General features: G+C 54.3%; 4 protein-coding genes across 12 annotated transcripts; 1 reads left to right on the top strand and 3 right to left on the bottom strand.

Moving 5' to 3' along the window:
- Window positions 1-8,260: 8,260 nt before the first annotated feature.
- On the bottom strand, window positions 8,261-41,067 carry CEP72 (centrosomal protein 72). Of its 2 annotated transcripts, none has more exons than XM_036847749.1 (10): window positions 40,936-41,067; window positions 36,286-36,413; window positions 35,186-35,378; window positions 32,418-32,526; window positions 25,019-25,197; window positions 23,444-23,614; window positions 21,477-21,745; window positions 10,974-11,100; window positions 9,669-9,780; window positions 8,261-8,529 (listed from the first exon to the last, which is right to left on the bottom strand). In XM_036847749.1, exons 1-10 carry the CDS (start codon window positions 41,012-41,014, stop codon window positions 8,382-8,384), a joined length of 1,515 nt encoding a protein of 504 aa, XP_036703644.1. In that variant the 5' UTR covers window positions 41,015-41,067; the 3' UTR covers window positions 8,261-8,381. The 2 variants fall into 2 exon arrangements, with proteins under 2 accessions (XP_036703644.1, XP_036703645.1); XM_036847750.1 differs by lacking the exon at window positions 40,936-41,067 and adding an exon at window positions 37,120-37,193.
- A 73,864-nt stretch (window positions 41,068-114,931) lies between these two features.
- SLC9A3 (solute carrier family 9 member A3) lies at window positions 114,932-157,910 on the top strand. Of its 2 annotated transcripts, XM_036845660.1 has the most exons (17): window positions 114,932-115,346; window positions 140,454-140,756; window positions 142,860-143,020; window positions 144,429-144,507; window positions 145,145-145,322; window positions 145,957-146,177; window positions 147,707-147,909; window positions 148,361-148,450; window positions 148,550-148,620; window positions 149,599-149,728; window positions 150,911-151,026; window positions 151,526-151,655; window positions 151,857-152,033; window positions 152,166-152,238; window positions 152,748-152,861; window positions 153,161-153,401; window positions 153,935-157,910. In XM_036845660.1, exons 1-17 carry the CDS (start codon window positions 115,133-115,135, stop codon window positions 153,936-153,938), a joined length of 2,505 nt encoding a protein of 834 aa, XP_036701555.1. In that variant the 5' UTR covers window positions 114,932-115,132; the 3' UTR covers window positions 153,939-157,910. The 2 variants fall into 2 exon arrangements, with proteins under 2 accessions (XP_036701555.1, XP_036701556.1); XM_036845661.1 differs by lacking the exon at window positions 153,935-157,910 and having other exon boundaries at window positions 153,161-153,405.
- A 125-nt stretch (window positions 157,911-158,035) lies between these two features.
- EXOC3 (exocyst complex component 3) lies at window positions 158,036-181,194 on the bottom strand. 6 transcript variants are annotated; one of them, XM_036845664.1, is made up of 13 exons: window positions 181,152-181,194; window positions 179,770-179,960; window positions 177,341-177,560; window positions 169,214-169,895; window positions 167,286-167,403; window positions 166,564-166,689; window positions 165,498-165,598; window positions 163,524-163,634; window positions 163,283-163,433; window positions 162,041-162,163; window positions 159,895-160,056; window positions 159,477-159,604; window positions 158,036-159,003 (listed from the first exon to the last, which is right to left on the bottom strand). In XM_036845664.1, the coding sequence occupies exons 2-13, from the start codon at window positions 179,911-179,913 to the stop codon at window positions 158,832-158,834; spliced, it is 2,238 nt and encodes a 745-aa protein (XP_036701559.1). In that variant the 5' UTR covers window positions 179,914-179,960; window positions 181,152-181,194; the 3' UTR covers window positions 158,036-158,831. The 6 variants fall into 6 exon arrangements, with proteins under 6 accessions (XP_036701559.1, XP_036701558.1, XP_036701560.1 ...); XM_036845663.1 differs by having other exon boundaries at window positions 181,123-181,164; XM_036845665.1 differs by lacking the exon at window positions 181,152-181,194 and adding an exon at window positions 180,952-181,073.
- Window positions 181,195-184,992: 3,798 nt separating this feature from the next.
- AHRR (aryl-hydrocarbon receptor repressor) lies at window positions 184,993-259,032 on the bottom strand. 2 transcript variants are annotated; one of them, XM_036848967.1, is made up of 11 exons: window positions 258,909-259,032; window positions 249,820-249,892; window positions 241,453-241,634; window positions 225,226-225,317; window positions 201,541-201,630; window positions 195,200-195,329; window positions 194,145-194,281; window positions 192,401-192,588; window positions 189,626-189,687; window positions 189,264-189,405; window positions 184,993-188,817 (listed from the first exon to the last, which is right to left on the bottom strand). In XM_036848967.1, the coding sequence occupies exons 2-11, from the start codon at window positions 249,879-249,881 to the stop codon at window positions 187,824-187,826; spliced, it is 2,079 nt and encodes a 692-aa protein (XP_036704862.1). In that variant the 5' UTR covers window positions 249,882-249,892; window positions 258,909-259,032; the 3' UTR covers window positions 184,993-187,823. The 2 variants fall into 2 exon arrangements, with proteins under 2 accessions (XP_036704862.1, XP_036704863.1); XM_036848968.1 differs by lacking the exon at window positions 258,909-259,032 and adding an exon at window positions 257,692-257,973.
- Between the last annotated feature and the right edge of the window lie 9,887 nt (window positions 259,033-268,919).

The raw sequence follows: 268,919 nt of genomic DNA, 5'->3' as shown, positions 1-268,919 counted from the left end.
TGGGCCCTTGGCAGTGTGTCCCTTTGCATGGGCATGGCCACAGCCTGGCGTGTAACCCTCTGGACCCTGTGGTCCTGGTTCCGGTCCCGGGGAAAGCCCATGGCAGCCCCCGGGGAATGCTTCCCGGGAACCCAACCGCCCTGCCGCTATCTGTCCTGTGTCCAGGGCAGCAGGCCGGTTAGGGGCACCGCTCCACGGACACACGGCCTGGCCCGCGGCACAGGTGGCCGTGAGAAAGGCCAGCACTGCCACGGCAGGCACGTTGGACCCTGCCCACCCACACAGAGGGGCTCAGGCCAGCGCTCCCAGCCAACACAGCCCCTCGCACGGGGGGCTCCCCCTGGGATGGCGGTGGCCTCTGCGGGCAGCTTCGTCTTGAGGCCTGGCACCTCACCGCACGATCACCCAGGAGGTGATGGAGCACAGGCGTCCGGGCTCACTGCGAAGATGTGAATCACTGCCGTCTAGAAAGCTTCTAAACCTTGGGGCTCCGAAGCTGCCCGGCCAGGCCTCCAATCCGCCACCAGGAAACCGGCCCGAGGCTGGGGGAAGGCAGGCAGGAGGCTGACCCTGGCCCTGGGCTCCTCTCCTCCCTCCAGAGGCAAGAGTCAGCTGGGGAATCGCGTCTGCAGACAACTCTGAATGTGCAGAGTGTTTCTGGGCACGAGGCGGATCACAGATGGCAAAGCCCGTGCTCCAGGGCCGGCCGGTTCCTCTCCGCGGACTCGGGACAGGACTCCTCCCCAGACCCATCCTCTGCCCAGACGCTGTGGGTCTCCGCCTGCCCGACAGCCCGGCGCCCCGCACGGCCGTCCCGCAGCAGGACGCGGGAGTCCAGCCCTCCCGGCTGGCCAGGGGCTGGCCTGCCCGGGAGCGCACGGGAGGCGGTCTGAGCAGAAGAAACCATGCCAGTGGCGTCCTGGGACACTTCCTCACGCTGCCCCCCGCCCCGGGGCTGGCCTGCGGGGCCAACACCACCCGCCGCAGGAAACCCATCTTCCCGATGGTTACAGCAGCACCCCCTCCTGGGGTTGAGGGAAGTCTGGCGCACACAGCTGCCCCCCCGTGGCCATCCCTGCCCCGGCCCTGCACTCACGGGCTCCCGAGCTGCCGAGGCCAAGGCGTCTGGGTGGGTCTCAGGTGTCTCCAGCCCGCCTGAGGCTTCCTTCCCAAAGGGTAGCTCTGGAAACACATCTCCCCGCTCAGGGCAGGAGGAAGCGGTGGCCCCCTCCCCGTCGGCTCCGTCATGGCATCTGTGTGTAGCCCAAACACAGCACGTGGCTCGGGCTCCAAGCTCTGCACAGACACACATGCCTCCCTCAGGCTCTGGATGCCGTGGACACACAGGCAGGTGTGCGTCTTCGCTGCATGTTCTATGCAACACCCATTCGCTTCTACTAACTGTGGTTAACTAGAAACTACATGTCTCTCTGTGAATGAAGGAAACTGCACAGCAAGCCCGCCAGGAAGCAGGGACCCGTGGTCAGGGTGCACCATGTTGACGGCACCGAGCGCCAGGACAGCAGAGCGAGCGTTTGAGAACACTGATGGCGCCACAGTACTTATTTATTTCTATTTAATGCTCTAGGATAAGCAACTAGGCGGTGGTCAGTTCACCAAAATTGAAGTTCAAATTACGTTAAGTTTAAAATTATAGGAAGAGATCTATATTTATACTGGAGTATTTTTACACCTCGAATATCCTCAGTCTTAAGGTTCGAGGCCGATGAAAATTACTGTCAGGAAGAGGCACGTGGAGCTCCAGAGGCATCGCCTCCTGTCTACGCTGCGCTACGTCCACGCCCCAGTGGCCGAGAGCTCGGGGCAGGCCGCGGCGTCCCTCTGAAGCACCGAGCGGAAGAGGCTCACACACCCGAAGCCTGGGCCTGCTCACCACCGGCTGTCACGAATCAAGTTTTACCGGCACACAGCCCTGCGGCGCACCGCGCAACGCCCGTGGCTGCTTCTGTGGCCACGCCAGCGGCAGGGAGAAGACAAGTCACAGACGCCGTGGCCCACGGACCCTGCACCAGCCACCGCCTGGGCCTTGAGGGGAGGCTGCTGGTGCTGCCCCCACCCCGAGGACCCAGCAGGCTCCCTCCTCTGGGAGTGTTCCCGCACGAGCTGGCACACCCCGTCCCACAGTGCACGCAGGTGGGGACACCACTGTCACCTGTTGCGTCCACTCAGGTCGACAGTACGGCTGTACTGTGAAGTCACCACGAGGCTAGAATGTCCTTAGAACTCTGACCCTGAGTAGCTTCCCTCCGCTGACTGACTACTGAGCGCTCCGTGAAATCCCGTGGCTCGGGTGTGGCTTTCGTCCGTGGGAGTGGAGAGTGTGGCCAGTGGTGGCCCCGGGCACTCCCGGGAGGTGGTCGCCCTGCACTTTGAGATGCTTTAGTTAACTTTCTGTCTTCCCCAAACCAAGCCAAACAACAAAGGAAATGCACATAACTCAAACTTGAAAGGGATCATATGCTACTAGTTTGTACTAAGTTTTTTTCAGGAAAGGGAAATAAATGTATATATAGATGCGATCTATTTTTGCACTGTTTTCTTACTGTTAGGGAGTGATGAGGGCATCACTTTGCAGTGTGATGGGACAAGCAGTGTGGACGTCACGGGTGCTCTGACTCAGAACCACACTCACCAGGAACTCTGGGGGCGTCTGTAGGGCCGAGGCGTGGTGTCACCTGCCAGTCGCGGCCCAAGGCCTGGCTTGCAAACCTGTGGTGAGACAGCCCCTGTCTGTCTGCATACCTCCTCGTGTGTTCCGTTGTTAACACTGTGTCAGATTGGGAAAGTGACAAATAAAGGTGTTGAATCGTGGGTCTGTGGTCCTCAAAAGTGCGCTGTGTGCAAGGGCAGTCACGTGGGCACTACGGTAACACGGACGCGCCCGGGGGGGCCGCAGCTTACGGGAGCGCCAGCCGCCCACCAGGTGCGAGGCCTGGAGTGGGATCTGGACACAAACCCCATCACGAACGCCCACAGCAGCCCTGAAAACGGGGATGATGCCATCAAAACTGACATAAAATAAGGACGTTTTTAGACCGTGATGGGGAGACTCGTGCCAGTAGGTGAGAAAGGAAATTGTAAACGCAGAGAGTGATTAGAGATGGAGAGTCTGAGATGTGACAGAGAAGTGGGCAAACAATAAATAACTACAGGTAAATAGTGACTGTATTTCATTTAAACAAAATATTTCATTAAGGCACCTGAAAACCATGACATGTAAGCCAGAAGGGGTGCACAGGGAGTCACGTGCTCATGGCTCGTGTACGATGTCAGGAGTGCTGATCAAATAAACACAACCTGTGCTGTGATACCACACCAGGAACAGGGCACATAGCCTCCAAACTTGTAGAGGTGAAAATGTGAATGATAGAAAATTATCTAAAAACGGCAACACTAGACAGGAAAAAAAATCATACAAGTAGAACAAATAGCACAAAATGAGATGGCAGATTTAAACTAAAATGTATCAATTACATTAGCTGATAAAGCAAGAGAAACACAGAAGAATTGCTAACAGCTCCACCGCCAGGATGAGGAATGACCAAGGAGAGCGAGTGGGGCCGGGCAGGAGCGTGGAGGCGGTCAGCCGTCCATGGTGGGTACCACCCCGAGGCACCCAGGAGGAGGCAGGAGTGGAGGCCTCGGGGCCACCGCCAAGCTGGCCCAGGATCTCGGTCAGCGGCCTGTTGGGGGCACCCCCGGGCCCTGCTGGGGTCACCTGGTCACTGACTGGGGCTGCCTGGACGAGGGTCCTGAGCTCAGGAGCTGCATCCCGTCCCCTGAACAGCAAGGTCTTGCGTGAAGGGACACACCTGCCCCTACATCTCTGCCACAGGGACACAACTTCAAATGCTGAAACTATTAAAATGTCATTAAAAGATCGCGTGTCATGCCAAAAACCCTGAAAATTAGGCCATAAGAACAAATTCCTAGAGATAACATAACTTATGAAAACTAACTCAAGAAGAACGGGGAAGCCCGCACAGTCCTGGCCAGGTGAGTACCAACGGCGGTGGAGAAGCCCAAAGTCCAGGGGCTGGGCAACGAGGCGTGCATCTCACTCACACGGAGCCCAGCTGGGGCCCGGGGGGAGGGGTGCCACTCGGGCGGCCACCAGCTCTTCTCTGCTGGGCCCTGAAGACACGCCTCCTTCACTTGCAGAGTTGGTCACATGGCCCCAAACCAGCTATAGGGGAGGCACATGGACGGCCCCTGAGAACCCGTTCTGTGGCATTGCCGAACCATAATTCAACTGAATCAAGTCAAAAGTCTCCCCACAAGATGTGAACTGGTACAGCCGCTATGGAGAACAGTAGGGAGGTTCCTTAAAAAACTAAAAATAGAACTACCTACCATATGACCCAGCAATCCCACTACTGGGCATATACCCTAAGAAAACCATAATTCAAAAAGAGTCATGTACCACAATGTTCACTGCAGCTCTATTTACAATAGCCAGGACATGGAAGCAAACTAAATGTCCATCGACAGAGAAATAGATAAAGAAGATGTGGCACATATACACAATGGAATATTCAGCCATGAAAAGAGATTGAAATAATGCCATTTGCAGCAACATGGATGGACCTAGAGATTGTCATCATGAAGTTAAGTCAGACAAATATGATATCACTTATATGTGGAATTTTAAAAAATGATACAAATGCACTTTTTTGCAAAACAGAAACAGACTCACAGACACCAAAAACAAACTTGTGGTTACCAAAGGGGAATGGTAGAGGGGAGGGATAAATTTGGAGTTTGGGATTAACAGATAAACATTACCTATATATAAAATAAACAACAAGGTCCTATTGTGTAGCACAGGGAACTCTACTCAATATCCTGTGATAAACCATAATGGAAAAGAATATGAAAAAGTATATATATATATATATATATATATATATATATATATATATATATCTGAACCACTTTGCTGTACAGCAAAAACTAACATAACATTGTAAATCAACTAAATAAAAAATAAATAAAACTTTTAAAAAATCTCCCCACAAAGAACACTGCAGGCACAAATGACTCCATGGGCAAGTCCCGCCAAACATTCAGGGAAGAAACAATCTTATACAAATTCTCCTGGGAATAGAGGACAGGTAGACGCAAATCCCAACAAGGACAGCATCACAAAGGCAAATGTCACCCTGGAGACGGACGTACCACATCTTCTCAGAGCCACACTCACGCTGTGCTGGCCGCGTGGGGGGCCTGTCTGGGACCGCGCTCACAGGTCACTCGACCCTCACGGTGGCCTGCGAGGCAGGCCCTGCAAACCAGGACACGGAGGCCCAGAGAATCTCACTGCCCAGGGGGACATGAAGTGGCACACCTGGAACACAAAATCCTACACAAAACATCCACAAACCACGTACAACAACATGTCTGTAAGGAAAGCCCATCATCACTAAGTTGTGCTTATTCCAGAAATTTACTGTAGTTAACCATATTAATAGAACAAGGGAGAAAAATCATATGGTCATCTCAATAGCGGCAGAAAAGTGTCTTATTCATCCATTCATGATGACAAATTCTTAGCAAATTAACAACAGAAGGAGCAAGGCCACCTACCAAAAAACCGATTGCAAATTTAGTGGTGAAGTGGTAAAAGCTCCCCTTTGAATTAATACCCAGAACAAGACAGATGCCCGCTCTACTACCACGTATAATCCACAATTATATTAGACGTGCCAGCCAGCACAGAAGAGCAAAACTCAAAACAAAACCGAAAAGAAAACATAAAGTAAAAACCCAGAGTAAAGGAATGGAACGGAGAAAAGAAAAGCCATTACTCACAGAAGGCGTGACTGTACTAGAAAGTCTAGCACAGCTACAGGCAAATTATTGTGAGTTTAACAAGATCTCTGGATGTAAAATTAATGTACAAAAAATCAATTCTATTTCCATAAAATACAAACAAACACATTTCAAAAATACATCTTTTAGATATGGCATCACAAAATAAGGAAAACCTAGGAATAAACATAAAAGATGCATAAGACCTCCATGGAGAAAATTATAGAACTATAATTAACGTACATTAAAGGAGATCTAATAAGTGGACACAGATACTACAGTCACAGCTTGTAAGACCCAATATTTACCTATGTCAACTCTTCCCAAACCGACCGACGCAATCCCAAACAAAATCCCAACTTAACCAGCTAATTCTAAAGCTCATGCAATTCAAAGGGTCAAAAGTAGCCCAAACATCCCGACATGCGGTGGGAGGTCTTGACCTACGAAGTGTGGTGCTGCACAGGGACGGACCGGACACCAGTGGGGGGAACAGACGCACGAATCACTTATGACCAACGAGTCTTGTGAATGGATGACGCTGGGCAACTGGACATACACGTGAAAACCCCGGAACTGGGTCCTTAACCCTCACAACGTGCACAGAAGTCAATTCCAGGTAGAATATGTATCTAATACTCAAAACAGACAAAACTATACGCTCTTTTAGAAGATACATGGAATATTTTATGACCACAAACAGAAAAATCATCATGAAAAAGACTGATAAATTGCATCCTATTAAAGTTTAAATTGGGACTTCCCTGGCAGTCCAGCGGTTAAGACTTTGACTTCCAATGCAGGGGGTGCGGGTTCGATCCCTGGTCGGGGAGCTAAGATCCCACATGCCTCGCGGCCAAAAAACCAGAAGCAATACTGTAACAAATTCAATAAAGACGTTAAAAATGGTCCACGTCAAAAAAAAAAAAAAACACTTTAAAAAAAAGTTTAAAATTTCTCATCAAAACACACCATTAAAATGTGGAAAGACAAGAAAAAGCTATTTTCAAACAGAATCCACAAAGTACTAGCATCCAGAACTATAAATAACTTCTACAAGTTAAGAGACAGGCTATCCGGTAGGAGAACAGGGAAAAGCCTTGACCCGCACCTTGGCAAGCCAGGTGCTCACCCTGGCCGACAGGGCAGCAGGTGCAGGACTCGCTAGGAGGCAGACTTCTAGAAGCCTGACTGAAAGTGTGGGGCACTAGGGCCAGCAGGTGTCCCCACACACCAGCCAGCGGCAGTGTTAGCTGGTGTCACCACTTTGCAAACAGTTCCAGATGATCTGTAGTAAAGCTACCCAGAATATGGTTAAGCAGTTAAATGAAACATGAACATAATGGGAAATAAAACCTTTATAAAAAAGGTTTTCTTTCCTTTTTGTAAAAAAGGACCAAATGGAATTTTAGAACGAAGAAATATACAATTTCTAAAATTAAAAATTCAGTCTACAAGCCCAACAGCAGATCAGGCGCATGGAGGAGAGAGCAGTAAACTCTGTGATGGGACAACAGAGACCACCCAACCGAAGCTCCTAGAGAACTAAGGAGGAAAAGACCCAAGATTAGGGAAAGGGGGGGCCAGACCCAGGGGCTGACGTGGCGTCACTGGAGTGCCAGGGGGAGAGGATGGGAGAGGCGGGTCGGGTCAAGGGAGAAATAACAGGAAATTGTGGCCCAAACTTTCCACATTTGACGAAAAATACAAACTCGGGTCCAACAAGCTCAACGTAACCCAAACGACAAACATAAAGTAACAGCATGGCGACAATCTTCTACAAGCTGAAAACGGATTCATGAGAAAATCTTTAAATAAAAAAAAAAAATCTGATGATGAAACACCCACCCCCCATACCGACTTCCCTGTGAAGTTACAAAAACACAACGCGACCTGAAGGCAAGCCTCCTCCTGAGCCCCAGGACCCACGCCAGCCCCTGCTCTCCACCTGCAGCTCTGCTCCCTAAGTCCACCGCATGGCACTCTCAACGGTCACTTCGCTTCACCAAAGAAAGCACGTATTACCTAAGATATAACGTTTCCAATCTAAAAATCTAATCTTATGCCCTGTTAGGACATAATTTTCAGAAATGAACTGCAAACCAAGGAGAGCGGGGCTTGGGCGGGTATTTCTCCTGTGGGTGTTAATGCCGCAAACATTATTCTTCACAGCTCTAAGTGCTACTTGTATTTAGTCTCAGATCTTGCAGTTCCTGCTCATCAACCATGCTGCACAGCTTATTTCATAAAAGAACTCAACGCGAAGCTCAGTTATAATTAACGAGCCACTTTTTAGAACAATGTATTAGTTTATTAAATAAGGGTTGCTTGTTACACAATAAATTATTTTCTTTAACCATCCTACAGAGCTGCTTTCTTGCAGGTTAGGCAGAAAAATACAGCATCTTCTTTGTCTCAAGATACCTGATGAAAAAGTAATTACCTGTTTGTCTCGAGACACGTACAGGGCTTGGATGAGCTTCCCTCCTCAGGACACTTCGGAGCGCGCAGCGCAGGCCCTGAAGACAGGCGCCCGCAGAGAGGCGCGCTCAGGGCGCGGGCGGGCGGCTGGGCACCGGGGCCGTGGTCTTCTTGAGCTGCCTGTAGCTCCAGCGCAGCTGCTCCGCCTCGGCCTGGTGCTGCGCCCGCGCCCGGCCCAGCTCCCGAAGCAGGTGCTCGTTGGTGCTGACCAGGGACCTGGAGACGAGGCGGGGGACGGTGCTCAGCCCCGGGCCCCGGCCCCGCCCCGGGGGCCCTCCCGCTTGCCCTGCTGCCGCCCCTCGCCTGGCGGGGCTGCGTCTCCCCGGCCCCCACCCGGCAGGCGCCCCGCTGGCGTGGGAGCTGAAGGGGCGGGGAGGCCCCTCGACGCTCTGACAAGAACACTCCATCTTCACGGCGAGAAAACAGTGTTCCAGTTCTAGAAAAGGTCCAAGGATGGAAACAGTTCTAACTCGCAGTCAAATGCACTTCTGACACGGACACAGCACAATGGGAAAGTCCTGGGTTTTTTACTGCTGTGACCGTTTTTAACCTTGGAGGAATCTCAGCAGGAAAGGGGGGCTGCACGTTGCCGACCCCGTCTCCAAGCTGCCAGCTCACCAAGCTGGCACTGACTGAGGGGCTTCCATGGCACCGCGAGCCACAGATAGCGCGGGGCCCCGTTCTCCACAACGCTGGCCACCCCAGCGACAAGCCCCGTGTGCCGGGACACCGGGAGAGCCACGGGCCAGGCGGAGGCTCGGCACCGACCCGCCTGCTGCTCCGAGAGGCGCCGCGGCCCTGCCGTGCCCACACCGAGCCCACGGAGCCCACCGCCCGCGGCCTGCCTGCCCTCCCCACGGGGCTTGTGCTGGGACGGGCCCAGGGGCCTGTGGCCTCCAATCGCCACCAGGTCACAGCCGGCTCCGGCTGTGGCAGGGCAGGTGTGGTGACCTCGCCCGACAGTGAGAAGGGGGCGGGGGGAGAACAGAGGAAAAGGGAGGGTGGGGCGGGAGTGCTGCCCTCAGGCCTGCCCCCCACTGCCGCCGGCTTCCCCTCCGCAGCCCCACCTGCTTGCCAGCACACAGGTCTCTTCACAAAATCTGAGCCAGGGGCAAAGGTGGAATCCTCACGTTTCTACGAGAACAGCCGAGAACCACACCGAGGGGGCACGCGCAGGCCTCCAGGACACTGCACCACCTCTCCCTCGCCCCTCGTCCCCCCCTTAACACCGCCCAGGAAGCTGCAGCAGGAAGGACCTCGCTGCTCAGTAAGACGGGGACGCTCACACAAGCTCCAAGTCAACCCAGCGACACGCGCAGGCTCAGGACCACCGGCCCGCTGCCCCGGGCAGGCACCTGTGGCTCTCCTGCAGCATCTGGGTGAGCTCGTGGATCTGGTCGTAGTGCTCCAGATGCTGCTTCAGTTCCACAATCTCACCGGAGAGCCGCTCCACACTTGTCTGAAGTCCTGATGGGAAAGAAGTAGCGATAGTCAGTGAAATGCGCTCCCACATTTTTTTAAAGTTTTATTTATTTATTTATTTATTTAGTTTTGGCTGCGTTGGGTCTTTGTTGCTGTGTGCGGGCTTTTCTCTAGTTGCGGCGAGCAGGGGCGTCTCTTCGTTGCGATGCGCAGGCTTCTCACTGCGGTGGCTTCTCTTGTTGCGGAGCACCGGCTCTAGGCGTGCGGGCTTCAGTAGTTGTGGCTCGCGGGTTCTAGAGCTCAGGCTCAGTAGTTGTGGCGCATGGGCTTAGCTGCTCCGCAGCATGCGGGATCTTCCCAGACCAGGGATTGAACCCGTGTCCCCTGCATTGGCAGGCAGGTTAAGTGGATTCTTAACCACTGCGCCACCAGGGAAGTCCCAACACTCCCACATTCTGGATACTAAAATGATTCTAGAGTTTAAAGCGCACCTGGGAAACACGGGAAAAGGTCATCAGGGTGAGCAAAGCAGCCCCCTCTCCACCTGCAATCGTCCCACCCAGGGCCCAGCGCCGGCCCCTGCTGTTGGGGATGAAGCCCCGGGACTCTGCCCTCCGGGCACCCCTGAGGGGCGCGTGCGGCGTGGAGCAGAGACAGGTGGAGGTGGGCCTGGCGCCAGCCGGAGGTCCGAGGCTGGATCTGCTGCTGGACAGCTGGGCCTTCAGGAAGAAGACCCTGGCAGCCGACATGACTGGGGTGAAAGGCTGCGGGGACGGCTACCGAGCGGCGGGCCCCGGAGGGTCTCGGCTGTGACTGTGCTCACGCCCTGAGATGCTTACCACCCTGTCCTTTAGGAAGAAGTTTCAGGCCCCTAAGAGGTCAGACTGGAGCAGACACTCAGGCTGAAGCCCCTGTGGGACCCCACGTCACCTCACATTACCCCAGAGCAGGCTGCACCCCACCTTGAAATCCCAAGGGCACTTTTGCAAAACTGGCAAAATAGAATCCAAGACAGTGAAGAGGGAAACAAAAATGACCTGGGTCTGGAAGGAGCCGTAACCAAGGAGAAGGACGCCCCGGGGAGGGCCCCGTGGCCTTTCAGCAGCTCAGAGAGACGGTCCCGGCACGCATGCCTGCCCTGGCAGGGCTGGGGGCTCTGACCCCGCTTCACTGCACTTGCTGAGTCTGAATCCTGTGAAATCCTGACTCTTACACATACAAGTAAACCATGAACTCACCAGTGATTTGCAAGTTCAGTGTGGATGGAGTGTCGGTGTTTCTCACTTCTTTTTTCACGCTGAACAGAAGAGACTTCAAGCTACTGCTTTCCTCCAGAGTTCTGTCCAGATGCTGCCTCAGGTGATCCTGCAGACACAGAGCAACGCACGCCAAACAGACGAGTCAAACTCTGTGCAGACTGCATCGCTGCAAAGATGGCATCTGGGGCCCGTCTGTCTGGATCCAAATGGTCCCAAACTGCACACTGTAAGGGGAAGGGGTGCCACTACTCATCTGCCCAAACCCCCGAATCCACGGTCCTCTGTTTCCGGGCTGACAGGCCTGCTATGCCCATGGGGACGACGCACTGCCCAGTGAGCAGGCAGGCTGGGGCTGCAGCCCTTCCTGGATGCGAGAGCCATTTGTGTGCAGACGCCCAGAGGATGCCAGTACCACTTCACTATTTTTCATTTATGCCTCTAAAAATGAAGCTTTGTGTAGGATCTCTGTCTTGATAAGACGATAAGCACCAGACACTTCAGACACTTGTCTCCCAGCAACCCCGTGGCTACTTTCACTCCCATTTTACAAACGGGGGGACTGAGCACAGAGGGTGCTCACGCCCGGGGAGAAGACCCGTCCCCGCCACACACAACACACAGAAGCCACCACGTGGCACCCTGCTCACCAGCTGCCGCATCGCGAGGACTTGCGGGGCTGCCTGGAATGGCCGTGGAGGGCCTGCACCCTGCTAAGCCTTCAGAGGAGACCACAGCCCCGAGTGACAGCCTGACAGCAACTTCAGGAGGCCCCAGGACACACGGCTCAGCTGCCCTGGGCTCTGACTACAGAGACTGCACAGGGTAAGCGTGTGCTGTTTGAGGTGTGACTGGGGGTAACTTGTTATGCAGCAACAGACAACCTAACACAGGGGGTTCAGTACCTGCTGCCATCCCTACAGCCCACCCTCTTAACCACGGGACAGAAGCCAGAAAGCTTCTACACAGCAAAGGAAACCATCAACAAAATGAAAAGGCAGCCTACGGATTGGGAGAAAATATTTGCAAACCATTTGTCTGATAAGGGGTTAATATCCAAAATACATAAAGAACTCACACAACAGTGAAAAAAACAATCTGATTTAAAAATGGGCAGAGGACCTGAACAGACATTTTTTCAAAGAAGACATACAGATGGCCAACAGGCGCATAAAAAGGTGCTCAACCTCACTAGTCATCAGGGAAATGCAGTTCAAAAGCACAGTGAGGTGTCACCACACCTGTCAGAATGGCTTCATCAAAAAGACAAGCGATAACAAGTGCTGCCACGGGTGTGGAGAAAAGGGAACCCTCGTGCGCTGTTGGTAGGAATGTAAATTGGTGCAGCCACTACGGAGAACAGTATGGAGGTTCCTCAGACAATTAAAAACAGCGCTACCAGATCCAGCAATTCCACTTCTGGGTACTTATCTGAAGAAAACAAAAACACTAATTTGAAAAGATATGTGCACCCCCCATGTTCATAGCAGCATTACTTACAATAGCCAAGATACGGAACAACCTAAGTGCCCACCAATAGATGAATGGATAAAGAAGATGTGCTATATGTATACGATGAGAAAGACAAGTACCATATGATCTCAGTCATATGTGGAATCTAAAACAAACAAACAAAGTGAAGCTCACATACAGAGAACTTGGTGCCTGCCAGAAGCAGAGGTTAGGGGTGGGAGAAGTGGGTGAACCGTTCCTGCTTTTTAGTTTAAATCAATTGAATTTTTAAAAAAAGTCTACTGCAAATAAAAGGGAGAGGTTGTTAATTAGATAAAAAACATAAGACCCAAGTGTATGCTGCCTACAAGGAGCCCACTTTAAATACAAGCACACCAGTAAATTAAAAGGACAGAAAAAGATACACTATAGCAACACTAATGGAAGAAAGCTGCGGTGGCTACGCTCACATCAGACAAAGCAGAATAAGAGAGAGAAAGAGCAGGTACAAAGGGGAAAAGCACGAGAGGAAGCATCACACATTCATGGGACTGACAGGGGTTAATGGCAGGCAGGGTGTCAGGTGACGGCAGTGCGTGGAGGGAAAGGCAGAGAACAGGCCAGGAGGTGCACCAACACGGGACGGCAACACCGGGAGGACCACTCCCTGGAAACGCCGACACCACTGAGCACACAGGTGTCACCTGAGCGGCCCCCGAGAGATCAGGGCACAGGCGTGGGCCTGTCACATGGCACAGGAGTGACCAGATTCACACCGGGCAGCCTAACTCCACGGCCCACACACTCAACCCTGACGACATACGAGCTTGACCAAAAAGAACAATTATACTATATGAATCAAATTCACTTATTTTGGCTATTAAATAAATAAATAAATAAATAAATAAACAAATAAATAAATAAAAATAAAATGAAAGGACACTCTAAATAGTTTCCATACAATTAAACTGAACCATAATGATCAGTGAGGTAAAAACCTCAACATGCTGAATGCACGATGGTCTTTAAGTAAAAATTACACATGTTTAAGGTGCCCCTTCGATGGTCTGATGTGCATGTACATAGTGATGACCACAGTCAAGGTAATACACACATCTTCTCTTCACAGAGTAACCATTTCTTTGGTGATGAGAACACGGGAAATCTGTTCTCTCAGCAGATTTCCAGATTCAGTGCAGTCTTATTAGCTGTGATCATCAGGCACGCTTTAGAGCCCTAGACTTAGTCACCTGCAGAACTGCCACTCTGTGCCCTGGACCGCCATCTCCCCACCCCCCCCCACCCCCCACCTCCCCACCGCTGGTGACCACCCTTCTACTCCCTGCTTCTATGAACTCAACTCTTAGATTCCATATATGAGATCATGGAGTTTGTTTTCTTTCCACGTCTGACTTATTTCACTTAGCATAACGCCCTCGAGGTCTATGGGCGAGCAACGTTTGCCACATTGTTGCAAATGGCAGGATTTCCTTCTTTTGAAAGCTGTGTAATGTCCCACTGTACACATACACCGCGTCTTCTTTACCCACTCATCCGCTGAAGGACACTTAGGTTGCTTCCACGTCTTGGTTCCTGTGAATAACACTGCAGTGAACATGGCAGTACATGTATCTCTTCCAGATCCTGATTTCACTTCCTTTGGATAAATAGGCAGAAGTGGGATTGCTGGATCATATGCTAGTTCTACTGTAGATTTTTTGAGGACCCTCCATACTGTTCTCCAGAGCGGCTGCACCAACTTACATTCCCGCCAACAGTGCACGAGGGTTCCCTTCTCTCCACATCCTCCACTTGTTATCTCTTGTCTTTTTGATGACAGCCATTCTGCAGGTGTGAAGTGATAGCTCACTCTGGTTTTGATTTGCATTTCCCTGATGATTAGTAATACTGAGGATCCTTTTCACATGTCTGTTGACCATCTGTATGTCATCTTTTTAGGTCCTCTGCCCATTTTTTAATTGGGTTTCTTTTTTTTTTTTCTATTGAGTTGTATGAATTCTTTATATATTCTGGATATTAACCCCTCATCGGATAAATGGTTTGCAAATATTTTCTCCCAATCCATAGGCTACCTTTTCATTTTGGTGATGGTTTCCTTTGCTCTGCAGAAACTTTTAGTTTGAGGTAGTCCCACTAGTTTATTTTTGCTTTTGTTGCCTTTGCTTTTGGTGTTACATCCAAAAAATCACTGCCAAGGCCACGTCAAGGAGCTTTTTTCCCGTTTTCTTCTAGGAGGTTTTTTTTTGGCCGCACCACGCAGCATGCGGGATCTTAGTTCCCCGACCAGGGATCAAACCCACGCCCCCTGCAGTGGAAGCACAGAGTCCTAACCACTGGACCACCAGGGAAGCCCCTTCTAGGAGTTTTAGTTTCAAGTCTTATATTTAAATTTTTTATCCACTCTGAGTTGAATTTTGTGTGTGCTGTAAGATAAGGGTCCAAGTTCATTCTTTTGCCTGTGAACATCCAGTTTTCCCAACACCATTTACTGAAGAGATTATCCTTTCACCATGGTGTATTCTTGGTGCCCTTGTCAAAAATTAGTTGACCGGGCTTCCCTGGTGGCGCAGTGGTTGAGAGTCTGCCTGCCGATGCAGGGGACGCGGGTTCGAGCCCTGGTCTGGGAAGATCCCACAGGCGGCGGAGCAATTGGGCCCGTGAGCCACAACTACTGAGCCTGCGTGTCTGGAGCTTGTGCTCCGCAACAAGAGAGGCCACAACAGTGAGCGGCCCGCGCACAGCGATGAAGAGTGGCCCCCGCTCGCCGCAACTGGAGAAAGCCCTTGCACAGAAACGAAGACCCAACACAGCCAAAAATAAATAAATAAATAAATTTTTAAAAAAAATTAGTTGACCATATATGCATGGGTTTATTTTTGGGTTCTCTATTCTGTTCCACTAATCTATGTCTGTTTTTATGCCAGCACCATACTGTTATGATTACTATAGCTTTGTAATATAATTTTAAATCAGAAAGTGATGCCTGAAACTCTGTTCTTTCTCAAGATCACTTTGGTGATTTGGGGTCTTTTGTGGAACTACAAAAAGAAGAATACAAATTAAAAGAAAAATAATTATACAAATTTTAGAATTGTTTTTTCTATTTCTGTGAAAAATGCCATTGGAATTTTTATAGGGCTTACACTGCGACTGTAGATGTCTTTGGGCAGTATGGACGTTTTAACACTAACAACCTTCCACCCATGAACATGGGATATCCTTCCGCTCATTTGTCTTCTTCAACTTCTTTTATCAATGTTTTATAGCTTTCAGTGTTAAGATCTTTAACCTTCTTGGTTAAATTTATTCCTAAGTATTTTATTCTTTTTGATGCTATAAATGGAATTGTTTTGGAACAATCATTGGTGTAAAGAAATAAGGATGATTTTTGTTATGCTGACTTTGTATCCTGCAACTTCACTGAATTTATTTGTTCTAATTTTCTTTTGTAAAGTCTTTAATGTTTTCTACATGAATGATCACATCATCTACAAATAGAGGTAACTTTACTCCTTCCTTTCCAATCTGGAGGCCTTTTGTTTCTTTTTCTCACCTGCTTGCTCTTGCTAGTACAGTTGATCCCTGAACAACGGCGGGTCGGGGGGCTGGGGTGCCGACTCTCCTTGCAGCTGAAAATCTGCATATAATTTATAGTCAGCCCTCCAAATCTGTAGTTCCGTGTCCGTGGATTCAACCAACTTCCAATTGTGTAGTACCATAGTATTTACTATTAAAAAAATCCACATATAAATGAACCCATGTAGTTCAAACCCACGTGTTCAAGGGTCAGCTGTACTTCCAGTGGAAGAGAAGCTGCAGAGTGGACACCCTGGTCTCATACTGGGTCTTAGAGGAAAAGCATTCAGTCTCCCCCACTGATCGTGAGGCGAGCCAAGGGCTTCTCATAAATGGCCTTTACTGTGTTGAGGAAATTTTCTTTTATGAATGGATGTTGAACTTTTTCAGATGCTCTATCTCCATCACTTGGGATGACTGTGTGGTCTTTATCTTTCCATGAGTTAATGTATCATATTAATTTGTGTAGGTTAAACCAACCTTGCATTCCAGGGGACAATCCCTCTTGGTGATGATGTGTTGCTGAATTTGGTATACCAGTCTTCTGTTGAGGATTTTTACATCTATGTGCATCAGATAGTAGCCTGTAGTTTTCTCTTCTGTGGTGTCTTTGGCTTTGGTATCTGGGCAATGCTGGCTTTATGAAATTAGTTTTAAAGTATTCCCTCTACTTCTATTTTTTTGTAAAAGTTTAAGAAGGATAAGTATTAATTCTTATTTGAATGTCTGATAGAATTCAGCCATGAAGCCATCTGGTTCTGGACTTTCCTTTATTAAGAGGTTGATTACTGTTCCATCTCATTTGTTATTGGTCTCTTAGGTTTTATTTCTTCTTGATACAGTCTTGGTAGGTTGTATGTTTCTAGGAATTTATCCATTTCTCCTAGGTTCTCCAATATGCTTGTATATAACCATTCCTTGACTCTTTTTATTTCTGAGGCATCTGTTGTAATGCCTCCTCTTTCATTTTTGATTTTGAATCTCCTCTCTTTCTTAGTCTAGCTAAGAGTTTATTGGTTTTGTATATTTTCAAAACCCAACTCAGTTTTGTTAATTTTTTTCCTGTTGTTTTTCTACTCTCTTATTTTTGCTATGATCTTTATTATTTCCTTCCTTCTGCTTACTTTGGATTCAGTTTGTTCTTTTCTCTAGTTCCTCTAGCTGTAAAGTTAGGTTGTTTGAGATTTTGAGATCTTTCTTCCTTTTTAGTGTAGGCATTTGTGAGTGATGGTCTCATGGTGAGGTTACAAAGGACGAGGGCAGCCTCAGCCAGGAAGTGGGCTCCACTGCCAGGTCCACACTGTACTGGCTCTGGCTGCCCTTCAGTGCCACCTGGTGGCGGAATTCCCACAGGTCCAACAGGACACCTTGGTCTCATAGCTGGCTGGTGCAGACAGGACAGCAGCAGGGACCCCAGGTCACCCAGGTAACTGGAACCTCTCTCACCAGTGTTCTGGGGAGCCTGGGCCAGGGAACACTGGGGCCACAGAAACTCCACCTCCAGCCCAGCCTCACTCTCTCTTTTTCTCTCCCACTCGGCCTCTCTCAGAACAGAATGCAGCCGCCCAGGAGAGGCAGAGCTGGGACAAGGGGCAATGCTGCCATCTGCAATCACTGTCATGAGGGGTCCTGGAGTGACAGAGTCATGCTGCATCCCTGAAGGGCAGCTGGAGTCCCTGGGGGTGAGGAGAGCCTGGTGGGGGAGGGGGTTTGTATCCTGCAAGGGCAGGAAGGGGCCCCAGTGTTGTGCCCAACAGCTGTAAGGGGAAGCAGTGTTGAGAAGCTACCCTCATTCTGTGACATCAAAACTACATTTTGCTCCATCTGTGAACAAACGGAACTAACTCACCATCTCCCTCCGAGTGTCGCTGAGTTCCGACACCACCTCACTCATCTTCACACTATACTGCTGCTCTAGCTCACCAAGGCGACTCTGCAAAGACTTATTTTCCATAGTCAGGGAGCTAATTTCTTCATTCACACGTTGTTGAACTGTCCTGAGTGGCTGTGAACTCTCGGACAGATGACAAAATGTGTCTTGCCTGAGCTAGAAGTAAGAATCAAACATTATTACAACATTTATGTTGAAAGGATGAGTGTAAACAAAACATGTTCAATGCATCTTGAATAACACGGGCTACATGGCTCAGAAACACTGACTGGCATGGAGACTGGAAAAGGGACACGTACACCATTGAAATGACCTCATCAGGCCTCTTTATCCCCAGCTGTGGATGAGGACCAACAGGCAAAGAGCAACAGTTTTAGAGACCTAGAGAAAAGGGCCCTCAGGGAAAGGCCACCGTTAGGAAGGTCTGCTTGAACGCTCTCTTACCCAGCACCGAGCTCCTGCTCCAGGCCTGGCCCTGCAGTGCGAACAGTCTGGCAGCTCCACGCCTGGGAAAGCACACAGTCCTGCTGCTGGCCCTGAGAGGGTGTAGGCTTATGGGGTCAGAATCCAGGGGTGCCAGCTTCTCAGGGCATCCTGATTCCAGATGGAGAAGCTGAGGGGCCAAGACACTGAGTGGAAGGCCTCTGGCGCAGCTAAGCTGGGAGATCCAGGCAGAGCTCAGGGTCTGCTGGAAGGAGAGAGCTGGCAGGTCCCTGCTGCCCCTGGGACACGTGAGGCTGCAATCAGGCTGAGGGGAAAGAGAAGGTGGCCCTGGGGACACAGCATGTCCCCATCTCACACCCCGACTCTGGATGTGGGGTCCCCTGTGTGCCCCTGTACCCAGGCACCAGGCAGAAGAAAACCCAAGTCCTCTCTGGGGAGGGGCCATCTTCCTGGGCCTCAAGTCATTTCCACCAAAAGGTCAGCAAATCCAGGGCCCTGCATTCAGTCAAATGGTCAGAGGGTTCGGAGAAGACAGCAGCAGCATTTTAGTCTCTCCAAATCCCCACATAAAAACAGAGCAAGGAGAAGCAAACACCCAGGAAGAGCAATGCCAACACCACTGGCTGATGACACACCTCCAGGAAGCCCGGAGCGCCAGCAGGTGGGAAATGACAGCCACAGGCCGCGCGGAGTCCTCCGTGTCTGCCACCTCCCGAGAACCCAGACGCTGTGGACAGGACCATCAGGACAGTCCCCGCAGCGCAGCGAGGCAGTGAGGCCAGTGAGGCGGTCCAGCGAGACGCGGGGACCAGCGCCCAGCAGTGGGGCGCAAGCACCGGCCCGCAGAGCCCTGGGCTGGCTCACGAGGAACGCTTCACTGCTGCGCCAGGGCCTGCAGCCACCCCAGTGCCTGTCCTCCACCAGGCTGTGGAGCGCCACCTCCAGGGCGGCCTTCTTCCCGGGCGGCACGGCCAAGTGCAATTTGGGACACACCTGCGCGGAAACAAACCACGACCTTGGCTTTTTCCGCGCCTGAAACCAGTGGGCGTGATGCAGCAGTAGGCGTGCGCGTCACACTGACGCCTCATCCCGCCACCTGCGAACACGATGAACGCTTCACACACCGCAAACCCACAGGGGCGGCGCATGGGACTCACCTCCCCGCCCCCCGCACGTGTGTCCACATCCGTGGGGCGGGGACAACATCTCACACCGGGAGGAGCGGCGAAACTGTCACCCGAGTGTAACAGTCAGGAGACCAGTCGGTTCCCAGGGGCAGCTGTCCTGGGCCCTCCTGAACCAGGCCCAGCGACTCTGGGAGGGAGGAGACTAGTCTCGGCCTGAACGGTCACTGGAGCCCAGCGAGCCCCCAGTGCAGCGCAGCGACACAGGACTAGCGGGAGGGCTGGCCGGGACGGTGCAGGCACAAGCTGCTGAGCAGAGCCACCCCGGCTCCACCCCGGCCCGACCACGCCAGCACCACAGAGTCCCCGGCACTCACGGCGACGCTCTCGTTTCTTCCGTTCAGAAATTATTTCACCAATTTTAAGGGATTAGTGCAGAAAGGGGGACGGCTCCTGCCCACTTTCTGAGTGTCTAGGGAACAACTCCTGGGTCCGGGATTTAGGGAGTAAATGCCAGCAGTGCCAGAGCTGGGGACGAGGCCCCGCCGCCCTTCGCAGCCCGGGGCTCCCCACCGTTACACAGATAAAGGGCTTTTCTCCTAAAGACCGCCTGGGACAGCCAGCAAGACCCTGCAGGGGGTGTGGGAGCAACCGGGGCGCTTGAGCCGGGACAGACCCTCACTCCTGGCATCACTGCCCACCCACGGGAGCCCCCGGAGCACCGGGAAACACATGCCCGCAGAGGGGACACTGCTCCGCCCGAGGTCACACCAAGGGCGGGGCAGCCGTCTCCTGGGAGCGGTCAGCGTGGGAACCCTGAGGCCGGCCGCTGGCCCCCAAGAGCCGAGGCTGAGAGCCGCCATCAGCACAAACACCTCCGTCAGAAGCTGCACCTGCACCAGGCGCGGGGGACAGAGCCGAGGTCCCCAGGGTGGTCAGGCTGTCTTCCACCCGGCAGAAGGGTCGTGCCCTCTCCAAGAGGACGACCACCACAGGGTCACAGTACTCAGAGGAGGGGGCACCGCAGGCAGCGCCCTTCCTGCAAAGCCACAGCAAGGGCCAGTCCCTCAGGCGAGGCGCTGCCCGGGGTGACATCCGTCTGGGGACAGGGAAGGCCCAGGCACATTCCCAACTCAAGCAAATCCTCATTTTCCATCCTTCACTCAATCCAGTGAGAGACTAAAGAGGCAAACAGACAGCGGCCAGACCAGCCGTGAAAGCAGAGCTCGGCCCCGCGGCCTGCGGCGGCCGCCCTGGAAGCCACCCACCACCTACGACGAGCCCAGCGTCCCTGATTCTACCGTCTCCAGCTCAGGACCAGCCCCAGGGGGCCAGGCGCTCCCCTCACCAACCTCGTGGGACGCCCCCTTCCAGCCCCACCCCCCGGCCTCCCCGGGCCGCAGCCCCCGTCAGGGCACCTGCGCCCCTCTCTGCTGGGACGCTCTCCCCCACCGCCCGCCTGGGAGTGACGTGGCAGGGCCAACCCCCTGCCCCGCGAGCTCGGAGGGCAAGCCACCCACTGTCTGCTGGGTGGTCTGCACTGGTGTCTCAAACTTTGAGAATGTCTCAGTCTCCAACTGGGCCAGTGACAAGGGCGACGAAGCACCGTCCACAACCGCTCTGGGTGACTCTGGGGGAGAACTTCCACTCCCGAATGAGGACGTGTCCTTCAAGAACCAAAGGACGCACGCCCAGGACTCCCGCTCCCGAGAGCGCCGTGGATGGCTCCAGCCGGCGGGGCCAGGAGGCTGCGTAGGCCGGCAGCCCCCCTGGGGTGACACTTCCACCTCGAGGCCCTTCGCACCGCGGGAGAGGCGCGGAGCCCAGAAGCGCGCTTCTAACAAAACGGAGCGGTGACAGCGCTGCGGAGCAGTTCACCTAAGAGCTACGTTCACCGCGGGGTCGTGGTTAGCGCCGAGGATGGAAGGCGCGGCCTGACAGAGGACGGCGGCCCCTCGGCCTCCACACCTGGCTCACCTCACTCACGCTGCGCGGCCTCCGCTGCTCGGGCCCCAAGGCCGCCGCGTGGGAACAGGGCCCCGCGCTCCAGCCCTCCGGACCGCTCTGCCTGCTCAGACTCTCCTCCAGGCAGCGCAGACGCTCCTGGTCCGCAGGTGCCTGGAACCTCCCGCCAGGCACCCTTCGCTTCCTGTACTTTTCCGGAGCAGGCAAGGGATTTGACCCCTTTTGCGTCAATAAACTTGACTTCTGAGAAGAGGGGGCTGAGTCCTCAGTGTCCGTGGAGTCTGCAACAGAGAAGGGGCAGAGCCCTCACCACCAGGCACCCTGGGCTCAGGGACCGGCACTGCAATTTAAGCAGCTGTGTGCACATGCATGCGTGTGTGTGCACGTGAGCATATGTGCAGGCATGCGTGTGCCTGTGTACGGATGCACGTGCACACACAAATATGCAAAATCCACCGAAGAGTGACAAAACCGAGGCGGTAACTTTAACCAATGAATCGACTACTTATTGTATGTCCTCTCACCAAAACTATGTATAACAAAGATGAGTCAAGTGGGTAACAAGATCTGGAAGTTACAGTGGAATTAATAACTTGTTCCTACCGGAGACGCTGTCGACGTGTCGGATCTAAGACCCTCCCTGCCCAGCCGCTGAGCCACTTCCCGGGCACCGCGGGGCCCGGCACCCCACAGCCCAGGGCCCTCCTCCCAGGGCAGGCTCTCCTCTTGAGGCCCCTCAGCCCGAGCCCTGGACCCTCCTGCACGTGGACTCTGCAGGCACGCGGGCTCAAATCTGCCCCAAAAGGCTGCCCTCTGGCCAGGCCTCCCCTCAGGGCTCCGTGAACAGAGCCACACCCAGGGCGTCCCCAGCAAACTCGGGCCGCGGGTGCTCGTGACCTGAGCGGACGGACACCACTGTCATGTGGCTGCCCAAGTCAGAGACCACCCGGACAGCCCTCCCCCGCTCCCTGTCCATCACCACACGTCACCAAGTCCACCCAGCCGGCGCCAGCAGGCCACCTCTGCCCCTTGCCGGGACGGGTCTGCCGCACCCACTCAGGCGGACCCACCGCCCGCCCTCCACAACTCAAATGCCCGCTGGCCACTCCGTGCCGTCCCCTGCCCCCAGCCCGGGGACCTGGCCCCCACCCACGCGGCACCGCGCTCCCTCACCTTGACCTGCGACCTGTGCCCTTCCTGCCCCCACCTCCAGCCCAGGGCCTCCACACGAGCCCACCCCCCAGACGACACACAGCTGAGCCTGGCCACCAGGACCCAGCAGAGCAAGCCACACTGGGACTGGGGGCCGGCCCACAGCAGCACAGTCTGAATGCTTCAAAACCCTCCAGGACGCAGACGACGGGAGGACCCAGAAACAGTTCCAGCTCACAGGCGCCTGAGACACGACGCTAAGATACGCCACGTGCACCGGACAGGATCCGGGACCCGAACACGCATCCACGCATCCCCATGCACACATACATGTGTAGATCCGTGTGTAGGGACACACGCGTGCGGTCTCAGGCCACGGAGCAAATGTGGCTGGTGCCTCGATGCCACGGCCTGCTCTGCAGTGGCCACGGGGCACTGGGCAGCCACCACCACGCCCCACCAAAGTCCCCACGGGCTCACCTGCACGAGCCTCAGGCAGGGGCTAGGTTCGCTCACGCTGGGAGGCTTCTGACGCCTTTTCCATGTTCGTGCAAACAACACTCTCATTTAACTTATTTAATTTCCCTTGTCTTTCATTTTTTAAACTGTAACAGTAGCCACTGTCATAACCTGGGCCCATGTATGTATCCAGAAGAAACTGTGTGTGAGCGAGAGTGTATACTCACAGACCAGGAACCTAAACCACAGATGTTCTACAAATGTCAACTTCCATTTATAGGGAAGATTCTTTCCTAAGACATCTTGGAGAGCTAGGCACACACACACAATGAAGAAAAGAGGAGAGAAGACGGCGAGGCTGGGCTCACCTGGACACGGGGCCAAGTGCCGCAGGGGGAGCTCGCCACAGCGCTGGTCCTGAACCCTCGGCCCCGCACGGTCCCCGCTGGAGCCGCTCCTCCGTGTCTCGGGGCCCTTCCTCAGGGCGTCCCCGCACTGGTGCCGTGCTGACTCAGGACTCGACAGGGGCCGCGACTCTGCTGCATTAAAAAACATTTTAAAAGCTTTGTTTCAGGCTTCCAACAGTGTACCGTACCTGTCAAGTATACTCCTTCCGTGGGGTAAACGGGAAAAGAAGGCTGAGCGGGTAACACAGCACCAGCCCACCCTGGTGGGAACCAGCAGTGGTCACCGCCCGCAGTGCCCCAGGGGAGGGTGACCCGGCCCCACTCCGGAGAAACTGTTCGGCCGAGGAATCAAGGCAGACACGACGGTCAACAGAACCCAGAGACTCCAGCCCACTGAATTAACAAGGGCGCCAAGGTTATTAAATGAAGAAAAAGACAGTCTTTTCAACAAATGGCACTGGCACAACTGGACATACGTGGGGGGACAGGCGGGCAACTTGACCATCTCACACCACACCCAGAAGTTCACTCAAAAGAGCGGCTCTCAGACCTAAGCACTGACCCCCAGCACGTGGACCGGTCCGTGGGAGAAACCCTCCACCAGCAGGGGCAGCACACCGAAAAGCACCACCACGAAGGAAAACATGATGAACTGGATTTCACTGAAACAACACTGCTCTTGGACGCGCTGTTTAGAAAACAAAAGGCAAGCCACAGCAGGGGCAGAAACTTGCAGTACGTATATCTGAGAAAGGGCTTGTGTTCAAACACCATGAAGAAGTCTTATGCCTCAACACCAAGGAAAGAAAAGGGGAGGGGAACAGACAGGAACAGAAATGCCACAGAAGAAGATGTGAGCGCGTGAAGAGGCTGTCGTGACTTGTTTCCAGGAAACACTAATTAAAACCATCAAGAGATACCACCACACACCCAGGACGGGAGCCAGCGTTAGAGAGACTGACAGTCCCAGGAGCTGGCGGGGATGCCAAGGCAGAGGTGGTCCTGCAGCAGGGAAGCCCCAGCCCGCTGCATCTTCATGGAAAGCCCTCAGGAACCCACAACTCAGAAGCAGCAGCAATGGAGCTGAAGCTCACACACAAGTCCTGGCGGAAGAGCCCCAGCAAAGGGCGTGAAGTTCACATGCACGTCCTCATCAAGGCTCACGTCCTGACCAACGTGCAGCTGGAGCCGGGAGTCCCCTCGTGGCCGGCAGGGACTCACTCCCTCCAGCACAGGACGTTTCCTCCTTGTCTGCTTAGACATCTCACTTCTTCTCTATCCCTGTAACTGATCTGAGGAGGGACCTGATATAAACAGCCCTGCAACATGACTACATCCACCTCAAATACACTGACTTCTCCTTTTGTAATTCCATGATCCAAATTACTGACATTTACAAGTGCATAAGACTCCATGAAGATTCTACATTTAAAGGTAAGCTCTCTAAAAAAGGCCGCCGTGGACTCTGAAGCCAGCAGGCATCAACCTCCCAGAAAGGCTGCAGGCGCTGGCCCTCTCCGTGTAGCAGCAGCCTACCTTGGGAGCTCTGGAAGCTGGCCTCTTGCTCCTGCTGGCTGGAACTCATGCTCCCAGGAGGGTTGCTCAAGTCCCACTCACACTCGGCAATGAGGTTCAGGACCGCCTCATCATCCGCGTCCATGACCAAGCCCTTCTTGGCCGAGGGGTCAGTGCACTTGGCTCTGGAGTGATGCGGTCTGCAAAGAAAAGCAAACCCAGTGCTGGCACTGCAGCCTACAGAGCACTCCAGCCCGTACAGACCCAGGGAGGGAGGCGCCTACACCGCGAGCACGGCCACAAGGTCTCCGAGGAGGAGGAGCTGGTGTCTCTACCACAGTGAAGTTGGAGCGGACTCGGCCAGGACAACTGGTCACCACGCCAGGATTCATTCAAGGACAGAAGTCCCAAGAAGCTCCCCTGTGCTAGGATCTCCTAGCACATCCACAGTGCCATACGTGTGATCAAGAAAGCTCGAGGAGGACTTCCCTGGGGATCAGTGGCGAAGACGCCATGCTCCCAATGCAGGGGGTGAGGGTTCGATCCCTGGTCAGGGAACTAGATTCCCCCATGCCACATAGCGTGGCCAAAAAACAGAAAACAAACAAACAAAAAAGTAAGTTCAAGGATGTGGTGTTCCGAATTTCTATTTTCACATTAAGTGAAAATATTTCCCTACCAACTGAAATGTGAGGTTTTAGAATAGGACGTCCCTCCATACAGAGGTAAACACTCACAGGGAACCTCATTTCCAACAAAGGCAGCTTAAGAAATCACTCTTCAAGATAGAACTCAATCACATACTATGAATATTGATTTTATGACACCTTATCGTACTTTGAGAGATCAATGAATGATATTCCTTATTTTCTCATACTGAAAGTGTTCCAGATCCCTGTAGAAAGAAGGGGACTTGGTTCTCCTTCGGGGTCTGACCACAGAAACCTGACAGTGGACACATGCAGCCTCTCTGGGTATCCACTGTCACCTCTGGATAATAGGACACTGCACCAGATCACCTAAACTCTGTGGTAACTTAGTCTTCAGATAATCAAGCACAGGTAAACTGCAAAACACTGCTGAAAGAAATTAAAGATGATATAAATAAATGGAAACACACCCCACGTTCACTGATTGGAAGACTTAACACTGTTAAAATGTCAATACTACCCAAAGCAATCTATGGAATCAGTGCAATCCTATCAAAATCCCAAAGACGTTTTTTGCAGAAACAGAAAAACTCATCCTAAAATGCGTCTGGAATCTCAAGGGACTCCAAATAGCCAAAACAACATTGAAAAAGAGCAAGCATTACAACTAGACTCAGATACGGCAAACATGCTGGATGAAATCAGACTCCGATTTAAAACAACTATGAGTAATAATGCTAAAAGATCTAATGGAAAAAAGAGACAACATGAAAGAACGGATGGGAATGTAAACAGAGAGATGGAAATTCTAAGAAAGAAGCAAACAGACGCGTTAGAGTCAAAAACACTGTAACAGAAAAGAACACCTCTGATGAGCTCTAGACTGGGCATGGCTGAGGAAGGGATCTCGGAACTCGAGAATATATCAACAGAAACCTCCAGAACTGAAAAGCGAAGATTAAAGAAGACTGAAAAAAACCAGAATAGAATACCCAAGAATCGTGGGACAACTACAAAAGGTGTAACATACACATTTGAGAATACCAGAAGGAGAAGAGAGAGGGGAACCAAAAAAATATTTGAAGATGACTTAAAATTTCCTTAAATTAATGTCAGACACCAAATCACAGAACCAGGAAGCTCAGAGAACAGTGGCAGAGTAAATGCCCAAAAAATTACAGCAAGGAATATATTCTACTGGAGAAAACCTAAGACAAAGAAAAACATCTTGAAATAGGCCAGAGGGGAAAACCATGCAAGCAAAAATAAGAGTAGAGTGAAATACTCAGTATGGAGACAAAAAAACTACCAACCTAGAATTCTGTACCCTGCAAAATTATCCTTCAAAAGTGAAGGAGAAATAAAGACTTTCTCAGATAAACAAAAACTGAGGGAATTTGTTGCCAGTAGACCTGCCTGGTAAGAAACATTAAAAGAAGTTCTTTAGAGAGAAAGAGAATGACACAGGTCAGAAACTCAAATCAGAGATGGAATAAGTGAAGGCAGAATAAAAACTTCTATTTTTCTTACAATCTAACAGGCAACAGTTTGTTTGAAATAATAGCAACAATGTACTCAATACATTATGTTCATGTATTACATGCAGGGCTATAGTTTGGGTATAAATGAAATGAATGACAGCAATGATACAAGGGACAGGAGGGAGGAATTAGGAATATTTTGTTATTATAAGGTACTTGCACGATCTGTGAAGTGGTATAGTGTCTGAAAGTGGTCTTGGATTACTTGTAAATGTATAGGCAGACCTTGAAGATACTGAGGGTTCAGCTCTAGACCACCACAATAAAGCAAATATTGCAATACAGCAAGTCACACCATTTTCTTGGTTTCCCAGTGTATCTGAAAGTTATGTTTACACTGTACTGTAGTCTATTAAGTGAGCAATAGCATTATGTTAAAAACAATGTACTTACCTCAATTTAAAAATGCTTTATTGCTAAAAAATGCTAACCATCATCTGAGCCTTCAGCAAGTCATACGAGCAACATCAGAGATCACTGATCACAGATCACCACAATGTAAAAAGATAAAAAAGCGCGAAATAGTGCAAGAATTACCATGTGACACAGAGACATGAAGTGAGCAAATACCATTGGAAGAACAGCACCAACAGATTTGCTTGACGTAGGGTTGCCACAAACCTGCAACCTGTAAAAACACAATATCCGCAAATCACAATAAAGCAAAGCACAAAAAACGAGGTCTGCCTGTCCTGTGTACTCCAGAGCAACCACTAAAAGTGAAAATATAAGTATAACTGATATGCTAAGGAAAGAAAATGGAATCATAAAATGATCATTTAAAATCACAAAAGGAAGGAAAAGATCAGAAGACAAAAACAGGAACAAAGAACAAGGGCAACAAGTAGAAACAGCGAACATGGCAGCTATTAATCCAACTGTATCAATAACCACTTTAAACATCAATGGTCTAAATGTACCAAGTGAAAGGCAGAGATTGTCAGCGTGGATCAAAATAAAAGGCCCAACTACATGTTACCTAAAGAAACCCACTTTAAATATAAAGACACATAGATTAAAAGTAAATGGATAGAGAAAAACAGACCATGCTGACACCAATCAAAAGAAAGCAGAAGTAGCTACATTACTTTCAGACAGAGCTGACTTCAGAGCAGGGAGAGTGATCTGGGATAAAGAGGGGCATGACGTGAGGACAAGTGGCCAGTTCTCCAAGAAGACATAACAGCCCCTGACGTGTCTGCGTCTAATAAGACAGCATCAGACTACATGGTGCAAAAACTGATAGAACTCAAGGAGAAATGGATGGATCCACTTCAACACCTCTCCTTCAGAAAGGGGTAGATCCAGCAGTCAGAAAGTCACTAAGGACATAGCTGAACTCAGCACCACCCATCATCTGGATGTAGTGACATCTACCTCATCCAAACAACAGGATACACATTCCTCCCAAGCTCACATGGAACATTCACCAAGATAGAGTCATTCTGGGCCATAAAACACACTTTTACACATTTAAAAGAAAACAAATCATGTGATATTTGTTCTCAGGACACAGTGGAATTAAACTAGTAATAAAATAAATAACAGAAAGATAACTGGGAAATCTCAAAAAACTTGGCGATTAAACAACGTATTTCCAAATAACACGAGTCAAAGAAATCTCAGAAGAAGTGTTTTGAACTAAAATATTTCAAAATAAAAATATTTTGAACTAAATTAAAAAGAAAATACATCTTATCAAAATTTGTGGGATGCAGTGAAAGCAATGCGTAGAAGGAAATTTGTAACACTGAATGTATATATTAGAACGCAGTAAGCTCCGAAATCAATAATCTAAGCTTCTAGCTTAGGAAACTAAGAAAATAACAAATTAAATCCAAAGCAGGAGGAAGAAAAGAAATAATAAAAATTAGAGCAAAAATCAATGAAACTGAAAACGGGGAAAAAAAAAAAAAAAACAACAAATCCAAAAGCTAGTTCTTTAAAAAGATCAACAAAATGGAAAAACCTCTATGCCACCAGGTTACCTAAGAAAAAAAAAGCCACAAATTACTAATATCAGAATTAAAAGAAGGAACACAGCAGGAACTGTTCCGTGGACATCAAGAAGATAACAGAGGAACACTATGACACTCTATGCCCACAAATGTGATAACCTAGATGAAATGGAATGGTTCCTGGAAAGACACAATCTACCAAAACCAACACCAGGAAAAATGGATAATCTGAACAGACGGGTATTTATTACAGACCTTGAATCAATAATTGATAGCCTCCTAAAACACCAGGTCCAGATGGATTCATTGGTGAACTCTACTGAACATTTAAGGAAGAAATTATACCAATTCTCTACAATCTTTTCCATAAGACAGAAGCAGAAACAGAGGGAATACACCCTAACTCATTCTATGAGGGCAGCATTGTCTTAATACCAGAACCAGCAAAGACAATACAAGGAAACTATAGACCAGTTATCTCCCATGAACACGGATGCAAAAATCCCCAACAAAGTATCAGCAAATTGAGTCCAACAATGTATAAAAAGAAGTCTACACCACAGCCAAGTGGGATTTATTCCAGGTTTGCATAGCTGGCTCAATATTTGAAAAAAATCCATGTAATCCATCACATCAACAGGCTCAAGAAGAAAAGTCATATGACCATATCAATAGACGCAGAAAAAGCGTTTGACAAAATCCAATACCCATTCATGATAAAAGTGGTCAGTAAACTAGGAATCAAAGGGAACCTCCTCGACTTGATAAAGAACACCTATGAAAGCCCACAGCTAACATCACGCCTGGTGGTGAGAAACCAGCTGCTATCCTGCTGAGATCAGGAGCAAGGCAAGGATGTCCCTTCTACCCACTGCTTTTTAACACTGTACCGGAAGTCCAAGCTTACACAATAAGACAAGAAAAGGAAATAAAAGGTATACGGATTGGGAAGGAAGATATAAAACTATCTTTGTTCACAGATGACATACCAACCATCCATGTAGAAAATCTCAAAGAATCGACCAAAAAACAAACAAAAACTCCAGGAACTAATAAGTGACTATAGCAAGATTGTAAAATTCAAGATGTATGGGTCACATTGTGTCCCCTAAAAAAGAGATGCCAAAGTCCCAACACCCCATACTTAAGAACAAGACCTTATTTGGAAATAGGGTCTTCACAGAGGTAATCGAGTTAAAAGGAGGAAATTATGGGGAGCCCTAACCAATACGACTGGTGTCCTTATAAAAAGGGGAAATGTGGACACCGGACAGGCATGCACAATGCGGAGTTCTGTGAAAAGACACAGAGAGAAGACAGCCATATGAAGAAAAGCATTGGAGGGAGGCATCTACAAGCCAAGGAACACCGAAGATTGCCAGCAAAGTACCAGGAGCTGGAGTCATAGAATGGATTCTCTCCCAGAGCCTCCAGAAGGAAGCAACCCTGCCAACACCTTGATTTCAGACTTGTAGCCTAAGAACTGTAAGACAGTAAGTTTCTGTTATTTTAAGCCACCCTGTTTGTGGTACTTTGTCACCATCAGCTGTACACAAGTCAAATACCAGCAATGAACAACTGGAATTTGAAATTAAAAAACCTAAATTAGCCTCAAAAGAACATACTAAGGTATAAATCTAACAAAATATGTACAACATCTATATCAGGAAAATCACCAACCTCTGATAAGTGAAATCAAAGAAGAACTGAATAAATGGAGAGATAGTCCATGTTCGTGGATATGAAGACTCAATAGTGTCAAGATGTCAGTTTCTTCCCAACTCAATCTGTAATTCAATGCAATCCCAATCAAAATCCCAGCAAGGTAGTTTGTGGATATTGACAAACTAATTCTAAAATTTATACGGAAAGGAAAAAGACCCAGAATTGGCAACTCAGTATTAAAGGAGGACAAAGTCAGAAGACTGACACCACGTGACTCACAAAACTCACGCAAATGTGGAAGGGGCTAGAAAGCTCTGTGGGGTCTCTTTCATAAGAGAACACCAATTCCATTCATGAGAACTCCACCTTCAGGACCTAATCACCTCTCATGGGCCCTATCTCCTAAACCCATCATGCCGGGGGTTAGGATTTCAGCATATGAATCTGGGGTACACAATACACAGACCATTCCGCAGGGTACCACGTGCAGCTGTCTACCCAGAAATTAGCCTGGTTTGAAATAGGGAAGTGAGGGGAGGGGAGCTCCAAGGGAGGCATCTGAGGGAAGAGGAGATTCTAGAGATTTGAAACTGATCTTAGAACAGAAGTTGGCAAAGTATGGCCCACAGGTCAAATCTGAGCCACTGCCTGTGTTTGTAAGTAAAGTTTTATTGGAACACAATCATTAGTTTATGTATCGCCTATAGCTGCTTTCATACTACAAAGGCAGGGTTTAGAAATTGAAGCACAGATCATATGGTCCACAGAGCTGAAAATATGCTCTCCAGCCCTTTACAAAAAAAAGTCGGTCGACGTCTACATTAGAGAAATTTACAGATGAGCTAAGGCATAAGAGAAAGAAAACTATTAAAAGCCTCAAACAAATCAAAATGGTGTACAAGAAGGAGTATATACTCCTCGTACATCACAAGCAAGGTAAACATCATTGACTGACTCCTACCGTTTAGAATCAACCACACACATGAAGACTATATGCTTTCAGAACACACTTAAACACTACCCACCCCGACAATCTAAAGTTAGACATAAAGATGCAGACGGCAGGAGCTGGGAGGTGGTGAGAAGCCGGGCACAGGCTCCCACAGCCCAGCCAAAGCAGAGCGGGAGCCCTGGTCACAGAGCACTGAAAGAGAACACGGGAAGGAGCAGAGCCCAAGCGCTAACACCGCCAGGGTGGGGAAGAGGCGGCTCCGGCAGCTGTCAGATCTGCTCAAAGTGCTCACATCCAGAAACAGCAAAGGGTCTGCACTGTTCAGAGATCAGAAAGTAACTGAACAGAACCTGGAAGCAGAAACAATTACAGAAGGGAAAGAGGCTGCCTCTGGGAGTGGACCAGGAGTAGAGAGAAAGGACTGTTGCTTCTCACCACAGGCCTTTTGTGCCACATATTTTACATCCATTACTTTAATAAACATTTTAAATATTTTTAAAAATACCATATAGAAAATGTGGACGACAGGAAGAGAGGCTGTCCCACAGTCTCCTTGATCGCCAGCTGGTATCCAGCGCTTCTCCCCACGCTCCCCTGGATGTCTGTCCTCTAAGTGGCAATCAGCACTTTAGTTAATACCACTCCTGTTCATACCTTTCGACTCTGAAAACAGCTGCGAAGCTCTGCGTTGAGTCCAGCGATTCCTCCGAAGCAAAATGCAGCCGGGATGCTTTCCGCTCACGCTCCCTCACAGGGCGGTCATCTAGGGAGAAGATGCCGCAGCGTATCTAGCAGAGCACGAGGCAGGTGGCAGGGCCCCAAACCAAACCCCGCGGTGTGCCCGCCGGCCTCCCCTCAGGACTAAAGGTGCCCCCTCGCCCAGCCAGCCACACATGGCGTGTGACCAGGACTGCCACCGCTTGCTCGGGGACCTTCCCTCCCCTCAGGGCCGACCCCGCCACGGCAGCCCCAGGCCACTGGGCAGACCCCGTAGAGCACGGCTGGGCTCCGGGGGCTGCAACTGGCTTCCCAGAGATGCCGAGCGCTGACTCCCAGAGGGCCGGCGGCTCGCACCAGGCTTGCACCTCAGGTGCCCCGGAGGCAGGAAAGGAAACACACACGCAAGTTCTCACGCAGGCACGTCCTCTCATCTCCTCTTAACGCACATCCTGGGTGCTGGGCGAGGTTCCCAAACCACACTGAGCACCCCTAGCAAGTGTCTGTGGGTGAGGAGCCTGAACACACTGGAGAGAAGACACCCCGGCCGTGTGTTGGCGCCCAGGGTTTACATCCTCAGATCCTCAGGACCAGAACAGGAGACAGAGCCAAGTTTAAACTGTCCCCATGTGTGCCCTGGGCCCAAGAAGACCCCACTCGTCCACAACTGCACCTCCTCAGAAGCACCTGAGGGGGGCTCCCCTCCCAAACGCCGGAGCTCGGCCCTCGGGAACTTGCCATGGCTGCCACAGAGCTCCTAGGAAGCACTTAGCCCACGGCACCCCGGGAGATGCACCAGCTCAGTGAGAAACAAGGGAACGAGGAGGTGCCCAGTACCCACTTCCACAGGTGTGGCCAGCGCACAGCAGCCCCGCCCCGCACGTGGGACGCCCCCAGCAGCCCCTCTGTCCTCTCAGGGACGCCATCCACCACACACCAGCCTGGGGCCTCCCGTCTCATGGCCTGGACGCTGCCTTCGTGCCGACAACACGTGACTCTACTTGCCCAGCCTGAACTTTGCTTCTGCAGTTCCACGTCCCTTACTCTGAGCATCCTTCTCTGGACGGTTCCACTCTATAAATTCAAACTCAATATGACTAAAATCAGATGCAAGCCCACCTTCTCCGCCAGACCACATGCTCTCCTTGCTGCGGCACTCTCCCAGACCCCGGCCCAGGGCGCACCCAGATCACTCTCGCGGCACCCTGCTGGGAGGGAGGGCCTTCCGAGAGCTCCGCACTCCCGCACTGACTGACTCCAATTCTGCTCCTTCCTCACGTCTGAAAGCACCTTTCACGTGTGGGAAGGCTGTCACAACCCCTTCTCTACATGAGCAGTCTAAGGATGAACTGAAAACTTTCATCACAAACGGAAACAAATGATTTAGGGCTGAAGACTGCAAAACTTTCCATAAGGACTGTCATGCTTCTGAAAAAGAGTCAAATTCAATTGTTTATAGGCTACTTAACAGTCAAATAAAAGTTAGAACACAAGCACTTAATCCTTCCAAATATCTAAAAATCAACATTAAATGTTGAAATTCTAAGTAGGTTTGAAACTAAACAGCGTGCCCCTGGGGGTCGGTGCCCCTAGGCCCAGGCAGGCACAGCCGAACGGTGCGGCCAGGCTCCCCAGAGCTCACGGCCCGCCAGGACCGGGGTCCAGGAGGTAAGCCAACGCACACGCGCAGCTGGGGTGTTCATGAGAGAAGCTGTGTGCGGCTGAGAGGTGCCGCCAGTGGGGTGTCTACAGGCCCTGGTAGACCCTGAAAGGACAAGAGCCATGGTCTGCCCACCACGGAGCCCAGCATTTACCTGACAGGTGCTGCCATGATGTGGGTCTCATTTTGGTTTGGTAGCTCAGTGCCTGAGAGGTGGAGACGCCCCGAAAGCCCCCCAGCCTCCCCAGGCAGTCAAGGGCCCTCAGGATGGAGAACGCGCCATGATCACTGGGGGCACAGAAGGACCACCCTCCTCCAATCAGACACCGCTGCACCACTAATCAGCACTTCACACTCCGAGACTCTGAGCCCCTCCTTCCCCAGGGTTTCCAAGGCCAGCATGCCCTCGGGCTCACGCTCCAGCTCTCTCCCCGGGAAGTGCGACATGGGGGCGGGGCGGGGGGGGCATTAGCAGTGCCCTGGCCACACTGCTCACAGCAAAGTGGCTCCTGAGAGCCGGGACAGTGGGTGGGAAGACGCTGTGGTTTCCCCAGCACAACCCTCCTGACTGGGCACGGCTGGTGGGCACCCTGGCCGCTCGGCCTGCGAGCCTGAGCGATCCGCTTCTTTTACGGCTACGGGCCACTGAGCCAAGGTGGTGGCTGCGCCTGCCGACAGGACCTCGTACCCTCGTGCCTGTCACCTGGGGAGGGCGTGGCACAGCGAACTTCTCGCCCGTGTCCTCCCAGGTGGACGTAAGACCAGGTTGAACCCAGCTGTCCAGCTGAGCCTGAGACGACGCCCAGCAGCCCATGCCAGGAAACAGGGCACCAGCTGGAAAGCAGAGCCGGCCCATGCCTGCGCCCCTGGCCCAGCAGCCATCTGTGGCCGCAAGGAAGGGGCTCCCTGCCACCTTCCAGGCAGCTCTCCTGTGAGAGGAGGCAATGAGCCTCCCTTTCCAGAAGGGTCAACAGCGCCATCACCCCAAGAACACGAGACACCCATCGGGCAGCACCAAGCGAGGCCAGGGGTGCGGCTGGCCTACCCAGCTGCCGGAGGCGCGGGAGCGTGTGCACCACGGAGAGGCGGTAGTCGGGCTTGCTCTCCACCACAGGGTTCAGCCGGAAGTCCACCTCCGCGAGCTCCCTTAAGGAGCGGAGCCGGAAGACTTCCGCCAGCGAGGAGATGCGGTTGCGGTAGACGTTGAGGCGCTCCAGCGCCGCCAGGTACTCGATGCCCTGCCGGGACAAACGCGCCAAGACAGCCATTAACAGGAACCAGCCCCCAACCTAACAAGCGCGCACACGCGCCGTCCCCAGGAGAGCGAGGGGGAAAGGTCCGCTCAGCCACGGGGCGACGGCCGCGCGCCCACCGCGGGGAGAGGACGGCCGAGGCCGGCAAGGCCGCAGCCCGCGCCGAGCTGAGCGACCCGCACTAACCTCACCCCCTCCGCACGCAGCCCTGGCAGCGCAAGTGCCGCTGCGCCCGCCCCACAGATGAGAGGACGGGGCCGAGCCACGAGCCAGCACCCGGGCAGCCTGGACCGGCCGGAACGCGCACGGGCTCTGAGCGGGCCCCCAAGCCCCGGGTCGGGGCACTGAGAGGTCCTGCTCCAGGGCAGTGACGGCCCGCCTTCCTTCTCCCCACCCGAAGCCCCGGCAGTGTCGCAGGGCGGTCCCACTCGCCATCGCCTGGGTGACTTCCTACTCCCTCACGGGGACCAGCGCCTGCCGCGTCAGGCACGCAAGCCATTCGAGGGCCCGAGGCCGCCAAGAGTCAGATGTAAACAGATGTGAAGCTCAGTGTGGATGAAGAAAACGACAGCCGATACAGGATGAAGGGTGACTGGCACGCACACATTCGTCTTTCGGGCCTTATCTTATTTCCTTTACAGATACAACCATCTTCATCAGAGAGCTGTGACTTCTTGTTAAAGTAGTTCGAAGACATAACGTGATGCGTAAGAAATCCAGCTCACAGCAAACACAAGAAAATCAGCACAAAACTTACAATCACTGTTAAGCGTATGGCTTACAAGTATTATAAGCATAGTCATAAAACAGACTGCCTTTTTTACCATAAATGTACTACCCACTGCTATTGAAAGCAATAAATTTTCTTTCAAGAAACAAACCTAAAACTTACCTCTAGACTAACCAAGGAGTTTCGTGAGAGATCTAGAGATTTTAGACCTGTTAAATTCATCAAAGAATTTCCTAGGTGAGTAATCTTTTCTTGGTAAGTTCCAGGAATAGATAATGACCGAAGTTCAGCTAAGAATAGAAAATTAAGAGATTTTAACTTTATTATTTTTTTGAAAATAAATTATTGCAATAATTTATTCTCCCTCCAAAACCCTCTCACCAGGAAACCCTCCTAAGGGGGTTCCCACTTCCACACCTGACTGCTCAGCCCCATTACCTGTGGGCCTCTGTGCAGGGGTCGCAATCTGAAACCCATTCGGTAGCTGACCTGACCACCCGTGCTGTTACAGCTGAGGGCCAGCTGCACACGAGGTGCACTGAACACCTCTACGTGGCACACCCAGTAAGCAGCCGTTAGACAAACATCACTACAAAAGTAAGCTTCTGTAATGAAAAAGACACTGTGTCTGGATACACCAGTATCTTCCCAGGAACTTTTGTTTTAAGACACATCTTGATTACATATGAAACTGGTTTTTGGGCTTCCAGTTCCAGACAAGACAGAGGAGACACATTTCACCCTATTCCTCCCCATTTATTAGACCTAAAAACCCTGGACAAGAACACGGGAAGCAGCTCTGAAGCGTGGCGACTCTGAAGCGTGGGGACTCTGAAGCGTGGGGACTCTGAAGCGTGGCGACTCTGAAGCGTGGGGACTGTCTAGGGACCTGAAGAAAATGGTCAAGCACTGAGGGTTGGTTTTGTTCTGTCTCCTATACATCCCAATTTGAGTGCAAGAGAAGCTGGCCACCCAGAAACACCCATGGACACCTACCAAAAGATACGGGTAAGCCTGCTGTCCGTGGTCAAAGTACCAGGAGGGGTGGCCTTGCAGGACAGACTCCTGACAACCTCAGCCCCACTCCAGCCCAACGCCAAGAAAAAAAAAAAAAAAATGTACCTCGTACACCTGGCCTCGCACAGTGGCCAGCACCAGGACAGTGTGAGCGGACATGACTACTGCCCTGGACTGGCTGTAACGAAGCATCTGCAGATGCTATGTGTGTGACAGAGGCCTGGCCACTACCTCAGCAACAAGGCAGCACCCAGGCAGTGCCAGTACTGAGTAACGAGATTTAAATAGGAAGCAGAGTCCCAATCAAAATGACCAATCAAAAATGATCAAGAACTAGGAAAATCTCAATCTGAATGAGAGAAAACAATCAACAGATACCAATAATGAGATGACAGAAATTAGAATTATCTAACAAGGATTTTAAAGCAACTGATATACAAATACTTCAATGAGCAATTATGAACATGATTGAAACAAATAGGAAAATAGGGATTCTTGACAAAGAAACAGAAGATGTAAAGAAGAAACAAATAGAAATTTCAGAAATGAAAAATACAATAACTGAAAGAAACAAACAAAAAACTATGGGAGCAGCTCAATAACAGAATGGAGATGACAGAGGAAAAAATTCAAAGAGAGAAAATGCAAAGGTAAACTGAACAAAATTGTCCTATCTGACCACCAGAGAGAAAACAGATTTTAAAAACATGAACAGAGCCTCAGGGGCCTGTGGAAGAAGAAAAAGCAATCTAACATTCATGTCATTGGGGTCCCAGTGGAGATCCAATCAGAGTTTCAAGAAGAAGAGAAAAACAGTATGGCTAAAAATAAAAAATTTTAAGTTAAAGAAATAATGGCTGAAAACTTCCCAAATTTGGCAAAACACATAAACCTGCACGTTCAGGAAGTTGAGAAAACCCCAAACAGAATAAAGGCAAAAACTGACACATCAGAATCAAACTTCTGAACACTAAAGACAATGAAAGAATCTTGAGAGCAACCAGAGAGAGAGGCATTACCCAGAAGGAGAAACAACTCCCGTGGCAGGGAGTTACTCCTCAGAAACCATGGTGCTGAAACAAAAGAAGTGCTCTCACATTTTTCCATTGCTGAAAGAAAAGAACTTTAAACTCAGAAATCTATATCCACCAAAAACAGCCTTCAGGACTAAAGGTGAAATATAGATATTCTCAAATGAAGAAACACTAAGAGAATCTGTCACCTGCACACCTCCCTAAGATAAATGCTAAAGAAAGATCTTCAAACATTAAGGAAAGATAAAAGAAGGAAACCTGGGACATCAGGAATGAAGAAAGAATAATGAAACAGGTAAACATGTGGGTCAATGTTTCCTCCTAAGCTATTTAAACTGTTGGATGACTATAAAAAGAAAAAGTCATATCATTACTGTGGCTCTCAGGTATGCAGGGGAAATGTCTAGACAACTAAATTATAAAGTGGGAAGATAATGAAACCTAAATGGTGGTAAAATTTCTATATTCACCTGACGTGGTAAACCGTTCACACAAGTAGACTGTGTTAAATCACATACTATATACTGTAATTTGTAGAGCAACCACTAAAAAAGCTATACAAAGAGATATGTTCAGAAATATAATAGATAAATCAAAATTGAATACAAAAAAAATACTCAAGTAAACCACAGGAAGGCAGGAAATCGGAAACAAAAGAAGAAAAAACAAAGGGAACAAACAGAAAAAAAAATAAATGGCTCACTTAAGCTCTGCTGTATTAACACATTAAATGTAAATTGTCTAAATACACTATAAAAGATAAAGATTGGCACTGTAGATTTAAAATGATATACAGTATACACTGTCTACAAGAAACTCATTTCAAATATTATGATATAGGTAGGTTTCAAGGTGAAATAGCACATATATGGGTAAAGACATACCCTGCAAACACCAAACCAAAGAAAGCTGGAGTGGCTACACTAATATCAGATAAAGTGGATATCTCACTGTAGAAAATTATCAGGGATAAGGAGGAATAATACTACATATGTTACAAGGGTCACCCCCAACAAGAAGACATAAAAATTCTAAATATGTATGCACCAAATAGCACAGTCAGGGGTCTCAATACCCCTCTTCTGATAATTAAGAGAATCACTAGACAGAAAATCAGCAAGGATACAAAAGAATTGAACAACGTCACAAGTCAACAAGATCAAACTGACATTTGAATAACACTCCAGTCAATAACAGAGTACACATTCTTTCCAAGTGCACTTGCAACATTATAGACCAGATCTTGGGCCATAAAACAAACTTCAAATTTAAAACAATTAAGATCATACAGAGTATGTTTTCTGACCATAATGGAATCACACCAGAATCAATAACAAAAAGAAAAAAAATACCAAACAAACTAGGAAAACCTCCAATCACACAGAAATGAAAAGAACACACTTCTGAACAATACATAGGTCAAACAGGAAGTCAAGGGAAATAAACAAACACAGTGAACTAAATGAAAATGAAAATACAACATAACAAAACTTGTGGATTCAGCTAAAGTTGTGCTTAGAGGGAAACTTACAGCACTAAAATGTTTATATTATATTAAAAAAGGTCTCAAATCAGAAATCTAAACTTGCATCTCAAGAATCAAGAAAAAGAAGAGCAAAATAAATGCAAAGCAGCAGAAAGAAGAAAATTATACAGAATACAGAATCAATGAAATTTGAAACCAGAAAACCAATGGAGAAAAAACAAAAGTTGGCTCATTGAAAAGATTAATGAAATTCATAAGCCTCCAGAAAGACCAAGAAAGAGAAGACAGAGATGACCAATAACATGGACCGGAAGAAGGGTATCACTACAGACCCCAGAGACAATAGGCTAATAAGGAAATACCACAAACTCTACACACATAAATCTAACAACTTAGATGAAATGAACCAGTTTCGCAAAACCCCAGACAACTATAACTCACCTAAGATGAAGGTGATGATACAAACAGTTCTATAACGACTAGAGAAACTGAATTTGTAATTTAAAAGCTTCAAATACAGAAATTTCCAGGCCCATAAGGTTTCACTGGAAAACTCCATCAAACAAAGAAGAACCGGCACCAGTTTCATACAATCTCTTCTGGAAAACAGAAGGGGCAATTTACCAACTATTTCATGAGCTGGGCATTACGTGGATGACAAAACTAGACAAAAACAGGAAAACGGAAAACTAGCGACCCGTATCGCTCAGGACATGGGCCCACAGCTGCTCAGCACAGGAGGAGCAGGGCCCGGGACACCCTGGAGTCCTACAAAAGGAGGGCGCGCTCCTGCTCCAGACACGAAGGCGCTCCAAGCTCTTTCAGGAAATCAGCCTAACGCACCTTTTTATCGGGGAAAGAAAGCCCAAGTGACCTTATCAGTCAAGGCGGAAAGCACTGCCGCAAGGGCTCAGCAAACCCGGCCCGGAAGAGCTCCCCGCGGGCAGTCTGCGAGCGCGAGCTTGGCCCCCACCTCGCCGGGGACTCAGCTCGGAACCCCAGCCCTTCCCCCAGCCTCCCCCACTTCGGGCCCCCCCAGGCCTGCCCCCTCACACCCCACCGCTGCTCCGGGCTCCCCACCCGCTCCCGGTCTGCCCCGCAGCCCACCCCTCACCCTCGGCCCCCCAGACCTGCGACCGTTCGGGAACCGCGGTCGCGTTTCGGCACCTCTGGCCCGACCGGTCCGCCGACACCTCGGCGTGAAGCTCGCGCCCCCGGCCAGCGCCGCCCGCCCGTCCGCCGCCCGCCGCCCGCCGCCCACCGCCCGCCGCGCACCCAGGCCGCGGTGAGGCGCCAGCCCGGTCTTCCCCCTGATCTTCTCTTCACACAGAACCAGCCGCCCCGCCGGCGCCATTCTTTCAAACGGCGCACACCTGTCCGCGCCTGCGCGCTGTGGCTGCCGACGGCCGAGGCGCGGGGCCGGGGTCGAGGGTGGGACGGGGGGGCGGGGTCAGGGGGGCGGGACGAGACCGAGGGGGCGGGACGAGGCCGAGGGGGCGGGGCGGGGCGGGGCGGGGCGGGGCGGGGCCAGGGACCTCTGCGGGGTGTGGGGTGTGGGGTGTGAGGACGTGGACGAAGCTGCCGGGAGGAAGCGTTAGGGGAAGTCGGTGCCCGCCCCAGGGCTTACCTGGGGACTCGCCCCACTTGGAGACCTCGCCTCACCTGGGCACCTGCCCCACCTGGGGACGCTCCCCACCCCCAGATTCGCCTGCGTCCTGGGCTGCGGGCGCCCCAGGTTCTGCGCGAGGGCTCTTCACGTGGGGTCGCAATGCTGTCCCGCCACGGTCAGGTGACTCAGCGGCAGCGGGTCCTGCTCTGCCCCCATCCTCAGTTTCTAGGTGATGGAGTCTGGGGTCTGGCCTTGAGACTCATCAGCTGACCGAGGGGTTCACGGCGTGTCCGGCTCACTGGGCCCTTTGTGGAGCACCTTTAGGGAAGACTTCCCTTACGGTCTGGATCTGCCCCAGCCAGCTCGAGCCCTGGGGGTGCCCCCTCCCTCCCGGGTCACCCCAGAGGGTGCCCCTACTGCCTCTCACCCCAGATTTGACTGGCCTGTTGGCAACATCCCCTGGCATGTCACAGCCTGGGTGGTGGCATAGGGGGGTGTAGGTGGGCTTGTAGGGCCAGGGGTGAAGGACAGGTATAGACACTCAGGGATGAGGGGCAGTGGTGTAGACAAGGGAAGTATGGCAGAGGGTGTAGGGCAGCGGCGAAGACGGGGGTGTAGGGGAGAGGTACGGGATGTGCTCAGGGGCTGGGGTAGGGGGGCATCAGGGTGCCCAAGTCTCTCCTGAGCGGGGCGGGGCTTCAAGCCTGCTGCACCAGGCCTGTGGGGCTGTGCCATTTACTGAGGCCGGCAAACACTCGGCGATATTTTGAGTCCGGATTGCCAAGTGATTGCCCACAGTTCCAGGCCGCATATTGCCATCATCTCACTTCCTACAAGACCGCGGAGGGACTCGGGCACCCAAGGCCCGGCATGTGGTCACCAACCAGGGGCCCCCTGAGTGGAGCTGGTGCAGCCAGGAGGCTAGAAACTGAGCAAATATCCCGGCTCTCAGAAGCGAACGGAAGCAAACAAAAGGCTTCTGTCGCTGTCCCCCGCACCCCTGCCCCCCGAGAAAATCGGCTTGTCAGCCGGGGCACAGCCCACACACCAAACACCACTGCTTCCTCCTGCCGCCGGTCACTGCAGGCCAGGCAGCCCAGGCTCAAGTCCTCTACAGCTTTCTAGAACATTCCAGGGAGGCTTCCAGGCCCCTCAGCCTTGAGCCAGAGTCGGTCAGTCTATCCCAGGGAGAAGGCTGGCGACAGAGATGGAGACCCAAGGACAGGCCCACGTCGGTCCTGCGGACTGGGCAGCCAGAGGGGTCCTCCAGGGGCTGGCGGCCTGGAGCACCTTGGACTTTCCCTACTCTTTGACTGGCCTCGGCTGGGAGGGGGCGGGGGCGGGAGGAGGAGGGGCAATCTCCCACCTTCCCCCTGAGAACGAGCTGTCCAGGCCCCAGAAGCAGAGAGGCTGTGGCGCTGGCCACGCGCTCTGGGAACTGTGTGAGCTCTCGTGTCACCACCTCTGCACCCTGGGCTGAACGCCAGCACGGTCACTTCACCCACGAGGCAACATCAGCCAGCTGGGTGCGACCGGACTGAGGATCAGTGTCAGACCCGAGCACAGCCCTGGGTTGCTTCTGCACCAGGCCCTCCAAACAGGAGGCAGGGAGCCTCTGTGAGCCCAAAGACAGACCCACACAGCCACGGCTCCAGACACCACTGAACTCACACGCGTCCCTGTTCACAATCTCACACACCCTCACACTCACACACCCTCGCAAACCTCCGACAGTCGAGCTCCAGCTCGGGCGGCCACTCCCTGGCCAGATGGCAGGAACCCACCCTGGTCACACGCGAGGCGCTGCCCAGAAGCCGGTGCTCTGTGGCCTCACCCTCCGCCCTGGACCAAGTGAGAAGCCTCTGATCAAGGGCAGCTGCTCGCTGGTTCTGATGCTTATTCGTTCATAAATGTTGAACGAAAGAGCCTTTTCCCAGCTTTTTTCTGCACAAGGTCAGTACCGACATGTGTGACTTGTCAATGCCTCATTTTGCCGACTAACCTCTATCCAAAGTGTGACATGAGACGGAGCGTGAGGACCTTCCTGCGGCTGTTGGAAGGTAAACAGGAGCAAGAGTGGGTGCGGGCTCATGTAAACGTCTTACCGTCATGACTCACTCATCTGAACACAGAGGACGGGGTTTGTGTTCACCTGCGAGTGTAAACACTTGGATCTAGCTGAGCTGTCAGCTAAGATGCAAGTAAAACCCAGCTGGGGTGGACCTGACGTAAGGACACCCGGCTAGAGTCCCCAAGGTGGGCTGGGCTCAGCTTGGCTGGCTGGCAGCCAAACCTCTGTCCTGGACACTCGGCCACGCAGCTCACTTCCCAAGAGGCAGGATCCTTCCCGGCTGCGTCCAGCGAAGACTCCTGTTTCCACGCCCTGCCTGCAGAGCCCGTAGCCCCAAGGGTCCCCCGTCCTGCTGGCCTGGGCCATCCCCAGAGCTCGTGAGCCGCCTCCGTGCCCAGCGGGGCTTCAGCCGGGAGGAGGAAGCAGGGGCCAGCCCTCCCTACAACTGCTGACCCTGAAAACCTGAGACTTCTCAGGAAAATGGAAACTTCCCGCTCGTTCTGAGAGTAGGGAGACAGGACCACCGGGCCTGACTTTCTGCACTGCAGCGGCGTGGGGCGAGCGACAGCCACTCACAGGCAGGCCCCGGCTCCATCTGGACAGCCCCTCAGGCACCTCACCCCGGAGAAGCAGCACAGGTGGTGCTGGGTGCACCTAGCATCTTCCAGGTGGGAGCTGCCCCTGTGCACACACCCTGCCCCCGCCCCTCGCACAACTGCTCACTGACAGGGGGAGATACAGGGATGAGGGGCACACCTCAGCCATGATCCCAGGGTCCCCAGCCCTCCTGAGGACGAGGCCACCTCCGTCAGGTCTGGGGACCTGCGGCCTTCTCCCCACCTCTGAGGCTCTCGTGAGTGCAGGGCTCAGGGGCCCTTTGGACCAGGCAGATTATGGCCAGGGTAACCAGGCCTTAGAGGCCTGCTCCCCACCCTGGTCCTTCGCCCTCCAGCCTAGGTCAGCTGCCCTAACTGCTTCCCGAGAGCTCGCCTGCACTGACCCTGTAGATCCCAGCATCGCCCGGCCTGTGGCCAGGACACCGGTTCCTGTTGGACTCGGAACCCTCACCTGGGAGAGGTTGGCAAGCACACGGCAAGAGGCCAGGCACTGCCATGCTTTTGTGGGTCATTGGTTACATCTGCTTTATGGTGGGCAGCGTGGAGGGCAGCAAGTGGGGCTGAGACCCAGACGCTCAGGTTGAACAGTGCAGCTGGAGGCGGGGCCTGTCTTGAGGGGGGCCAGCCCACCCGTGATCACTCTGAGGGGCCGTGGGCAGGCTCCCTGGCTCTTGTGTCCGGGGCAAGCTGCTCTCTGAACCGAGTCTTCTCAGCTCTAGAAAAAAATTAACAGGGCTCTCAAGGGGATGGGTGGTTCCCAGCCCTCTTCAACCTTGTCTAGTTCCAATGTAGAGGGTGGAGAACCTCTTACATCTCTTACAGCTACGGTTGGCCACTTCTGGCTGATAAGAAGTAAGCATGAGGCTACAGTGGCATTTTGGGGTAAAGTTCTGATATTCTGGGAAAAGAGATAAGTGTAGGTGACACATGCCAGGCCCCCCTTCTTCTTGCCTTGACAAAGTTGTGATGGCTGGAGCTGCAGCAGCCATCCTGGGACAATGAGGGGGTAAGAAATTGGCATCGCAGAGGTGCCCAACCTGGGCTCCAAACCAGTGCCAATCCCTGAACCTCCAGCCTCCTGGCTCAGTGAGAAGAGACTAGTGAGAGTGACCATTGCTGCAGCTGAATGCATTCCCACCTGATCCTGGGGTCTGCTGAGGTAGCAGATGACAAGTGTGTGGCATAGACTGAACCAGTCAAGAATATTTGTAGGACATGGGCTGTAAGGCAGAAGTGTAGAGGCGACTGTGCCAAAGGAGGACTCCCTTTCCACTTGGGGGAGACAAGACATGGTCCCAGAGGAAGAAGGGGAGGGGGTGTGGAGGTGTGTGTTTCTAGCAGAGGAGTGGGGAGTGAGAGGCCCCCACGTGGCCCCAGGCTCAGTCAGAGAGGAGGGCGGGGTGGACCTGTCACTCCCTCTACCCAGGGGTCCAAGTGTGGCTCCGAGTGGGGGTCCAGCCTGGCTGAGTCCAGGTGTTTCGTGTAAATGATGGAGCAGATCAGGGTGAAGTACAAACAGAACTTGAAACCTAACTAACTGGTTTCCCAACTACAAAGTGAGTGAGAAATCTGAAGCTACTCTCCTGCCCTTTGTCATTTGTAATGATCAACAGTTGAAATAAATAGTCAGGGATGCGACCCCCAGAGCGCAGACTGAACCCAGGTAGTATCAGAAAAACAAAAGTGGAAGGAAATCTTTGCCTTCAGGAAGCTTACAGTTTACTGGATAGTGTGTACTTGAAAAGGCTATTTTTGGAAAATTTTTGTGAAACTGAAAAATGCCCCCTTCCCCCCAAAGAATCCATGCAAAACCCTTGGGACCTCTGAATGTTACCTTATATGGCAAGAGATGAGATTAATTTAAGGATCTTGGGAGGATTTTATCCTGGATTATCTGGATGGGCCCTAATGCAATCACAAGAGATGGAAAAGAAGACACAGATGTTACACACACTCCGGACCCCACGAGGCAGAGGTTGGCAGGATGAGGCCACGAGCCCAGGGACGCCTGGAGCCCCCAGCACCTGGAAGAGGCAGGAAGGACCCTCCCCAAGACCCTGCGGAGGGAGCGTGGCCCTGTGACACAGGTGCCCGTCTGCGTGGTCATGGCGAGCCTGCACGTGAGCCGCTGAGAAGAGGCTCCACAGGGTCCTGAGTCCTCTCACATCTCAGGGGCTCCTGGAGGGACCGGGAGGCCCCAGGCAGGCCCTGGCCCGCTCTGCCTGCCGGCGGGAGGGGCTTTCTCAGCCACGGAGTCTTGGGGGGGCGTTTTCTGCCTGCCGGCGGGAGGGGCTTTGTCAGCCACGGAGTCTTGGGGGGCGTTTTCTGGGCCAGCGGCCACGGGGCTCCACGGGGTGAGGGGGCATCGCTCCTCACTCGCCTGGTTCCCGACCTCAGCTCCTCACACTGAGGGAGACCAGCTCCCAGGAGGCCCTGGACCCTGGAACACCGGAATGGAGGGGAGGGTCACTTTGTCACTGGCCTGCTGCAGAGGGGCCCAGGAGCACGCTTCCGGGGGCTGGGTCCCCTGCTAGAATCGTATCACCTGAAGTGTGCACCTTCCTCGGGACCCCAAGGAAAAGGCTGAGTTGTCTCCTGTGGATTATGCACTGTTGTCTGTACTTATTTAACCTCAAATAACCATTTTCAGAACTCAGTCTCTGCTCCCGATTTCGTTCAAAGGCCTCTTTTCAGTCTCAAGAAGCAGGAAGCAATATCCTTTCAGAAACCAATTCGCCACATATTTTGGCTCATTAAATAAATAGTTTTACTCTGGACCCACTTGATGTTTGAGGGAGTAAACAAGGGGTTGACTGCCCTGTTTGCAGCCCCTGTCCTCCCGGACCTCTGAAGTCCCTGGGAGGCACCTCCGCCTGGCACGCGAGTGGGGTCCGGCCGCCCCCCGCAGATACACACCTGAATCCTCACCGATTTCGCAGAGGGTTAGAAATGGGCTTTTAATTTGCTGACATACCCTCTGCTCGGAGCCCCAAGTGGGGTGCACGGCATGACACGCTCAGCAGAGAAACTGCCAGAAGGATGAAAAGTGCCACGGAAACCCCTGAGGGGGCAGGACAGGACGCGGCGCTGGGCAGCTCCCGACTTCCACTGTGGATGTTTGAGCAAAGCGCTGACGAGCTGAGGTTCGCTGTCCACACCGTGGGCCCGCGGGAAGGTGTGGGGCAGAGAAGAGCCGGGCGAGGTCACTGTGGCCGGCACAGGCGGGGGATCTCTTCCGGGCGAGGTCACGGTGGCCGGCACAGGCGGGGGATCTCGTCCGGGGATGTCACTGTGGCCGGCACAGGCGGGGGATCTCGTCCGGGCGAGGTCACGGTGGCCGACACAGGCGGGGGATCTCTTCTGGGCGAGGTCACTGTGGCCGGCACAGGCGGGGGGGGATCTCGTCCGGGCGAGGTCACTGTGGCCGGCGCAGGCGGGGGATCTCGTCCGCCCCAGGGCTGTACTGCACTGCCGGCGCCAGCCCCTCTCGAAGCCAGAAAGCCAAATCAGTACTTGTCTCCCCTTCTACCATTTGCTTCTCCTCGCCCGAGTGACTTTTCTGCTGACCCTCATTGACCCTCCACTGCCCCACTTAACCTTCTGGTGCCTTTGGTCTTTCTGCATGTTTGGACAGACCCACAGGGTACGAAGCCAAATGGCAGGTGTTATACAGAAACGTAATTCATTTAGTTTTTTAAAATAAACGTTAGATCAGTTATTTAAGTAGTCAAATGGTTGGTTTCATACCCTTGAGTAGAATTAGCTGTAGGTATTGGAAGAATAAATAATTAAATTGGAAGTAGGAATCCAAAGAAGCAGAATAGATAAATAGTTGAAACATGTAAACAGATATCTCTCAATTTTTAGTAGTTTTTGATTTTGTTGTTTACACATTGATAAGTTGATTTATTATTTTTGGTGAATATTAACGGGATTCTTTAAGTGGTTCATTTTCTAATTCTTGAAGTGAACATGGAACTGGTTTATGGGATAATTTCTAACCCACACAAAAAGTTGTGTGTCATTAAATTCAGCTAACACACCAGAAGGACATAGTAGAAAGCAGATGAAGACCATAACCTAACATTCAAAAGGAGCTAAAAAGAAACAAAATGATAGGGCTTCCCTGGTGGCACAGTGGTTAAAAATCTGCCTGCCAATGCAGGGGACACAGCTTCGAGCCCTGGTCCGGGAAGATCCCACAGGCCTTGGAGCAACTAAGCCCGTGCGCCACAACTACTGAGCCTGCACTCTAGAGCCCGCGAGCCACAACTACTGAAGCCTACGTGTCACAACTACTGAAGCCTGCACGCCTAAAGCCTGTGCTCCACAACAAGAGAAGCCACTGCAGTGAGAAGCCCGCACACCACAACAAAGAGTAGCCCCCGCTCGCCGCAACTAGAGAAAGCCCGCATGCAGCAACAAAGACGCAACGCAGCCAAAAATAAATAAATTTATTAAAAAAAAAAAAGAAAGAAAGTGATAGAAACCATGAAAGAACAACATAATTTAGAATTCGGACAACCTAGAAGTAAAGTGATTGGAGAAAGTGAATATTTGAAAACAGATGACCAAACTCAGGAAAGAATTTAAAATATTTTTAAAATTTAAAGAAGACTAAACCAGAAGCAACACAACTGTGAAAAATCACAACGGATATTGCCTTAAGAGAGATAAAAGAAACGAAGAATGTTTTTTAAACTAAAAAGTGCAGGAAGAGGAGGAAAGGATTGAAGAGGAAGGAATTGCAGAGAAAATGAGCAGAGACCCAGGGACACAAGCCCCTGAGGAAGAAATTGAGGCCACACACGAGAACCAATAGCACAAAGAAAACTTCCAGGAAGAAGAAAAGTCACTTGAAAACATGTATTGAAAGAGTTCATCGAGCCCTGGAAAAACAGCCCAGAGTGACCAGCCCTGAGGCACCCATCAACGGAATTAGTGAACTTTGCCGAAGAAGGGAAATTACTTGGCCATCAAGACAAAAGGACCAAGTCACTGGTAAAGGAAAGAAAATCAGTGTCATCTTTCTGCCAGATAATCAAGGAAAGAGAATAGAGGCCGGGACTTAAATCCAGCCAGACTGACCTCAAGTGTTAACGGAAGGGCCGAAGACTAGCAGTGTGACCCCCAGCCCTCAGGGGATGATTTTTGTGTCAGGAGCCCGTCCTGAGGAATCCGCTGCAGCCGTGGTCAGCAACCATTCTCCTACAGGCATAGATGGTAAATGTTTTGGGCTCTGTGGACCAAGAGGCAAATTGAGCCTATTGTGTGCGTTCTTATGTGACCACTTAAAATATAAAAACCATTCTTACTGGGGGTCTCATAAAAATAGGCACTGGGCTGGATGCCGCCCGTGAGTGGGTTCGCTGGTCTCTGTACTGGAGAGCTGGCCTCAGACAACCAGAAAGACCGGGGGGGGGGGCACCCATATCAGGCTGGTGATCCAAATCAGAATTAAGATTTAGAATTTGGAATCTGGTTTTGGACTCAAGATTCTAGGCACAGAACTTGGAATCCAGAATCTGAACGCAGAACTTAAACCAATGAATTAAAAGCAGGATCCAGAATAAGGATTTGGAAATGTAGGCTGAACAGTTAGTGCCAATATTGACAGTATTTCTTTTCTTTAAATAAATTTATTTATTTTAATTATTTATCTTTGGCTGCGTTGGGTCTTTGTTGCGGTGCGTGGGCTTCTCATTGCGGTGGCTTCTCTTGTTGCAGAGCACAAGCTCTAGGCGCCCGGGATTCAGTAGTTGTGGCACACGGGCTTCAGTAGTTGTGGCTTGTGGGCTCTAGAGCGCAGGCTCAGTAGTTGTGGTGCACGGGCTTAGTTGCTCCGCGGCATGTGGGATCTTCCCGGACCAGGGCTCGAACCCGTGTCCCCTGCACTGGCAGGTGGATTCTTAACCACTGCGCCACCAGGGAAGTCCTGACAGTATTTCTTAAACTTGTGAAACTTAATACTCTTTCCTTTTCATTTTAATATGGTTAATGAATTAACTTACTTGCACACCATAAAGTCTACTTTTTTCTTATAATGGCACCTTGATGAGGACACAAGACAGCTCCATCACCCCAAAAGCTTCCTTTGGGCTTCCCTTTTGTAGTCAAACCCCTCCTCCACCCCAAACTCCTTTCTGTTTCCCCATCTCTAAAGTTTTGTCTTTTGCAGAAGGTCATATAAATTTACCTTTTGAGACTGGTGTCTTCACCCAGCGGGATGTCTTTGGAGTCACCCAAGTTGTCATGTGTATCAGTAGTTTTTTCCTTTTAATTGCTGAGTGGTATTCCATCCATGGACGTCCATTCGCCTGCTGAGAGATACGAAGTTGTTTCCAGTTTTTGGTGATTATGGATAAAAAGCTACTATAAAGAGTCAGGTATAGATTCTTCTATGAAATAGGTTTTCATTTCTCCAGGGTAAATGTCTAGGGATAGATAGCTGAATCATATGGTAAAAGAATGTTGAACTTTAAAAGAAACTATTTTAAAATGCCGTTTTCTGGAGCGGCTACACCACGTACTCTCCCGCCAGCAACGGAGGGCGTTCCAGTTGCTCTGAATCCTCACCAGCACTTGATCCTGTCACGTGTTCTGTTCTTCTTCCTTTCTTCTCTTTTTCCTTTTGTGCTGTACTAATACATGCAGAGTAGAATCACACTGTGGCTTGAATTTGCACTTCCCTCGTGACTAACAATGTTGAACATCTTTCTATGTTCTTCATTGCCATCTACAATTCATTGGTGAAATGTCTGTTCAAATCTTTTGCCTTTATTAACTGGTTTGTCTGAGAGTTCTTTATACGGTCTAGATACAAGTGCTTTGTCAGATAAGTGCCTCACAAACATTTTCTTTCAGTCTGTAGCTTGTCTTTTCATTCTCTTAACAGTGCATTTTGCAAAACAAAGGTTTTGGTTTTCATGAAGTCTAATTTATCCTTTTTTCTCTTTTATAATTTGTGCTTTTGGTGTTAGATCTATGAATTCAGATTCTAACCCAAAGTCAAAAACATTTTCTCCTATGTTTCCTTCTAAAAGTTTTATAGCTTTACATTTTGCATTTAGATGTATGATCCATTTGAGTTCATTTTTATAGATCAACACAGATGTGTGTATAAACGTTCACTTTTTTGCATATGGATGCCCAATTGTTTCAACATCATTTGTTGAAAAGACAACCCTTTCTCTGTTGAGTTACCTTTGCATCCATTATAAAAATCAATTGACCATATTTGTGTGGGTCTATTTCTGGACCCTCTGTTTTTTCCCATTGATTCGTGCCTATCTTTTTGCCAGTACCACACTGTCTTTGTCACAGCACCTTTACGGTGAGTCTTAAATCACGTAACATAAATCCTCCAACCTTGCTCTTCTTTTTCAAGACTGATTTGGCTAATCTAGTCCTTTGCCTTTCCATATAAACTTTAGAACATGCTTCTCTTTATCTAGAAAGATCTTGCTGATGTTTCTATTGGAATTGCATTAAACACATAGATCGACTGGGGGAGAGCTGAACTTTTTACTATGTTGAGTCTTCCAGGCCATGAACACATTATGTCTTCTTTGATTTCTTTCATCAGCATATTGTAATTTTCATCATATGGACCCTGTCCATATGCTTTATTAAGTGTATGCGTATTTTATTTTCTTTGGAACAATTATGAATGGCACTGAGGTGTAAATTTTGGTCTCCATGTGTCTGTTGTTAGGGTATAAAAATGTGATTGATTTTTGTGTGTTGAGTTTGTATCCTGTGACATTGCCGAATTTGTTAGCCCTAGGTGTTTTGTTTTGTAAATTCATTGATTTTTTTATATAAACAATTATAACACCTACAAATAGATATGGTTTATTCCTTCCTTTCCAATCTGTAAGTCTTTATGCCTTTATCTTCTTTTGCACTAGGACGTCTAGTATGATGTTGAAAGGAGTGGTGAGAGAAGCCATCCTTTCCTTAATCCAGATTTTGGGGAGAAAGTATTCAGTTTTCTTGCCATCAAGTGTGATGTTAGGTGTACATTAAGGAAGCTCCCTTCTAGTCCCAGTTTGCTGAGAGTTTTTGTCATGGATGGATCTTAAATTTTGTCTTTTTTTCTGCATCATTTGAAATGATCATGTAGTTTTTCTTCTTCGTCTGTTAATATGGTAGATTGTACTGGTTGAATTTCAAGTGTTCATCCAGCCTTGCATCCCACTTGGTCACAATGCATTATCATTTTTACATGGTGTTTAGTTCGATTTGCTAATATATTGTTGAGTATTTTTGCATCTTGGTTTATGAGGTATATTTCCATGCAGTTTTATTTTTCTACTGTCATTTACTTGATTTTGCTATCAGGATGATGCTGGCCTCAGAACATCAGATGGGAAGTGGTTTTTTTCCTTCTGTCTTCTGGAGGAGATTGTATAGAGTTAGTTGTATTTCTTCTTTAAATATTCATAAAATTCACTAATGGAACTGTCTGTATCTGGAATTTTCATTTTTGGTTTTTTCACTATGAATTCAATTACTTTAATACAAAAAGGATTATTCGGGCTATTTAGTTCTTCTTGGATGAGTTTTGGTAGTTTGTGTTTCAAATAATTAGTCCACTGCATCTAAGTTGTTGAGTGTATGTGCTGGAGCAGTTCATGATGGTCCCTACAATCCTTTAATGTCTGTGGAGTCAACAGGGCACCTCCTCTTTCACTTAATTTATGTCTCCTCTCTCCCTCTCTCATCGGTCTGGTTAAAGGTTTGTCAGTTTTATTGATCTTTTCAAAGAACCAGCTTTTAGTTTCATTGATTTTTTTTTCTTTATTGTCTTTGTGTTTTTAATTTCATTGATTCCTCTTATCTTTATTATTTCTTTCCTTCTGCTTGCTTTCAGTTTAACTTGGTCTTCATTTTCTAATTTCTTAAGGTGGAAGCTTACATTGTTCATTTCTAATTTTTTTCTGTTTTAAATATTTCTTTATTCTTTCTAGTTAAATGCTTCTAATATAAGCAGTTAATTCTATAAATTTCCCTCTAAACACTCTTCAATTTTGGTATGTTACATCTTTATTTTCACTCAGTTCAAATAATTTCCAATTTTGCTGAGATATCCTCCTTGACACATGGATTTTCCAGAAGTGTGTTGTTTACTTTCCACATATTTGGGGAATTTTCCAGAAGTTTTTCTGTTATTGATTTCTAGTTTAACTCTATTGTGGATTTTTTCTTCATTTTAAGTTTATTAAGGTGTGTTTTATGACCCAAGATATGTCTATCTTGGTGAATGTTCCATTGGTGCTTAAAAAGAATGTGTATTTTGATGTTGTTTGATGTAGTAGTCTATAAATGTCAATTAGATCCAGTTGGTTCATGGTCTTGGTCAGTTCTTCTATATCCTTGCTAATTTTCTGCCAACTTTTTTGTCAATTACTGAGAGGGGAGTTGTTACAGACTGAACTGTGTTTTCCCAGAATTTGTATTTTGAAGCCCTAACCTCCAACATGACTGTATTTGGAGAGAGGATCTCTAAGAAGTAATTAAGGTTAAACGAGGTCATAAAGATGGGGCCCTAAGCCCACAGGACAGAAGAGAAAGACAGCAGATATCTCTGTCTCTGTCTCTCTGTGTCTGTCTCTCTGTCTCTCTCTCCACACAAGCACAGAGGAAGGTCATGTGGGGACACAGCAAGAAGGTGACTGTCTATAAGCCAAGGAGAGAACTCTCTCTGTAACCAGCCCTTCCAGCACCTTCATCCTGGACCCCCGGCCTCCAGGCTGTGGGAAGGTAAATGTAGTTCAAGCCGCCCAGGCCGTGGTGCTGTGACAGCGGCAGGCTGGCTGAGACGGGAGGGTGGGGTCTCCAGCTACAGTGATGGGGTCGTCTATTCCCTTTCAAGTCTATAAGGTCTAGCTCGTATATTTTGAAGCTCTGCTGTCAGATGCACATGCATTTAGGATTATTATGTCTTGGTGACTTGACTGTTCTGTCATTACATAATATTCCTCTTTATTTCCAGTAATTTCTTTATTCTAAGGCATACTTTGTAACTTCATGTTTTAAAATTCGTGTTTGCTTGGTGTCTTTTTCTATCATTTTACTTTCAGAGTCTCTGTATCTTTATATCTGCAGCGGGTTTCTGTAGACGGCGTGTAGAGAGCTCTTGTTGCTTTTATCCAGGCTGACCATTTCTGTCTTCATTGGATTCTTAGAACATTTGCCTTTATTTTCATCGTTGACACGTTTGAATTTAGAGCCACCATTCTATTACGTGATCCCTATTTGTCTCCTCCTCTTCTCCTCCATTTCCTGTCTTCTTTTGGATTATTGGAATAATTTTTAGTATTTCATTTTAATTTACCTGCTTGTTTAACTAAATCTGTTTGTATAGTTTCTTCAGGGGTAACTCTAGGGGTTACTGTATCCACATTAACTTCTCACTCTACTTATCAATCTAGTAGAATTAACATTTTACCATTTAAAGTGGGATGTGAAAAGCTTATTGCCTCTCTACCTTTTTTTTTTTTTTTTTTTTTTATAAATTTATTTATTTATTTATTTATTTATTTCTGTGTTGGGTCTTCGTTTCTGTGCGAGGGCTTTCTCTAGTTGCGGCAAGCAGGGCCTACTCTTCATCGCGGTGCGCGGGCCTCTCACTATCGCGGCCTCTCTTGCTGCGGAGCACAAGCTCCTAGACGCGCAGGCTCAGTAGTTGTGGCTCACAGGCCTAGTTGCTCCACGGCATGTGGGATCTTCCCAGACCAGGGCTCGAACCCGTGTCCCCCGCATTGGCAGGCAGATTCTCAACCACTGCGCCACCAGGGAAGCCCGCCTCTCTACCTTTTATGTTGTGGTTGTCACATGTATTACACCCATATCCACTTAACCCCTAACCCTAACCCTAACCCTAACCCTAACCCCTAACCCTAACCCTAACCACTAACCCTAACCCCAACCCCTAACCCTAACCCCTAACCCTAACCCTAACCCCAACCCCTAACCCTAACCCTAACCCTAACCCCTAACCCTAACCCTAACCCTAACTGAAATTCTACCACTTCATGTTATAATTGCTGCTTTCAACTGTCATACATATTTTAAAGACACATCTACAAGCTGTCTACAATTTAAAATATAATGATGTAGGTAGGTTATAAATGTAGGAATGGAAGAAGGTATATCAGACAAACATCGATTAAATAAAAATCCTCCAATGGCCCTATCAATGTTAGACAAATTGACTTCAGGGCCAGGAACACCCATAGGAGTGATGAGGAGAAACCAACCGCTGAGCTTGCCCAGGATCTGCCCCTTCGCCTGCCCGCCCTCCCTCCCTTCCTCCCTCTCTCCCTCCCTTCCATCTTTCCTTCCTTTAGCTCGAGTTCCCTCTGGGGACATGCCCTCTGCCTGAAGGATTCCTTGGTATACCTGTCAAAGCAGGTGTGCTGGCCACAGGCTGTCTTGGTGCTCCTCCAGAGAATGTTTCATTTCCCTCATTTTTTTTTTTTAAAGGCTTTTTTTTTTTTTAAATTAATTTATTTATTTTTGGCTGTGTTGGGTCTTCGTTTCTGTGCGAGGGCTTTCTCTAGTTGTGACAAGTGGGGACCACTCTTCATCACGGTGCGCAGGCCTCTCACTATCGCAGCCTCTCTTGCTGCGGAGCACAGGCTCCAGACGCGCAGGCTCACTAGTTGCGGCTCACGGGCCTAGTTGCTCCGCGGCATGTGGGATCTTCCCAGACCAGGGCTCGAACCCGTGTCCCCTGCATTGGCAGGCGGATTCTGAACCACTACACCACCAGGGAAGCCCCATTTCCCTCATTTTGATGTTGCTTTTGTGGGACACACAACTCTGACTTGATGGCCTTTCAGGTTTGGCTTTTTTTTTGTAAATAAAGTTTTTTTTTTTTGAAGTATAGCTGATTTACAATGTTGTGTTAGTTTCAGGTGTACAGCAAAGTGATTCAGTTACACACACACACACACACATATTCTTTTTCAGATTATTTTCCCTTATAGATTATTACAAAATATTGAGTATAGTTCCCTGTGCTATACAGTAGGTCCTTGTTGTTTATCTATTCGATATATAGTAGTGTGTATATGTTAATCCCAAAGTCCTAATTTATCCCTCCCCTGCTTCCCCTTTGGTAACCATAAGTTTGTTTTCTGTGTCTAGGGTTTGGCACTTTAAACATGTTCTTCAACATCTTCTGGTCTCCATGATGTCTGATGAGAAACCCCAACCATTTGAATTAATGTTCCCCTATGGGGAGTGGGTCATTTCTCTCCGAGTGCTTCCCAGCACTAACTTAATTAATTTAAATAAACACTATTTTCCCAGCAAACACTTCATGGAACTCCTGTCACCTGTCACGGGGCAGGGGGGGAGACAGAGCTCCCGGGCTAGGGGTACAGCAAATGTGTAACAGATGATTGAAAATCAATTGCCCGCTCTGATCAATACGAGCCATCAATTCATCCTGCGGAAATTTGGGGAAAGCACCGCGTCAGGTCCAAGGACACCAGGTCCAGGTAGGAGAACCATCCCAGGTTTAAGCAGAAGAGGAAGCGCACTATTGTGGGTTGACACGTCCCACAAAGACGTGTTCAGATCCTGAGCCCCGGCTCCGTGAAGGTGACCTCATTTGGAAGTGGGGTCTTTGCAGGTGCAACTTAGTCAAGATGAGGTCCTACTGCATTAGGGTGGCCTGACAAGAAGGGGGAAACTTGGACCAGACACGCACAGAAGGAGGACAACCAGGTGAAGGCAGAGGCGGTGAGCAGAGTGGTGCTGCCACGAGCCCAGGAGCACCACGGGCGCCGGCACCACTGGGACTGGAGGAGGCAGGACGGCTCCTCCCCCGGAGCCTTGCGGGTAGCCTCTGGCCTCCAGCCTGCGAGAGAACAGACTTCTGTTGTTCAAGCCACCGGGTTTGTGGTAATAAGTTACGGCAGCCGTGGGAAACTCACACACATCTTTCCTTTGTGTGTGTAGCCTCTCCTCCCTCAAGTCCCACGGGTCTGCTCCGGCCAAAGATGCAGGGTCCTGCTGCTTGGTAATGAAGAGAAAGTTTCCTGTATGGGCCGTGTTGCTGTTTGGCAGGGCCTCATTGCTGCCTTGGGGAGGGTGGCTCTCCTGTCAGCAGGCACTCACCTCCAAGGAGCCAGAGAGTTTCTTGAGCACTGGACCGAATTGGGTGGATAAGTGATCTGCCCGTGATGTCTGCTGCCTGTGATGAGGGGCCGCAGGAATGCAGCCAGACCCTGTGACATAGACGGTACATTAATGAGGACGGTGTTCTCTGTCACGGGAACCCGGGAAAGCCATGTTCCTACGGCCACAAGGAACAGGTCTGGGACACCTCACAAGGAAGAACATACAATGGCAACAGGCCAGCTGCACCTTTGACCACATACCCAGTGCAGGCAGAAGAGTTGGGATATGCACAACGTCCTTTAAAAATTGCCCTGGAAAAAATCAACCAAGGGAATTCAACTTCCAGGAATGGAAGACAAGTTAACTTAAACCAACCCTGCTGCTAATGACAACTGGAGAAGATAGACAAAATACAACCTATTTGCCTGAAGGCACTGGAGGCTAATACGACAGTGCAAAGATGACGAGCTGATAGCTGAGAGGAAATAAATCTGGGTAGGTGATCCTGCAATTTGAAGGCATGACTTCTGGGGCCATGCCAAGTCCAGGAAGAGTGGCTAATAGTCACAGCCATCCTTTTGAAAGCCCTCTGGGACCAGGGAGCAAATGTTGGCATCAGGACCCAGGGAATGAAGGCTCTGGTGTACAAGCTGTGCTTGGATTAAGAACCTGCATGGCAGCTCTTGAGGAGGAAGGTGGTCTGAGGAAAACAGCCCAGCTCTGAGTCATCTGTGTGGCCTAGAAAATCTCTCCTTGATACTGAATCAAAGTGATCCCACATTGTTGGTGGCTCCAGCCTCTGTGAAGGAGCAAACAAAACTCTTCACTAGAGCAAGAAAACTTCTGCAAATTTCAGACAAGGTGCCTGCACACAATGAACATTAAGCAAGTACATGAAGAGATCATCTGCAATGAGCACAAACAAGCAGAAACAACTCACAGTAAGAAATCAACTCCCCACAGAGGTCCCAGGTATTGGAATGGTCGTGCAAAGCCTTTAGATAGTGGTGCTTACTATATTCAAGGAGACAGATATAAGATTGAAAATTTCAACAGAGAACTGGAAACTATCAAAAAATGACATAGCAGATTTGAATAAGAACCAAATAGAAATTCTAGAACTTTACTACAATAACTAAAAATTAAGAGCACACAAAAAATAAGTTTAACAGAAGATTAACAACAATGAAAGAGAGATTCAGTAACTTGGAAGATAGTTCAGAAGAAATAATTCAGAGTGAAGTCAGGTGAGACCAAGAGGGGGAATACGAAGAAGAGAGGGTAAGTCACAGTGAGATGGTCTAAGATATGTATAATTAGACCTGTACAAGAAAAGAGGGAAGGAACAGATCAGAATCAACATGGAAAGAGATAACAGCTGAGATATTTCCAAAAGTAGGTGAAGACACCAATCTACAAATTCAGGAATTCCAAAGAACTCCAAACAAAATGAATTAAAAACAAATCCAGGAATTCCCTGGTGGTCCAGTATTTAGGACTCCGCATTTCCACTGCAGGTGGCCCAGGTTCGATCCCTGGTCAGGGAACTAAGATCCCACAAGCCATGTGACACGGCCAAAAAGAAATTTAAAAATAAATTAATGAATAAAAATTTTTTTAAATCCACAGCTTAGGCACATTATAGGAAAGCTGCAGAAAATAAAGAGGAAAATCATAAAAGCAGCTGGAGGACAGAGTAAGCTTACTTTAAAAGGAGCGGCACTTTGATAGACATCTAACTTCTCGACAAAAAGAATGAAAGCCAAGGGCAATGAAATAATGTCTTTAATGCTGTAAGAAAGAAAAAATAACTCCCAACCTAGAATACTGTATTCGGTAAAAAAGTTATTCAAGAATGAAGTTAAATAAAAATATTTTTATACTAAAGATAAAAGAAAACAAAACTCCTGGGAGAACAACAAAGGTTCTGCAAAGCAGTCAGGAAAACATGATCTTTTCAATAAATAGTGCTGGATCAATCTCATGTCTACATGGAAAACACTAAAACCCACCTGACACAGGGCCTCTCTTCTGAGCCCCAAGATGCCAGCCCTGGCAGCAGGTGCCCCTCCTCAAAAGTCTGAGCTTTAAAATTTTAACAATTCCAATCTTTTCCCTTTGTTCCCTCACCCACAGACATAGTAGCTGCTTCTGGCAGCTTCTTTCTACAAGATAGCTTTCAGTTACCTGGTAAACTTCATACCCAGTTAACAGTGCTTTATATTCAATTGTCTGTGTTCAAATATTGTGTGGTCGCTGTTTCCTGACTGTGTCCTCACTCACTGACACACAAGGTTTATGACTAGTTATCATTGACTAAAAAGGTAACGTATATTTTCAAATATAAAGTGAAATTTCATTATAACCCATCATTAAAAGTGAATATTCTTAATAAGAAAATTATTCTTTTAGGATGTGAAGGGAACACATCTAATTATACCTAATACTTTCCTTCTGGGGACAAGAGACTCTGACGTGAGGTGGTCCTTTCTCCAATCCTCGGGCTGCTTTTTTTCCTTTATTCATCTCTCATACCCTGACTCGGCTTCCTTCTTGATTGTTCCAAATTTTGCCCTCACAGGCTAAGATCCCCACTGCTTTCCTCTTACTTTCACTGTGGAACGATAAATTCATCTATAGTTTTTGGAAAATACTAGGTCTATGATTCTTCATTCACTCACTAAAAAACTTTTATCTTCCCAAGAAATTTTTCTAGATTCTTCTTAAAAGCAAAGTTTGTGCTTTTTTCTTAGAAATTGTGTGGCGTGAAACAGAAACGGGAGTTACTTCTATCACCAGATAATTATGTCTTTGTATCTGGGCAAGTTTCTGCCTCTCTCTGCAAGGTGGGTTCCTTCTGCAGAAAAAGACAAAAATTAAACAGTGTAACTGTTAAGATCTTGCCAGATGTATGATCTTTTTCTCTAAAACTTAGCACAACATTAGAGACACATCAGGCAGCCAATAAATGTTAATTTGAAATAAAGGAAATGCACTTGAATGTGCTCGCTGTGCTGTGGCAGCCCCCTCGGCGGCCCGCGATCCCCCCGCCCAAGCTTCACACCTTGCGCAGTCACCTCCCTCACACACCGGGTGGGCCGTGTGGCCCAGGACACAGCAGGTGTGAAGGGGCGTCACTCTGAGCTGGGCTGCGGAAGCCCGTGTTCCTACCTGAGCGCCCCCCCTGGGGTCTCGGCTCTGGGTGGTGCCCCACAGCCTCCGGGGCAGAGCTGGTGCCTCCTGCCAACCTGTGTGCGGGAGCTGGGGGGCGGATCCACCAGCCCCCCAGTGAGCCTCCAGGTGAGGCCGAAGCCCCCGCCGGGAGCCCCCGAGGCAGAGCAGCCCGCCAACCCCCAAGTCCTCGCCCAGGAGCCGGGGGATCACAGTGTCTGTTGTTTCCAGCTGCTAAAGTTTGGGGGCAATTAGTTATGGGACAGGTAACTGACACTCTTCTCCGCAGGCGGTTTGGGTGGAGCCGCGGAGCTCAGGGGTTTGAACTCTGGACAGTGCTCCCCCTCGAGTATGAGTGGTGACTTGGGAGTCGTCTTTCTTCAGAGAAAAAACAACGTGTTCCCAATCGCATTATTTATGACTTAGCAAAGCAGTGGCATGACTGCAAAACAAGGATATAGATCACAGTGTCCTAAGGAGTAGCTGTCAAAGTGCCTGGATCAGGGCTCAGCCCCGGTTCTGGAGACGCTTCCTGAAGGCCCAGGACCAGGTGGCACAGAATGACACCTCTCCGAAGGTGAGAACCTTCTGAGCCATGAACAGCAAGGTGGCCTCCACACCCCTGGCGTGTTGACTTGTGCACCCAGAACAATGCAGGCCTCCGCCTTCCGACCTGGAAGGGCTCTTGGTCTGCAGCCGCTCCCGTGGGTGTTGCCGAGAGATGAGCCCCGGCACCTCCCCGCGAAGAGGATGGGCACGGCGTGGTGTCTCACGCATTTTTATTCCAGGGATATAGACCGAAAACCTCTCCACTATTTAAGAACCTAATAGCCACAAACGTTTCATAGCATTTCTAAAGTTAATAGGTCACAGAGCAGTGGTAATGTTTCCCACTCTTTGTCCACAGAAATGACGGGGGTGACAATGGGGACCCTTCAAGACACCGAGACAGGCGGGGAGGGGTCTGAGGCTGCGCACGGGGTCCCTCCTGGGGCGATGCAAGTTGCACGTCCGAGAAGCCCTGCGGCGGAGAAGCTTGCTAACTTCGCTCAGTGCCACCTCGCTGGTCGGGGTTCTCACCCCATGGCTGAGACCACACATTCCAGGGGAAACAGAATAACCACCGCACGGAACGGTTGCCATAGAAACGATTCTGTGCCCATCTTTTCCTGACACCTAGTTAACCATGTTAGAGAAAGAAACTTGAAGTGTTTCCCTGGGTGGAAAAACATAAAGACAGAGGAGGATGGAAAGGCCCTAATGGGACGAAGAGAGTCTGCTCTGCAACATCTAACTCTGTCCTTTTCTTTCAGCCTTTACTCCAGGGGGTCACAGGACATCAAGGCCGTTGGAACCTCAGGTTATCCCGAGAACCTTCCAACCCCCCGTTGCCGTCCAGGGCGAGTTGCAGGGTTCAAGGCTTTGGGGCTGGGAGGTCAGGCTGGTCAGATCAGGCAGCACCAGCCGGGAGGACAGCATCTGGTCATGGCACAGCGTGGCCCCGGCTGCCCCGTGTCGCACGCAGTGGCCTGTCCCCCGTGGCCTGTCTCTACTGGTAGAGCTTTGCAGGGAGCAGCTGAGTCAGGGCAGGCACAGCACTGGAGACAGCCCGGCACGGAGCAAGTGTGTGTGAGCTGTCCCGTGTGTTTCTCGTTCTGCTTCAATTTGCACCTTCTTTCCAAAAGCGACACTGAAGCACACATACTAAAATCGGGGTACCACGAAGGTTAGCGAGCCCCACGCAAGGTGGCGGGCACACCTCCTCTCAGCCACCTCCAGCTCATGCCTGTGGGATGGCACCCGCTCCAAGGGGGTGGCTGAGGCCGGGCACCCCGGTTTCCCTTGGAAGTCACCCCCTTCTCACCTGTTCCCTGTGCACTCGCCAAAGCAGCTCCGGGAAACCGAGGTCACCTCCAGAAAGCAAGCTGAGGGATCAAAACAAAGGTGTCAGAGCAGGTCTGTCCCAGGTGGGAACAGACTCACAAGCAGGACAAGAGTGTTCATACACACAGATGTGTGCTTGCACTCACGTGTGTGTGTGTGTGTGTGTGTGCAAGTGAGCTTTGAAAATAGAAGGCAGCCAGGTGGGGTCAAGGTGGTGGGGCAGGAAGACCCTGTGTTTGCCTCCGGCTAGCACGCCAAGACTCCCGCCATTTACAGAGCAACTGTTGTTAAGAAAGGCAAGAGTCCAGCAGAAAAGATCTTCTACAGCTACAGGTATAAAGGAGGAGCCACGCGGGACGGGTAGGAAGGGTGTGGATGTGGTACAGGCACGCCGCCCTCCCCAGGTGGGCGACCCACAAACAGGAGAATAATTACATTGCAGAGGTTCTCCCAAAGGAGCGAGGGGTCTGAGCCCCACCTCGGGCTCCCCAGCCGGGGTGTTCTGCACTGGGAAGATGAGCCCCAGAACTTTCTGGAGACCCAGCGGGCTGGGGAGTATAGGGACTTCACTCTTAAAACACACAAAATCTCACAGGGCCCAGGGCAGAAGCTGGAATTTGAAAGGAGCCTGGGTCAGACCCACCTGCTGAACTTGGAGAGCCTCCCGGATAGGCAGGAGGCCACTGGCACTTGCCCTGGGGACACAGACACTGGGGGCAGCCATCTGGGGAGCTCCTTCTACCACATGGACTCTGCTGCCGGCAAACTCCATTGTGGAATCCTCTAGCTCATTAGCCTCAGGACCCAGCCCGCCCCGCCCACCAGCCTGTAGGCACCAGTACTGGGATCCCTCAGGCCAAGCAACTAACTGGGTGTGGACAGAGCCCCACCCACCAGCAGACAGGCTGCCTTGAGACCCCCTGAGCCTACAGCCGCCCCTGGACACAGCCCTGCCCACCAGAGGGCCCAGGACCTGCCCACACACCAGCGCACAGACACTAGAGCAGGAACCCCAGGCCCTGCAGCCAGAGGCCCCAGGACACAGCTCCACCCACCAGTGGGCAGGCCCCAGCCCCAGGACAACTGCAGCCCTGCAGCCTGCTATGGCAGGACACAGCCCACCCACTAGCAGGCCAGCACCAGCCCTGGGACCAACTGGGCCCCAGCCCCGCCACCAGCAGGCTAACACAAGCTTCAGGACACCCTGGACCCTGCAGCCAGCCACGTCAGGAACGTACCCACTGGCAGGCTGACACTAGATCTGGAAACCCCGGGCCTGCAACCACCCCTCCCAGAATCCAGCTCCCCCCACCAGTGGGCAGCACTCGTCCTGCACCCTGGGACCTGGCCTGGCAATCAGTGGTCAGCAGCCTCTGCACAAGGCAGAGCCTGGCAACCAACCAGCCCGGGGGCCAGCCAAGCCCACAGACCACCCACATAGTCAGCCTGCCGCTACAGGACCCATGCAGCCACATAGGAGGCGTCCCTAGAGGGTGCAGCTCTGGTGACCAGAGGGGAGTGGGCTGCTGGGACACTTAGGACATCTCCTACAGAAGGCCACTTCTCCAAGGTCAGGAAGCATAAGCAACCTACCAGATACGTAGAAACAAAAACAGCAAATCAGTCAAAATGAGGTGACAGAGGAACATGTTCCAAAGGAAGGAACAAGCTAAAACCCCAGAAGAAGAACTAGGTGAAGGGGAGATAAGCAATCTATCCAAGAAATAGATCAAGGTAATGATCATAAAGATGATCAAATAACTTGGGAGAAGAATGGATGCACAGAGTGAGAAGTTAAAAGGTTTTAACAAAAAGTTAGAAAATATAAAGAACAACCAAACAGAGATGTAGAATACAATAACTGAAATGAAAAATACACTAGAAGGAATCAAGAGTAGACTAAATGATACAGAGGAACAGATCAGTGAGCTGGAAGACAGAGTAGTGGAAATCACTGAAGCTGAACAGAAAGAAGAATGAAAAGAAATGAGGACAGTTTAAGAGACCCCTGGGACACCATCATGCACACTAATATTCTCATTATAGAGGTCCTGGAAGGAGAAGAAAGAGAGAAAGGGCCAGAGAACATATCTGAAGACATAATCACTGAAAAGTTCCCCAATCTGGGAACGGAAACAGATATCCTAGTCCATTCCTGTGCAGAGAGTCCCATACAGGATTAATCCAAAGAGGAACATGCCAAGACACATAGTAATAAAAATGGCAAAAGTTAAAGGTAAAGAGAGACTATTAAAAGCAGCAAGGGAAAATCAACAAACTATATACAAGGGAATAAATTATATGCAGAAACTCTGCAGGCCAGAAAGGAGTGACGTGACATATTTAAACTGATGAAAGGGAAAAACCTACAACTAAGAATACTCTACCTGGCAAGTCTTTCATTCAGATTTGATGGAGAGATCAAAAGTTTTACAGACAAGCAAAAGCTAAAAGAATTCAGCATCATCAAACCAGCTTTACAAGGAATGTTAAAGAAACATCTCTAAGTGAAAAAGAAAAGGCCACAACTAGAAACATGAAAATTATGAAAGGAAAAATCTCATTGATAAAGGCAAATATACAGTAAAGGTAGTAAATCAACCACATATACAGCTAGTAGGAAGGTTAAAAGACAAAAGTAGTAAAATCATCTATATCCACAATAAGTAGTTAAGGGATACCACAAAACAAAAAGATTCAAAATATAATGTCAAAACAGTAATCATGAAGGGGGCAGAAAATTGTAGGGTTGTTAAAATGCATTTGAACTTAAGAGATCATCAACTTAAAATAATCACGTATATATACAGATTGCTATATAAAAACCTAAGGATAACCACAAACCAAAAATCTATAATATATATACAAAAAAGAGAAAGGAATCCAAACATAACACTAAAGCTAGTCATCAATCACAAGGGAAGAGAAAAAAAGAAAATGAAAGGAACAAAAAAGACCTACAAAAACAGCCCCCAAAACAATTAACAAAATGGCAATAAGTACATACCTATCAATAATTATTTTAAATGTAAATAGACTAAATGCTCCAATCAAAAGACACAGAGTAGCTGAATGGATATAAAAACAAGGCCCATATATATGCTGTCTACAAGAGACTCACTTCAGAGCTAAAGACACACACAGACTGAAAGTGAAGGGATAGAAAAAGATATTCCATGCAAATGGAAATCAAAAGAAAGCTGGAGTAGCAATACTCATATCAGACAAAATAGACTTTAAAACAAAGACTGTTACCAGAGACAAAGAAGGACACTACATAATGATCAAGGGATCAATCCAAGAAGAAGATGTAACAATTGTTATTGTATATGCACCCAATGTAGGACCACCTAAATACATAAAGCAAACATTAGCAGACATAAAGGGAGAAATTGACAGTAGCATAATAATAGTAGGGAACTTTAGCACCCCACTTACGTCAATGGACATATCACTCAGACAGAAAATCAATAAGGAAACATTGACCTTAAATGACACATTAGATCAGATAGACCTAACTGATTTTTACAGAACATTCCATCCAAAAGCAGCAGAATACACATTCTTTTCAACTGAACATGGAGCATTCTCCAGTGTAGATCACATGCTAGGCCAGAAAACAAGTTTCAGTGAATTTAAGAAAATAGAAAATATCCAAAAATAAAATATAAAATGCCATGTTTTTTCATCCAGTGCCACCCGCTGCACTAAAAACCTGTCCTGAAGCACATTGCTATCTCCACAGCTCAGTTATTTCTTGGATCCAACTCACATCCCCTGTGCCACATGCAGTGATCCTGCTTTTTTTCAAGCACTTGAATCTGTAACCAGGAGCCCTCAACTGATGCAGAATGTCCTGCATCTGGACATGCAGGTGGGGTTTAAACACGTTCACCACCTCAGTGATTAAGCATGTGCAGGAAAATCTGTCTTTGTTATCTCTTTATCTTCACATCCTAGGAAACACAGTGTGGTATCTGTGACAGATTTTCTGTTTGATGGTATGTCTGAAGAATGTTTGAGTTATTACTTCTATAAGAAAGATATAATTTTTAAAAGTTGACAAAAACAATGATTACCATTAGGAGGCATTGGAAGGTAGTGGGAAACACCTAACACCAAGCTTTGAACTTAATGCACCCCCAACCTGATCTTGGGCGAATTACCTGAACATATAATGTTCATGTAACATTTAACCTCGCTCTCCACAGTCCTGGGGTTAAGTGAGATCAGAACCAGTCTGACAGCAGTAAGATAACGCTTCCACTTCCTTCATAACACAGGCAACCTCGGAGGTACTGTGGGTTTGGTTCCAGACCACCGCAATAAAGCAAGCTTCACAATAAAGAGAGTCACACACACTTTTTGGTTTCTCATATGAAAGTGCATGTGAAAGTTATGTTTACATCGTCCTGTAGTCTGCTAAGTGTGCAATAGCTTTATGTCTAAAATAAGAATGCATACACCTTAAGTAAAAGTAGTTTATTGCTAAGACATACTAACCATCTTCTGAGCCTTCAGTGACTCAATCTTTTTGCTGGTGAAGGATTTAAAATATTTTGAGAATTACCAAAAAGTAACAGAGACAGTAAGTGAGCAAATGCTATTGGAAAAATGATGCTGAAAGGCTTGTTCAATAGAGGGTTGTCACAAGCCTTCAATCTGTAAAAACCGCAGTGTCTGTGAAGTGCAATGAAATGGATTGCAATAAAGCGAGGTCCACCTGTATGAGCCATGAGCTGCCCGTCGTGTGAAGCTGGCGGGGCTCTCCACCTGGCGAGAGGACGGGCTGAGGCAGGGGTGGGGGGACTGGAAGGGCCCTGGGCCCCCTGAGAGCCGCTGAGGGGGAGCAGGCGCCAGCCGGGCCCCCAGGGCAGAAAAGGCGCCGAGGGAGGACATTTGGAGGCACACGTGAAACGGAGCGTCTCGGGCTGGGGACCCCGGAGAGAAGCAGCCCCGCTAGTGTTCCGGGGCCCCTCTCGGGGCCTGGCTCCCCGCCTACACTGCTGCCCCGCTTTGCAGCCATCCTGCCCCCGGGAGGCCGAGGCGCCGGGCCTGGGCTCTCACCCAGAAGGCTCAGCAGGTGTTCAGCAAGCAGTCTGCCTGTCACTTTCCGGTGTGTCCTTCCAAAGTTTGCTTATGCAAATGTAAGCAAATGTATGAGCGCGTCATTCATCACCCTCCCCCACTTTACGCAAAAGGCCGCATGGTACACAGACCGCTATTCCCCACCTGCTCTTTTCCTGACGAGAGCGCGCGGAGCTCTGCAGGACGGATTTGAACTGGGGGTTGGTCGACGCCGTTCCAGGGCGTCCGAGCGAGCCAGCCCCAGCGGGTCCCGCTCAGTCACGGAACCACGGTGCGCCCGCCCTCGCCCCCCGCGTGGGGACCCCGTGTGGCCCGACTATCCCCATCTTACAGATGAGGGAGCTGAGACAGCGTTCGGGCCTGCCGAGGGGCAGAGTCAGGCTTCAAGCCCAAAGCTGTTTGTCCCCAAAGCCCACACCCTCCCCCTGAGCCTCTGGACTTCTCTCGTCCACCCCCTCGTCTGTCCACCCGCCCCCAGCCTTCTGTCTAACCATCCAGCCATCAAGGGCTCATGGGTGCCACTCCCTGGACCAGCCCTGACGGAACCAACCCCGCAGCCAGAGCGACCTCCCTGACACGTAGAGTGGCCACGCCCTGTGTGAAACCCGCAAGGGTTCCCATCGCCTGCCTGCAGCGGAGGCCCCGGGCCCTCCCGGCCAGGCGCCCTCCTCTCCCCCTTCGTACTCCGGGCCCGCCCCAGCCCCTCCTGCCTCGGAAGGCGCTGCCCGGTCCCTGTCCCACACTGGCGCACACCTCTCCTCAGCCCAGCCTCACCCATCGCCGGACCCATGCACCCGCCGCCGCTGCGGCATCGGCTTCCCTTCTCCGATTCCCAAACCTTGATTTTCCTCTGGAGCTGCCTCTGCCCCTGTCTGTCCACATGCTTCCGAGGGCACCAGGGTGGGCGCCCACCTCAAGCTGGTTGAGTGAGAGTCTGAAGCAAGACCTGCTGACTCTTAGGAAAGAGGCAGTGTTTGTACCAGATTTTGGAGCTGGGATCGATTTGCCACTACTTGGGAGAGCCCACCTCTCCGTGAGAACACCGCATCGTGAGAACACGACACAGAGAGGAAAATGGCTAAGAGATGGGCTGGGGCAGATTTGTGAACTTATCACTTAAGCACCTGGATCCAGCCACGTCTGAATGAAGTGAGGCTGCCCCAGAGTTGGAGCAGGAGGTCATCACAGCTTCTCTAGAGCATCTGCCAGAGATGTGCTGACTGGTGGCGCAGCTTGCTTTCTGTACAAGTTGAAAACAGCAGAGTTCTGTCCTACGATTCCATCTGTGGCTTCAACAACAAAATGTCAAAATGAGTTCTGTCCACAACTTGAAAAACCACCTTAAAAGCAGGCATGCCATTCCAAGAGGAAACACACGTCACTAATTCACACAGTGACTATAGGTTGTAAATCTGCTTTAAAAGTACAGTTATAAATGGTGCATATTTGGTTTTCCTCGGACCCCACCCATCTACCCTCCGCCCAGCTCCTTCAGTGTGGTTTCAAAAGACCTGCAGGTGTGACACCTTCCACACCTGCCCAGGTGGCCGGGGCACAGGGCAGCTACCCCATCAGGAACGCTGAGGTTGAGGGCCACTGGAGCTTGCCATGCAATGACATTGCTTTGTTTATTCTCTTCCTGCCTTTTAATTCTGTAGCCAACAGGGGCATAATACCCGTGTGAAGGCTCAGGAATTGGAAATATTAAGTATCAGCAGAAATGGAGGGATTAGGAGCAGGGAAGGGAACACCTTATGCTTGGTGTCACGTGAATGCCTTAGTAGGGCAGAGCAGACGTAAAGAAATCTTTAAAACACACATATACAGAGACTGGGTGAAATTCAAAGCAAGGCAGAGCTTATCAGAGGAGGAATCTGCCCACAGATTTAAGGATTAGGACAGAAGGACGCGGTGTCTGCCCACGTACTCCACTACCTCTGTGTTGCTCTCCCGCCCGGCGGAGAAACCCCCGCTGGCTGGCCCTCTCAGCGGTCCTGGGCCTTCCTCCAAGGGCCTCATCCCGCGAAAGGAAGCGAGCGCTCCCGCTGGGCCGCGCACACACCGCAGCCATCCAGTGAGGAGTCTGAGGGCAGGACAGCGTCAGAGGCCGCGGGTCACACGTCCCCATCACAGCCAGCACCGTGACGTCCCCAAACCCACGTCCTCAGAGAGAGGCGACGAGTGCCCCAGGCCACGGCCCTCAGGGAGCCCACCTCTCAGACGCCCCCTCCAACTCCCCCGACCCCAGAGCTTTAGGGCGAGGGCACAGACCAGGGTCAGCCCATCTTTCTCGACCCTGAGAATTCAGACAGATATCCCAAATAGTTGTCTACAAATACTGATAATATTTTAGGCCTCCTCAATTCCATTGAGGAATGAGATGGCGATAAGGAAATAAAAGTGTGACGGTGGACGACGGTCAAGCACGAGGGATAAGAGCTTGAGTCCCAGCGCAGCCTCTGTGCAGCTGTGTGACTCTGGCCGGATCTAGCAGCCTCTCTCTGCCTCAGTTTCCTTACCTAAGCGTGAGGATGCAGCTGCTCCCTGCGTCCCAGGCTGAGCCACCAGGGGCACCGGCGCCATTGCTATTGAAAGGGCTGCTTTTTGAATCAGGGTTCCCTCCCGCCTAGCCCGTCTCTGCCCTTCCTCCACCCCAGATTCGTCTGACCCTCTGGGCTTACAGCTGGGATCGCCTGGAGCCTAGAGTCAACTAGGGTAGAACTGACATCTCATCAATAATGAATGTTCCAATCTGTGAAGGCGATTTCCCATGCCTCTGATCGAGACGCCCTGCATACCTTTTGTTAAATTTAGTCCTAAGTATTTTAGAATTTTGATGCTATTAAAAACTGAATAAGTCAATATTTTTGTTTTCAAGTTATTTGCTACTACATAGATACATAACTGATCTTGAATTCTGAGACACAGCTAAGCTCTTATTAATTCTAGTAATTGTTGTGAAGATTCCTTAATATTCTCCATGTTAATAGTTGCATCATCAGTGAATAGTTAGAGGTAGTTTTACTTTTTCCTGACCAATCTTTATTCCTTCTATTTCTTTCTTGCTTTACTGCTCTAAGACCTGCAGTAAAGTGTGAAATAGACATGGTTAGAGCAGGCTTCCTTTCCTTGTCCCTGGTCTCAGAGAAGCATTCATTATTTTGCCACTAAGTACGGTGTTAGTTGTAGGTTTTACGCTGATGCCTTTGCTTGCTGAGAGCTTTTATCTTGTATGGTTTTTGAATTTTGGTAAATGCCCTTTCTGCTCCTATTATGATGTTTATATGGGTTTCTCCTTTATTTTTTCAATATGGAGAATTCCATTGATTTGATTTTCAAATGCTAACCTAGTCTCACATTCATTCCTGGAAAAACCCTACTTTGTCATGATGTATAACCTTTTTCATATATTGCTGGATTCATTGGCCAGTATTTTGTTTACATTTTTTGCATCTCTTTTCATGAAGCTGTTCATCTGTAACTGTCATAGCTTATACTGTCTTTGCCTGGTCTGGACATCACAGTTTAGCTAGTCTCACGAGTCAGGTCGGGAAGCGTCCTCTTCTTCCTGGTTTGGGAATAGTTTATGGAATACTGCCGTTATGCCTTTATTAGCTATTTCATAGAATTCATTTGAAGCCATCCGGCCCAGGTGTTTTCATTGTGAAAAGGTTTTTGATAACAAATTCCGTTTCTTGAATAAATAAGGTGTTGTTTGTAATAGTATTCAGTTCATTAAAGTTCTTGCCCAGGAAATAGGGCCGTTCTGATTGTCTGTCTCACTTGCTGTCAATCTTGGTAAGTTGTGCTTTTAACAGAATTTGTGTATTATATAAATTGTCAAATGTATCAGTATAAGATTGTTCATAATGTTCCGATATTGTCCTATTAAAATCCATAGAATTTGTAGTGATATTCTCTCTTATATTCCTGATCTTGGTAATTCATGACCATTTTTTCCTTTGACCATCATTTTCTTCCTTCTACTTATTTTGGATTTAATTTACTCATCTTTTTTGAACTTCCTAAGGTGAATTCTTAGATCTTTCTTTGAAAAAAAATTTTTTTCTAATGTGAGCATTTAAGGTTATAATTTTCTCTTTAAGCTCACCTTTTGCTCATTTTACAGATTTGATATGTTATATACTCATTATCACTGTCTCAAATATTTTCTAATTTCTCTGGTGATTTTTTTGACCCATGAATGATTTTAAAGTGTGTTCTTTAATTTACAAATATTTGTGTACAATCATTATTCATTTCTAATTTAACTCCATTGTGATCAGAGAATATACTCTCTAAGATTTCACATATTGGAAATAATTGAGACTTATCTTATGACCCGGCATATGATCTATAGTACTTTTAAGTTCCAGAATTTCCATTTGGTTCTTTTAAAAAATCACTTCCATTTCTCTGCTAAGACTCCCTGTTTATTCATTATGATTATATTTTCCTTGAATCCCCTGAACTTATTAAAGTTCTTGTCTTCTAATTTCACCGTTTGTCACTACCTGCCTACCAGGTAGGTTTCTATTGACTGCTTCTTCTTGTAGTGACCGTTCACGTTTCCCGTTTCTTTGCGTGTCTAGTAACTTTATTGTAAACTGCTGTACACCTGTCATTGTGCCAGTGTGTTGTAACAGCTCTGAATTTTGTGATCTTCATCCGATGAGTGTTCACTGTTGCCCTAGCGGGTCGCTAGCCTGACTGAACTCAAACAGCAGCTCTGTCCCCCTTCCGTGAGTGGCAGCATCCCTGCTCAGTTCTTCCAGCTGTTGTCTTTCTTCATGGGACCCTTGGCATCTTCCCCGCAAAAGCAGTCAGGGGCCAGCTGAGGATTTGGATGGAATTTGCACACAGATCTGAGCTCCCTCCTTTTTGTGATTTTAGCCTTCATTTCCCGGCATCTGGCTCTTCCATCCAGCAAGGCTGCAGCTTTCTCTTGGGTTACAGCAGCCCCACACCACATAGCCAAGTGTGTCCTTAGCTGAAAGCTGTACACGTGTGACTCTCACCTGCTGCAGTGCCTTCTTCCAAGGATTGTCTGTGTCTAAGTCGCCCTCCAGTGTCTTCGACTAGTGTTTCATATTTTTTCCAGAGTGCATAATTATCATCTGTGGGAGAGTTACTCTGATCAAGCTACCCTGCCATTTACGAAGCTTAGCTCCCCACATTGTTTTTATTCACTGCAAAGTTTTCTTTCTAAAATAATTGATACTGTTTACATTTACTAATAGGATTTACCAATTTCTTTCCGTTCTCTTTTTTCATCCCACTCCCTCCTGAGGAAGTGTATACTTGGTGCTTATTTCTGGGAAACTCTAAGACTTATACACAGATTGCACATTTTAGGACATGACAATTTCGGATGACATTCCAACCTACATTAGATCTATTTTTGAGTCCTTTAAGTAAGACGAGACACCGAGAGAGACAACAAAGGTCTCACGGTCCCTTCCTTTCTTCCAAGACAATGTCGAGTCCATCCTCCTGCCACTGCCAAAGGCGAGATGTTCAAGGTCCTGAGCGAGGTGGTGCTGGGGTGACGGATCGGCACAGAGGAGAGTCCCACAGTCTGGAGCCAAGCTTGGTAGGAACACCTGGGCGTCTGTCCCAGAAGGAGGAGGTGCTCTGGCCACTCTCGGCATCCTCCTTAGGAATCTTGCGACAGAGCTCTCTTTCTTCATTTGGGACACTCAAGCATGGGTCTCTTCTTGTTTCCCTTTGAGGTATATGTGGTAAGGGTGCTATTGGAGGAGCCTCACAGCCAAGGAGAGAAGTGCCTCCCTGGACCCACGAGGCCACGTCGTGGAGGTCTCCCAGCTCCCAGCCCTGCAAGCCCACAGACCCCAGGCTTTGGTGTCCCTTGTCCAATGCTGCGTGCAAAGGGATCCATTTGTTAGGGGCACGCCTACCTGTTCATAAGACCCCAAACCCAGATCTAACGTACAGCCAACCTAATATTTCTGGTCACCATGTCCCAATCAAACTGGGGCAACTGCTCACCTGGGAATGGTTACTACCACAAGCCTCCAGGATGAAGGAAATGATACGGCAGGAGGAAATGTTTCTTTTAATGGTTGAGAGAGGATTCCCAGAGACGGTGGAGGAGGAAACCCCAGGACTCTGTCCCCCACCTGGACGACATCTCACTGGCCCATCCCCCAGCCTTCTGAAGAAGCCACACATTGCATGCAGAGCATGTGGGAGAAGGACCCTGAGCCCAGACATCAGGGACCTGTGCTCATCGCCACCTCCTGCTCCTGATCACAGGGGTGCAGACAGAGGGGGTGCCAGTGTGGCAGCCCCCCTCTCTCTGACTGGAGGGACTTCCAGGGGATTTAAAGGGCCAGTGCTTTCCCTCCTTCATAGCTATAGAATATACATACAAGGAAATGAGAAAGAAATGTAAAAGTTACACTACAAAAAATCAACTAAACACGAAAGAAGACAGGAAATGATGGACTAAAGTCTATAAGGCATATAGAAAACAAATAGCATAATGACAGAGTAAGTCCCTCCTTATCAGTAATTACTTTAAATGTAAATGGATTAAACTCTCCAATCAAAAAGCAGAGATGAGCAGAATGGATAAAAACTCATGATTCAATGATATGCTGCCTACAAAAGAATCACTTTGGATCCAAAGACACAAATAGATTGAAAGTGAAAGGATGGGAAAAGTTATTCCATGTAAACTGTAACCAAAAGAGAGCAGGGGTGGCTGTACTAACAACAGACAAAACAGACTTGAAATCAAAAAGGTTATAAGCAACAGAGAAGGAATTTTATATTAATAAGAGGTTCAACCCAGTAAGAAGATACAAATACAAACTTTTACACACCTAATGACAGACCATCAAAATATATGAAGCAAAAATTGACAGAATTGGAAAAACAGACGGTTCTACAATGATGGCTGGAGACTTCAATATGCCGCTCACAATAATGAACACAACAACCAGACAGAAGATCAGTAGGGAAATGGGACTTGAACCTCACGACAAACTAACTAGATCTAACAGACGTATACAGAACACTTCACCCAACACAACAGCACACACAGTCCTCTTAAGTGCACATGGGACATTTTCCAGGACAGACTATAGGTTAGGCCATGAATTAAGTCTCAATAGATCATAAAAAGTATCTTCTCTGACTACAGTGGATAAAGTTAGAAATCTGTAACTGATGAAAAAATCACTAATTTGTGGAAATTAAGCAGCACACTCTTAATCAAAGGGTTAAAGAAGAAATTTCAAGAGCAATTAGAAAATACTTAGAGACGAGTGAAAATGAAAACACAACATACCAGAACTTACAGGATGCAAAGTGGTTGAAAAATGGAATATTTCCTGCCATGTCAGTAAACAAAGGATATCACAGTCATCAGTGACTGCAGCCATGCAACGTGAGCGGGTGAGCCCTGAAGGAACTCAGGAAGGAAACAAAGAATGCCTGCCATCTAGCAGCCATCAGACTGCAGCCACTCCCAAGGGTAAGCCCTGTGGAAACTCAGGATGTGAAAACACAGGATACTGGCCCCAGATAGCTGAGGTGTATATCAAAGGGATGATCTCAGTGAGCCCAGGCTCTTGCATCTTCCCATACACAGAAAAGTGCTAAATTCCTTAACTCAAGATATTGCACGGCATGCGGGATCTTAGTTCCCCACCAGGGATCAAACCTGCATCCCCTGCAGAGGAAGTGAGGAGCCTTAACCACTGGACCGCCAGGGAAGTCCCTAGTCTTCTTTTTTTAACAGTAATCTTTTGTTCCTACTATCTGTCCAATTTTGTCCTTGCAAAATTCTTATATATCCTGGCTCCCCTCTTTTCCTCCTTGGAGCAGTTTTCTTAGGGTTACTTGAGATTCTGCATCCTGGGCTTCAGTATGTCCACTCAGTAAAACATAACTCTCACCTTTTAAGTTATGAATATTTTTTTTTAGTTGACACGGTGCTAAGGGGGAAGTACAGCTATAAACACTTATGTTAAAAAAGAAGAAAGAGGGACTTCCCTGGTGGTCCAATGGTTAGGACTCTGCACTTCCACTGCAGGGGGCATGGGTTCGATCCATGGTTGGGAAACTGAGATCCTCCAAGCTGTGCCTCACAGCCAGAAAAAAAAAAAAAAGAAGAAGAAGAAGAAAGATTTCAAATCAACAACTTAACTTTACAATTTAAGGGACTAGGAAAAAACAAGCTAAACCCAAAGCTACCAGAGGAAGGAAATAATAAAGATTAGAACAGAGATAAACAGATTATCGAATAGAAAAACAAAACAGGAAATCAACAAAATCAAAGATAATTGACAAATATTAGCTAGATGAACTAAGAAAAAAAAAAGACTCAAATACTAAAATCAGAAATTAAAGTGGGGACATTACTACCAATTCTACAGAAATAAAAAGGATTATAAGAGTACTATGAACAATTGTACACCAACAAACTGGATAACACAGATGAAGTGCAGATTCCTAGAAACACAAAACCTAAACCACAAAGAAACAGAAAATCTGAATAGAACTAATACTAAGAAGGAGATTGAATCAGTAAATCAAAAATCTCTTGACAAAGAAAAGCCCTGGACCCAATGGCTGACCCCAGTGAATTCTACCAAACATTTAAAGTACTAAGGCCAATCCTTCTCACACTTTTCCAAAAAACTGAAGAGGAGGAGACATGTCCTTACTATTCTATAAGACCAGCATTGCCTGATAACAAAGCCAGCCAAAGACCCTAGACAATAAGAAAACCACAGACCAATGTCCCTTATGAACACTGATACAAAATCCTCCACAAAACACTAGTAGACTGAATTCAGGAGCATATTAAGTGTTCCACACTCTCTCCCCGTAACCTGTGACCTCGCTGCACCCAGGGCGCGCCGTGTACCTTCCAGGACCTGTGAGTAATGACCTGTCTTTTCAACGTTCCCTGATGGTTGTCACCGAGGGCGTACTGCAGTCACACTGAGAACCACAGGGGCTGGTCCAGGCACAACACCATCTCCGGGAAATGTCTGTGGGGCTCCAGGCAGGTAGTATGGCCCAGGTGAGCTCCCCAGGCATTCCCAGAGGTGGCGTCACTATCAGCAGGCTGAGACCAGAACAACACACAACGGAACCTTATTCAGCCTTAAAAAGGAAGGGCATTCTGACACCTGCTACAACACAACGGAACCTTGAGGACACTGTGCTCTGTGAAGTAAGCCAGTCACAGGAGGACAAATGCTGTTTGATTTCATGGTATCAGATACTGAGAGAGGTCAAAATCATAGAGACAGAAAGTAGGGTGGTGGGGTGAGGGGCTGGGGGAGGGGGAGGTGAGTGTTGTTTATGGGGACAGAGTTTCAGTTTTACAGGATGAAGAGTTACAGAGATGGATGGTGCTGATGGCGGCACAACACAGAGTGTACTTCATACCAGTGAACTGTACACTTAAAACTGGCTATAATGGTAATTTTTATGTTATATGCATTTTACCACAATAAAAAATTTGAAAGAAAAAGTGGTTGAGGAGAATAAGTCTAGTTTGGAGGAATAGAGGTAACCAATAGATAGTGTAATACCCTCTCCTAAGTATATACCTGCGAAAAATGAAATCATCTATTCACATAAAAACTTGTACATGGATATTCAGGCCAATATTTCTTACAATAGCTAAAGCATAGAAACAACCCAAATGACCATAGACTGGTAAATGGATACATAACATGTGTCCATCCACACAATGGAATGTTATTTGGCAATAAAAATAAATGAGGCACTGACACCCACTACAGCTTGGGTTAACTCCGGAAACATTGTGCTAGGTGAGAGAACCAGGCACAAGGCCACGTAGCTATGATTTCTTTTCATGAAATGCCCCAAATGGGCAAAAACATAGAGACAGGAAGTAGATTGGTGGTTCCAGGGGCTGGGGGGAGGGGGGCTGCATGGTGATGACTAGGGGAGCAGGGTTTCTTTGGAGGATTAAGAAGGTTCTAAAATTGATTGTGGTGATGGATGCACAACCGGGAATACACTACAAGCCATTGAAACACACACTCTAAACAGATTAATTACATGGTATGTGAATTATACCCCAGAAAGCTGTTTTTCAAAAAACAAAAAGCAAACAGAAAAGAAATTTTGTCACAAAATAATTGGGACCTCCTGGCAGTCCAGTCGTTATGACTCCACGCTTCCACTGTAGTCCAGTGGTTAGGACTCCACACTTCCACTGCAGGGCGCTGGTTCGATCCCTGGTCAGGGAGCTAAGATCCCACATGCCGCGTGGTGAGGCCAAAAAAAAGAAAAAGAAAAAAAAAAGAGAAAGAAGTTATGTAACAAAATAATGACTCACGTTTGTTAGGGCAACCTGCTCAGTTCAGAGGAAAGTGCAGTGTGATGAATGTGGAGTCCTGATTTGTGGAGGATCGCACTGAAGGGCCGGCCGGACGCACCTACTGTGCCCCGTGAACCGTCTCCTCAACACATGTGACTGGGGCGGTCGTGGAATCGGGTGAGGGACGGGGAGCCCCTGGCCAGCTCTGCTGGTCAGCAGCACCCCAGAGAGCTGGCCCTGCTCCCTCTCCGTGCCTCTCAGGCCAGCTCACATGCAGGGAGAGGGGCAATTGGCACTTACATTAATTTTTGAAATCGTGTTTTATTTATTTATTTAAACAGAAAACACATGTATACGGTAGGAAATTCAAAGGGGACAAAAGGGGTTTACGTGAAGAGCGGGTCCCCTAGACACCTAGTTTTCACCCCAGAAGCAATCGGTCACTGGCTTGGCCCCTGTGCTTCCAGAGCCGTCCATGCTGCAACATTCTTTTTCTCCACGTTTGGGCATCTTCTGCCAGATTTTCACTCCTCCACAGATTGATCTATTCATGCCTTAGAACTTGTCTTGATTATCCAAGATTTTTGATACGTCATAATATGATAGAGCTAGCTCCACCTTATGGCTATTCCCTTCCCAGAATTTTCCTGGCTATTATCTATTTAGCCAGAAAATCCTTTATTCACACTACCCAATCAATCTACAGATTTAATGCGATCCTTATCAAATCACACATGACATTTTTCACAGAACTAGAACAAATAATCCTAAAATTTATAAGGAACCATAAAATACTCAGAATTGCCAAAGCAATCTTGAGGAAAAAGAACAAAGCAGGAGGCATAACCCTCCCAGACTTCAGACAATACTACAAAGCTACAGTAATCAAAACAGTGTGGTATTGGCTCAAAAACAGATATATGGATCAATGGAACAAAATAGAGAGCCCAGAAATAAATTCACACACCTATGGTCAATTATTCTTTGACAACAGAGGCAAGAATATACAATGAAGAAAAGACAGTCTCTTCAGCAAGTGGTGTTGGGAAAGTTGGACAGCTGCATATAAATCAATGAAATTAGAACACATCCTCACACCACACACAAAAGTAAACTTAAAATGGCTTAGAGACTTAAACATAAGACATGACACCATAAAACTCCTAGAAGAGAACATAGGCAAAGCATTCTCTGACATAAATCACACCAGTGCTTTCTTAGGTCAGTCTCCCAAGGCAAAAGAAGTAAAAGCAAAAATAAACAAATGGGACCTAATCAAACTTATAAGCTTTTGCACAGCAAAGGAAACCATAAACAAAACATAAAAACAAACTACAGAATGGGAGAAAATATTTGCAAACAATGTGACCGGCAAGGGCTTAATTTCCAAATATACAAACAGTTCATACAATTCGACAACAAAAAAACAAACAGCCCAATCGAACAATGGGCAGAAGACCTAAATAGACATTTCTCCAAAGAAGATATACAGATGGCCAACAGGCACACGAAAAGATGCTCAACATCACTAATTATTAGAGAAATACAAATCAAAACTACAGTGAGGTATCACCTCACACTGGTCAGAATGGCCATCATCAAAAAGTCTACAAATAGAACAAACATATGGACACCAAGGGGGGAAAGTGGCTGGTGGTGGTGGGATGAATTGGGAGACTGGGATTGACATATACACACTAATATGTATAAAATAGATAACTAATAAGAACCTGCTGTATTAAAAAGCAAATAAAATAAAATTTAAAAATTAAAAAATGAAGCATTAAAAAAAAGTCTACAAGCAATAAATGCTGGAGAGGGTGTGGAGAAAAGGGAACCTTCCTACACTGTTGGCAGGAATGGAGGTGGGTGCAGCCACTGTGGAGAACAACATGGAGGTTCCTTTAAAAAGTAAAAACAGGCTCTCCGCCCAACAGCCGCTGTGCCGCCATCACGGGCACGAGCCGTGTGCAGCCCATCAAGCTTGCCAGGGTCACCAAGGTGCTGGGCGGGACCGGTTCATGGGGACAGTGCACACAGGTGCACATAGAATTCATGGGCTACACGAGCCCTCCATCATCCGAGATGTGAAAGGCCCCGTGCGCAAGGGCGACGTGCTCAGCCCCACTGGAGTCACAGCAAGAGGCTCGGAGGCTGTGCTGAACTTGGGACTGGGTCCTGGACGTCTCGTGACCACTTGGCCCACGAGGGTGACCCGCTGTTGATAAAGTGTTTAGATTGTAAAAAAAAAAGTGAAAACAGAGCTACCATATGACCTTGCAATCCCATTCCTGGGCATATATCCGGAGAAAACCATAATTCAAAAAGATACATACACCCCAGTGTTGATAGCAGCATTATTTACAACAGTCAGGACATGGAATCAACCTAAATTTCCATCCACAGAGGAATGGATAAAGAAGATGTGGCACATATACACAATGGAATATTACTCAGCCATAAAAAGAATGAAACGATGTCATTTGCAGCAACATGGATGGACTTAGAGATTGTCATACTGAGTGAAGTAAGTCAGAGAAAGAGAAATACGGTATGATATCACTTATACATGGAACCTAAAAAAATGATACAAATGAACTTACTTACAAAACATAAGCAGACTCACATAGAAAACAAATTTACGGTTACCAAAGGGTAAGCAGGGGGAGGGATAAAAAAAAAAGAAAATCCTTTACTTTGTTTATCTACACTTTAAAAAGAATATAGTTAAAAGTATTCTTTCAATATTTTTATTGGGATCACATTAAGTCTATGGATTTACTTACCTACAATCTTTCTCTTCATGGTATCAGATCTTTCAGTCCAAGAATCCTATGCCTTTTCATTTGTTCACATATTCCTCTGTAGCTCTGGCTCCTTAAGGCTCCTCCTGGCGACTGTACCCTTTGTGTTACTGCTACTGGTGGTGACTGAACAAGTCAAGAGCATCAGATGTTCCTGCCCACCTGGCCTCCTCACCATTTGTCTTGGTGTCACACAGATGTTGCATGAGGGCATCGCACCTGTATTTACCTGCATGATTACCTTTCTCATACAGCTATTCCTCCACGCTCTTCTCTGTTTCCAATCTGGGGCCTTTTTCTCCCAGCCTGAAAAACTTCATTATTTCATCACATGAGTTTTGTTAACAACAAATTCATTCCAAGCTCTGACATTTTTATTTACCTTCCATGTTTGAAGGATATTTTTGCTTTGCATGACATTCCAGGCATGCAGGGATTATTCCTTTGCTTATGGTTGTTTGTTTTGGTTTTTTTGGTCAGCTCAGGGGTGATGTGTTTCACCGTCTTCTGACTGCGTTGTTTCTGCTGCTATGAGAGCTAACATGCTAACTGCTGACCCCTAAGGGTGATGTCTTTTTCCTTTGGTTGCTTTTAGATGTTCTCTTGACGTTGGTTTGCAGGAGCTGGCTGTGACGTACCGAGCTGTGTGGGTCTTTACGAATGTGTTCTGCTTGGGTTTCACTGAGATTCGTGAATGTGTGCTTGACGTTGCTGATCAATTTGGGGAAATTCTTGGCACCTAACTTTTCAAGTATTGCTTCTGTCCCATTGCCTCTCCTCTCCTGGGCTGGGGTTCCATTTACAAGGGTTTTAGATTTTTGACTATTTTTCTGTCATTCCCACCGGCATATGGGTCCTGTAAGTCCACTGTCCCTGACTAAAGTGGAAGCCTCCTCCACCCCCTGCATTCCCACGAGGGGCTCCCCACTTCCTGGGGCTTAATTCTTTTAGGTTTCCTTGTATCCTCAGCCTTTTAATGGGTTTTTAATACTATAAATTTATAGCTTAACCAGCTTGTATGATTGCTGGGTGAATCTAGACAGTCTCTTGTGACTTTCTACACTGTAACTGAAGCAGAAGTTATCAATAAATGTGTATTTTTTATATAAACTTTATTTGTAGAAATGTTTCCTGACCATTTGAGAGTAAATTGCAAACGAGATGTCTCTTCATCCCCCTATACCTCCGCGTCAGGACGCTAACTCGAATTGCGACCACCCTCTAGCCCTCAGATTCCATGAAGTTTCTCCAACTGTCCCCCAGCATCCTTTAGCAGAGACTCCAACCCAAAATCGACCATTGTTTTAGCTGTCACCCTTGACGGTTACGGTTCATTCATTTTGCAGAAAGCCCCTCAGTGTGGGCCTGTCAGATTTTCCTTGTGACCAGAGGCAGGTTACAGGGCTGCGGCAGGAATGTCCCAGACGTGGGGCGATGCCGTCCCCACGGCGCTCTGCCACCTGGCAGGACTCCCACCTGCCCCTCAGCTGAGAGGCTCCCCTGTTCACTTTGACCTTTACCTAAGGCAGCGTTTTCAGGCATCTTCACTATAAAGTTGCTTTTCCCCCCAGTGTAGTTAGGAAGCATTTTATGGAGAGGTTTTCTGAGGCGGGAAATATCCCATATTCCTCCCCAAATTTACTGTGTCTTTATTTATGTAAGTCTGGACCCGTGTATTCCAGTCGCATTCAGTGGGTTATAGTTCATTACTGTCATTCTTTAGTTTCGTGACCAAATCGTCCCAGATTCAGCCAGCGGCGGCCTGTTCATGGTGCTCCAGTGTCCCTGCCCCGCCTTTCTGTACACAACAACTCACTTTCCGACACAAGATTTCTGGCTCACCTGTACTCCCCTTGCCCCAGCCCTGGAACTGTTCATCCGCCGAGGTGGACCGCGGGTCCCTTTTGGTAGAGGGTGGTGTTTAGAAGCCCCGGTCTGGGCGCTGGGTGTGCCTGCTGCTCCCCAGACGTCCCTGGTCCAAAGTGGGGGACACACGGTTTCTCATATCTACGATTATGTCCATAGCCACCTGTATATTTTGAAAATGATAAGTTCACACAGATGTCATCAATTACAATCCAAGTCAGAGTTTACAGTCATTTTCTCTCTTGAAATTTGTAACTCCCTCTGCTGACAGTAAGAAACCCAGGTCCCATTGTTCTCAATGTGCTTACGTGTTTGATCCACCCCTTTAGGAAACCCATCTCCATCTCATCCCCCAGGACAGCCTCTTCCTCTCACGCGTGTGGGTCCCCTCACCTGCTTGGGTTCCAACACAACATGCCAGGCCAGACCTGTGTCCCCACCCCCATCTGCCTGGTGTGCTTGGGCCTGCCCATGCAGGATACCCCGCCCCACCTCCCCGGCCTCTGGTCGGGGTCCTCACCTGCCATGGGCAAGGTTACCTGGGCACAGGTAAGTGGCCGGAGGAGCAGCCGGGAAGCCAGCTGAGATGGGGCCCCAGGAGCCTGAGCCTGACTTGGAGGAAGGGGGCTTGGCAGGAGCAAAGGCCCTGGGGCTGCCCTGATGCCCGAGGAGCCCCAAGGAGGTGAGAGGGGGCTTTGTGAAGCGCATGCTAGCTGCAGACCCCACGGTGGGAACCACACTGCCCAGCGCTGGACCTGGGGAAGTGTTACTGGGTGTGATCCCTTTCTGTGGTTCCCCCATCCCGGGCAGTATTCCAAGCAAAGACTGGAACACCTGATAAAGCACCAATTAAACCCCGTTTCTTCATCTGCTTCTCTTCTACGTGACAGGCAGACTAATCCCATGAGGGGTTGGGCCGGCCCCTTATCTCCCAGCACAGGGAAGTGGGCAACGCTCCCTGCAAAGGCTTTGAACTCCTGCGGGGAGACAGCCAGCCCTAGGACAGCCCACTGGCCAGAACTCAGGACAGGGAAGGAGATGGAATCACGGTGGACACCCCGAGCCTGGCGAGGCGTGTGCGGGGGCCCCATGTCCAGCATGCGGGCACAGGGCTCTGGCATGTGTGCCCTGGCGCTGCTGGCCTGGCTGTTGGACACCGTGCACCCGCAGCCACTCACCGCCCCCCGGAACAGCAGTGGCGGGGTCCCGGTGGCCAGCCTGCGGTGGCTCTCCGTGCGGGCCCCCTTCCTGCTCAGCCTGTGGACCCTCGTGGCCCTGTCGTCCATCCTGGGTAAGCACGTACGTCAGGTCGGGTCGGGTCCACTCCTGTCTGCGGGGCAAGCCTCTCGAGTGTGTGTGTGGGTTCTGGCTCTGGTTCAGGACTCCTCGTGCCTTGTGACGATCTCGGGTCAGTACTCCCTTCCGGAACAGCAGGTGGACCCCCAAGGCCCCTCGGCCACGCTGCCTGGGGTCTTAGTCCCGCACCTGCCCAGAGTCGCAGGGGGCGGAGGGCTGAGCCGGGGAGGCTGATGGGCCTTTGGGGGCCCCTTTGAGGGGAAATGACTTATCCAAGCGCACGGGCACCGTCCTGGCTGATGCAACAGCCGCAGAGCCCCAGGAGGTGGTGAGGCCAGGGGCCAGCCTCCTGTCTGTGCTCAGCACACAGAGGGTCCTGCTCCCTCGTGGGCCAGGGTCTCCTCCTAGCACGTTCACTTAGCTGCTCTTATACTGAGTATGGAAGGATGAATGCCAACTACCCCATATTTTCACAAACTTAAACTGGCGGAGTCGGGGTCTGTGAGTGTTTACTCCTCATAAGCACTTGGCAGCTCGGTAAGAGCGTGCAGCATCATTCAGCTCTGAGGATAAGCCAAACTTTGGGGCTATGATATCAAATTAAATTAAAAACTGACCTCCAGCGTGTGATCAATCAAGACAAGACAGTGTATTCTATTATGTCTGAGTCCAACGACCTCTTTGCAAGGAGGGTTGACTTGGCCAGAATACTCCCCTCGGTGCCGTTGTCTGGGTGGGGTGGTCACCCACGGGCGTGAGCGGCGTGTCTGTGGGCGGCTGAGGGTCCCTTCCAGCCTGGCAGCCGCCGATGACCACATGTCCTTCCTGCTGGTAGAAGTGCTGACCCTCAGGTAGCCATGTCCCACGGGCGCACAGACCAGTGAGGAAAGGAAGGTAAGACTTTGCTGATTGAAGAGACACCTGCAAAATGCAGGGCTCTCTCGGGACAGCCAGTTTCCTGGCCCTAGAAATTTCCCCGGGCAAGAACACATGTGCACCTACATCCCTCTGCTGCTGTGGCAGAAGGGACCCGCCCCCTGGGATCCCAGAGAGAGCCTGGAAGGGCCTGGCGAGGGGCCCACGTCTACCTGCAGAATGACCCGAGGCCGGGAAGGGACTAAACAACCAAGGTCTTGCCCCCAGCTGCAGGGGGCTGGGGCCGCGTCCCTCCAAGGTAGGAAATGGGGGGGGACAGCATGGCCAGAGCCCAGGCGGGTCCACAGGGTGCTGCCTGAGTCTGCGCCGGGTGGCAGGTGTCCAGGCGTGGCTGCAGTTGCCTACCCCAGAGCAGGAGGGGACCAGACCGAGATGGCGCTGGCCACCGGCCTGTAGTTCAGGAGGGAGGTGATAGCCAGGGTGACAGCACTCGGGCAACCGTGAGCGTGGACGAGGCCATGCTGGGTGGGCAGAGCCGGCCACCCAGGGCTCTGACAGCCCTCTCCTCCGTGTGCTGGAGGAGGAGAGGCTTGGGGGCAGCGGGCATGTCTTGGAGGGGCGGTGAGGAGAGCGCCGAGGGGATTCTGGTGGAAGGCTTGTCTTCCAAGGTAGGAGGACACACAGCTTGTCTAGGTGCTGATAGGGACCCTCCTATCAGCGGGAGGAAGCAGGCGGCAGGAGGACCTAGGATCCTTTTAAACATGGAGCCGTTGCCAGGGGGGCCCCGGGGTGACGATGCAGAGAAATGGGAGGAAGTGGAGGGAAATTCGAGGGCTGACTGAACCTGTGGGCCGGGTGCATGAGGTAGGGGCAGCGCAGGCCCGGGTCGCTGGCCTGGAGCCCCTGCTGGTGGGTGTCAGGAGCAGGAGGTGTGCAGTCGGGGTTGGGGTTGGGAGGACAAGCTTGGGGTGAGGCCGTGGCAGTGAGGGGCCAGGGGGGCGGAGGCCAGGACTCCTGAAGGGCCGGTCCGGGAAGGAGCTGAGTGTGCATTTCCACAGTGACAGATTCAGGCAGGAGTGAATGGCGAGGGTGGCATTGATCCAGGAGCTAACGAAATGAGCTGGGGAAATGAGGGGACATGGCCTGGCCGCGGATGGTCATCGGTGATGACCTGGGTTTTTAGGGAGGGGTCCAGAATCAGTGGAAGAATTCTAGGGGCAGGCAGAGCCTCGTGGGCACACAGTGGTGAAACGAGGGGTGGTCCGGGAGGCGGGGCTTCTCGCGAGGGGCACCGATGGAGAGAAGGGACAGAGTGGGCTTGGTCCCGAGGACTCAGGGCAGGGAGGAGGTGAGGCTCTGTGGTGGGGAAGGGACGTGGTGGCCTCTTCAGCCCCGGGAGACGGAGGTGGGTGCAGGCTCAGCCCAGGCCCGCCCTCCTCTTGACCTTGGTGATGGGGTTGCGTGGGGGGACAGTCCAGGAATCCCCGAGCTTGTGGGCGCGCCGGCAAGAGTGGCGGACTTTGCAGGACTGAAGCCTCCGTGTGTCCGCGCAGAAGCGTGGCTATTCGGGCAACGTGGACTCGGGAGGGCTCACGCGAACGCCCTTCCGCCCGCGCGCTGCTTCTCGCCAGGTGCGTCCTCAGCGGTGAACTGTGCACGGGCCCCGTGGTGATGGCCAGAAAGCTGCAGGGCGTCACCACCCAGGCTTCCCTGGGGAGCCCCTCCGTCAGCCACAGGTGGCCCCTGCAGCTGCAGGGGTGGATCTGAGGGGCACAGCCACACCTGCCCCAGTGGGCGGCCTTGTCTGGGCGGGCCTGTCCCTGTTGTACAGGGACATGAGCTCTGCCGGGGAAACGCACGTGCGCGCTGGACTCAGGTAGCGAGTGCCCGACGGAGCTGCTCCACTGGCCCCGCCAGGGCTTCAGCAAGTTCCACGCCCCACAACCCTCGCAGCTCAGGGCTGATCAGCTCTTTGCGTTCCAGGCTTTCTGTGGTATCTCGTTTTGGTTTTGTTTGCATTTGCTTGATTGCTGCTGAGGCTCTTTATATATTTACTTATTGGCTACTTGGATTTCCACGACGGTGACGGTGACGTACTGTTTGAGCCTTTGGTCCACCTTCCTTGTTCTCGTTTGTAGGACTCTGTGTGACCCGACACTGCTGCTTTGTCACCCATGTATCGTCACAGATCCTCCCCAGCTCCAGCTTACCTTTCCTCCCTTAAAACCATGTCTTCTGAGTGCATAAGAGTTTTCTTTTAATGTAGTCAGATTTATCTGTGTTTTATGGTTAGTGTATTTTTGTCCTGTGTAAGCCGTCTTTCCAAAAGGACACCTAGGTTTTTTTCCATATAGACACTTACTCATCCCAGTGCCCTTGACTCACAAAGACCATCCTTTACCCATGAGCCTGCGAAGCTCCTTTTTCACAAGTCAAGCGACCATTGTACTCTGTCTGGGTTCCCTATTCCCTGCCACCCTCTGTGCAGACCCGGCCTCTCCTAACCACTGTGGTCTGTTAGTCGGGACGCCCAGGAGAGCCTGTTCCGCTACGCACAGTCTGCTCAGGCTGGGCCGCTTAAACACAAACACATTGTCTCTCAGTTCCGGAAGCTGGATGTCCAAGATCCAGGTGTCGCAGGGTGGGTTCCTCCTGAGGCCTCTCTCCTGGGCGTGTAGACAGCTGTCTCCTCCCCCTGTCCTCACATGGTCGTCCCTCTGTGTACATCTGTGTCCTGATGTCCTCTTCTTATAAGGACCACAGTCACTTTGGATTAGAGGCAACTCTTATGACCTCATTTAACCTTAATTACTTCCTTAAAGACCCCATCTCCAAATACAGCCTCATTGAGGGTTAGGGCTTCAACATAGATATCGGTGGGGGCACAGTTCTGTCCATAACACCTGCCTCATTCATCTTTAAGAGTGTTCTGGGCTATTCAGAGCTTCATGCATGTCCGTGTAACGTTTAGAATGAGTTTGTCAAGTACAGCAAAATCCTCATTGGGATTTTTATTGGGAATATATTGAATCCACAGATAAACGTATTTTGCAAATTGAGTCTTCTGATACAAGAACATGCCCTGTTTCCTAATTTGGAAGACAAAGTGCAGCCCCTCCATAAAGGGAGGGTTCTCAGTTAATCACCTTACTTCCAGGTAGCATTCTGTTCTTCCCCAGGCAACGGTACCACACTGGAGGTGAGTTTTTGGCCTCTGCTGTTGGCAGACTGGATGCTCAGCCTTGGTGTGGGGATGTGGGCGTTGCTAAGCCCCTGCAGAGCCTCTGTCTCTGCTGCCTTGGCCACTTTGCCCTTGGGCTCACTGAGCCACAGTCTTCTGTCCACTTGCTCATGGAGGGACCCTCTGCTGTCGGTATCCCCTGGTGGGCATTCAGGAGGGACCCCAACATCTTAATGCTCTGTGCTTGTCCCAGGAGGTCCATCCACAGCTCCAACTCCATCCCAAAGACCACCTTGTCACCAGTTGTCCAACCAGGGATGAGATTTGCTGCCCAGGGAGACATTTGCTTTGTCTGGAGATATTTTTGGTTGTCCTACCGGGGAATAGAGCCCCCTGCATCTATCAGGGAGAAGTCAGGGATATTGCTAAAACATCCTACAATGCACAGGTTGTTCCCATCAACAAAGAATTACCTGGTCCCAAATGTCAACAATTGAAGTTGGACCCTTACCTCACACCTTATAAAACAAATTAACCAAAATGGATACATGACCTAAATGGAAGACCTAAAACTATGACCCTTAGAAAAAAACATAGGGCAAAATTTTCACAACATTGGATTTGGCAGTGATTTCTTTGATATGACACTAAAGGCACAGACAACAAAAGAAAAAATAGACAAATCGGACTTCATGAAAATTTTAAATCCTTGTACATCAAAAGAAACTATCAATAGAATAAAAAGACAAACCATAGAATGGGAGAAAATATTTGCAAGTTATATATCTGATAAGGATTTAATATTCAGAATACATAGAGAACTCCTGAAACTCAACAACAGCAAAACAACAATTCAAAAATGGGTAAAGGACTTGAATAGACATTTCTTCAAGGAAAATATACAAATGGCCAATAAGCACATGAAAAGATACTAATCATTAGGGAAATGCAAATCAAAACTACAATGACATATCACTCCACTCTCCTTAGGATGGTTTCTATCAAAAAAACAAACAGAAAATAGTATTGGCAAGGATGTGAAGAAATTGAAACCCTTGTGCACAGTTGGTGGGAAGGTAAACTGGGGCAGCCTCTATGGAAAACAGTAGGGAGCTTACTCAAAAAATTAAAAATAAAATCACCATATGATCCAGCAATTTCACTTCTGGGTATATACTCAGAAGAATCGAAAGCAGGCTCTGGAAGAGATATCTGTACACCCACGTTCACAGCAGTATTAGTCACAGTAGCTAAAGTGTGGAAGCAACCCAAGTGTCCACTGGTGGATGAAAGGATAGCAAAATGTGATATGTCCACACAATGGAATATTATTCAGCCTTAAAAAGGAAGGAACTCCCGACACCTGCTAAAATATGGATAAAATCTGGAGGACTTTATGTTAAGTAAAATAAGCCAGTCACAAAAAAACAAATACCCTGTGATCCCACTTACAGGACGTCCCTAGAGCAGTCAACTTCACAGAAACAGAAAGTTGGACGGTGGTTCCCAGGGGCTGGGGGAGGGGGAGTTAGTGTTTAATGGGGACAGAGTTTCAGTTTGGGAAGATGAGAAAGTTCTGGAGTCGGATGGTGGGGATGGTTGCACAGCAACATGAAAGCACTTGATGCCGCTGAGCTGTGCGCTTAGACACGGTGAAGACAGTAAGCTTCGCGTTATGTGTGGTTTACCACAATGAAAGACCTGCGCGTAAAATGCCAACGATGCTAAGGTTGGGGACCCTGGATGAACCCTCCCAGCAACCTGCCAACATCCCTCCAAGTCCCGCACATGCCCGTGAGTGTCCCCCCCCACCCCCCGCCCGCCACCAGCGCTGAGGCTACTTCCACACCCGCAAGTTGCTGCGGTTGCTTCCTCACGGCGCCCCGCCCCCGGGTCTCCCCATCTGCTTTTCCTCATTTTCTCCTGCAGTCTGTGCTGCCGCGTGGACCGTCCCCCTTCAGCTGAAGACTTCTCCTTGCTACGTCGTTTGTGTTTGTAGCACAGATCTGCTTTTGCTTATCCGAAAACATCTTTATTTTGCCTTCATTTTGGAGGATACTTTCAGTGAGTATAAGTTTATAGGTTGGCACGATTTCTTTTCTTCCGCCACCTTTCAGACATCATTCAATTTTCTTTTGGCTTCCATTTTCAAGGTCGGGAAGACTTGCCCTACCACATAGCAAGATTTATTATAAAATCATTTATTAAGAGCACGTTACATTGGCTCAGGAATATGCAATAAGAAAATTAGATTCTTACTTCAAACAAAAAATTTGGATTACTTGTCTTTTTCATACTGATCCCCAGAAATTCTAGTTTTCTGGATACTAACATCTGTTCTATGAGTTGCAAATATCTTCTCACAGTCAATACCTTTTTCTTTCTTCCTTTCTTTCTTTTTTTTCATTTCTAAGGTGTACTTTCTTGAAGAGGAGTTTTAAAATTTGAAACTAACTTAACGATAAATTTATCTTTTGAGACATTTTATTTCACTTATGGTATTTTCCCTCCACCTGGAAGACAACATGGTTCTTATTTAGCATTTGTCTAGCAAACTTGTATGTACTTAGTCAGTTAGCTATAAGCTAATAAGTAATCTCAAAAGTGTGGAAAATAACCTTCTCGTCTTGAGACAGGTCATCTTATTGCCTGAGAAGTATCTGGCCCAGCTCTGCCCCAGAGGAGGGGGCGTCCGTACGGCAAGAGAGTGGTGCCTTGTCTCTCCTTAATCGTAGCCGGAACGTGAAAGGCCATCCCCGCATCACAGCACGTCTATCCCTTTGGGAAGGGCTGCTCGGTCAGGGAGTGGCACACGGTGCTTCTTGCCTGTGAGACAACACGGTCGTAGCCCCCACCTCACTGGCGGTGAGAAAGATGAGCTGATATAACTGCTTACACTGTGCGCCCCACTGCGTCAGCTTCTTTGTTTGTTTCCTAAGGGGCAGATACACTGGGACCCTGAACAGTGTGGGTGGTCCAGGCAGTGTGGGTGGTCCAGACAATGTGGGTGGTCCATGCAGGGTGGGTCATCTGTGCAGGGTGGGTGATCCGGGCAGGGTGGGTGATCCTTGCAGAGTGGGTAATCTGTGCAGAGTGGGTGGTCCGGGCAGGGTGTGTGGTCCGGGCAGGGTGGGTGATCTGTGCAGAGTGGGTGGTCCAGGCAGGGTGTGTGGTCCAGGCAGGGTGGGTCATCTGGGCAGGGTGGGTGGTCCGGGCAGGGTGGGTGGTCCAGGCAGGGTGGGGTCCAGGCAGAGGAGAGACAACCATGGAAACATCAGGCTCTACCTCTTTCCCCAGTGGGCTTTCCTCGAGTGTGGCTTGAGTGCTGGTCTGGGCGCCGTTCCGGCATCACAGCCAGGCCGTAACCCTGGGCGTCGTCTGGAAACCTGCTGCTGCCCCGGCGGCCTTGCCCTCAGCCTCTGCGCCGGGAAGCAGCAGCTGTCCAGCAGGTGGCAGGCCCGTCACCTCCTCGCTGGGGCCGCCAGCCCTGAGGTCCCCTCCCGCTGCTCACTCCTTCTCTCTCTTTTCAACCCACCGCACAGGAGGAACGTTGCTGCGCTGACATTTCCTGTATCTTGGGAATGTACGTGCTCCTTTTGTTTATTCTCACAAGCTTTTTATACTTAATCAGAATTAAGGGTAGGAGGTCAGAATCCAGAGAGCACAGCTGAGAACCCTCCCAGAAGCTCCAGGAGCCCTCGCGGTCCCTGAAAGGTGACATGGGGGCCGCTGTTCCATCCCCGTGTTGGGGAGAAGGGGCAAACTCAGGAGGAGGGGGCCTGGGTACTCTCTGCCCCCTCCTGCTGGCTCCGCCATGGGGACAATCCCAGGAACGCAGAAGGCGGCTCCCGGGGCAGCGCTGGTCTCCAGAACCCCGAATCCTCACCTGGCTTCTCCAGTCAGTCACGGAGAGAAGAGATCCTCCCAAACTCCACATGAAGACAGATAAGTAACTGTACCTTCTTTTTCAGTATCAAAGCCCCCCACATGCCACTTCTCAATGTTTCAGCGTCCTCAGCTTGGGGGAGATTAACAAGTGTGTCTCCGTAAGAAACGGTAGAGAGGCCGGAGGGTCTTTACCTGTTGCCTCTCCCGCCAGCTCAGTGGGGCCGTGGCGCACTGCCATCGTGGCACTGCCGGGAAGTGGGCCCGCGAGATCTGGAAACAAAACCTGTGCTGGCCCCCCGCCTGCTTCCACCGGTCAGACCCCTGAGCGTCCGTGCTTCCCTCGGCCCGACCCCATGTCTTGGCCGCAGCCCCTGGTGGCCCAGGCACCTTGGGGAAGAAAGGTGCATCCCAGGGACACCTGGAGACCCCAGCATCACTGACCTCCTGGCAGGCAGTGAGCTCCCTGCCGTTCATTTCCATTTCTGGCTAACTTTCCCTACAAATACTGGGACTGTGGTCTTATCTTTACATCAGATGTTTTGAATAGTAAATATCCAATGAACACGAAACAGCTGTGTCGCCCTTGCTTTGGTCCAGAATGGAGGCACGTCTGGGTTTTGTTTGTGCTCGAGAGAAGCTCTGGGGCCCAGCACTTAGCCCTGTGGTGGTCGGACTGGTTTCTTCTCTGAAGGGAGCTGGGTGTGGGCACCCGGGGAGGGCTGGACACGGCTTACTGTGTGTGGCAGGGTCCCTGGTGGGGCCCCGGGGCAGAGGTGTATGGGGAGAGCTCTCGGACCCGCAGCTGTGGGCCCCTGGCACGTCCCTGCAGCCTGACCCAGCGGCCGTGGTCGGGTGCAGCTTGCTGCCCTGCTTGAGGTGGGCCGCCAGCCTTCCCAGCGGGGGTGGGAGCCGTGGCCCCTCGGGGGCACCTGGGCAGCTGCCCTGCCTGCTGGGGCTTGGTGCTCACGCAGGTTACTCACAGGACCGCGATGCGAGGGAGGCCGTGCATGAGGTTCATAAGAGTTCAGCAACCCTCGCAAGGTCCCTGAGAGGGAGGACCGCCAGCCTCGCCAAGGGACCATCCCAGGTGCCACCACCTCTGGGGTTCCTGTTTATAGGAGCCTTGTGCCGTGCTGAGCATAGTTATATAAGTGGCCCAAAATTCCTTTGAGAAGGAGACAGGGGGTGGGGGGAACACCCTAAATAAACAACCGGAGTGATTTGTTGAAAGGTAAAGACTCGTTTATTTCCCTCGTCGTAAACCTGCCGTGGTAACCGAGCGGAGACCTGACGGGCAGCGAATTCAGCGGCCGGGGCGCCTGCTGAGGCCCTCGCTGCCTTTGGGACCTTCTTGTAGACACGTGCTGGGTGGCTGGTACGAGACTCCAAACTGGGGAGGAAACACCGGAAACAACAGAACCAGGGGCTGCCCCTCCTCGTGTGGCTTATTCCTGGCTCTCTTCGAGCGGGCCTGGCCGGTACCCGCAGTTCAGTCTGTAGAGCAGATGCTGGGCAGACACTGTCCAAATAACTCTTCTATTTGCTTGTAGCCATGCGTGTTCACTGTAAAAACTCTGGGAGCTGTAGAGAAGTATAAGTTGATGAAACAAAACCGCTCCCAAGCCGTGTGGTCTGGAGCCTGTCAGGACCTCGACGCTTGTCCGTGCAGTCAGCACCCAAGTGTGACCTTCTCTCCTCTGCTGTCACCATCACGTTGCACATATGAGGGTCCTGATTTTTTTTTTCTCCTAACATCACATAGTGAACATTTTGCCATGTCATTAAAATTGTTTGAAATTTTAAAGGAAGCATAACATCATCAGATGAATACACTATAATTTATTTAAACAGTCCCTTGTTTAGGCTGCTTACTGAAATGCATTTTATGGACCCAAGTGTGTGTCCGTGTGCGAACACTGACCCTTCAACGCCCCCATACCCAGCCCCAAGTGCAGATCCCGCCTGTTTCCTCACCTTTCTGCTAACAAAGGGACTCTATAAACTGTGCCCAATCCAAAGACAAGACTACCCTAGGGCAGTACTCAAGCTGGCACGAAATGGATATTTATTCACCGTGCGCTTGCTGCTAGAGGACCCTGCGAAGGTGGCGCCTGCAGAAACGGGCAAGGCCACCAGGTCAGGAGGCCGGCGGGCCCCACAGGGCACAGCCCCAAAGGTACGGGTCATTTGTCCTTCGCAGCTGCCCAGCGTGATATTTGGGGCGGGGGGGTCCCTGTGGCTCTGGTCTCCTGGGGGGCAGGACACCAGCCCCAGCACAACGGCTGAGGGACCACAGCCTTGGCTCCCAGTGCAGGTGTGGGCAGGGCCGGGGGCTCTCACCACCTGGTGCCTGGGCCTCAGGTGAGCAAAGCAAAGAGCCCCTTGGGTTCACCTGAGCCAGCAGCACCGCCCACGGTGGCTGTCCCAAGGGCAGGCCCCTGGCAGGAGCCCACGCTGACCGGACTGCCCCGTGGGCCTGGCTGCCCAGGGCTGAGCGGCAGGGACGCCAGGAAGGCCCGCACAGCACCGGGCAGCACCGCCCAGACCAGCCGCACCCCGTCGGGTCCCGGGGGCCAGCCTGCCCCTGTGCCTGGGAACACAGCCCCCCTGGGGCAGGCACGGCCCCCCACCTGCCTCGCCAGCCCCTCCCCGGCTGCCTGCCTAGCAGCCCATGTCTCTCACCCCCTCTGCTGGTGCCGGGCTTGAACAGCCTTGACCCTGAGCCCCTGACCACACCCCTGGGCTGTGCAAGCTGCTGGACAGCGCCCGTGGCACTGACGTGAGCCTGGGAAGGCCGAGCCCCGGGGTGCTGATAACGACACTTGAAGGTAGAGCTTCCCCTCCCCGGTCCAGCGGGCCCTGGGGGTGGGGGGGCAGCCAGGGCCTGACCCCACTCCCTCCCGAGGGTGTTCGCTCTGCCGGGGTCAGGGTGGCAGGAGGGAGACCCCGGTCTGGCGAGGCACTCCTGGCCCCTCAGAGCCCCCGGAGCACATCCTCTGCCTGCTGGGCCCCAGGCTGTGCCTCCCTTCTGCCGTGGGTCCCCAGCCCAGAGCAAGGCTACACTGAGGTGAAGGGCAGAGGACAGTCCAAGGCCCCCCCCGAGACCTGCAGGCCGGCTCCAGGGGAGGGCGCTGGCAGGGTCTCGGCCTGGGCGGGCTGGCCTGCCTGCTGCCATGAGGTCCGGCAGCCACACGCTGTGGAAAAGCCCCGCGTGGGTTCCCCGGGGTCAGGGTCACGGTCATGCCATGGCGGGCAGGACCGCAGGGCCGCCTTTCCCGATAAGCCCCTGGCAGCCACTCCAGACTTGGAGGGACAAAGTCACTTTCTTGCATGGCCTTCCCGGCACCTGCCCAGCACCTGCCCAGTACCTTCCCGGCACCTGCCCAGTACCTGCCCGGTACCTGCCCAGTACCTGCCCGGTACCTGCCCGGCCCCTGCCCGAAGCTGCCAGAGGCTGCAGAGGCTGAGCCTGCCGGGAGCCCAGGAATCCACCGTGGGGTGGCGGGCACGTCCCCACCCTGAGTCCCTTGGGGTCCAGGGCCGGTTCTTTGGGCTCCATGGTGGGGGGTCCTCACGGCCTTGAGGGGGTGGGGAGGTGGCAGCCCGAGGCTCCCCCATCCCCGGGCCTTCAACCGGGTGGGTGGCCGCATGGGCCCAGGGGGCAGGAAGGAGGCCCCCTCGGGTGTCCGGGGCTGCCACACCTTCCTGAGGAAGGGCCGGCCCTGCTCTGCATCAGCTAAGTGGCGTACCCTTGGGGAGCGGCCGGTGCGCGTCTGTGCCAGCCTCTGCCTTCTGGAAGCCCCGTATCTGATGGCTGAGCTGCAGGCGCCACCACCCTCCCCCCGCTCGCACAATTATAAAGCGTCAAAGCCCCACGGGGTGAAGACGCCCCGGGCGCCGGCCCCTCCCGCGCAGCCTGCGCGCGGCCAGAGGCGTGTTCGCTCCCGGCGCTGGCCCTCTGCCCTCTGAGGAGCGAGCTTGGCTAGAGGTGACTTGACCATAAAACGATTTTCAGATCCTCAGCCTGGGCGTCCAGGCAGGAGCCCCGCCCGCCGTCAGGAGCCCTCGGGCTGGGACAGGCCTCCGCTCCAAGCTCCCGCCCCAGCTGCCCGTGCTCTCTGTTCCAGTGACGCGACGTCCAGCTCCAATAATTGCTCCTGGCAGCGCATCATTTCTCCTAGGCTGATGAGGGCGTCTAAACCGCGAGACACTAACAGCTGGGCGTGGGCAGGGCGGACATTCCGGGGCCCCTGAGAGCGGGCGCGCGCCCGGGCCCCGGTCCTGCGGGGCCCCTGAGAGCGGGCGCGCGCCCGGGCCCCAGTCCTCGGGAGCACGAGTCCTCCACCCCACGAGTGCGGCCCTGACCACGCTCGCTCCCGTGTCCGGTGGTGACGAGGTCCCGGGGAGCGTCCCCAGAGGAGGCCTTGAGGCCTGCGGAGCAAAGCCCCCTGGGACCCAGAGCCGGTGGGCGTCCAGCTGAGGCTCCCTGAGGCCCTTGCCACCCCACTGCCGTCCAGTGCCCCATCCAGGGTGCGTGTGCAGAAACCCCAGAGGCATTACCGCCTGGGCTGGCTGAGCTTGTGCACCGGTGTCTTCCGAATAAACAACACGTGAAACTTCCCTAGATGATCTCTCTTCACAACTTTAAGGCAGAAGACAACTGCGTCTGACAGAAGCAGCTCTGCTGGTTCTGCTTCAGAACCTGCTGCTGACACGCGCCGTTTGCACGGCTTGCACAGACTGGGGCCGCCGGCGGGGCTGGAGCTGCAGGCTGGGGCTGCGTCTTCCCCGCGTGGCCATTCCCGACCATCCCCGCCTTCGTCCCTCATTCGCGGGTTCATCCTACGCACGCGGGCACCAGGGGACCAGCACTGACTCAGGCAGAGAAACCCTGGCGCCCAGCTCCGCGTCAGGGGAGACAGACGCTACAGAAACAGAAGGGGTGCGCTGGGGGTCGCTGTCTTCAAGGCTGGAGGTCGGAGGGGGGTGCCACTCAGCACGGTGTGAGGACGGGCCTGCAGGGGGCCGGGCAGCACAGGCTTTGGGGGGAGGGCAGCTCTCACAGAGGCCGGAGGCGGGGGAGAGGTCAAGAAGAGGTGTGGGCGCAGGGGCCAGGTCTCAGGTGGGCTTTGATTTCTCCAGGGGGCATCATCAGGAGGCTGACGGCCCACCCACCTTTTAAAAGAATGGCCTCACCTCCTACAGGTCAAGGGCCTGGACCAGACCAGGGAGCTGTCACCAGCCAGGTGTCACGACCCCGCACGGCCTGTGACCATCGCCCCATCCTGCTTATCCTTGGGAATTGACTCAACACACTGTCCTGTCCAGACACACTTTCTCTTATCTTTTCCTATTTTTTAAGACTTTATTTTTCTAGAGCAGTTTTAGGTTCAGAGCAAAACGGAATGGAAGGTACAGAGAGGTCCCACATACCCCCTCCCTGCCCCCCACACAGCCTCCCCCATATCGACGTCCCCACCAGAAGGTACATTCGTTACAACTGATGAACCTATATTGCCTCATCTTCATCACCCAGAGTCCAGTTTACACTGGGGTCCACTCTTGGTGCTGTACATGCTATGGGTTTGGACAAATGTACAATAACGTGTGTCCACCATTCTGGTGTCACACAGAGTATTTTCACTGCCTAAAAACTCCCTGCGCTCCTCCTGTTCGTCCCTCCCACCAAACCCTTGGCAACCACTGATCCTTTTAACGTCTCCACAGTCTTGCCTTTTCCAGAATGTCCTAGAGTTGGAATCCTACAGGATACAGCATTTTCAGATCAGCTTCTCTCACTCAGTCATATGCATCTAAGGTTCCTCCACGGTTTTTCATGACTTGATAACTCGTTTATTTTAAGAGCTGGAAAATATTCCAGGGTCTGGATGAACCACAGTTTATCCATTCACCTGCTGAAGGACACCTTGGTTGCTTCCGAGTTTTGGCAATGATGAATACAGCTGCTGTAAACATCTGTGTGCAGGGTTTTGTGTGGACATAAGTTTTCTACTCCTTTGGATAAATACCGAGTAGTGGCGTGATTATGGATCAGATGCTGAGAGAATGTTTAGTTTTGTAAGAAACCACCAAACTGTTTTCCAAAGTGGCTACACCAGTTTGCATTCCCACCAGCAACGAGTGGGAATTCCTGTTGCTCATTGCCTGTGTCCCAGATTGTGGCTATTCTGATTGGTGTGTAGTGGTCTCTCGTTGTTCTAATTTACATTTCCCTGATGACATATAAGTGGGAGCATCTTTACATATGCTTATGTGCAGTGTGTTTATCTTCTTTAGTGAGAGGTCTATGAAGGTCTTTGGTCCATTTTCTAATTGGGTTGTTTGTTTTCTAACTGTTGAGTTTTTAAGAACTCTTTGTATAATTTGAATAATAGTCCTTTACCAGATGTGTCTTTTTTGTTGTTGTTGTTGTTTTCCGGCTGCGTTGGGTCTTCGTCACTGCGTGTGGGCTTTTTCTCTAGTTGCGGCGAGCGGGGGCTACTCTTCGTTGTGGTGCCCAGGCTTCTCGTTGCAATGGCTTCTCTTGTTGCGAAGCACGGGCTCTAGGCGCTCAGGCTTCATAGTTGTGGCGCAAGGGCTTAGTGGCTCTGCGGCATGTGGGATCATCCGGGACCAGGGCTCGAACCCGTGTCCCCTGCATTGGCAGGTGGATCCTTAACCACTGTGCCACCAGAGAAGCCCTATCAGATGTGTCTTTTGCAAGCATTTTCTCCAGTCTGTGGCTTATCTTCTCATTTTCTTGAAACTATCTTTTGCACAGCAGAAGTTTTTAATTTTAATGAAGGCCAGCTTATCAGTTATTTCTTTCATGGGTCATATCTCACTGTTGCGTCTAAAAACTCATCTCCAAACCTGAGGTCATCTAGATCTCTCCCGTCTTGTTTTCTGGGAGTTTCGAGTTTTCCATTTAGATCCCTAATCCATTTTGAGTTGATTTTTGTGAAGGGTGTGAGATCTGTGTCTCAATTCATCTGCTCTGTGGACATCCGTTTTTCCAGCACCATTTGTACCCTGGCTGATGTAATGCCCCCGAGGCTGCCACCTCCCGGAGCCACTCTCCCTCAGAGTACGAGCTGGAAAAACCGAACCTATCTGAATATTTCCTTGAGCAAATCAGTGATTGGCAGGGATTTCTTGGGGAGTGAATACAAATTTTGCATTGAAGCCAAATATGACTGTTGGACTGTCTGCTGCCCCAGGCCCCGTTTCCCGAGGGGGGTCGCTGGGCGAGTGTAGGAGCAGGTCTCAGGACTGGAGCCCAGGGCCGCAGGGCACAGGTCCTGCTCCGAGGGGGTCTCTGCCTGGAACTAGTGCCGCCGCCACAGAGGCACCTCTGCAGCAGCATTGCAGGCCGTGCTTCTGGGCTTCGCCGCTCCCTCCTCCTGCTCTGGGTCCTGGAGCACCAGTCTGAGAAGATGAATGTGACTTCAGGGGTCTAGGGGGTGTTCCCACCTTAGGCCTGAGGGTCCAACGAAGTTTCTCATTTCCTTGTTGAAATTCTCCCCAGGGAAGACGAACTGGGTGACCTGGTGCAGCTCACAACTCCAGCAGGACCCCGGGCTGGAACCCACACTGGTCTCAGTCCACCCGCAGGGCATTCCACCCCCCGCAAGAGCACCTGTGGCAGGACTCGGGGGGGCCCTGCTCTCAGGTGGGCTCCCCAAGCACGTGGGCGGGGGCTGCGAGAGGCAGCGCCCAAAACTGTCCTTGATGAGACTCATGCTGGGCATTTCAAGAAAAGCTTCCGTGGTCATGGTGAGAAAGCCACAGAAGCGTGGGTGCCGGCCTTACCTGCTGCACAGCCAGGTGGGACCTCCCTTGGAGACACGGCCTGAGCACCTGGCCTGGCCACAGAGGGTGTGCAGATCTGGAGCTCCCAGGCGCCACCTGAGCTAGCAACTGCCTCCTCTTAGAAGGGGGCTCAGCCAGCTGGCACCCCCTGTGACCCAAAAGTGGGGAATGGGGCTAGCGCCTGGTCCTCTCCTGGGACGTGGGGAGCCAGGGCAGTGTGATGGGCCCGGCACACTGCTTTTTCGCCTGAACCCCAAATAAGACGTGGCTGCGACTCCACCAATGCAGTCAAATTGCAACAATGCACCATGATTGCCCACAACTCACCCACAATTTCAGTCTGCCTACAGGCCAAAGGGATGGCCTTCAGGGAGACCCAGTATCAGCTCGGCTCCGCCCCAGCCCCGCCCCCAAGGCCCGCCCCCAAGGCCCTTCCAGGCCCCGCCCTCTCCTTCGGCTCTAAGGGGGAGGGGGCGCTGGGGAGGGGGCGCGGGAGCAGGGAGCTGAGAGCAGCCAGGACCAAGGACGAGGGGACAGAGGGTCAAACGGCCTGCACACCAGCGTGGGGGGCAGATTGAGGGCGCCGTGCAGCCCCGTGCCTGGCCTTGACACTCACCCTGGACGGCCTGCTTGTGACGCGGGTGGCCCAGATGCCGCCGCTGCCCCTTCTCCAGTCCCAGACCCTGGGGTCTCGCTGACCAGCTGATTCTCAGGCAGGGACGCCCCACCTCCACACCTCCGCCCCCCCAGCTCCCACTGCTTCCACCCCAGCTGGCCCCCCCTCCGCCGCCTGCCGGGCTGGCTGGAGCCGCCTCCTCGTCTGACCCCACTGCCAGGGGCCCCGCCCCCCCACCCCGACTCAGGAGGCACCGCCGGCCGGCCCTCATGCCTTGGCTCCTCCGGGCCCCGGGGCAGACCCCCAGGTGGGGCTGGTCCACTCCTGCCTGCCGCCGGTGGGCACATTCCCAGGCTCGGGTGCCGCCCCGGGACAGCGTTCCAGGGCCAGAGCCCTCCTCCGGGCAGACTCTCTCCAGGCCTGAGGCCTGTGCGGGAGCCGCGCTTGTGGACACCGTCGTTGTTGTCACTGTGGATGAACCGTGTCTGGACTGGCTTCCGAACAGGCAGTGGGAGGGGCAGGGGGAGGTAACCCGAGCTGAGCCAGCTCAGGACAAGGAGAAAATGGACGGTGTGGAGGTCAAGGCTGGCCTCTGGAGATCCCCATGAGGAGGCTCGAGGGAGGGGGTCTGCAGCTGGCCTGGGGGCGAGAGGGGAGGGCCCGAGGCAGGAAAGAAGCGTCAGGGGCGCAAGGGAGGACCCAGAGCCCAGGGGAAGCCTCAGAGATGGGCAGGGGCTGCTTCTCCAGCCACAAGGCAGAAGAGACAGGCCTTGGGGGCTCGGAGCGGGCGTCCTACCCGCCGCTCCTGTTGCCGGAGAGGCCCAGGGTGGCCAGGACAGCTCCCTGTGTAGGGAGGGGGCTCTGATGGGGACTGGGGGGGGGGGGTCTGTGGCCTGAGGCTGGACCAGGGGCCACCTCTCCTTGGAAGCCGCTGTCCTGTTGCGGATGGTGGTCCGAGGCACCCTGTGCCGTCAACGTGAATTAGCACGAGTTAATATGTAATTTTGCAGCCCATGGGTATCTTGCCAGAACCAGGCTATTGTCTGATAAGGACTGAATGAGAAGAAAGAGGGAAAACACCTGATAAGAGCCTTCTCCCATTGTGAGGCGCACCAAGGTCAGGAGGGGGTCCCAGGGGAGGGCACAGACCTGCCCCTCCACCACCCACTTGGGGCCCGACCGTCGGGACCCCTGGTGCTCCACCAATGTCTGCACCGCCCTTGGGGGACTTTGGGGTGATACCTCAGCACTGGTCTATATGGAGTTATTCTGTTCTCACTACTTTGTGCTAACGGCTACCCCGGGCCACAACCTTGATGAGGGGCTGGTCACCCAGGTAACCCTGGGAAGCCCGGCCTTTCCGTCTCCATGGGCTTTTCCCTCCTGGCTCACAGACAGCAGCCCTGAGAGGCAGGGTCAGGGCGAGTGGCTGTAAGGTCACCCATCCCGCGTACAGGCAGTTCCCTTCCTGCTGGCAGGTTCCAGTGGCAGGTCGGGCAGAGCACAGGCTCTTGGGGTTAAAGTAAGAACATGGTGCGTCATAAACTGGGCTCATCTCCCACCCGGCCCGAGCCCAGGGCCCTCGCACTGCCCGTTTATGGGCCCGGCTGCCAGCGGAAGTAGGGCTGGTGACTAAGGGCCCATGCCTGCTGCTCCCCAGAATGATTCTGCCAGGGCGGGGTGCTGGCCTCTGGGGGAGCAGGGGAGGGCCTCTGGGGCACCTCCGACCCTGCCCAATGCCCCCGTGCGCAGGCCACGCCTCCCCCTCCTTCCTGGGGTGATGGGCACCCTTGGGCATGGCCCCCTCTCAGATGAGCAAACACGGGAAGGAAAGGGGGGCACCCACGCATGTCAGAGAAGAGCTATTGGACTATTACTGGGGGGACCCCCCCCTCCGCCCCCACAAGCTGCTCACAGGTGTGGCTTCACAGGGATCAGCATCCGGAGTCTCAGGACACACGCGCTCACACACGGCTTTGCTGCACACGTCTGGTCCTGGTCGAGGACAGCCTTCCTGCCCTTGGTCTCCTGCGCTGCGAGCAGGTGGAGGGTGTCTGCCTGGGAGACGCCATGGGGCCGGGCGCGGGATGCCGCTGCGGTGCTGGCCGCCTCGCCTCCGCCAGCTGATGGGGCCAGCCCACAGGAGATGCCGTCTCCCCCAGCGACGCTGTCCTCTTGCCCGAGCACACGTGTGCAGACACACTCTGGGGCGGCCGGCGGCCACACTGTCCACAGGTGGACGAGGCCGAGCAGTGTTCCAACCGAGGTTCTCGGCACGTCTCCCGAAACCTGCTGGTCAAGGACTCATCAGGGTTCCTGGTCGCCCCAGGCCAGCTGCCCCCCACCGCCAGGCCTCCCCCTCAGCCCTCATGCTTCTCCCACTGTGGGCTCTGGGGCGACGGTGCTGTGAGGTGAGTGGAGAGGGGCTTCAGGCCGAGGTGTGTGGGCACGCACCAGGGAGGGGCGACCGCCACAGTCGGCGGCAGGCAGCCCGTGAGCAGAGCGCCTGTTACCCAGGACCATCTGGGCAAGTTCATAAACCAGTTGCTGTTACCACCATCCCTCTCCTTCAGGCGAGCCAGCCCCGCAGCCAGCCCGGCTCAGTGGGCACGTTCACTGTGGCTAAGCTCTGTGCCGGCCCCACGCCTGGGCGGTGGCTTCACTGGGCCCATCACAAGGGGCCTTGGGTGCCTGCAGAGAGCGCCTTCCTCCTGCACAGGGGGACAGTCGCCCACACCTCTCACTCACTGAGCCCAGACACTGGACCCTCACGTGGAGCCCTCGGGCTGGGGGCTGTTGCCATCACCCCATCTGACAGATGAGCTATGCAGGCGCAGAGAGACTAAGCCACTCCCCAAAGGCAATACAGCCAGCCAGAGCAGGGGCAGGATTCCCCCAGGCCCTGGGGCCGGCGCAGGCCCACCCTCCACGCTGCTGCCCCTCAGGGAGAACGTCCACGGCCAGGGCAGCCGAGGGGGCTCAGGGGGCCTGGCTCCGGGGCCATGTGATGCGCAGTGATTCGCCGAAGCCTCCAGCTTCCTTGCTTTACGATGGGATTAGGAGGCGTGGACGGGGCTCGTGGGACTCACTGTGCATGGGGTTCCCAGGGGTATCGAGTGAGATCAGGGACGTAGTGGGGCTTAGCGGCTGATTTTATTTTTCTGTGTATGTAACTCTCGATCTCTAAATAGGGAAGTCTGAGGCAGAACGATGAGCGTATTCATTTGCAGGCAAGCACGAAGGCCCATCCGTGTCCTGAGCCACGAGCCCAGGGGGCAGACAGCAGTGTGGCCAGGGAACCGTGCGGCCAGCTCATGGACACGCACACGTGTGAGCGGGCCACGGATTCTTCCTGGTACGTTTTCTTAAATGCCAAAGGCATGTTAAATAAAGGACACCATGGCCCCAACCCAAAGGGCAACTCCGCAGACTCAGGAATTCCCCGCGACAGTCCGCGCCGTGAGCTGGTCGTGGGCAGACGATATGCATTTTATAAGGTGTCAGAGTCGCAGAATTACTGAGAGAATATTTTCACATGAGGGAAGTGGTGAGCAAGCACCCACTTGCCTCTTGCTCTTAGGTCGGGTTTGGCCGACTGCGGCCAGGCGAGCCAGCCGGGAGGGCCCAGCCTGGCCGTTCTGCGGGAGGGCCCCGAGCAAGCATCCAAGAAAAACACCCTTGTTTTCACACGCTGAAACGCAGGAGCAGGAGAGATTGATTTTTGAAAATATTATTCCTGAAATCTAAACCTGCCGCTGGTATTTCCCAGCAGCCTGGATATTTGGGCATCTCCAATTCGGGATGCCAGCATTCACCCTGGGCTTGGCTGGAGCCGGTCAAGGAAGCACATTTGAACTGGGGAGGAAAAACTTGAATTTCCATATTGTCTCCCCCGCCTCGCCCCACATCTCCGCAGTGACCTTTGCACCCGGCTGGCGTGGCCGGGGGCAGCGGGGAGGTGTTGCTGCTGCAGGAGGGGTGGGGAGTGGCCCTTCCACGCCCTTTCTGGGGCCACTAAATGGTGACTCAGATGGCGCTGTTTTCCCAATTCTTCCTCAGAATTACACTCAATAAACCTGGCGACTCTATTTCTGGAAAGAAGTCCGGTTTATGTCCCACACGGCCGTATCTCCTTTACAGCCCCCAATTGACCTCGACCCAGCCAGGGCCAGCCCAGGACAGCCTGTCCCCACTGGTGCCTTCGCTGCCTGGCCTGGGCAGTGCTTGGGCCAGGCTCTGGGTCAGGAGTGGCGAGTGAGGATGGGACGCATCCAGGATGGGGCAAGTCCTCCCCGGCGGTGGTGGGGGAATGGAGGCCAGAGGGGACGCAGCTGGACTCGGGAGGGGTCCCCTGGGCTGAGTCTGAGCCACCAGAAGCTGGTAGGGGCCAGAAGCCCCAAGCCCCAAACCCTGAGCTGCGGACGGGAGGCCCGCTCGGGCCGCTCCTGAGGGTGACGGGCTCAGCATCCCTTCCCTCCCCGGACTGGACCTTGGCCCGTGAGACTCTCAGCCCAGGGGTGTTGGCTCCTGCCCACGGAGTCCCCGCAGACAGGCCACCCTCACGCGCAGCCTGGGGCTGTCTCTCTGTGCGGGTTTCCCAGTCTCTCATCCTCCCTCGATCTGCTTTCACCCTCATTTTACAGACGGGGAAACCGAGGCACAGAAAGGCCACGTACCCAACGGTGCTCCACAATCCCCATGAAAGCGCCAGTGTCCTGGGAGCCTGGTGTGCAGTGGCGCCCAGCAAACCCCGTGCCACGGGCAGGTTGCCGGACACAGGCAGGATGCACCGGGGACAGGGCAGCAACCTGCAGAACGCTTCCAGCAGGCCTGTGACGGTGTCCACTGGGGGACCGGGAGGCAGACTCGCCCCCCTCGGGGACAAGAGCTGGTCTCGATGAAGCGTGGCTCAAGGCCCAGTCCTGGAGTCCCTGGCCATGGGACTGGCGAGAGGCGTCCCTTGAGAGGCCCTGGCGGGGGTGCAGGAGTGGCAAGGGTCAGCAGGTCTCAGCCATCTCAGGCCCCAAGGGGTGGAGCAGGGGAGGGTTCGGCCGACGCGGAGTGTCCCCGCACGCAGAGCCCACGGCCCTCCCTCAGGACAGTCCTGTGGGAGATGCGCTGAGGACAAAGGCAGGTTCGCTGAACCTGGCTGACCGCGGGGCCTGGCGGGCTCCCATCCTGGCCCCTGCATCCCCTGGAACCCAGCACACACCCTGAGAGGGCAGGTCCCTGCTGGGGCCAAGGCCGGGGCGTCTGGGAGCCTGGGGACAAGCATGTGGGGTCGCCCTGCCCTCTGACTCCACCCCTTCACCAAGGAGGCCAGCAGCCCCGGCTCCCCCTGCCACTCCTGGCCCCGTGGCCCCATGGCCCCTGTGCCCCACAGGGGAATGCCAGGGCCTTCAGGGACCAGGCAGCCCTACCTTGGGTCCCCTTCCTCCAGTGGGGACGGGTTCCTCCAGAGCCCTTATTTCTGTTTGGGGGTGTTTCTCAGGGGAGTCTGAACAAACAGCTGTGCTCAGGCAAGTCTGGGCCAACAGGGGTGGCCCCCTCAACGGCATGCTGCACATGGCAGCAGGGCAGGCGGAAGGGACCCCCAGACCCTGGGACAGGTGACACGCTCGTGCCCTGCAGCATCCAGGCACAGGGCCCCCCACGGCTGGGAGGCCCGGGGAGCAATAGTGGGTGCCTGGGCTGGGGTCGGCCTCCTGCCCGGACACGGATGGGTGCCCTGCGCCGAGCCGGCCCCGCCTGCAGCCAGGGCTGAGGACTCCGCGAGGGTCACTCGGGACAGTGCAGGGACAGCGTGTCCGGGACCCTCGCTGAGCGGGGAGCGGTGCCGCTCTCACGAAAGCACCAGCAGAGGCGTCAGGCCAGAGGGAGCAGGGCCGTCCTGACCGACCTCGCAGACAGAGCCCTTTGTCCTCCCTGTGGTCCTTCTGACGAAGGCAGGCAGCTCTCGCCTGGGGGCCTCGAGGGAAGAGGCTGTTTGGGGGCGGGCGGACCTTGGCTGTGCCCTGGACGCCGAGTCCCCCAGAAGCCGCCCTGTGCCAGGCGGTCTTGCATGAGCGGCGTCGCCATCTGAAAGGCTAATGTGTGCAAATGAGTGCTCTGCTCACCGCAGGCCTGCCTAGGAATGTGCCTCCTCACCACACACCGCACGCGCTCCCCTCGTGAAAACTTTCCATCGTCGGCTGGTCCCGCCGCGCGCTGTCCTCGGGGAAGCCTTCAGGTTCAGGCAACACCGGAGCTGGTCAGAGAGCTTGAAGGGAGGCCGGGGGCAGCTGCCCCGTGGCTCAGGGGGACGGGTCGGCGGCTGCACGCTCACCATCGGTTGGTTTCAGGACTCAGACTCTGGTCATCGATTCCGCCTGTGAGTCCCCATGGGGACCCCGGCCCGAGCCAGTGTGAAGCCCCCCAGACAGGAGCCTGTGGCCTTCGTGGTGCTTCCTAAATGGGGACAGTCCCGCTGGTGACAATGACAGGCCCCCAGAACCAGCCAGAGCGCCAGCCTGCGTCACGACAGAGGCAGCCGGGGCTCCAGCCCCGCTCCCAGCCCCGCGGCCTCCCGCCCCCCCAGGGCCCCGCCTCTCCAGGCTCTGCAGCTGCCCAGGCCTCCCGGCCCCTCTAGGCTGTGTGGGCCCAGGGCTCACAGAAGGCTCCTGGCTCTCTGTGAACCCGCAGCCAGCCAGCCAGCCAGCGCTCACACTTAAGAACGAGGACAAAAGGACAGATGCATGAATCTGCTCGCGGCCAATTTTCGTAGCATGTTAGTAGGAGTTCTAAAGTTATTCCTGGAGAAATCTCTCTGGATTCCTTTTTGGGGGGCGGCGCGGTCGGGGGGAGCCATGCTGCACGGCTTGCGGGGTCTTAGTTCCCCGACCAGGGACTGAACCCAGGCTGCCGCAGTGAAAGCGCCGAGTCCTGACCACTGGACCGCCAGGGAGTTCCCACTCTGGATTCTTTTTAAATAACTGCTCTCAGGAGTGAATGTGTTAAAAAAGCCGGCGCGTCCCCGGCGAATGGGGCTCATCCCGGCGGCCGGCGGCCTGTGTGGAAGCACAGCGTTCACTGCGCGGCACCCAGCTCCGCGGTCCAGAGCCTCCGACGCCCTCCGCGCACACCGTGCCGGCCCCAGACAAAGCCCAGCTGCCCTGCTCTCCCTGTCTGGCTATTGTCACCTGGCCTTCTAGGCGAGTGTTTGCTCTGGGCCTGGCCTGATACTATCGATCGCCAGGCGAGGTGGGGCTGCAGGAGAGGCGGGAGAGAGAAGGTTTTCAGTCCCAAGGGGACCCGCCGTGGTGCACATCGCGGGGTGCAGATGAGGCTACCGGGCCGTCCACATCTGTGCTCCGCGGTGGGCGGCCACCCGGGGGAACTCGGGCTCATCAACGTAAAGGAGACCTTGCCTGAAGCAGGTGGGCGTCTGGGTGCGGGCCCAGCGGCTTCCCGTGTCAGCAGCTCCAGGCCCTTCTGGTTTCAGGGGAAGCACGGAAAGTAAAGGCGTCAGGAGTGTCTGAGCGCCCCCCTGGAGGGAGGGTGCGCGTGGGGAGAGTGTTAGGGCTGGCACGCAGCTGCCCGACGAGTCAAGTCCTTTCTCCTTCAGTAACGTCCAGGAGCCGGAGCGACGCAGCGCTGGAGGGCAGACCCGACGGCGACCGGGGCCCCCCCCAAGCCCATTCTGAATGCCCCTTCACTCATGGGGGTACAGCCCTGCGGCCCCAGGACTCAGCGCCCCATCCTTCCCGGGCGGGCACTGGGAGTCCCCAGCCAGCACGCAGCCTTGGAGTCTGGTTGCAAGGGCTGCAGCCTTGACTTTGGGGGTGAACGGGCCCTCCCAGGGGCTGGGCCTGGTAGGACTGGGCTGGGCCCAGGACAAATCCAGCGACGAGGCTGACCCAAAGGCTCGGCCCAGCAGGCCCACTGCATCCGGCCGGGACACACCCCAGAGTCCGCGGGGGCCCTGGGGCCTGGGAGGAGGCCAGAGGACGCGGCCCGGATGACCACTCACCTGTGAGAAGCCCCGGGAACTCCAACAACAGCCAGATTCTGTGTGAACGGTGACTTGGAACACCTCAGGGCAGAGGCGAGCAAGACGGGACCATAGGAACTTGGGGTGGTGGTGAAGGGATCCCCATGTGGCCGCTGCCACCTGGACTGGCCCTGCTCTGTGTCTCCAGGGCTCATTCGTGCTGTTCTGACATTTATGCACGAAGGTCCACTTCCCATGGGTTGGCTGGGCAGCCGGGGCGTCGCTGCTACATGCAGAGCCTAGTGGGTCAAGCAAATCTCTGCTGAAGGGAAGTGAATATAAAAGGAACTCCTGGGGAAATTAACTGGGCCCAAAAAGCGGAAGAAAACATTCGAGCACATGGAGACATTTGAGCTAAGTCTGAGCAAGTGATAGAGCAGAGGGGAGCTGTGTCCCTGGTGGGGCGCTGTAGGTGACAGGAAAGACAGACACGGCAAGAAGCCCACGGCAACGCCCAGGCCCTGAACCCGACGATCGCCATGCGCACGTTACTAGTTACGAGCAGATGCGTGAACATAAACCTTGTCAGACTTGATGAGAAAACAAAAAATGCACTTTAAATATAAAGACGGATGGAAAGCCAAACAATGGCCAATGATTCTCCATACACACATTAACCGAAAGAAAACTGGCGTGGCTACACGAGTAGCAGAGGAGACTTCAGGCAAGAAGTATTAGGAGAGAGAAAGGACAGTCCATAATGACACAGAGCCAATTCAACCTGAAGACACAGCAGTCCTCAAACACAGCTTAAACCATGGAAAGCAAAAGCTAATAGAACTAAAACGACAGACAAAGCCACCGCCAGAGAGGAAGGTTTTAGCGTTAATCTCTCTCAGTTACTGAAATTAGTAACAATATAGATTTGAACAACACAATTAACCAATTTGACTAAACAGACTAATATCAATAATAGAACCCTACATCCTTCAACTGCAGAATGTACACTCTTATCAAGGGTGCATGGAATATTTACCAAAATAGCCCAGATTCTAAATCACAAAGCAAGTTTTAACAAATGTAGAAGGATTGAAATCACACTGTGTACGTTCTCTGGTCATGGTGGAATTCTATTAGATCTCAACTACAGAAAGATAACAGGAAACACGCCCAAATATTTGGAAATTAAGCAACTGCCATAAACGACACATTTCTAAGTAACTTATGTCAAAGAAGAAATTACAACGGAAATCGGAAAATATTTTGAACTGATAAGAACATGCAGCATATTAAATCCACCGGAATATCAGAGGGAGCTTTATAGTTTTTTCTTTTTTATTGAAAAAGTCACATATTGAAAAAGGAGAAACACTGAAAATCAAAGACCTAAGCTTCCAGTTCAAAAAGCTAGAAAAAGAGTATCAAATAAAAGCAAAGAAAGAAGGAAAGAGACAATGATAACTATGAAACAGAAGACGGAACTACGATAAAGTCAGCAGGACCGGAATCCAGTTCCGTGAGAAGATTCATGGTGTTGATAAACCTCCAGTAGGACTGATCCCTAGCAAGAAAGAAAACAGAAATGACCAACATGAGGAATGCAAAGCAGAACATCCCAGCAGAGTCTTACAGACCCAAGAAGGATCTTAAAACACTACGATGAACTTTGTGTCAATAAACATGATATTTTTGATGAAAAGGGTAAAATCCTTGAAAATTCAATTTACCAAAATGGACACAAACAGAAACAAAAAGTCTGAATATTCTGAGATTTATTAAGGAAATTAAATCTATAACTTAAATCTTTTCCACCTAGAAAAGTCCAGGCCCGGATGCTTCCCTGGAGAATTCTCCAACAGCATCTTGCACATCTCGTGATAGATTTTTTTTCCTAGGTATTTCATATTTTTGATGCTGTGTAAATAGTACTTTTAAATTAACTTTTGGACTTCCCTGGTGGTGCAGTGGTTAAGAATCTGCCTGCCAACCCAGGGGACAAGGGTTCGAGCCCTGGTCCGGGAAGATCCCACATGCCGTGGAGCAACTGAGCCCGTGCGCCACAACTGCTGAGCCTGCACTCTAGAGCCTGAGAGCCACAACTACTGAGCTTGTGCTCTAGAGTCCATGATCCACAACAAGAGAAGCCACCGCAGTGAGAAGCCCGCGCACCACAACGAAGAGTAGCCCCCGCTCGCCGCAACTAGAGAAAGGCCCGCGCGCAGCAACAAAGACCCAATGCAGCCAAAAATAAATAAATAAATTAATTAAAAAAATAATAATAATAAAGTAACTTTCATTTTCTAAAGAGTTTGTTGCTGCATGTAGAACTGGAGCTGGTTCTGTAGCCAGCAGCCTTGCTTGCCCACTTCTCCTTAGTTCTAATAATTTGTCCAAGTCCTTTTGGGCATTGCTAAGAGTTCTCCTTCTTGTCTGTCTTGTCCTGAGTGGATTTTCAATTTCACCAAAGGCCCTTTCTGCCTCTGTTGATGGTCACCCACTTTCTCCCCAGTCTGTCAAATGATGGTCACAGGCTGGTTCTGGGGGCCGAGGGCTTAGGAGGGTCCAGCTGCGTCCTGCAGGCAGGGTTTCCCGGCCGCTGGGCTGGCCTGGCCTGGAGGCCGGGAGGGCAAGTCACCAGGCACGGGGTCCAAGCATGCCCCCACCCGAGGGGTTTTTGTGGGGTCTCAGCGCCAGGAGCGTGGTCTGCGGTTTGGGGTCCCAGGATCATTTTCAGGGAGCGGGTGCCTGGTCCCTGAGGAGTCCCAGCCAGGGGAGGGCATGGGATGTCAGGGTCATCTGTGGTAGGGGTCCCTCCCATAATGGGGGTCTTGCTTCCAGAAAAGGGGGCACTGAGACCCTGCAGGGGGGGGTCAGGCCCGGAGAGTGGGGGTCCCACCAAGAGTCCCCAGCGTCAGGGCTGCGAGGACCAGCTGGGAGGGGAGTGGCGTCAGTGAGAGAGGGGTTGGGGGTCTTTCAGGTCACTGGAGTCAGGGAGGGTCTCCGGTGTCCTCGAGGGTGGGGAGAGGAGAACGGGCGTGGCCCCTGGTCAGGTTCGGGGTCTGCAGCCGGCCCAGCCCCCAAAGTCCAGACTGTGCATCGCCCTGGGGGGCCCATGGGGGCCGAGACCCTGTGGCGCAGCCCACAGTTCCCAGGACCTCGACCCCACCTTGGACCCTGGCCTGGCCATCCCGGCAGTGGGACAGTGCTGGGGGTGTGAGTCCAACCCCAAGGGGGGTGTCCTGGGGGCACTGGGGACAGGATAGCGCCTGCTTGAATGTCCAAAGGCTCCTTCCCTGCAAGCTCGGCCTTGGGCCAAAGGCTCCAGGCTCGCCCGAGGCCTCAAAGCCTGACAGACAGACTACAGAGGAGCTGGACTCACAATTTGTTCGAGAAATGCAATTTTATTCCAGCAAGCAAACAAGGGAACATAAATATTCAATTATGGTGATTTTGGACAGCTCCCAGAGGGGCTGTCGCCTGGACAGTCCCTGGCACACAGTAGGTGCTCAGCAGAGGGAATAAGGCAGTGCAGGAGTTCCTGGGTAATGAAACCTTCAGAGGAGCCGGAGTGACCACTGGGTAGTGGTGATGAAGCCATGTGTGCAGCCTCCCACATAAAACATGAAAACGTGACTCTCATGCCTGTGTGTTGTCAGCAAAAGCAATAAGCCTCTGCCTCTTTATTCACAAGATGTTTTTCACCAACCACGTGAATGAAATTCATAACCAAAATTACCATGATGGACTAGATGTGATGTTTTTCATTTTTATTTTCTTAATTTTGCAGTTCAGGGTTTGGACTGGTTACTTGCATTATTTTAACTTTTTAGGTTATGTTGTATGGTTGTGGCTTTTCCATGGGTGTTATGGACTGAACTGTGTCCCCTCTGAAATTCCTATGTTGAAGCCCTGACCGTCCACTGTGATGGTATTTGGAGGCAATTAGGGTTAAATGAGGTCATAAGGGTGGGGCCATAATCCAATAGGATCAGTGGCCTTATAAGAAGAGAAAGAGAGAGAGCTCCCTCCCCCCTCCCGCCTGCACTCCGGGGAAAGGCCACAGAGGACACAGCAGCTGACGGCCAGAAAGGGGCTCTCACCAGACCCAGGACTCTGTCAAGCCTTGACCTTGGGCTGGCAGCCTCCAGTTCTGTGACAAAATAGATCTCTGTTGTTTAAGCTCTCCCGTCTGTGGTGCTGTGTTCTGGCAGCACAAGTGTCTGTGTGCAGGCAAACCCACAGGTGATCCAGGCCAAGGGGGAGGGGAGGGGAGTGGGGGCAGGGGGCAGAGAGGGGAGGCTCATGGCTGCCTGATGGCCACTGTGAGTGGCGCAGTTCTCAGGGTCCTGAGGACACTTCCCAACACGCCCTGCCAACCCCCCTGCCCAAACGCACACCGCCCTCTGGGTACATTTGGCCTTGCAGGTGTGTCCTGGTGTGGATGGCAGCCTTGGAGTGGAGTCACTGCAGCCCTGCCTAGAATCACACCCCAGGTGGAAGCAAGGAGGTCATGGAGGCTGCACGCCCACCCACAGCCCCAGCCCACGGGGGCGACAGTGTGGAGAAGTGGTCGAGGGGAGGCGCCAGCAGCTGGGCGTGGGTGTCAGAAGGGAAGGAACAGTGCACATTCCACACCCCTATGCTGACTAGGCTCACAGCGCAGGCTGGCCTCCGCACCGTTCTTGACCATCTGCCCCGGAGATGCTTTCATCCTACAGATGCCCACAGATCCAGCCAAACAAGCCACGCTTCTCACCTGAGCTCTGCTTCCCGTGTGAGGTGCCCCAGCTGCTCACCCGTGCCTCTGCAGGGGCTTTGGGCTTCCCGTCCCCTTGTCCTTGGGCATCCTGTGGTCACCTCTGCAGCACCCCGTCCAGCGGCCAACGATGGCATCACATTCCTTCTGAATCCGTGGGTCCACAGGGTAACGCTGTGCTCTGCTGCCCTTTGAACAGCTTCTTGGGTCTCAGAAGCATTCCCACGCAGGAGAAATGCCATGAGTTCTCAGGACGGGCTCTTGGTGAAAACCCCAGAGGGTGACATGAGCAGAGGGTCACTGGGCAGGCAGCGCAGCACACACTGTTCTGGTGGGGATGTGGCTGGCCTGTGCGATGTGAGGGCGCTGTCTCCACAGAGGCCACTCTTCCGAAAGGCTTTGCTCAGGAGCCCTGACAAAGGGACAGGGGCGTGTGCTGGGCCAGAGGTACCCCAAGCGTGTCTGATGGCTCTGTCTCCGGGACAGGGGGCTGAGGATGGGGCTGCGGACAGAAACATGGGCACGGCTGAGCCCACCACAGCCCACTGCACCGGGCCGCACCCCTGGTGCTGGGCGCCGTGTGCCAGACCCTGTGCTCAGCTCAGTCTAGCCCCCGACAGCAACCCTTGAGGCTGACCTTCCTCCCCTACTGAGGACCCCTGGGCTACCTCACAGCAGAAAGTCCTCGAAGGACACCCAGTGAGGACTGGACCCCTCGGCAGCATCTGCCCAAATGGTCACCCAGCTTCCCCCCCACCCCAACTCAGAGCTCAGCCACCCAGTCAAGCCGCCCAGTGGAGCAGGATCTGAACCCGCTCTCTCTCCACTACACCACTGGTGGCCACTTCCCATCAGCAAGAAACCGGGGAGAAAACCCGAGGAACAGTCATACTGCTCAGGTCTCCTGGGACTCCGACATAGATACTAGAAGATGCACCCGCCCACGTCCCCACCCACCTGCCCACCAACCCATCTGTCTGTCCATCCAAACAGTGTCTCCTGGGTGCTCTGTGGGTCAGGCAGTGTGTCAGGAACTGAGGAGGCATCCAGGAGCCTCACGGGCTTCGTGGAGCCCCTCATTCATGGAACGATCTTCCCACGGGGAGGGCAGGCCTGGCCGGAAGCCTGGAGGAGGGAGCCCACGTGTCACAACTGTGAGATGCGATCAGCTGTGGTGGGAGAAGGCAACACCTCAGGGAAGGAGACCCAGAAAGGGTCTCCAAGGAGGTCAGGGAGGGAGCAGAGTCCCTTCCTCTAAGTAGGAGGGTCGCTAGGCGGCCGGCAGGGCAGGTGAAGGGGGCGGGAGGGAGGCTCTGAGCAGCTGCGTGGTGGGCACAGGTGCTGAGCAGGGGCCAGGTTTCGTGTGGGTTCTGAAGGTGCAGCGGACAGGTATGCCGGGGGATCGGAGCAGGGCGCCTGCCTCCTAGGCCTGGGGCAGAAACGCCGGAAGAGGGTATGCCCGGTAGGTACTGAGGCTGCAGTGTGGGCCTGGGAGGAAATGAGCGCTGTGTTGGCCTCATCCAGGGCCCAGGGGAGCCATCTAGCTGGGAGCACAAGCAAGAGCAGGTCGAGGCCTGGACGTGGAGCCCCGGCCAAGCCCTGGGGAGAAAGGGCCGGGAGTCCCCTTGCTGGAGGTCTTGTGGGGGCGGGGGCGCTGGGCTCCCAGGTCGGAGGGGAGGGGCCCCTCATGAAAGGAGCAGGGGCAGCCCCGGATGGGGGAGGGCAGAGGGACTTGGATTCTCCCCCACCAAGGCGCCGTGGGGAGGCGCTGGCTTCTGACAAGTTGTTGACCCTGTCAGGAAATGCAGGCTCCAGGCGGAGACACAGCAGGGGCCTTAAGGCCTGGCCCCTTCTGACCCGCAGGCTTCTAGTGGGTTCGGCGCAGTCCCAGGCCCCCGCCTTTAGGGACAAGGAGCGCCTCCGGGTGAGTGTGCCCACAGCGGCCCCAGGCAACTCAGGAGTGGAGCCAAGGGGCGCCCGAGGCACCGACGCCCACACCCGGCAGTTGAGACCGCAGGGACCCCGGCGCTGCCCTCCGCCCCCAAGGGAGGCGGTCGCCCGGGCCTGCGCCCTCCCGCCCCGGGCGCCAGAGAGGGCGGGACGGAGAGCGCGCGGGGCGGGGAGGGGGCAGGCCGGCGTGAGTGGAAGATGAGGTTCCCGGGGCGCGGCGGTGGGAGGCGAGGTCTGGCGGCCCGGCGGGCGTGCGCCGCACGCCGGCGGGCGGGCCGAGAGCAGGCGACTCCGGCTGCGCTCTCGTGCGCGCGGCGCGGGCGGGAAGGCTCCGCCCCGGGGAGGGAGGGGGGCGCCGGATTAAAGGCCACCCTGGCGGGCGGGGACCGGGACAGCAGCCCTCACCCAGAGCGCACTCGGCTCCGCGCCGCCCAACGCGAGTCCCGCCGGCCCCGCTGGTCCGGCGGCCCCGGCGCGGCACGTCCCGCAGGGCGCAGCAGGTCTCTCGCGACCTGAGCATCTGGGCAGGGCGCTGAGCGGTGGCGGCGATGCCAGGGCGCGGGGCCCCGGGCCCCGGTTGGGGGCTGCTGCTGGTGCTGCTGGCGCTGGGCGAGCTGCCGCGGGCGCAGGGCGTCGAGGAGAAGCCTGGCGGCGCGCACGGGGAGAGCCAGGGCTTCCAGGTGGTCACCTTCAAATGGCACCACGTCCAGGACCCGTACATCATCGCGCTCTGGATCCTCGTGGCCAGCTTGGCCAAGATCGGTAAGCCGGCTCGGGCTCCTTGGGCGCGGGTTCCTGGCCCCGCCGCGACTTCCCCTCCGCCCACCCGCGGGGTCTGCGGGTCCCTTCCTGCGCCCCCGGCCGACAGAGCCGGCTGCCTGCGCCGCCTTCTTCACGGGCTCCGCCGGGTCCGGGCTCTTCCCTGTGGAAGGGGCGCGTCCAAGGCCGGTTGCCCGGCGGTCCCGTTGGGGAGCGCCGCGGCCAGCCCCGGGGATTTGGCCCTGGGTCGCTCAGGGCGAGGCTCGGGGACTGCGAGCCTGGCCGGGCCCGGAGTGGCAGTGCTCATGGCCGAGGGTTACCCGGTCCCGGCCGGGCGGCGCAGCCTCCTGAGTCCCCGGGTCCCCGGGTCCCCGGGTCTCCGCGGTCGGGACTCCCTCTGCCCCATCCAGGCCAGCAGACGTCGCGGACTGCTCCGCGCTGGGGCTCCCGCAGCCAGGTTTTCTGTCCGTCGGGCTTGTCGGGGCTGTGAGTGCAGGAGAGAGGGAATGTCCTTGCCTTCAAGCGCTGGAGCACTCCGTCCCCAGTGCAGAAAGAAAAATGGTGTCACCAAGATGAAACCCAGTACAGTCCTATTTATAGGAGCAAGTTTTCCACTGACAGTGTTTCTCTTCTAAAAATCCTGGTCTGTCAGATTTCTCTTCTCCTGACTTGCTCCACTGAACCAGCAAAGTGGGAATTGCAGGTAACTCCCGGGCAAGGTGACAGGAAGGTCAGCTTTCTTAAGAGCCTCTGAGGACCAAAGTTTCAACGTGTTGATCAACACCAGGGAGGGTCTTCCCCGAGGTGGCGGAGGTGTGAGGGCAGGCGTAATTAGTAGGTGGAGCGGGGGAAACCCTGTGAGGGGGTCTGAGGGCTCCCCCCTCGCCACAGAACAGCCGGACAGGGATGGGTCAGCAGAGGTTTTGGAATGGGGAGGGGCCAGGGGCTGCTGACCTCCTCAGCAGGACCAGGAGGGGCAGGCTCTGGGGAGAGTCGGTCAGAGGACTTTGGACCTGGCTTTGGGGGTTCCTGGTGTTCCTTGGCGGCTGGTTACAGCTTGTTTCTCCTTCAGCCCTGCCTGCCATGTGTCCTGCTGTGCCAGCGACCTCCCTTTAAGTCTCTCGTTTTGTTCTGTTTCTTTAAAAGCTCTCCGACCCCTCTGCCTCCCCCTTTTTCCTCCCGTGTCTGTTTAGTTCCTGGGCCCTGCCTGCCCGGTCCCTGGGCCCAAGCTGCCCTCCACTCCTTGGCTTTTTTGTGGGGGGTTGTGACGTCAGCAGTGAAATGTCGGCACCGAGATGGGGTCTCACGTGCTGTGTCTCCTCTGGACGTCTCTGCCGCAGGGGACTTGTCGACACTGGCCACTTTCTGCTGGTCACTTACGGGGCAGGTCCAGCCTCACCCTGGGGCTCTAGGAGCAGCACCCCGTCCTGAGGGTCCCCTGGGAGCTGACGAGTTTCTGGGGCAGAGCGGGGGTCTCCTCCTCAGCCCCCTTCTCTCTTCTGTGAAACCACGGTCAGGATATGTGCAGGGTGGACCCGTGACGCTCCGGGGGTCCCCACCTGGGACCTGGAGCCCCCCTGTCCTTTCTGTGCAAGCCCAGCCCCAGGTCCTGCACCTGGAGGTCCAGTGTCTGTTATTCACCCAGGAAGAGCCTGCCCCGAGGTCTCCTGAGCGCTCGTCTCCTCCAGAGGGGACCTTCTTGGGGGGGGGGGGCTGCTCCCACCAGCTCCGCCTCTCGTGGGCAGGACGGGCCCAGAATGTGTTTTCCTGCCGCCACTTCAGTAGCTCCGCCTCCCCTGGGGCTGCTGGCCCCATCCGAGGGGGAAGGGGGGCCAGCTTGGGTAGAGGCTCGGTGGGGGGCTGTAAGGGAACATGAAGAGGACCCCGGAGAGAAGACCCACGGGGCCGGCCTGGCTGGCCTGGGAGTGCCCTCCTGCCCTGGGCCAGGCCTGGCCCCGACGCTGCCCACGCTGTCCTGCATTTGGAGGCTCCTGCTGTGACGGCAGAGGGTCTCGCCCGTGAACAGGCTGCACAGCGGAGAGACTCCGTTCTCCCATCTCAGAAAGTAAGCTGGGACCTCCCCAGGCCCAGCCCCCTCCCAGCCACGCCCCTGTCCTCTGGAACCCACTGCACCGACCCTGCCCAGGTCCCCAAGGCCCTCCGGGCGGCTCAGCATGGGCTTCACGTGACGCCGCCTCTTTGCCCTTCCCTGCGGCGCCCCGCCATCCCCTTCTGCCCTGTCCTGTCCCTGTTGCCCCTCGGCTGCCCCTTCACCGTATACCTCGGGGCCCCACCCTAGGCCTCCCCGCCGCAGCCCAGCACCTCCAAGTATCCGTCTGGTGCCCGGGGCCCCCGCCTCTAGCGCACCAGGTGTCTCTGCACAGACGTCCCCCCGCAGCTCAGACAGAGATGAGGAGCAGGTGTGGTTGCCGAGCGCTCAGACCCCCGAGACCCCAGGCCCCTCTTCGCGGGTGCATTCGGGCCTGCCCGGGTCCCTCCCTGCTGTTGCGTCGTCAGGAAACGCAGAAGGGGATGAAGCCAGGCCGGGAGCTGGTGCGCAGCTCCCGGCTGAGCCTGCAGGGCCGAGGTTGAGGGCTCTCCTGCAGCGGGTGGGGCGGTGTCTGCCCCTGGGTGCGTGGGGAGAGCCGGGGCCACGCGTGGCACGTGTGCTCCGCGGGGCGCCTCCAGTCTGCAGCCACTCAGCTCCCACCAGGATGAGTCTGGGCCTTGGCGCCGGTTGGACTCCCTCTCCCTCATCCTGTCCTATCTCCTCTGGCCCCCTCTGGGGCCAACGCCTAGTGGGCTCAGTGGGCGCACTTCGGCCGTGCGGGATCGCGAAGCTGTGGCAGCACTGGGTGGGGCCCACCTGAGGGTGGAGACCCAGGCGGCTTCTGCAGACAGAGCCTGGAGGTGGTGGGTGACCAGGGTAGGTGCTCCTGGAGGCCGCAAGGGAGACCCCGTTTGTCGTGCTCTGGCGCCGAGCCGGTGGGTTGAGGGCACCGCTGACTTCTGGCCGGAGCTGCTGGAAGTGGTGACTTGGCTTCTGAGCTGGGGAGCCAGAGGGGCAGGCGGAACTCGCCGTCTCTGCTGTTTCTCCTCTCCCTCTCCGTCTCCTCTGTCTCTAAGAGGGCGGCCCCCGCCCAGATCCCACCCCCAAGGAGGGAGGGGGCTGTCCCCACACCCCGGCAGGAACACTTCGGGAAGAACCCGGAGCCCATGGGTCCCCCCGGATTCAGGGAAGGCAGCAGTTGCGGTGGGTGGCGCTGGCCCAGGCGTGCCCAGCAGCCGTGGCCCTCTGAGACCCTCGGCCCCTCCCCCATGGCCCCTGGGGTTTTGCAAGTGGTCCTGCTCCATGCTTGGTCACCCCCTCCCTCTTCACCCAGTCTTGGAGGAAGAGACGCCGGCGGGGGCGGGGGGTGTCCTTCCTAACCAGCAGAAGCCGGACACGGTCCCCCGGGCACCCTGAGGAGTAGCCAGGGCCTCTATGGTCAAGCGTGCGACCCTATCTGCACACTTTACCCGCTCTGCCCCTCCGAGACTGCAGCACCTTGGCTCCTGGAGACGCGGGTCCCTTTTCCCACCTGTGCTCCAGCTGGAGCTCAGCCTTGGGGTCACGCTCTGTTCTGCCGGACGTTGTCGGCAGCTGCCTTATCAGGTCAGACTCTGCTCTCCAGGCCCCTAGACCCCGATTCCTGTCACTTGCAAAGCGCTTCCACTGTGGCTTCTCCTCTGGTCCAGCCCCAGCCCTTGCCAGGGGAGGGGCACAGCCCCCGGGTGCTGGGACACCCATGGCTTCTGTCCAGAGCACCTGCCGCGTCGGTGGATTTCTCTGAAGTTCGGGTACTGGGTGTCTGCCCTGGGTTGTGCTCCCAGGCTGTCGGGGAGTGGTGGGCAATGTTTACCTCCTTGGGTTGACACCGGAAGCTTGTGGTTTTCGCTTCGTGTGCTCTGGTCCTAAGACCAGAACCCCCATCGCTGCACCCAACCCCTGTCCCTCTTTCCTGTGGGCTCCCCGGCGCCCTCCACCATGCTCTTCTCCCTGTTCCCACTGAATTTCCCTTACACCGCTCGAAAGAATGCATGAGAGGATCTGGAGAACAAGGATGACCTAAAAAGGCAGGGTGAGCAGCGGGAGTCCTCGGTGGACCCCATCCTCCCAGGAGTAGACGAATCAGTGGGCCCTAGTGGACCCCAAGCCTGGCAGGACAGATGGAGTCAAGACCCATCATCCAAGGTCTTGGAACCAAGGCCTCTCCCAAGAGTCTCTATGGGAGGGACATTCTGTGCTGAAAGTGTAAAGTCTCATTTGTCAGGAACTGCCCGTGGGAGAATTAGCCACGGGCTGTAAAACAATCCACTGCATTTGGAGCTAAGGTACCTCTCTGGAGTATCCTGAGGAAGAGGGGCAAAGGTTGGGAAGTGCTGATAGCCCCAGTCCTGCCTGCTTGGCAGAAGGAACTCTCCAGGGATTTTCCCATCCAGCCAATTCCCACAAGAGGATCCAAGAGAATCACGGCAGTGTTCCCGAGACTGCAAGTCCCAAAGGTCCCTGACACCTGCCGCTGGGCTCTCCCAGTCCGGCGCCTGGTCAGCCTCACGTTTATTTCTTCCCAGCGTCCGAGTCCCTTCTGACAGCAAGTTTTACCAGGAGCGTGTGGCAGAGTGGGGCAGGGGGCTCAGTGTGCAGTGGACCAGGTCAGGGCTGGTGGTCCTGGGCTCCCTCCACTCCTCCTGCCTTCCCTCTGAGAAGGGACTCCTCCAGCCCTCTCTGCGCTGGAGCCCAGAGTGGGTGGTGACCTCCCTGGGCTGAGGTGGGCACAGCTGGGGCCCGTCCCCTGCACCAGGAAACCTTGGAGGCGCCTGGGTGCTTTCCTGGCGTGATGTCTGCTTCACTGGGGTGGCTTTCTGCCCACCCCACCCCTGCACCTTTGCTCCCAGCCAGCCCCCGCCCTCCTTCGTGACCTTGCTCAGTGCCTCCTGCCCCTTCTCCATCCCTTCTTCATACTGTGAAGTCTGTCTTCTCTGTCTGCCCAGGGCAGGGGGAAGAGGGGTGCTGGCGGACCCCAGGTGCCTGTAGAGGCCCTCCCCACCCAGCCCTGCCTACAGAGCCCACCAGACTCGGGGAGCTGAGCTCCAGGGGCCTGTGGGCCGGGTGGGGATGAGGGAGGCACACTATTAGTGGGGGGGGATGGGCAGGGGACTGGCGGGGTGGCAGAGGCCCGAGGAGCGCCGGGCACGGGAGCAGCAAGGCCCCGTGGGTGCGAGGCTGTGGCCCTGCCGGCTTCCCTGGGTTCTAGCTGAAGCCCAGCCGCTACCCCCCGTCACCCCTGCGGCCAGGCCAGGAGCCCCACCCACCAGCATCTCTGCCCCCTCCTCTTCTGAGCTCAGAACCCTCCGGCCCACTGGGGTCTTGAGGTCGCCCCCTCGACACTGGGGTCTGGGTTCAACCAGGTCAGCTCTGCAGAGGCGGGGGCTGCGTCTGTCCGTTCCTGCGCGTCCCCAGTGCCTGGAGGCAGGCCTGCCCCGGCGGCGCTCCTGCAGGTGTGTGTGCAGACGTGTGTGCTCGGCGGACGGGCCGCTAGACGGGTAGCTGGGCAGGCGCGTGAGTGGGGGAAGGGATGGACACTCCACGGCGGTGTGAGCTTCGTGCAAACCCTCGAGACGCGAAGCTCCTCAGCCAGGTTCTCGGCCGGAATTGCCACACACGCACACCCGGTGACCGCCCCACGCCGAGGGCAAGGCCGCGTCAGCTTGGAGCACCGCGGGCTGTAGGTCTGAGGTGGGGAGAGCTCGCCCGCGCGAGGCCTGGCCTGAAGCAGCTCCCTGACGAGCTGATCCGGTCATTTCACACCCAGTCCTGCCTTCTGGAGCAAGACAGGGCAGAACAGGCTCGCGGGTCCCCACCCGCGGGCCGCAGACAGACGCCTGCACGCCGGCTCACGGGCCCCCTGGGCGGAGCCTGGACTCGGGCCCCAGCCACGCAGTATCCCCGGCACGGTACAACATCTGGGCTCCAATGTTTGATTTATTTTATTAGTGCAGCCAAAATGCTTGATTTTTAGCAGCCACAGCTCTGAGCGCTAGTTTAACATTCATCTTACAAACATTAATGCTGCCACGTGCCCGGCACCGCTGCAGGCCACGAGGACACGGCTTCCAATGAAACAGACCCAGACCTCCTCGGGGTGTGTCACGCCCCCGGGAGCAGGCGAGTCCAGCCGCGGGATGCATGGCGTCAAGTCCTGGCAGAACAGGGAAAGAGAATAGCGCAGGTGGGGAGGAGTGAGCCCTGAGGGTTAGGGGGACATTTCCAGGGTCCAGACGGCCCTGCAGAGGCCCTGAGGTGGCCATGTGGGGGCATGTTTGCGGGGCAGCTGAGGAGGCCACCCAGGAGAGGGGTGGCAGGTGAGGGGCCAGCGGGTCCACCGGCCACACGCGTCCCAGCGAAGTGGGGCCTCAGAGGCTTCTGGGCCGAGCACCCTGGACCCCTCCGGGAGGGACAGGACCCCAAGGGAGAGATGAGGGTGGGTCGGACCCATCACCCCCTGAGCTGAGCTGCCCCGTGGTGGTTTGTAATGTTTGCAAAATCCCTCTGATTTTGTAAGATTCTTCCCATAAGCGTGTTCAGAACAGACAAGCCGGAAAAACGGTGCGTACCTGCTCGAGGATCGGAAGGGAGATCCAGGTCTGCCTTCCGGAGACTCCGAACGAGGTGTCTGAGCACTGAGGGCCCAGCCAGGCAGTGTCGCTCCGGCCTCTGCGCCTCCAGTGTCCCAGGACAGGGAGGGGCCTGGTGCCGCCTCGCCTCTGCCGGGGCCCCGGCTCTGCCAGGCCTGAGCCGCCTGTAGGGCTGGGGCTGAGGTCCCACTGCAAGGCCCCGGGCGGCATCTTGAGGTCACGGGGTCTTTCCTTGGAGCTGGCTGCATCTCAGGCCCACGTCTGTGACCTGAGTGTTCACACATCGGTTCTAGAATGAATGGAGAGGCCCCAGGGTTTGCTGGACACAGGGGTTCAGAGTCCAGGCTGAGGGGTCAGGTGGTGGCCAGGGTGCCGGCTTCCCCCCTGGGGGGCAGTCGAGATGGGCCGCAAAGGGAGGGGCCGGCAGAGCAAGAGGGGCTGGGGGAGGTGGTCCAGGCGGAGATGCCAGCCACGGGGCCCCAGCGCTGGCGGGTGGGGAAGGTGTCAGGGCCACCGGAGCCACGGTGGGGGGTGGTCAGGGCCGGACGGTGGAGATGTGGGACAGGCTGGAGGGTGTGGACTTGGGGGGGTGTTGAGCTGAGTCATCACAGGCCCCTGGTTGAACCCTCTGCTTCCGGCACAGATGTGGCCCTGGCGGGGTGGCCAGGTGTCGGCTCAGGAGGGCGTCCTGTGAGCCTGGACCTCCAGCCTCTGGGGCCGGGGGCAGACCGGGGTCCTCCAGGGCCCACCCGGTGCTCGCGGAGGAGGCCGCAGGCTGGAGGGCGAGGGTCAGGCCCCGTTTCCTCCTGGGTACATCAGGAAGACTGCGATGAGTTCACCACCTGCGGAGCTCTCTTGCCAAAGTCCAACTGGTTTCGAGTTCTCAGCTGGGAAGGCCGAATGCGAAAGCTGGAAATGGCTGCTTCTCACAGCTCTTGGAATCACACAAAGGGTGGAAACCGCCAGCTCGCAGGGCTCTGTCTCTGCTCAGGTTTAGCGGGCCCTAGACGTTGGGGCTCAGCGAACACGGGCCTGCAGCCTCCCAGCCTGCTTCCCTTGGCACGTGGCCCTCACGTGCTGGGTGCCGGTGCGGTGCCCCCCTGCCTGCTGCTCGGTGTGGACCCACCGAGGCAGGGCCGCCCGGGAGGCCCTCGCGCCTGTGTGCGTGTGCTGGTGCCCGTGGGTTGAGGGTTTCACCCGTGGCACTAAGATCTAGTCCCCAAGTGGCCGTGGATGCTGGGGACCTGAGGTCCCCTCATGTGCCTCTGGGTCACACTCTCCCTACCAGGGTCTGTGAGGAGTGGGTGAGACAGGCCTGGGGCTCTGGCGAGTGTTCACATCGTCCTCACCCCACACAGTCAGCGGGGGCGCACTCCCGGGCGCCCACTCCAGCAGGAGAAGCCGGGCTCCCAGGGGCGCGGCTGGGAAGAGCCTTGGCCCCCTGAGAGCTGTATCCTGGGGTCACAGAGGCCTTTCTGCTGGAGAAGCCGCCAGGCACCCCCAGGGCAGGGCCCCAGAGCAGGCCTCCTCAGCGCTGCCTGGGGGTGGGGGTGGGAGGGGTGCAGCCTCCCTCCCGCTACTTTGCACAGGCCCGTTCGGAGGCCAGGCTCTCCGCAAGGCAGCGTCGCCCCCAGGCAGCACCGCAGTAACTCGTAACCGAGCAGAACGTGCCAGAGCACCCCCACGTGTGACTGCTAACCCCCACCTAACCCTTCCGCCTCCTGAGGCAGCGAAACCTTCCTTCTCCTCCTCAGTTGACAATCCAGACGGAGACCGGCTGCCTTGTAGCCTGGGGTGGGCGTGTCGCCGGCCTCAGACTCTCATCAGCTTCTGGGAAGCCTGGCGAGACCCCCGGTTCTCAGTCCGGTTCAGTCCCCTGGGGGTCGTCGGCCCCAACATCTCGAATCAGAGCTTCTGGGGTGAGGCAGGGGCCAGGCCCAAGCCTGTGGGTCTCCCGGGCGGGCAGCAGGCGGAAGCAGACGGTCGCTGTCCTGAACAGGCGCCGCCCGGCTGGGCTCCTGGAGGCTGCCTGCAACCTCACAGGATCTGAGGACGCCCCAGGGCCCCCCACACCCTGGCATCTGCCTGGCCTGCCACTGCGTCTAAGAGGACTTGTGATGGCCTTGCTGTGGGCAAGCTGCTGTCCCCTCTGACCCCTCAGCCTCCTCAGCAGGGACACGGCCAGGTTCAGCATCTCCCTTGGGTGCAGACTTAAACAGGTGCTTAGAAGGTGCCGGGTGGACATTCTGTGAACACTGTAGTTACCCTGCACAGCACCCGGCCTTAATAAGAGGTCAACGAACAATAGTTGGATGAAAACGAAAATGCCAAGACAGTCACACAATAACTACAGACACTAAGTCTGAGGTGGACGGTGGGAGCCAGGACCTCGTGGCACCAGCAAGGGCAGGGGCCAGGGTCCTTTAATGCCGGGTAAGGAGGGCGCTGGGCAGTCCTGACCCCCACACACCTGTTGCCTGCAGCCTCCCAGTTCCCACCTGTCCTGGGGTGGGAATGATTCTGTGGACTCAGCAAGGTGCTGGCTTTTACCCAGTGAGTTCCCAGCTGGAGAGGGTGTTGCACGGAGCTGGCCAGGAGTGTGAGGAGTGACCTCTCTGTGACCTGGTGTTGGCCCCACACAGGTGCACCTCAAACCCCGGCTGTTAGGTGACCCTTTCGGTGCTGGGGTCTCCAGTACAGTGCTGCTAGGATTTGGGAGGGGGGATCACGTGACCGCCATTTAGCAATATAATTAGTGAACAGAGCAGGGCTCAGGGGTGAGTGTGTGAGGTGGGGCCTGTGGGCACACACCCACGTGCAGGCTGTGAGGGCCCAGCCCTCTCCCCCTCATTCCCCCCCAGCCCCATACAGCCTACCTTCCTGGGGACACACTACAAAAGGAGGGCAGTTTTAAGCTTCTGAGAAGGCCCTGGATGGAGAATGAGGCATCTGTTGTCAAAACCCTTTACTCATTAACTTGCTAGAACCAGGAACGTTCCGATGGCAAGGGCGCCCTCAGCCCCAAGCCCTGCCCACGGCCTGCCTTGGGGGCCTGAGGGGAGCACATCCTGGCCCAGCACCACCTCTGCCTTCCGCCGGGGCACCCCAGGGAGGCACTGGCGATGCAGGGTGAGCACACGTGGCCGCCGGGGGGCAAGGACAGGCTCCTCTCGCCAGGCCAGGGGAGCTAGTCCAACCCGACTGCCCCCCGGGCCCAGTGCCCTGGGACCCTCCTCCCAACACGCCCGGCCCCCCCCCGGCCTCTTCCAGCTGGTGCGGGGGGCAGAGACCAGGGGAATTTGTCCCTGCAGCCCCCGCAGACCCCCACCTGGCCCTCAAGGGCACCGAGGGAACTGGCATGCGAGCAGTAGCTCCGGCGGGCTTTCCATTTACAATCCTGGTTTTCTCACGATCTGGAGATTCCTTTTAGTGTTAATGAGCTGAACACGTCCGGAAGGCAGATGGCGTGAGCGCCCTCCCAAGCCACAGGCTGCAAGTCCTTGCTGTCCTGAGCCGTGCCCGTGGCCCGTGGCCACGGAGTCTCGGGGGAGGGGGGCCCGAGAGGCGGCCAGGAGAGGAGCGGGAAGGAGGCCGGCTGCCCGGACGGCCTGTCCTCAGAGGAGGCCTGGCCCTGACCCCGTGCCCGCGGTGGCCGCCTCTGAGGACAGGCCGCCCGGAGCGCGTGGGACCACCGCATCGCCGCCCCCCCCACCGCCTGTAGGAGCCCCGGGGCCGCGCTTAGCTGTTCTCAGCCTAATCCACGCAGGCCCCCCGGCCTGACCGTGGGAAGTTAAAGTTAAACGAGACAAGTCGTCCGCTGTCCGGGAGCAAGGTCCTCCGCTTCGCAGCCGCGCACCCGTCTGCACCTCTTCCCGGCAGCCTGGCCTGGGCCCGCCCGTCGGGGGCCCACGGGGTGTGCGCAGGGCGGGTCGCAGGGGTCGCAGCCTCGGCTCCCGCCTCCCGTGGAGCTCCCGGGCTCCGAGGACCCTGCGTCGGTGGTCGTCGGGGCCCCTCCTTCGGGGCAGGGAGAGGCCCGCAGGGCTGAGGAGCCGACAGCAGCGAGGCCGCTGCGCCCCGGGCGGGACTTTCTCCCCCGGGAGGTCCTCTCGCGCCGAGTCCCGTGTGAACGGAGCTCCCGGATCTCAGCGAAGCGCCTTGTGCCGCAGACTCGAAGGTCTGAGACTGCCGCGCACCCGGGCCTGGCCGGCGCTGGACCGCGGGTCCGCCACGTCGCTAGCGGGCTTTGCCGTCGTCGCCGGGGCCACCAGAGCTGGTGTCTGAAGATGGTGCCGCCCCTGCTCGCGCACACTCACGCTTGCCCACGCCTCCCTCCTTGGCACCCCGCCGCACACCCCCAACGGGCAGGCCCCCTCCCGGGCCGGCGTCCCGGGTCCCGGACCTCACTCTGCTGGTCCGTGGGACCCCTCCCTGTGGGTGGCAACAACACCCTTTGCAGTAAAAAGTGGGGCTTTTGTTTGTAAGAATTCTGGGGGAACCTTCCCGTCGTGTTGGCGCAGTAGAATCAGGACGGATGGTTGACGCTGGCGGGAAGTTGCAGGCTGACGGCACTGGGTTCTCCCTCTGGGTGACAAGCAGGCATGTTTCCCAGCCTGCCCATCCCGCCCTCTAGTACTCAGTGTGTCACCTCCGTCCCTGGCCCGGCCTCCTGAGGCCACATCCCAGCGCGAGGCCCACCGTCCAGAGGAGCACCCACCGTGGCTGCAGAGATGCTGGCTTTTAAAAGTTAGTAGACCGAATATTTTTAGTTGTAAATTTACAGGATCATTGAGCAAAGAGTCCAGAGAGTTTCCTGTACTCCCCATCCCTATTCCCCTCCCCTCCCAACACACACACAGTTTCCCTATTGTCAACATCTTGCACTGGCACCGATCATTGGTTACAATAGATGAACCAATATCAATACGTTATTATTAACTGAAGTCCAAGGTTTACATTAAATTTCCATCAGTGTCATACAATCTATGAGTGTGGACAAATGTCTAATGACATGTATCTACTTTATTTATTTATTTATTTTTTGTGGAATCTTAGTTCCCCAGCCAGGGATCAAACCCGTGCCCCTTGCATTGGAAGCGCGGAGTCTTAACCACCTGACTGCCAGGGAAGTCCCAACCACTGAGGCTTTTACTGTCTCCATGGTCTTGCCTTTTCCAGAATGTCCTAGAGTTGGAATCCTACAGGATGCAGCCTTTCACATCGGCTTCCCTCACTTAGCCACACGCACCTAAGGTTCCTCCACGGCTTTTCATGGCTTCATGGCTCACGTCTTTTTAGTGCAGAATGTTCCACTGTCTGGATGGACACAGTTTATCCATTTACCTGCTGAAGGACACCTTAGCTGCTTCCAGGCTTTCACAATGATGAATACAGTTGCTATAATCATCTGTGTGCAGGGTTGTGTGTGGACATAAGGTTTTAACTCATTTGTGTAAATACCAAGGCGCATGATTGCTGGATCACATGGTAAGAGTGTGCTGAGTTTGTAAGAAACTATTATACTGTCCTCCAGAGCGGCGACGCCCTTCTGCATTCCCATTGGGGTTCCTGGAGCTCCAGGTCCTCACCAGCAATTCGTGTGGTCAGTGCCTGGACTTTAATGATTCTGGAGGATGAGCAGTGGTGCTGTTTCCATTTGTGTTTCCAACAGCGCATGGTGTGAGTGTCTCTTCGTGTCCTAACTTCCATCCGCACTTCTTCTTTGGTAAGGTGTCTGTTTAGATTTGGGGCCCATTTTTCAGTTGGGTTGTTTGTTTTCTGATTGAGTTTTAAGAGTCGTTTGTATATTTTGGATACAAATCCTTTATCAGATGTGTGTTTTGCAAATATTTTATGCCTGTCTATGACTTTTTTCATTCTCTTAGCTTTCACAGACACTTCATTAATTTGAAGGAACCCCAACTTATCAATTCTTTCTTTCATAGATCATACTTTTGGCGTTGTGTCTAAAAACTCATCTCCAAACCTGAGGTCATCTAGGTTTCTCCCGTCTTATCCTCTGGGAGTTTCATAGTCTTGCAGTTTCATTTTAGGTCCCTGATCCACTTTGAGTTGATTTTTGTGAAGGGTGTGAGGTCTCGATTCATCTTCTGTGAGGACGTCAGTTGTTCCAGCACCATTTGTCGAAGAGATTGTCTCTGCTCCATTGCGTTGTCCTTGCTCCTTTGTCAAAGATCGGTGACCGCATTTATAGGGTCTGTTTCTGGGCTCTGTTCTGTCTGTTGATCTATGTGTCTATTCTGTCCCCGACACAGCACTGTCTCGGTTTCTGTAGCTTCACAGTAAGTCCTGGAGTCGGGTGGTGTCCATCCTCCAACTTGGTTCTTCTTCAATGTTGCCTTGGCTGTTCTGGGTCTTATACCTCCTCTCCATGTAAATTTGAGAATCAATTTCTTGATATTCACTTAAAATAACTTGCTGGGATTTTTTATTGGGGTTGCATTGTATCTGTGGATTATGTTGGGAACTGACATCTTGACCATATTGAGTCTTCCTCTCCATGAATGTAGACTCTCTCTCCATTTATTTAAATCTTCTTCAATTTCCTTCATCCAAGTTTAGAAGTTCTCCTCATACAGGCCCAGCACATATTTTGTTAGATTTATACCTAAGCATGGGTTTTTTTGGTGCTGATGTAAACGGTATTGTGTATTGAATTTCAAATTCCGTACATTCACTGCTAGTTCATAGGAAGCAATTGACAATCTACATCCTTCAGCCTTGCTATCATCACTTACTAGTTCCAGGAGTTTTTTGTTGATTCTTTGGGGTTTTCTACTCAGATGATCATGTCACCTGGGAACACAGCATCTGCCCTGCGGCCCCGCCCCCAGTAAGGCCAGTGTGCTCGCCCTGTGGCTCCTGGCTTTGCTGCCATGTGTTGGGCATTTCAAGCTACCTTGGCCGGAACCAGACATGAGGTGGGCGAGGCGGAAAGGAGTTGTGATGTGAGCTTCCCAGATGTGGGGAACCTGCCCCCTCCCACGTGCTTGCTCCCTGAGTTCTGATGTTCCCACCAAGATTTCAGTGCCATACACTGTTATGACGACACGAAACGTAGCCTGGAATAGCACAGATCACTGTTCCATTTCCTGCACAACCGTTCGTTTTACCTAAAGTTAATGATTGTCTGTGGTCGGTGGTGCCATTTTCTATGTACTTAAATAACTCCCTGCCCCAAACCCCTGCAGGCTGCTGTGCTGCACAGCACTTCAGCCCCCGTGTCTGCTGCTTTGTCCTGAGACACCAGGTCCCTGGGCTTCCCTCTGCCAAACACAGCACCGGCCCTCCCGTCACTCTACCCTCCATGGGGCACCCTGCCTGGCATCCCATGCCTTCTGTCTTGGGGAGCCCCTCTTAGGTGGACTCATTCTCCACCAAATGTGACTTTCCCCCCCTTCCTCTGGGGACTGGCTGTGCAGTGGAGGGTGACATCGACCGTCCTGAGCAGACTGATGACCTACTGGATTCATGCTGGGGACCCTTCCCCTCCCCCCCACCCTCCTCCCACCTCCTCTCCCCAGTAATGATGTGCTTTGAGGCAGATCTCATTTCATCTGTCGAGCTTGGTCCCCAGAAGCACAAGCCTTTCATCCGGAGACGTTTGTGGCTGCTTCGTCCGTGTCTCTCCCTCTGTCCCTCTTCTAGCTCCTTCTGAGAGAACCTGTGTTGTCCTTTCTACTCTTGAATTTTCTCTCCTGTGTTGGTGTCTCTGTCTTTTTCCTCTGTCTTCTGAGAGAGCCTTTAGCTTCATCTTCCAACACCTCCGTTGAGTTTTGTTGTTTGTTTTAATATTTATTTATTTATGTAGGCCGCGTCAGGTCTTCGTTGCGGCACGCGGGATCTTCGTTGCGCCACGCAGGCTCTTTGTTGCAGCCCGCAGGCTTCTCTCTAGTTGTGATGCGCGGGCTCCAGAGTGGGTGGGCTCTGTAGTTTGCAGCACGTGGGCTCTAGTTGAGGCGCGCGGGCTCAGTAGTCGTGGCACACGGGCTTAGTTGCCCCGTGGCATGTGGAATCTCAGTTCCCCGACCAGGGATCGAACTCGCATCCCCTGCCTTGGAAGGCAGATTCTTTACCACTGGACCACCAGGGAGGTCCCTCCATTGAGTTTTTAGTTTCTGCTCCCGTATTCTCTCATATTAACAAGAGTTTGTAAATCGCTGAGTGCACTCTTTTGTCTAGGATGCAGCTCCTTTTCCCAGTGTGGACCTGCCTCTCCCTGCAGCGTTTCCTCACTTGCTCTGCTTGTGCTTTACATGATTCGGCCACTGGTTTTCAAGCCCAAGATCTCCCATGCCCCACCCCTCCCCCCCCCCCCGGCTGATCAGGCTGGGTCCGCGCACGTGGGGGCCGACCTCACGGTGCCCAGCAGGGAGCGCGGGGGCTGCAGGGGTGGGGAGGCCAGGATGCCAGTGTCTTCAGACCCCCCTTTCCTGCTGGCCTGGCCAAAAATCTAAAAATAAAGAAAATAAATGACACCATTGCCCTTTTGTTTTCACTGGGCTTGGGAAGGAAACACTTAATCCACCTTCCTTGCAGGAATCTGATTTTCATCTTTACGACAGCCCAGAAAGGTCTAGACTGTCATCTTACGATAAGGAAACCAAGTCTAAAAGGAATAAAATAATAACTTGCTAGTGACCGGCAACACAGGTCCCTCAGAACAGAAAGCCCTCGAATGTGCAGAAACCCTGTCTCTTGACCCCTCTGACAGGTGCTGTTCCTCTGGGTGGCCCCAGCACGGGGTGGGGGGCAGCTCCTGCCCTTGGTCCTGAGCCCCCTGCACGCGTTTGGGCCGAACGATGGGAACCTGGGGGTGCAAAGCAGTCCCAGTGAGGGTGTTGGCTGTGCCGTTCGCCCCCAGGGACAGTTTACATAGCTCTGTCCAGCTTTTCTCAAGACCCGGTGCCCGTGCAGGGTCCTCTGATGGTCTCCCCGCCCTTTGCCCTCTGCAGCACGGTGTCCATATCAGAAATCAATAGTCCCATCGCTTCCTGCTGCTCTGGGTCTGGGCAGTGGCCTGTGACAAAGTCCTGGCTTCGGGGCCAGTGCTGGGAGCGCCCTGATAGCAGGGGCTGCGGTGACCCGGCAGCCACGTGAATGGCAGACGTGGTTTATGACACCTTGGGACATTGCCCACGCACTTTATCTGCACAAAAGACATCCTCAGAGAAAATGGCCTTGCTGAAATTTTTCACACGAAGGTATAAAGGTCAGCGAGATGTAACATTGCTCCTCTACAGGAAACCTGTTTCCAGATTCCCCGAAGCCGCGCCAGAGTGGAACAGCCTGCATCTTGGCTCCGGTGGACTTCACCGTGAATTTGATCACTGCAGTCAGTCTCCAGACCTCCAGCCAACCAGCAGCTCCACTGAGGTCAAGACTTTTCTCCCCTCAGTGATGGCTCCCTGTGATGTAACTAACTTTATGTTCTTAAATCTTAGAACTCTGAAGAATGCCTCTTCTGGTTTGTTTAGCCTCCAGGGCCACCAGCCTCCAGCTTCCTCATTCTGTAAAAGCAGAGTCACCGAGCACATGCCATTCTGTGGCCCTTTTTACACCTCACGCAGAGAAAGGGAGTTTGTGTGGTGCCGACGCTGGGATCCGTGTGATTCTGATTTGGAAACCTTACCTCTACCTGCCTTTGCTGTTTTTGCTGCTGTGCCTGTCACAGCTCAAGTTCAATGAATTCTTTTGTGAAGTAAGGTCTCAGTGACCTGATTACCAGCTACCTTCAGCAATCATGCCCTGTGTGTCATTAAACTGACACCGTCAGCGTGAACCATCTGTGCCTTGGCCCTGCCGTGGTGCTCTGCTTGGGCCCAGGCCGTGGAGCAGCCCCTCTGCCCTACTCTGCTGAGGGCCTGGCCCCAGACCCCACCCAGCTCACCCCGAAGTCCAGGCGCCCACTTCACCTCTGACCTGCAGCTTTTAGGCCCTTCCCGCACCCAAACTTACCTGCCCTGGACCCTCAGCTTCACTTGAAGCAGAGCAATAGAAATCGTCTAATCTGAAGTAGTTCTCAAGTCTATAAATTGATATCTTTCATCAAATTGGGGACATTTTTGGTCATTACTTCGTCAGATTGTTTTCTACTCCATTGCCCTCTCGTCTCCTTCTAGGACTCCAATTTCTTCTGATATTGTCCCACAGGCCACTGAGGCTCTGTTTACTTTTTATCTTTCTTTTTTCTTTGTTCTTCAGATTGGATCATTTCTACTGTCATCTCTATCTACTATTAAGCCTATCCATTGACTTTTTTATTTCGGTTATTGAATTCTTCAATTCTAGAATTCCAACTTGGTTCTTTTAGATATCTTCTATTTCAAGGGCCAGCAGACTACGCCCATGGGCTGGCTACCAGTTTTTGTAAATAAAGTTTTATTGGAACACAGTGGTGTTCATCTGTTTATATATGTTATGACCGTTTTGTGCTATAGTGGCAGAGCTGAGTAACTGAAAAACAGAATGTGTAGCCCACAAGCCTAAACAATTTACTATCTGGCTCTTTTAGAAAAAAATTGCCAAATCCTGTTGTATTCCACTGGTGAGATTTACTATTGTTAATTCATTACAAGCATGTTTTCCTTTACATTCTTGAGCATGGTTATAATAGCGGTTTTCAAGTCCTTGTCTGCTAATTCCAACATCTGGGTCATCTTGAGGTCTCCACTGATTTATGGATCCCATTTTCCTGTTTCTTCATATGTCTAGTAATTTTGACTTGTTTCCAGGACACTATGAATGATACATTGTAGAGACTCTGTATTCTGTTATGTTCCTCTGGAGAGCATTGATTTTTGTGGTGGGTGTTGTTGCTGCATTGTGGTTTTGCCAGGACTGGACCGAAACTCCAAATGTGTCTCCCTGTGGTGACAGCAGCTGAAACCTCTGAATTCTGCTCCTGGCAGCTCAGGACCTGTCTCTCTTGGGTGTAATTCAAGGATCAGCCAGAGATTTCAAGAGTTCATGCACAGAATTTGGGGTTTGGCCTCTCAGGCTCTTTCCTTTCTGGGGTTTCCCCCCTCTCTTTTCAGCTCCTGTGGTTGCCCTGATCTCTAGCCTCTGATTTTTCAATCCAGTCAGACTGTAGGTTTCTATTTGAGTTTTAGCTGCTCTGCATGGCCCCAGCTGGGACCTGCCCTCTGAAAAAAAGCCATAAAAAAACAAGGAAATCGGCTGGCACTGGTCCCTTCCTCAGTGTGGAGAGCCCATCTGGTGTCTGCCTTCGTTTACTCTCTCTTCAGTGTTGTGTTTGTTGTGGGTATTTTTTCCAGAGCTCATGGTCATTACCCAGAGGACAGTTGGCTGGACAGCTATTGACAGTGGGTCCATTGCTGGGACAATGGGAACTACTCCACTGGTGCCCATCCATGGGGTGTGATTGTCATGAATTCTTCTCCCAAGTCTTTAAGTCAGAGCCAATCATGAAATCTTAAGAAGGCAAAGCTTAAAATGTGTGCTTCTTTGTATGTGGAGCACTTAGGAGCAGGCTGACACAGAAGAAGGATGGAGAAGCCTCTTGGGGAGAAGGGCGCTGCGTGTGGAGGGGGGCTGGCGGCTGCAGACCCAGCTGGCGCTGGGGCCAGGCCACTCACTCATGGCTTCACTTGACAACACTTGTTAATTATTATCATTAATGCATATAATTATACGTGACATCACCAGTCACACCTGCTGGGTGGTTGCTGCCTGCCCTGCAGGGGGTGGCATCTGGGGGGACGCCTCTGAGCCCAGGACGAGGGTCCTCAGGCCAGTGCCTGTCCTGGGAGGGGCTGCAGGGACCCCACGGCGCGACTGTAGAGAGTGCTGGAGAGTCAGCGCTGGGACCTGCGTGTGTGTCCGTGTCCCTGTGTGTGTCTGTGTGTCACTGTGTGTGTGTCTGTGTGTCACTGTGTGTGTGTCTGTGTGTGTTGCGTGTGTCACTGTGTGTGTGTCTGTGTCTGTTGTGTGTGTCACTGTATGTGTCTGTGTGTCCCTGTGTGTGTCCCTGTGTGTGTCTGTGTCACTGCGTGGGTGTGTCTGTGTGTCTTTGCCCCTGAGTGTGTGACATTTCAGGTCCCACCCGGACCGCTCGTCCTCCCGAGCAGGGGGGGGGGTCCCCTGTGCATTCCAGTGACTGCCCATCTTTCTGCTGGAAGGGTTTCACCGTTCATCTGGTTACTTTGAAGCAGAGCTGGATTTACCAAGGCTCGTATGTGTTAAAGTAAAACCAAGGGATTTACTGTGCCGCTGCATTGCGTGGACTCAGCTGAATCCTGCTGAGAGGTCCCTGGGGGCGGTGGCCACAGAGGGCCTGACCCTGGGCCCCGGGTTCCCGGCCGCGTTCTGAGGGGGCGTGAGGACCGTTGGCAGTGACCTTCCCGGAGCCCGCCCTGCGCAGGCCCCTCCAGAATGGCTGGCTGGTCGCGGACGCCTCTCGACCTTTGACGTCAGCCCGAGGGTTTGTAATTAGAAGTAAACACACGTGTCCCTGCTGTTACCGCCCTGCAGCCGTGCTTAATTAGCTGTGACTCCCCAGGCCTTGGCGATCAGAGACCCGTGGGCTCGGAAGGCCCTGTTGGGAGGCCCGGCGGGCGGGCAGCTCCGGCCCGGCCTCCTGCGGCTCCTCGGGGCCCTGCCGACGCGGCGCCCCTGGATTTGTGCTCCACAGAGACTGTGTCCTGTCTCCTGCGGCCGTTAGCGCTCTGCCGGGTCCCGGGTGTGTGGCACGTGCTCTCCCTGCATCAGCACCTGTAACACTTGTGGGGTCCCAGTCGCCCGCGAAGCTGCTGCCTGTGGGTCTCGGCCTGGCTCTGGCCCCGCGGCGGACGTGCACTTGGGCCCCACGTGGGCCCTTTACACATAGGGCGCGAGAGTCCCTCGAGGCCTCAGGCGGCCTCCACCCTCCCAGCCTAAGGGTTGGCTTCCCAGCAAATGCGGGCCCGATGGGGAGGGCGGCCCCCCAACTCGCTTCCCAGGGGCGCGGCCCCGGGACACAGGCCCTCGATGTCCGTGGCCCAGGCTCTGGGTTGGCCGGATGTGGAGGCCCCGGAGCTGCAGGGCCCAAGATACCGAGGGGGCTGCTCCGAGTTGCTTTGCGGGCCCTTCTGTCTTCGGAGGTAAAGGAGGCGAAGGTTGGGAGGGGGATGAGGACCCGCACGCCGCTGTTGGGGTCTTGGTGCCCCCAGCAAGGACCGGGGTGCCGAGGGGTGGCGGCGATGAGCCCCTCCACTGTCCTCGCAGCTTCCCCAGAAGACCCGGCCGTGCAGGGCCGCGGATGCTGGAAGGAGGGGCCCAGCACGTGCCATGGCCGCTGTCTCCACCCCGTCATCCCCGCCGTCTCGCAGAAGCTGCGACATGAGTGACCGTCCTAACCATGCACAGTCTGCAGCTGAAGGAAGGGTCTGGCCTGCAGGGACCTGCCCCACCGGGAGCGGCCTCCCTCCCGGCTGGTGGACGGCGTCCTCAGGCAGACGCGGACGCCCAGGGCACCTGCAGCTTGGCCCACCAACTCCTAAAACGCCCATTATGGGCTTAATGGCTGAGCCACTAACACATTGCCATTTAAAATCAGTCAAGTCTTCAGTTTAATTAGCTCATTACAATGTGGACTGCCATCTGATGGTGGTCACGGGAGAGCCACCCGCGGGCCTGACCGGGCCCGGCTGGCGGGACGGCTCGTGAAGAATTCCCATCAAGCAGAGACCCCGGAGCTCTGGGCGAAGACGGAGAATGGGGACCCCCTGCAGACTGTTGCTACCCCTCCCCCCAGACCAGAAAGACAAACCAGGAACCAGGGGCCAACCTGATGCCAGAGGTCTCGGACCACAGGGGAGGGACAGCGCCGTCCGCCCCGATCGCTCGCTCAGGGGAAGGCACGTGGACCCACACAGGCAGCAAGAGCGTGTCAGGCCGTTCCCCCCACACCTGAGAGGCAGAGGCTGCGGACAGAGCTGCGTGGCACGGGGCGGCCGGGGCTGACGCCAAAGCAGGAGGGAAGGGAGCGAGGGAGGGAGGAACCCCCTGGAATAAAACGTCACCCAAGAAACAGAAGGAAAGTCCCCGTGGAGCTTTACATCACAGACAAGGGCCAGAATACAAATTCAATAAGACAGGAGCTCAAATTGAGACAATAATATGGTGCTGAAAATATCAAGAGGATTTTCCTAGCTAAGAAAACTGGAGAAGAACTAACACGGTGAGATCTGAGAAATAAACTCGGAACAGCAGGAGCCAGACGGAAGTCTTGGAGGCAAACCACCGGCCGGACAAAACGTCTGAGAGACTGTGGGTGGCAGGCGGGCAGGAGCCAGCCCGGTGACTCCCTCCTCCCGGCGCGTTTGCTGGACTCCGTGGGACTCCGCGGTCTGCCCGGAACCGACTGTGAGCAGTGAGCCTGCGGCACACGCGTAGTTAGTGCAATGCCCTCGGGGAGCCGGCCTGGCCACTGCCGGGGGACGGGGATGCCTCCTTGAAATGCAGGCTGAGCCAACGTCCCCAGTATCAGAGGAAGAAGGAGAATCAGCGCTAAGATATACCCTTGCTACCAGGATGCTCTCAAAGACAAAACATCTTCTGACAACCAGACAGAAAAAGCAAGCAAACAGGCAACCACACGGAGAAGTAAAGTAAAAACCGGGCTGGTCCGGCCCGTCCCCCGGGTCTGCAGGAGGCTAGGGGCCCAGCCGGGCAGACACCCACAGACGTGAGAAGGTGGTGCCGACCTCTGGCCCCCAAGGGAGACGGGTGCTGAGACTGTCTGGGCGAGGGCCTTGCGGCGGAGGGAACGGTGGGGTCCTGACACCTGCAGGGGCTGGAGCGACCACGCTCACTCGTGGGATTTCGGGGGCCTTTCTCTCCGGAGTTGGGCAGGTCCTTCAGTTTCAGGACTATTTTTAAATATTTTCTTTGTGAAATTCAAGTAAAGTTAAATTGAACATCAAACATTCAGTAGAAAACATAGGAGAAAGGATGGCTTTTTAAAGCATAACACAAAACTCAGAAGCCATGGAGCAGACCAACAGATTTACCTAAACAGGAGACATCTGCCCACAGCAAAACCTGAACAAGAAGCTAAGTGACCACACCTTTGAAGTGGAAATACACCTGCGCCGGTGCGTGAAGAGCTGCCCGCCGGTAAGAAAAGGCGGATAACCCAGTGACGCGGCAGCAAAGGCCGTGAATACATGGTTCACGGAAAAGGAAGAAATGTCTCCCGAATGGGAAGAGACGCACAAACCTCACTCAGGATAAGAAAGTCAGGTTAAATCTCCCAGGAGATGCCGTCTCCCACCTGCCTGGGATGAGGGACAGGTGACCACCGCCCCCAGCCCCCCCGTGGGCAGGTGAGACGGGCATCTGTGCAGGACACAGGTGAGCGCTCAGTAGGCCCCGCCGTGCACAGAGGTGTGTGTCCAACACCGCCAGACACCGAAGTTGGAACGGCACGCCCGCCCGTCCACACTGTGTGTGTATGTATTTCTTTCTCAGTGGGTAAAAGGTTCAAATCACTTTTTCTCTGGGCTTTCAGGGCTTCCTTCCAAGCGAGAGCATCTGGTGTGAAGTCAGCCTGTGTCTCATCCACCCGTTTTCCAAATTAATAAGATTTTCTGGTAACCGGCTGCGGTACAGGAATGTGGCGGAGGATTAGGACTCCGAGTTCCCAAGGGGCCGAGTTTTGTTGCTGTTGTTAAGGGCCACCTGGCTCCTCAGCACCTTCCCGCCCCGCTGGCCCCGCAGTTGTCAGAGGTGATGGAGATCCGAGGTCCACTCGGAATGTCTAATCTGGGGAGACATTCGGCTAAAGACTGAACATGAGCCCCAGGACCTGAAGCCAGCCCTGGGCCGCCCCCCTCTGCTGCCTTGGCAGGGGGTTCGCTAGGGGTCAGCGGTCACTCGTGCTCCATGCCTGGCCCTGGGCCCAACGACCCGCAGTGCTGGCCTCAGCTTCAGGGGGCCCCCAGACCAGCGGGCACCGAGGGGGTGAAGGGGCAGTTGAGGGGCCGTCCCAGACGTGACCTCTGCTGGAGCCTGGCCAGGACGGGAGAACAGCAGGAGACACACATTTCGTGGGGAACGGCAGCTCCGGTGAATGGGGTGGGGTCCGGGGGGCGGCCCTCCGTGCAGTTTGCTCCGGGCTCGCTGGGAGTTTGGCGGGCAGGAGCGGATGCCGCCCGTGCCCCAGAGAAAGGCGCGGCCTCACAACTGCCCAGCAGGTAGGGGACTCGGGACGCGCCTGCGGCTCCGGGCGGCTTTTCTAAACTCGGCTCCCGGCCGCCGAGCCCATCGGGCAGGAGACGAGAGGACGAGCCCGCCGTCTGTGGACTTCAGGGAACTCCTGGGAGGTGCAGAGGAGGGGCGAGAGCCCCAGGCCTTTCTATGAGAGCACAGCTCCCGAGCGGCCGTCAGAGCCCAGCGCAGACTCCTGGGCCCGGGCCCTGCTGATCCTGGTGTCCGGGGGGGCCTGGGACCTGCAAGGGTTCTTGCGCTGCCCTGTGCACTTGGCCGTCGGGGCCAGGAGCCACGGGGCGGAGGGGGCGCGGGGCACGGCCTCCCAGGTCTCCTCCCAAAGCCTAGGGCGGCCCCGAGCGGCCGTCACCCAGCCCAGGGTGCGGGGGTGTGCCGTCAAGGGCAGGCGCGTCTCTCCGCGTCCTCGCCGGGCGGCCGGGGGAGCAGGTGCTGCCAGAACGGGGCTCTGGGGCGCCGGCCCGTCCCCCCACGTCAGGGCCCCTCCGACGCTGGGCTCAGAGAGCCCCTCCGGGGGGCGTGAGCCTGCCAACCCCCGGTGCCCCGCGCTCACGGGCAGGGCAGGGCTGGAGGACTCGCAGGGAGCTGGGGCTCGCGCTCAGACACGGCCTCCCCTGCGGCACCCGCGACGGCCAGCGGGGCCTGGTAACCGCGTCACGTGGAAACGTTGAGGCGTCAGCCTCCGGGCCTTTGAGTCTCCCCACGAAGGCAGGACCGCGCTGCTGGCTCCTGGGCGCCTCTACTTGGGGCAGCAGCTGCCCTCACCCCCAGCCTGCCACGTGTGAAAACTTTCGGAGGAAGAAGCTCGCTCCCAAATCAAAATGTTCAGCTGGTGCTGGGGCACCAGCGGGTCCTCGGGTGCTGGAAGCAGTGCCCGTTCTACCTCCGCTGGCTGAAACCTGACCCTCCCTGGGCCACAGAGCAGGGCCCGCGCCTGTCACGCTGCGTCTCAACCAGACTCGGAGAGGACCGTCCCGGGGGACGTGGAGCAGTGACCCGGGCCCTCCTTCCTCAGGGAGCCCCCTTGAGAGCCAGCACCTAACCCCCAGATGTCCCCTGGTTACCAGCGAGGACGCAGGCCAGGGGCAGGGTGCAGGGCGCCTGGATCAGCACCCGTGGGACCCAGCCCAAGAAGTCTTCCCTGAGACAGCTGGGACGGGCCAGCATGGGTCAGCCTCTCCCACTGGACGCCCCGCCTCCTGCTGCTCTGGGGTCCTTGCCTCTCAGGAGACAGTTCTCCTTAGAATACAAAAGAAGACCTCTCAATAAACAGAACTTGCGTGAGTGAAGAGAGAACTATCTCAAACTCTGCTTAAGCTGAAGAGTCCACCTCTTCTGTCAACATTCCAACTATTTTGAAATCAGACTTAACACAGGATTCTTATCACTTTTTTCCCTGAGTCTTAAAATAGAACAAAGGAGAAATGGCCCCAACTGTTGGAGTGCACGCCTCCCCCGAGGTCCTGGCAGGGTTGACAGGTGAGGGGGCCGTGGCTGGGGAGACCTCTGCGGCCCCGCTGTCCCCCGAGCGCGTGACTGTGGTGGCGGGGCTGATTGCTGCTGGGGAGCCCTAAGGCCCTGGCCTTACAAGGCTCTCGTCCTGGGCGCTCTGACCCCAGGAGAGCCAGGCAGAGGGGACGGCCGGCGTGGGGTCCCTCCACGGAAGATCAAAACACAGCTGGGCTTCAAGCAGGGTGAGGGTCCTGGTCACCAGGTACGGCACAAGGGATGATGCCGGAGGGCGTCAGTGGGGCCTGGGGGCCTGCAGGCCCTGCACGCTGCCCACCAACCTGGGCCTCCGTCCCCCAGCCACCATGCAGCCCCTCTGGCCTATCACAGGGGGCTCCCTGTGGAGGGGGGCCATTCTCTGAGCAGGAGGCAGGGGGACATCTGAGGAGGGTGTCCTTGGGGCCAGGGGGACTGGCAGGACCTCCTCTGTGGCCACAGACCCAGATGTTGGGCCTTGTTTCCCGAGTTCATGTCTGTCCTGTGGTGCCAGGCCGGCCCCCTGGCCCTCCCCTCCCCACCTCCATGGGGGTCCCGGCCCCCCCACCGCCCTCCCCTCCCCCGTGGGGTCCCGGCCCCCCTGACCCCTCCCCTCCCCCCCTCCATGGGGGTCCCGACCTCCCACCGCCCTCCCCTCCCCCGTGGGGTCCCGGCCCCCCTGACCCCTCCCCTCCCCCGCAGGCTTCCACCTGTCCCACAAGGTCACCAGCGTCGTCCCCGAGAGTGCACTGCTCATCGTGCTGGGCCTGGTGCTGGGCGGCATCGTCTTGGCGGCCGACCACATTGCCTCCTTCTCGCTCACACCCACGGTCTTCTTCTTCTACCTGCTGCCACCCATCGTGCTGGACGCCGGCTACTTCATGCCCAACCGGCTCTTCTTCGGCAACCTGGGCACCATCCTGCTGTACGCCGTCATCGGCACCGTGTGGAACGCGGCCACCACCGGCCTGTCCCTCTACGGCGTCTTCCGCAGCGGCCTGATGGGTGAGTGGGCACCGCCCCCCAACCAGGGGGCTCATGGAGGGTCCTGGGGGATCCTCAGGGCGGGCTCCAGGCAGCCTCATTTAAGAAAGCTCAGGACGAAGAACACAGACCTTAAAGGGGGGGTGAGCTTAGGGGTCATCAAGAGATGTCACCAGTGGCCACTTACCCCTCCTGGCTTGTAAGTCATCAATAGCCGGTCCACGCCCGGCCCCAGGCTGAAGCACGTGTCCTGCTTGGGAGTAAAGTCTGATCCGACCGGGTCAGGCAGTGGGTGGGGCAGTGGGAACGACCCAGCTGCTGTCCCTCCCCCTTGGCAGGGAGATGGGGTCCAGCCTCAGTCCCCCATCTCCAAGAGGCCAGGGGAGGAAGAGGAGGCCCCTCTGGCAGAGGCCGGCATCCGAGTCCCACGATTGTGGAGCCCAGGTAAACCTGCACCTGAGCAGAAGCTTTGGGTGTCATCTCTACTCAAACCGGCAGGGAAAAGCCACGCCAGCTTCTCCTCTGTCACCGTGGCATCTGCGTCTCCTGCCCCCTCCCCTGCCGGGGTTTCCTGCCGTTCTGGTTACTAACCTCAGCCCTGGCATACCTCCGAGGCGCACCCCACCCACCTGGGAGCTGGCCATTATCCACCGGGGAAACCGGAGCAGGTGGGGCCTGGGCTCACCTGAGGCCTCGCACAGAGGTGCCGGATTGCACAGCCCTAAACGCAGCCCGTCCCAGGGTGGCTACGGCTGCCCCTATTTGCCTCCGGGGTCTGCAGCTTGAGCTCCTGGCATCGGGGACCACTGGGGGTGGGTGTCGGCACCCCGGGCACCAGTCCACGCTCAGCCTTGGTCTCAGACACTTCCACCAGCTGAACCAGACCCAGAGCCAGGCCGTCTGACTGAAGGAAGGGCATGGCACCCCCCGAGCCCCACGGTGGGGCTCACGACCTACCTTGAAATCGCAGTGACAAGACTATTAAGAAACAGGGACCAAAGGTCCCCTGTCTGGAGGAGTCACCTCGGGACTTTGTCCTCACCCCATGGGGAGCGTGCACTTCCGCGAGCCCCCGCTGCCATCCGGCACCACCCCCAGGCCCGGCTGGGAAGCCCACGAAGGCTGGCGTGGGGCCGCACGCGCCTGGCCAGGCCTCCCAGACGCCTGAGCGGCAGGGGCCGCGTGAGTGCAATTAGACTGCTTTCACCGGCGGTGCCTTTAGGCAGTTGGGACAGTCTAAGGCCATCAAGCCACCTCCGGCTCCTGGGCCCAAGGGTAGGTCTTGGGGTTTGGAGCAGGCATTCCTGCTCCTCGAGGGGCCACAGCTGTCTGAGGCCTGTGCTCAGCCCCTGGGACATAGCTGCTCAAGGCTGGGTGTCAGCCAAGGTCATGGAGCAGAGCAGCACCCAGGGGACACGCAGAGCCAGGGCCCTGCAGCCTGGAGGACAGCGGTGGGTCTCTGCTGCCCGGCGGCCGGGCTCCAGGCTCTGAGGTGCGGCCCAAGGCCAGGGTGCCCCTCCAAGGAAGGGTCACCTGGGGGGGCATCTGGGCACAGCGGCCCAGCACCCAGAAGCTCTGGGCCATAGAGAGGCCCTGCAGGTGGGCAAGGCCGTGGCGGAAATGGGGTCCTGGAACACACAGCCTGGCGGCCGTGAGCCCACAGTGCGGTCCCGGGACCTTCCTGGCAGGGCTGGTGGGTGGTGGACTGACCCGCCAGGGAGGAGGGCAGGCTGCCCCCCCGCCCCGCCCAGGTTCTCCCGCCTGCGAGGCTGGCCCCGGGCTCTCCCACCTGCGAGGCTGGCCCCGGGCTCCCCTGCCTGCGAGGCTGGCCCCCGGGCTCTCCCCACCTGGGAGGCTGGCCCCGGGCTCTCCCCTCCTGGGAGGCTGGCCCCGGGCTCTCCCACCTGCGAGGCTGGCCCCCGGGCTCTCCCTCCTGCGAGGCTGGCCCCGGGCTCTCCCTCCTGGGAGGCTGGCCCCCGGGCTCTCCCTCCTGGGAGGCTGGCCCCGGGCTCTCCCTCCTGGGAGGCTGGGCCCCGGGCTCTCCCTCCTGGGAGGCTGGCCCCCGGGCTCTCCCTCCTGGGAGGCTGGCCCCGGGCTCTCCCCCACGGCCCGCTCCTCTTCCAGGAGACCTGAACATCGGGCTGCTGGACTTCCTCCTGTTCGGCAGCCTCATCGCTGCCGTGGACCCAGTGGCTGTCCTGGCAGTGTTTGAGGAGGTGCACGTCAACGAGGTGCTCTTCATCATCGTCTTCGGGGAGTCGCTGCTCAACGACGCCGTCACCGTGGTGAGAGCACGGGGGGAGGAGGCACCTGCCTCTCGGGGCCACTGCGCTCTCCCCGCCAGCGCCTCTGCCGGGCTGTCCTGCTCCAGGGCCGCCTGACTCAGAATGACCGGCGGCTCTGGTCAGAGCGTCATGGTTCTTAGAGCCCACTTCACACCTTCGCAGTTAGCGACGTCACTGCTGAAATCCCACGAGCACTGTTCCCAGCTTTGGGTCCCGGCCGGGGCCCCCGTTCCCGACTGTGGAACCGGTGGATGATCACAGTCTCACGGGAACCACGGAGGGGAATCAGCTGCGCTGCCGGGTGCCTGCGACCCTGGCAGCCGGCAGGGGCCCGTGTCAGCTCCGTGCGGGGGGGACAGAAGGTGCAGGCAACGGGAGGCGGCTGTGACGGGCGTCCCCCCCGACACCGGGCCGCGGGCTCCGGGGCAGTGAGGTCCCGGGCGGGGGCAGCGCAGAGCCGCCTTCCTTCCCCGCATCAGCCGGCGGTGCGTCTGGGCACCTGCCCGCTGGCGCCCGGCCCGCGGAATCGCAGACGCAGCAGACGTGCAGTCTCCTCTTTGCTCTAAAAGCCCCAGGCTTTCGTGTCTCGTAGAAGCGGGAACTTCTGCCCGGGGCCGGGGAGCTCTTCACTTGACCCCTCCGTGAGGCTCATGTCCCCAGGACCCCCGTTCCCGTAAAGAAGCGGGGCGGCTGTGGTCTGGTCCCGTGACCTTCACGGCTGCGCCGCGCCCGCAGTCCCTGTGTATCGGCACTGCGTGGGTTTCCTGCCGTTAACACAGCTTTGCAACCCGCCCCTTGAGGGCCCTCTCCCCCGCTGGAGAGCACAGACTTGGGAGCACAGAGACAGGTTTCTTCCCAAGGGGCCTGCAGCCCACCCCGGGCTGCCCCTTGGGCCCCTGCCCTGGACGTGGAGCCACTGCATCGTTTAGGAGCTCAGAGAACACAGCAGCACCCACTCCCGAGGCCTAGCACGAGGTGTTGGGCATTTATCTCAACGTCTTGGCGGGATAAGGTTCACATGTCAACAGGCAAAGATGCCCCGGGTGCCTCCCCGCAGTCAGGGCCCAACATAGCAGCAAAGTCGCTGAAGATGAAACTCTGGGTTTTTCCTGGGAAATGACGTTGAGGATTGTCACTGTGGGCTGGCTTCGTGGTCGTCCTGCTTAGCCGACGGTGGGAAAGGCCAGGTTTTCTCTGAAGGTTCTCACTCCTCCCAGGCTGCTCTCCTGCCCCCAGACCCCACACTGCTGCCGGGATGATTTCCTCCCCGGGGGTTTTCGGTTTCTGTTCACACGGCTGCCACAGTCCCCTCACTCAGCTCAAGTTCCACAGGGCCTGGGGCCCGAGGCAGGGAGGGGTCAGCGCTGACCGAGGGCTGATGGTGTCCCGTCTACCTCTGTCCCCACAGGTCCTGTACAACGTGTTTGAATCTTTCGTGACGCTGGGTGGTGACAAGGTGACTGGTGTGGACTGCGCGAAAGGAATAGGTGGGTGACTGGCGGGGCCGTGCATCAGGGGAGAGCCGGGGCCGGTCTCTCCTCCAGAACATGGGCCCCGCAGGGCGGTGTCTGTGACGGCCTGGGACCCACAGCCCGGGTAGGAAAAGGCGTTTCCACTTCCAAGTCTCGGCCACAGGTCCCTCCCTCCCCCTCGTGTTTCACTAACACGATTTGATCAGGCCCCAGGCACCCTGGGCGGCAAGGGTCATCGCCCCATCAGGCCCACGAGGAGGACGTGGATCCCGTATCCTGGGGGTCCTGGGCATTTCTCTGGGCAGGGATCGTGACAGCTGGCTGTCCCTGGGGGCCCAGGACCCAGTCCTTGCTGCCAGCGCTCCGCCCAAGGGCCGCTGGTCTCAGTGCTGCCTCCACGGGGGCGCAGCCGGGCCTCCCTCGGGCGCAGGGCTGTCCCCTCCCCAGCTGTCCCTGTGGAGGCCGGAGCCGACACCCGGCCTGTCTCTGTCCTCCGAGAGAATCAGCCTCTTGTTTGCTGAGCTGCTGGTGCCTCGGGGGGTCAGCGGGAGACCTCGACGAGGAATGGCCCGGAAGGCCGGCGGCCAGCCCGCCCACGCCGCGGCCACAAAGGGCCATTCAGGGGCCAGCGCCGGCGTCCTTGCCCTTGCAGTGTCCTTCTTCGTGGTGAGCCTGGGGGGCACGCTGGTGGGGGTCGTCTTCGCCTTCCTGCTCTCGCTGGTGACGCGCTTCACCAAGCACGTGCGCATCATCGAGCCCGGCTTCGTGTTCGTCCTCTCCTACCTGTCCTACCTCACGTCAGAGATGCTGTCCCTGTCGGCCATCCTGGCGTGAGTCCCCCCTTGCCGGTGGGCCACGGCCTCGGGGTCCTGGGCCTTGGGGGTGGGGTGGCTGCAGGCCGGTCACCCCACCTGGCCCCCACGTGCCAGGCGGACCCGCCCAGGGGAGGGGTGGCCCGTCTCCCGCCTGGTCTGCCTGGCCCACTTCCCCACGCTGAGTGGGAATTCACTGTGGGCGCAAAGAATTCGATCTATTCAGTCTTTTCAATAAGGAGTTGGCGTTTTCACAGAACTGTCCAGGGGCCGCAGCACCTGCTCTGAGCAGCCCCTCCCGGGGCTCTGGGTCTCAGAGCTGCCCCGCTCTGGGGTGTGGACAGAAACCGAGGCGGCCCACTCCCCCGCGGGAGTGCGGGGCCCAGGCCCCCAGAGGCCCGTAGACAGTGTCGGGGCGCAGGGGCCGACACGCCCAGCGCGGGGCACCGAGTCCTTAGGAGGACCCCTGTGCTCACGAAGAGGAGGGCTGACCAGTGGGGCGGACGTTCATCTGGGACGCAGAGGCCCTGAGGTGCCGCCCGCCCGGAGACGGGCAGGTACCAGGCCTTGGAGACGGGCCCTTAGCCCCACGGGGTCCGGTGGGAGCTGAGCCTCGGCCCGAGACCTCACGGTGGGCCGACCCGTCCCTCAGCATCACCTTCTGCGGCATCTGCTGTCAGAAGTACGTGAAGGCCAACATCTCGGAGCAGTCCGCCACCACGGTGCGCTACACTATGAAGATGCTGGCCAGCGGGGCCGAGACCATCATCTTCATGTTCCTGGGCATCTCGGCCGTGGACCCTCTCATCTGGAAGTGGAACACAGCCTTCGTGCTTCTGACACTGGTCTTCATCTCTGTGTACCGGGCCATTGGTGAGGGTGTGGGGGGCATGGGGGGCATGGGGGGCAATGGAGGGAAGATGGGGACAAGGGGGGGATGGGAGGAGGATGGGGGATAAGGGGGAGGATGGGGGATGGGAGGTGATGGGGAGATGGGGGATGGGGACATGATGGGGGGATGGTGGGGAGGATGGGAGGAGGATGGGGGATGAGGGGGAGGATGGGGATGGGAGGTGATGGGGAGATGGGGGGATGGGGACATGATGGGGGGATGGTGGGGAGGATGGGGGATGAGGGGGAGGATGGGGATGGGAGGTGATGGGGGGATGGGGACATGATGGGGGGATGGTGGGGAGGATGGGGGATGAGGGGGAGGATGGGGGATGGGAGGTGATAGGGATGGGAGGAGGATGGGGGATGAGGGGGAGGATGGGGATGGGAGGTGATGGGGAGATGGGGGATGGGGACATGATGGGGGGATGGTGGGGAGGATGGGAGGAGGATGGGGGATGAGGGGGAGGATGGGGATGGGAGGTGATGGGGAGATGGGGGGATAGGGACATGATGGGGGGATGGTGGGGAGGATGGGGATGAGGGGGAGGATGGGGGATGGGAGGTGATAGGGATGGGAGGAGGATGGGGATGAGGGGGAGGATGGGGATGGGAGGTGATGGGGAGATGGGGGGATGGGGACATGATGGGGGGATGGTGGGGAGGATGGGAGGATGATGGCAGGGTGAGGGGACACAGTCGGGCAACAGCAGGGATTGGTTGCAGGGAGTCTGTAGAACCAGGGACATGCATTTGCCCCCAGCCCCCAGCCCCATAGCCCAGTGAATGGCAGGTTCAAGAGACCCTGGGGAGCCTCAGGCTGGCCTGGCCACTGGTCCTCCTCAGTGAAGGGACAGGCCTTCTCACAAGCTTGTAGCCTCACGACTGACATAGGACAACCTAGAGGTCACAGTGGAAGGTTCCAGAACCCAGGGGACCCACATGGCTTCCCACTGACTCACTCTGTGTGGCCACTCGGGGACAGCATCAGTCTCCACGGCACGTGAGAGGCAGGAGCCCTTGCTGCCCACACCCAGCTCAGGTCCCTGGTCCCTGGTGTGCGGCTCTGACCCAGGGCCAGGGAAGGGAGGAGACGAGAGACGGTCCAGCTGGCCCCCACCCGCTCTGCCCACAGTCACTGAACTGAGGGCTCCAGGGAGCAGATGCTCCACAGGCAGGTGGCATCTGGTCCTGGAGCTGCTGGGCAGTTACAGCCGTGGTCACAGTGAGACCTGAGAACTTCCAGAGCTGCTGGGAGCGGAGCTGTGGGGTGTGCGGAGGTTGGCCGGTGGCCCAGAGGGCAGGGGCCTGGGTCCCAAGTGGACAAAGGGACTTGGCGGGAGGGGGCTACAGGGTGGAGTTTCCTGGTCCCACGTGCAGAATGCGGCTGTTGGAGGAGGGGGTTTCCCACCATGGCCCCTCCTGCACCGCGGCTGCAAGGAGGGCCTCAGCAGGGATGGAAGGGCTGCGTCCCCCTCCCAGAAGTGCTGAGCGCACACTGGACCCTGCAGGTGTCGTCCTGCAGACCTGGATTCTGAACCGGTACCGGATGGTGCAGCTGGAGATCATAGACCAGGTGGTCATGTCCTACGGCGGGCTTCGTGGGGCCGTGGCTTATGCCCTGGTGGTCCTTCTGGACGAGAACAAGGTCAAGGAGAAGAACCTGTTCGTCAGCACCACCATCATCGTCATCTTTTTCACTGTCATCTTCCAGGTACTGTGCCCTCCCCTCCCATAGTGGGCGGGACCCACTCTCACAGGCTCCAGGCCCAGTTGGGTTTGATAATTTTAGTAACTAGGAGCAGTTTTGTAGGTTTTCATGTGGCCCCACTGGGGATGCAGCACGACTTGGCCTAAAAACGTCCTTCCTCGGTTGTTGCTGGTTAGCAAAACCCCAGTTAATATTTCATTGGCCAGACATGCCCAGGAAGGGCCCCACTTCGCCTTGCTTTTGGCTAATCTAAGGAGCCGGCCAGGGGCCTCCGAGGGTGTCCGGTGACCCGCAGGTGGCAGGGGCTCCTTCCCGCCGGGAGGTGGGCACAGACCACCTGGAGCCTGGCTAAGGGGCGGCTCATTCCTCCCCATGTGGGTGTGGGTGGGTTCTGGCTTGGTGGGCCACAGTGGGGCCTGCTCCAGACTCAGGGTCCGGGTGCCCTGTCTTCTAGGGCCTGACCATCAAGCCCCTGGTGCAGTGGCTGAAGGTGAAGAGAAGTGAACAGCGAGACCCCAAGCTCAACGAGAAGCTGCACGGCCGGGTAGGGGGAGTGGGGAGAGGAGAGGAGAGGAGGAGGGAGGGGAGGGGGAGGGGCGGGTCTGTCCAGGTGATGCTGACCCACTTGCCTTTCCTCCCAAAGGCTTTTGACCACATCCTCTCAGCCATCGAGGACATATCAGGGCAAATTGGACACAATTATCTCAGAGATAAGTAAGTGGCTGGAGTGGCCCCTGACCGAAGTCAAATAGGAAAATTCAGAGGCACGTTTGTCTCGGCTGTTAGTCCCCCTCCTCCTTTAACTGATGACCGCGGGACCCCCAGGCTAGAGAAGGAATCTCTGGCATCACCATAAACCTAACCCCACAAAGCCCTAGTGACCTAAGAATACTGCCCTCAAAGGAGCCAGAAGCCACTTGCCCACTTGTCTGGGTCCCCCCTCCTCCCCCTCCTGCCCCTTCTCCCGCTGGAGCTCCCTCCTCCCCCAAAGCCCACTTCTCCTCCTAGAATCCCTCTCCTTCTTTTCCTGGGAACCCCCTTCCCTCCTTTAGATCCCCTCCTCCCCCTGGGCACCCCTGTCCCCCCATGTCCACTGTGCCCATTCAAGTCTGGCCCAGCCACCTCCTTTTCTGACCCAAATAACCCAAATATTCGATTTGTGTTGGAGTTAAAGTCTCCTTCTCGGCAGGCTAGTTCTCTAAGTGTGAGAGCTCAGGTGGCTTCTCCCAGCCTACCACTGGTGCAGGTAAAATGCGCCCCGGTCACTGTAGCCAGAGCCCCAGGCCCCGCCCCTGCCGGCCCACCCCGCCCTCCACCCATCTTTCTGGAGGGTTAGGCAGTCACAGGAAAACTGCTTGCAACATCGCATTAGAGAAGGTGTAATCCCACTTTTACACACACACTAATGAGCAATGCCGTGACAGGAAGGCAGGAGCAATGCACACGACTGTGAGGCGGGCGTTAGGTGGCAGCATGGAGGCTTACGTCTTTTCTTTCAAAGCTCGCCTGTGTGGTTGTCACAGGAAATGGAAATCAAAGTGTCCTGTCCCAGCAGCCAAACACTGTGTCCATCCCGAGTCTGGATGGTGGGAGGGGGACCCCTGGTACCCACAAATGCCACCAGCGTTCCTCTGTCCTGGGGCCTCACCCAGGCCCTGCCGAGCGCTGACAGCTATTGGTTTGACCCCCCAGGTGGTCCAATTTTGATAGGAAATTCCTCAGCAAAATCCTTATGAGAAGGTCCGCTCAAAAGTCACGAGATCGGATTCTGAATGTTTTCCACGAGCTCAACCTGAAGGATGCCATCAGCTACGTGGCCGAGGTACCAGACATCTCGTCTGCTCTTTTTGTTCGAGTCGGGGTTGAAGCAAGACAGACACAGATGCGGACAGCTGCTGGGGTCCGCACAGTGGGCCTCAGGGTCCTGCACCCCGAGGCCCCGGGGTGGGGCTGGGGGCAGCTGGCGGGCGACACACTGTCTTCTTGATGCCTTAGCCGCGAGTTCACCTGAGCTCCCAGGTCCTCAGGCACTCCCGAGGATGGGTTATGTCACAGCCCCCAGTCTGTGGCGCTGGTGGGTCTGAGATTGCAAACCCCAAAATGCACAAGCTCCAGGCTCCAGCAGGGGCGAGGCCAGGGGATGGCAGCTACTGGAAGGACTGTGGTCTGCACCTTCCACCCTGGCTGAGAAAGTGCAGCGCACGAACCCCGGCCCCTGTGACTGTAATGCCTCCGAGGCCTCGCAGCCTGAACGGGGCTGGGAAGGCGGGAGGTGTTCTCCTGGTGGCGTCCCCCGCTGCTGGCTGCACCCTCTCTCCTGGGGACCCTCTGCGGCCCCCAGTCCCCACGAGGTAACACAGGCTCCCAGCAGGGCGCCAGCCTCCCCTCCACCCGCTGCTGCCACGTCGGTGCCTGGGACCCAGGCCTGTGGGCGCCTCCCTGCTCAGACCAGACGGGGTGGCATGTCCACCGGGCTGTGCCTGTGAACGGCGGCCTCTGGCAGGCCCGCCCGCAGCATCCGCTCTGCCGTGGCGGGCTGGCCCCCGCCCGGCCACCCTTCCCAGCTCCACCCCCCTCTCCTAGGGCAGCCCAGCACACGGTGCCGCATCCCGCTGGGCAGTGGGACTTCCGTTCTCCCAGGGCTCTGCTCTGTGTGGTTTTAATCTGATTCTGGAGGCCTGGGGGTTCCCTTCTGGGGTAAACGAGGGCAGCTGGTCTGGAGCCCCCAGTGGGGACAGGGCCACCTTCCCAATCCCGTGGGGATTCATAGTGTCTTCCCGACACTCCCCGAGGTGCACCAAGGTGCTGTGTCCTTCGCACAATCGTCTGCGAGTCGTCCAGCTCCAGCACGGCCTCCACCACGGCTTCCAGGGTCTCGGCTCTCCCGTGGCTGCAAGGTGCCTGGGGGCCAGCGCACAGCACCTCGCAGCGGCTGGGGCCCTCTGGCCCCACCCGGCTCTCTGCAGCCAGGCCGCGGGTGCTGACGAGGCTGCCACCTCCGCAGGGAGAGCGCCGCGGGTCCCTGGCCTTCATCCGCTCCCCCAGCACGGACAACATGGTCAACGTGGACTTCAGCACCCCGCGCCCCTCGACCGTGGAGGCCTCCGTCTCCTACCTGCTGTACGTGCCCCAGGGCTGCCACGGGCCAGGCTCTCCCCGGGCCCCCCGACCAAGCTGCAGGCACCAGCAGTGGGCACGCTGGGGCTCCCGGCATGGAGCGGAGGGGGCGTGGGAACGGGGCCAGAGCCCCCGCACCAGATTCCCCCGTAGTGTCAGTCGGTGCTGGTGTCTGCAGTGATGCAGAGGCAGCAAGGCAGGGCCGGGCGGCAGATTTAAGGCCGGAGGCCTCACTGGGAGTGCCCCCTACCCCCGCCAGGAAAGACAGGGCCGCCGGTCCCGGATTTCAGGCCTCCGGCCTCTGCTCGGCCGGGTTGCTTGACTGGGGCTTGCGGCCAGCTCAGGGCTATTCTGGACATCACCCGCCGGCAGCCATGTGCCGGGGAGAAGCCCGGGGCTTTGGAGGGGCGGGTGCACTGCTAGGAGGCCGAGAAGCCCTAGGGGGGACGGCCCCCAGGCCCCAGGGTGCGTCGCAGCGTGCGCTCACCGAGGCCCCGCACAGGAGGGAGAACGCCAGCGCCGTGCGCCTGGACATGCAGTCCCTGGAGCAGAGGCGACAGAGCATCCGCGACACGGAGGACATGGTCACTCACCACACACTGCAGCAGTACCTGTACAAGCCCCGGCAGGAGGTGGGCGTGCCCGGACCCCTCCCGCCGGAGCCGAGGGCGGGGCAGCATTCTCGCCCCCTCGCCCCGCCCCGGACAGGGCGGGTCCTTACTTGGCGCAGGACGGCTCCAGCAGGCGGGGAGGGGGCAGGGGAGGGTCGGGGCTCGGTCCCCAGGCTCGCGTCCGGGCGCAGCCGTGACTGTCCTGCCCCCCTCCTCCCCCAGTACAAACATCTCTACAGTCGACACGAGCTAACCGCGGACGAGGACGAAAAGCAGGACAAGGAGATCTTCCACCGGACCATGCGGAAACGCCTGGAGTCCTTCAAGTCGGCCAAGCTGGGCGTCAACCCGCACAAGAAGGCCGCGAAGCTGCTCAAGAGGGAGCGTGTCCAGAAGCGGGTGAGGGGGCCACGCCTGGGCTGAACCTCACCGAGCGGGGTGCCCTGGCGGCAGGGCCGGGGGTCTCCCGGGGGGTGGACAGGCGGATCGGGCACGCCCCAGAGCTGTGAGCAGTTCCCTTCTGTTTCTCAGAGGAACAGCAGCATTCCCAACGGGAAACTGCCGATGGTGAGCCCCCTGCACGACTTCACCATTACGGAGAAAGGTACGGCTGGGCCGGGGCAGAATCGCTGGTCAGCGGGAACTCAGGAACGCGCCAGGGGCAGGCGGGTGCAGAGGGAGGGCTGTCCTTCCAGGGAGACCCTTCCCCTCGGCACCCAGGACCCTCCTGCACAGGCTGCTGCCCTGCTTTTCCCGCCGCAGCCGCTCTAGTGGGCAGTGCCCTGGAGCTGGGCTCCGCATCCCCTTCCCCTGTGGCCACGTGGTCCCAGCCCCTCCCTTCCAGGTTGCCCCCCTCCTCAGAACGGCCAAGTGTGGCCGGGGTTGGGGGGGAGCAGCGGGAACCCCCGGTGTGGTTCCCTTTGCCCACCCCCGTGCTGGTGCGACCACGAGGGCACCGCCGTCCATGAGCTGCCCAGAGGCTGCTGGGTGCGGTGGAGGCAACGCCAGCACTCTGGCCCGGCAGGCTGGCCCAGGGCGCTGGTCAAGAGTGTGGGACGAGGTCGTCTGCGCCTCCAGCCTGTTCCCCTCATGCTGCCCCTTCCCTGCCACCAGATTTGGAACTTCCAGACCCTGAGGAAGCCCCCAGCTATGATGCCGAGGAGATGAGTGGGGGGATCGAGTTCCTGGCGAACATCACGCAGGACACAGCGACAGACTCCCCCTCAGGTGAGGGGACGGCCCTCTGCTACCCCAGAAACGATCACGGGCGGGAGGACTGGGCTGTCGAGCGCTGGGTCCACGTGGCTGCACAGTTGTGGGCAGCAGGCCGAGGCTCTGCTCTGCAAGAAGGGAGAGCGAGAGCCGGTGGAGCGCCTGAGACCCCAAAGGCCCGTGACCCTGACCTTCCAGGTGACCTTCCAGGTTGCGGCCGCCGGACGAGCTGGTGTCTGACCCCAGGGCAGCTCCCTCCCTCTCTGCCCTCGGGTGTGCCTGGGGAGCTGATGAGCCGCTGCCCTTTCTCCTAGGAATTGACAACCCCGTGTTTTCCCCGGACGAGGACCCCGGCATCCTCTCTGCGGTGCCACCCTGGCTGTCTCCTGGGGAGACGGTGGTGCCCTCCCAGAGGGCCCGCGTGCAGATCCCCCACTCTCCCAGCAACTTCCACCGCCTGGCACCCTTCCGCCTCAGCGGCAAGTCCGTGGACTCCTTCCTGCTGGCCGACGGCCCCGAGGAGCAGCCCCACGCCCCGCCCGAGTCCACACACATGTAACTGGCCCCTCTAACCCCGCCTCTCTCCTCTGCTCCTCTCGCAGCGCCCGCCTCCTCCCGCCTGGACCTGAGCTTCTGCACACTCTCTCCGGCAGCTGCCTGCCTCCTTCTAAGCCTGTTCTCACAAGCCTCTTGTTCCAGCGCACGTTTCTTAAAAGACCCATCTGACTTCCTGCTTCTCCAACCGAGCGGGGTGGGGGATCACTGCTGTCGAAGGACGTGACTGTTTTAGGCTGTCGGTTAGGAGAACGTGAGCTCAGAGGGGGCGGGGCACAGGGAAGCGGAAGGTGCTTTTCTCCCTGAAGGCCCGCGGCCCTGGAAAGCCCACTGACAGAAGTGAGTCCAGGAGAGACCCTCACACCGAGGGCAGTGCAGGGGGGCTCCCCGAGGGCCGGCGCCTCTGCGGCAGTCTTCTTCCCGCGGCTTCGCCTCCGGGCCTCGCACCCTCCTCGGGCCTGGGGTGTGGTCCCCGGTCCCGCCTGGGCGGGGGGTGCCGCGCTTCCGCGCGCTCACGCCGGCTTCTCCCGCAGGTGACACCGGCTCCGACGCGCCGCTGACTGGACGCTCGTCCCCGCGCGACGCCCCGCCCGCCGCCGAGAAGCCCCCGCGCGTGCGCGCCCCGAGCCCGGCCCCGCCCAGCCCCGCGAACGCCCCGCCCACTGTGCCGCCCGACCCCGATACGGGAGCCGGGCCTGCTCCGGGGGCGGGGCCAGAGCGCCGCGGGCTACTTGGTGCGCACGCGCGGTCGGCGGCGGCGCGCCGCGTGCATAGCCGGCGCTCTTTCCAGCGGCCACGCGCGCGCCGCCGTCCCGCGTTGCTCAAGCTGTCTTCGCTGCAGCCGTCGTGCTACGCGCCGCCGCACGCGCTGGAGCAGGAGGAGACGCCGCTGTGATGGCCGCCCACCAGGGGTCTGCACGCACGACCTCGCCCCCCCGGGGGTGTGCCGCAGGCCGCGCCCCTCTGGGGTCTCCACCCCCCCCATGGCCGCGCCCCTCGGGGGGGGGGTCTCCGCCCCCATCACGGCGGCTTTCCCGGGATCTGCATCCATTACCTCGCCCCGGGCGATAACCTCGACCCTCACGACCTCGCCTTCCAGGGGTCTCTACCCCCGCCATAGCCGCCCATCCGGGGGTCTGCTCCTATGGCCGTGTTCACCTGGGGCCGTGCCCTCCATGGCCTCACTCCCAAGGGGTCTTCCCGTCGCCTGGAGTAGCCCTGGACGCTCACCCATCCACTTGGGTGCTGGGGTGGGCAGGAGCTGGACTCCCCGGGGACCAGCTGTGCAGCAAGGCCTGAACCTCGGCACTGCATGGGGTTCTTGCGGAGAGACCGCTGCGGGCCAGGAAGTGGGCCGTGAGCCTCCTCCACCTTCTGGGAGGCCTGGGCAGGTGCCCTTGCCGGGAGACTCCATTGTGGGCCCTCTGTCCCCTGTCCTGGATTTGAACTGAGCCGGCACTTGTGTGTTACTGTTTCCACAGTCACCCCTGACTCAGGGACAGTCTGTGCTTGAGTTCTTGCCACCAGTGTCCATTCTCATCACTGCTGGGGAAACTGAGACCCAAACCAGATGAGATTTGCCCACTGTGATACCCACCCAAGACTCCAGGCCAGGCTGGCCTCTCCCAAAGCCCCCAGGCTTCTCACCTTGGGGCAGCCCCGACTCCAGGGTGGGATGCGGGATATCTTCGTGTCCACTCACCAGGTCTTTGAACCACCTGTCACCTTAGGGACTGTAGGTACCGCCGCAGAAACATTCTTCGTTTGCTCATCCTTTTTGTGCTGAGATTCCCAGAGCCCAGCCCTCGCCCCGCAGACACCCCAGTCTCAGTACGGTGGCTTCTGGGTCTGTAGGCTGATGTGCGGATCTGCTCACCACGTGAGCCGCTCACTCAGCCGTCACCAGGACAGGAGTGACACACGGTTTGCAGTACTTGTGCCCACACTCGCAGCCACTGTGACCCACTCTGTGAGCACAAAAGCCAGCCATTGTCTGACCCACAGACCAAGGCACATGCTCCGTCCACTCACTGCAGGAGTGGTTCATCCAGAGCAGGCTGGCCAGTCCAGACTCCACAGCCCAGCCAGCCCGGCATCTCCAGCTGCCTTAACAACTCCCCTGGACCCAGATCTGATTCCCGGCTGCAGGGCCAGAGGCTGAGCCGGGGAGAGCAGCTCTGGACGGCCACTCGACACAGTAGACAGTAAACCTGCAGGTGGCCAACCTCTCCTGGGCCGGCTCTGCAGCCGGTGTTTTCTGGGATTGGGAGGCAGGCTCTCTGTGACCGGCACAAGCTGAGCACAGCATCGTGAAGGTTCCAGGCCGGACATTTCAACCTGAAAGACTGTGTTTGGTCTGTGACACGGTGTTATAAACCCTAGTACTGTGGATACATTTCATAAATGAGAATCCTAGCTGTTCTTGTCATTGTAAAACAGAATGTAAACAGTCTTATGAATGTATTTCCTTAGGAAAACTTGTAAAAATTTTTATTAGGAAAGAATTCTTATTTATTTAATACCGAACTTTGGCCTACTTTGTGGTAGACCATAAAGTACACAAATTTAGGGGTCACTCTCACTTCTGTATTTTCTTGAAAATAATTTTGTTACAGTGCTCACATACTGTGTACTATTGATCTCTATTGTTAAAGGAGATTTAGTGGAGAAATTTCACTGAAACTGGAATTGGAATGTATTTTAAGCTGTAAGTGGTGAAGATTGTGAATGCTAATTTTGTGAATGTAGTCTAGTCAAGCTTGTGTGACCCGAATCACAATCCGCGTGCCTTATCAAAGTCCTGCCCCATGTGCTGTCGGCAGCGTCTGGGCAGCGCCCACCACAGACCCTACAACTGCTTGATCAAGTCCATTAAAAACGTTTCAAGGCGTTTGGGAGAAAACTTTGTTGACAAGTGAGAGTTCATGTCAAGGAGGCTTTAAGGAGCCGTCTCCGGCAGGCAGACTGTATCCTGGCCCTGAAATTAACGCGGACGCGCCTGTGCGTGCGTGTGCGCCCGCGTGCGCGATAGGGTCAGGGGTAGCGCAGAGGCTGCGGCACAGCCTGGGCCCTGGGAGCCAGTCCCTCCTCAGCAGAGGCTGGACACGCGCCACTCTGGCTTCTGGGGCAGGGGCAGCCCACCCGGCCAGAGTGGGAGGACCAAGCACCTGTCCCAGGCGTGGGCCTGGGGCTGAAAAGAGGTGGGTGGGGACAGCGGGGTCCAGAGCCTGGGGGGCAAGGAGGCGGCTCTGCAGGCTTGAGACGAGGCTGGTGGGGGAGGCAGCAAAGTGGGCGGACCCGCCCCTACATGTCCTGGGGGACCCCGTCCCCCAGGTGGAGCCGCCCGGAGCTGTGGGTCATCTCTTGCAGGTCATCCTTGGGGCCTCCCTGCCAGAGACAGCCTTTGCTTTTAATAGTTAAAATTTTTAGTTTTACTATAAAAAGAAAACAGCAAGTCCAATGGAGTCCACAGACACTGTTTCCAAGAGGAGCCTGCCCAGTAAACTTACAGCCCTTTCCGTGTTGGGGGAAAGCAGACTCCCGCAAGGAGGGGCTCTGTCCTGCCGCTCCCCTCGCTCCCCTCGCTCCCCGGGGTCAGAAAGTATCGCAAAGCAGGTGGCTTCAAACAACACTTACCGCAGGGAGCCGGCGATCAGCTGAGGGCAGGGCTGCGCCGCCTCGGGCGCTTAAGCCTCCGCTGCTCCTAGGCGGGTAGCAGCTTCACCACAGCCCCGTCTCCACGTGGCGTCGCCTCGTCGGCACAGGCACGTCTGCTTAGGGCCCCCACCTCCACTCTTCCACATCAGCTGCCCACGCAGGAGGGTGCGCGGGGCAGCTGGAAGCCCCCGGGTTGCCCCCCAGCCCCGACTGACTTCCTCGGGAAAGGAAGAAACCCCCTGCTTCCGGGCTCCGTCGTGGGGTGTCCTTGTTACGGCAGCGTTGACTGTACGTGGGCAGGTGCAGGGGGAGAGCACGCCTGGCAGTGCGACAGACACACAGGGCCAGGCGCCCCTCTCCCCTGCTTTTTGGAAACCCGCTGAGTAGAACTGAGAGTTGGAAATTTCCTGACTTCAAAGACACTTTTCGACTGAATGGCAGCGTTCATATGGAAAACCACCCGAAGGCTCGGTGAGTCTGCCACGGCCTGACAAGGTGAAGCTGCCTTCTGGCGTGGGCCGCAGGCTGTCCGTCCTGGTACACCCACTTCCCCCGCCGGGCACGTGGCAGCCTGATCAAGAGGCAGGCACTGGCCTCCGGTGTGGGTGCCTGCTAGCCTTTCGCCCAGTGACCTGGAGGTGACCCTCCCCTGGGTGCTGGTGTGGACGCCACCGCCCACCCACCGGGACGTGGCCCTCCGCCGTGGCCCTCCCCACACCTCCTGGCCCCGCTGGAACACGGTGGCATCTGGCATTCAGCTCGGGGCCCACCATCGCACAGGTGTCCCCAGCGACCGAGGGCCCTGCCTGCCCTGTGGTGCCACTGTGTAATCAGAGCAAGGACAGCACAGGTCACTTGGGTCTGCTGTTGTGAAGAGTCACCCCGGGTGTTTATTCCAGAAGTAACTCAGAGTGAAAATTCTCTCAGCCAGTGGAAAAATAAATGTATCTTCATTATCATAAGGGGCAATGACTAACGACTGTTAACACTCGGCTTTATTAATTCAAAACCCGTGTACTGAGCACCGCTACCTACTAGACACTAAGTCTCGTCATGCAGGGAACTGGATTAACGTGTATGTTAAGACAGCACACTGGCAAGAAACCTGGAGGAAGGTCACGTCTCTTCTGAGCAACGCTTGTAAGAACACCGTAATGTCTCCATTTAGGTTTTGATTCTTCCAAGAAAAAAGTCCCACCTGTGAACTTTTCACCCCTCGTGAGGAGGAAATCAGAGCACAGCATCCACTCTTCCGTCCTGAAAGCCTGTGAGGAAGGAACGGAACCCTCAGAGCAGCCCAGCACTGCACACGCCACGTCCTGCACGGGAGGAGGAACGGGGCGAACGCTGGAGCCAGCCCCGTGGCCCCCTCGGAGCTCAGCTGCAAGAAACCTGTCCAGCGGGGTGGCGGCGGGGGTAGGGACCACACGGGGCTCACTGCTTACTCAGGGTGCGACTCTGCAATTCACTTGGTGGAGAAGTGAGATGGATTTGCAGGCAGCGGGGATTCACCCGCCACACCCAGCCGGTGGCAGGTGTGCCCCCATGGGAGGGAGGGGGGGGAGCAGTGCGCCCACCACACCCCAGCGGGCTGGCTCATCACCAGGAAGAGACCCTCACGGCGGGAAGCCCGCATTTCCCAGCAGAAGTCCAGACTCTTTACTGAGCAGCAGTTTCAGAAGTGTGTACACAGCGCAGAGGCGAGGGGGAGCTTCTCCAGAGACAAGGCCGCCCCCAGGCACGCAGCTGACGCCCGGGGGGGTGCCCCGCCGGCTACTTGAGGAGCTTGGCCACGTTCAGGCTGGGAACCGCGATATCCCTGAAGATGGGCACGTAGTCTGGACTCGCCTGGGCCGGGCCCTGCTCCAGCGTCTCGATGATGGTCTGCTTCATGTCCCGGCTGGCGTCCCCCCGCACGGCCAGCAGCGCGCCGATGTGGTCGTCCCTGGGCGGGGAGGGGGCGTCAGGGTGCAGCCGCGGCCACCCAGCCTCCGAAGCAGACGCAAGCCCCCCGGCCCCCGACCGGGCGGCAGGGTTCCCGGAGGTTCACAAAGGCCGGCGGGGAGCCGGCACCGGGGAGCCCCTTCCCTTCCCCCACACGCAGCAGGGGCCCGGCTCCGTTCCTCGGCTCCACCTCGACACGGCGCAGATCAGCCTCCAGCAACCAGTCTGCTCGGCCACCTTCCCATCGGCGCCCCGAGCGCCGAGTGTGGCCTGGGGACACCCGGGAACCGTGACCGCGGTGGGGCCGGCAGGCACCGCTGTCGTCTCTGAAACCCACTCTGCCCGCATGGCCGTCCGCACGGCGTCTGGGGTCCTCGCGGGAGCCCGGACCCGCCACACTCACCCGGGAGGCTCCCACCTAATGCCCGGGGCCCTCCCTCTCCCCAGCGACCTCAGGAATGACCCTGCCGCTACCTGATGTCTGGGTATTTGCTGACCAGAGTCGAGACCTCCAGGTAGAGCAGAGAAGGGTCCGTGAGCTTAATGACTTCGGCAACGGCGACGATGGTGTCACAGTGCCCGTCCATCTCCTCACCAAACCCCTGCAGGACAGAGCACAGGGGCTGAGCGGGCCGCTCGCCGGGGCCTCCGCCACGCCCTCTGCGGCGGAGGCCGCCAGGCTGGCAAACCCCTCCGGACTCACTCCCGGTGGCGAGCGGCCCCTCTCTGAGGGGCAGGGGCAGTGAGCGCTGGGGCTAGAGCTGCCGCCGCCCCCAGCCCCAAGGCCATGCAGGTCTACACACAGACCGGCTCACGGAAGGAGACCAGCAGTGGGGCGCTCGGCTCCCGACGCGACTGGCCCCGGGGACCCGGCCCGGCCAGGCGCACTCACGGACGCCAGCTTGCAGAAGAGAAAGCGCAGCTGCTCGGCCTCACGCCCCATCCGCTCGGCGCCCTCCTTGCGCTCCTCGGCGCTCCGGAACGAGATGCGCTTCTGCAGGACGGCCCGCAGGTACTCCTGCACCACGCGCCGGTGCGCCTCGGCGATCATCCGCTACGGGGCACACGGAGAACGGGGTCAGCCTGGCACGCGGGCCCCAAGGCGAGCCCAGGTCCACCGTGCACGGGCCAGCGCGCTCCTCCCCCTTTCTCACCGATAACAAATTTTAGAGTCAACAAAGGAAGCACACCTGAGCCTTTATTACAAATTCTATTTTAGAAAATTGTAGCAGGTCCACCGTGTTTCACGTCTGGGACACGGGCAGACGCAAAAGCCGGTACTGCCTGGACACCTCGGATGCTCATGTCCATTCCAGAAAGCCCCGAGAATAAAGTGCGCCGCGGGGACGCCCACCTGCAGCCCCGCCAGGCGCGTCGTGCTGGGCGCGGACCCGCTGCACAGCAGCGTCCCGTCGGGGGCAAAGGGGCAGGTGCCAGCGCGGCGCCCGCTTCACTGAGACCCGTCCGGTGGCTCACGGGCCCCCCCGGGGGATCCGGGTCTATTTTCCTCGCCCTGCCCATCCTGCATGCGTCTCTCAGCTTCTCAGCCCAGCAGGGTGGGGTGTGGGTTCAGTGGGAGGACTGGGGACCCTGGGCCAGGCCCCTGCTCTGCCCCTCACAGGCTGAAGGGCTCCACACACATCACACCTCGTGCACAGAAGGCTAGTCAACGACCAGTCTCTGGAGACGGTGTGACGAGCTTCCGGGAAAAGAGGAGCCCCGAGTCCACACGTCTGGGTAAGTTTTGGAGAAGGCCGTGGTTTCCTCAGGAGCCCACCCTCAGGTAGAGGGACACCTGGCAGTCACCCAAGAACACGCGAGCACGACTCCGCTGACCCAAGGCGCAGCCTCAGAGACCCAACAACAGACATCAGGAGCTCTGTGTACCAGGGAGGCCGGGCAGTGAGGGGGACCCCAAGGGCCCCAAACAAGACGAAGCGAGACGACACCGGCAGCTGCAGGGACCCAGGTGGAGGCCAGGCTCTTGGCAGAGCAAGTGAGACTGTGGGCTCCCGGCCGCTCCAGGAGGCGAGCCACCTGGACCAGGAGTGGCTGAGACACAAGCCCCGAGGACTTCACACACCCGCTATTAGATCAAAGGACAGAATGCTGAGAAACATAAAAGGTGGAACCAAAAACTGTACAAGCAACAAGAAATTCCAAATTGAACAGAGCTGGTCCCACCGACCTCTAACCACCAGAGGCTCCTGACAGCTGTGAAGCGACCAACCAGGTGGATTTAAAACACCTGGGTCTCCCTGCAAGCATCACCTTTAATGGCAGGGTTAGGAGAATGTAAACTTACGAATGAGACAGAGGTGCCCCCGTGCTGGGGGGGTCCCAGCCAGGGCAGCGAGACAAAGAGAAGACATGAAGGTACAAGAACCAGAAACGAAATGACACACTGACGCTGCTCACCAATGAGACAAGCATCTACAGGGATGCCCGGAGGACCTGGAGACACGTCCTCAAGTGTCTGCACCTGAGCTCTGTGTGTCAAACCACTCACGCTTCCATAAACCAGAAACAGAAAGGCTGATTTTAAAGCAACAACAGCAAAAACCACCCAAGGCCCTGAGAATTCCCCCGCAGAAAGCTGCCTGAGCCCCAGATGGCAACTGGGGCATTTCACAGGGCCTGGAGGGGACCCCGACGGCCGGGGACCCTGGAGTCTCCCGTGGGCCCTGTGCTGAGAGCCGCCTGCTGGCCCCCGAGCGTGGACGTGAAGAGGGAACTGCCGTTCCTCTCCAGCCTCTCATCAGAGCCATGGCCACAGCCCCACCCGCCCTTTGAGGGGTCCCTGCTGAGGAAGTCCCCACCACCCACGGGGTTCTGGGTCTGCAGCCGTGTCAGCATGGCCTTGGACAGCAAGGTGCATGCCCCATCACCTCTACCTCTGCCACCTTCAGAGCCTTCAACGTCTCCGACCTGCTTGGGTTCACAAAACCACCCGTGAACTTCCACCCAAGAACTGATGACACCAAATTCTACACAAGATGCCAGGGGACTCAGGCCACATGTGTGCCCCACACACTTACCTTTCTATATGGCTTTTTAATTTTGGCAAAATCATTAAAATAGTCTTCCACGGTGACACAGATGATGTCTACAGCGTTTGATCCTAACAGCCACTTCTTTGTCATCAGCTCACTGAGATGGTGCTGAAAGCACAGACCACAGAGAACACCCTCATGACGGCCTGTCCTCGGGAGAGAGGCGCTTGGAGCCACCTTCCTACGCCCGCCTGCGGTTCTGATCACAAGAGCGATGCTCACGCAGACACTCTGCAAATGTGCGCTTTGACCGTAAAGACTTCTACGGACGCAAGGGCGGGTCTGTGCGTACACATCTCACCTGAACTGACTATACCTGTTTATTGTGTGGATGCTCTGTAATTTGTGTACCCAGTTTTGATGAACATTTAAGATGTCTCATTTTGCAATTATAAAGAATGCTGCACTGAATCTGTGTATTTTTGCAGGTGAAATTCCTAAAACTAAAAGTTATTAGTCAGAAAGTATGCAAACTACAACCTTGACGACTGTTGCCCTCCAAACCTTGTGCCAACTGCCTTCCCATAACTGTACCGATCCCCAGTTCTACAGAGAATCCAGGAGTCTCATGCCCTCAGCATCACGTGGTAGCCATGCTCTTAACCCTTACCGTCCTGGTAAGCAACAGAAATATTCAGTTTTCATTTGTTTTTCTTTGAAGAGCAGTTAAGACCGGGCACTCTGTTTCTTACTCAGGACACGTGACTCCTTTTTCTGTGAAATAGTTATTCATGTTCTTTGCCTATTTCTCTATTAATGCTGTCTTTTTAAATACACTTTGTTTTCTAAACCATTTCTGAGAAAATTACAGATGTCATGAAATGATACCACCCATCACCCCAGGAGCTCCTTCCCTGCAGGACCCAAGATGATCATGATTCTGTTTTTTAAATACATTCTGGTTTCTGCCAGTTCTGTATGATGCTGAGCCATTTTCATACCTTCTGAAATAAACTTACTTGCTCATCACACACCGCGCCTTGGATGTGATCTGAATGCACTTTGTTTATGGCTGTGCTCTGTGCCTCTGCTCAAACCCGAGCCCGGCTGCGTGATGGGCGTGAAGGCCTGCTCGTGCCCTCAAGCAAGAATCTGCTAATGACCGTAACCAGTCTCCTCTCCAATACCGGCTTCTACCCTGTAACCTGTTGAGTGCTCTGGTCTCTACACTTCCCGGAAGGGCCTCTCCTCGACGCCACACCAGGGGACGCGGCCCGCGGCGCCCACCTCCAGGTCCAGGAAGATCTCCTCAAGCAGGCTGCTGCAGCCCTCCTCGGCGATGGCGTCCAGAAGCCCATCCACGCTCGGCTGGCTCAGAGACACGCCTTCTTCCGTGTCATGTTGCAAATACTTTCTTTTTAAACTGACTATGGATTCTCTGCGAGGAGACGGAGGAGGAGACAGAGGGGCCCGGTGAGGCGGCCCCAGGGCCCCCCCCCGCCCCGCGGCCCCAGGGCCCCCCGCTCACTTGAGGGTCTGGCAGTTGTTGATGAGGGCGATCATGTACTGCACGTAGCAGTGCGGGTGCTGCCGCTTCCGCAGATGCTCCTCCCTGTACAGCTGCACCTCCTCCTTGTACCTGGGGGACACGCGGCCACGTCAGGGCAGCCTCGCGGCACGGCGCCAACGCGCGGCCCCACAATCACATTCTGCATCGCTAGCATCTGGCCAGACGAGTCTTCAAAAATAAAGGATTCTGGGGGGAGTGACCTAGGCTAATAGAACTTGATCAACTAAAAAAGAGCATTAAAAATTAATTTCGTTATCAGGCTTTGAAATATGGCTCAGTGTTCTGATTTTACAAATATTCTGAAACATTTGTAATTGGGAAGGTATTATTTCATCTGACACGATTCACCTAGAAACTCATACAATAGTGTTCGGAACACAATCAAATGTTAAGATAAAATGTCCTTTTCTGAGACTTTCCCTGAAAAAATCAAACTAAGAATAAATTAGACTCTTTAACATGTCAAGAAAACAACTGAGATGGCTACCTACTTCAGTTTTGAATTTATCACGGAGATTCTCAAACATATACGGGAGTACAAGAAAAGCACAACACACTGTATAAATTTGTATGCGTTTTCAATAGACGTTAAGGAAGGAGCAAACTGAAAACGGGCAGTTAAAGGGAAGTAATCCAGCATTTATTCCACCCTTCTGTCCAATGCATGATTCAGGTAAGCACACAGCTGAGGCTGCTGAGGAAAACATCTACTTTACAGAACGATCCCCACGGGATGACTAACTCAGGCCATGACCCACGGGTGGACAGCTGACGGGGTTCCCAGCAGGGGTCTGGCCGTCGGCACCCGAGCCACAGGAGCAGAAGCGTGGAGCGCACAGCCCGTGCCAGGTTACGGGCAAACAGGAAGGAAGCACGGAGGAGCCCCACGGCCTTCAGAGCCAGCCTGTGGTGCGTGGGCAGACGGCAGCGTGAGGCCAGGCTGGAGGGCACGGGACAGGAGGGTCTGTGCGTCTCCACGAGCCAGCGGCTGAGCGGGAGGGGCTGCCCTCCAGCGCCACACCGTGCAGGCCTTCTGCCGACCTGGTCTGAACACACAGCTATAACCAGGTGGGTCTGAGACCAGTGGGAAAACCCAAACCCAAACTTGGTGTCAGGCGGCCCCACGGAACGCTCTTGACAGTTCCGTGTGGTTGACGGCACTGCAGTTAGGGTAGGGAATGCAGGGGATGAAATGCCACAACGTCTGGGGTTTGCTGTAAAGCACAGCTGAGCCTTGAACAACGTGGGTTTGAAGTGCGCAGGTTCTCTCACACGTGAATTTTTTCAGTCAGCACGCACTGCGGCGCCGCACGAGCTGAGGCTGGCTCATCTGTGGATGCGTGACCACGACCACGGCGGGAGCGCCGACCGCAAGCTTACATGTGGCTGTTCAGCCGCACCAGGGGGTCGGCCCCTCCAACCCCCATGTTGTTCAAGGGTCAAGCGTACTTCAGCAGAGCGAGGGGGAGGGGAGCCAGATGAGGCAAGGGGTGGCTTTAAAGGGCAGCTTTTGAACCTGGATGGTGGGCTAAACAGGTTTTTAGGCCATTCTTTCTACTTCCGTATACGTTTGAAAATCTCCCTTGTGTACAACTTGGGGGGAGCATCCCTGTGGAGGGCACCCCAGGAAATGGGACAACAGGAAGGCTGACTGAAGGAGGTCCCCAGCTCCAAGGCTGCAGTAGCACCAGCCCACTGCTGAGAACCCCACACCATCACACCCGGGACCCCGGGGGAATGCAACCCATTCAAAAGGCAGATAACAAGAAAGGGCTTGAGTTCTGACTAAAAGAAAAAGGTGACTACAGTGAATCCAGGCTTGAATTCTTTTTTAATACTAGCCAGATTAGGATCGACACAGTTTTGCTCTCCATTAAAAAAACAAACCAAAAAAAACACTTTCTAAATTAGCACACTGGCGAGAATACATACCTACTTAAAAAAGAATTCATTTGCTGAAGACACAAAACGAGTACCTTTGTTTTCAAATCTTCACTTATCTGAGCAGCGACTTGAAGGTTCTGTTCGAACATCTAAAAATCGGAGAACTTATGAATTCTGATATAAACTCAGGAGCGTGCAGATTTCCCGTTATATAAACCCCCCACCTGTTAACTGGTAGTCAGGACAGTCCAAATTCAGAGGAAAAAATGAAGCCAGGTGAAAAGTAACAAAGTTACTCAAACAAACACACAAAACTTTCTTACCAGGTAAAAAAAACCCCAGGGAATCATTTCCTAATTACCTGCAAACAGGCTGGTCTCCACAGGGGGACACGTATGTTCTCACGGGGAGACGGGGAGACGAGGGGTCCAGGGAGGTCGGGTGTGGCTGGGGTCACACAGGTACCAGGGGCTGGGCTATGGTTTGTGATGTGGGTTTCTTAAGCACTAGGAGGATGGATACACACTGGAGCTGGGGGCGCCAGATGTGGGAAGGTGGAGAAGGGCCAGAAGGCAGAGCTCACCCCATGTGCTCACGGGATGTCAGTTTCCAAAATAAAGGAAAGGGTGAAGCCCAACATGTCACGGACTAATGGGATCACGCAGAGCCCAGCTGGAGCCCACGCTCCGCGTCGGCAGAAGGAGACCACTCTAGCACGGCTCGGCCCTCCTACCGTCAGCAGTGTTCCTCAGAGGAAGGGGACTGGACAGGCCAGAGAAGGAGAGCAGACGAACTGTAAGAACGCACGATGACCTAGAAACCTGGAAGACTCCTCCCAGAGCACCTCGGATCAGACTCGACTGTGTCGCATTTACATGGCCATTACATCAGGAAATAAGCAAACTCAAATGTGAGCATCAGACACACATAACATATAATTAGCTTCTGGTTTGAGACCAAAAACCACTAGGAGAACAAAAAACATGAGGTTTTGCGACCGTGGGCAAAACTACTTGGCAAGTCTGACCCTCGGCTCCTCAGCTCCAGAGAGAAGCAGGTTCTCTCCGCCGTCAGCACACAAGTGTGCACACCTGTGAAGCCCGAGGCCCGGTACCTGGAAGACGATGGCGGGCAGTGTCGTCTGGTAGTAGCCGTCCTGGTCGGCCTCAGGTTCAGTCTCTTTCACCCAGTCCTTCTTGTCTGTTTCTAGGGCTTTCCGCAGCCAGGCAATGATGTTCGACTAAGCAGGAGGGAAGAACAGAACCAGCCTTGGAGTCAACGGGCCGCTCTTCAGCGGAGCAGCTGCAGAAGCAAACACTGCCCCCTGGGGGTCCCAGTCCCCACACAAGAGGACAAGCCACCTCCACGGGCGGGACCCCGCCAGCCTCCCTCGACTTAACCTTCTGGACGACGGTCATGCTGGAGGACGGGCCAGGTCAGTCAGGACAGGGAAGCACGAGACCTACATGCCTCTGGCAGGCCATTCACGGAGACCAGACCCCACGGCCACTGCCCCAGCCGCCCCTGCCTCCCAGCACAGCCTCGGCGCCTCCGTCAGAGGCTGCCTGGTGTCAGGCTCCCCGCGTCCCAGGAGCAGACCTGACCGCCTCATCGCACCCTGGGACCCCCGAGGGCACTGGGCGGTATCCCCCCGCCGCCTGCCGCCCTCCCACTCCCGGGCTCGGCCCTGTGAGGCGGGCAGGCGCCACGGCACAGCCAGAACATCTCCAGACCCAACTTCTCAGAAAGAGCCGTGCGTCCTCGGGAAGCCCGACGCCAGACGGGTCCCGGCTGCAGCCCAACGCGGCCCACCTGGGACCACATCCCTCCACTCACAGTCAGAGTTGACATGTAGGTGTCGAGCAGCTCGGAGACCACGTTTGGAGAAAGCAGAGGCTCCAGGACCCCGACGTCCACCTCTGGGGCCAGCTCCGCGTTCCCCATCATCTCTGCACTGCGGGCACAGCCAGGAAGGGGAAAGAGGAACCCCTCAGGTGGGTGCTGCCACCCCCCGTCCCAGGGGCCTGCAGGGCCAGGTCTGTCTGCTCCACCCGCAGTGCCCCCTGAGGAAGACCAGGGCCTGGCAGGTAGGAGGTCAGAGCTGAGCTGAGCTGGAGAACAACAGACAAGCACTGAATTTGGAAACGCAGGGCACAGGCGCTAACGCCGCTGGTCCAGCAGGAGGACAAGGACCAGAGCGGAGAACACCTGACGCCTGCGACCAAACGCGCGTCAGCAAGGAAAGCGTCCGTGCCTTCAGCCTATGGCGCTGAAGGAGGGAGGGGTGTGAACCAAGCTTCAGAAAACAGTTTTCATAAACAACAGACAAAAGCTAGGTGTGCGGCTAGCTGCCTACACGCCCAAGGCTGCTTGCTCAGGTGACTCCCCAAGCGCGGATTCACAGTGACAGTCCCGAGTATCAACAGCCTGCCCACCACTCCTGAGACCTCCAAGGTCTTCCTGAGTGAAAGAGCACTTCAGGAGATTCTGCAAACATTAACAGACCATCTACAGCTTAGATTACTTCTGCCCCAAGAACCTTAACTCCGCATGAAAACGTTTCTAGTGTGAAAGCAGTCCCACTTTTCCCGTAAGAAACTCCAATACGATAGGACGTGGTGAGCAACAAGAAGCCGTCGGGAATCGCCAAGGGCAGGAAGATGCTTACAACGTGGTGAGTGAGAAACAGAACCACGGCCTAAAACCATGCAGGTCACGCAAATGCACAAAGTCTGGTGGCTGGAGCACGGCGAGGGCCCAGACCCCGGATGCAAGTCCTGCTCCCCACCCGAGGGCCGTGCGACCCTGGGCGTGGTCCTCCCTGTGCCTCAGAACGAAGGTGATGGTGAGCGGTCTTCCTCGAGGGTGACCCGACGACAGATCAGGTGATGGCAATGGAGGGCGGCACACAGGAGGCGCCGAGGCCCAGGCCCAGCACAGGAAAGCAGAGAGAGCACCAGCCACAATGAACACGATGTTTTCTTTCTCTTTATATCTTTCCGTGTTGAAATGTACATATTCTCTACTACAAGCAGCTACCAAAAAACAAACAAACACAGACCAAAAAAATCCCAAAACCTTACTGCTAAAACGGGAAGTTTAATTAATTTCTACACACTAGCGACAAGACAGGCTAGAATAAAACGTGCTTTCCTCTCGCTAGCTAGTCCTAAAAGAATTTCACAATACCCCACCCCTGGCTCGTTTTTCAAACCCTACCTCAAAGTAATGCCTGCACCAAGTGGCTCACAGCCCTTTTATGAAGTGACAAAACCTCAAGGCTGAAGTGCCAAAGGGTAGCTGAATTTCCTCTCATGCTGGTGAGAAGAAACCAGACTCGGGTGGTCAGAAGCCAGCAGGAGCGAGCTGGTGTCTCCTCAGCAGCACGTGACTCTGTGCAGGTCTCAGGACCTCCTGGGTCCACGTGTCCTCACCTGTCCAACAGGTGTCAGCACCCGCTCTCAGTGTCACCGTGAGAAGGCGGGTCAGGAGTGCAGGGAACGCAATGCCGAACTGCTCACTACCGACTGAAGAGCCAGAGCACAGGCACCACCCAAATGCAAGAGCGTGCACACGACCACGGGCCGGGCCCGACCTCGGGTCACAGATGGACCAAAAGGAGACGCGTCAGCCAGAAGGCAGCGCCCGTGGGTGCTGAGCACCCGCCCTGAGCAAGAGGACTCGGCAGACGTTTAGAAACTGTCAGCATGCTTCACCCACAGTGTCTGTGAAGCAAGAAACGCCAGGCATACAGGTGGAGTTACCTGGTGTAAGTGTTTAAGACCCATGTCAGCAGGCTCACGATCTCGTTTGCTTCCAGGTCCTCTGATGCGAGCTCCTGCATCCGTGTGCTCAGAGCCTGGTGGTACACGTTCAGGAGGCTCCTGAAAATCTGGTAACGGGGGGGAAAACACTGCACCATCAGGTTCCTGGTGACGATGAGGTCGTCCAGGACGCACTTCCTTATGATCTCCAGGTGGCGGACGAGCCACATCCTGTCAGACTCCCTGGTGTCCGCCTGTGTGCCCTCAATCCTGGTGGTCACGGTTCTCTCCAGGATGGCAAACATCTTCTCCTTCCAGTTCTTGGGCCTTCCAGGAGGAATAAAGCCAGTTTGCTTTTTTCGGTCAAGTATGCGCCTGTCAATTTTTTCCTCCCTCTCGATGATCCTGACAACTGAGACCAGCAAGGTGGGGTCACGGCGCACGGTGACCAGGGACCTCTGCAGCACCACCCACAGCTGCTTGGCCAGCTCGTCGGACAGCCCCTGCGTGCTCCCGAAGTAGCTGTGGATGAGGGTCATGTCACGCGCGTTCCCGCTGTCCATGCGGTACTGCTCGTACATCAGCCCGTCCCGGGAACACTCCAGGTCCATCAGCTTCCGGTGGGCCTGCAGCAGCTCCCCTTGCTCTATGAGGTCCTGGGTCTCCCTCACGATCTCAGGCACTGCGGGGAAAGGCACAGATGGCACCGTGAAAAACCACACAGAGGGCCATGCAGGACTCCGGGCAGATGGGGACAAGGGTGACCAGCAATCTGTCTCCCACTTGGACAACTGCTGCACTGACAGACTCCATCTGAGTACCTAATTTGGAACTCTGGAGTCTACTGACTCTACTGAAGGCACACAACTTCCAGGGAAAGGTGTGAAAGTAAGTTGTGGTTAATACTGGTGCATTTCAGCTCTCAGCACCAGTAGAAAAGTAGCAATTGACTGCAAATGACCAGGAGAGGCACAGGCTCAGAAAGACCTGACAAGACCTTGAGTTTACATCTCAGCCTGATCCTCAGCACAGACACAGCCTGCAACAGTCAAAACAACAGAAACAATAAACAAAATCAGCATACCCTGGCAAAGAGGAAAATCTGATTTCCAGAGTTACATGTTATTAGATTCTCATGTCCAACATTCAACAACATCACAAGGCATACGAAGATATAGGAGAGAACAGAGATTCAAGGAAAAAATAAACCAACAGAAACCATCCCCGAGAAGGACTAGATGGTGGACTAGACAAAGACTCTAAAGTAAACTCTTAAACGCGCTCAAAGAACTAAAAGAAAACGTGGAGCAAAGAACAGTAACTGAATGAAAAATTTACTTCAGATTTTCAAAGCAGGTTTGATCAAGCAGAAGAAAGAATCAGCAAACTTGAAGACAGGACAAAGGAAATTATCAAGCATGAGGATAAAAGGAAAAACAGACTAGAGAAGAGTGAACAGAGCCTAAGGGGTTTGTGGGTGCACATTGTAGGAGTCCCAGAAAAAGAAAGAAAGATGGGCAGAGCAACTACCGGCATGCTGTGTTTTACCGTGCTTCGCTTTACTGTGCTTCACAGACACTGCATTTTTTACAAACCGAAGGTCTGTGGCAACCCTGCATCAAGCAAGTCTATCAGCACCATTTTTCCAACATCATTTGCTCACTTCGTGTCTCTGTGTCACGGCTGGTTATTCTTTCAATATTTCAAACTTGTCACTATGATTATCAGTGTTATGGTGATCCGCGATCAGTGATCTCTGATGTTACTATTGTAATTGTTTTGGGACACCAAGAATCGTGCCCGTATAAGATGGCAAACGTAACTGACAAACGTGGTGTGTGTTCTCCCTGCTCCCCCTGCTCTCTCCCTCTCCTCAGGCCTCCCTATTCCGAGACACAAGAATACTGAAATTAGGCCAATTAATAACCCTACAAAGGCTTCTAAATGGTCAAGTGAAAGGAAGAGTCGCACATCTCTCACTGTAAATCAAAAGCTAGAAATGATTAAGCTGAGTGAGGAAGGCCTGTTGAAAGCCGAGATAAGCTGAAAGCTGAGCCTCTTGTGCCAAACAGTTAGTCAAGCTGTGAATGCAAAGAACAGTTCTGGAAGAAAATTAAAAGTGCTACTTCAGTGAACACACAAATGGTAAGAAAGCAATACAGCCTTATTGCTGATATGGAGAAAGTTTTAGTGACTGGACAGAAGATCAAACCAGCCACAACATTCCCTTAAGCCAAAGCCTAACCAGAGCAAAGCCCTAACTCTTTAATTCTGTGAAGGCTGAGGGAGGTGAGGAAGCTGCAGAAGGAAAGTTTGAAGCCGGCAGAGGCTGGTTCATGAGGTTGAAGGAAAGAAGCCGTCTCTATAACACAGAAGCACAAAGTGAAGCAGCAAGTGCTGGTGTAGGAGCTGCAGCAAGTTCTCCAGAAGATCTAGCTGAGATAACTCATGAAGGTGGCTGCACGAAACAACAGATTTTCAATGCAGACGAAACAGCCTTCTACTGAAAGAAGATGCCGTCTAGGACTTTCATAGCTGGAGAGGAGAAGTCAGTGGCTGGCTTCAAAGCTTCAGAGGACAGGCTGACTCTCTTGTTAGGGGCTAATGTAGGTGGTGACCCTAAGGTGAAGCCAATCTTCATTTATCATTCCAAAAATCCTAGGGCCCTGAAGAATTATATTAAATCTATTCCACTTGTGCTCTGTAAATGGAACAGCAAAGCCTGGATGACAGCATGTCTCTTTACAACATCGTTTACTGAATATTTCAAGCCCACTGTTGAGACCTACTGCTCAGAAAAAAAGATTCCTTTCAAAACATTACTGCTCATTGATAATGCACGTGGCCACTCAAGAGCTCTGATGGAGACGTGCACCAAGATCCTTGTTGTTTTCATGCCTGCTAACACAACATCTATTCTGCAGCCCACGGATAGAGGAATAACATCGACTTGCAAATCTTATTATTTAAGAAATACATTTCGTAAGGCTACAGCTGCCATAGATAGTGATTCCTCTCATAGATCAGGGCAGAGTCAATTGAAAACCTTCTGGAAAGGATTTACCATTCTGGATGCCATTAAGAACACTCGTGATTCATGAAAAGAGGTCAAAATACCAACATTCACAGGGGGTTGGAAGAAGCTGATGCCAACCCTTGTGGATGACTTTGAGGGGTTCACGACTTCAGTGGAGGAAGCAATGGCAGATGTGGTGGAAACAGCAAGAGAACCAGAATTAGAAGCGGAGCCTGAAGATGTGACTGAACTGCCGTGATCTCATGATAAAACCTTAACACATGCAGAGCTGCTTCCTATGGATGAACAAAGAAAGTTCTTAAGATAGAAACTACTCCTGAAGTTTGAAGATGCTGTGAAAATTGCTGAAATAACAAAGGATTTAGAATATTACATACACTTAGTTGACAAAGCAGCAGCAGGGTTTAAGAGGACAGACTCCAAGTTTAGAAGAAGTTCTCCTGTGGTAAATGCTATCAAACAACATTGCTGCTACAGAGAAATCATTCCTGAAAGGAAGAGCCAGTCAACACAGCCAACGTCACTGCTGTCTTGTTTTAAGAAACGGCCGCAGCCACCCCAGCCTTCAGCAACCACTGCCCTGATCTGTCAGCAGCCATCAGCATCGAGGCAGGACCCTCCGCCAGCAGAGAGACCGTCACGCGCTGCAAGTCTGGGTGACGGTTAGCATTTTTCAGCAATAAAGTATTTTTTATTTTAGGTACGTACATTGTTTTTTTCAGACATACTGGTATTGCACACTTAATAAACTACAGCACGATGTAAACATAACTTATATTCACTGGGAGACCAAAAAATTCACGTGACTCGCTTTGCTGAGATAATTTGCTTTACTGAGGTAGTCTAAAAACGAACCTGCGTTATCTCCAAGGTGTGCCTGTATTTTAAATAATGGTCAAAAACTTACTAAATTTGATGAAAGACATAAATATAAACATTCAAGAACTCAACAAACTCCAAACAGAAAAAACTCAGAGACCCAACACCGAGACACATTATAATCAAACCATGGAAAGCCAAACAGAGAGAGAGAAATCTTGAAAGCTGCAAGGGAAAAGCAGCTGATCACATACAAGGGATCCTCAATGGAATATCAGCAGATTTCTCTTCAGAGACTTTGGAGGACAAAAAGCAGCCTGCTGGTAATATTCAAAGTGCTAAAAGGAAAAAAAACTGTAACTCAAGAATCCTATATCTGGTAAAACTGTCCCCCAAAAGTGAAGGAGAAATTAAGACATTCCCAAACAAAAGCTGAAGGAGTTTGTGACCACTAGACCTACACTGTAAGAAATGCTAAAGAAGTCCTGCAGGTGAAATGACACCAGACAGCAACTTGAAGCTGTGGGAAGAAATGAAGGTCTCAGTAAAGGTAAATACATGGGCAACTGTAAAGCCAGTATTATTGTAACTTTGCTTTGTAACTCTTTTTGTTCTACATAATTCAAGAGACCAGTACATTTAGAGAGAAAAAAAAAATATTAGTCCAAAGCTAGTACTAATAGAAAGCTAGAATTGCTGTAACTCTGGTTTATAATTCCATATTTTACTTTCTACGTAATTTGAAAGACTAATGCATTTCTTTAAAAAAAGCAACTAGTCTGTTTTTGGATACACAATGTATAAAGATGTAGTTCTGTGACATCAATAACTGAAAGGAGATGGGAACAGTGTTGTATAGGAGCAGAGTTTCTGTATATTATTGAAGTTACGCTGGTATAAATTCAAATTAGTGTTATAACTTTAGGATGTTAAATGTAATCCCCATGGGAACAAAAAACGATAATAGCTATAGAATATACAAAAAAAAGGATTGAGAAAGGAATTAAAACACTTCACTACAAAAACAAAATCAACTAAAGTCTATAATGCAGAAAATGACAAAATAAGGGCATACAGAAAACAGTTGGGAAATGACAGAATTAAGTCCCTCCTTACCAGTAATTACTTCAAATATAAGTAGATTAAACTCTCCAATCAAAAGACAGAGACTGGCAGAATGGATCAAAATACATGATCCAACTTTACGCTGCCTACAAAAGACTCACTTGAGATCCAAAGACACAAATAGATTCAAAGTGAAAGGATGGGAAAAGTTATTCCATGCAAACAGTAACCAAAAGAGAGCAGGGGTGGCCGTCGTAACATCAGACAAAACAGACTCAAAGTCAAAAAAGGTTATGAGACAAAGAAGGGATTTTATATTAATAAGACGTTCAGCCCAGTAAGAAGGTAAAATTATAAACATTTACACACCTAATGACCATCAAAATATATGAAACAAAAATTGACAGAACTGGAAAAACAGACGGTTCTACAATAATGGCTGGAGACTTCAATACGCCGCTCACAATAATGAACACAACAACCAGACAGAAGATCAGTAGGGAAATGGGACTCGAACCTCACGACAAACTAACTAGATCTAACAGACGTATACAGAACACTTCACCCAACACAACAGCACACACAGTCAGTCCTCTCAAGTGCACATGGGACATTTTCTAGGGCAGACCATACCCTTAGGCATGAATTAAATTAAATCATTAGGCATGAATTCATTTAAACCATGAACTAAATCTCAATAGATTTTAAAAGATAAGTATCATACAAAATATCTTCTCTGACTACAAATGGATAAAGTTAGAAATCTGTAATTGACAAAAATTTCACAAATTTGTGGAAATTAAGCAGCACACTCTTAATCAATGGGCCAAAGAAGAAATTACAAGGGAAATTAGAAAATACTTAGAGATGAATGAAAATGAAAACACAACATACCAGAACTTACAGAATGCAAGCAAAGCAGTGCTAAGGGCGAAGTACAGCTATAAACACTTCAGTTAAAAAAGAAGAACGATTTCAAATCAACAACCTAACTTTACAACTTAAGGAACTAGAAAAAGAATAAACTAAACCCTCAACTACAATGGAAAAGAATATGATAAAGAATATACCTACATATATGTGTATATATATGTGTATAACTAAACCACTTTGCTGTATACCAGAAACTAACATAAGTCAACTATACTAATTTTTTTTAAAAAAGTTCTTAAAAAAAAAAGCTAAACCCAAAGCTACCAAAAGGAAGGAAATAATAAAGATTAGAGCAGGGATAAACAGAGAGTCGAAAAACAAAACAGAAAATCAGCAAAACCAAAGCTAGTTCTTTGAAAAGATTAACAATTGACAAATCTTACCTAGATGAACTAAGAAAATAAGGAGACTCCAAAACTAAAATCAGAAATAAAAGTGAGGACATTACTACCAATTCTACAGAAATAAAAAGGATTATAAGAGTACTATGAACAACTGTACACCAGCAAACTGGATAACCCAGATGAAGTGCAGATTCCTAGAAACACAAAACCTAAACCACAAAGAAACAGAAAATCTAAATAGACCTTTACCTAGTAAGGGACTTGGGGGGAGGGGGCATGGGGAGCTATCATTTAATGGCTGCAGATTTTTTTTTTCTTTCAGTTTTACTGAGATAGAATTGACACAGAGCACTATATAATAGAGTTTCAATTTTGCAAGGTGAAAAGAGTTCTAGAGATGGATAGTGATGGTTTCACAACGATATGAAAGTACTTCATACTACAGAACTGTGCAATTAAAAATGGTCAAGATGGTAAATTTTACATTATGCATAGTTTATAATTTTTAAAGGTGTGGAGAAAAAACAGGCTGTGTGCACAACACTACTGAATTACAGGCAATGAGAAGAGTCTGAAGGGAGCCAAACAAGCACAGCATCTTCCCAACAGAAACACAGTCCTAACAAAAACCACATCTACATCACAGCCTCATTGTTCATCAAAGGAAGAAAATTATTTTCAACCTCTGTGGATGAACTGGTAACTTTTTGGTCATGTGGATCCAAATGTGGTCATGTGGATGAAAAGGTAACTTTTTGGTCATTTGGCATTAGCTTTACAAGACTGGAAGAAAATGTCAGTCAACAGGAAGTTATAAGAGGGAAATGAACTAAGAAGGCTGGCTGAATGTCACGACGGAGATTCTGGCAGGGAGATGGGACCAATTCCAGGTCGTCAACAGTCACCTAGAGGAGCTGCTTCCACAGCACCCACCACAGCCGGCAGCGCCGCGTCAGTCACGGGGGGACGGAGCACGGCCCTAAGTGTCAGGTCCCGGGAGGCGGAGCGCGCACAGAGGGGCGGGGTCAAGTTCTCAATAATGCTGCCATCAGACACGTAGGAGGAGGCCCGCGGAACAGGGCCAGGAGCAAGGCCACCCATGCTGCGGGTTTACACGTGGTGGGCGGAGGGGAAGAACTGCACCAGATTACACTCAGGGGTCGAGCAGAGTTCGGAGGAAGTGCAGAAAGAACTCGCTGAGACCAGACACCAGATAAAGGCAGGGAAGGGGTCAGACCATCCCAAGGCTTCCGGCTGCGATGCTGATGACCCCGACAGCAGCAAGGGGACGAGGGGAGGGACGAGCTCTAGGGGGTGGAGCACGAGGGGGCGTGCCGGACACAACAGGGCACCCTGCGCTGGTGACGGCTGACGGCCGACGCTGAGCCCAAACGGGCCGGGGAGCACTCTTCCTCCCGCCGGCGCGGTACCGGGACAGGGTTCTGAAAGGGCCCCTCCCGCGCCCACACCTTCCCCACCAGCCCCGAGGACCCCGCGGCCCGGCTCCCACGGGGACTGAGACTCCAGGGTGTGCCCTATCCGCCCCTGGCCCGCCCCCTGCCCCGCCCCCAGGCACGCTCTTCCTGTCTGGGAACCGCGCCCTGTCGTCCGGTTCGCAGGGCTGGCGGCGCACCTTCATCCTCCAGCGCCTGGCCGGTCCCGCTGGGCCACACGGTAGCCGAGGGAACGGCGCTCACGCGGCGCTTGCTCAGTTACACGTTCCTGTGCCTGTCCTGACAATTTCAGAACCACAAACGTCCTACTAGCCTTTATTTACTCAACTGACCATCCGCCCGTGTTCAAAATACGAACCTAACTGTGCAGGCGCAAATCACACCTCTGAGCAGGGCGCCGACAGCTGCAACTGCCCTGCAGCACCCACGGGGCAAGGAGACACACACGAGAGTGGTGGGCGCGCGGCCCGGCTACCTGAGAAGATGTTCTTGAGGTTCTCCACGGCGGCGGCGAGCTGGCTGTGCCGCACGACGGCGTCCTTCACGTCCCTGAGGCTCTCGATGGTGTTGATGCTCTGCCTCCAGTCCTTGCTGACGTCGGCCAGGGACCGCTGGATGTCCTGGACGTCGCTCAGCGCGGTGTGGAGCTGGCTGAGGCCCGTGCGCACCCCGTCCAGCTGCGACTGGATCGCGGCCTGGGGAAGACGCGGGGTGGGTGAGCAGAGCCGGGACGGCCACGAGCGGACCTTCCCAGGAGGCTCAGAGTGTAGACAAGAGGCGTTTCAATAGCAGAGAACAGCCAATGCCCACAGACAAGACAATGAAACGCAACAAGGGTTCCACTGATTCATAAGGTAACTGGTCCTTTTTTCCACTGCTGCCTTAGAACAAAACGTTTCTAAAGCTCTGTTGAGAAAACCTCACAACACCCCTCCTCCAGCCCCCTGACCTGAAAACGCGAGGCTCCACCGTGGGAGTGCCCTGAGCCCCAGGGCCGCCCCTAAGCGGTGCCCTTAGAAGGACTCTCCACACCACCTCTCAGGCACCCCTCGGCTTCCTGACGGGCCCTCACTAGATGGAGACACGGTCAGGAATTGCTCATCAGCTTGAGCGGAGAGGGCTTTCCTGCCATTCGGCCAGAGCCAGACTGTGCTCCAGGACGGCCGGCCCCACGACGCAGAGCTGGTACACCTGAGATTCAGACTCACTCTGAGAGCGTGTGGCGATGCCCGCCAGTGAGCTGCACAGTCAGAACGGAGAGGGCATGAAGGAGCAGCAGCAGGTGGGCGGGAAAGGAAGGGAGACCAGGGAGCACAGGGGTGGCCGGGGATCCCTTTCACCCACGAAACACTAAGTAGCGCTGAGAAATAATCGACGATTCCAACAAACCACAACAACTGTTAGCTAATCCCACAAGTTCCTAGAACAGATGAAAATTCTAAATAAGGGCTTCCCTGGTGGCGCAGTGGTTAAGAATCCACCTGCCAATGCAGGGGACACGGGTTTGAGCCCTGGTCCGGGAAGATCCCACATGCTGCGGAGCAACTAAACCCGGGCGCCACAACTACTGAAGCCCCCGCGCCTAGAGCCCGTGCTCCGTAATAAGAGAAGCCACCGCAATGAGAAGCCCACGCACCGCAAGAAAGAGTAGACCTCGCTCGCCACAACTAGAGAAAGCCTGCGTGCAGCAACGAAGACCCAACGCAGCCAAAAATAAATTTAAAATAAAATAAAATAAAATAAAACAAAATTCTGAATAAAAACGTAGCAGGTCTAAACTATTTTTTTTTCCTTTTTTTTTTTTTGGCTGCATTGGGTCTTCGTTGCTGCATGTGGGCTTTCTTCTAGTTGCGGCGAGCGGGGGCTACTCTTCGTTGCGGTGCATGGGCTTCTCATTGCGGTGTCTTCTCTTGTGGAGCACAGGCTCTAGGCGCACGGGCTTCAGTAGTTGTGGCTCGCGGGCTCTAGAGTGCAGGTTCAGTAGTTGTGGCGCACAGACTTAGTTGCTCTGCGGCACGTGGGATCTTCCCGGACTGGGGCTCGAACCCGTGTCCCCTGCATTGACAAGCAGATTCTTAACCACTGTGCCACCAGGGAAGCCCTAAACTATTTTTTAAATTGACATGAAACTGTTTCAAATTAGTCCAACAGGTCTTTGGCTGCTTCGCTGGTGCAAATGAATGACCCTCATCCTGTCTCAACAAACCTGCACTTACCTGACGCTAATGTTTTCGACTGGAGAGGTGACCTCACTACCGTGTCAGCATGAGAAGTAACCTTCCTCAAACGCGCTCTCGAGTCCTCAAGACCGTTGTGCTGTCAGTCAACTACAGCAGGCCTCGGTCTCGACGTTTTTATAACTACACCAAGTGTGCGTAATTTTAATAAAACCCCCTCCCTCCGTGTGAATTAAGTTGAAAGCCAATCCAAATCATAAAAGATCGATTTTCTTTCTTGCCTCACTCTCACACACTCTAATAAATGTGTTGAGCTCCCCTCCTTCCTGCCCCAGGGCCAGCAGCATGCCTGGTACGCAGTCAGCCTACTACAGCATGTACCAGAATGAGCCAAACAAAATGCTCTCTGGATACACTCCGTAGAAGAGCTTTTAATAAAGAAGAGAAGCTGTTACTCTTCTAGTGTTTTTTAAAAAGTTAAATGGACATTTCTGGGTGCTCAAAAAGGTTGTTCCTTTGGTGTTTTCAACATTCCCCCAGTCTTGTCAATCTACTGACTGGCAGTATACTGTTGGAAGGAACGTGCTAAGTCAAGGTAACATTCAAGGCTGCCCCCTTCCACATCATCACAAAGTCCAGTTGTTAAGCAGGAGCCTGAAACTTAAGATAAAAGCCTCTGTCCCGTCTGGGAGGGAAGCAGGTGCCTGTGGCCACTCTGGCCTCATACCTTCAGTCTGGCCTCCACAGAGGCCTTCTTCCGGGCCTCTCTTCGGCGATACTGCTCCACTTTCTCCAGCTGGTCCGGGCGCTGAAGCATCCCAGCAACCCTCTGGACCGCTGTCGCAACAGCCTCCCGGTCCGTCTCCTTCATGGCTACGAAGCTGGCAGAATCTCTGCGCCTGTCATGCTAGAGGCATCCTGTGTCCATAGGCAGAGAGGGAACAGGAGGAGGAAGATGTGTTAGGGAGGTAGAAATGTTAGCAGCAAAACTTACCCCCCTCCACCAACAGTGCTGTTCACAGCGGAGCTCTAATGAGAGCATTCGAGATCATTAACCCAGTAAACCTGAAAGAAAGTTGAACTAGGATTATGAACTCCTCGATAAGCAATACAAACCTTCAGAACACAGTTTTACCTTTAGGGGGAGCAGGGGCGATTACAGGTATAAGATATTAACACACAGACGATGCCTCTATGTGGGCCCCAGACAACTCATCGTATCAGATGTCAGTCTCCAGGGCACATCTCTCCCCCAGATAGGGCCAATTTCTCATTTCCAGAGCCCTCACACCACCCCTTTACACACGGGGGGCGGGGGGCCGCGCCAGGACACCTCGTGAACATGTGGAGGCAGAGGGACAGCACGCAGCTTACCCTCCCTAGCTGAGGTTCCAGCACCCATCCTGCCATTCCCCTCAAAAACCACTGTCTGCAGTACCCCAAATTCCATTTCCTGCTGTTTAACAGCCCTAGTCAACAAAGGTGAGAGGGCAGAAGGCACTCTGCTCAGGTGCGGTGCACAGGGCACAGGTGCTCGGACACCAAGCACACCCGCCTTCAGCGCCAGCTCCACGAACACCCCAGCCACGGAGCTACGGACACACCTGGTGAGCGTCTGGCAGAGGAGGACTGACTTCAGCTACTAGCCGCCCGTCTCCATGCGTGTTTTCTGTGCACAATTCTCAAAGACATTTCTCACCCCTCCCCACACACTTTCAGAGCACCACCCAAGTCCGCGCAGACCCCCGAGGGCCCTGCACACGAGTGCCTTTCGTGCCCGTCCACGGAGCGGGGCTGCGGCGCCGTCCCTCCTCGCCCCCTTTCCTGATCACAGGCCCGCGCACAGGGCCGGACACCCCGGGGCGGCCGCGCGTCTCCCCGCCCGCCACCCGCGCGCGCAGCTCTGCACCTGCTGCCTCCCTCCTCGCGCGGCGCGTCGTCGGCCCCTCCGCGGACGCGAGCCTCGCGGCTCGACTCGGCCGCCCCCGGAACCCCACTGCCACCCGCACCGCCTCCCGGCCGCGCCCGCACCCGCCGGAGCCCGGGGAAGGGGCAGCGGGCGGCGACCGCCACCACCAACCTGGCACCACCCTCCCGCAGCAGCCTCACCGTGCGCGCCGCCGCCGCCCGGAAGTGAGCGGCCGGCAGGCACTTCCGCTTCCGGTCTCGCCACTGGAAGGGTGGGGTCTGGGCGGTCCCGACGCTGCGTGCCCGGCGCGCGCGGTGAGTGACCTGGAGGGCCGGCTGCCGACGGGCGCAGCCGAGACTGGCCGGGGCCGCGCGACCGGGAGGGGGCAGAGCGGGGCCGCGGAGCGGCGCGGGCGGGCGCGAGCGCACACACACCGAACACACGTAAACACACACCACAGGCACACGCCACAGAGAGAGACAGACCACGCACGTGTAGGCACACCAAACACACGCACACCACACCCAAGGACACGCACCACCCGTATAGACACAGCACACACAGCAGACACACACACCACATACAGACATGCCACACACATACGCGCCACGCACACACACCACACCCACGTGAGCACACACGTGCACACGGGGGCAGGAAGGTGGCGCTGTGTGAGCTCCCCATTGCTGTGGCCACGTACACCAAAAATTACCAGTCAGGTCAGCGGATCACGTTCCAAGGGCCCAGGACTTCAGCACCGTACTGACTGATGGTTGATCCCTCTCTTATGTCATCTGCACCTAGTAATTTATGAAAATATAGCACCAAGCTGAGAAATGAAGAAGGGAAACAAAAGTTAAAATTATATTTGAAATTCTAACTGTAAAGGCAGTTTGATCAACCTCAGTGCAAGAGTGGACCAGGGAAAACAAACGACAAAACCCCAAAAAGCCATACTTCCCAGGTACTGGGATCCCTGGGTCAGGAAAGGCCCCCCAAGAACACATAGCTAGGGGCCTGCGCTTCACTTGGGTTTGGTGTCCTCCTCAGCCTAGAAGCTCTCACTGAAACTCACTGCTCAGCAGAAGCAAACCAGGAGTGTTTTTAGAGAGGCCCTCCAACCTTGGCAGGCGTAAAGAAGGGAGCCAGGTGGTTTGCTTCTAAAGCGTCCTGAGAGAACAGAGGTCTTGATAAGCTCTAGCTTAGACTTTGTTAAATATGAAGAGAAAGTGCAAGCAATCCCACAGGGACACTAGGAAGAGAAAAGCCAAAGGATCATATGTAACTAGAAACACAAAGTAAAGAGTACAGATATGTTCAGATATATCAGTTATCAGAACACAAGCAAGTGGGGCTTCCCTGGTGGCGCAGTGGTTAAGAATCCGCCTGCCAGTGCAGGGGACACGGGTTCGAGCCCTGGTCCGGGAAGATCCCACATGCCGAGGAGCATCTAAGCCCGTGCGCCACAACTACTGAGCCTGTGCTCTAGAGCACATGAGCCACAACTACTGAAGCCCGCATGCCACAACTACTGAAGCCCGTGCGCCTAGAAGCCACTGCAATGAGAAGCCTGCGCACCGCAACGAAGAGTAGCCCCTGCTCGCCGCAACTAGAGAAAAGCCCGCGTGCAGCATCGAAGACCCCACGCGGCCGGGAAAAAAGAAAAAAGAACACGAGTAAGTGGATTTTAAACCAACCAGTTATTTCTGAGAAAAATGTCTAGAACATAAAGGAACAGGTGTGGAGGAGGTTTGCACACCGGCTGGTCCGGGCCGGAGAAAGCTGGTGTGGCAAGATTAATACCAGGCAAAATGGGCTTTATATCAAAGGCATGGTCAGAGGGAGTCATTTTCTTAAGATACAAAACACATAAACCATAAAGAAAAAGATAGTTTGCCGTGCTAAGATTTTAAACCCTTGTATTTTTTTTTAATTCTTAAAAGACAAGCCATAGGCTGAGAGAAAATCTTTGACGAAGCACTACTACCCTGAATGTGAAAACGACGCCCACAATTCACCAAAGACGGCCGACAAGTGCAGGACAGACAGCAGAGGAGCAGCCAGTGCGCTGGGGAGGAAACCAGGGCGAGGCTGCCTCCCGGCCCTGACCCGGTCCTTAGGGGGGCCGTGGGGCCCTCTCCTGCCCTGCAGCCGACACGGCCTCCAGACCGCGGCCCAGGGTCGCTTTCACCGGAAGCCCTGCCGTGCTCCCCTCCCTCAGACCTGCCTGTGACCCGCCGCCCCTGCCTGCCCTCATCCCAGCCTCTCGCTCCAGCCCGTAAGCCTCCTCCACCCCTACCCTGGACACTGTCCCTGTCAAGGCTTGGCTCGAAGTCTGCCTGGCCCACAGAACTGCCACCTGGGCTACAGGACGCCAGCTGACCCATCTGTGCAGCACCCTCCTCCCGATGCGTCACAGAGCTCACACGGTTCTTTGGTCCCTTGTCTGCACCCTGTCCCCTGTCCACATGCACAGGGATGTCAGCTTCAGCAGCGTGATTTCTGCATCTTTTCTTCCCTAATGTGTCCCCGGCACTGTCACAGGGCCTGGTATTCAGCAGGGGCTCAGCAACCAGCTGAGTGAAGGAGGGAAGGAAATGCCCATAAAACAGCTCACTGCCACCTCACGCCTCAGAGAGACGGAGCTAAAACGTCTGACGGTACCAAATCGGTGGGGAGGTGAGACCCGAGTGGGCGCCGGTGGGAGGCTGCTATGGCCTGCATGCTGTGTCCCCCCAGATCTCACATGCTAAACCGACCCCCAGGGTGATGGTGTTAGGAGGTGGGCCTTGGGGGCGGTGACTAGGCCATGAGAATGGGACCCGTTCCCTTCGGAGAGACCTCACAACACTCCCGCGCCCCGCCACTGGCGAGGACACAGCGAGCAGTCAGCACCTGGGAGCTGGCCTGCGCCAGACCCCACTGCCACCACAGCCGGGTCTCAGGCTGCCAGCCTCCAGAGCCGTGAGAAGTACGTGTCTGTTGTTGATAAGCCACCCAGCCTCTGGTATCTTCGTTCCAGCGGCCCGAACGGGCTGTGACAGCTGCCCGTGGCAGGACGCCTTTGGAGGACGCCTGGGCAGCCCCTGGTGAGGTGTGAGCCGTCAGCAGCCTCGGGTGTGTCCTCCGTCCCGCAGAGGCGCACTGGGCGGGGGGGGGGGGGGGGCAGCCGCTGGGCACGTAGAAGTCTGGGAAATCCACCGCAGATCGGATTTCTGCGGACTGGAAATCCACCCGCAAATCCACCGCAGCAGCAGCAGGCTAGGTGGTGGGAGAGTCACGTGACGGCCTGAGTGTTGTCCAGCCCCAGGTCTCAACGCCGTGAGTCTGAAGAACACAGGTGGGGGGAGGGTGTGGGGACGGCAAGCTGGGCAGGTGGCCTCCAGGGACGGGGAGCAGCCGGCTTAGGCCCGGCTGGCGGGGGCAGCTTGGCCGGGTCTCCCCAGGAGGGACAGGGAGTCACAGAGTAGAGACGGGGGTGTGGCCTGCAGGACGCAGGTGGTGGCCGGCCAGGGCGCGACTGCTGCAGCACGGGCAGATCCAAGCTCTGTATGGAGCACTTGACGCCTGTGCAGGCTGGGGGTGTTGCTTGACCAAAGGGAATGAAAACACGGCCCCCTGGGCCTTGGGAGGGGTCTCCGCCCGGGCCCTGGTGACCTCCCGGCCCTGCCCACACACACCTGTCACCAGGTCCTGGGCAGGGCGAGGCCGACCCCACCACACATGTGACACGGGGCCAGGTGTCTGCTCCTCGCAGGAGAGCTTGAGTCTGGGGTGTCCTGAAGACACCTGGGATGGTCCCCCCCAACCCTCAGTGACGGGCGGGAAAGGGAGGGAGCGCTGAGAAAGCGGCCACCGGCGCTCCTCCTTTGGCCCCGGGTGCACTTGTGCTTTTATTACCGCCTCGTATCTGGTGGTGAAGGACAGTCTTATAATATAAATTAGCCAACACACGCTTTAAAGGAAATAAATTTGGAAAATCAAGTAGACGTTTCCATTTACAGTAAACATGTACTAACGTATGATTTATTTTACATCAATATTGCAAATTTAATACAAACCACAGTATCAGAAATGTATTTGAAAGCTTTCTAAAGGCACTGAGAAAACAGTACAAAAAGTTATATTATAGTGTATCCATTTTTAAAAATTCAACAAGTCAGTCTAGATATTGAAAACTTTTTTCATCCAGTAGAAACTGCAAAAATATAAAATATAATTTGTGTTTATGTCCTCCCTTCCACCCCATTCCTACATCATATTTGATTTTAATATTTTTTCAGCTATATAGACAAAAGCTACAGACAACAGAAAATACAAGCCCGTAATTAGCACTGGTAATGACATTTTAAAGCAGGAATGGCCACATCTGACCTTCTACATTCCATCCTCACCTTCCCCACACGGTTTTTCAGCAGGGGCATGGCTGGGAAATAACAAAGGTGCTGACTGAGGGACGTTTTGTTCCCACCGACCTAGCATGTCAGGACCTGGGCCCCAAGCACGATGGCCTCTCCAGAACGCAAGACCTGCAGCGCTGACGTCCAGATGCTGAATTCTGCATCGCAACGCGCGACTTGTCCGCCCACCCACCGTGACCAATTTGGTGCACTTGGTCCTGGGAGAGTGGGTGCATCTGAAACGTTTGGGCACCGTGGCCCTCATGGGCGGGGACAGCTGAATGTCCTTCAGCCTGCAGCTCTTCTTTGGTTACACTGGGATCTGGCTACAGTGTGCAAACATGCAATGGTGTCTCTCAATTCCATCCTTTCGGTCCAGGGTTTTCCCGCTTACGTGTTACGCGCATGCAGCGCACCTGTCTGCTGTACCCTGAGACGGGAAGGGCAGGCGTCACGCTGAGGGGTGCCCCGGTGCATCCCAGCACCCACCCCTGTGCTGAGGGTGACATTGCACAGAGGGAGCTCCAGAGAGGCTGCCAGTTACTTTTGAGAGACGGTGCAGGGCTGTCCGCGAGGAGCTGGGCACTTGGCTTGAATAGAAAGGAAGGAGGAAGTTTCCGAAATTCCAGCCCTTGTCTTAGGGATGAAATCTATCAGGTGTGCTGGGCTCAGCGTGAGAACTAAGTAGAGAGGGATGCTGAGCCAGCGGGCAGCGAGGGTGGGAAGCAGGTGGTCCTGACGGGCGCTGGGCTGCCATCGTGACGGGGAGGGGGAGACTCTCGCGAGGGAGGGGGGGACAGCACAGCACCGATGTCACTTTTGCAAGGCCCCCGGGGGCTGGGCAGACATGAACAGGCTGCTGGGCAGGGCTCGGGGATCCCAGGAGGCCACACATTGATGACTCCCAAACCTGGGCTCCAACGGGTAACCTCTGTCAGTCCAGGGAGGGACCTTCAGCTCCCCCCACGCCCCCCAGGGGAAGCCCCTCCACGAAGCAGGCAGCTGCCTAAGGGTCCAGAAGACCCAGTCCCGCCAGCCCAGTCCTGAGTCTGACAAGGTGACGATGCATTTAGCAGACAGCTTCAGCATTAACTCAGGAGCTGAACACTGACACCCCAAAGCCACAGATGCCGGACAGAAAGACCCCCCGCTGAACGTGGCGGGGCTGCAAGGGGCCCCTGCACCTCCCGAGACTCCCGGGACGGATGACCACATCCGTAAGGAGGGTCTCCAACCCCAGCACAGGGGGATCTCCCACCAGCTTCCTCCTGCTCGGTGGTGATTTTGTCCCCTGGTGTCGTGTCCTGCACTAACTGCACCCGTGGCGTGGGGTCACCCCGGAAGGCACGGTGAACTTCGCCCTGAGCCCTGAGCCACCCCTGGTGATTGCAGGTGACCTGCACTTTCCGATTTATTCTTTTGCATCCTAATTTCCTGCGTTCAGAATGTGTTACCTTCACAATTTTTTCTTTTTCTTTTTTCTTTTTTTTTTTTTTTGGCTGCACCGCACAGCATGTAGGATCTCAGTTCCCCAACCAGGGATCAAACCTGCGCCCCCTGCATTTGAAGCACGGAGTCTTAACCACTGGACCGCCAGGGAAGTCCCCACAATTTTTTCGTTTTTATAAAGCATTACCTGTCTGTCTTGTCTCTAATAGTTCCTCCTGGGATGATGATTGGCGTCTCATTTAAAAACCTGTAGAGAGTCAGCAAGACAGCCGGACAACTGGACTAACTCGTTCCTCTCCCTACGTCTTGTACTTCTCTAGACTTCCAAATCCAGACCCTGTAAGCTAGGTTGCGTGATGCGGTGAGAGGCAGATGAGCATGAACCACCTTCAGGGCCCCCTGACCACACCAGAGACGCTCGCAGAAGGAGGGACAGGGTGGGATGCGGCCAATCCTCCCGCGGGCCGGCCTCAGGCTGCGCCAGCGCCTCAGGCACACGCTGCACGTCGTGGTCGTGAAGTGCCGGCCCGGTGCTGACAGCCTCTTCCGCCTGGAACTTCTGGACTCCTCCCAGGAATGGGCAAGTGGTCACCTGCCGCTCAATAAGCTTGATTCCCAACTTGCTGTCTCGGCAGTGGGACCCCCAGGGTGAGGCTGCTCCCCGAGGTCCACTCGCCGGAGGCGGCGTCGGGGAAGCCGGGAATGGGGGTGGGCGCTGGACACTGCGGTCGGGCCAGGTCGCCGGTCGCCTGCCCTCACTTGCTGCACCTCTCAGAGCACCAAGTGCTGCCCCGCCCGGCGGCCCAGCTCGCTCCGGCCTTTTTCTGAGAAACCGTGTCCCCTTAGAGGGCAATACTGTCACACTTGAGCAGACTTAAGACCACTCTGCATTTAAGCACTTCAGTGGCGTTTGACGAGATACAGGATTTGCTATTGCACGCGCCTCCCTCAGGAAAGTCTCTGCCCCTGCACTGCTATGCCGGCCGGCCGAGGGACGGGCGTCAGCCTTTACGGACGCCTGCTCTACGGCAGGAATGTGCACTCGGGGTCTCTGGGTGGCATCCGTGTCGCCAAGGCGCTCCTGGGGAGTATCCCGGGCGCCCCGCCCTGGCTGTGAGCGGCCCACGGGGGCGAGTCCAGGGGCTCAAGCTTGACCACGGGCGCAGGCCCGGGAGCATGGCAGTCACAGCCCAGGCTGGGGGGCTGGTGGCCCCCAGCACAGAGGCGGGGTGGAGGCTCCAGGCAGGCGCAGTGTGCGGGGTGCAACGGGGCCAGCTCCCTGCCGGGCCTGGGGTGGGCCCCCAGCAGGCCGGGCCCCAGGGGCGGGCTGTAGAGGGGGTGCCTGGAGTCCGGCTCCATCTTCAGGTGCATCCTGGTAGGGAAAGTGACCAGCTGTCTCTTGGCCACGTCGCTGGCCCCCAGCCACGCCTGGCTCGGGGACACAGAGTAGCCGTCTGCCGCATCCTCGGACCCGGATTCGCTCTCCATCTTGATGGGCACATCGAGTGACAATATGGGGTTACACGGGGCTCCCGGGGGCATTGGGACGCCTCGAAGCTTGTCCTCGGTGGGATAGCACCCCGCGGGGAGACGCTGCCCTCCCGGCCGAGGAAGCCCGTCCTCCAGGCTCCCCTGAGGGAAGGGGCAGCTGGTGGAAGGGGGAGCCTGGCCCTGGGGGCCATCCCGCAAGGCTCTGCTGGTCCGGCCGGCGCAAGCCCCGGGGGGAGGCTTTGGCTGGTGAGAGCCAGGTGAACTCCTGACGGCGTGGACAGTGCCCTGTGTGCCCGGGTAGGGCAGGCAGGTGCCACGGGCCGGCGCGGCGGGGAACGGGTCGCCCTTGCCGGGCTCCAGCTTCAGCTTGGTGCCGCCGTCTTGACCGTGTCTCCCCGGCGTCCAGTTCAGGTGCTTCGAGGGTCCCTGTGTCTCGAGGTGGCAGCTGTACGGGAGGACGTCCCTCCGCTCCCTTGGGCAGGAGGGGCCCCTCGGCACCCCCCCTAGTTCCTCTCCTCGCCCATCCCTGCAGGAAGAGATGCCCATCAGACAGAGCAGGGGCAGCGGGGGCCCAAGGGGAGGCCCTGCATCACGATGGTGCCGGCCACCTGCCGGGGCTGCTCTGCACTGCCTGTGGCCCTGTGACACGGGGCCAGCCTCCGCCCCTCCTGAACGGGCCTTCCCATGGCCTCCCGGCACCCAGAGGCGGGGGCAGGTGGGGCCTGGGAGGGGAGGGAGGGGAGAGGGTTTCTGAGCAAAGGTGAGCACGGAGGCCGGGCGTCACCCGGGGGTCCAAACCATGGGCCGAGCCACGGCCGTGGCCCCCACTGTCCCCGGCCAGTCCCCACAGGGGTGACGACAACCTCCAGGGTGAGGAGCGGGTGTGGGCACCCTCTGCGCATCCCCGCATCCCACTGAGAGAGCTTCAGCCGCCGTGGTCGAGGCCGCCTGACGGGTGCCTCAGCCACTTACCCTGCGGCCCCCTCGGGCTGGAGGAGGAGGTCGTGGCCGCCCCGGAGGCACAGGCAGGGGGCCCGGGTTGCAAGCCGGCCCCAGTGGCAGGCGTCCGCGGGCATCCTGAACACGGACAGGCCATTTTCTCCGTTGCTCCTCCCTGTCAGGATTCGGAAAAGGGAGAGTGAGCAGCGCCGGGGCTGGGCGAGCACTCATCCTCAGCGCCAGCGACACATCGGTTCCCCCGAAATGCCCGAGGGGCCGGGCACCTGTCCGCCACTCAGCCCTCCAGCCGGCATCGCCACAGAACACAGCACGTCTCCAGGGGCACAGTCATTTTACCCATTTCAAAAAGACGAGATGGAGAATTTAACAAGTACCTGCTAAGTAATTGGGTTTTCCGTGCAATTCTGGTTCACAGAGACTTGCGGCAGCTTTTGCTCTGCGAAGGACAGAAAACAGCAAAACAACATGCAGATTAAACGTGTGTCGAGGGCAGAAATTACAACACGACCCGTGTTGCTGTCACACCCAGGAGCAGAAGATACAATACCTCACACTTCTTAAGCCTGTACGGATTGTAAAGCCTTTTCCCAGTTACAGGTTTGCTGAAAATTCCAGTTCTCATCACCTTTCAGGCCAATGAAGCACTAATGAATTTCCTTCAGAAAGCAGACATACGCCTAAGATGACTTTCGGTGCATTTGTTTTCTTCTGGATGGTCAGAATGGAAATACAGATTCCTCTGATTTGCAGTAGTTACTTGCGGTAGTTTACAAAGTCATCATGAGCACTAAATTAGCGATGCTGAGCCATCGCCCCAGGGGAGTGTGTGTACACACACACACACACACACACACACACACACGTCTCACAGATCTTATAATCTTAGATCCTAAGGCAATGTGCAACTTATCCTGGGAGATCATATTTTCTTTATATTTCAAAAGAAAAAACAAGGCTCAGAAGTGTTAAGTGACTTGCCTAAAGCTGCCCCTATAGCAGGTACGAGAATGGGATTCAAACCCTGTCCAACTGGCACCACAGCCAGGGCTTCCTGCACTGCAGTGGCGCTACGTCTCCATCTTCTGGGCGTCTCTGTAGGAGCCAGAGACAGAGCCAGAGACCGAGCCAGAGACGGAGACAGAGACAGAGACAGAGATGGAGACAGAGATGGAGACAGAGCCAGAGACGGAGACAGAGACAGAGACAGAGATGGAGACAGAGATGGAGACAGAGACAGAGACAGAGATGGAGACAGAGCCATGAGGTTGGAGCGTCACCCTTAGCGGGGAAGGTACCATCGGGCGACTCAAATATTTTCTACACGGTTCATGTCCATGAAGGACTAGTCAGGAGACAGATCACACACACACAACCTGTGAACACTTAGGAGTGAGGGTGTATCACAAAGTCCCGTTCAGGAAAAGCTGTGAAGGACCTGAAATGCCTTCCAGCGACCACGACGTCCCTTCTGGAGCGACCCTCCTGGGCCTCGGGCTCCCGGGCTAGCGCCTCACAGCCTCTGAGCTCAGAAGGGAACGAACATGACGCAGGCCCCGAGGCCGGTTAGGAATTCGGTTCAGAGCCGAATTCGGCTCCAGAAAACCTGAAGTCAAGAGAAGCTATTTGCTTCTTTCCTAAACGTTGGCTGGCTCTTCCTCTCCTCCAGTTGTAATGATGTTCTGTACAATGTGTGTCTAGCGTTCGTTGCGCGGTCACTCTGGGGGCAGCACCCTAACCCTCACCGCACAGACCCTCGCCAGACCTCCGAGGGACGTCCAGGTGTCCACGCCGCCCAGGGCAGCGGCAGGTGAGCCGGGGAGCCCGCACCCACCGCCCCGGGCCCGGGGCTCCCGCGCGGCCCTGGCTGGGGTGCCGTCCGCACACCTGCGCTTCCCCGCGTGGCCGCCGGGGGGCAGCAGGGCCTCTAGGAAAAGCGATGGGAGGGGACGATTTTCCCTCCATCTCGTTCGTAGCGCTGGGGAAACATACAGAAGAGGAGAGCTCATCGTGTGGGGCTCAGTTACCATCATCACGCCAGAGAGCTCGAAAGCAGAGAACTCTGAGACGGCAAAGGCCGGTGGAGGGTATTTCTCCCCAGCGTTAGCCCAGGTGGTGGGGAGAAAGCAGGCGCGGCAGAGCCGACTCGCCGGCAAGACACGCGTAGGTGTGGTCGAGCGTAATCTACGTACTTTGTCGCGCCTCACGTTTTAGTTGCTTCATCAGTTATTTTTAGAGTTTTTCCCCGCGGGTATTCTGTTTTTCCTCCCTCCTATTTTACAACATTTTCCACCTTTGAAAAAAGAAGGCATATGTATTTAATTTTTAAATGCTCCAGAAAACTGCTGCCTTAACGAGCCGGTACGAGCGGGACCCAGAGGCCGTGAAGACATGGCTGCACCTGCAAACCCGGGGCAGGAATGGGGACGCAGGGGGCTCTGAGCCCGGCCATCTGAACGGGCGCTGAGGTCAAAGGGGAACCTGGGTACTGAGGAAGGACAAAGAAGCGGGTTGGAGACTCAGGTCTGCTGACATTCTGCCCCTGGTCGCGGCACAGGGGAGGGTATTGAGGAAGAAGAGAGGCGGACCTCAGACGCCTCTCCTCTCCCCTGGGGTCTCCCTCGCACCACGGGAAACATGGTTTGCACGCGCACAGCATCTTAATCTCTCCCAGAACCTGACCCATGCACCACAGACCTAACCCATTCCGAGAAATTATAGACAGGAATCTCCCAGAAAACCTAACTCTGAGGAGCCAAGAAGACGCGGGGGTGGCGCGATGTGTGCGGGACGCCTGTCTGCGGCGTGTGCCCCAGCGGCGAGCCTGGTGTTGAGGGAGGGCACGCGGAGCGAGGCAGGGAGGCTGCGGTCCGGCCTCCCGTCCCCCGCGGGGGACGCGGGCCCACGTAAGCGGAGGGCTTAGGCGTGAAGAGATGCAGCAGTGTCTGGTGCCACAGTTCACAAATATCAGTGAAAGGTTTTCTTTTTTCTAATAGTTGCTTCCTACGTGATGCAGTAACTTTAAAAACAACAAGCTCGTCATTGTATTCCTTGCTGGAAATGAAGGAGGAATAGACAGAAAACACTAAGTGTGGAGACGCTGTGTCTGAACCACCAGGATGGGACTGCGGCTGCTGGGGGCTCTTACTCACTTTGTGTCCGGCGTGGCCGAGACGTCTACCCTGTGCTTCGCCCTCAGACACACGCTCTGCATCTTCACCGCAGTGGGCAGGGGCGCCACGACGCAGAACAGGGAGAGCCGAGGGGGCAGGGCGGCGCCCGACGGGGCCCTCCTCTTCTGCCCGAACAGGAATTTTAGTTTCCCTTGAAACTGCATCGTCTGGTGTTTCAAAGACAGAAACGAAGGCATGTTCACAGAGTGAATCATCAACGTGGTCAAAGGCCGCGGAACTCACATTCCCGGGGACAGAAAGCCAGAGAGCGCTGACCCCGAGTCTCTAAGGAGCCACGAACCGACGCATCTTCCACGCTGGTCCTTGGGACAGGCGCTCCCTACAGCCTTTGAGCGACTCGGGGTTTCTCTGGCAGCCCCGTAACAGCCTCTAACCTTCCAGCGTGTTCTCATGTGTGCACTCATGGGTGTGTGGGTGTGCGAGCCCTCACTCGGGGGCGTGAATGTGCATGGACTTGGCCGGAACCACCAGGCAGCCCCCCAGGAGGATTTGCTGGAGCGCATCATCTCTGAGGACTGTTCTACCTTAACCCTCCACTTCCAAATTGTCATTCATTGACAATTGTCATTCATGGTGATAAAACTTAGGGACGACTTGATTTGTTTATCTGGAGCACGTGGTGTGAGTTAAAAAGCCAGAAAGTAACTTTGGAGTTTGTGATAAAAGAAAATAAAAGATCTCCCTATTATGGAAGAGTTAGTTCACAGGCGACTTCAGGGTGCCCCAGCCCTGGATGGAGGAATAAGCCCACATGGTAGCTGCGCTCTTTCCCTATCCCTCGTCTGTCCATTCGCCCCTCCCTCCGTCCTTCCATCTGTCCATCCATCTCTCCCTCCTTCCACCATCCCTTCATCTACCCATCCATCTGTCCATCCCTCCATCTGTCTATGAATTTATTGGGTGAACAAATGCTTGCAGAGCACCTACTATGTGATGGTCACATGATTGGTGGAGCAGTCAGGGCAGTGGTGCTGGGACATCTTTAACATCCAGCTCTCCAGAGGGAAAAAGCCCTGATTTGTAGCTTTTGACAGTTTCTTCGGTGTAAAACTTCCCACCATGGCTGATTTCGAGCTGCCAACCTAATATCAACTGGATCTCTATATTCCTGAAGTTTCGACAACGGGCTCCCGTGGGCAGCCCCACCTGCCAGGTGTGGACAGGCTCTGCACAGGCGCAGGAGCGGCTGTGGTGAACCCGGAGGCCATGTGATGCCGCGGCCTGCTCCCCTGTCCTCGGCGCCTCCACTGTCCGTGCCGGACCCCTTTCCCGCACGTGCACGTGCAGTGACCAACCTCGCAGTAAAATATGATGAGACACTTTTTAAACTGATTTCTTTTGCTTGTTTCCTCTACTTGGTGCTTCTGACACAGCTTCACTTCAGCTTAGGTTTCGATCTCTGCCTCACTGTACAGTAAAATCTACCTACATTCACGTAGAGGGAAAACTATCTTAGTTTCCCACAGAACTGAGAACAAAGTATGATCAAAACAAAAGACTTCCTGGACAACCAACTGACTGCCTGAATAAGAGATGAGCAGCGGGGTGCAGGGGCTTGCCAGTACTTCATCCGCCCCAGCGGATCTCCCACTTCATTCTCACCCACCCGCCGTCACTCAGCCTTGCCGCATCAAGGCCGGACACTGCGTGCCGCCAGCACCCCCGGCCCCTGGCTTCTCCCGCCCAGCAGCCGCTCACTCACCAGGAAGCCCGAGGTGCTGTCCAGCAAGCAGCGCACGCGGCAAATGAAGCATCGCGTCAGGAAGGCCGAGTACTCGGTGGGCCAGCCCGCGGCCCCCTCCTGGGCCCGGAGCAGCCTCCCCAGGATGGCGTCCTCTCCTGGCCGCGTTGGCACAGGCGGTGGTGGTCAGGGAGAAACCAGAAACACACTCTGATAAGCAAGTTCGTAATGTAACAGCAAGCTATCAGCACGTAACACACACGCCTGCCCCAAACTGACATCTGTCCCTGAGCATCCCTCCCGCCCCCACCCCCGCAGAGCCAGCCGCCCTGACAAAGTCAGGTCTTTGCCCTTGAAAACGGCGTTTTGGTACAACCACGTGTGTGACAGCCACACGTGGGACTGTTGACCAGTTCAGGGTTTTTTGTTCTGAGCTCTATGAAACTGTGTGTCGGCACCTGGGGGTTGCGTTTTTCTCTAACTTTACAGGGTAAATCATGCTGCTGTGTGAAGGTGTGCTGGAAACTCCTCCTGAATCATGGACCACTTGTGGGGAGATGGGTGGGAGAACCAAGACTCTTCCTCCCCGGCACTGGACCCCAGGTGAGCGCCACCCTGCCCCTCGAGCTCCCGTCGGCTCTGCAATCTCTTGGGCACCTGGATGCCTGCCCTGTGTGTCCAGTGGGCAGGGGCCATGGATCCGGGACTTTGTAGGGGGTCTTGCTCACAGGGGGCAACGTCCCTGAACAGACAACAGTCTCTGGGGGATTTTTTCAGGTAAATCTAAAGTGGGTGAAAGGAATTTCCTGGAAGACATGCATCTGAGGGGGAGTTTGCAAAACCAGAGACAAGTACCGTGGCTTCTCGGCCTCACGCCCACGCCCTGGGGGGCACAGAGCAGCAGCCCAAGACGCAGAAGCACTCGGGAGCCAGAGGGCCACGTGGGGCGGGAGGAGGGTGGGGCGGGGTGCGGGAGGAGGTCTCCGAGGGGGGGGGCGTCGACACCGCATCAACTGGACGGGAAGGAAAGGGGGCGATCCGTGGCTGAGTTAGACCAGGGCCCCCCCAAGACCCACCTGTCTCTGAGAGCAGGTTCTGCCCACACCCAGCCTGGGGAGGGTCCATGGCCCAGTGCAGCTGCCGGCAGAAGTCCTGGCGGTCGTCCACGTGGATGTAGTCGTAAATATTTTGGTGCATCACGTCCGTCTGGAACATGGCAACAGTCATTTTAGCCTTACCCTGAGTGAATTTCCATACTTTATTCCAGTGTTAATAACTGCGAAAATGTCTCATCCATCTGTCAAAGGCAAGTCACCCCTGTGAAGAGAAAGTCCCTCCCCGGAGGACATGACCACATGGCCTGGACACCAACCATCCGGCTCACGAGGCGCAGAGCCGGGCACACTGCGGGTGCCCCCCAGGCCGGGCGGTGCCTTCAGGGGCAGGTCGGGGACTCAGAGACCAAACGGCACTTGGGGTCAAGATACCCACTTTTCCAAGTTGACTCCAACCTCATCAAGCTGTGCGTTTATGTTTGGTCACTTTCCAGCCTATCTGGTTTACTTGAATCACAAAAGTGAATTAGGAAAGCATCCCTGTGAAGTGAGCTGGGGGCCACCAGGTGAGATGCGGGCCGGGCCAGCACCTCCAGGCCTGACCACCACCCCCGGCAGGACGCTGCAAGGACCCACCAGTCCACAGCCCTCTCTCTGGTCCTGGGTCCTCCCACCTGCTCGGGCCCCGAACGCAGAGGCCGACCCACAGGTCCACTCTGGGAAACTGCGGTCTGGGGCACAAAGGCCACTGTCACGGGCCACGAAGACTGGCTTCATTAGACTCGACGGTTGCTGTTGTCGGCAAAAACGTCCGCAGAGTGTCGATAGATGACGAGCCTGGAGCACGTCTCCCCGCTACCCTCTCTTAACTGAAGGGCATCACGCATTACCCGCCTGGGACCCCAGCCCGCCAGGTGCTGTCTGTGACCTCTTCAACTGGTCCATTTCTGAGTTTCAATCACGTCTCAACTGGATCACTATACCAACTAGATGGAGGAAGAGTTCCTGAAGGATCAAGACTTCACAAGTGACGTTACCTCCTTAGAAGGTAACAGGTGGCCCCACCCAGAGCGGACGAGGTGCACCACCTCTCCACAGGCCCCTCCTGTAGCCGTGGCCCCGAACATCTAACGGGCAGCCTCGGGAGGTAGAAAATGAGTATGCTCGTAAGTCGAAGGCTGGGCTCTCTCACCTGTGCGCCCCCCAAGCCCAGGACACTGTTTTCACAGAAAGAGGAGGACCCTGAGGTCAGAAGTGACTGTGGTCCTTGGTCAGTGCTGTCCAGGGTCAGGGAGTCTGGCGTGACAGGGGACCAACTCATGGTGGACGTGGGCACACCTGACTTTCCCTCCTGCTGAGGCCTGGTGGCACCTGCCGCACCCTCTGGTTCTCACCCACCGGCAGCTCCCACCTCACCTGGAGGCTCCCTCTCACCGGAGGCTCCCACCTCACCTGGTAGCTCTATGGTTACAAGGGCACATCCCATAGCGATGCTTTCCTAATGCGCTTTTGTGATTCAGGCATAACGCATAGTCTGAAAAGTGCCCAAATCATAAATACGCAGCTTCACCACCCGGTCAGGAATCAGGACCCCTACAGCATCTCAGAACCCCTTCCCTCCACCCTCCCCAGAGGCGGTCGTGGCGCAGAACCCCGCACTGCCGGCTGATACTGGATGCAAATGGAGCGCTGTGACCTCTGTGTCACATCACAGTTGTGACAGGTCCCCTGGTGCGTGTGACGGCAGTGTTTCAGCCCCACCATCGTGTGGTACTCCACTGTAGGAACATACCACGACTGACTAATCCACTCACTGCTGGGCCCTCTGAGTTATTTCCCGTCTGAGCCTGTTACAGAGGCTGCTGCTGTGTCTTCGAGGGCGTTTCTGTTGGACGCACACCCAGGAGTGGAATGACTGGGTCATGGAGTGAGCAGAGCCTCAGCTTCAGTGGAAAAGGCCAAACAGCCATCCAAAGTGAGCATACGAATGCACACTTCCGTTGTGGCAGTGTGTGAAAGTCCAGTTGCTTTATGTTCTGGCCAACCTTTGGTATTTTCAACACTTTTTTTTTTTTTTTTGAGCTACGGTGGTGGATGCATCATGGTTTCTTTTGATGGCTTTAATTAGCACGTCATGAAGACTAATGAAATTGAACATCTTCTCACATGTTTATTGGTTTTTAGATGTGAGTGTGTGTGTGTGTGTGTGTGTGTGTTGCCCGCTTCTGTCTTTTTCATGAATTTCCATTGAGCTGTCTTGCTGCTTTGTCAGTGCTCTTCATCCTTCTGGACAGGAGTCCTTTCTCGAGTGGATTCCTTGGCAAAAATCTTCTCCACTCCCTGGCCTGCCCTGCTGCTCTCTTAATGGGTCTGACACAGCCTGATTCATCAGTCTCTCCTCATGGAGAGGGTTTTAGAGTTTTTGTCCTGTCTATGTACTCTGTCCTCATATACCTCCTGACTCTGCCCTGTTATCTTCTAGAAGCTTCCACCACCCACCCGATATTGACTGTGCATGGTGTGAGGTAGGAGTCAAGACTCATTTTTTTCATGTGGATCCAGTTCACGAAGCACCGTTTACTGACGAGACCAGCGCCCGCCCACCTCTCGGCAGCACCAGCTTCACCGTAAACCCGCGGCTGCTCTGAACCTCCGCTCTGTCCTGTGCGTCCACCTGTTCATCTTCCGCCGACCCCACACATCTCAGCCACTGGGCTCGACAGGCAGCCTCGCCCCCGGGATTGTATGCCCCAGGGAACGTCACATCCCCCACCGCCCCGCGGATGGGGTTGCTCAGTCCTCTGCATTCCCAATTAGCTCGTCAGTTTCCTCCCAGAGAAGCTGCCCAGTTTTTACGGCAGTGTTATTGATTAATGTTACTCTATAACTTGATCTGATGTTTTTATGATAATGATATCGAGTCCTGCAGTCCAGGATGTGGCATATCCTTCCATTTATCTGGATCTTCTTTAATTTCTTTAAATAATGTTTTATATTTTCTGTGTGGAGATACTGCATATCATTTGCTTGACTCATTACTAGGAATTTGGTGTTTTTCCATCCTGCTTTGATGGATGGCATTTTCCCCTCCATGGTTTTGATTAAAGGAAAAAAATTGTGCTGACCTCTGAGTGTTGGATACTTCTCACCATAAACTGATATACAGGCACTGTGATCCAGGTTGTTCTCTGGTGAGTTTTAACAGGTGACCCCAAGCTTCGCAGAACCCCAGGGCCTCCCTGCTGCCCCGTTTGCCGTCTCCACACACCTCAGATGATTCACGAATGGGACGCAAGGTGTGGGTCTGTGGCTTAACGGGCACAGGAGGCAGGTTGACTTGGAGGAGACATCGCTGACTAAGGTGAATTTGAAGACCAGTTACCTGGGGTGGGGAAACCAAGTTGGTAGCAATCAGCGTGGCTGCCCTTCGTCTTTCCTAATCTCCTAGGGTCTGATTCCTACAAACGAGGTCAAGAAAAATCAATGGTGGGAAACGTGAGAAGGAGGGGAGAGAGTAGGTAACAATGATCAAACAGCACAAAACAGGCCCTGCTTTGGTTGGGTCAGGCGGTCTTCATCCTGCCTCTAAACCACCCTTTGCGGAGCTGAGGATAAAAGTATTGATACAACCGTTTTCACAAACGGCTCGTTCCAGCAGTAACCATCTCTACTTTCTGTGCAGAGAGGTCACATATCCACTCTCCATGCCTGTGGATTCCTAACTGCTTCCTTCCACAGGCCCTCACATCTGCCCCGGTTCACACGGGGACAAGCTGCCCCGACCGCTGACCTCCGAGAGAACGGACAACATCTTGAAGCAGCAAACGGCAACAGCAACTAAAATATACATCGAAAGCCTATCCATTCATCTCAAAGAGTGCTGAAGTGCAGGATACTGAAACGCTGCACTCAGGTTGTGACAGGAAATACCTGGTTCCTGACTTTTTGTAAGGCGTTTTGCACAAGAAGCTTACAACAGCACAAAGCTATTCTAACATGTTCATGAAATATTTTGCATAAACTAGAGGCACGGCCTGATCTAATGGCATTTGGAAACAATTTCTTTATAATAAAAGGCAAAACTTTTTTTTGTTTTCACTTCTAACGCTTCAGCGGAAATAACCAAGTTCCAAGAAAACAAAAGAGCCAATTAGCAAGTTCAGACCTGGAATCAGGCAGGTCTCCTCTGCAGGGATTTTCCCACGAAGGTCCTACCCGGTGGTAAGACCTTCGAATTACAGCCAAAGGCAGGTGGCTCTGGGTGTCTGGAGAATTCACAGAGCAACTCAGGCGACAGTGATTGGAACGAAAAGAAATTCTGAGCACGCAAAAGGCAGACCAAAGCACGTTTTTCTAGATCCAGATCCCGCACACGACCTCCAGGGGAGCACGTGGAAGACTTCGTTATTTGGGGCTGGAATCCCTCGTGCCCACGGCCTCGCGGAGTCACCAGCCGTCCTGGAGGGGCCGCTGCTCCAGGGGACCCCGAGCCCGAGCCTGCACCCCGGCCACGGCCCCCGACCTCGTGCGAGCGCGGCCTCCGCGCAGCGACTGCACAGCGGTGGACCGGGTGGCCCAGCTCCCGCGTCAGGAGCGCCCCCAGCCCCCTGGGGGTCCCGGTCGCGGCCTCGCAGCCCCACCGCGCGGAGGAGGAAGTCGGGCGACCCCGACTCGAAGGGGCGGAGCCGGCTCCCCGAGGCCACGCCCCCGACCCCCCGCGGGGGCCGCGCCTCCGCCCGCTGCTGGGCCACAGGCCGTGACCGCGCGATCGCTGCCCGCGAGGCCGCCCGGACGGTCCCGGGGCCAGGACAGGGCCTGGCGGTCACTCTGTGCGGGTCCGGGTGGCGGGAAAGTCAACCTGGAAAGGAGCGTGGGAGGAATCGAAAACGATTCAAACGAGGATTTTCATGGAAATTAGATCACGGGCCCCATCGGCCTCAGGGGCTCAGGCGGACCTCAGTTCTCAGCCTGTCGGGGACCGGGCTCTCAGACCTTGGCTTCCGCTGCCCTCGGCTTCGGGCACCCCCTTGGTGTTCGGCCCACCCGGGGAGATTTTCGTTGTTAACGCCAGTCTGGCCTCTCCCCGCTTCCTCGCTTGGCTCTGCAGGTATTTCCCCTCTGCCGGCAGAGGCGCCCCGGCCCCGCGGGGCTGTCCACGGCCTCCAGGCCAGCACCCCTGCCCCAGTCTCGCCAGCGTCCCAGCGGGTGGGTGCCTCGGGGGACTCTCCACCCCCCAGGGGCCGCCGCCTCGCCCCAGCCAGCGGGGGGCGGGGCTGGGGGTGGGGCGGGGGCGTGGTCTCCGCAATGTGCTCCTCCTGGGCGCCGGGCTCAGCCCCGCGGGCGCTGCTCCCCGCGCGCGCACTGTGCCTGCACCGCTTTCTCGCTCATCCTGTGTCACTAGGCGATGATACTTTACACTAAACTTACATTAGTGTAAGTTTGTAAATTCTGTATATTAAGCCGTGCGAATCACTGCACATGTTCTGCCTCCGGATGTGGCCCTGAGGACAGACACACTATTCTCCGTTCTTCCAGGTTCTGTTTTGTCCTCTCTCAAATCCACCTGTTTTTGTCTTGAATTCCTCAGGGAGGGTGCCAGTGCTGTTGGTCCGCGGCTTCCCCGAGTTGATAACTCTGCCCGGTGAGCTCCCTGCGGAGGGCTGCGTCTGGGGGTGGCCCGTGGCAGAGCAGCTGCGGCCAGTCTTGTGCCCGGCTTGTCCTCAGACCTCGGCCGTCGAAGTTCCAGAGCCGGGAGGCTGCACCGCCAGGCTGGTGACTTTGGGTTGGGATTTCTCACGAGAGACTTCTTTTCCTTCCCAGAGGCCAAGCCAGGTCCTTCTTCCTTTCCTGGGACTTTTCATTGAGCCACGCTTCTAGGACCCAGTGTTGGATGGGACTCCATCCGGCTGTGCCCCAAGGTCTGGAATCATCCAAGCTAGGCTGGCCTGGGGCCACGTTCCAGATGAATTATCTGTACACCAACAAGAGCGTTTCCAGAATACACCACGTCCTGACTGTACCTCGTGTCTGGGCTTTGAGACACCAATGCACAGATGAGGACAGGTCCACTGCCCTGGCCCTGACCAGCCTCTCACGGCGAGGAGCCCGGGAGGGCAGGCCTCAGTCAGCACAAGTCGCTGCCCTTTAGACGGGGGACACCCAGGGCACTGTCATGCCTCTCGCTGTGACCCCGGGCCCTAGACAAAGCTAGGTGTGCAAATCCTCATCTGACAAAAGCTCCATGATTTAAAAAAAAAAAAAAAAAAAGAAGCTTGATTTTAGCGACATTTTAAACCTTGAAGACAACGCGTGCTTTCAAGGTAACAGAACCGAACCGCAGCAGATAGAGCAGCTGTGTTTACCTGGTGGAAGCCCAGATAGTCCACAATCGTTGCTGACGCGTAGAATATCATCCCTTCCGCGCTCACCACCAGAGCAAAGCCGTGGAGGGACTAGAAAAAATAAAAAATCGAGTTGGCTCCAAGATACATTTGTGAAATCATTCAAAATGAAAAAGTCAAGCATTGATTCTGTTCGGCTTTTCAACCATTTCTCCCCCATTTTGTGGTCTGTATTCGTAACCTCCAGAAAGGCCCGCTTTTAATTTATTTATGACCATTTTGCAAAAGGTTCCAAGCTAGCAGGTGACACGGGAACTTGGTCACGGTTTATAAGGCTCAAGACTAGGGTTCTTCTTTTTCTAATGATTATCAAATTTATGTTTTATAAAATATACACCATCACTATGAGATGACACGTCAGTACCTGAAACAGAACAGGAACCTTTATGCCACCTTGTGGATTTCCCCATTCATGCACCCTCCTCTATACCATGTTCTGATTTTCCTAAGAATTTTTATCATGAAAAAATGTTGAGCTCCATCAAGTGCTATTTCTATAGCTACTGAAATCATCACATAGATTTTCTTTAATCTATTAATGTGGTGAGTTACAGTGACAGATTTTCTGATGGTGAAATCATTCTTGCCTACGTAGGGTAAACCTTATCTGATCATAATTTTTAATATGCTCTTGGAATTGATTCATTTCACTTACAAAATATTCATTTATATTTAAGGAAATCCAGCCTATAAGCTTCTCTCTTTATTTTGGTGTCAAGTATACCTAATCTTCCCTCTTTTTTCATTTTCTGGACCCACTTATTTATGATGAGAATGACATATTCCTTGAAAGTCTGGTTCACCTCACCTCTAAGATCCTCCAGTTTGGGTGCATTTTGGGAGAGATGGTGAGTGAAAGGGGGTGGATTTTAGTACCATGTCAGTTTATTTAATGGTTGTTAGTGTATTCAGGATTTTTTTCTTATATCAGTTATGGCATTTAAAAATATTTTTTAGTAATGCACTCATTGCATCTTGATTTTAAATTTACTCATGTATGTTATTCACAATATTTTTATGATTATTAAATTTCAGTTATATCTGTAATTGTTGTGGCATGTGCTGTGTTGGGCTCGACTTAAAGTCTCTCTTTGTTCGAAAAGCAGGCCCTCCAGCCCCTCCTGCACAGGCTTCCCAGAACCATCACTAGTGAGGATGCACGAGGGACCACGGCCACTAGAGCGCGTGATCAACGCGCATTCTATCTACCTATCTGTATCTATCTATCTATCTGGCATCATCATCATCATTTTGATAAAGAAAACGACAGCACACTCTGTGTAGGTCCTGGTGAGTGTCACGCACCATATGTGGAATAGCTCTTTCAGTTCTGCATCACCTCCATGAGGTAGGAACAGTCTGATTCTACTGGGCCAATACAGAAGCTGGAGGTAAGGGAGGTTCAGGCAACTAGATGGTGGAGTTCAAAATATTTCAATTTGAATCTTTAACATACAGACATTTAGAGACTCTTTTTTAAAAAACTTTTTGGCCGCGCGGCATGCAGGATCTTAGTTCCCTGACCAGGGATTGAACCTGCGCCCCCTGCAGTGGAAGCGAGGAGTCCTAACCACTGGACCGCCAGGGAAGTCCCCAGACATATAGAGACTTTAACTTTTATGAAGTTTGTAGCTATCAACAGTGTATTATAATACCCATTTCCCTTAATTCTTGACCATGCTGGATACCTTTTTCTTTTTTTTTTCTAATCTTTGCCAATTTTATATGTGATAAATTCTCTTACCATCATTATAATTTTCATTTCTTTGATTATTAATGAGATTGAAAAAATTTCATACATTCATTGGTAACTTGTATTTCTTCTTTGGTAAATTGCCCGTGCATGTCATGTGCTGACTTTTCTATTAGGGTTTATACATATCAATATCCAAGAGCTTTTAAATTACTGATATTGAAGATTTCTAGGCAGCCACCTAAATTCAAATCCCCACACTTCTAAAAAATGATGGAGAACAACAAGAATAGGTAAAACTACACAAATCTGCACCCCCATCATAATGAGAACACAGAGAAGTGATGAACTTCAAGTTACATATAAGCAGAAAAGGCAACATAAAGTCCCAGTAAGCTTACGATGACTGTTTCAAAAGAACAAAGTGTGTAATCCCTCCTCAAGAAACTAGAGAAAGCAGAGACAATTAAATACAATGTAAGGAGAGGGAAAGAAAAATTTAAAATAAGAGAAAAAACAATGAAAATTGTTTAAACAGTTAAATGATAAAGATTGTCAACAAAGTGAAAAATTGCTTCTTTAAAAAGATTAATAAAATTGATAAACTCTTAGCAAGATTGATCAAGAAAAATACAAATTACTGACACCAGGAATTTTAAAGAATACGTCATTACAGATCCTACAGACATTAAAAAGATAGTAAGGAAATAATAAAAATGATACTCAAGAAATTAATTTATCACAATTGACCCATTAGAGATAGAAACCTTAAAAGATCAATTTCTGTAGAAGAAAAAAAGTTATCAAGGAACTAACCCAGGATAATGCACCAGGCCCAGATGGTTTTAAAAAGGAATTCTACCAAATCTTTAAAAATCAGATAACACCAATGCCCCATAAATTGTCTCAGAAATAGAAAGTGAAGGAAATTTTCTAATTCTTTTTAAGAAGTATAACACTGACACTTGATTCTGATAAGGAAAATACAATAAAAATAAAATTGCTTACTTTGACTATTGGTGCAAATATGCTAAATAAAATATTAGCAAACAGACTTCAATTTCACATTAAGAAAAGAATACATCATGACCAAGTGAATTTCTTCCAGGAATGCAAAGTTGGATATTAGGAAATATTAAGAAATTCATTAATATAATACACCACATTTATAGATCTAAGGAGAAAAATCTATGATTATCTTTTTTTTTTTTTTTTTTTGGCTGTGTTGGGTCTTTGTTGCTGCAGAGCATGGGCTCTAAGTGTGCGGGTTTCAGTAGCTGTAGCACGTGGGCTCAGTAGCTGTGGCCTGCGGGCTCTAGAGCGCAGGCTCAGTAGTTGTGGTGCACGGGTTTAGCTGTTCCGCGGCATGTGGGATCTTCCCGGACCAGGCCTTGAACCCGTGTCCCCTGCATTGGCAGGAAGATTCTTAACCACTGGGCCACCAGGGAAGTCCCTATGGTTATCTTTATAGATGGCAAAAAGCTTTCAGCAAAATTCAACACTCGTTCCTGATAAAAACACATAAGAAAATAGGAATTGTGGATACATCTTAACATGGTAACGTGTGTGTGTGCATGTTGTATGTGTGTGTGTGTCTGTCCATGTTATTCCTAAGGTAGCAACTTAATGGGGGAAAATTCTAGGTGTTTCCAGTATGATCTGGAAGCAGGGCAACGATGCCTATGACATCCCATACCGGGGTGTGTAAACTACACCCCCTGACATATAGCCTGCCACTGGTTTTGTAAATGAAATTTTACTAGAACACGGCCACACCTGTTCATTTACGTAGTGTCTCGAGCCACTTTTGCACTACAACAGCAAGGCTGAGTAGTTACGACAGAGACAATACGGCCCAGGGGCCCCCAGTGCCCAGGCCGCACAGCAGGAGGTGAGCGCAGTGGGCAGGTGAGGGAAGCTTCATCTGCGCTCCCCATCGCCGCCCATCGCTAGCATTACCGCCTGAATCATCCCCCCAGCCCCATCCGTGGAAAAACTGTCTTTCGTGAAACCGGTCGCTGGTGCCAAAAAAGTTGGGGACCGCTGATATGGCCCACAAAGCCTGAAATATTTCACCATCTGGCCATTTAAAGAAAAAGTTTGCTGACTCCTGTCCTGTAGTATCTGGGGGTGTTAACTGTTGCAACTAGAAGAGAGAAATCAATGGGAGGTGTAAGAACTGAGAAAGTAAAACGATCGCTATTTGCAGATGATACCATGGTTTACTCAGAAAACGCCAGAGAATCAATGATAAAATAACTCAAATAAAAGAATTCAGTAAGCAGCAAGGATATAAAATTAAATATATATATATATTCAATAACCTTTACATATGAGAAAAATGACCATATTAGAGGACATCATGGTGGATAAAACCCCATTTACAAAGAAGACCCAGGACTTGTAAACTCAACAAGTAATGTGCAAAATCGATGCAAAGAAAACGTCAAAACATCTCAAGAGACACAAAATTATATGTGAACAAATGGAAAGACATCCTTTGTTCTCGGACTGGGTGACTCACTGTCATAAAGATGCCCATTCTTCCTACGTGAATTTATCAGCAGAGTGCACTGTTGTCTACATCAAACTTTTTTATTGAACTATAGTTGATTTACAATATTGTGTTAGTACAGGTGTACAGATATATATGTATCCGAATCACTATATTTTTATATATTCTTTTTCGGATTCCTTCCCATTATAGGTTATTACAAGATACTGAGTATAGTTCCCTGTGCTATGCAGTAGGCCCTTATGGTTTATCTATTTTATATATAGTGGAGTGTATATCAAATTTTTATGGAGCCAGCAAGTTGATACTAAGTATGGAAAGTAAACATGCACTAATTGTTACAAAAACACTGAAAAAGAAAGTTAGGGAAGACTGTTATTTATTGTCAAAACATACCATCAGGCCTCCAAAACTAAAGCAGTTGGGTGCTGGCGCGTGACTAGACAAGTGCGTCCATCGCCTGGGATAGGAAGCCCAGAGCAGGTGCAGGTACAGGTGGAAAGGTGGTGTCATCCAAACTACTAGACAAAGACGGGCTTTTCAGTAAGTGGTTCTCCCCTGAGGTTTTGTCTGTCTGTTTAACAGGCTGAGTGATCATCTACAGTTGACCAAGATGTCTTGTCGGGGAGCATCGGCCATTCCAGATCCGCGCTCAGCCACCACGCCTCACTCCTTCACGGCGATGACGGACTTGGTGTGCCGTGCTGCGCTCAGGATGGTTTCATCTAGTCTCGCAAGTAACACGGGCTGAATTTCTCCCGAGTGCCGTCTCTGCCTGGTTTTAGTACAGGGTTCCTGACCGCACAGAATCAGCTGCCCCTTCCCTCCTTTTCTGTGCTCTGGAATGGCTCTGGAATGGTATTTTCTGTCCCTTAGAGGTCTACCTAAAATTTGCTTTTAAAACAAGTGGACCAGATACCAGAGGGGCAACAGTCTGAGCAGCGGTGACCCCGGTCAGTGTCCCCTGAGCTCCTGCAGCCGGAAGGCTGGAGACTCCGCCGTCCAGCCCTGCCCCACCGACCCGCGGCCCCGGAGGCTGCCGTGTGCTCAGGCTTCTGCCTTGTCTTCCTTGTTTTCTCCCTACATTCTTTCAGTTAATTTTGTTCCAGATTTTCTGCCTTCTTCGTTTCACATTAGGACGGCATTTTTGTTTCAGATGTGTGTGATTCTCTGTCGTTGGGTGTCGGGGGCAGGGGGGACACGGAGCTGCTGACTGGCGTCCGGCTTAAACGGAGGTCGTGTGTTCTGCCCAAAGTGACATCACACCACACACAATTCACGAGGAAACCCCCTGGAAAGGGACGCAGACTTGCAGCCTCAAATGAGACAAAGCCACAACTTAGCCATTAAAGTATAACTCAGAGAAGAAACATCACCGCACTCAGGAAAACATACAATAAACACTCGACAAAGATCTTATTCAAGAGGGAAGCACTGGGCTTCCCTGGTGGCGCAGTGGTTGAGAATCTGCCTGCCAATGCAGGGGACATGGGTTCGAGCCCTGGTCTGGGAAGATCCCACATGCCGCGGAGCGACTGGGCCCGTGAACCACAATTACTGAGCCTACGCGTCTGGAGCCTGTGCTCCGCAACGGGAGAGGCCGCGATAGTGAGAGGCCCGCGCACCGTGATGAAGAGTGGCCCCCGCTTGCCGCAACTGGAGAAAGCCCTCGCACAGAAACGAAGACCCAACACAGTCATAAATAAATTAATAAATTAATAAATAAAATTTTAAAAAAAAGAGGGAAGCACTGAGATATTAAACCAGCCTAAGACGTGTCTGAGACACTAGGTGCTCACAGGCAGCTGGGATAAGATTGCAGCGTTAGATGCAAAATTAAAATCCCCCTGGATGATCCCTGAGCAGCCCTGTGCCCACATGACTTGAAAAGGAGGTGCCACCCAACTTTTCACTTTATTTCAAAATTCTGGACAACTTTCTGACACAGAGGTGCAAACACCAGGGTGGTGACTTAGCAATAGGATTTAGACTTTGTGCTGAGTTTTCTGAGCAAGAAACAAACCCAAGCCTCACATAGCCCCCAGCTGCACCTCTGCCCTAAACAGTGTGGCACTGGTGACCACATCTCATCACAAAGCCCGTTATCGCTCACCCACCCCAAACACCAGTGAACTGAAAATCGACCCTGGGTGACACCCATGTCCACTGGAACGTCTCCAGAACCAGACAGACTGCGTCATTTGTCACTGTAATTCCTGTGCGGCTCCCGGGAGAAGTGTTTGGTCCCACTGTCCTCACGTCTTTGAGCCACAGATGGAAAGTCCAGTGTTTGCCTGGATCTTATCCCAGTGGGCTAGTCACGAGTCTGTGAATATGCCGACACCCAGTGTTTCTTGGTGGGGCGTGGGGTGGGACCTATGAAACGTTTGGGCTGTTCTATGGTTAACAAAAGGCCCAATTTTCCTATGTGTTGACTGGCTCTTTCCCTCCCAGTGTTTGGGTCAATCGCTAGGACACGAAGCAGACCCCGAAGGCAGGGTGTGAAGAGCCTCATCTGTGGGTCCTTCCCACCCAGACTGGGTGCCAGCCCGGAGATGGCAAGTCCTGTGCCAGCCCGGAGATGGCAAGTCTGGAAAGCGCTTCTCACACTTTCTGCGCCACTTCAGAGATGCTTTACCTAAAAACAGAAAACCTTCGCATCCACTTCCACGGGTCGGGAGGATTTTCTGAAGCATTGTCAGTCTCAGAATCTCAGATGAGGCTGGGCCGCTGAGGCTCAGCTTCCTGTGCCCCTCAGACACTGACCCCAACCAAGACACTGCACTTTGCAACGCCAGGTTGTCTTACATTGCGGTAAAATCTATGCAACAGAAAACTCACCATTTTAGCCACTTTAAGTGCACAATTCTGTGGCACATTCACGTTGTTGTATGGCCGTCACCACCATCTCCAGAACTTTCACATCTTCCCAAACTGACACTCTGCCCACCCCAGCCCGGCCCCGCCATCTACTCCCTCCTCCAGGGACCTCCTAAGTGGACTCGCGCAGGACGGGTCCTTCTGTGACGGGCTTGTTTATTTAGCACCACACCCTCAGGTGCATCCGTGTCGGAGAACGTGTCAGAATTTCCTTCCTCTTTAAGGCTGACTAATATTCCATGGCATGTACAGACCACCTTTGCTTACCCATCATCGCCTGATGGGCATCTGGGCTGCTTTCAGCTCCTGGCTCCCGAGGCCGGTGCTGCTGCGAACAGGGGCTCCAACAAGACATGAGCACACTTCGGGAAGGAAGGTGCCTAGAGCAAGGAGGAAAGCCCACAGCCTTCTCCCTGCAACACTGCCTGGGAGCAAGGAGGCGTGTGATGGGGCGGGCCTGCCGCCCGCTCAGAGCTGGGAGTCTTTCTAGAATGAGGGTGGTGCCTGTGTTCTCACTGGCCCTCCTGTGCTGGCTTCAAGCGCCTCACCTGGGAAACCCGGGGTTCCTGTGCTGCTGGGATTTGATCTGAATGGGCACCTGCCTCCCTCCCCGCCCCGTGCCCATGCCCAGCGGGGTCTGATGGCCGAGACCCCGGGGGCTGGTGCCGCCCATTGCGGCCGTGACTGTGACCCTCCGACAAGGAAAGCCAGCTCTGGCCTCCACGGGCCTCGCGTCTTATCAGAAGCTGGCAGCAGCGTCCCAGGAGGGGGCCCTGCAGGCTGCCGGTCCAACGCCCTCCCTCGGGGCTCCACAGTCCTCCTCTGCCGGGGGTCTGGGCAGAAGCAGGGTGGGCGGTGCTGCGTCCACCTCGGGACTGCCAGGAGACGGCATCCATCCTTCTTACAGCCTCAGCTCAGCACTGACCAGTGAGAGGCGCTGTCGCCAGTGGCCATGCGGCCCAGGTGGCTGAGCCCACACACCCCATGGGGCTGGGCAGTGGTGGCCACGAGGGCCTTGCGCCCTCCCCCGGGCAAGCTGCAGACTCGGTGCATTCCCCCCCGCCCCCTGGCAGCGGGAGGGGGCGAGGTGGGTGCTGGCTGTGCCACCAGCCCTCGCACAGCGTTTCCCATTTCAGAGGCTACATAGACTCATGACATCCCACCAATAATAGTCCAAAGACCAAAGAAATGTTCAGGCTTTGAGTATATAAAATGCCGTCTCAAAAAAGATTTTACGAGATTAGTCACGACCAAAAACAACCTTAATTTTAACTCCTAAGGCAGAAATTTTAAAAAGAAAAAAGACCATAAAATGCTGTTTGCCGAGTCATATGGATTCAATATCAGATTGACGTTCTGGTCCAGAACCATCACGCCAAATACTTTTGCACATGTGGGACCGTCTTTCAAATACGCGTCGCAAACATTTGTTTGTTTTCTCTCTCTCTCTTTTTAATCCTACAAGACTTTTGTGTTTTTTTAAACATGGTACATGGAAAATGAGATCACTTTTCCAAGTGGAAAAAAGAATTTGGCCCCAAGCGGAAGGCTGCACTTTTTTAAGGGGAGAAACAACCGCATCCACATTCAATTACTAGCAGTCACAGGACCTGCACCTGCCACTGCAGGGCCCGCCACTCGCTCTGCCCCCCGACGCCGCTGCCCCAGCCCCTCTTCAGGGATCAAGGCAAACGGGTGAGAAAGCGGAACTTCCTTTTGCCAACCCTTGAATATCCTGATCTCTTCCAGCCCAGGCAGAAAAAATAGCCAGCATGTACTTCAAAGATTGCTTGTCAAGGTCACGGCAGAGGAAAAAGAAGAGGGAAAAAGGAACAATTCCAACGGCCCCTCTCATCGCCCCTCCCTGGAATGAAGGGAAGTTGGGAGCTGTGCCCTCCCCTGAGAGCCGTTGCCAGGGTTACACAGCAACACCGCAAGGCCAGGGCCGCCAGTCACGCGAGCGAGCGAGGGGCACCGGGCGTGTCGGGCAGCCGCTCGGCCCTGCTGGAGCCAGATCACTCGCGGGGCCTCGCAGTGGGGCCGGAGTGCGTGCGAGGCGCTCCTGCTGGGAGCGGATCGCTGGCTGTTTATAGATCCCACAAACAGTAAACTTGGCCTTGGGCTCCTGCCACGGAGCGGCTACGGCACTTGAAAGCAGTTCTCGAAAGATGCAGTTGGCTGACAGGGGCAGGACCGCAAGGGTGGAGGCAGGTGCGGAGCCCCAGGCCCTGGGAGCTAGACCCTCGCGCTAGTGCAGCCCCTGCTCTGGCCATCCACTGCCCAGGGCCCTCCAGGTCTTTCTCTCCAGGTGAGCGACTTGGCTGTGGCACAGACACCTGGGCGGGGGAGGTGCCTGGAGGGTGAGCTTGGCCCTGGGCCCTCCCAGCCTCCCTGTGGCTGGTGGGGGTGGAGCCCAGACCCGGACACAGAACGTGGCCACTGCAGACATCTCTCTTCCTTCCCTGGGGGGACGCAGCTATTCCAAAAGCACCTCAACCAAGTGCTGCCTTTTCAGCTGTGTGACCTTGGACAAGCCAAGGGGCAGAGCAGGGCCTGAGTGACCACAGCGATCGCTGACCAGTGAGCCCTGCACGGGCAGGGGCTCCTGGTGGATGGCTGGGGAGCTGTGGTGGACAGTCAGGGGTTTCACAGCGCAGAGTTCTGGGGGTCTAAAAGCCACGGAGAGGCCATGCCCAGCCAGGCCCCAGGCAGCTGAACTGCCTTCAGGGGTGGAGCCAGGAGCTGGGGGCTTCTGACTCCCAGGGAGACCGCTGAGTGGACAGAAAGCACGCCCTTGCGGGCCACGGTGGGACACAGCCTGGGCGTGGCACTGCCCTCGGGCCGCTTGGTGTACGGTCTGGCTGGCGGGGGCCGGGGGCCGGCGGGAACGAGGCAGGGCGTGGGCTGGCGGCCGCCGGGGAGTGGGGAGCAGGCTGTCCTTCCCGGCTGCGTCCACCCGCGGGCCAGCTCCCATGAAACCTCGTACACTTTTATTTATGTCTGTCGAACCCCTGAAAGAAAAGCCACATCAGAGAAGTTTGGGAACAGCAGTATCAGCGGTCACAACAGAAGGTGAGAAAGTGTGATTTCTCTGCGCACAGAGACCAAAGCGGGAGACGGAGAGGCCAGTGCCGGCTCAGTGGAGGCCCCGGAAAAGCGTGGGTGCCGGCGTGAGGACATCAGGGAACTCTCCCCGGAGCGGTCGAGCTGGGGATCCTGGGGCCGCCCCCCCCCGGATCCCCAGACATACGCCCGTCAGCCTCGCCAGCGCCATTCTTCAACAGTCGGGGACCCAGGGGGTTGTGCAGCCCGCCGTCCCTTACAGCCACCCCGAGACCCTTGCTCCTGGGCCACCCGGCCCTCCCACCCTGCCGGCTCTGCTCTGCCCTTCCGGCCGACTCCTACTGTGCCTCACTTTCTACGCTGGGCGACTCTATGATTCGGCCACACGTGCTCTGGGGTTTCACACCTGCGTTTCTGGAGGACGCGTGGGCCCTCATCTGTGCGCCTGGCACTAAGGGGCAGAAATCACAGCAGGGAGCCCCCGTCCACGACCTGCCAGGAGCCGACACCCTCGGGCCCCCCGGCGACTTCTCCCAACCAGGAGAAGGGTATTCTAGTTCTTTCTTTAGAAGAGCGACAGCCTGAAGGTGAGAAAGTCTCCGCTCTTGTTCCCAGTGGGTCGCTTGTGGCTCCTGAGAACTTCCTGGTAATTGTGCTGGCTTTTCCAGAAACCACGCCAGCACGGGTTGGCATGGGTCGATGGCCTGCTGAGTGTCTGCGGGGCTCCCAGACACGCAAGGCCGCTCTCACGCCATTTCCGTGAGGTCTGTGGGTGCCACTGGGTCCAGGCTGCGTGGGTCACCTTCACAGGCCCAAGGCTGGCGGTGGGAATGGGTGAAACCCCTTCACCTCGGCGAGTCAGCACATCTGCCCGTTGGCCACCCCCTCCACTGAGGATTTTTATTGTTTTAACCTTAGGATCCTGCTCCAGCCTCGAACTCAGAAACCAAACACAATCCAATGAGTCTGAGCCTCCCCTCCGGCTCCTTTTAACTTCATTTGGCATCCAGCAAAGTTTATTCGATCAAGCACGGATGCAAGGCTTCTGTGTGGGCACAGGCGAGCCAGCACGGGCTCTGTCCCCTCCCCAAAGTCAGCCCACGTTACCCAAACGGGAGGAGTGAACCCCAGAAAGGCCATGGGGACCCCAGGACGCGCAGGGCTGTCTGGGTCAGAACGAGGAGGAGCTGGGGTCTGCAGCCTGGGGCGGGGGCTCTGGGGGAGCAGAGAACAGGTAGAAGAAATCCTTTTTATGCTCTGCTGTGGCCCCTCCCCCAGTCGCCTGGGGACAGTCTGCCTGGTGGGATGACAGAGGCAAGGGCGCAGGGCCCACAGCTGAGCTGTGCATCCGGCACTCACCCCTCCCCGCCCACCCCCCACCACAGTCTCATGCAAACCCCAGGCCAGGGCTCCTTCCGAGGTGGCCCTTTCTAAAGGGGAGCCCTCACCAAGGAGGCAAACCCACCGGCCCAGTCCCTCCCCCCAACCCCTGCCCTCTGACCCTCCCTCCTGCCCCCAGCGCACAGCTGCTCAGGGACAGAGCGCACAGGGCCCAGGAGACAGCCTGGGAGATGCCCGGCAGGTGGGGCCGCACAGAAAAGAGACCAAGGATGAGACAAGCATGAATTTAAATAAATATATTTAAGGAGATAAGAAAATAGATTAGCAAAATGAAATAAGAAGAAGAAATAGTACAAGCAAATCAAGGGGAACTATTTATTAGGTATGAGAATGTAAGGAAGAAAGAAAACATTTGGGGGTGTGCTGTGATGGGTACAAACCTGGAAGATCAGTCCTGAAGACAGCAGAGAAGGGAAACCAGACAGAACACAGAAGTAAGACCAGTAGATGGGAGATATTGCCCAGGAACAGCTGGGTAAGGGCGGCTCCAGAGGTAGAACCAGTAACGGAGAGGGACAGTATTTGACGCAATGATGGAAAAAAAAAATCCAGATTAAAGAAGAAAGACCTCAGATGGAAAGAACTTGGAGCACCAAGCAGGCAAAACAAGATGAAAGACACATCACAGTGAAATTCAAGAATATCAAGGCCAAAGACAGGCTCACAAAAGCTCAAGAGGCCAGAGCAGAGCCACTGCAGAGAACGAGCCTCGGACCCCATCAGCGGCACCCGTGCAGCAAACAGTGGGACAGTATTTTTGAAGGTTGAAGGAAAAACTTTGAACCTAAGATTCTATATCCCACCAAACTGCTATCCAAGCCTGAAGGCGCGGGTGAGATGCAGGAAGATTTCACATCAGGACCCTCGGTGAAAGCACTGAGCGGAGGCCCTCAAAGCAAGAAGCGCGTCTGGGGGCTGCAAGGAGGGTGGCCCACATCCCGGACCTCAGAGGGGCCTCGAGAAGCCAGGAACACAGACAAGATCCGTGCCGTGCAGGATTCAACTTCTGGACAAAGTTGCTGTGTCCGTGCGGGGTCTGGGGGCCTGGACGGATGTGGGCCTGTTGGGGAGACGCCAGCCCTGCTAAATCTAGGGGGTCAAAGAGAAACCTGCTTGGAAAGACCTGCTCTGAAGGTGATCCCCCAAGAACAAAAGCAGAGCGTGTGACTTAGACTAGCATGAGAAAGCTCAGTCAGAACGGGGAGCTAGAGAGAAGAAAAGGAAACCAAGGAAAGTGCCGTCAATAGAAAATACAAAATATGAGGGCAGAAATTAGCCCCCAAACAAGAGTAATTACAAGAAGAATAAATGGGCTAGGCTCGCCAACTAAACGATCCCCCCCCCCACAAACATTGCAAGAGAGCCACTTCACAAGAAAGGAAACCTGACAATGAAAGCACGAGGAGGGGTCCCAGCTGCAAGGACACCAGAAAGCTGGGCAGCTTAAACGTCTGGACTCTAGCGGGATGGGGGTTAGAGTCAAACGTGCAGGATGTGAGAGCCACAAGGCCCCGGAGCCCCGGCCAGGCTTCCTGCTAGAGCGGCCGCCTGGAGCCGGGGTGGCGTGAGCTGCCAGCTGACGGCTCACAGAGCTGCTGCCCCCGGGTTTCCCCAGGTTTCAGGCGTCCGCGTGTCCCCGCCGCCACTGCAGCCCTCGCTTCCGCTCTGCCGGGGGATGGAGCTGCGTCATGGTTCTGCTGGAATCCGCCCGGCGTCTGTGCTCGCAGACTCTTCTGGGGGGGGTGCGGGGAATGCGCTGTCCTCAGTGGCCGCAGGCCTGGGCCTTATCTCCCTGGGGGACAAGCCTCCCCCCACAGTGTCTGGTCCACCGCCTTCTCCCTCCACCCGTCCTGGAGGGGCCTTGGCCTCCAGGTCCCTACCTGCCACTTGGTCACGGCCTGGTCCATGCGGAGGAAGTGGAACTGGGGAGGGCCAGGATGCCGGGGCTGTCCTCCCTCCCCGCCGCCACTCCAAGGGCAGGCAGGTACGTGTGGCTGCCCGGCTGGAAGCCCCTCCCCTGAGGCACCTCCTCGTGGCCTTCCAGCCTCCACCTTCTCGTCTCCGAGCCCGGACTCCCCTGTCCTGGGTGCAGAATTTCACAGAGGCGAACACCTGGTCCTTCTCATCGTCTGTGCTGGTCACCCAGCGGGGCCTTTCAGGCTGGAAACTCAGTCCTGGGCTCTGGGAAACCTTCTGGGTTGCTTCCTTGATGATTTCCTCCCCTGTGGTCTTTCTGGAGCTCCAATTATGCAGGTCCCACGGGGCTTGGCAATTTCCCTGACTTCCCGCTGTTATTCTCCACTGTCTTCACTTACGCGTGGGAGGACTCTGACTCCAGACCCTTCTACGGATTTCTAGGTGTTGCTCTCATGCTTTGAATTTTTGAGTTCTTTTAAGATCTCTGAATGGTTGCTTTTACAGCTACCTGTGTCCCCGTGTCTGAGGGGCTCGAGGGCCGTATGGTCTGCCCGTCTGGTCATCTCCGCTTTGCACGTCTGTCTCCTCCAAGCTGACTTTCCTCCTGGATCCTGTGTTTTGCTCCATCAGCCTCTTCCCCGGAGGGCCCAGGATCCCTGTGTGCGCTGGATCTGAGGAGCGGGTTCGGGACGGCCAACAGGAGGCCTGCCACCACAAGCCTGTGCGGCCTCGGGGCCGCGTGTCCTGCAGGGGGAGCCCGGACGTCCGCTTTTGGTCCCTTCTCCATATAAAGTAGCAAATTCACCGGCTCTGAGAACCAAGACGGCAGCACTGGAGGCCCTTACTCTGCTGAGCGCCCAACCCCGATTCCTGCACGTGCTCAGAACCAGAATGTGAGAGTCACGCTCAAGGTGAAGGCGAGAAACAGATGCCACCTCTGAGCCGACACGGACAGCGGAGTGATCAGGGAAGGGATGCAAAGCAGCTAATACGACCCTCCTCCAGGAGATCAAGGTAGCGCTTGGAAATGAACACAACGAAAAAGATGAAAAGTCTCAGAAGAGAAACAGACGCTATACGACCCTCCTCCGTGAGATCAAGGTAGCACTTGGAAATGAACACAACAAGAAAGATGAAAAGTCTCAGAAGAGAAACAGACGCCATAAAAAAAAGAACCAAATGAGAATTTTAGATCTGAGAAATAAAATATATGAAGTAAAATTTTCACTGGATGGGCTTAATGGCAGAATGGAGGTGACAGAGAAAAGGGTCAGTAAAGACAGATAATAGGAAGTATCCAGCCTGAGAGAGAAAATATTGGAAAAAAGTGAAGAGAGCCTCAAGGACCTGTGGGACAGTGTGAAAAGGCCTAACACCTGGGCCAGTGGAGTTTCTGAAATAAAAGAGAAAGAGGTTGGGGAAATAAAAATATTTGAAGAGTATGGCTGAAAACCTTCCAAATTTGGTGAAAGACATAAATGTATAGATTCAGAAAGCTCAACAAACCCTAAACAGGACAATCTAATAAACCCACTCCCAAGCATATCAAAATTAAGCATCAGAAGTCAATAGAGATACTGAAATGGAATACTAATAAATATCACTAAAGTCAAAAAGAAGGCAGAAAAGATGGAAACAAAAAATAGAAAAATTATGAAATGGTAGACTGAAATCCAATAATATCAATGATTACCCTAATATAAATGGCCTCACACACCAATTAAAAAAAGAAGATACTGTCAGACTGGACTTAGAAAAACAAAAAACAAAAAAAGGTCCAAATATGTACTGCCAACAAAAGAAAGATATACATTAAATACAATAATACAAATGGACTAAAAGTAAAAAGATGAAGCAAGACATGCCAAGGGAACATTAACTTAAAGAAAGCTGGAGTGGCAATGTTAGCGTTAGACAAAGCAGGCTTCAGAGCGAGGACAATTACCGGGAATAAAGAGGCATTTTATATAATGATAATGATAGAAAGGTCAATTCATGAAGAAAACATAATAATCCTAAGTGCGTTTGCAACATACAACAGAACTCCAAAACACATAGAGCAAAAACTGGTAGAACTTAAAGGAGAAATACAAAATTCCACAATTATACTAGAAGATGTCTTTCAGGTTAAGACTCGACAGAAAATCAACAAGGATATAAAAGCCGTCAACATTATCAACCAGCTTGATGTGACTGATGTTTACAGAACACCTCACCCAAGGGCAGCAGTCTGGTGGGGGCCCCTTCCTGGCTCACAGATAGCCGTGTCCCACGTGGTAGAAGGGGCGGGGGACTCTCTGGGGTCTCTTTTATAAGAACACAGATCCCATTCATGAGGGCTCCACCCTCATGACCAAATCACCTCCCAAAGACCCCACCACCAAACACCATCACACTGGGGGTTAGGTCTCCAATCTAATATGAATTTGCATTATATTAATTTGGGGGGGGGATACAAGTATTTGGTCCATAGCAACAATCAATGAAACCAATAGCTGTGTCTTTGAAAAAGATGAATAAAATGAATACACCTCTAGCCCAACTGACTAAGAAAAAATAAGAGAAGACGCAAATTACCAATGAAATGAGAAAGGAGACATAGTCACAGAACCCACAGACATTAAGAAAGCAACATGGAGCCCATGGTGCTGGACTGCGGAGGCTGGGAGATGGCTGGGAGGCTCTTCGGGGCCTGGGAAGCCACAGTCTGCGGAGGGGAGGGGGCAATGGGAGAAGACTGAGCCCAGGTGCCCCAGGGGCCTTGTAGGGGGAGGGGGCGGCCTCCCGGCCTACCCGACAGCCCTGCGTGGGAGTGGGCTGGTAGGATGAGTAGCCCGGGCTGGTGGTGGGCCCGGCGGGGCCCTGAGGGGCTGCCTGTGTGCTAGCGGCCCCTGCTGGGTACATGTGAGCTGGAGGGATAGAGGAAACAGCTCACCACCCCGAGGCAGGGGGGGACGGCGGGGACCCTCCTCTGACTTTTCCTTCTCCTTATGACTTTTGGAACCAAGTTTGTGTTTCACATTCTCACAAAAGGATAGTAAGTGAAATCAACAAAGATAGGAAAGGACCCCCGGAACATCACACTCTCGGAAGACCAGTCACACCCAAACTGAGGGGTTCTCTGCAAGACGACGGGCCAGTGCTCTTTGGGAAGTCAGTGTCACAGAGCCCCAGGGCAGGCCAAGGAACGTTATAGATTAAAGGAGGTGAGAGAGGCAGGACAGCTAAACACGTGACGGGTTTCCTCTTGGCACAAACGGGGCACTGGGACCGTGTGGGGGCTGAGTCGGCTATGGACACAGTCACAACACGGCCTCAGAGCCCTTGGTCCGGCACCTGTGCCCAGGCCGTGGGGGGCGTCCTGGTTTAGCAAATGCACCGAGGCCTCTAGGGGTGAAGGGCATCACGCCTGCCACGCACCCTAAATCGGCTCAGAAGAGAAAATGAGTGTGGAGAGAGGGCAAGTGCTAACACGGAAACGTCTGGGAATCTGAAAAATTCTTTGTACCGCTCTGTCAACTGTTTCGTAAGTGTGAAATCACACCGAAATAGTAAAAGAAGAAAGAGGTTTAAAAAAAGCAGAAAAAAAGGGCAACTTGGGAAAACCATGAACAACTTTGTACCCATAAAATCAATAACATAGATGAAACAGACCAACTCTTTGAAAGATACAAACTACTAAAGTTCACACTAGAATAGATAACCTGAATAGTCCTGTATCAATTAACAAAACTGAATTCACAGTTTAATCTTCTATGATTAAAACTATGATTTGAATTATTAAACTTCTAAAGAAAACTCCCAGACCAGTTGTTTTCTCTGGTGAATTCTAATAAGCATTTCAGGAGGAAATAATACCAATTCTACACAATCTCTTTCAGAAAAGAAAAGAGAGGGGAACACTCTCAAATAGTTTTATGAAGCCTCCACTAGCATGACACCACAACCAGACAAGAAAAAAACAAAAATGTTTCTCATGAACATAAACACAAAAATCCCCACAAATATTACCAAATTTAATCTAGCAATATATAAATAAGATCTATCCTGGGCATGCAAGGTTGGGTCGGCATTTGAAAATCGATTAATGTAATTCACAATATTAACAGACTCAGGAAGAAAAATCATGATCATCTCAATAGACGCAGAAAAAGCATCTGACAAAACTAACCCATTCATAATAAGAGCTCTCAGAAAACAAGGACTAGAGGGAAATTTCTTAATCTGATATAAGGCATCTATAAAAAGCAAAACGAGCAAAAGACTGAAGTTTTCTCCCTAAGGTTAGGGAAAGGCAGAGGTGTTCTCTCTCGCCTCGTCTACTCTACGTTGCACTCGAAGGCCTAGGAGTGCAATAAGGCAGGAAAAATAAAGCACGGAGCTTGAAAAGTAGATAAAAGCTGTCTCTATTCTCGGAAAACATGATGATCTATGTAAAAATTCCCACAGAATCTACAAAAAAGCTCCAAGAATTACTGATGAATTCAGAAGGGTCACAGACAAAAAGTCAACCTAGAAAAATAAATTGTATTTCTGTATACCAGTAATGAAAATAGAAATTAAACAACAGCTCCACATACAATAGCAGTACAAATATTAATAGAAAATACTAAGGTATAAATCTAACAATATACACAGGCTCTTTAGGCTGAAAGCTATAAAACGCTGATGAAAGTAATAAAAGACCTAAATTAATGGGAGACACTGTTCATAAATTGGGAGAGTAGTGCTGTCAGGCTGTCAATTCTCCCCAAACTGATCTGCTGCTGTAACACAATCCCAGTCAAAATTCCAGCCAGAATTTCTATAGCTGTCAACAAGCTAATTCTAAAATTTATGTGGAGGGACTTCCCTGGTGGTCCAGTGACTAAGACTCCGTGCTCCCAATGCAGGGGGCCCAGGTTTGATCCCTGGTTAGGGAACTAGACCCCACATGCTGCAGCTAAGAGTTCGCGTGCCACAATGAAGATCCCGCACGTGGCAACGAAGATGCCGAGTGCCACAACTAAGACCCAGAGCAGCCAGAAAATAAATTAGATAAATATTAAAAAGGATAAATAGGGCTTCCCTGGTGGCGCAGTGGTTAAGAATCCACCTGCCAATGCAGGGGACATGGGTTCGAGCCCTGGTCTGGGAAGATCCCACATGCCGTGGAGCAACTAAGCCCGTGCGCCACAACTACTGAGCCTGTGCTCTAGAGCCCGTGAGCCACAACTACTGAGCCTGCATGCCTAGAGCCTGTGCTCCGCAATAAGAGAAGCCATCGCAATGAGAAGCCCGCGCACCGCAACAAAGAGTAGCCCCTGCTCGCCACCACTAGAGAAAGCCTGGGTGCAGCAACAAAGACCCAATGCAGCCAAAAAATAAATTAATTAATTAAAAAGTAATAATAATAAAATAAAATTTATGTGGAGAATTGGGAGATTAGGATTGACGTACCTACACTACTATGTATAGAATAGATAACTAATGAGAACCTACTGTATAGCACAGGGAACTCTACTCAATGATCTGTGGTGACCTAAATGGGAAGGAGATCTAAAAAAGAGTGGATATGTGTATACGTATGACTGATTCACTTTGCTGTACAGCAGAAACTAACACAACATTGTAAACCAACTATACTCCAATAAAAATTAATTAAAACAATAAAAAATAAAAAAATAAAAGAAATAATACTTGAACTCTCAAAAAAATGAAATAAAATTTATGTGGAAAGACAGAGAAACCAGAATAGCCAAAACAATTCTGGAAAAGGACAACAAAAAACGGGCCAATTCACACTGTCTGATTTCAGGACTTATTATAAAGCTATATTAATTAAGACAGTGAGCGACTTATTTGTGAAAGGTCAGACACACAATCTATGCACCAGGACAGAGAGTCCAGAAACAGACACAAAAATGTGGCCAACTGATTTTTTACGGAGGTGTAAAGGCAATTCAGCGGAGAAAGGATCAACTTTCAAATAAATGGTTCTGAAAGAACTGGAATTCATATGCAAAAATAATAAATCTTGACCTATGCCTCCCACCTTACACCAAGTTAACTAAAAATGGATCACAGACTTGAGTGTAAAACTTAAAACTGAATGTAAGAGTATAAAACACTGGACTCAAACATAAAAGAAAAATCTTTGTAACCTTAGGGTAGGTAAAGAGTTGTTGCATGTGACACCGAAATCATGACCTATTTAAAAAAATGGATAGACTGGACTTTGTGAAAGTTAAATACTTTCACTCTCTGCAAGGCCTTGTCAAGAGAATGAAAAGACAAGCCAGGTTGGGAGCAAATACTACAGAAGCTACATGCAACAAGGACACTTGTCCAGAACATTTATATGAGCTCTAAACTCAACAAACAACCTGATTTTTTTTTCTTTCTTTTTTTTTTTTTTTAGTGGACAAAGCCTTGAACAGACAGTTCACAAGGAGGATCTGTGGGTGGCAAATAGACACATGAAAAGATGCTCAGCACCATTAGTCATGAGGGAAATGCAAACTAAAACCATAGTGAGAGTCCAGCTATCAAAGCTGCTTTGTAATACTGTGCAAACCAGGGACTTGCCGCAGCTGGAGCTCCCGTTCCCCGCTGGCGGGGACGCATCGCCACAGCTACCTTGGAAAGCAGAGTGGCAATTTCTTACAAAGGTAAGCACACACATATGTAGGTATCAGCCAAACAAAAGGAAAACCTATGTTCAGAGAAAAACCTGTGTGTGAATGTTTATCGCAGCTTTACTCATAGTCAGCACATCCTGGAAACAACCCCGATGGCCTCAGCCGTTGCGTGGGCAAGCGCTGTGAGACGCCCACAACGTGGGTGATGGACACTCAGGTGGAGGACGTAGCAGCGGAGCCTGGGGGCGGGTGTGGCTGCAAATGGACAGCAGGAGGGAAACCTGGGGGTGGAGGAATTGCTCAGTGTTCTCACCCTACACTCCCCAAAAGAACTCAGTTAGGAAGTATCCCGCGCAGCACAGGACACCCGAACTCCAGCCAGGGTCAAGTGATCAGAGTGTCTTCCGGCCGGACAGGCCTGAACTCGTGGCTCCTGCGGGCACGTCGTCCCGTCCCCACTGAACCCGACGGCCCTGCAGCCCAGCTTGGACGGAGGGTGAGCCCCGGGCGTGGCGCTGACCACACACCCAAGGTCGGTGCTTCCAGAACCACGTCGGCCCTCCTCCCCCACTCCCACGCCTCCTCCACCCCTCCCAGTGCCTGTACCAAGGTGCTCACTGGCGGCAGCTCTGCTGGGTCCTGGCTTCCCCGGGGGAGCCTCCAAACATGGACCAAGAGACTGGGCGTCCAGTCCCACCCCAACGGGGACCCTGGACAAGCCCCTAATGGTTCCAATTTTTGGTTGTTTCATGTTAAAATCACAGATGTTAGACCACAGTCACTCTTAATGTCTGTGTCAGCTCTAAATCTTATAGGAATTGATGACAGTTTATCTTCAAGAGGCTGAAGATTGGAAATAAAACCTAGGATTTTCTTGTTATTGTTGCTTGGTTTGCTTATCTTGCTCTGTTTGGGAATATTTTTCACTTGCAAATTAGTCTCTAATCCCCAAGTTTGAGAATCACTGCTCTGGCACTGCTGTGAAGGGCCCTCGTCATATAACCAACCCTGATTCCAATCAAAGGGAGCTTCCAGAAACATCCTGTGGCTACAGAGAACGTTGGATATGAAGGCGGCCACTTCAGGAACCGCTGGACCTCATTCTCCAAAATGGAGCAGGCGGGTGGGCACCCTTCTGGCCTGGCCAGGGAGCCCGGTGGGCAGGGTGTGCACCAGGGCAGGCCGTGGTGCCCAGAGCAGATGGGCAGCAGACCCAGACCCCTCAGCCTCAGGACCTCTTCTTGAGAAAGTCCACCCGGCGGGTAGCTCCCCAGACGTCCCCAGGCCAGACACAGGACGCACCGCCTCCCCTGGCCCCAGGCCCCCAGGAGCTTGTGGGGACCTGGGAGTCAGGCCTGGTCATCACATCTTGGGCTTCAGCCTCAGCCAGGACGCAGGGCAGCCGTCCACATCCTGAGGCCCCAGGGAAGACTTAATAGTCCAGGCTTCGAGGCACACCCACGAGCAGAAAGGCCCGAGGCGCCCCTGGCCCGCGCCCCCCCCCCCCAAGGCAGGACAGCCTTGCGGTGCCGCAGCTCTGCACCCGCTGGAGAAGCAGGAAGAGTGTGGCCCTGGGCACAGAGGTGAGGACAGTGCCCTAGCACTAACTGGGAGATCGGACTGTGTGCATTGGCTTCTGTATTTATAGCTCAGAACAAAAGTTTAAAAAAGATTTTATGGCTAAGATGTCATTTTAATTTTGAACATGAATAAGAAAAAGAGCACTGCCAGCTATCTTTTGCCAAGAATACAATTCAAACTGGCAGGACATTTTCAGCTCCATGTTTACCAGCACCGACAGAAAAAAACAGTTGCGAAGGAAAAATAACAATATTTAAGATTTGCTTCCTAAAAACCTGATGAATAACGAATATGGAAACACTTCCTCTACCGAAAGCACGACATCTCCAAAAGCACGCTGCCCTTAGGCCCACTCTCCACTCCCGCCGGGCTCCAGGGGTGGGAGGCCCGGGCTCCCCACACAGGAGACTCAAACGTGAACCCCGCTGCCTGCGAGAGCGTCAGTCCTCGCCCGTTCTTATCTCCTTAGAAAGCAAAAGGCCTCTAAGCTCATAGACCCTCAAAGCACATCCAGACCCCTCAGCAGGGGCCGAGAGCTTGGGGGGCCGCGACGGCTGGGCGGGTGGGAGAGCAGAGGGCAGGACGCAGCGCCCGCACGATGAGAAGGTGCGGCGTGAGGAGGGGACGCCAGGGCGAGCGGAGTCCGAGGAGACGCGGGCACAACTGGAGGAGCCGGGCGGCCACTGCTGACCGCAGCCAGAGCCCGGCCGCCAGTCCCGCCGCCTGGCAGCCCATCCTCTCTTCCCGGTCAGCGTTTGGCGCTTCTAGTAAAAAGCTGGAGTAACGTGGAGAGAGGCTGCCAGCCTCCGAGGGGCTTGGCTGAGGTGGGACAGAGAGGGCGTCGCGTGGGCTCCCCTTCCTCACGGAGGGGGCCGCGGGGGAAGCGGGGTGCTGCGGCCGCTGCCGTGCTCAGCCGTGTGTCCCCTGTGAGAGGCGCTGGCCCCGGGGCCCGGGGACGTGACCGGGAGCTGACCGCTGTGGTCATTCCCGTCCAGCTGGCGAGGGCGCCAAGCCCAGAGCCACAGGTGCGGGAGGGGCTCCGGCCGACGGAGCAGCCTGGGCTGCAGACCAGCGCCCGGAGGAAGCCGATGGGCTCCTGCCCGGCGGAGCTCCTCCCAGCGGAAGCGGCACCAATCCTGAGCCACGTCTGCCCCTCATCGGGTCAACCTAACAGACGCACCGAACGTCGGGGGTGCGGAGGGCATTGAGGACGCCGCTGGCCTCCCGTGGGGGCAGGGCTGCCCGCCCAGCAGGGCTGCAGGGCCCGAGGTAGACAGGCAGGGAGACACGTGGGCCCGGCCTCTCCTGGCACGGCCAGGGAGGCGCGGCTGCGGGGTCACCTCGGCGGCCGGTTGAGGGGCAGCCTGCCACGGGCCCCTCTCCCGCAGCACCCACACTGTCCTGTGCAGGGTCGGCTTGCATCCCCCCGGCCCCTTGGAGGAGGGGCAGACCAGGGCCTGAGTCTCTCTAGCGGAGGCCGCGGCACCCTCGCTCTGTGATTTGATCCAACCCAGGAAGCTCCACCTCCTCTTTTCTTGTTTAAGAAACGGACCCACGAGCAACGGGGTCAGGAAAGGCAGTTCAGGACCAGCCGGCGGGGTCTATCTCAGGTGAGAAGGCCAACCCGGTGGGGGGGGGGGTGCCCAGCGTGTAGTACCGACAACAGGGCAGCCGGCTCGCCCACTGGACCTGGGACGCACAATGCACAGTCTTCTGTCCTCACTTTGAGGGGTAAAAAGCCCACTCAATTTTTCATTAGGTTCTCCCGTTGACAAGCAAAACCAGAAAATGCAGAACAGAAAACGATTTTCAGATTTGAAACCCAGGGGCCTCGAGGTCACCGCCTGTGCTGCCCCCAGGGGTTCCTGGAGCCACACCCCGCAACCCTTCCTGAGGCTTAACTTCCCAGTGGCTGTAAGCGGTCACAACCGAGGCCCACGGGGACACGGCCGCACGCGACACGGGCGAGGGCTCACCTCCAGCAGCAGCCTTCCCTCCAGCACGGCAGACCCTCCACGCGGGTCCCTGTCTCCTGGTGAGGGGGCACCGGCCGGCGGCTGCTGCAGGGCTGTCGGAGGAGAGCACAGTTAGTGACGGGTCCCCGACGCTTCTCCAACTGCCACCCACCCTCCGCAGGCACGCTGACCTGTGGTCTCCTCGCTGCCCAGACACCCAGGGCGGTGGGTGGGGCAGCTGGGTGGGAGCCGGGTGACATCCGGGGGATCGGGACTTCACGGCTAGGCCGCACCTGAGGACCCCGCCCCGCTCTGCTCCCCAGAAACTGCACTCCCCCTCCCCTCCTGCAACCCCCTTAACCCCTCTCCCCACCTCAGGGACTCTCCGGGGGTCCCCAAAGCTCCTCTCTCAAGACCCAAGCGTGGGTAGGTCCCCAAACTGGACACCACTGGTCTGGGTAAGCAATCACCGGCCTGGACCCCCACGTGCCCCTCACCCATCCCTCCCTCCTGCAGCCCCCGCCCCTCACCCAGAGTGGAGCAGCCAATGCCCCCGGCGGGCGGGCGTCCCCTGCAGGCTCACGCTGCCTCTCCCAACCCCCCCGTCTGGCCTCACGTCCACTTGGGGTGAAAAGCTCAGACAGACAGATGTGCAGGTCAGACAGACAGACGTCATCCACATTCCAGCCCCTGGCGCTTGGTGGGGGACCCCCAACTCCGTGCTCAGCATCATCGGCACCTGGGAATTATGGGGGCCGCTGGGGGCTGCTGAGGGCACAGACATTAAAGGGGGTCCCGGCCGGGAGCGGGCCTGGCGCTGGTGCCTCTGTGGAGGCCGGGAGGGCTGTGCCTACTGTTCCCTCATTTAGGGGAAATGCCAATGCCACCAAGGGCCCTGCAGGCGGTCCCTGCCTCGTCTGGTTTTGGGGTAAAATATAACCACAGCATGGGACTCTCCAGCATTTCTCTTTCAAAACCAGCAAGCTGTGCTGAACTTTCCCTCCAGGGCGCATCCGTTCCCCCAGGCGCTGGTCAGAAATGCAGGGTCCCAGGCCCCAGGACAGCAGGCCCCCAACGTGCTCTCCAGGCTGGGCCAGGACCACTGTGGACCGAGACCCCTCACACGCACACACACAGACACACACACACAGGCAGTGGCCAAGGTGGCCCTTCATTTACACCCCTGACGCCAGGCTCAGGGCATCCACAGGGGCAAAGTGCACGATGCAGAGGCCCTCAGAGAGGCCCCTGGACGGTGCCCCTTGGTGGCCCTGCCATGGCCTTCAGTCTCCGCTGGCCTCTCCGTCCCTCCCTCTCCCAGAAGCTTCGCTTCATCGCCTTCCTCTCCTGCACTAGAGAGAACAAGAAACGAACCCATTTCCTCGAGGGAAAGCAGGTGTGTTCCGGGAAACACGACAGGCACACCTGGGTCCCTGGGCAGAGATGCAGACGCCGTGTGTGCCGCAGACGCCCAGGCCTCCCTTCCCAACCGAAACCCGCCAGCAGCCAAGCTCCCCTCGAGGCTGCTGGTTTTCAAGGCAGTGAGACAGCTCTGAGCAGAGAAGCCAGAGGCGTGAACTAACGTTTAATCCATTTTGTACTCCACTCTGCTCAGAAAGCTGAGGTGAATGCATGAAACTGATAGAGCTCGGATTACTCAGACCCAGGAGGAGCCCACCGAGAGGCGCCATGTCCCCGAGGGAACCTTCTGGCGTCAGAATGCTCCGAGCCTCTGACAGAGGGTCACACAGACCCCGTGCTCTGCTCTCACGGGCTGAGAAAGCTAAAGGAGGGAAACGCCGACCGGACCGGGGGGGGGGGCCCGGGTCCCACTCTCACCCCGCCCCTCCCCGCAGCCCCCTGACAGCACAAGGCCACGTCTCCCAGCTGGGTGGGCAGAGCCCAAGCGGGCCTGGGCGGACGTGGGGTCACAGCAGCGGGGCTGGGGGGCAGGACCTCGCCTCGGCGCGCCCAGGGGGACCGCCACAGTCCAGACCGCCAAGGCCTGCCCGCCACACACGCCGCTGCAGGGGCCGCCCCGGCTCCAGCCAGCTCCCCGCCCCCGTGCGCGCTGGGCTGGGGGCAAGGGGACGTTGGGACGGGGCTTCCCTGCTCCCCAGGCCTGCGGACGCCGAGCGGGCTGCGCTGCCGCCCACGGCCGGAGGCTGGGGAGCCCCAGGCGGTGACGTCACCGCGGCGGACGCGGTTCGCCGACCCCCGCCGCGACCCAGCCCCACTCCGCGACGCACAGACAGATGCGCTCGGTCGCCCCCCGACGTGCAGGGGCCACGGCCCGCACGGGGGCAGCCGTGGAGGGGGTGGGCACTCCCCGGAGGCGGGCGGGGGTCCTCTCCTAACGTCCCTCCCCTGCCGCCCCCCCGTGGCGCCCCAGCCTCGCGTGCGCCCCCGCCGGGCACCCGCACTTCCCTCCTCCGCAGCCACATTCCGCGGGGCACGCCCGGCGGGGCCTCCTCGGGCTCCTGTCACGCGATGGAGCGTCAGCGCCGCAGTGACAGCCGCCTGGACCCCGGCCAGGGCCTCGCGTGCGAGCAGGGCCGCCAGCGCGCCCCACCCCCAGGCCTGTGGTGAGACTAGAAGAAACCGAATGTGATTCCGAGGCTGTCCCGGAGGCCCAGCCAGGGTGGGGGGCGCCTTCCCGAAAACTCATCTGAGCCGACAGCCCCGGCCCCCAGGTCAGGAGCGCCCGGAAGTTGACTCAGGGCAGCAAACTCCAGGCCCGCAGGCTGCGGGGGCCAGTCCTCTTCCGGGGGGGGGGACAGTCCGGAGTGGGGAGCAGCCCGCGGCGGTGGGGAGAGAGAGCCGCTGGGGGAAGAGCCCCGGGGCGGGGGAGCCGCCCGCGCTCCCAGCAGCTCTGCCGTCACCTGGGTCCGGTATTTCTTCCCAGCGTCTCTCTGCAGGGTGCCGCTTCCTCTCCTCTCCCTGCTACCACACGTCTCACCCGAGGGTCTGACCCGGGAGGGAGCCCAGCCCCCGCTGAGCGGGGCCCTGGAGGGGAGGCAGGGCTCTGGGCAGGGGCCTCTGCAGGCGGACCCCGGCCCCATCGCCGGCGCCCTCTCTGCCCGGTCTCCCTCGTGACAAGGGGCAAGCCCGCCGCCACGGCTCGCCCCGCCCCCGCCTGCTCCTGGTCGCCCCTGGCAACAGGCCGGGGAGAAAAGCTGGCAGGGAGCAGGTGTGTGGGGCGGGGGTCCACGGGGACTTGGTGAAAGTGTGCAGAGAAGGAGTCGCTGTGGCCCCCTAGGCCCCGCGAGGGACGTTTGGGGATGGGGTGCAGTGCCCCAAGGCCCGGAGCTCGAGGCGTCCCCTGCGGTCCAGCCAGGGGCGGAAAGGCCTGTCACGTCGAAGGGCCTCGTGCCCCTGGTGAGCCGCTGTCCCCAGAAAGGGGGCCAAGCCACGTGAGACGGGACCCCGGTGGCACCCGCGTCCCCTCAGCCCCACCCTGTGGGCAGCTGGCCCTCCTCCTGCCCAGCCTAGCCTGAGGGGCAGTGGCAGGTGGGAGCGGCCAAGAGCCCTGGTCCCACGGAAGCCGTCCTCCCGCAGCGCAGAGCCCGGGCCGCCTCTGGTCTGTAGACAGAGCTCAGGGTCTCGAGGCAGAAGAGGAGGCCCAGCCAGGGCCGCCCCTCCCGGAGATGAACGGGCTCCCAGGGGCTCGCGCAGCCCAGCCGGGACCCTGAGACCAGCCTGGACCCGCTGCTCCGCCTGGAGCCCTGGCTCCCTCCCCCACTCAGGCCCGAGCTCAGCCGCACTTGAGGTTCTCACTGCCCGGCCCAGGCTGTCCACCAACTGGCTGTAGAATCAACCGGAACCAGCCTTCCTCTCACTTCCTTGATTTCTTGCATACCTGAAAAGGCTCATTTGGAACAGAGAGAACGTGAGGGATCGTCGTGGAGACAGTGGACGTCCCCGTGAATATGCTGCACACACAGCCGTAGGGGGAGGGTGAGAATGGAAAGGCCACTGCCCTTTGGGGCTCAGACTGGGGCTGACTGCACCCCTCCGGCCCCGCCCGGTACCCCGCGTCCTTCCCACAGAGGAGACTCGGGGCAGTTACCACCCTGGGCCGAGCCCTGGGCCATGGACACCCCGCCCCCACCAGCAGCTTCTCAGGGGTCCTGTGCCTGGGTCTGGCCCCTGAGGGGTGCCAAGTGCTCCCGGTGGAGGAGAAACCAGAAGACGCCCCATCTCTGCCCCTAGATGGTGCGTGACGCCCAGAAGCCACTTTGATCCCAGCCAGCTCCTCAGGGGACAGGACAGCTGAGCCCAGACTGTGGGGCACACTGAATTTGGGACGTGTAGGGCTGTCCCGGGATTGGGGTACAGGACTTCTGCCACCCGGGGTGATTGAGAGAGAAGCTGGGGACGCCACAGGAAGCTGGGCTGAACCTCCGATTCTGACCAGCTGCAGCTCCTGGGGTGGACAGGTCCACGTCCACAGCCCAGCCCCTGCTTTGAACGAACACATGCCTGGTGAAACCTGGCATCATCTCAGCATCGAGGGAGCACCCTAGGCTCTGCACTGTGCTCTGCGCAGCACACATGGCCTTGGCACCTGGGTCGTTTCCCCTCCAGCCCTGGTCCAGCAGCACGCTGGCCCCCAGGCCCTCGAGTTCAGGGCTGACATCCACGCTTGTCCGCGTGTCCCTCTGGAGGCAGCTGGCATGACCACGGCTCTGCCCTGCTCTCCCCCACGCTGTGCCCAGAGGGCAGGGTGGAGGGAAACAGTGAGCTTGGAGCTCCCGGGACCCCAAGGAGCAGGCATGCCTCCCACTTCTGACCACTTCCAGCCCAGACGCCCTCAAAGGCCTGCTTAGCAGAGGAGCTGGGGCTCAGAGCAGGTGTCCTGGGAGCCTCAGCGCTCCCATAAGACGGGCATGGGCTGTCGTGAGGATCCAGCAAGGACACACACCTGAGGAGCTCTGAGCGGCGTGGGGCAGCGGGTGCCCCGTAAATGTCCTGATGTTCTGCGTCCACATCTTGTTGCCACCAACTCAGCGCCAACCTCCACGAGGCCTGTGGATGGATGCCTGTGTCCCCAGATTCCTGGCCCCCCAGGGTGATGGTGTTAGGAGGGGCCTTTGGGTCGCAAGGGTGGAGCCCCACGAATGGGATTAGTGTCCTCATAAGAGACCCCAGGGAGCTCCCTCACCCCTTCCGCCACGTGGGGACAACCCAGAAGCGGTCCTCACCAGAGCCCGACCATGGGGCACCTGACCTCGGACCTCCAGCCTCCAGGACTGTGAGAAGTAAAGGTCTGTGTATTTGTCACAGCAGCCGAGCTGAGTAACCGGCGGGGCAAGTCCCTGGCGGCCGTCCCCTTCGTACGGCTGAGACCAGGCCCGGGGGCTGGGCGCGCAGGACCTTCTGGCGGGCTCCCCTGTCACCGCCTGCGGGGCCCGGCACGCCCTCCTGTGAGTCAGAGGTCCAGGACGTGGGGGACCGACCGCCTTCACAGGCCGGGCTGTTAACCGGCTCCACTCACCACTGCTCCCACCGCCAGGCCCCACTCTGGGTGACCCTGGCGACAAGTCTCGGGGCCCAGAGGCCACGTGAGTCCGGGAGTCAACAGGAACCCTAAAGAGCCCCGGCTCACCTCTCCTGACACCCGCTCTTCTCCGTGATGCGCGGGCGTGCGGGGGGCTCCCGTGCAGTGCAATGCACCTGCCGGGGGAGACCGGTGACCAGGCCTGGTGTCCGGGACGGGGCCAGATGGAGGGCGTGGAGCTCCCCGCCGCACTGTGCCTTCAGACCCCGCTGCAATCCTGGCCTCAAATTAATGGACCACTTAAGTTTTCAGACGTTCAAACTCTCCTCCCTTCACTTTTCAAGAACTAAACGATAAACTCCTTGTTTTGCCTTTGGAAGATGAACGTGAATCATACAGGCTGGAAGAAAGTGCTGTCTGCAGAGGACACTGCTGACTCTCAGTCTCCTTCTGGACAGGTTTTCTGCACCTGGGCTGCCAGGAACGGACTTGCTCGCCGAGTTCTGTGCTCTCGCATCCAGGTGTCCGCCCACCCAGCATGGGGAAGGTGGCAGGAAGCACTTGGGAAGAAAACAGCAGGAGCCAGAGGCGCTCTTACCTAACCACGGCGGGAGGCGGGTTGGGAAGGGGGCGCCAGCAGGCGGTACGGGCAGGGGTGCCTGTCCTTCCAAACCCCACAGTTAGGCTGCGGGAGAGGAGGGATTCAAACTGCCAGTCAAAGCCCCAAGTTCAGTTAGGCGAGAAGAAACTTCAGGAGTGTGAATAAACGTGCTCATTTCACGCAGAGCCGTATTTAGAAAACAGAAGAGTCCACCCCAGGATTATACTGCATCAGCTTGTGGATTTTCCTATGGCCGGGTCACTCGCTTGCCCACAGTCATTCATTTCTCCAGCCCCCGCCTGGGGACACAGGCGAGCACTGAGGGTCCCAGTGTGGCTGGAGGAGCCCTCCAGAGGGGGTGACTCTGAGCAAGGCCTAGAGGAGAGAGACCAGGGGGCCGGGCTGTGAGGAGGCCGCAGGTGAGCTGGGTCAGCAGCCCCCAGGATCCCCTCCCCACCCTCGAGACACTTGTCACCACAGGCTGCTCCCCACCTGCTCACCCACTAATCTTAGCATCCATTGATGTTTCTGGCCTGAATTATTCCTGCAATGGTTACCAACTGGGGATTTTATAATTCACCTCTTCTCTCTACAGTCATCCATCTAGAATGGATGTATTGTTAGGAAGAACTTTCTCTTAGTATTTATTTGTTCATTCACTTATTTATATCAGTGTGGATTTATGGAATCCCATTTTATTCGCTGGATTATAATCCATCACCATCCTTATTCATCTTAACACTGAAACTGTCCCAGACCCGGCCAGGGGAGCCCCTTCAGGATGACTTGCGTCCCAGGGCATGTCTCCTCACGCTCTGAGCACTGCCTGCTGTCCAGCACAGACATTCTAAGCTCATCTTGTCCTTTCTCTGCTCCAACTCTAGACGGAGGCCAGAAAGCCTCCTTTTAATGGTGAACCATGTCTGGAAACCGAGATCTGAATGTAAGTTGTGCTCCCTGCTACTGGTGTGGCCCTTTCAGCAGACAGAGCTAGAACACACACACACACACACACACACACACTTATATGTGTGTGTGCATGTGAGTTCACACCGATACCTCCAGTTCCAATTCTACACCACAGGATTCAGTACAGAGTGGACTTATTTTTCCTTTAATATTTGATAGAAATTGCTTTAATTCTATCAGGGCCTAGATTTTCTCTGTGGGAAGATTTTAACCACTGCTTCAAATGGTCATGTGACTATTCAGGTTTTCTATTTCTTCTTGAGTCAATTTTAATAAGCTATATTTCTAGGCATTTATTATGTTTTCAAATTTATTGGCATAAATTTGTTCATGATAACCTCAACCCATCTTTTAAATATCTGCAGCATCTATAATTGTGTTCCTTTTACATTCCTCATACTATTTGCTATTTTTCCTGGATCAGTCTCACCAGATGTTTGTGTTTTTTTCATTTTAAAGGAACTCTATTGTATGTTTCCTTTCTATTTCACTAATATCTTCCCCTTTACTTTTTCCTTTCTTTGACTCTCCTTTTGTTTATTTCACTTTTCTTTATCAAAACTACAAAACTGGGGCTTCCCTGGTGGCGCAGTGGTAGAGAATCTGCCTGCTAATGCAGGGGACACGGGTTCGAGCCCTGGTCTGGGAAGATCCCACATGCCGCGGAGCAACTAGGCCCGTGATCCACAACTACTGAGCCTGCGCGTCTGGAGCCTGTGCTCCGCAACAAGAGAGGCCACGATAGTGAGAGGCCCACGCACCACGATGAAGAGTGGCTCCCACTTGCCACAACTAGAGAAAGCCCTCTCACAGAAACAAAGACCCAACACAGGTAAAAATAAATAAATAAATTAATTAATTTTAAAAAATTGTCTAAAAAAAACCTGCAAAACTGAATGCTTAGCTCATTAATTTCAGCCCTCCTTCTTTTACATATAAACACTCAAGGTTATTTATTTATAAGAATTACATTAGCTGCATCCCACGCATTTTGATTTATAAATATTTTCTCAGTTCCATCAAGCTTTCTTCTTTGATCTATTTTATTTATAAATATGTTTATTTCCAAATATATCAGGGTTTTCAAGTCATCTTTTTTATGGATTTCCAGCTTAACTGCCTTAAGGGCTCACCATGCATTCTTCATGATTTTGTCTTTTGAAATTTATTGTGACTTGCTTTATTGACCAATATGTTTTCAATATATTTACAAGTTCCATGTAGGTTTGAAAAGATGTGAGTTCTGAGTTTCAGAGTATAGTGTTATGTAATGTCCATGAGATTAACCCTTTTTTGCATTGTTCAAATCTTCTATAATCATTACTGATTTTTATTTATTTGCTCTGTTAAGTACTGAGAGAACTATCTAAAATCTTTCTCTCTGATGATGAATTCATGTATTTTTCCTTGTAGTTCTATCAATATGTTTTATATTTTTGAGATTATGTTATTAAAGTTACACAAATTTAAAATAATTTTATTTGCTTGATGAAATAAAATGTTTAATCATTACTAAATGATTATTAAATGATACTCTCTCATGATCTCCAGTAGTGTTTTTCATCCCCAAATCAATTTTTTGATATTAATATAACTTCATCAGATTTATTTCAGTTCATTTCAGTTTCCAATACATCTTTTCCCATCCTTTTACTTTCACCCTTTCTGTGCCTTTTGTAAACAGATATAGTAAATCACTTTAATAATCCTTATCTGTTAGTTGGCATGTTTAATCCATTTACATTTATTGTAACTAGTGACACATTTGGAATTTTATGCTTTCTATTTGTTCCACTCTGTCACGTTTCTTTTTTCTCCCTTCTTGGCTTTTTTCTTTTGACTGTTTATATTTTCTCATTCCACTTTTCTCTCTCCATTAGTTTGAAAATTATACCTTTCTGTTATCTTGATGGTTATCCTGGAAATTTTATTATGAATTAGTTAATCAACCTCCAAAGTTAATTAATACAAGAACTGTTGAAACCTTTAACTCAAATCTCCCGCTCCAAATTTATATGCTATCACGGCTAGGGATTTATTTCTCTCTTTTTTTGTTCTTACAATACACCATTACTACTATTTTATACATCAGTGTTTGCTTTGATTGATACATATGGTCACCACCTTCTTATCCATTCCTTCTCAAAGCCCAAACCTTCCTTTCCTTCTGCATGAAGTGCATCCTTTAAATTTTTTTTTAATACGTTCTCTTTGGGTTCTCAGCTGCACTTAGTTTTTGATCTCTTTGAGTATTCCTTAATTTCCTGCTGGCTGATCAATATATTTTTAAAGGTTTCAGATATTTTATCTTAAATTTTGGATGTTATCTGCAGGACGGCTGATTGGTTACTTGCCACTGTATCTGCTGGAAATGGAAGAGGCTGTATGTCTGGTGGCAGATCTTCTCCACTCGACTCTAAATTCTAGGAGGCGGGGACCGTGGCAGCTGTTCTGTTTACTTGCATTATGACTGGTTTTTAATGTGAAACTTTTCAGTCTGAATTTGGGCCAAGGCCCCGCAACTATACATGTGCCAACTATACCTGGGTCCCAAAGTGAGATCCCAGGTGACCTCGGCAAGGCTGCAAAGATGTCAGAGGTGAGACATGTTTGAAGCTGGGAGACGGGCCTCCTTGGAGGGCTGTGCTGTTCATCCCACACCCCCACCTGCACCAGGAGATGGGTGGGGGCTCTCTCCTCGCCTGATGCCCAGTGACAGGGGCTTCATGATGGCCCTGTGAGGGCCTGCCGCGTGCCTCCAGGGGCTAGTGGGGCTGGAGTCTCTCTACACTCAAGAAATCCAAAGGAGGTTGGACTGAAAGTGAGAAGTACCACATGCCCACCAGCAGGTCAAAGATGTACGTTTCCTGGGGAGCAGGTGGGGCCACAATGTCCAAGCACTGGCCTAGGGTGTCTCAGCTCCTCCCAGGAGGGTGCCTGGAGATAAGAGAAGAGACTTCAGGCCATCTGACACCCAGGCTAAGGAAGGAAACACAAAGAACCAGCTGGAGAGGATGGGTCGCCCATGTTGGCCATCAAGGCAAACAGACCCCCAGGTACACGGTCCTCAGAAGCCAAGAAAACACCAAGACCACCCAGCCTTGTGTGCCAGCTCAGGGCAGTGCCGGTCAGGCAGGAGCTCTCCCAATCCCAATCTTCACCTCTTCTTCCTGCTGCTACTCCAACCTGAAAGGGCCAGAAACCATGGCTCCCAGTGAGGCAGGACCTCAGGGAGGAGCTGCTGAGCTCACCGCCAGGCGCCCCCCACCCCTGCCTGCTGGAGCCTCTGTGCAGGCGGGGAGAAGGCTCACACTGGAAATACTTTTAGAGATTTAACTGTTTTGACTGAAAGGCACTAAATGACCCAGAAGGGACCAGGAAAGTCTGGGGCCACCCCCAGTCCATCCAGAGGCAGCGAGAGAAAAATCAAAGTTGTTTTCTGTGTCCTGGGGCGGGGGGGACACGTGTCCTGAGGAGGATGCAGGTACCAGGAGAAAGTGAACGAATGAGTGAATGAACCAAGAGCCTGCCCCTCCCCTGGGCCAGACTCACCTTTCAGAGGTAATTAAGAGATGATGGGGGAAATAAAACCAGCACAAAACGATCCAGGTGATCTTTCTGCACGATGGCTCTGCAGGGGTCTGCCTGGGGCCTGGGGTAAGAGGCAGGTGTGCACACAGCAGGGCCGGCTCCCTCCCCTGAAGGCCCTGACACAACCCAAGACAAGTGTATCTTTGCTGGAAATGCCCCGGGGAGGCTGTTTTCCAGAAAGTGTCAGTGATAGAGGGAAGGGGGCTCCGGCAGCTGAAGGGCTGGAAAGTAAATGCAGCAACGACGCAAATCCAATCCCTGGCGGGAAGGAATCCACCAAACACTCCACGTGAAGAGAGAAAAATCAGGTCCCAAACCTCCCTCCCCATCACATCATCACAGGGGTCTCGGCCGCTTTGACAAAACCCCACACTCAGCAGAGCTTTACTTCCTCACAGCTCTGAGGCCAGGAGCCCAAGCTCAGCGTCCAGCGAGGGCTCTTCTGCTTACAGACGGCTGCCTCCTCACTCTGTCCCATGAGACCTCGGCCGCAGGGGACAGGAGAGGAGAGGGCCCTCTGGTGCCTCCTCTTATGCGGACGCTAACCCTCCGGGATCAGGGCCCCACCTCGTGACCACTTCCTACCCTAATTACCTCCTCTTAGGCCCCATCTCCAACACGGCCACACTCGGGGTAGGGCTCAACATATGCCTTTGTGGGGGACGCAGACATTCTGTCCATGACAGGGCTCATCAGGGGAGGACAACTCTTCAGTGAAAGCTGAAAACCGGTACAATTTAGCTTAATAATCGCATACACTTCCCTCCTGGGTTACAGGATTGCTAAGTCTCAAGGAGCATTTCACCTCTGACCTGCTAAGGAGCACTGCATCCTGTGTGGGGTCCCGGACACATCTCATGATGTGAGGGCTTCTGGACCTCCCCACTGGGTGGGGGTGAAGCAGACCCGCCCAGCCCAGGTGAGCCAGGGGCCAGGATCGACCCCATCACAGAGGGTGCAAGTGGACAGAGGCCCAGATCCAGGCCAGGGTGCACAGTGAAGCGGGGGCAGCGGCCTTTCAGAGTGGAAATCTCCAGATTTTCATGGGAAGCTGGAATCGTGCTCTTCCTTCCCTTCTTGCCTGCTGAGACTGTCCCCTCCCTCTGTTGATCTCCCCGACAATCCTGCCTGCAGGCCACGCATCAGGCCTGGGTGAACCGCAGGCCCTTGGTCATCTCCACGCTGGTCCCCACTCTGGGCGCTTGAACCCCAGACCCAGCGAGTCTCGCAGCTGGGCCGACGCCGCGGTGCAGACCGCTGCTGGGACCTCACATCCTGGGCCACATGTCCTGGAAGGAACCCATCTCTGGTCCCCCTCAGTGTCCTTCATGTTCTCCACTCACCCACCCTCCCTCCCTTTTCTTTTATCGACCCCCAATTTCCCCTCTTTCGAATGGTGAAATTTGCAAGAATGGAAAATCCCTCTCTTTGGCACAAGCAGACGGTTTGTAACTTAGAAGCGCCAGCCCTCAGTCTATGCAAAAACCAAATAAATTAATTAAATAAGCCCACTGCTTTTTAAAAATTCATGAAAGTCAACACCAACACAAACATTACAAGCAAATTTTCAGGCCATTATTGCCCTTGGAGGTTGGAACTTTCCAGTTCATGTCCTTCCCGAAGGTGACTTTTTATGGAAGCTTTAATGAAATTAGTTTATCCGTTTCTGAGTCAGGAAGCACAGATTAAGATCCAATTTTTATAGCTTGACTTTTTTCTAACTATGCAGAGGAAATGAATTCAGGAAAATATTTAGAATTTCCCCTAAAATGTACAGCTTGAGGGGGATTACAAACTTGGGAATCCTTGGGAGAAAGGTGTGATGGAGAAACCACTCATGAGCTCACCCCACTGTGACCGGCAGGGCTGCCCCCCTGCAGCTCGAGGGCTCAGCAGACCTGACGGGCATCCCCCTGCCTCAGGGGAGGGGGTGGGATTGGCTGTAATGTGGGAAAAGCACTCTGCTCCTGGTCAAGAAGAACCATGGGTTCAGGTGGACACCTGGACAGATGCCTGAACTCCTGGAAACAGCAAAACTGAAGCCTTTCCAAGACTACCAACCCTGGTGTGGCCGGGCACAGCTGGACCTGAGGAAGTGACCAGAGAGGAAGAGACCAGTCCCTACTAATGTGCCACATGCAGCTGGATGCTTCTGGGGGAGGAAGGTGACAGAAACACCCCCTGGGCAGCTCCAGAGCTGGCCTAAGCTGTCCAACAGGTCACTGTGAAAGCCCAGGGCATGGGGAACCCCAGGCACAGGGATGGAGACCCCAGCATGGAGATGGAGACCCCGTATGGAGATGGAGACCACAGCATGGAGATGGAGACCCCGTATGGAGATGGAGACCACAGCATGGAGATGGAGACCCCAGCATGGAGATGGAGACCCCAGTATGGGAGATGGAGACCCTAGAATGGGAGATGGAGACCCCAGTATGGAGATGGAGATCCCAGCATGGGGATGGAGACCCCAGTATGGAGATGGAGACCCAGGCACAGTGATGGGGACCCAGAATAGGAATGGGGCCCCCAGCATGGGAAATGGAGACCCCAGTATGGAGATGGGGAACCCAGTATGGGAGATGGAGACCCCAGCATGGGAGATGGAGACCCCAGCATGCGGATGGAGACCCTTGCATGGGGAGAGCTGGCATCAGGAGCCAGGGTCTGATAGTTTCCGAAGGCTGGGCTGTGAGTCCCCAGCACTTCCCGGGCCGTCCCAGAGCCCTCCTGCCATCCCTTCACGGAACTCTCTCCGCTTCATGAGCACAGCCCTCAGTACCCCAGCCTGGGCGCTGCCATCTCTACTTTTCTGATTTCAGAGGCGTCGGCTCCTCAAGAGATGGAATTCCTGCTGCTCCTTCAGCGTTTTCCAAAGCCGGCTCCCGGGGCCCCACAGGCTGCTCCCTGCCGACCACACGTTTTAGACTGTGTGTGTTTGCATGTCCTGCACTTATCTGGAAGCCAGTGATGCTTCAACAGTCACCTGAGCAACCTGCACCAGCGACCTGGCAGCACCGGCAGGGCCTGGGTTCCAGGATGAGGACCCTGGACTCCACACCAAGACCACAGCAGTGCTGAAATGATTGTCTTTGCTGTTTTACACATTTGAGTTTTTCCTACCTAAAAAATTGACGCATTTCAGTAAGACTTTGGAAACCTGGAAAGCAAAACACAACTCCTGTAACCACGTCTCAGAGATAAATGCTGCTAACGATTCTGTGTGTCAGTTCCAGTGGGGGCTCGGGCGGGGTCTGCGGCTGTCCCCACTGCAGGGCTTCCTTCGGCAAGGTGCAGGGCCCTCCCCATTGCCCCCACAGCAGGGCCCCTGTAGGACAGAGACCCTCCCCCGGAGGGACACAAGGAGGGCCTGAGAGGCCTGAAGGCCTGACCCCAAGTCAGAAAGCTGGTCACAGCCCCTGGTCTCCTTGAAGCCCCCGAGGACACGGCGTCCAGCAGTCAGCCCACTGCTGACCTGGAATTACGTGCCCTGGACCCCACTCGGGAGATGCCACTGGCCGGCGGTATTGATTTTTAATTTTAAAGTAGTATAATTCAAAGCCACTTTAGGGGCTGTCACTTTCAACTTCCACTCGGAACAGAGGAGCTGGGAAGAGCGGCTGCCCACCTGACACAAAGCACCACACAATCCGTGAACTCCCCCGTTTTCCTGAGCCCATCGGAGAGCCAAGTCCCGGGGCAACGGTAACCCGAAATCCAGGGAAATACAGGCGCTTTCGGGGAGGGACAGGACACCGTGGGAACGAGAAGGACTCAGACAAAATTCAGGCCCAGTCCTGAGTGTGGGCCAGTGGGATATGCAGCACCCCTGGAGGCTGCAGAGGTTTGGAGACGGGGTCTGCAGGGGCCTCGCAGCCGCCCACAGGGAAAAGGGGGCTTGCAGGGGGAGGGCGCCAAGCCCCAGCACCGAGGGCCTGATGAGGTCCCGGTGCCACTGGGGGAGGAAGAGAAAACCCTTCTGCCCCGGGGAGGGGGCCCAGACCACAGCTGGGGAGGCTGGGGTGCCGAGGAGGCCCCACCCCAGATGCAGGAATGCAGCAGCAAGGGTCCCTTAGACGGCTCCTTGAGGGGGCTGCCTCTGTGTGGCCTGCAGACCACACCCGCCCCCTCGCCTCCTCCTGGAAGCCCACCAGCCTGCACAACCCTCCTGGTGACCCCCCGCGGCACCCATCATTCTCCGCCGTCTTCCAAACCTACTTTTCCAGAAATGTTTCATGAGCTTGGGCCTCCAGCCATGGGGGGTCTGGGTGATGGACACCCAGTAAAAGAGCACGATTTACCAGGGGGATGGACCTGGGCTGGGCACTGGGTGAACCCCAGGCCAGGCTGTCAAAGCTCAGCCCACGAACCTGTGGGGGGGATGGACACAGGCAGGTGTCACAGGGTGCAGGGACGCCGCCCGCCCCCAGGACCAAGCCCGGCTGTGCAGACACAGAGCCCTGTGAGCTGGGCCTTCCCCCGGAGGCAGAACGGCTTTCCACGAGGGACAGCTTGACACACTCAGGTCTGCACCACCAACGAGGGTCCACGCCCCAGAGCAGAGCAGGACACAGGTGAGAGGCCCGGGGTCCTGCGGAGTCAGACAGAGGCTGCAGGGAGCCAAGACCCCTGTGCGGAGCTCTCACACAGAGGGGTCTCTCAGAGGGCAGCAGCGGCAGGAGGGCCTGGGGTTCCTGCTCCATGAGAGGAAGTGAAGGCCACGGTGGGCCCTTTGGAGGGGCTGGTCGGCGCTGGCCCAGCTGGAGGGCACAGCGGGTGCAGCTGCTGGCGGTCCCTGGAGGGTCAGGGTGGAAGGCAGGCTGAGTCCTTAGGAAAGCTGCCCCCCCTCTCCCGGGGCCGAGAAAGCCAGCAGGGCGCGGAGGCTGTCACGCCTCAGACACGTCGGAGTCACATGGCTTCCCGGGCCCAGCAGCAGGGCCGGGCAGCGGCACGGGCCTGGGTCCCCGTGGTTGCAGGGCTGTAGCCTCACCAGCTGGCCACGCTCACCACACCCCAAGGGGGGTTTTGGCCGCGGGAGGCTGTCCCACCGCCTTGAGACAGAGCATGAACTCAGTAGCCCTACCACCGGCTACTGTCCACGCCTGCCCACCCTCAACACTTATCCTACCTGCTCCCAAAGACATGTAACAAATTCAGGATTTTGTAAGAAGCTCAGACGTAACTGAGGGGTGATGGCAGCAGTCCCAGGTCTGAAGCAGAGTGGTGACAACCACGTTTCTTCCTCAGGAGCTCAGCTAGGCCACATGCAGCGTAAGGCTTGGCCTGGGGCACTGGATGTGGGCAAGTACCCAGAGCTACTGCAAGGGTCCGACACACCAGGCACCCCCGTGCAGAGCGGGGCCGGTGCCTGGCCGGAGCTCCCAGCATCCCCAGGGCCCTGGGGCAGGTGAGGCCAAGCAGGGCGAGGTCTGGCCCCAGCCCCTTCCCCCAGAGCCACTCGTGTCAGTCTGCATTCAGCGCTCTGCCTCTAAATGGTTCCCCAGGATAAGAGGCGCCAACCGGCTGATCCCAGCAAAGCTGGGTGGGACCCAGGTGAGGTCCAGGTGAGCACAGGTGAGAGTCCTACCTTGGAAGAAGCTCTTCACCCGGAGGTAACTGACGCTGAGGCGCAGGACCGAAAGCTTGTCCAGCTTAGAGATGATGTCGGGTGGCAGTGGCAGCAGGCTGGCTAGGTGGTCCAGCTCGGCGTTGAGGCGATCCCGGTGTCTCTTGGAAGGGTTCGACTTCTCGGCGCCCATGGCGGGCCTCCTGTGGGGAAAGATCGCCGTCAGACTGGGACTCCCAGGCTGAAAGCCGTCCCAGGCGGTGACCTCAGGAGGAGCAATCAGCCTCAAAATGCAGCCGCCAGGGGAAAACGTGCCCATCCCCGAAGATGCGCAAACTAAAGCATCGGCCGCGCCAACCACGCCAGCCACTGGACCGCAGTACTGGAAGGAAGCAGAGAGCCAGGGAGCGGGCAGCAGGAGAGCTGTGTGACCCCAGCACGCTTTCTGGCCTCTCTGTGCCAACTCCCCCGAGGTGGCAGAAGGACACTGGCTCTGGCCGCACTGCTCACCTCTCTTGGCGTGCCTCGAGGGCCCTCAGTCCAGGTGTAAGCGGCCCCTCCGGGCCTCAGTTTCCCGCTACACAGCAGGGCTGAGAGGTTCTGAGGCGAAGATGATCGAGGCGGCCTCCCACCCGCCCCTCCGAGGCCCCGAAGTGCGGCGGCCAGGGCCCCGCCACAGGCCCGCTCCCCCCACAGAGGGAGCGGCCCCTGCCCAGGCTTCCCCGCCCACCACGACCCCACTCATCGACCCTCTCAACCCCGGGAGGATGGTGCCCTCCCCAGCCCTGCTCCCACCTCGCTCAAACTCGACTCCTAAGCCTCCTTCCTAGAAAGCAAAGCCAGGATGGCTGGGGAGGGGCCGCTGCGCCAGGGCCTGCCCCCCCCCGGGTCGGGGGCTGCCAGGCCGGAGGACTCCTGCTGTTCTTGGGGGCTCGGTACTCTTCGGTCCGGAAGTTCCCATTTTTCTACCGTGTTCGCTCCTACGTACGTCGAAAGCTGCCTTACGCAACCCTTTCTGTCAGCAGCCCCAGGGCTCACCCCCAACCCATGCTGTCGGCACCGAGGCCACACAAAACCACACAAGAGCTGCAGCGCCAATCCCAGAAGCGACTTCTTTCTTTTAATGGAGATGTAATTCACATAACATAAAACTGTTTTAAAGTTTTGGCATTTACTACACTCACAGTGCTGTCAACTTCTATCAAGCTCCAAAATATTTTCTTCACCCCCAAGTCACCCCCCCGCCCGCCCCACTAAGCAGTTTCTCTCATCTTCCCCTCCTCTCAGCCCCTGGCGGCCACAGTCGCTTTCTGTCTCCCCAGGTTTGCCCGTTCTAGACACTTTGTGTAAATGGAATCAGACTTTGCGTGCCTGGCCTCCTTCACTGGCCATCAGGCGTCAAGGTTCATCCTCGGCACAGCCCGGGCGGAGCTTCACCCCTTTGCACGGCTGTGCTCTACAGCCTGGACCGACGCACCTGTTCAGCTGTTCACCAGCCCACGGGCGCTTGCCTTGCTTCCACTTTACGCGCATTGTAAAGCCTGCAGCCCTGAACTTCGAGTCCACATTTCTGCTTGAACATGTGCTTTCGGTTCTCTTGGGTACACGCCTAAGAGCGGAACAACGGGCTTAACCCAGTGGTTCTAGGTGTAACTTTGAGAGGAGCTGCCAGACTGCCACACTCCGCAGCCTCGCCGGCACTTGCTATTTTCCTTTTTTAAAACAAGAGCCATTCTCATAGGTGTAAAGCAGTATCTCATTGTGGTTTGATTGGCATTTCCTTAATGACCAGTAAAGTCAAGCATCTTTTCACGTGTTTGTCGGCCATCTCTTTATCTTCTTTGGAGAAATGTCTGCTCAAGTCCTTTGCCCATTTTCGAACTGGGTTGTTTGTTTTTCTGTTCTTGAGTTGTAGGAAATCTTTATATATTCAGGATACTAGATCCTTAACAGACATACAATTTGCAATTATTTTCTCCCATTCTCTGGTTATCTTGCCGTTTGTTTCTTTTTTATTTTTTTCCCCTCCGTGAGGCACCTACACCAACATTACTCATGCTGTTAGCCAAAATTTAAAGAGCCAGGAGGCCTGGGGAGACTGAGCAGACCACGTGTGGACCGGCACTTGACGGCCAGAGGAGAGGCCCACCCAGGAGTGAAAGACACTCAAAGTCACCCCAGAAAACAAGGTAGCGCTGAGAGCAGCTGTGGGGGCCAGAGAAGGGGAGAGGATGGCCCGGCTCAAATCTCACCTCTGGGTAGAGCTGTGGGGAGCAGTCGCCCCTCCCAGCCCACGTGTGCCTGGGATGGGACGAGCCGTGACTGTCCCCAGCCTGCACCCCCGAGGGGCACCTGGGGGGACACTCGCAACTGAAGAAACAGGTGCTGGAAAAGCTCTAGTTCTTCCAGCTTTCTCAGACCACCTGGCTGTCCCTCCACGCAGCCCCCCCTCCAGTTCCGGGGGCCAGGGCAGGGACCTCCCCGCCCCCGCCAGGTGGGTGAGAGGGGCCACGGGGAGGGAAACGCCCCCCCTGAGCTGGCCTCTGGCTCAAGCCCGGGGCCACAGGGAGGAAGCCCCGACTCCCCAGGGTGGAGACGCAGCAGGCGGTGAGGGGACAAGGACCACCGCCACGGGAGGCGCCTGGCCACTCGCTGGCAGGAGGTTTACGAGGGAAGCCAGAAACATGAAACACCTGGGACAAGTCCAACAGAAGACATTCCAGACGCCTAAACTGAGACTATAAAACAGTGCTGAGAAAAACTTAAAGAGACATAAACAAACAGAAAGGCACACCATGTACATAGCCTGTAGGACTCAATATTGTTAAGACTCTGCTACTCCCCCAGACGGATCCATGGGCTCAATGGAGCCCCAACTGAAATTCCAACAGGACTTTTTACAGAAATGACAGGGAGTCTAGACTTTACATGGACACGCAGAGGACAGAGAATAGCCAATGAGAGGGCAAAGTTGGAGGACTTGCCTGACTGACTAGAAGCCTCTCTGAAGCTGCAATGTTCCGAATGGTTTGGTATTAGAGAAAAGATGGAAACATAGATCAGTGGAACAGAATAGAGAGCCGAGAAACAGACTCACATATTTTTGGTCAATTCATTTGACACAGATACTGAGGCAATTCAATAGGGAAAGAAAGTCTTTTCAATAAATGGTGCTAATCAACTGGACAGCCATGAAAACAAGGAAGCATCAGCCCTTACCTCACACAATACCTGAAATGAGCTCAAAATAGATCATAGACCTAAGTCTAAAATGTACCATGAAAGTTTACAAGAAAATACGCGAGAAAATCTTTGAGACCTCAGAGTAGCCCTGGGACTCTTAGGACACACACCAAAAAAAAAAAACTTGTGAAAGAAAAAAATGATAAATTGATCTTTTTCAAAAATTTTTAATTGTCTTTGAAAGTCACCATTAAGAAAATGAAAAGGGGAGGCATAGATTGGTTAAAAATATTCACAACAAGAGCCTGTATCCAGAATATGTAAAGAAGTTTTACAATTCAACAAGAAGACAAACAGCCCAATAAGAAGGTAGGCAAATTATTTAGAAAACTCTTCACCAAAGAAGCTGTATGGACGGCAAATAAGCACATGAAAGGATATCAACACCATTAGTCACTAGGGAAACGCAAATTAAAACCATGGTGAGCTACCACCACAACCCATCGGAGGGGCTGAAACCAAGACTGACACCCCAGGCATCGCTGAGAAAGTAGAGGAATCACACGCTCAGCTGCCAGGAATGTAAACGGTGCAGCTGCTTTCGAAAATGGTCTGGTGGTTTCTTAAAAACTCAAACCCTCCTCTGCTGTATATGTGACCCACAGTCTTACTCCTAGGTGTTTACCCAAGAGAAATGAAAACATTACATCCAAAGACCCGTATGTAAACATTCACAGCAGCTTTATTCGTGATACCCCAACCTGGGAACCACCCAAATGTCCACCTGAGATGACTAAACACACGTGGTTCATCCACACAACGGGCACCACTCGGCGTAAGAAGGACACACTCGGCACACAAACCACGGAGGATCCGACATCATCTTGACAAGGGAGAGAAGCCCCACACGGTGTAGGGTCCCATTTATAGAAAATTCCAGGAAATGCAAACCAGCCTACCGGACAGGAGCGCAGGCAAGGTCGCCTGGGACGAGGCTACCGGAGGAGGGACAAGGGCACAAGGAACCTTCGGATGTGATGGGAGTGTCTGTGACCTCGGCTTCGGCAACGTTTCTCGGGTGATCACACGTCTCAAAACCAATCAGACTGTGCACTGTAAGTCCGCGCAGCTCTGCATGCTTCAGTCGCAGCCCAGGCGAGACCAAAAGTGCGAACGAGGGGGGAGCCGCGCTGCTCACACACCTCTGAGCTCAAGGTGCCGGTCCGCGGTGCAGGGACCCGCCGCTGCGGTCACGCCCCAGCCCTGCTTCCCTCCAGCGCAGGTCCAGCCCTGAGGGCCTGGCAGGGGGCAGGTTCTACCCTGGGGTTCTAGCAGGTTCCATGCATCACAGGCTCGCGGCTTTCACGGCCCATCCACGGAGGATGGGGCCAGACCACAGTCCACAGCCCTCGGCGAGGCGAGGGGGCAGTACTGCAGCTGGCCCGTGGGGCTCACACCCCGGGAGGGGCCGTGGGCCCGGGCACCCGCACATGTGCACACCGCCGGCAGCTCCTCTGGCCTTTGCGATGCACAGACGCTGGCACTCAGACAAGCCGGCACGGCCACGTCCCCCAGAGGGTCCACAGGCACAGCCAGGGGAGTGGGTTCAAGTCACTCCACTGTCGTTCACTGCCCCTCAAATCACAAGTCTAGGTGCCCAATGCCATTACAAATCGGCGAGGAAAACACTGATTATCGAATAGAAGTATTAGGAACAACCAGTGGCCACAGGGGAAAAGAGAGAGGTTCAGACCCCACACCTTACACCAGGAAAAATTCCAAGTGCTCAAAATTTAAATATATATATTAAGGAATCCAAAAAATTTAGACGAAATCCTGGGAAAATTCGCATAAACTTGAAGCAGGGAAGATCTTTCCAATTGTGACATAAAATTAATTAGCCACACAAAGTAAAAGATGAATAAATTCAACTTCATAAAAATTAAATGCTTTCTGCACTGCAAAGAACACCACAAGTGAAATAAAAACTGGGGAAAGGTATGTGAAATACATTTAAGAATTAGTCTCCCCAATGTACAACAAGCTCTTACAAATCAAGAAGCAAAACATAAACAATACAATAGAAAAATTATCAAAAGTTGTCAACACAGACGGTTCACAGAAAAGGAAATACAGTGGCTGCTAAGCCTCACGTATGAGACGAACACGCAAATTCACCAAAGTCTGAGGCGCACCGTGTGCCCGGCAGGGCACGCCTCCAGTGCCGGCCAGTTTGGCGACACCTATGAAATCACAAATGCCACACTCTTGGCCTGAGCAATCCCACTTGCAAGAATGCATATGCCTGTTGGGTCTGGCCTTGATTTACCTGCTTGCAAGCTAGTAACCTGCTGCTGTTCACGGGTCCTGGCAGAAGGCGTGAGCCTCCACGGTCAAAGACAGGAAACTTACTGCTCACAGCATGGCAGGCAGCGCGAGCCTCTGTATGCATCACTGACCCCAAGTCTGTGAGGGTGACACAGAAGGGGCCAGGCAGGGGCTGCGGGCGCAGGGTTTGTGTCAAAGCCGAGGAATCCACCACTCTCACAGTAAACAGTTAACAAGCCTGCTCAGGCCCGCGAGGGAACGGCCAGCACACAGCCACGGCGGTGGCCTCTCCAACCACGAGCACGAGTCCGACACCAGGCACGAAGTCACTCAGCGCAGCGGCGCCTGTGAGCCAGTCGGAACGGACGCTGGCGGAGGGCTAGTGACAACAAAGCACGGCATGCCCCGCACAGCTGGACAAGGAACCCATGAGGGACAGTGTCGAAGGTGCACGGCCGTGTGTGCGGACGTGGCCCCTTGTGCACAGAGGCAGGGAGCTCCTGTGCTGCACACCGTGTTCGCTGACTTGTGCGTTAATGCTCTCAGCCCCCCAGATCCCGGTGTACACAGCACTCCCCAGATCCCGGTGTACACAGCCCCCCAGATCCCCGTGTACACAGCCCCCAGATCCCGGTGTATGCAGCCCCCCAGATCCCGGTGTACACAGCCCCCCAGATCCCCGTGTACACAGCCACCCAGATCCCGGTGTACACAGCACTCCCCAGATCCCGGTGTACACAGCCCCCCAGATCCCCGTGTACACAGCCCCCAGATCCCAGTGTACACAGCCCCCAGATCCCGGTGTAAGCAGCCCCCCAGATCCCGGTGTACACAGCCCCCCAGATTCCCGTGTACACAGCCCCCCAGATCCTGGTGTACACAGCCCCCCCCAGATCCCGGTGTACACAACCCCCAGATCCCGGTGTACACAGTCCCCCAGATACCGGTGTACACAGCACTCCCCAGATCCCGGTGTACACAGCCCCCCAGATCCCGGTGTAAGCAGCCCCTCAGATCCCGGTGTACACAGCCCCCCAGATCCCGGTGTACACAGCCCCCAGATCCCAGTGTACACAGCCCCCCAGATCCCGGTGTACGCAGCCCCCCAGATCCCGGTGTAAGCAGCCCCCCAGATCCCGGTGTACACAGCCCCCCAGATCCCGGTGTACACAGTCCCCAGATCCCAGTGTACACAGCCCCCCAGATCCCGGTGTACACAGCCCCCCAGATCCCGGTGTACACAGCCCCCCCAGATCCTGGTGTACACAGCCCCCCCAGATCCTGGTGTACACAGCCCCCCAGATTCCCGTGTACACAGCCACCCAGATCCCCGTGTACACAGCCCCCCAGATCCCCGTGTACACAGCCCCCCAGATCCCAGTGTACACAGCCCCCCAGATCCCGGTGTACACAGCCCCCCCAGATCCCGGTGTACACAGCCCCCCAGATCCCGATGTACACAGCCCCCCAGATCCCGGTGTACACAGCCCCCCAGATCCCGGTGTACACAGCCCCCCCAGATCCCGGTGTACACAGCCCCCCAGATTCCCGTGTACACAGCCCCCCAGATCCCGGTGTACACAGCCCCCCAGATCCCGGTGTACACAGCCCCCCAGATCCCCATGTACGCAGCCCCCCAGATCCTGGTGTACACACCCCCCAGATCCTGGTGTACACAGCCCCCAGATCCTGGTGTACGCAGCCCCTCAGATCCTGGTGTACACAGCCCCCCAGATCCTGGTGTACACAGCTGCCTCTCCAGGTACTTCTTTCCTTATTTAAGGTGACAAATGTTCTCACCAGAACAAATGAGCTCAGGACATAGTCCCCCCGCACCACCTCCTCCTGGTGCATAGCTCTGCCCGCCCCACCTGCCCCCTCTCACCTGCAGACCAGGCTGAACACTTCCCCCAGCACCCTGGCTCCATCCCAAGGCCCACAGCGGCCACACAAGTGACTCAGGTGACAACCACTTTCCAAAGTCCAGCCTCACCAGCCTTTGACACCCATCCTTGGGACTGGAGGTGCCCGCATTCCTGTCGACCTCTCATGGGGTCCTGCAGCCCCTGGGGGCCCGGAGGGTGGCCTGGGTCCCAGAAACCCAGATCCCCACATAGACACTACTGCAGGTGCACACACACACACGCCCACACCCAGACAGGGCTGTGTTACACACATGAAGCTACATCACACATTCACACATCTGTATTACACACACACAGAGGCTCACACACACACACACACACACACACACACACACACACACACACACACAGCCCCAGCCACGGTGGACACACCACAGGACCTGTCCCAGGACGGACGCAGCCCTGGGCTCTGGGAGCCGCTCTCTGCAGACCAGTTCCGTGACTGCAGGCCACCCGCTTCATGGCCCCGAGCCCCACTGGCCAGCCACGGGCAGGTGGGGGATGTGAGCGTGGTGCTGTGTCCCGGGGCTGGCGGGGGCCGTGCCTGGGGTTCCCTTCCCCCATCCCACTCCACCGCCCGGACGCCCCAGGCCGAGAGGACGAACCCCGGTCTCCTTTCGCTTGGGGTGAAGCCCAGAGGCACCGTGGTGCGTGCAGCCAAGGATGAGGACGGGGTCTTACCTGGGGGGGGGAGGGGCACCCTGGGCCAGACCTCAGCGTCCAATCAGGGCTGGGAAGGCGGCCCAGGGTCCCACCTGCGCTCCCGAGCACCAAGAGTGTCCCCTGCCCAGCCCGACCCCCGCTGGTCCTGCGGGTCCCCGCACCCTCAGGAAGGCTTGACCAAAACCTCGCCTCACTCACTTTGTTTCTAAAATTCACTTTTTTCAATGAAAACACAAATGCCTCCCCTCCATCAGTAACAGTCAACAAAAACAGAAGACGGATACTTTACTGTTTCTGAATGGGCTTCCTTCTTTTCCTCCCAGCATACAGGCACTCCCCCGGCGGAATCATCGTCTCGGGCCCTAAGGAAAAAAGGGGCATCAAGTTGGTCACACTGAAGAGACCCCAGTGCCCTCCATACCCCCCCAAACCACCAAGGCGGCGGGAGCGGCAGCGGAGGCCCGGCGCCCTGTCCGCCCACAGCGCTGGCTGAGCGAGATGCCCGGGGGCACGACCTGCACGGGCCCCCAGCGCTGGCTGAGCGAGATGCCCGGGGGCACGACCGGCACAGGGGGGGGGGGGGGGGCCCCAGCACTGGCTGAGCGAGATGCCCGGGGGCACGACCTGCACAGGCCCCCAGCGCTGGCTGAGCGAGATGCCCGGGGGCACGACCGGCACCGGGGGTGGGGGGGGTGAACCACCCCCTCCGCAGCCAAGATTGAAGCCGGCTCATGACCTCTCCCCTTTGATGGGCAGCCTTGCAGCCACCAGTCTGGCCAGAGAACACAGTCCTGTCACCACACTCCTGAGACGAACAGCCCTGTGCTGGGAAAGCTTCCGGCAGGTAAACACCCTGAGGCGCCAGGAAACGGGAGCCACTCCGCAGGGTGTCCGAGAGCAGGACACGTGGCCGTGGGCACCGAGGACCGTGTGCTGGGTCAGGGCTCCGGGCAGGCGGGCGATCCCAGTGCCGCCTGCGGCCAGGTTGCGCCTCCCACTCCTCGCCCGCGGCCGGTATTTCTAGGCACACAGGCTTCCTCTTTTCCACGTAAAATCTCTCTCCACTCCACAACGCCGGGCTTCCACTTTGGCCACTAACTCACAGCCGCACTGAGCCCAGCTGACCATGCCTGCTGGCCTCCACCAGCAGTGTGGACACGGACGCTGCAGTCGGTGTCTGTGCCCTGAGGCTGGTCAGCTCGCCCATCTCCTCAGGGAGGGCATCAGAATCTTGATTTTCCCGTGCAGTGAGGATGTCTGAGCCCTCACAAACATCCTGCAGACCGGTGACCCCTCAACACCAGGCTCTGGGCCAGCTGACCCAGAGAGGAGGTTAGGAACCCTCCCCTGGCCTCAAGTGTGTACAACCTGGAAGAGGAAGCAGAGTCAGACCCACGATTTCCACCCTGTCCAGAAAGCGCAGTGAAAATATTGGAAACATGTCACGGATCCACTTTAAGTATAAGAAACACACTTTGACTATTGACATAAGTAGGTAAAGTAAATGGATCAAAAAAGATACACTAACCAAAAGTACAGCTGGAGTAGCTGTGTGAGTATCAGACAAAGCAGACTTCAGACAAAGGAATATTACCAGGGACAAAGAGGGATATTATAAAAGAATAAAGGGGCCAATTTTCCAAGAAGACATAGCAATCCTAATTGAGAATGCATCAGCCACAGCTTCGAAATACAGGAAGCAAACACTAATAAAACTGAAAGGATAATTCATTAGTAACTTCAACATTCCTCTCTCAGTAATCAATAGAGCAAACAAACAGAAAATCACAAAGGATATAGAATATCCAAACAACAACAGATGTAGACTAATTGAAATATATAGACTACTCCAGCCAACAACAGCAGAATACATATTCTTTGTACATGGAACATTCATCAAGATAGACCATATTCTTGAACTTAGAACAATCCTTAACAAACTTAAAAGAATAAAAATACAAAGTATGTTCTCTAACAATAATGGAATTAAACTAGAAAGATATATGGAAAATTCCCAACTATTTGGTAAGCAACCCATTTCTAAATAACCATGGGTCAAAGAGAAAGTCTCAAAGAAATTTAGACGTATTTTGAACTGAATGAAAATGAAAATACAGCATATCAAACTCTGCGGGATACAGCTGAGCAGTACTTTGATGGACACTGATAACATTAAATGTTTATATTAGAAAACAATTAAACATTTCAAATAAGTAATCTAAGCTTCCACTTTAAGTAATTAGAAGAAGAGAAAACAAATCCAAATCAAGCAGAAAGGTGGAAATAATAAAGAGGAAAAATCAATGAAACTTAAAATGGAAACACAGAAAAATCAACAAAACCAAGAGTTGGTTCTTTGAAAAGATCAACAAAATTGATAAACCTCTTGCCAGACTGATCAAGAAATAGAGAAGATATGGATTACTAATATCATGAATAAAAGAAGGGACATCACTACAGATCCCACAGACATTAGAAGGAAAATAAGAGAACACTGCCATGAACTTAGCTGTGTGCCCACCAAATTCATATGTTAAAGCCCTAATCCCCCATTTGACTTGTATTGGAGATGGACCTCTAAGGAGATGATTAAGGTGAAATGAGGTCATACAGGTGGAGCCCTGATCTGATAGAACTGTTGCCCTTATAAGAAGAGGAAGAGAGAGGAGAGCTGTGTCTTCACCATGTGCAAGCCAAGAAGAGCACTCTCATCAGAAATCAAATCAGTAGGCACCTTGATCTTGGACTCCCCAGCCTCCAGAACTGTGAGAAATAGATTTTCATTGTTTTTAGGTGTTGATTAAGCCACCCAGTCTGTGGTATTTTGATACGGCAGCCCAAGCAGACTAAAACAAATACTATCCCCACAAATTCAACAATTTAGATGAAATGGACCAATTTCTTGCGTGACATAAACTACCAAGCTCACTCAAGAAAAAACAGATAAGCTGTTTAGCCCTGTATTTATTCCAACAACAACAAACAAAAGCAAAAGCCCAGATGGATTCACTGGTAAATTCTACCAATTTAAGGAAGAAATAATACCAATTGTTTGCAGAAAACTAAAAATTAAATGAAAAATTGCCAACTCATTTATAAGTTCAGCATTACCCCGATACCAAAACCAAAGACATTTTGAGAAAAGGATGGACGAAAATCCCTCATGAACATAGGCACAAAAATCTTCAATTAGATATTAGCAAATGGGATCCAACAATATATAAAGAGCACAACACATCACAAATGGGGTTTGCTCAAGGAATTCAAGCCTGATTCGACACCCAGAAATTGACCAGTATAATTCACTTTATTAAAAAATAAAAGAAAAAAATATATATGGTCACCTCAACATACATAAAATGCATTTGACAAAATCCAAATCCATGCATAATAATAAAAAAAAACCTCTGATCAAACTAGGAATAGAAAGGAACTTAATTAACCTGATAAAGGACATCTACCAAAAAAACCTACAGCTGACATCACACCTAACAGTGAAAGACTGTATACATCCCCAGAGATCATGAATAAGACAAAGATGCCCTCTATCACCATTCCCCTTAATGTTCACAGACAACAGGATGGTACATACAGAAAATCCCAAAATTTGGCTAAGACAAATCTTTTATAACTTATAATAATTGAGTCCAGCAAGGTCACCAGGAAAAAGGACAATACAAAAAAGTCAATTGTGTTTCTATACACTAGCAATGAACAATTGGAATACAAATTTTTAAAAAACCATACTGTTTACAACAGCACCAAAATAAAAATTAAATATTTAGGTATTTCAATAGGTTTAATATGTGTAACTGGGGCCCTAAAGAATAGGAGGGTAATAGAGGTGACACAAAAAATTTAAGTAATAATAGCAGAAATTTGTCCAAACAATGAAAACTATAAACCTACAGATTCAAGACGTCAATGAACCCCAAGCACAAGAAACAGGAAGAAAACTACACCAGGCACATCATAATCAAATGACTCAAAACCAGAGATAAATAGAATAATCTTAAAAGCCACCAGAGAAAATAGCATTGGGTACAAAGAAACAAAGATAAGTATGACAGCAGATGCCTCCTGAGAAACATGTACATGAGGAGACAGTGGGGCAGCAATTTTAAAGCACTGAAAGAAAAAACCTGAAACTAGAATTCTAAACTCTGTGAAAATATCTTTCAAAAATTAAGGCTAAATGAAGACTTTTTCAGACATAACAAAGCTGAAAGAATTCGTTGCCAGCTGACCCACACTATAAGAAATGTGAAAGAGTGTCTTCAGGCCAAAGGAAAATGATACCAGATGGTAACGTGGATCCACAAAATGGAACAGAAAGCACAGGAAGTGGTAACTGCACGGGTAAGAATGCAAGACTCCTTGTTACTATCTAACTATCTCTGAAAGATAATTGACTGTTTAAACAGCAATGACAACGATGTGTTGTGGGGTTTATAACCTACGCAGATGTCAAGGTTTGGCAACCACAGCACGAAGGCCAGGAGTGGGAGGTGGTAGCACCCCACTGGGAAGCGGTGTATTGGTACCCTTCGGGCTTGCGCTACACAGATGGGCTGGACCCTTCGAGCATTTCTCCTCTGTAGCGAGCGCAGAGTGAGGGGCTTCTGGTTCCCGTGCGTCCCCCGTGTCTTCTTGTTCCTGCTCACCTCTTACGGAGGCTGGGAAACTCAGCGAAACATCTCCGCCAGCCCAGAGCCTGAACCCCCAGGTACAGGCGAGCCCTCTCAGCACCTCCCTCAGCCCTGAGTACCCTCCCGAGCTCTCTTTCTGCTGTTGTTAATACTTCTTTATATGAATTAAAGTCTCTCAACTCAAACAAAAAATTAAGTAAAAAACATAAAAAGCTGATTTTTAAAGTTCACACGTTTTAGAGATACACGCTAACACCTGTGAAAGGATGAGACGTCAGTGATTTGTTTCTGTGTAATCTGCGGAGCAGGGTGGGGTTTACATGACACTGAATCAGCCAATATTGCCAGCTGACCATCTATGATACTTGATGAATAAATTAGACTCGTTATAAAATTCTCTCCACTTTTGTAAAAGATTTGAAAATTTTCGTAATAAAAAGGTTTTTAAAAAGCATTGAGGGCTTCCCTGGTGGCGCAGTGATTAAGAATCTGCCTGCCAATGCAGGGGACACGGGTTAGAGCCCTGTTCCGTGAAGATCCCACATGCCACAGAGCAACTAAGCCCGTGCGCCACAGCCACTGAGCCTGTGCTCTAGAGCCCATGAGGCACAGCTACTGAGTGCCACAACTACTGAAGCCCATGCGCCTAGAGCCCATGCTCTGCAATGAGAGAAGCCACCCCAGTGAGAAGCCCATGCACCGCAATAAAGAGTAGCCCCTGCTCACTGCAACTAGAGAAAGCCCGCATGCAGCAATGAAGACCCAACGCAGCCAAAAATAAATAAATGAAATAAATAAGTTTTTTTAAAAAGCATTGAAAAAAGAGAAATGTGGCACAAGAATAAACATAATGTGGTCAACTGATTTTCAACAAAGCCATTCAATGGGGAAAGAACAGTCTCTTCACCAAAAGGTGCTGGCACAAATGGACATCCAATACCAAAAAGTGAAGCTGGACCCCTACCTCACACCCTTTACAAAAATTAACCAAAGTTAGTTAAAGACCTAAGTGTAGGAGCTAAAAGAAAACATAGGGCTATCTTCATGACCTTACATTTGGCAATGGATTCTTAGATATGTCACCAAAAGCACAGGTAAGAAAAGAAAAATGAGATAAATTGAACCCCATCAAAATTTAAAACTTGGGCTTCAAAGGACACTATCAAGAAAGTGAAGAGACAACTCACAGATGGGAGAAAATATCTGCAAATCATATATCTGATAAAGGTCTGGTATACAAACTACATAAAGAACTCTTAAAACTCAACAACAAAAAGACAAACAACCTAATTAAAAATGAGCAAAGGACTTGAATAGACCTTTCTCCCCCCAAAAACATACAAATGGTCAACAAGCACATGAAAAGATGCTCAACATCATTACTCACTAAAGAAATGTAAATCAAACCCACAATGAGATACCACTTCATACCCATGACAATGGCCATAATATTTAAAAAAAAAAAAAAAAAAAAAGGAAAATAACAAGTGTTGGTGAGATTCTGGAGAAATTGGGACCCTTGTGCCGTGCTGGTGGGGATGAAAAATGGCACAGCTCCTGTAGAAAACAGTTTAGTATTTCCTCAAAAAGTTAAACATAGGGTCACTATACGACCCAGCAATTCCACTCCTAGGTATATGCCCAAGAGAACTGAAAACATATGTTCAAGCAAAATCTGGCACACAAATACTCACAGCATCATTATTCACAAGAGCCAAAAAAGCAGAAACAACCTAAATGCCCATTGACTGACGAATGGATAAGCAAAATGTGGTCCCTCCACACAGTGGACTATTGCTCAGCCATGAGAAGGAACAAAGCTCTGAGGTCCCTACAGCACAGACGAAGCTTGGAAACACCATGCTATGTGAAAAAGAAGGGAGACACAGAAGGACACATATTGATTGCATTTATATGGAATGTCCAGAACAGGCAAACCCACAGAGACAGAAAGTAGGTGAATGGTTGCCAGGGGCTGGAGGAAAAAAGAATGGGGAGTGACTGCTTAAAGGGTATAGAGTTTCCGTTTGGGATGAAGAAAATGTTTTGGAATTAGAGGTGGTAGTTGCACAACTTTGGCAATATACTCAATAAATACCACTGAACTGTAAATTTTTAAATGGTTAACTTTATGTAGTGTGAATTTTACCTCACTAAAAACAAAGAACACAAGTTTGTATATAAACATAAATAAAATGTCTGGAGTGGCCAGGAAGACGGGGCGCGGCAGGAGAGAACCGCGCAGCGGGGCTAGGAGCGCCTGTGGGGCATTCTGAGAGGAGAGGCAGGGATGGGTGGCAGCTGCGGGGGCTTGGGGGTCAAAAGCTGGTTTTTAAGCTGCTGGGGATGACACGGCAGAGGAAACACTAGAGCTCTGGAGAGATGGGCTGGGGTGGGTGAGCGGGGATAGGGCCCCGGTGGCCGCAAGCTGGAGCAGGAATGGGTGGACGGATGCTTCGGAAGGGTCCAGCCTTCTCGGCTCACCCTGAGCCACGGCCACCAGGCCTGCGCTTCTCTGGGAAGCTGGAACCCGGCGGGCAAGGTCATCCCATCTGAACTGCAAGGGCTTTCAACTCAAGCAGGAGAGGCCAGAGCCGGACCCGGCCTGGCCCCAGCCTGGGGGGAAACCGGTCAGGGATGCTTCCCCACACACGAGAGGGGCCGGACGCCCCTCAAGATCAAAGGTGAGGGGGCTGGCTGACCTGCCTCGGCCCCGGGAGGCCCATCCCCAGCACCACCATTCCCTAAGTGAGTCCGAGCTCAGAGCAGGGGTGGTGTGGACTGGAGGCGACAGGGAAGAGGAGCAGGGGCCACAGGACACTTCGGGGGGGCAGAGCCGGCCCCTCACTTTCCTCCAGCCAAAACCCCCTCCCCACAGCAGGAGCCGAGACAGGGTCCAGGCTCCCGGGTGCGGGCCCTCCCCAGCCGCGCACGTGGCCTGCCAGCTGGCCCACAAGGCCCGTCCTCCCTTGGTGGAAGGGGCCTAAAAACAGGGGCTATGGCAAAAAACACCAGGGCAGATAAAGACTCTCCAGGTACCCCTTCGGGGGTGAGGGAGAAATCAAGGGGGCCAGCCGTTGTCCCCTGGAATAGCCGTGGCTTGGGGTCCAGTTCCTGCCAGTTCCTGCCCTAGGAATCCTAAATATGGGCTCCATTTTACTAAATACTGTGCACTTTCCTCAAAAAGATGAAGCCCTCATCGGATCGGACCAAACTCCCCACAGAAATGCGCCACTGAGGCAGCACGAGGGCCTGCCCCCCAGAAGCTCTGAGCTGTGTTTCTCAGAGAAATCTGAACTTTCATAAGAACCTTTTATGGTAAAAATAATAGCTGACCATTTCAGAAAATACACACAAGCGAAAAACAAAAATAAAAGATCCTCCCATGCCATGTAGCGGTGCCCTCGGCTCCCGCGCAGCATGTGTGCCCCGTCCACGGGGCCGCACCGCTCTGGGACTGAGCTAAGAGGGAAACACGCACGCGGTCTGAGTCCAGACTGCCCGGTACCCACCTGGAAGTCATCATCCGCAAACAGGGGGCCTGCAGCCACGGCTGCTGGAGGCGGCACAGGCCCCGTCAGGGCCACACTGCCCACCGGCTGCTCAGCTGGCCACGAGTGGGTCCTGAGGCCTCCACCGGGATCGGGCTTGGGCCCCGGAGGCTGCGGAAGCCAGGCTCCGGGCCCTGATGGCGGACGCGGGGTGGAGGCCCCTGGAGGGTGTCCTGGGTGGGCTGGGCTGCTGACCAGGCCGGGAGAAGTCCAGTTCACCGCTGTTGAGTGCCCAGAGCAAGGGGGCAGATGCCCAGGGCACACACTCACGCAGCCCCTCTGCGCCCGGCCCCTCGAGGACCAGAGCCTCTGGCTGGTCACACAGAGGCCCGCGTGAGTCACAGGGCGGCCACAGCTGGAGACCCACTGGATGCTTCCAAGGGGGGCTGACGCCTCCGGCCCCAGCCCTTCAGACCAACCAGGAAACAGACGAGGAACCCAAGGGCAAACTGCCCAAGGCCTCTGAACTCTGACCCTGGCTGGTCACCTGCCCTGTGGGCAGCCCCCTCCCCAAGGGGGGAGGGTGGTCACAGCAGCAACACCGGGTCCCTGAAGTGTTGAGGGCCTGTGCCTCTCACAAAGTATCCACAATCTGGGATTTTCCGCCACTCAAAATAAGACTTTAGGGAAAAAAACTTTCTTGGTGCCACTAACTGAAACCCAGTGAATTCCTGGAACACACGCCTTCCGCCCTTCCAGAGTGTGAGAACCAAGGCTGGCGCTCCCGGCCCCGAAGGAGGGGGCTGAGCTGTGCACCCCCAGCTCTGGGACCCCCCCGGCTGGGGGCCTCCCCTCACCAGCTGCCCTGGAGAGGGCTCAGGAGTCCAATTCAGAGTCACCCCCCCCCGCCCCCCAGCATCTGCCCAAAACAGTTCCGAAAGAAACTGGGCCAAGAGCAAAGGGCAATTAGCCCAGCTCCCCCAGCGCGGGGGTCGGACGCTCCCAGGCCGGGAAACTGAGGGACCGCAAGCAGTGAAAGTGGACTGGCTTTCCTCAAAAGCCCTCTTTTTATTTTTAGCTGAGAAGCGGCCCGTTGGACCCCAGGGCCTGGCGACGTGAGGATGGGGTGAGTGGAGGGGGATGGGGGGGGTCGAGGGTGAGGGAGCCTTGGGAAGACGGCCCTGCGCTAGGGTCTCCCTCGCGGAGTTGGACCTGCGGAGCACGTCCAGCGCACTTACCCGGCCGGCGGGGCGCGGAGGCTCAAGTGCGCCCGCGGGAGGTGTCCGCGGGGACAGGGAGCTGTGGCTGCGCGGCTGCCGGCGCTCGCATCTCGGGGACCAGGCGGCGGCTGTGGCCGCGGAAGGACAGCCCCACCCCGGCACGCGAGCCGCCCCGCCCCGGAGACGACCGAGCCCGGGAGGCGGCAGGGGGCGCGCGCGCGCATCTCCGCCCGGCCAACGGTCCCCGGGTCTGTGTGCACCACGGTGGGGTCCTGCCCTGCGCCCCCCGCGTCCCCGTGGTCCCCGGGATCTCTGTGCGCCACGGTGGGGTCCCGCCCTGCGCCCCCCCCGTCCCCATGGTCCTCCGGATCCGTGTGCGCCGCGGTGGGGTCGCGCTCTGCGCCTCTCGTGTCCTCGTGGTCTACCCAAGGGTCTGTCCACTCCAGGGTGCCTGTGCCCCTCGAGGCCCCCGTGCTCCCCGCGGGAGCCCCAGATCCTCTATTCCTCGCCCGCGGTCGCGCGCCCCCTTCCACCTGCGCCCGCTGAGGCCGAGCGCGCACCTGCCCTTGGGGCGGAGGTGCGGGGCCCAGACTCCCCGAGCAGCTGGGTCCCGGCCTCCGGATCCGAATGTGTAACGTGAGCGTAGCATGTCCTGCTCCGCTTGCTCCAATTAGGTTGTTGCTAAAATCAAAGGGTTTTACAGTTTAAAAATATTCATGTAATACTTTTAACCCTGCACCTTCCTGGAGCCGCAGGGCAGTTCGTGTAAGTCTCGATCCCGACATTTCTGGTTCGAAGGAGCCAGGCCTCCAGCGGGGCCCTTCCCACCCCTCTGGCTGCTCCTTCCCCCTCCTCCACCCGGACCATCCGGCCCCTCCCCTCCTCCGTCCTGGCGGACACGTCCAGACTTTGAAAGCTCCCCTTCCCTCACTGGGCTCGGCCTGTGGGTCTGGTCCCGGAGCCCCTGGGGACACGCCGTGAGCCTGGCCTCACATCCTGGGCATTCTGCCCCAACGTCTGAGGGCCCCCCTCCCGGAAACCTCGGCCCCGACCGCTGCCACCGTCCTTGCCCCGGCGGGGGTTGGGTGGGGGCTTGTGTTGCCCCTGCACGCCCACTCCCTTCGCAGTCCCCAGGCAACCCCTCAGCACCAACCATGTCCCCACCCAAGCCCCACCAACCACCGTCGCCACAGCCAGCCCTGTGGGGTCTCCAGCGCTCGCGCCCACCCCACAGTCAGTCGCAGCCAAGGGAGTCATTCCTGGCACCTGCCCGGCTCTGAGCAAAATCTCGCCCCCACCCAAGCCCCAGCTACCTTCCCCGGCCTCACAGACCAGCGTGTGTGCCTCAGGACCTTTGCACTTGCTCCCACTCTGAGAAAGCTCTTTTCCAGATACTCGCAGGGCTAGCTCTCTGATCCCGTGTCCTCAGAGAGACTATCTACGTCAAGTCAAAGGCCACCGCTGTCCATCTCTCCCTGCTCTGCCTTCTGTAGGGCATATTCCTGCCTGAAATTATAGCAGGTGTTTCTTTGCTCCTGTGTCTAACGGGTAAACTCACCAGGTCTGTTCTGTTCACCTCCATCCGAGGAAGAGCAGGGCATCTACTGCAGAACAGGGGCTCAAAAGTGTCAGCTGAGTGAATGGTCTTATATTTTTTTGACATGGAACAACATGCAGCTGTATTGCTGTATTTTTAAAGTAGTTAAAATCAGCAGTTGCATCTTGATCCAATAAAGGATCAAGATGCAACTGCTGATTTTAACTACTTTAAAAATACAGTAAATGTAAAGTGCATTATGCACAGAAAAATATAATAATGCACTTTACAGTAAAGTGCATTATGCACAGAAAAAAATCTGGGTGAATAACTCAGGTTATAGGTGAACTTTAATTTCTTTTTACTTTTTAAAAATTTCCACCATTCCTGACCACTTTTTAAGAAGCATGGAGTGCTTTTGTACCATTTTTGTAGGTTTTTATTTTTTTCTTCTTTTTCTTAAAAAGAATAAGTAAGCACGTGTATGACGTTGGGAGGGCATATCTTGGAGTGGCAGAGGTAAGGTGGGTCCACCCTGTCAAGTCCAGGCCTGTAGGGGAACCCTCAGACCCAGGAATGCGGGCAGAGACACCTGGGTGGGTGCCCCGAGGATTTGAAGCTTTGTAGTCAGAGCCTGCATCCCCTGCGTGGGAAGGCAGCGCCCACGTGTCTCAGGGAACCCCTTCTAGCCTGTTGTCTAGGCGTCAGTCACCTCCACCCACCCAGTCCCATCGGGAACCAGCCTGAGCGAGATGCCTCTGTGCTTCTTGCTGCCACTTCCCAGGGCAGGACAAGCGCAGGAGGAACCAGCGTCCCCTCCCCCTCCTTCCCTCCATCCCACCTTGGCTGTGCCTGTCCCCAAAGCCTGTAGTCTCTGCAGACCAGGCGGCAGTCACCGGGACTGGACACGAACAGCATGACCCTTGCCAGGGAGGTGCCACCTGTGAAGTCCCAGGAATTCAGGGTGAGCCCCCTTTGTGGGAGACCTTGGGCGTTGTTCCCACCAGCAGGCGGGTGACTCCAGGCCCCCCAGGCAGCATTCCCAGGAGGTCAGCCGGACACGACTTCCCTCTGAACTTCCTGTTCGCACAGGTCCTGCAGACACACACCAGTTCGCAGAGTACGTGTGGGCGTCCCCTATTTTCTTCTCCACCGTGACCACCCTGACCCACCCCCGCACCGCAGCGCTTCCCCTCTGGGGCTGCAGCTCGGAGGCCTTCTCCTCAGGACCTCCCTCCTCTCTGCACTCGGACCTCCAGCTGCAAGTGGGCTCCGTGTGGCCGAGACCTCCCACTCCACCCAAACTTCCCACCAGCTGGGGACAAATTCCTCTTTCCTGGATCGTTTGTCCTCCCAGGGTGGCAGGGTGGCCGACACCTGGCAGGAAAGAGAGCTTGGAAAAGAGGCAGCCCCCAAGGTGCCCCCTGGCCCTCACTGCCCACCGTGTCTCCACGTCTGTCTCTCAGACGTGGCCATCCTGGGAGCTCAGTGATGTGACAGCTACATGAGCTTGACTGCTATCTGGCTCTGCCCGCCTGTCCCCTCCCTTCCTCCTCCACACCCTCCCCCCGCCCCGACACACCAGCCGAGGGGTGTGCTGTCACCCTGCAGGTGTCAGGCCGCACGGTTCCCGGGGGAACAGTTGTGTTGCTCGGGCAGTCCTTGTGCAGGTCTGTGCTCTCTCTCCCCCACCTCACTTCGCCTGGAGGCCACAGAAAGATCTGGAGCATTTTGTCGAGAGCCGCCGCTGCCCTTGTCTCTGCGGGCTGTCCCTTGAGGGCCCCTCCCGTTGTGGGCACAGCCAGGCAGGGCTTCCCACTCCTGGGAAGGCTGCCATCATACAAGGTCTGTCAGCTTGGGGTGCCCGCCTGGCCTGCAGCAGGGTGGGGGCAGGGAGGTGTAGGACGAGGCCGCCAGGCGAGGGTGGCCGACATGCACCTGCACCCTTGAATCTGCAGGAGTGTCCGTGGGAGGCCCAGGGTCCCCGCCTGCGGGTGGAGAGGGGCCCAGCAGCGGGGGCTCTAGGTGCCTCCCCAGAGGCTCACTCCCAGGAGGCCCCAGGACAGAGGCCCCAGGAAAGGGCAAGGGCCACCCAGTGGATGTCCGTCCAGAAGGCCCGGATGTGGCTGGGGGTCCAGGACTGCATTAGAGCCAGGGGGTGCCTGGGACGCAGGCAAAGCAGAGAGTGAACCAGGAGCTCTGCTGGCACAGGGACATTTGAGTCAATAAATGCGATTCAGGGGTTGTTCCCGAACACCAGAAACGTTGCTTGTGGCGGCTGGCAAGGGTCGGCAAGGGTCGTAGATGAAGTAGGAGAAGGTGAGGTGCCTCAGGGGATGGGCAGAGCCAGGGTTCCCACCCGGTCTGACCCCACCCCACACCTCCACCTCCCAGGGCCCCTGCCTGGTGCCAGCAGTCACCCTGAGGCCCCTGCAGACCCCAGCCTGGCCACACGGCCCCCTGCTCCCGACATCTCCTCCTCTGAGGCTCCTGTCAGCAGGAAACAAGGAGCGGTGGGCAGGTCCCACCCCTCAGCAGACCCTCAGGGTCTCAGCCAACTCGAGGGTCCAGTGGGAAACCAGTTGCCTGCACATTCACTGCTCATGCGGCACAGAGCAGGGGAGGGACAGTGCCCTCCTTCCAGGGAAGCAGCTGGCCCTGGGAGCCGTGGCCTGGAAGGGGAGCCCAGCATGGCCTGGGGCCACCCATGTGCTGAAGCTGAGCTACCTTCAGGGTCAGGCTCCACAGGACCCCGTGCTTGCGGAGAGGGTGCGGCCAAGACCCTCCAGGCTCTGCCCTCTCCTCCGCCTGCTCCTGGGGCCTCGCAGGTGCTGTTCCTTCTGACTGGAACACTCTTCCCTGAATATCTGTCCTGTCATTTCCTTCAGCTTAAGGCAGAGGCCACCCCTACCGTCCCTGGCTATCTGACATTTGGGTTTATTGGTGGGGGGGGGGGAGACGCAGGAACTTTCATCTCTAACCCTAACCTGCTACAGCCTCACAGCCCAGAACCAGCCATTGTGGGGGCAGAAGGGAGGAAGGAGAAAGAGGGGGAAGGGGAGGGGGAGGGGGAGGGGGGAGGGGAGGGGGGAGGGGGAAGGGAGGGGGCCAACTTACTACAGTTACTTCCTTTCTTGCACAACTCCAGCCCCCACTGAACAATGACTCACTTGCCTGGTTTTCTCTGAACCTGCCTTGTCCTCCACATCCTTTGGCGGCCCCGTGGAATGAGCCTTCCGCAGGCTCTGTGAGTCAGTCTTTCTCAGTCCCCCGCCCCACCTGCATGGTCCGTCCAGGCACTGCCCACTCAGGACCCCAGCCTCCTCTAGGGTGACTCCCTCTGTGTTGCTGGAGCACATTCTCCAGGAACTTCCCAGTTAAAGGAACACGGGAGGAACGTTTCTCAGAAACTGTCTCCTGTTCAGCTGACCATGGCTCCACCAAGGACTTGCAGGGTGGAACCCACTTTGCCTGCTGTGTCTGAGGTCCACCCCAGCTCACCTGTGCTTCCTCCGTGTCCTGGGCTCCGGTGGTCCTCCGTGCACCCTGTCCTGCAAACCTCACCTCACCAACGTTAGTTAGCTCTGGAAAAGGTCCTTTTCAGTTTTGAATTTTTATTCCCTACGGTTTTTATTCTTCAACTTTTTCCCTTCCGGATATTCTATCTTTAATTTCTGAGTTACTTCCATTCTGCATTATTTCTTTTTTACAGAGTTGGCTCTTTTTTAATGGGTGCCTGCCTCTGGTCGTCTCTGAGACACTGGCTGTAGACTATAGGGGTTCTGAGATGTTCCTTGTAGTCCCTGCTTTGCCCCTTTTACAAATGTCAGGTGAACTTTCCTGAGCTTCACACAAGAGGGAGGCACTGCCCTAAATGGACAGAGTGGTGGGCTTGTTGGGCGGTGGGTACCTGTGGGCACGATCTCAGGTGGTGGGCTTCTCTGACCTCCTGCTCTGGGGTGATGGGGCTTGCTATGCAGGGGCCCCCAGCTCTCCTCCACGCCCCTGTGTAGGGTCCTCCCCAACCCCTTTCACTGCCACCTGCGCTCCTGAGCCTTCCCTGGCTCTTAGGGGACTGTCAGCTTCTCCCTGGAATTTACCCTTTCTGGGTCTTGGGGGCAGGTATTTCCCTCTCTGGTTCTTTGCACTGTTTGAAGGCAAATTCAGTGGGACCTTTGCCATCTTAAAACTTCCCTGAATTGTTGGCAGCTAGTTTGAACCTATATAAACAAGGTGAGGCCCAGCGCAGCTGGTCTGGAGTGTCATCTGGTGGGAAGAGTGGGTGGGTCAGATGCGCCCCCTGAGCTCCCCACCTCTGCATGGACAGGGCGAGGACCAGGGCACCCTTCATCCGAATCCCAGCCTAACCACCACTTACCATGTGACTTCAGCCAAATTATGGGCCCTCTCTGGGCCTTCACTTTTTTATCTATAAACCGGGTAAGTATAGGCCAATGGAACAGAATAGAGAGCACAGAAATAAACCCTCACGCATATGGTCAATGATGTTTGACAAGGGTGCCAAGATCGTTCAATGAGGAAAGGACAGTCTTTCCAACAAATGGTGGGGAAATGGACATCCACTTGGAAAAGAATGAAGTTGGACCCGTACTTAACACCATATACAAAAGTTACCACAAAAGGCATCAAGACCTAAAGTAGAGATAAAACTCTTAGAAGAAAACATAGGGGAAAAGCTTCATGGCTGAATCTGGCAAAGCTTTCTTGCATATAACACCAAAAGCACAGGCAAGAAAAGAAAAAAAGATAAATTAAACTACATCAAAATTTAAAACCTGGGCTTCCCTGGTGGCGCAGTGGTTGAGAATCTGCCTGCTAATACAGGGGACACGGGTTCGAGCCCTGGTCTGGGAAGATCCCACATGCCGTGGAGCAACTAGGCCCGTGAGCCACAACTACTGAGCCTGCGCATCTGGAGCCTGTGCTCCGCAACAAGAGAGGCCGCAATAGTGAGAGGCCCGCGCACCGCGATGAAGAGTGGCCCCCGCTCGCCGCAACTAGAGAAAGCCCTAGCACAGAAACGAAGACCCAACATAGTAATCGATCAATCAGTCAATCAATAAATCTTTAAAAAAAAAATTTAAAACCTTTGCGCATCAAAGGACACTATCAATAAAGTGAAAAGGCAACCTATCATAGGAGAAAGTATTACAAATCATATATCTGATACGGGATTAATATCCAAAACATATGAACAGATCCTACAACTCAACAATTAAAGACGAACAACCAATTTAAAAATGGGCAAAGGATGCGAATAGACATTCCTCCAAAGACACAGGAATGGCCAATAAACACATGAAAAGATGCTCAACATCACTGATCACTAAGGAAATGCAAATAAAAACCACAAATGAGGTACCACCTCGTACCTGTTAGGATGGCTACTGTCAAAACATAACAAATGTTGGCAAGGATGTGGAAAAATAGGAATCCTTCCTTACACACTGTTGGTGGGAATGTAAAATGGTGCAGCCACTGTGGAAAACGGTATGGAAGTTCCTCAAAAAATTAAGCATAGAGCTACCATATAATCCACTACTTCTGGGGATATAACTGAAAGAACTGAAAGCAGGGTCTCGAGGAGATGTATGTCCACCCATGTTCACAGCAGCATATTCACAATAGCCAAGAGGGGGAAGCAGCCCAAGTGTCCGTCAGCAGATGAAGGATAAACACAAGGTGGTCCATTCATACAATGGAACGTTATTCAGCCTTAAAAAGGAAGGAAATTCCGACACAGGCTCCAACATGGATGGGCCCTGAGGACATTATGCTCAGCGACATACACCAGTCACAAAAGGACAAATCCTGTAGGATTCCACTCACGTAAGGGACCCAGAGGAGTCAGATTCCTGGAGACAGGAGGAGGATGGTGGGGCCGGGGGCCGGGGGAGGGGGGAGGAATGTTTATGGGGACAGAGTTTCAGTTTTACAGGATGAAGAGTTACAGAGACGGATGGTGGTGATCGTTGCTAACACTGTCAGTGTACTTAATACCAGTGAACTGTACACTTAAAACTGGTTAAAATGTTAAGTTTCATGTTATGTATAGTTTAACACATGCACAACAGGTAAGAATCTCCACCTTTACCCATTTTCCCACCAGGTACGTACATTCCCCATCTCAGGGGCAGACCTGGAGTCATGGGCTGGCTTCCTGGAGCCTCTAGTCTGGACACCGATCAAATACTCACATGCACCCTCGCACACGCACACGTGCTCTTAAACGGAGCCATGCGGTGAACTCCGAGCTGGCCTGGGCCCACCTCCGTCGGGTGGTGTGAGGTGAGGAGGGCACACGGTGCCCCAGCCCCTCTGGCCCTCGAGTTCCAGGGCAGCCGGGCGGCCCCTGTGGGTTGGGGGCCGTGGTCACACGAATTCAGGAAGAGGACCCAGTGGGGACCCCATGGGGACTGACTCAGCCGCACTGCAGAGCGTGCATCTGACATCAGCTCCGCCCGCAGCCCCCGACCCTCCACAGGTGAGGGGTGACAGCCCCCACCGCCGCCCCGGACCTCCCACCTGGCCCGCCCTTGACCAGGCTCACCTGGACTGGGGAGGTGACCCTCCCAGCTGGCTGAGGTGACTGGAGGCGACCAGGGCGGTGGCCACAGGTAGTCCGTCCTACCTGTCCTGGACTACTTCCCTCTTCATGAAGCACCGACTTTGAACCTGGGCCAGAATTCCAGTGTCTTGAGCACATGCCTCATGCCCCCAGAAGTCAAACGGGGAGCGGGGCCACCGGCACACGGCGCACGTGGAGAGACAGGGCGCGAGAGCAGGCGGCCGGGCGGAGTGCCAGGCGCAGATGAACAGGCACCACAGGCAGCGGCCTCCCTGTGAGCCTCCCCGAGGCCAGGCCGGCTTCCGGGCAGTACTTCCTCCGCCCCATCCCCGAACCCCGGCTCCCAGGGGACGGGGCACAGCCTGAGAATGGAGTTGCCACCCTCACTTGGCCCCACTCCCTCTGGTTTCTCTGTTGCTTCTGTAAGTTCCACGCTGGCTGTCCCTCGAGGTCACCCCTCTGGATCCAGATGAAGCACCAGGGTCAGGCATCCCTGCAGGCGGGACAGCACTGCCCCCGTGTGGCCGACTGGCCGCTAGACCAATCAGGTGCGGCCTTGGAGGAAAGGAGCCCTCAACTTGCTGCACGCCCGCCTGGGCAGGGGCTTGGGGCTCGGGACGGAACCCCCAAACCTTAAGCCCATCTGCTGCTCGTGCCTTCCAGGGACGCAGCCACGTCCCCACCCACTCCTCAACGTGCGTCCACTGGCTCAGACCACAGACTCCACTGAGGGTCTGTGCACGGTGTGTATCTGCACAACTGTATTTGTACCACACATCTGTATCTCTACCACACACCTGACTGTACCTGTACCACCCACCTCTATCTGTGCCACACACCCGCGTACGTATGTACCACCCACCCGAGTATATTTGTACCACACACAATCAGACCTTTCTTTATATTCTGCATCTCCCCTTCCCCTCACTTCCCTGAATCAAGGAAGGCACCTAATCACACATGCACCATTCCCTGACCGAGGCTAACATGCGGTGCGAGAGCAGGCCTCTCAGTGTCTGCTCTGTCAGGCCCCCAGTGATCCTCGGAGATCAAACTGTGTACTGGGGAAGTTCCTCACTGAAGCCATGAATTGCCGTTGCCTGAGACCAGCTTGAGGGGTTCCAGCTTCCCGGGAATCTGGGATGAACCCAGAGCCCAAGGTGCCACAGGTGCAGGATGGGGGAAGAGGCGGACAGGAAAGCCAGCACGTGGAGGGCGGGGTTCCCATGTCACAGGGGGACAGAGTCCACAGAGGCTGGACGCCTGCTGCCCTCACCCTGAGCTTGGGGTGTTTGCAGGCCAGAGCTCAAGGGACAGGTGACCACAGTGCCTCCCGGGGGGAAGAGGGGCCCCGCCGTCCATGCCTCCACCTAAAGGGGAACCTGTGGGGGAGGAGGGGCCCCCGCTATGTACACCTCCGTCTAGTGGGGGACAGGGAGACAGGCTAAGGGGCGGTTTGGGCTGCGGCAGTGGGGCACCAGCTGGAAGAGTCCACCTGAGCACCTGGAGGTCCCAGGCCTCACGGAGTCAGGAATTTGGGGACCGACCTCACCGGAGTACAACTTGGGATCGTGGGCTGGTGTCCTCACAAGTGTGTTGAAGTACAGAGAGGCACTCAAATGGAAAGGTGTGGAAATCCTCAGAGACCCCCTTGGACCCTCCTCCATGAGCTCACAAGGCCAGTCTGAGCCACACAGATTCTTTACCTCAACCCCACGTAGTGTGGTCAGTGACATTCCTTGTAATCAGACACCACAGATTTCAAGAAACCCACAGCCCCCAGGCTCCATCCCCAACCAGCACAGGTCCTCCAAAACAGACCCCACGGATACCCAATTTCTGATGCCCCAGACCCATTTATAGATCACTGACACCCACCCAGAATCCCAACATCCTCACAGCC

This window comes from Balaenoptera musculus, chromosome 3 (genome assembly GCF_009873245.2).
Source record: "Balaenoptera musculus isolate JJ_BM4_2016_0621 chromosome 3, mBalMus1.pri.v3, whole genome shotgun sequence".
Taxonomy (NCBI): Eukaryota; Metazoa; Chordata; class Mammalia; order Artiodactyla; family Balaenopteridae; genus Balaenoptera; species Balaenoptera musculus.
The sequence above is the reverse complement of the archived record's forward strand: the minus strand, read 5'-3'. Positions and strand labels throughout refer to the sequence as shown.

What these genes read in the sequence shown, in the direction of transcription:
- CEP72 (XM_036847749.1), bottom strand. Translation starts at nt 41,014, where the DNA reads ATGGCGCCGGCGGGGCGGCTGGTTCTGTGTGAAGAGAAGATCAGGGGG. An exon ending in GCTGTTTTCAGAGTCGAAAG is followed by an intron (nt 25,198 to 32,417) that starts GTATGAACAGGA and finishes TTTTCTTTGCAG; the next exon opens with ACCGCATCACTCCAGAGCCA. An exon ending in CAGCTTCCAGAGCTCCCAAG is followed by an intron (nt 23,615 to 25,018) that starts GTAGGCTGCTGC and finishes TTTTTAATGCAG; the next exon opens with CAGAGTCGCGGCCCCTGTCG.
- SLC9A3 (XM_036845660.1), top strand. Translation starts at nt 115,133, where the DNA reads ATGCCAGGGCGCGGGGCCCCGGGCCCCGGTTGGGGGCTGCTGCTGGTG. An exon ending in TCCCTGTCGGCCATCCTGGC is followed by an intron (nt 145,323 to 145,956) that starts GTGAGTCCCCCC and finishes CCCGTCCCTCAG; the next exon opens with CATCACCTTCTGCGGCATCT. An exon ending in CCATCAGCTACGTGGCCGAG is followed by an intron (nt 149,729 to 150,910) that starts GTACCAGACATC and finishes CCACCTCCGCAG; the next exon opens with GGAGAGCGCCGCGGGTCCCT.
- EXOC3 (XM_036845664.1), bottom strand. Translation starts at nt 179,913, where the DNA reads ATGAAGGAGACGGACCGGGAGGCTGTTGCGACAGCGGTCCAGAGGGTT. An exon ending in CCTACATGTCAACTCTGACT is followed by an intron (nt 166,690 to 167,285) that starts GTGAGTGGAGGG and finishes CCTCCTGCTTAG; the next exon opens with TCGAACATCATTGCCTGGCT. An exon ending in AACAACTGCCAGACCCTCAA is followed by an intron (nt 163,434 to 163,523) that starts GTGAGCGGGGGG and finishes GTCTCCTCGCAG; the next exon opens with AGAATCCATAGTCAGTTTAA.
- AHRR (XM_036848967.1), bottom strand. Translation starts at nt 249,881, where the DNA reads ATGATTCCGCCGGGGGAGTGCCTGTATGCTGGGAGGAAAAGAAGGAAG. An exon ending in GGTGAAGAGCTTCTTCCAAG is followed by an intron (nt 225,318 to 241,452) that starts GTAGGACTCTCA and finishes CTCCTCCGACAG; the next exon opens with CCCTGCAGCAGCCGCCGGCC. An exon ending in TCGGCCACGCCGGACACAAA is followed by an intron (nt 189,688 to 192,400) that starts GTGAGTAAGAGC and finishes TGTCCTTCGCAG; the next exon opens with AGCAAAAGCTGCCGCAAGTC.